Source organism: Tasmannia lanceolata, unplaced genomic scaffold, assembly GCF_043159265.1.
Source record: "Tasmannia lanceolata isolate RefF3 unplaced genomic scaffold, GAP_Taslan_0.1 ptg000006l, whole genome shotgun sequence".
NCBI lineage: Eukaryota > Viridiplantae > Streptophyta > Magnoliopsida > Canellales > Winteraceae > Tasmannia > Tasmannia lanceolata.
In genome coordinates, this window is record NW_027518683.1 from 36,451,736 (window position 1) to 36,740,093 (window position 288,358).

Consider the following 288,358-nt stretch of genomic DNA (forward strand, 5'->3'; position numbering starts at 1 on the left):
GTTGATCTCCGAGACAGCGGTTAGAGAAGCTTCCGAGAACAGCAGCACATCGTCAGCAAACAGCAAATGGGATATGCGAAGAGGGCCTCTAGAGAATGACCGGATTGCTGGCTTGGAGAGCCGAGGCTTCGATAATGACAGAATACATTTCCATAACTATGCAGAACAAAAGAGGGGAGAGAGGGTCACCTTGTCTGAGGCCATTGGAAGATTTGAAGTACCCTTTCGGCGTACCGTTGACGAGGACAGAAAAGCAGGGGGTCGAAATGCATTGTCGGATCCAATTTCTCCACTTTTCATTAAATCCAATCTTTTTCAGGAAATCAAGGAGGGAATCATGCCTGACATTGTCAAAAGCTTTCCTTAGATCCATTTTAACACACATGGCATTTTTGAATCTTTTACAATGGAATCTGTGGCAGAGGTCATGAGCTAGCAAAATGTTATCTTGGATAAGTCTGCCCTTGATGAATGCGGATTGCGCCGGACTGATGATCAGATTCATGCTCCTTTTTAACCGATTGGCCAACAGTTTGGTTATCACTTTATAAATGAAGTTGCATAAGGAAATAGGCCTGTATTGATCAAGTGAAGAAGCTCCGGAACATTTGGGAATAAGAGAAATAAATGTAGCATTCATTTGAGTGAGCAACTTTCCAGATTTGAAAAAATTTTGTATGGCTTCAATGGTGTCATTTCCAACAAGATACCAGAATTTTTTGAAGAAATGACCATTAAATCCGTCAGGCCCAGGGGCTTTGTCCTCCATTGAAGAGTATATGACTGCTTCAATTTCTTCTGAGGAGAACTCAGCCGTAAGCTCTTCAGCCACAGCAGCAGAGATAGTGTGACTAGGCTCAGGGGTTGAGATGATCTGATCGGGAGGCTGAGAGTTGAGAATGTTTTTGAAATAGGAAACCATAATATTGAAGATTTGATCAGGTTTTGTAGTGAATTCACCACTGCCATTTGCAAGACCCTGAATGGTAATAAAGTTCCAGCGGGAGTTTATCACGGTATGAAAGAAATGAGAATTTGAATCTCCAAGATTTAGCCAATCAATCCGGGATTTCTGCCGAAGCAGAGATTCTTCCAACTTTGCAGTGCGGAGGAATTTTTCGTTAGTTTGGCGTTCTTCTTCTTTTAGAGTACTCTTCCCAGGGTCAGCAGCAGCTTTCCTTTGAATTTCTTCCAACTCTTTGCGGTACAAAGGGGCCAATACATCGATTCTACCAAAAATGTGAGCATTCCAGTTTTTAATTTCAGTCTTCACAAATTTCAGCTTCTGGGTCAAACGATACATTGGGTTGCCGACAATTTTCCTATTCCAGGCTTTCTCAACAATGGGGAAAATGGATAAATCTTCAGTCTACATATTATGAAATATGAAGGGTTTAGCACCCAAACTTTGGTGGTTTTGGAGGTTAACAACGATTGGGGCATGATCAGAAAGACCGGGAGGGAGAAATTGAGCAGTTGAAAGGGGGAAGGAGTTAATCCAATCGTGATTAACTAAGGCTCTATCAAGGGTTCGGAGCTTTAAGTTATTGGATCGGGATTTGTTGTTCCAGGAGAATTGAGAGCCGAGGGCTTTTAAATCTGTTAGGGAGCAGTCATCGATACAGTTGTTAAAATCCTCAAGATCTTTACTGACCGGAAGAGCTCCTCCGAATCGTTCATCGGAGAATCTAGTAGTGTTGAAATCCCCTATGACAATCCAATTTTCTGAATGCCCGGACGCAATAAGCCTAATATCTTCCCATAAAACTCTTCGGCTAGAGCCAGAATTGTGAGCATACACAGCAGTTAGCAGGAAAGAAAATTTTGATTGCAGAAAAGAAACGTTACCATGAATGAATTGAGGGGAACTTTCCTGGAGCTGAAAGTGGAGCAGATTTGGGTCCCAGATGATCCAGATACGACCATTTTCGGCATGATCATAATTGTCAACAGAAAGCCAGCCATCTTTTATATCAGAGATATATTCTTCCATTTTTCCTTTAGGAGCTCTGGTTTCAGATACACAGATGAGGGGAATTTTATTTTTGAGAAGGACATTGCCGATATCCTTCCTCTTTATTTGAGACCCGAGACCCCTAACGTTCCAAGCCGCGATCTTCATCATCAATGACAGATTTAGGAGTGGGAGAACGGCCTGTGAGGCTTTGGAAAGTGGTACACACTTGTTCTTTTGGAATACTCCGGGGAGATTCAAACGATTCATCAAGTTCCTCCAAAATGGAGAAAGAGTTGCGAACTTTTGGAAAAGAGAGATCAATGGATTGGGAGGGTGATTTAGGCTCAGAACTATTAGGCGGGATTTCTTTGGAGTAGAGAGGGATTGGAAATGACTGATTGATTTTTTCAGGGAGGTGCTGAAAGGAAGGAAGGGAAGTGGCTCGGGATTGCTCATCCACAAATATCTCCTGGCCCTCAACAGCAGGAGGAGTGGAATGAATCGGGTCAGATTTAGCTTTCGGTTTCCACTGTTTTTTCTCAACCTTTTCTTTGGGATTTTCTTTGGGAGTATGAGGGCAAGTTTCCGGGGAGTGACTAAAGGTTTTACAAGCTTGACATGGTGAAGGTTTCCAGTCATATTCGACTGGCTGCTTTATGACTCCAGCAGGAGTTTTTAGAGTAACATGAGTTGGGAAATCAGAGGAAGCATCGACTTCTACGCAAATCCTGGCATAGGTAAGCCGAGTACCATTTAAAGTATAAGGATCCATATACAATGGTTTGCCCACACCACTCGCGACTTTACAGAGGTTTGTGGTTGTCCAGAATTTCAAATGAAGGCCAGGGAGTCTGATCCACACAGGAATAGAAGATAAGCTTAGTTTTTCAAAAGGCATATCATGGAGCCATTTCCTCAGAATTAGGGGGTGACCTCCGTAAGAATGATGGGATCGGAGTATGGAGTTGCAATCTTCTTTGTTTCTGAATTTGAAAAGAAAGAAACCCCCTGCAAGGGCAAACAGTTCGAAATCTCCTTTTAATTTCCAGGCTTTGAGTAGATGAGATTTAAGGGCAGGGAAATACGGTCTTTTTCCAAGGTAATATCCAATAAGGCAATTGATCCATCTGCTGGAGGATTCATTGAACTCTGGTTCTTCAAATTCAAAGCATGGAGATCCATCCTCTGCAATCTCTGGTTTTGAATAAGGTAATGAAGGGATTTCAGGGGAAGAAGATGAAGGGTTAGAGAATAGGGTAGACCAAGTTGGGTTTGCATTGGATTCTGAGGCAGAAAGAGATTTTGCAGGTTTCTCTTTAGTTGCTGTAGAATTCGAATTGGATTCAAGGACAGGGAATTCCCTTTCTCTCCCAGGGGTAAAGATGCCTTTTCCATTTCTAGCAGAGGAGGCAGAGATTAGACCTGGTCTCTCGTCAGTCAACACTGCTGGGTTGGTGAGTTGAGGAAATCGAGGCAGTGGTTGGTGAATTTTCTCCCCTTTTGCAGCTGCAATTAGCTTTTGGTTGAGGATAGGGCTGTGACTTGGGGTTAAAGGATTGGGGACAGATGATATTGGGACAGAGGAGACAGCAGAGGGTAGGTGTTGACTGACAGGGGTCACAGAACAGACTGCTGGACAATACCCCTTTCCCTGAATGGGGTGGTTTGTTCCCTGGTTTTCTGGATCAATGGAGGAACTGCCAAATAAAGAAGGTTTCTCTCCATCATTCTCATCTTCTCCATTTTGCCATTCCAAAGCTAGGAAGTTGTTGAGGGTGGGTGAGGGTGGAGCACAATGGATGTCTTGAGGGGTGTGGGATTTTCGAGGAGGAGGGGTTTTGGAAGATGGACCAGTCGACTTCTTTGATTTTTTTTTAGAGAGGGAAGGCTGAGTTGGGCTTTTAGTGAACCTTTTGTGCATTCGAGTACCTCGCTTGAAGTGAGTTGAGGGATCATGATCATTTCCAGGGGGGTCATCAAGAGGAAACAAGTTCTTTAGGTATGCAATACGCTAGGCAGAGTTTGCACCTTTTTCAGAGAGAGAAGAAGCCTTTGGTCCAACAAAGATGGGGAGCGTTTCAAACTCATGGGTATCCTCCAGCTCACGAGCTGCTGGAAACACATTTCCATGGGAAGAGGGGAAGCTCTTACCTGGTTCGAAGAGAGGTGGTAGCTGGGGTGCAGCAATAGAAGAGAGGCCGTCGAAATGGTATATTTCCTCAAGCTCACGAGCTGTTTGAGGCACAGATCCATGGGGTGAAGGAGGGGTGCCATACCCATCAGTTTTGGGACAGGCCTAGAAACGGCCTTCCACAGGGCCTTTGCCTGGGTCAGGAGGAATCTCCATGGCCTGGAAACCCTCCAAACCACCCAAGAAACCGAAGAACAAATTAGCTCCCCAGGAGGGAGGAAGGAAAGAGAAAGGTTTGGGTCCTTGGCCTCCAGCTGGAAGGCCGGAGGAAGGAGATGATCTCCTCGAAGATGAGTATTCTCTCACTAGAAATCTCAGAGTTTCTCTCACTAGAAATCTCAGATGATCTCCTCTAGGGTTTATTAAGTCTAAAAGATTGATGTTTTATAAAGTTTCTAAAAAAAGAAACTTTCTTCTTTTTAATCTCCATCCATAATCAACTAAATCTAAGATTCAACACCCTCTCATTCTCATCTCAAAACTTGGCTAAAAGGTCATTGACATCATCTTTAGGGTTTCAATACCATAAAAGATGGTCATTCATCAACTAAAACTAAGATTCAATACCATATCATGCTCATATCAAAACATGGCAAAGAGCTCATTGACACCATCTTATGCTAAAAGATGGATGTCTTTTAAAGTTTCTAAAATAAGAAACTTTCTATTTTTTCAATCTCCATCCTTTATCAACTAAATCTAAGATTCAATACCATCTCATCCTCATCTCAAAACTTCGCTAAAAGCTACTTAAGACCATCTCGAGGGTTTCCTATGTCTAAAAGATGGATGTTTTTAGAAACTTTCTAATTTCTCAATCTCCATCCTTAATCAACTAAATCTAAGATTCAATACCATCAAATCCTCATCTCAAAACTTGGCTAAAAGCTCTTTGACAACATCTATAGGGTTTACTAAGTGTAAAAGATTGATGTTTTATAAAGTTTCTAAAATAAGATACTTTTTATTTTTTCAATCTCCATCTTTCAACAACTAAATCTAAGATTTAATACCCTCTCATTCTCAACTCAAAACTTTGCTAAAAGCTCCTTGACACCATCTCTAGGGTTTCTTATGTCCAAAAGATGGATGTTTTATAAATTTTCTAAAATAAGAAACTTTCTATTTTCTCAATCTCCATCATTTATCAACTAAATCTAAGATTCAATACCCTCTCATTCTCATCCCAAAACTTGGCAAAAAGCTGGTTGACAACATCTCTACGGTTTCAATTCCATAAAAGATGGTCTTTCAACAACTAAATCTAAGATTCAATACCATCTCATCCTAATCTCAAAACTTGGCTGAAAGCTCTTTCTCACCTTCTCTAGGGTCTCCTATGTCTAAAAGATTGATATTTTATAAAGTTTTAAAAATAAGAAACTTTTTATTTTTTTCAAACTTCTTCCTCTATCAACTAAATCTAAGATTCAATACCATCTCATCCTCATCTCAAAATTTGGCAAAACGATCCTTAACACAATCTCAATGGTTTCCTATGACTGAAAGATGGTTGTTTTATAAAGTTTCTTAAATAAAAAACTTTCTATTTCTTCAATATCCCGCCTTCATCAACTAAATCTAAGATCAATACCATCTAATCCAAATCTCAAAACTTGGCTAAAAGCTCTTTGACACAATCTCTAGGATTTACTATGTGTAAAATATTGATGATATAAAGTTTGTAAAATATGAAACTTTTATTTTTTCAATCTCCATCCTTCGGCAACTAAATCTAAGTTTCAATACCCTCTCATTCTCATCTCAAAACTTGACTAAAAGCCCCTCGATACCATCACTAGAGTTTCTTATGTCTAAAAGATGGATGTTTTTTAAAGTTTCTAAAATAAGAAACTTTCTATTTTTTCAATCTCCATCATTCATCCACTAAATCTAGGATTCAATACCGTCTCATTCTCATCCCAAAACTTGGCTAAAAGTTCGTTGACATCATCTATAGGGTTTCATTACCGTAAAAGATGGTTCTTCATCAACTAAATTTATGATTCAATACCATCTCATTCTCATCTCAAAAGTTGGGTAAAAGCTCCTGGACACTATCTCTAGGGTCTCCTCTGTCTAAAAGATGGATGTTTTAAAATAAGAAACTTTCTAGTTTTTCAATATCTATCATTTATCAACTAAATCTAAGATTCAATACCATCTCATCCTCATCTCAAAACTTGGCTAAAAGCTCCTTAACACCATCTCTAGGGTTTCCTATGTCCAGAAGGTGGTATTTTATAAAGTTTCTAAAATAAGAAACTTTTTATTTTTTCAATTTACATGCTTCGTCAACAAAATCTAAAATTCAATATCATCTAATTCACATCTCAAAACTTGCCTAAAAGCTCCTTGACAGCATCTCTAGTGTATACTAAGTGTAAAAGATTGATGTTTTATAAAGTTTCTAAAATAAGAAACTTTCTAGTTTTTTAATCTCAATCCTTCATTAACTAAATCTATGATTCAATACCCTCTCATTCTCATCTCAAAACTTGGCTAAAAGCCCCTAAACACCATCTCGAGGTTTTCCTATTTCTAAAAGATGGATGTAAGTTTTAAAAATAAAAAACTTCCTATTTTTTCAATCTCCATCATTTTTCAACAAAATCTAAGATTCAATCTCATCTAATCATCATCTCAAAACTTAGCTAAAAGCTCTTTGAAACCATCTCTAAGGTTTACCAAAAGAAAAAGATTATTATTTTATTAAGTTTCTAAAATAAGAAACTTTTTATTTTTTCAATCTCTATCCTTCAGCAACTAAACCTATGATCCAATACCCTCTCATTCTAATCTCAAAACTTGGCTGAAAGCTCCTTGACACCTTTTCTAGGGTTTCATATGTCTAAAAGATGGATGTTTTAGAAAGTTTCTAAAATAAGAAACTTTCAATTTTTTCAATCTCCATCCTTAATCAACTAAATCTAAAATTCAATAACCTCTAGTTCTCATCCCAAAACTTAGCTAAAAGCTGGTTGACATCATCTCTAGGGTTTCAATACTATAAAAGATAGTCCTTCATCAACTAAATGGAAGATTCAATACCATCTATAGAGTTTCTAAAATAAGAAACTTTCTATTTTTTCAATCTTCAAACTTTATCAACTAAATCTAAGATTAAATACCATCTCATCCTAATCTCAAAACTTAGACAAAAGCTCATTAACACAATCTCCAGGATTTCCTACGTTTAAAAGATTAATGTTTTACAAAGTTTCTAAAATAAGAAACTTTCAATTTTTTCAATATCCATCCTTAATCAACTAAATCTAAAATTCAATAACCTCTGGTTCTCATCCCAAAACTCGGCTCAAAGCTGGTTGACATCATCTTTAGGGTTTCAATACTATAAAAGATAGTCATTCATCAACTAAATCGAAGATTCAATACCATCTAAGATTCAATACCATCTATAGAGTTTCTAAAATAAGAAACTTTCTGTTTTTTCAATCTTCAAACTTTATCAACTAAATCTAAGATTAAATACCATCTCATCCTAATCTCAAAATTTAGCAAAAAGCTCATTAACACAATCTCGAGGGTTTCCTACGTCTAAAAAATTAATATTTTACAAAGTTTCTAAAATAAGAAACTTTCTATTTCTTCAATCTCCATCCTCCAACAACTAAATCTAAGATTCAATACCATCTAATCCTCATCTCAAAACTTGGCTAAAAGCTCTTTGACATCATCTATAGGGTTTACTAAGTATAAGAGATTGATGTTTTATAAAGTTTCTAAAATAAGAAACTTTTTATTTTTTCAATCTCCATCCTTCAGCAACTAAATCTAAGATTCAATACCCTCTCATTCTCATCTCAAAATTTTGCTAAAAGCTCCTAGACACCATCTCTACGGTTTCCTATGTCTAAAAGATGGATCTTTTATAAAGTTTCTAAAATAAGAAACTTTTTATTTTTTTAATCTTCATCTTTCATAGACTAAATCTAAGATTCAATACCCTCTCATTCTCATTCCAAAACATGGTTAAAAGCTCGTTGACATCATCTTGAGGGTTTCAATACCATAAAAGATGGTCATTCTCAACTAAATCTATAATTCAATACCATCTCATCTTCATCGCAAAACTTGGCTAAAAGCTCCTTGACACAATCTCTAGGGTTAACTAAGTGTAAAAGATTTATGTTTTATAAAGTTTCTAAAATAAGAAACTTTCTAGTTTTTCAATCTCCATCTTTCATCAACTAAATCTAAGATTCAACACCCTCTCATTCTCATCTCAAAACTTGGGTAAAAGCTCCTTGACACCATCTTCAGGGTTTACTATGTCTAAAAGATTGAAGTTTTATAAAGTTTCTAAAATATGAAACTTTTTATTTTTTCAATCTCCATCACTCATCAACTAAATCTAAGATTCAACACTTTCTCATTCTCATCCGAAAACTTGGCCAAAAGCTTGCTGACATCATCTTTAGGATTTCAATACCATAAAAGATTGTCCTTCAGGAGGGATGAAGAAAAAGTGGATTCCTGTTCTTCTTCCCTGGTTGCTTCTTTTTTAAATCCCTGGTTTAGTTTTAGATTTTTGTTCTTGCTTTAGTCAATATCAGTTAGTTCAGACCAGTTCAGTTCAATCAAGATCTGTTAGTGCTGGAAATCATTCATGGATGATGATTACTCTGCTTTGTTATTGCTCATGATCCATCTCTCCCCCCTATTGAGAACCCAACACTCCATAGCCGTGAAGATTCAGATGAGGACCTTATACCTCAACCATTTGGAAAGTTGAACATCAACTGGTCGCCTGGTTGCAAACCCTCAAAGGAAACACCTCCTTCAGGGACATCAAGCTCAACTGATTTTGTGTTGCAAACCAGTTCTCCGGATGTCCAATCTTCATATTCGACCAGCACCTCGATGGAGTCTAGCTCCTCTTCCAAAATGGAAAAGAAGAGCAGAAAGAGTAGGAAAAAGGCTAAAAACATCTTCAATAAGCAAATTGTTGAAGATGAAGTCCTCAGTTATGAGGACAGGGTAAAGAGGATAATGCAATCTAAAACATTTGAAATCCTCTCTGAAACCTCCCCTTCTTTGGCAGCAAAAGAAGATCTGGTTCTTCTTCCAGCTCTTGAATCTGAAACCACCATTTCTGAACCACTGATTTCAAATACCACCTTGGATTCCGAAATTCTGGTTTTGCCAGCCCTTTTGGAAGAAGTCCCACTGCCATCTACTGCTTTCCCTGCTCCTACTTCTCTTGATAAGATAGCCCAAATTGAATTAGTCAACCTCAGTTCCCCCTTGACTGCAGGGAAAGAGACCCTTGAGAATGCATTTAGTGCTAACAGTACAAATGCTAGAGGGTCAAATGGCCTTCATGATGATCCCCATCTCTGTCCTATAGCAGGCCTCCATGTTGGTCCCAGTCTCTGTCCTACAGCAGGGCACCTGCAAATTTCAGAGTCTACAGCAACCCACCTTCAAAGTTCTGTCCTTTTTTTTTTTTGATGAGTAAGCTGGGGTTAGGCAAGACCCCCACCAGATATCATTAAAGAAAGACAATTACAAGCTACGGGGGCTCAAAAGCCAACAATCTGGGAACATGCTCCCACACAAAACAAAAATAACATGAAGGCAAAAGGGTGGAAACAAACCCCCAACCAAAACCGCACCAATTTAAAGGAACCCTGCTCATAGAAAAAAATTACAACCGAGTGTATGTGGCTCCCATAGAGTCCAGCGCCATGAGGTCAAGAAGGAGGGGAGGAGCAGAGTCAATGTTCAGGTCATCTCCATTAACAGCACAATCTGGTTTGGATAAGAAATCGGCAGCAGAATTAGCTTCACGCCAAATATGACTTATGCACCATGAATTTGTCTCAACCAAACCTTTATAGATCTTGGCAAGGGTAGGAATCCCTTTCCAAGGGCATTTAAATTTTTTGAGAACCACATTTACAGCAACAAGGGAGTCAGATTCCATCCAGATGTTGGTCATGTTGTGTTTTCTTGCAAGCAGGAGGCCTTGGAGGATTGCTTGTAATTCTAGCAGGTGGATACTTCCAGTGCGAACCTTGAGGGAGAACATCTTGATGCTTCTACCTTCATGATTCCTTATAACCCCTCCCACTCCCGCAATATCTGCAGTAAGGGAGGCGTCAGTGTTAATTTTGACAGTTCCAATGGGGGGTTTTGTCCAAGTACAGTGTTTCTGAACTTTCTGAGCCTTGAAACAAGGGAGGTTGAAAAGTCTAGCACAATCAACATTCCGAGCATCCATGGGGTCATTTCGCTCGAGGGCAATGAGTTTTATTTTGACTTCTTGGATGATATTTTGAAGGACCTGATGCTTGTGGATACTTTGCTTGCCGTGAGTTCTGTTGTTTCTCTCATACCAGATATTGTAGATTGTGGCTTGGAACAGAAGCTTAACTGCAGTGCTAAGCTGCCCTTTACCTCCAAACTGCTCCCTAATCCAGTCTACTTCTCCAGCAACACCTTTACATCTTCTTCGGATATTTAATTGCTTCTGAATGGTCTCCCAAATCCATTTGGAGTAAGAGCATTGGAAAAACAAGTGATTAATGCTTTCGGACCCTTGAATGCACAGGGGGCAGAAAGGGGACGCCCGGATCCCAAATTTTATTAGCCTATCGGCAGTGAAAAGCCTTCCCCACATTGCCAGCCAACAAGTGAAGGCGTGTCTGGGAATAGCACCAGAGAACCACACAGTAGAGCACCATGGAGGCTTTGGCTTCTTGAGCCTAACAGAGTTCCAGGCACTTTTGATCGAGAATTCACCATTGTCGGTTGGTTTCCAAATAGGGAGGTTTTCGTCTCCGAAATTTAGAATCCCTCTGTCAATGATGTCTTTTAGAGCTTTCAGATGGGGGAGATGGAGAATCGGGTCCCATTCGCCATCATGAAGGAGATCCATAACAGTTGCATTACTGTTGATACAATCGGAGAGGTATCGTACAGAGGACAGGTTAGAGATGATACCATCAGGGTGCCACGGCTGCTTCCAAAAATCAATTTTAGAACCATTCCCAATAGAGTAGCAAACTAGTTTTTCCACCAGAGGCCTAGATTGGAGGATCCCTCGGAATCCCCAAGAGGGACTTTTTGGCATTTTCATAAACCAAATGTTCTGGTTTCTGATATATTTTTTGTGAATCCAGTCAGACCATAGAGATTTTTTCCCCACTACAAGATTCCAAAACATTTTCATTTGCCCGGCCACATTAAGATCATTTATTTTCCGAATACCAATCCCTCCTTCAACCTTAGGGTAGCAGACTTGGTCCCAGGATATTGGATGCATTTTGTTTGGAAGATCAGCTCCAGACCAAAGGAAATTTCGGAATATTCTTTCAATTTCATCAATAGAGCTCTGGGGGATGCGAAAGGCTGCTGTCCAGTATAGTTGAAAGGCATTGAGTACAGATCAGATCAGTTCTAGGCGCCCTGCTCTGGAGAGAGAACGGTTACACCATATAGAGATCCTTTTTCTTATTTTAGAAATAAGAGGCTGGCAATCCCTTGCAGACAATCTTGAGGGAGTGAGAGGAAGGCCAAGATATTTGACAGGCAGGTGACCTTCAGGGATTCCTAATTCAGTGCAGACCTGGCCTTTTAGATTGGATTCCTAATTCTGGTGGGGGTCTTGCCTAACCCCAGCTTACTCATCAAAAAAAAAACAAAGTTCTGTCCTTGCTGGCTGTGAAAAGGACTATTCCTATCCAAATCCTGTTGTCCCTCCTTATCATCCCCCAGCTAGCTATTTTTCTAGGTCTGCATCTGTAGGCCTAATCAACAGTAATGTCATATCTCCCTCTGACCTTCAAGAAAATGAGAGCTTGTCTTCTACACCCTCTCCTGGTACTATTAAAGACCCTAAAAAGGCTAGTGAGAAGCTAGAGCTGCTATCAAAGGACAGAAATGACAATCTGCTCCTTGACAGCTCCTTTGGAGCCTCGGTTTCTACAATTCCTTTGGAAGCTGATGGTCTCTTGAATTCCTCTAGGCATCTTCAAGCTGCAAAGCTATCAACAAAAGCTGGAGATGGCAGATCAGAGCAGCACCTTCCCTTTGATCTCTTCAACACTTCTCCAAACCCTTCGAACTTCTTAGACCCAAATGCTTCCCACCCCATAGCTAGCAGCACCTACCCTTTGATCTCTTCCAACTTCGATCAGAGCAAGGATCTTCCAATCTCTGTTCCGAATCCAAGGAACTCCATTCTTGCTCCCGGAAACAGTAAGAATCTGTCGCTAAAGGGTAGCTCTACCCTAAATCAATGGAAAAAATTGTTCTCAAACCATGCCCAAGGTATTGTGCCTACAAAGTTAGACCTCATCACCCCTGTTGCTGAAGAACAAGAAAATTGAAGCTTCATTTCAATGATGATGAGACCCTGGAATCTGAAGCTAAATGGGCGAATTGTCTTGTTGGGTATTTTATTGGCAGAAGACCCTTCTTCATCTCCCTTCGCGAATCTCTCTTGCGAAGATGGCAGATCTCCGGAAATCTGCAAATGTACTACCTTGATCATGGTTTTATCATATTCAAATTCTCTTCTGCAGCCGATTGCACCCGAATTCTTGAAGAAGCTGGGCAACATTATGGAGGCAGACCCTTGATCCTTCAAAGGTGGGATCCGGGGTCCTCTTTGCAAAAGAAGCAATTACCTGACATTCCCGTTTGGGTAAGGCTCCCGGGGCTTCACCTAAAGTTTTGGTCCCAGCATTGTCTAAGTAGAATCGCTAGTTTGATAGGTAAACCTCTGTACATGGATACCCAAACAGCAGAAGCTACTCGGCTTAATTATGCCCGAATGTGCATTCAAATCAGTGCTAAACAAGTCCTCCCATCCTCCATCACACTCAAAACCTCCTCCAAAGAGATTATCCAACCCATACTTTACGATTGGAGGCCGAAGGCTTGCACAAATTGTTGGGATTTTAGTCATTGCTTGGAAGATTGCCCTGCTTCCATTCCATCCCATTCTAGGAAGGAATGGAGACCTGTTTCCAGAGTTGCTGAGGGTGTACGTAGCAGTCCCATAAATCCAGATCTTCCTAAATCTGATCCTATGATTGGGTCTAAAGTTCTCAAAGAAAATATTCTTTCAGTTCGAAATGATGAGTTTGCCCAAGCTAACAGTTTTGCTTCCTTAGCCAATTCGGAAGAGGTTTTTGATGGGAAGGATTTATTGGCATGTCTCTCAAAAGAAGACCCAGGTAAGGGCATTGTCTCCTCTCCCTCCACATCTGAGGGAGGATCTTGGCAAACCATTTCAAAGAAGAAAGGAAAAGCTTTCCCATACCCCCCTTCTCTACCAGGCCAAAGAACCCCCTTCAAAGGGCTCATCCCCGGATCTTACAAGTCCTAAGTGGGGTCTGGATCTCTTCTCTTGGGTGATTTTGGGTTCTTGTCCCCATCTGTTTGCTGTTGGGCTTTGAAATTTTGTTTCCCTTAGTTGTTGCTTGCTATTGCTTTTTTGTGGGGTTTTCTATTTTTTTGCTGTTTTCTTTTGTTGTTCTCGTGTTGTTGGTTTTTTGGCCGTTGTTCTTGATTTGTTTTTGTTCGTGCTGCTATGCTCTTGGCTTGTTTTTGTTTTCCGGTCGCTTGTGGCTTGGGTTTGCTCATGCTCAATCTTTGTAATCTCCTTTTTATCAATATATCTGGTCGGGGTTTGCCTAACCCCAGCTTACCCATCAAAAAAAAAAAAAGATTGTCCTTCATCAACTAAATCTATTATTTCAATACCATCTCATTCTCATCTAAAAACTTGGCTAAAAGCTCCTTGAACCATCTCTAATGTTTCCTATGTCTGAAAGATTGATGTTTTATAAAGTTTCTAAAATTAGAAACTTTCTACTTTTTCTATCTCCATCCTTCATCAACTAAATCAAAGATTCAATACCCTATCTTTCTCATCTCAAAACTTGGCTAAAATCTCCTTAAAACCATCTCTATGGTTTCCTATGTTTAAATGAATGATGTTTTATAAAGTTTCTAAAATAAGAAAGTTTCTATTTTTTCAATCTCCATCCTTCATCAACTAAATCTAAGATTAAATACCATTTAATCCTCATCTCAAAACTTGGCTAAAAGCTCAATGACACCTTCTCTAGGGTTTACTAAGTGTAAAAGATTAATGTTTTATAAAGTTTCTATATTAAAAAACTTTTTATTTTTTCAATCTCCATCCTTTATCAACTAAATCTAAGATTCAATATCATCTCATCCTCATCTCAAAATTTCGCTCAAAGCTCCCTAACACCATCTCTAGGGTTATCTATGTTTAAAAGATGTATGTTTTTTAAAGTTTCTATAATAAGAAACTTTCTATCTTTTCAATCTCCCTCGTTCAGCAATAAAATCTAAGATTCAATACCATCTAATCCTCATCCGAAAACTTGGCTAAAAGCTCCTTGACACCATATGTAGGCTCTCATATCTCCTATGTCTAAAAGCTGGAAGTCTTATAAAGTTTTTAAAATAAGAAAGTTTCTATATTTTCAATCTCTATCCTTCATCAACTAAAATCTAAGGTTCAATATGATCTCATCCTCATCTCAAAACTTAGCTAAAAACTCCTTCACCCTATCTTCAGGGTTTTGCTATGTCTAAAAGATGGAGGTATTAAAAAGTTTCTAAAATAAGAAACTTTCTATTTTTTCAATCCCCATCCTTGATCAACTAAATCTAAGATTCAATTCCATCTAATCCTTATCTCAAAACTTGGCTAAATGCTCCTTGACACCATCTATAGGGTTTCCAAGAAACTTTCTACTTTTTCAATCTTTTAGACATAGAAAATCCTAGAGATGCTGTCAAGGAGCTTTTAACAAAGTTTTGATATAACGATTAGATGATATTCAATCATAGATTTGGTTGGCGCAAGATGGAGATTGAAAAAATATAAAGTTTCTTAATTTAGAAACTTTATAAGACATCAATCTTTTAGACTATTGAAACCCTACAGATGATGTCATCGAGCTTTTAGCAAAGTTTTGAGATTAGAAAGAGAGGGTATTGAATCTTAGATTTAGTTGATAAAGGATGGAGATTGAAAAAATAGAAAGTTTCTTATTTTAGAAACTTTATAAACCATCTACCTTTTAGACTTAGGAAACCCTGGAGATGGTGTCAACGAGCTTTGAGCCAAGTTTTGGGATGAGTGTGATGGTATGGAATCTTAAAAGTAGTTGATGAAGGATGGCGAAAAAATAAAAAGTTTCTTATTTTAAAAACTTTATAAAACATCTATCCTTTAGACGAATGAAACCCTAGGAGAGGGTGTCAAGGAGCTTTCAGCCAAGTTTTAATATGAGGATGAGATGGTATTGAATCTTAGATTTAGTTGATGAAACATGGAGATTGAAAAACAGAAAGTTTGTAATCTTAGAAACTTTATAAAACATCCATCTTTTAGACATAGAAAACCCTCTAGATGGTGTCAAGGAGCTCTTAGCCATATTTTGAGATGAGGATTATTGAATCTTAGATTTTGTTGATAAATGATGGAGATTGAAAAAATAGAAATTTTTTTATTTTTGAAACTTTATAAAACATCCATCTTTTAGAAATAGGAAACCCTAGAGATGGTGTCAAGGAGCTTTTAGCCAAGTTTTGATATTAGGATGAGATGATATTGAATCTTAGATTTAGTTGATGAAGGATTGAGATTGAAAAAACTGAAAGTTTCTAATTTTAGTAACTTTATAAAATATCCATCTTTTAGACATAAGAGACCCTCGATATGGTGTCAAGGAGCTTTTAGCCAAGTTTTGGGATAATGATGAGATGGTATTGAATCTTAGATTTAGTTGACGAAGGTGTCAATGAACTTTTAGCCAAAATAAATAACTTTCTATTTTTCAATATCCATCCTTCATCAACTAAATCTAAGATTCAATATCATCACATCCTCATTCCAAAACATGGCTAAAACCTCCATGACTTTCATCTCTAGGGTTTCCCACGTTTAAAAGATGATGTATTATATAGTTTCTAAAATAAGAAATTATTATTTTTTCAATCTCCATCCTTTATCAACTAAATCTAACATTCAATATCATCTCATAATCATCCCAAAACTTGGCTAAAAGCTCATTGACACCGTCTCTAGGGTCTCCTATGTCTAAAAGATGGATGTTTTATAAAGTTTCTAAAATAAGAAACTTCTATTTTTTCAATCTCCATCCTTTATCAATTAAATGTAAGATTCAATACCATCTCATCCTCATCTCAAAACTTGGTTAAAAGCTCCTTAACAACATCTCTAGGGTTTCATATGTATAAAAGATAGATGTTTTATAAAGTTTCTAAAATAAGAAACTTTATATTTTTTCAATCTCGATCTTTCTTCAACTAAATCTAAGATTCAATATCATCTCATGATCATCTCAAAGCTTGGCGAAAAGCTCCTTGACACCATCTGCAGGGTTTACTAAGTCTAAAAGATTGATATTTTATATAGTTTCTAAAATAAGAAACTTTCAATTTTTTCAATCTCCATTCTGTATCAACTAAATCAAAGATTCAATACCATCTGATCCTCATCTCAAAACTTGGCTAAAAGCTCCTTCACACCATCTCTAGGGTTTCCAATGTCTAAAAGATGGATGTCTTACAAAGTTTCTAAAATAAGAGACTTTCTATTTTTTCAATCTCCATCCTTTATCAACTAGATCTAAGATTCAATATCATCTCATCCTCATTCCAAAACCTGGCTAAAAGCTCATTGACACCATGTCTAGGGTTTACTAAGTCTAAAAGATTGATGTCTTATAAAGTTTCGAAAATAAAGAACTTTTTTTTCAATCCCAATCCTTAATCAACTAAATTTAATATTCAATACCCTCTCATTCTCATCCTAAAACTTGGCTAAAAGCACGTTGAGATCATCTCTTGGGTTTCCTATATCTAAATTATGGATGTTTTATAAAGTTTCTAAAATAAAAAACTTTCTGTTTTTCAATCTCCATCATTTATCAACAAAATCTAAGATTCAATATCATCTCATCGTCATCTCAAGACTTGGCTAAAAGCTCCTTGACAACATATCAAGGGTATCCTATGTCTAAAAGATGGATGAGTTATAAAGTTTATAAAATAAGATACTTTCTATTTTTCAATCTCCCTCCATCATCAATTATATCTAAGATTCAATATCATCTCATCCTAATATCAAAACTTGGCTAAAAGCTCCTTTATACCATCTCTAGGGTTTACGAAATCTAAAAGATTGATATTTTATAAAGTTTCTAAAATAAGAAACTTTCTTTTTTTCAATCTTCATCCATCAACTAAATTTAAAATTCAAAACCCTCTCATTCTCATCCCAAAACTTCGTTGACATCATCTCTAGGGCTCCCTTTGTTTGAAAGATGGATGTTTTATAAAGTTTCTAAGATCACAAACTTTCTGTTTTTCAATCTCTATCATTCATCAACTAAATCTAAGATTCAATATCATCTCATCCTCATCCCAAAAAATGGCTAAAAGCTCATTGACGCCCTGCTAGGGTCTCCTATCTCTAAAAGATGGATATTTTATAAAGTTTCTGAAATAAGAAACTTTCTCTTTTTTCAATCTTCACCCATTATCAACTAAATCTAAGATTCAATGCTTTTTCATCATCATCTCAATACTTGGCTAAAAGCTCCTTGACACCATCTTTAAGGTTTCCCATGTCTAAAAGATGGATGTCTTATAAAGTTTCTAAAATAAGAAACTTTCTATTTTTTCAATATCCATCTTTCACTAACTAAGTATAAGATTCAATACCATCTCATCCTTATCTCAAAACTTGGCTAAAAGCTCCTTTACACCATCTGTAGGGGGAACTAAGTGTAAAAGAAATATATTTTATAAGGTTTTTAAGATAAGATACATTCTGTGTTTTCAAACTCCACCCCTCATAAACTAAATCTACGATTGAAAATCATCTCATCCTTGTCTCTAAACTTGGCACAAAGCACCTTGACACCATCTATAGGGCTTCTTATGTCTAAAAGATTGATGTTTTATAAAGTTTTTAAAATAAGAAACTTTCTATTTTTTCAACCTTCATCCTTTATCAACTAAATCTAAGATTCAATACCATCTCATCCTCATCTCAAAACTTGGCTAAAAGCACCTTCACACTATTTCTAAACCAGTTTCTAAATAAGAAATTTTCAATATCATCTCATCCTCATCCCAAAACACTGCTAAAAACTTCTTAACACCATCTCTAGGGTCTCCTAAGTCCAAAAGTTGGATGTTTTATAAAATTTCTAAAATAAGAAACTTTCTATTTTTATCAATCTCCATCCTCTATCAACTAAATCTCAGATTAAATACCCTCTCATTCTCCTCCCAAAACATGGCTAAAAGCTCATTGACATCTTCTCTAGGGTTTCTTATGTCTAAAAGATTGATGTTTTATAAAGTTTCTATTATAAGAAACTTTCTATTTTTTCAATCTCCATCCTTTATCAACTAAGTTTAAGATTCAATACCATCTATCCTCATCTCAAAACATGGCTAAAAGCTTATTGACACCATCTCTAGGGTTTCCTATGTCTAAAAGATGGTTGTTTTATAAACTTTCTAAAATTAGAAACTTTTTATTTTTTCAATCTGCATCCTTCATCAACTAAATCTAAGATTCAATACCATCTCAACCTAATCTTAAAACTTGGGTAAAAGCTCCTTGACACACTCTCTAGGGTTTTTCAATTTTGAAAAGATGGATATTTTATAAAGTTTCTAATAAGAAATTTTCTATTTTCCAATCTCCATCCTTCACCAACAAATTCTACGATTCAATGCCATCTCATCTACATCCCAAAATTTGGCTAAGAGCACTTTGACACCATCTCCAGGGTTTCCTATGTCTAAAAGATTGATGATTTATAAAGTTGTAAAATAAGAAACAATCTATTTTTTCAATCTCCATTTATCATCAACTAAATATAAGATTCAAAACCATCGCATTATTATCCTAAAAGTTTTCTTGCGGGCCACCCAGTTTTGTCAAAACTATATTAAATGATCATGGGATGGTTGTCCACTCAACCAGGAGGGTCCAAAAATTATCAAAATTTGCTATATAAGGAAGCTCAAGCCTTCATTTTTTGAGAGAAGGTTTTCATTCGTTTTTTTTAGAGAGAGAAAGAGAGAAAGCAAGAAAGAGAAACTAGATCTCGCATTCAAACCCTAAATTCTTGTCTTCTCCGGCCAACTCCGGTAGCTTTTCCGGCCGGATTCTCATTTCAGTCATCTTATTTTCCTCATGTGCAAGCTTTGATTCCGGCTAAAACTCCGGCCGATCCTTCTTCTCCAAGTAGATCTAACGGATCTGATAGGTTTTCCGGCCGAATTGTTTTCTCCGGCAAGCTTGAGTGTCGGTCAACTTTGTTTCTTCTTGTATTAGATAGATCTGCCATTTTTCTCCATTAGAAATCCCCAAATTCCTCAAACCCTAACTCTAAGTTTACCATTTCTGATCGAAATCTCATCTTCTCTGGCTGGAGTTAACAGATTCTGGTTATTTTCTGCTCATTAGCAAGGCAGATCTGGTCATTGCAATCTTTGATTTGATCGTTCTCTGGCAATGGCATTGAAATCGATTTACAACTGAAGTTTCTTCATTTTATTGTCTGCTGATCGGCAAAAGAGAGAAATCAGCAGGATTCAGGTAGGATTTTGGTTTGTTTTTTTGTTTTTTTTTATTATTTATTTATTTGTATGGCTGTTTTTATTAGATCTCTATAATAGTTAGAGTTTTTATTAACTTATTTTTTTATTTTTCATTTTTTTTATGAAAATCTGCTTAAAATTCCTTTGATGTGATCTCTGCTTGTGGATGATTGTATTTTATTAGGTTGTATATTGTATTTTATTAGGTTGTATAAGATGTAACGAGTGATTTTTTTTTAGATTCTGTTCTTTCTTTTGTCTTAGGAAAATTTCTGAACAAGAGCTTGTTTTAATCTACTTTAGTTTCAAATCTCAGTTTATTGATAAGTTTAGAGGTGTGTAATGTAGTATAATTTCATTTTGTAAAAATTCTTTGAAATGCATAGGTAAAAATACAAAAGCTTCATGTTTGATATGATCATATTTTAGTCCTGTTCTCAGGAAATTTCTCATTCTGGAATCAAACATTATTTAACCCTTACAGTTCCCTTCCAATAGCAATTGTTCAGTAAGATTTATCTCTATATTTTGTCATCATTGCTTCTAATGAGCTCCCCTGTTAGATCAGTATTTTACTTCCATCACGCTTCATAGCCATTATCTTCAACTTCTAGATGCTTAAAAAAAAATGGTTAGAGCTCCTAAACAATAGAGTAGAGAGTCATTGAGAGAAGGAAGCTGGAAAATGACAAAGTTATAGAGAGAGAGAGAGAGAGAGAGACCTTTGGCTTTCTTACTTTCTCTCTGTAATTGCTATCTCACTGATTCCACTCTTTCATTTCAGTTTCTTACTTCTAATCGATCTCATCTCTGGCAGCCTTTACATCTTTGACGTTGGCAACCCATGCACCCTCATTGATAATGCCCTTATACCCTTTTGATAATGCAGCCCTCTTTTCATTATTAGCGCTGTATGTATTAGGGGTGGCACAGGGTCAGCCTTTTTTCTCATTATTAACAATGTATGCATTAGTAGTGGCACAAGTTCAGACCCTCACTTCATGTTAGCACAATTGTGTTTAATGTCGAGGTCAAGTTGCAAGTTAATCAAGATTTTATTCCAATCTTTTGCCATCCCAATCTGTTTTGAGTGAACAAAAATGAATGAAGAGATTTTTCTTAAGATGATTACAGCCCTATTTCAATGCAGCATTTTAACTTATCCCTGCACTCCCACAATAATGTCTATAGCTGCACCTGTTTTGATTAAATTCTTTGGTATTATTTTGCTGACTTACTAGAAGCTGTGGCAACTACAGATTGTTGGAGAAATAGCAGTAAATAAGATGAAGTTGATAGGGTAGGCTGATATTTATATCAGTGTATTTGTCGGAATTTTCAGGTTATGATATTCATATATACTCAATTTGTTTGTTTTATGCCTTGTAAACATTGTCTGAAGTAATATTATCTCTTTAAGAGTAGATGAGGAGCTGTTATATCCCTGGTTGTATTGTGATCATGGCTGATATTTTCTTCCTTGTAATATTGTGGGTGCTTAAGATAAGTCTTGAATTGGATGTCTAAAGGGAAAAGACATGACTAGGTTATTCTAGAGGGTTAATAAGTAGGCTAAAAGAAGAGGATAGAGATGGACAATTACTTTTTCAATTCTAACCTACATGAAATTATTTTGGACTCTTGTGCTTATATTTAAAGGGAAGGAGTGAATTGCATTATTTTGGATGCCCCTTTGCCAATAGAACTAGCATAAAACTCTTTGAATTTTTGTAAAAGTCTGTTGCAGGCTCGCTATAAATCTTGTGAGAGTTGAATATATATGAGGTATTCTATTATGGCTGAGATTAGAGGACTTTAACCTATTTCTTTGAGAATTTGAAAATTGTATCTGTGTACGTTTGAGAGGCAATATGTTGACGGTGATATGGCACTTTCCATTATTTCTTTAGGAGTGATGTCTATATAAGCATGTTCCCCTCAATGTCGTTCGTTGAGTTATTTCCTTCCATTTTCTTGTAACAAGTCAGCCCATTAACTACTTGACAGCAACTTGAAATAGTACACAACTACCATTTTGGTGTGTCCAAAACCTTGTTTTTCTAAGTGCTATGACTTGATGTCCCCATTACCTTTGTACTTTGCAATCACAACCACTGATTTTTTATAATATTAAGAATATTAGCTCTCATTTTACCATTAATACATTGATGTGGGGAGTCCTCGGTTATAAAAAAAAGGTGTAAATATCACCCCTCATCATTTATTAGTGATAGTGTTGTCATTATTGTAGTATATATTATTTTATTTTATTTTTAATTTTGGTCACTATCTTATACATGCACAATGACAGTAAGAAAAAGGAGATATTTGAATGAATGGAGACATCATTATTTGTAGCTTCATCATCACTATTTAAGACAATAAAGTCATGGTAGACCTTTGAAGATGGTGTTGTTGAGTCCAGAAATTGTTTAGCTATGAAAACTGGGAAGGTAGTGTCTGTACGAAAATCAGATGTGTAGAAGATTTTATTTTTTTTTTGTTAGTATAGGTCTTTACCATTCTTTGTTAGAAATATTATTGTTCATATATGACTCAGATATGATGAGTTTTACTATAATCCTTGTTGGCCGACAAGCTGACTAAATAACTCATTTGTTTCGTCTCTCTTGTGAATTCTTTTTGTTTTGGTTGACAACTCAATACTACTATATTTCCTGTAACAAAACTGCCCTTAACTTTATTTTAATTTTTTTGTTTTTTTTTGTTTTTTGGGTTGTCGAAGACCTTTTTAGAATTATATTAATCTCATCAGGGGAATTGTTTCAGTGATAAAGAACAGGGTTGATTAGTGTTTGTATTATAGTGTTGAAATCATTTCCTTAAGAAATTAAGAGTAGGCTATAATCACTAAAACAGAGACATGTTTGTAAATACCCTCCAATAATAGTTAAACTCAATTAAGGTGCTTATAAGTCATATGGAACATGTTTCAATTCTGCTGGAACCTTTGATTGGTAGAATATTGAACATTATTTTTAGCTATACATTGTGAATGATGGATGCATGGAGAGAATGAAGTAAACACCTGTGGCATTTTTGGTTTAGAATGGGAATTTATTGTCACTTATAGTTTACATGGAATGAACCTGGGACATATTTGGTTTAAAACATTAAAGAATAAAGGTTATTGATATGAATCAAAATGCACCTGATAATTCTTAAACCCAATAGAATGTATTCCGCGCAGAAATTGTGGTGTGTTTCTGTGAAAAACTATTTTGTTACAGGTGTCATTATAAATTGGTTTCTTTGTTGGTTCAGTGTATAAAGTGAGAATAGCTCTATTAGTTATGTATTAAAAAAATAAAATTTAAAGCGTTGATAAGATGCCATTAATCTTAAAGTATTTATAAATCAATTGATCATTGATGTTTGCACTGTGCATGAGTTCCTTATAATTAAACATAATATTTCTTTATTATGTTAAAGACTTCATAAAGTTTATACTCTATAAAAGAGGGTGTTAGATTAAATTTTTCTATAAACCTTATAATAATTGGTTTAAACTTGATTGTCGGTTTAGACCATATTGGTCTATGGTGGACATATTTGAGCGAATAACAATTATTTTAATCAGTTATGTGAGTGATCATGGACTTATCTCCTTTACATGAATTAGTTTCTCTTAAGGTTTAAATTTTTTATTTATTTGAGGTACGTCATAAGATTAAATGATTCTTAAGGCGATGAAGGCGTTAGCCCAAGCCCATTATTAGGGGACTAGCTTAGTCCATATAGTGTTCCCCTCTATTTTCTTTTCTTTTAGAAGATTCTCTAAATCTTTTAGAAAATTCTCTATCATAGTATAGGGCTATCTCAGTCTCATTATCGTGCTTGCCTTCTTCTTTTGGAAAAAGGTTTTGTCTCTTTTGTTTTAGGGATGTCACCTATTTTAGACATGTTTTATCTGACTGACATTTTACTTGTTTGTGATCATGCTAGTTTACTTGTTTGTGACCACGCTGGTGTACCTGTTTGTGAGCACGCTAGTTTACTTGTTTGTGAATCATACCTGTTTACTTGTCTAGCATCTTTATCTCGGAATATATTCCGAACTACGTTGGCTTGATCCTCTCCCACGAGGTACGTAGTGCAACTTGAGATCTTTATCCCAAGTCCAGCCAAACTTTATAAATCTTTTAAAAAACTTATTTTCCAAAAAGCTCTTCCTCTAGAGTTAGAAGTATGTCCTAGGTAGAGTGTTTTGGTGGTTGTGTGTTTGCTTTAGAGTTAGGAGTTTGTCCTAGAGTTATAGGAACGCCTCCGTCCGGTCAGTTGGCGATTCACATCGCCGACTGATGACTAGGTCTTGGATACGTTAGTGATCCCATTGTTTTCCTTAGGACACACAACATAGTTACACATAGGTTGTAGTAACCACCTGCATTAGCTTAGGGCTAACCTGCATTTAGTTAGGTCATATAGGATGTCCTAAAATCCACAATCCACTGGAATTTAAATAATCGCACAAAAAGCTTTAATAACTAGTCCGGTCTTTTAGGTTGAGTCTAGGATAAAGGTCTAGATGTCTTAGGCATTTTAGTTTAGAATAGGTGCGAAGAACTACGTCCCTCTGATTCTTGTGGAGGCGGGGATACATAGGCTACTTGGATGAATATCAGACCATCCAAGAGTCGAGGACAATTTTAGAACCTTAGGATTTGTTGTTAATGTTTCTTTTTAGAGTTTTGTATTTGCGGTTATCATTTTCTTGTGTGTTTTCTTTTAGATTGAAATTATTTTCTTATTTGATCACTTACATGCTTATTTATAACTCTTTACTTATTTTGTTTATTATTTCTTGTTTATATGCTTAGTTGTATTTCTTTTACTGCTTTATCACTTTCACTGCTCATTATATTTCATTTACTTGCTTATTTTATTGTCCTGCTTATTCTGCCTTTCATATTTGCTATATCTTGTTTTGACCTTATACCTTTAGCTGTAATGTGCATGTGTTTGTACACCTAAACTTAGATACCCATTAGGTGACACTCAAAATTTAGCAGTGCTTAGGCGACACTTCTTTCATTTATCTTTTGTGTGCTCATTATTTCTATTCTCAGAAAATGCATGCTTAGGTAGACGATTCCTGAAGATTGTTCCCATTTCACATGATTTTGCCCTAAAATTTCTTGAAATTAATAAAAATGGCATAAGAGACCAAGTGTTCGCACTCGGGTGAATTGGGGGTGCTCTTCAGACCTTCTCCATTCGTAATTAGGCACGAACCCATTCATTTCTGGTTATCCATGGTATACAAAGCATATTTGTTTAAGGATCTATGGCCGTATACCATGGATGGAGACTCTGAGTTTGTTTAGGTACGTTTTGAATCCGGACTTGTTCCCGAATCGAGAGGTATCTCTTTTATATCGCCACTCGTGCTATGCTATGAGGGTGGCACCTGTTTCGAGAATTCCTTGGTAAAGCTCTCCTTCACATGTGGATGATCCAAGAGGACACTGGGGGCTCGTCCCCCACCTCTCCCCCAGATCGGGGTCGACAGACACCATCTCTAGCGTCTCCTATGTCTAAAAGAAGGTTGCTTTATAAAGTTTCTAAAATAAGAAACTTTCTATTTTTTCAATCTCCATCCTTCATCAACTAAATCTAAGATTCAATACCATCTCATCCTCATCTCAAAACTTAGTTAAAAGCTCTTGGACATAATTTCTAGAGTGTCCTATGTCTAAACGATAGATGTTTAATAAAGTATCTAAAATAAGTAACTTTCTATTTTTTCAATCTCCATCCTTCATCAACTAAATCTAAGATTCAATTCCATCTCATCCTCATCTCAAAACTTCGTTAAAAGCTCCTTCACACCATCTCTAGGGTTTATTAAGTCTAAATGACTAATGTTTTATAATGTTTCTAAAATAATAAGCTTTCTATTTTTTTCAATATCCATACTTAATCACTTAAATATAAAATTCAACACCCTCTCATTCTCATCCCAAAACTTTGTTAAAAGCTCGTTGACATCATTTCTAGGGTTTCCCATGTTTAAATATGGATGTTTTATAAAGTTTTTAAAATGTGAAACTTTCTATTTTTTCAATCTCCATCATTCATCAACTAAATCTAAGATTAAATACCATCTCATCCTCATCTCAAAACTAGGCTAAAAGCAACTTTACACCATCTTTAGGGTTTACAAAGTCTAAAAGATTGATGTTTTATAAACCCCCTAAAATAAGAAACTTTATATTTTTTCAATCTCCATCCTTCATCAACTATATCTAAGATTCAATACCAACACGTTCACATCCCAAAACTTAGCTAAAAGCTCGTTGATATCATCTCTAGGGTTTCCTATGTCTAAAAGATAGATGATTTATAAAGTTTCTAAAATATGAAACTTTTAATTTTTTCAATCTCCATCCTTCATTAACTAAATCTAAGATTCAATATCATCTCATCCTCATCCCAAAACATCGTTAAAAGCTCCTTCACACCGTCTCTAGAGTCTCTTATGTCTAAAAGATTGATGTTTTATAAAGTTTCTAAAATAAGAAACTTTCTATTTTTTCAATCCCCATCCTTTATAAACTAAATCTAAGATTCAATACCATCTCATTCTCATCTCAAAACTTGGTTAAAAGCTCCTTCACCCCTTCTCTAGGATTTTCTATGTCTAAAAGGTTGATATTTTACAAAGTTTCTAAAATAAGAAACTTTCTCTTTTTTCAATCTTTATCATTAATCAACTAAATCTAAGATTCAATACCATCTTATCCTCATCCCAAAACTTGGCTAAAAGCTCCTTGATACCATCTCTACGGTTTACTCACTCTAAAAGATTTATGTTTTATAAAGTTTTTAAAATAAGAAACTCTCTATTTTTTCAATCTCCATCCTTTATCAACTAAATCTAAGATTTAGTACCATCTTATCATCATCTCAAAACTTTGCTAAACGCTCCATGACACCATCTCTAGGGTTTCCTATGTCTAAACGATGGATATTTTATAAAGTTTCTAAAATAAGAAACTCTCTATTTTTTCAATCTCCATCCTTCATCAACTAAATTTAAGATTCAATATCATCTCATCCTCATCTCAAAACTTGGCTAAAAGCACTGTGACACCATCTATATGATTTCCTACGTCAAAAAGATTGATATTTTATAAAGTTTCTAAAATAACAAACTTTCTATTTTTTCAATCTCTATGATTGATCAACTAAATCTAAGAATTAATGCCATCTAATCCTCATCTCAAAACATGGCAAAAAGCTTATTGACACCATCTGTAGGGTTTCCTATGTCTATAAAATTGATGTTTTATAAAGTTTCTAAAATAAGAAACTTTCTATTTTTTCAATCTCCATCCTTCATCAACTAAATCTAAGATTCAATACCATCTCATCATCATCCAAAAACATTGCTAAAAGCCTCCTGACACTGTCTCTTGGGTCTCTTATATCTAAAAGATAGATGTTTTTTAAAGTTTTTAAAATAAGAAACTTTCTATTTCTTCAATCAGCATCCTGGATCAACTAAATCTAGGATTCAATACCATATAATCATAATCTCAAAACTTGGCTAAAAGCTCCTTTACACCATCTATATGGTTTCCTATATCTAAAAGATTCATGTTTTATAAAGTTTCGAAAATCAGAAACTCTCTATTTTTTCAATCTCCATCATTCATCAACTAAATCTAAGATTCAATACCCTCTCATTCTCTTCCCAAAAGTTGGCTACAAGCTCGTCGACTAGGGTTTGAATACCATAAAAGATTGATGTTTTATAAAATTTCTAAAATAAGAAACTTTCTATTTTTTTAATCTCCATTATTCATCAATTAAATCTAAGATTCAATACCATCTCATCATCATCCCAAAACATGGCTAAAAGCTCATTGACACCATCTCTAGGATCTCCTATATCTAAAAGATTGATGTTTTTTAAAGTTTCTAAAATAAGAAACTTTCTATTTTTTTCAATCTCTATCCTGGATCAACTAAATCTATGATTCAATAACATCTCTTCATCATCCCAAAACATGGCTAAAAGCGCATTGACACCATCTCTAGGATTTCCTATGTCTAAAAGATGGATGTTTTTTAAAGTTTCTAAAATAAGAAACTTTCTATTTCTTTCAATCTCCATCCTGGATCAACTAAATCTATGATTCTATAACATCTCATCTTCATATCAAAACTTCGCTAAAAGCTTCACGACACCATCTATGGGGTTTCCTATGACTAAAAGATTGATGTTTTATAAAGTTTCTAAAATAAGAAACTTTCTATTTTTTCAATCTCTATCATTGATAAACTAAATTTAAGATTCAATATCATCTTATCCTCATCTCAAAACTTCGCTAAAAGCACCTTCACACCATCTACAGGGTTTCCTATGTCTAAAAGATGGATATTTTATAAAGTTTCTAAAATAAGAAACTTTCTATTTTTTCAATCTCCATCCTTCATCAACTAAATCTAAGATTCAATATCATCTCATCTTCATCCCAAAACATAGCAAAAAGCTCCTTGACATCGTCTCTAAGGTCTCTTATGTCTAAAAGACTGATGTTTTACAAAGTTTCTAAAATGAGAAACTTTCTATTTTTTCAATCTCCATCATTCATCAACTAAATCTAAGATTAAATACCATCTCATCCCCATCCCAAAACATGGCTAAAAGCACATTTACACCATCTCTGGGGTCTCATGTGTCTAAAAGATTGATGTTTTATAAAGTTTCTAAAATTGGAAACTTTTTATTTTTTCAATCTCAATCCTTCATCGACTAAATCTAAGATTCAATACCCTCTCATCCTCATCACAAAAATTAGATAAAAGCTCGTTTACACAGTCTATACGGTTTCCTATGTCTAAAAGATTGATGTTTTATAAAGTTTCGAAAATAAGAAACTTTCTATTTTTTCAATCTCCATCCATCTTCAACTAAATCTAAGATTCAATACCATCTCATCCTTATCTCAAAACTTGGCTAAAAGCTCTTTGACATCATCTCTATGGTTTACTAAGTCTAAAAGATTGAAGTTTTATAAGGTTTTTAAAATAAGAAACTTTTTATTTTTTCAATCTTTATCCTTCATCAACTAAATCGAAGATTCAATAACATGTCATCCTCATGTAAAAACTTAGCTAAAAGCCCCTTGACACCATCTCTAGGATTTACCAAGTCTAAAAGATTGATGTTTTATAAAGTTTCTAAAATACGAAACTTTCTATTTTTTCAATCTCTATCATTCTTCAACTAAAACTAAGATTAAATACCATCTCATCCTCATCCCCAAACATGGCTAAAAGCACATTTACACCATCTCTGGGGTCTCATGTGTCTAAAAGATGGATGTTTTATAAAGTTTCTAAAATTGGAAACTTTTTATTTTTTCAATCTCCATCCTTCATCAACTAAATCTAAGATTGAATACCCTCTCATCCTCATCCTAAAACTTGGATAAAAGCTCGTTTACACAGTCTATACGGTTTCCTATATCTAAAAGATTGATGTTTTATAAAGTTTCAAAAATAAGAAACTTTCTATATTTTCAATCTCCATCAATCTTCAACTAAATCTAAGATTCAACACCATCTCATCCTTATCTCAAAACTTGGCTAAAAGCTCTTTGACATCATCTCTAGGGTTTACTAAGTCTAAAAGATTGAAGTTTTATAAGGTTTCTAAAATAAATAAAAAATTATTTTTTCAATCTCTATCCTTCATCAACTAAATCGAAGATTCAATACATGTCATCCTCATGTAAAAACTTAGCTAAAAGCCCCTTGACACCATCTCTAGGGTTTACCAAGTCTAAAAGATTGATGTTAATCAACTAAATCTAAGATTCAATACCCTCTCATCCTCATCCCAAAACTTGGATAAAAACTCGTTTACACAGTCTATACGGTTTCTTATGTCTAAAAGATTGATGTTTTATAAAGTTTAGAAAATAAGAAACTTTCTATTTTTTCAATCTCCATCCATCTTCAACTAAATCTATGATTCAATATCATCTCATCTTTATCTCAAAACTTGGCTAAAAGCTCTTTGACATCATCTCTAGGGTTTACTAAGTCTAAAAGATTGAAGTTTTATACGGTTTCTAAAATAAGAAACTTTTTATTTTTTCAATCTCTATCCTTCATCAACTAAATCGAAGATTCAATAACATGTCATCCTCATGTAAAAACCTAGCTAAAAGCCCCTTGACACCATCTCTAGGATTTACCAAGTCTAAAAGATTGATGTTTTATAAAGTTTCTAAAATACGAAACTTTCTATTTTTTCAATCTCCATCATTCATCAACTAAATCTAAGATTCAATACCGTCTCATCATAACCTCAAAACTTGGCTAAAAGCTTCTTGACACCATTTCTAAGGTTTACTAAGTCTAAAAGAATGATGTTTTATAAAGTTTCTAAAATAAGAAACTTTATATTTTTACATTCTCCATCATTAATCAACTAAATCTAAGATTCAATACCTTCTCATCCACACCTCAAAACATAGCTAAAAACTCCTGGACGCCATCTCTAAGGTTTCCTATGTCGCAAAGATTGATGTTTTATAAAATTTCTAAAATAAGAAACTTTCTATTTTTTCAATCCCCATCTTTCATCAACTAAATCTAAGATTTAATACCATCTCATCCTCAGGAAGCTTTTAGCCAAGTTTTGAGATGAGGATTACATGGTTTTGAATGTTAGATTTAGTTAATGAATGATGGAGTTTGAAAGAATAGAAAGTTTCTTGTCTTAGAAACTTTGTAAAACATCATTCTTTTTTACAAAGGAAACCCTAGAGATGATGTCAATGAGCTTTCAGCCAATTTTCGAGATGAGAAAGAGAGGGTATTGAATCTTAGATTTAGCTGATGAAGGATGGAGATTGAAAAAATAGAAAGTTTCTTATGTTAGAAACTTTATAAAATATCAATCTTTTACACTTAGTAAACCCTAGATATGGTGTTAATGAGCTATTAGACAAGTTTTAAGATGAGGATGAGATGGTATTGAATCTTAGATTTAGTTGATGAAGGATTGAGATTGAAAAAATAAAAAGTTTCTTATTTTAGAAACTTTATAAAATATCAATCTTTTAGATCTAATACACTTTAGAGATATAGTCAAAGTGCTTTTTGCCAAGTTTTGAGATAAGGATGAGAGGGTATTAAATCTTTGATTTAGTTGATCAAGGATGGTGATTGAAAAAATAGAAATTTTATTATTTTAGAAACTATATAAAACATCTATCTTTTAGACATAGGAAACCCTAGAGATGGAGTTGAGGTGCTTATAGCCAAGTTTTGAGATGATGATGAGATGATATTGAATCTTAGATTTAGTTGATGAAAGATAGACATTGAAAAAATATAAAGTTTCTTATTTTAGAAACTTTATAAAATATCAATCTTTTACACATAGGAAACCCTATAGATGATGTCAACGAGCTTTTAGCTAAGTTTTGAGATGAGAATGAGATGGTTTTGAATCTTAGATCTAGTTGATAAGGGATGGAGATTGAAAAAAATAGAAAGTTTCTTATTTTAGAAACTTTATAAAACGTCCATCTTTTAGACATAAGAGACCCTAGAGATGATGCCAATGAGCTTTTAGCCAGGTTTCGGGAGGATGATGAGATGATACTGAATCTTAGATTTAGTTGATAAAGGATGGAGATTGAAAAAATATGAAGTTTCTTATTTTAGAAACTTTATAAAACGTCCATCTTATAGACATTGGAGACCCTAGGGATGGTGTCAAGGAGCTTTTTGCCATGTTTTGAAATAAGTACAAGATGACATTGAATCCCAGATTTAGTTGATGAAGAATGGAGATTGAAAAATTAAAAGTTTCTTATTTTTAAAACTTTATAAAACCTCCATCTTTTAGACATAAGAGACCAAAGAGATTGTGTCAATGAGCTTTATGCTAGGTTTTGGGATGATTTAGTTTATTAGTGATGGAAATTTTAAAAATAGAAAGTTTCTTATTTTAGAAACTTTATAAAACATTAATCTTTTAGACATAGGAAACCTTAGAGATGATGACAAATTGATTTTAGCCAAGTTTTGAGATGAGAATACGAGGGTATTGAATCTTAGAGTTTGTTGATGAAAGATGAAGATTGAAAAATAGAATGTTTCTTATTTTAGAAACTTTATAAAACATCCATCTTTTACACGTAGGAAACCCTAGAGATGGTGCCAATGAGCTTTTAGGCAAGTTTTGGGATGAGAATGAGATGGTATTGAATCTTAGATTTAGTTAATTAAGGATGGGGATTGAAAAAATAGAAAGTATCTTTTTTTATAAACTTTAAAAAACATTTATCTTTTAAATATAAGAAACCGTAGAAATGATGTCAAAATGATTTTAGCCAAGTTTTGAGATGGGGATGAGATAGTATTGAATCTCTGATTTAGTTGATGAAGGAAGGAGATTGAAAAAAGAGAAAGTTTCTTATTTTAGAAACTTTATAAAATATCAATGTTTTTGACTTAGTAAACCCTAGAGATCTTATCAAGGAGCGTTTAGCCAAGTTTTATTGTGAGGATGAGATGATATTGAATCTTAGATTTAGTTGATGAGATGGAGATTGAAAAATAGAAAGTTTCTTATTTTAGAAATTAAATAAAATATCTATCTATTTGACATATAAAACCCTAGAACTAGTGTAAAGAAGCTTTTAGCCAAGTTTTAAGATGAGGATGCGATGATATTGAATCTTAGATTTAGTTAATAAATGATGGAGATTGTAAAAAAAGAAAGTTTCTGATATTATAAACTTTATAAAACATCCATCTTTTAGACATAAGTGACCGTAGAGATAGTGTTACGGAGCTTTTAACCATGTTTTGCGATAAGGATAAGATGATATTAAATCTTAGACTTAGTTGATGAAGGATGGAGATTGAAAAAATAGACAATTTCTTATTATAGAAACTTTATTAAACATCCAACTTTTAGATATAGGAGACCTTAGAGATGGTGTCAATAAGCTTTTAGCCAAGTTTTGGGATGATGATGAGATAGTATCGAATCTTAGATTTAATTGATGATGGATGGAGATTGAAAAAATAGAAAGTTTCTTCCTTTAGAAACTTTATAAAACATCTATCATTTAGACATAGGAAACCCTAAAGATTATGTCAACTAACTTTTAGCCAAGTTTTCGGATGAGAATGAGAGGGTATTGAATGTTAGATTTAGTTGATAAAGCATGAAAATTGAAAAAATAAAATTTTCTTATTTTTGAAATTTTATAAAACATCAATCTTTTAGACATAGGAAACCTTATAGATTGTGTCAAGGAGCTTTTAGCCAAGTTTTGAGATGGGGATTATATGGTATTGAATCTTAGATTTAGTTGATCGAGGATGAAGATTGAAAAAATAGGAAGTTTCATATATGAGAAACTTTATTAAACATCCATCTTTCATATATAGGAGACCCTAGAAATGGTGTGAAGGAGCTTTTAGCCATCTTTTGGGATGATGATTAGATGGTATTGAACCTTAGATTTACTTGATGAAGTATGGAGATTGAAAAAATAGATCGTTTCTTAATTTAGAAACTTTATAAAACAGCCGTCTTTTAGACATAGGAAACCTTATACAAGATGTCAACGAGCTTGTATCCAAGTCTTGATATGATAATGAGAGGGTATTGAATCTTAGGATTAGTTGATCGTGGATGGAAATTGAAAAAACAGAAAGTTTTAGATTTTAGAAACTTTATAAAACATCCACCTTTTAAACATAAGAAACTTTATAGATGGTGTGAAGGAGCTTTTAGCCAAGTTTTGAGATAAGGATAACATGGTATTGAATCTTAGATTTAGTTGATGAAAGATGGAGATTGAAAAAATAGAAACTTCATTATTTTAGAAACTTTGTAAAACATCCATCTTTTAGACCTAGGAAACCCTAGATATGGTGTTAATAAGCTTTTCGTCAAATTTTAGGGTGATGATAAGATGGTATTGAATCTTAATTTCAGTTGATGAAGGATGGAGATTGAAAAAAATAGAAAGTTTCTTATTTTAGAAGCTTTATAAAATATCCATCTTTTAGACATAGGAAACCTTAGAGATGTTGTGAAGGAGCTTTTAGCCAAGTTTTGGGATGAGAATGAGAGGGTATTGAATCTTAGATTTAGTTGATGAAGGATAGAGATTGAAAAAATAGAAAGTTATTATTTTAGAAACTTTATAAAACATCCATCTTTTTTACCTAGGAAACCCTACAGATTGTGACAATGAGCTTTTAGCCAAGTTTTGAGATGATGATTAGTTGGTATTGTATCGTATATTTAGTTGAAAAATGATGGAGATTGAAAAAATAGAAAGTTTATTATTTTAGAAACTTTGCAAATCATCCATCTTTTGGACATAGGAGACCTAGAGATGGTGTAAATGAGGTTTTAGCCAAGTTTTGAGATGAGAATGAGATGGTATTAAATCTTAGATTTAGTTGAAGAATGTTGGAGATTGAAAAAATAGAAAGTTTCTCATTTTAAAAACTTTATAAAACATTCATCTTTTAGACATAGGAAAACCTAGAGATGGTGTGAAGGAGCATTTAGCTAAGTTTAGTGATGAGGTTGCGATGGTATTGAGTCATAGAATTAGTTGCTGAAGGATGGAGGTTATAAAAAATGAAAGTTTCGAATTTTAGAAACTTTATAAAACATCCATCTTTTAGACATAGGAAACCCTACAAATGATGTCAACGAGCTTTTAGCTATGTTTCGAGATGAGGATTAGATGTTATTGAATCTTAGATTTAGTTGATAAAGAATGGAGATTAAAAAAATAGAAAGTTTCTTATTTTAGAAACTTTATAAAACATCTATCTTTTAGACATAGAAAACCTTATAGATGGTGTCAAGAAGCTTTTAGCGATGTTTCGAAATGAGGATTAGATGGTATTGAGTCTTAGATTTAGTTGATCAAGAATGGAGTTTGATAAAATAGAAAATTTCATATTATAGAAAATTTATAAAACATCAATCATTTAGACATAGGAAACCCCATAGATGGTGTCCAGGAGCTTTTAGCCAAGTTTTGAGATTATGATTAGATGGTAATGAATCTTGGAGTTAGTTGATCAGGGATGGAGATTGAAAAATAGAAAGTTTCTTATTTTAGAAACTTTATAAAGCATACATCTTTTAGACATAGGAAACCCTAGAGATGGTGTGAATGTGCTTTTAACCAAGTTTTTAGATAAGGATGAGATGATATTGAATCTTAGATTTAGTTGATGAAGGATGTAAATTGAAAAAATAGAAAGTTTCTTAATTTAGAAACTTTATAAGACATCATTCTTTTAGACATAGGAAAACCTAGAGATGGTGTTAAGGAGCTTTTAACCAAGTTTTGAGATGAGGGTGAGATGGTATTGAATCTTAGATTTAGTTAATAAACGGTGGAGATTGAAAAAATTGAAAGTTTTTTATTTTAGAAACTTTATAAACTTCATTCTTTTAGACATAAGAGACCCTAGAGATGGTGTCATGGTGCGTTTAGCCTTGTTTTGGGATGAGGATAAGATGATATTGAATCTGAGATTTAGTTGATAAAGGATGGAGATTGAAAAAATAAAAAGTTTCTAATTTTTGAAACTTTATAAAACTTCAATCTTTTTGACATAGGAAACCCTTGAGATGGTGGCAAGGTGCTTTTAGCCAAATTTTGAGATGAGGATGAGATGATATTGAATCTTAGATTTAGTTGATAAAGGATAGAGATCGATAAAATAAAAAATTTCTTATTTTAAAAACTTTATAAAACATCTATCTTTTAGACATAGGAAACCCTACTGATGGTGTGAAGGTGCTTTTGGCCAAGTTTTGAGATAAGTATGAAATGATATTGAATCTTAGATTTAGAGGGATGAAGGAGGGAGATTGAAACAAAAGAACGTTTCTTATTTTAGAAACTTTATAAAACATCCATGTTTTAGACATAGGAAAAGCTCAATCTCATCCTCATCTCAAAACTTCGCTAAAACATCTAAAACTTCCTATTGAATCTTTATAAGACATCCATCTTTTAGACATAAGAAACCATTGAGAAGATGTGAAGGCGCTTTTAGTCAAGTTTTGCGATGAGAATGAGAGGGTATTGAATCTTAGATTTAGATGATGAAGGATGGAGATTGAAAAATTAGAAAGTTTCTTATTTTAGAAACTTTATAAAACATCCATATTTTAAACCTAAGAATCCCTAAAGATAATGCCAATGAGATTTTAGCCATGTTTTGAGAAGAGGATGAGAAGATATTGAATCTTAGATTTAGTTGACAAAAGATGGAGATTGAAAAAATAGAAAGTTTCTTATTTTAGAAACTTCATAAGACATGCATCTTTTAGATCTAGAAAACCATAGAGTTGGTGTCAATGAGCGTTTAGACAAGTTTTGGGATAAGGATGAGATGAAATTGAATCTTAGATTTAGTTGATGAATGATAGAGATTGAAAAAATAGAAAGTTTATTAGTTTAGAAACTTTATAAAATATCAATCTTTTAGACATAGGAAACCATAGAGATGGTGCGAAGGAGCTTTTTGCCAAGTTTTGAGAAGATGATAAGATGGTATTGAATCTTAGATTTCTTTTTTCTTTTTTTTGGTTGGCAAGCTGGGGTTAGGCAAGACCCCCACCAGATTCATTGATAGAAAGAAAAATACAAACTAAGGAGGCTCAAAAGCCAACAAGAAGGGAACAAGCTCCCAACACAACAACAGCCAAGAGAAGAACAATTGCCACTCGGAGGAGTGCCCAAATTTCTAAAGGGAACATGCTCCCTACTGTCCAAAATCCAAAGCATTCATTAATTAGGGACTGAATCCACCCTATCCCTTGAGTTATGGGAGAAAACCCGCCCGACCAAATAGGGATCCAACTAAAAGACTCAAAATAATCGACATGGAGTCTAGGGGAAGGAGCCCAAAAGCTGGAAAGATGAGAAAGATCTGCCCCCAAGTTACAGCCGAGTGTAAACCCTACCAGAGTAGTCATCAGTAATAATAACAGCAAGAGCAGAGGGAATAAGGTTGGTAGGTATATTAGCTCCTTTGCACATACAGTCCACTTTGGACAGAAAGTCAGCTGCTCTATTAGCCTCCCTCCAGACATGAGAGATTTTCCACGATGTGAAAGATGAGAGGGAGATTTTTATAGAATCCAGCGTATTAATCATTTTTATAGCAGATTACTCCTGATATGATTTTTTCAGCAATTGTTGAATCAGTTTCGATCCAGATGTGCTGAATGTTCAATGAAGAGGCAAATTGAAGCCCAAAAGCAATTGCTTCCATCTCAAGAACATTTATGGAATCGGGCAGTCTATTAACAAAGTACATAGCATACGGTTCTCCTTTTTCATTTCGAACAATACCTCCAATTGAGCCATAATCCCCGGAGAGCGAAGCATCAGAATTCAGCTTGAGGAAGGGAAGGCTTGGAGGTTCCAGCTACAGAACTTTTGAAGGCATGGGCGAGGAATCAGACATATCCCGAGGTTGGCAGGGATATCGTCGTTCCTTTCAGATTTCAAGTCATAGAGCACCAGATAGGATATTCTATTTTGGATAACAAATAGGATGTTTCGCAGAATAATTTGCTTGTGAGTCAACTTCTGGTTAAATATTATGGAATTTCTTTCAGCCCAAATGCTATAAATCGCAATAGAGAATGCAACTTTAATGGCAGTAGATATCTGATTTTTCCTTTGAAAATTTAACCGCATCCATTCTTCTTCCGCTCTCAGGGAATTTGCTGGTTTTCTTCTCTGCTTGAACCTCCGAAGAACGTTTCTCCAAATCCAGGAAGAGAATGCACAGTTAAAGAATAAGTGATCATGAGATTCTTGATCTTGATTACACAAGATGCACCGAGGATCTCTAGAGCTGCCCAGAAATTGGAGACGATCAATAGTGCTGAGTTTACCTTGAATCGCTTGCGAAGCTATCATACAATGCCGAGGGATATATCCATGGAACCAGATGGATCAAAACCAGCAAGGTTTTTCATTTTTTTGACGAATTTGCTCCCAAGCACTGCGCATAGAGAATTTACCATTCGACTCTGGTTTCCGAATAACAGTGTTATCAATAGGGGATAGATGATAAATTGCCGAGTTAAGGATGCTACCCAAATTATACGGGGGGGAGATAAGAGCGGTATCCCATGTTCCATTCAGCCGAACGTCTTCAATGGTCGCATTACGAGGGATGTTGTAAATCATCCTTCCCACAGAAGTTTGAGAATCAATTGGACCATTTGGGTGCCAGGGGTCCTTCCAAAAATATATGCCTGTTCCAGCTCCCACAGCATAACAAATGGACTTTTTTGCATCTTCTCTGGAATTGAGGATACTTCGAGCCACCGAGGATGGATTTGAGGGCATGGACATCTGCCAGAAATTCCTTTTTTGGATATATTTCAAATAGAACCATTGAACCCAGGGAGTATTTCTTTTCTCAACGATATGCCAAAGTAGCTTGAGCTGAGCTGCAGAATTAAGATCTCCCAGTTTTCTGATGCCCAGACCTCCTTCATCTTTTGGGCGACAAATATTTTCCCAAGCGATAGAATGATATTTCTTTTGCATAGAAGAGCCAGCCCATAAAAAGTCCCTAAAATTTTTTTCAATGGAAGCAGCAGACCAGAACAGATGGAAGGAATTAAGGACAGACTTGATGAGCTCAATCCTGCCAGCCCTAGAGAGAAATCGGTTAGACCAGAGAGATATTCTTTTCCTGATTTTAGATATCAGAGGGGAGCATTCTTTAGCAGATATCCGAGAGGAGAAAAGGGGCAATCCCAAGTATTTTACTGGAAGGGAGCCTTCAGTAATAGTGAGCGAATTACATATTCTTCTTTTCAGGGAGGGGGGCACTGCAGCAAAAAAAACTTCACATTTGCTTCTATTGACATCCAATCCAGAGCTTTTCTTGAATTCGGAGAGGCAATTGTTGATCTCCGAGACAGCGGATAGGGAGGCTTCCGAGAATAGCAGCACATCGTCAGCAAACAGTAAATGAGAGATGCGAAGAGGGCCTCTAGAGGATGAAGGGGGATTGTTGGCTTGGAGAGCTGAGGCTTCAATAATGACAGAGAACATTTCCATAACTATGCTAAACAAAAGAGGAGAGATAGGGTCACCTTGTCTGAGGCCATTTGAAGATTTGAAGTACCCTTTCGGAGTACCGTTGACAAGAACAGAAAAACAGGGGGTCGAAATGCATTGTCTGATCCAGTTTCTCCACTTTTCATTAAACCCAATCTTTCTCAGGAAATCGAGGAGGGAATCATGCCTGACGTTGTCAAAAGCTTTCCTTAGATCCAATTTAACACACATGGCATTTTTGAATCGTTTACAATGGAATCGGTGGCAGAGGTCATGAGCCAGCAGAATGTTATCTTGTATAAGTCTGCCCTTGATGAATGCGGATTGAGCCGGACTTATGATCAGATTCATGCTCCTTTTTAACCGATTGGCCAACAATTTGGTTATCACCTTATAAATGAAGTTGCATAAGGAAATAGGCCTGTATTGATCAGGGGAAGAAGCTCCGGAACATTTGGGAATAAGAGAAATAAATGTAGCATTCAGTTCAGTAAGCAGCTTTCCAGATTTGAAAATTTTTTGTATAGCTTCAATGGTGTCATTTCCAACAAGATACCAGAATTTTTTGAAGAAATGACCATTAAATCTGTCAGGCCCAGGGGCTTTGTCCTCCTTTGAAATATTTATGACTGCTTCAATTTCGTCAGGGGAGAACTCAGCCGTAAGCTCTTCAGCCACAGCGGCAGAAATGGTGCGGCTTGACTCAGGGGTTGAGAGGATCTGGTCGGGAGGCTGAGAATTGAAAATGTTTTTGAAATAGGAAACCAGAATATTTGAGATTTGGTCAGGATCTGCTGTGATTTCACCACTGCCATTTGCAAGACCCTGAATGGTATTTGAATTCCTGCGGGAGTTTATCACAGTATGAAAGAAATGAGAGTTTGAGTCTTCAAGATTTAGCCAATCAATCCGGGATTTCTGGCGAAGCATAGATTCTTCCAACTTTGCAGTACGGAGGAATATTTCGTTAGATTGATGTTCTTCTTCTTTTAGAGCGTTGTTCCCAGGATCAGCAGCAACTTTCATTTGAATCTCTTCCAGCTCTTTTCGGTAGAAAGGGGTCAACACATCGATTCTACCAAAAATTTGAGCATTCCATTTTTTTAATTTCAGTCTTCACAAATTTCAGTTTCTGTGTCAAACGATACATTGGGTTGCCGACAACTTTTCTATTCCAGGCTTCCTCAACAATGGGGAATATGGAGATATCTTCAGTCCACATATTATGAAATCTGAAGGGTTTAGCACCCAAACTTTGATGGTTTTGGAGGTTAACAACAATTGGGGCATGATCTGAAAGACTGGGAGGGAGAAATTTTGCAGATGAAAGGGGGTAGGAGTTAATCCAATCATGATTAACTAAAGCTCTATCAAGGGTTCGGAGCTTTAAGTTATTGAATCGGGATTTGTTGTTCCAGGAGAATTGAGAGCCGAGGGCTTTTAAGTCAGTTAGGGAGCAATCATCGATACAATTGTTAAAATCCTCAAGATCTTTGCTGACCGGAGGAGCACCTCCGAATCGTTCATCGGAGAATCTAGTAGTGTTGAAATCCCCTATGACAATCCAATTTTCGGAATGACCAGACGCAATTAGCCTAATATCTTCCCATAAGACTCTTCTGCTAGTACCAGAGTTGTGAGCATACACAGGAGTTAACAGGAATGAAAAAGTAGTTTCCAGGAAAGAAACTTTACCATGAATGAATTGAGGGGAGCTTTCATGGAACTGAAAGTGAATCAGATTTGGGTCCCAAATGATCCAGATACGACCATTATCAGCATGTTCATAATTGTCAACAGAAAGCCAGCCATCTTTTATATCAGAGATATACTCATTCATTTTTTCTTTGGGAGCTCTGGTTTCAGATACACAGATGAGCGGAATTTTATTTTTGAGGAGGACATTACTGATATCCTTCCTCTTTATTTGGGTCCCGAGACCCCTAACGTTCCAAGCCGCGATCTTCATTATCAATGACAGATTTAGGAGCTTGGGCCACCAAGTGCATCGGGAATCCTATGTATAGGTTAGTGCACAAACTTAAAGAAGTTAAAAGACAACTTGCTTCATGGAACAAGGACATTTTTGGTAGAATTGATGTGATGCTTCCTTTAGCTCACCTCAAACTGGAAGATATTCAGATCAAACTTGCAAATAACCCTGCGGATCAGAGAATCAATGAGGCCGAAATTGAAGCTAGAAATGAATTTTGTACGGTCGCTAGGAGGGAAGGGGCGCTTTACAAACAAAAATCTAGAATTGAGTGGCTGTGTCAAGGTGATTCTAATACAAGATTCTTTCATGCTGCTGTCAGAACCAGAAATCATTCCAATCACATTATGGCTATGGAAAGAGAAGACAAATCCATCTCTTATGATCTTGATGAGATATCTGGTATCTTGGTCAATTTCTATCATAAGCTCTTAAACAGGAACCATGATCAGAATTCCCGGACCCCCAGGCCTAATAAAATTCTTACCTTGGAGGAAGCAAATCATTTATCCCGTGAGGTGACCAAGGAGGAGGTTAGAGAGGCTGTGTTTATGGCTGATGGAGACAAAGCGCCTGGTCCGGATGGATTTAATGGCTCCTTCTTTCAAAAGTTTTGGTATCTTGTTGAAAAAGACTTTACTGATGCGATCCTCAATTTATTTTCGAAAGCAAAGATATTGAAGGAAATCAATAACACCTTCATCTCTCTAATTCCTAAGGTCCCTGACGCGTCTTCGCCCTCCAAGTTCAGACCTATATCCTTGTGCAACTTCATCTACAAGACGATAACCAAGATTCTTGCGCAGAGATTGAAATTGGTGATAGACAAATTGGTTAACCCTGCCCAATCTGCTTTCATCAGAGGTAGGCAAATTCAAGATAATATCTTGTTAACTCATGACATTCTACACAAATTCCATCTCCCCTCTGCAAAGGCGGCTATGTGTCTTAAAATTGGTCTTGCAAAGGCCTTTGACAATGTTAAGAGAGAAGCCCTTCTTCAATTTATGGCGAATCAGGGATTCAGTAAACTTTGGTGTAAGTGGGTGGAGGAATGTATTCAGACTCCCTCCTTTTCAGTCTTGATAAATGGGTCTCCTCATGGACACTTCTCTTCATCCAACGGAATACGCCAAGGAGATCCCCTATCCCCATTGCTGTTCTGTCTAACGATGGAAATGCTTTCCAGGACCCTTGAAGATTCTCAGTTGAAAGGTAATCTCCCCTCCCCCTTTACTCATGAAAATGTCTCCATAACACATTTACTTTTTGCGGATGATCTTATGATCTTCGCAGAAGGTTCTGTCAAGTCCGCAAAAGAAATTCTAGCTTGTTTACAAGAATTCTACAGATTCTCTGGCCTCCAACCAAATTTTTCGAAATGTGAGGTCTTCTTTGCTGGAATTAGTTCCAGAGAAAGAAAGGAAATCTCAAAATTACTGCTCATCCCTGAAGGAAAACTGCCAATCAAATATACCTTGGACTCCCCTTGACCTCTTCAAGACTTTCTTCAAACGATTGTTTCCCGATCATCTCGAAGGTCACTCAAAAAATCAATGGATGGAGTAGTCGTTTTCTCTCCGCTGCAGGAAGGATTGAGTTGGTGAAATCTGTCCTTCACTCTTATCAAGTCTTTTGGTCCTCCTCTTTTAATCTCCCCTCGGGAGTTATAGACAAGCTTGAAAGACTTTACAGAGATTTTGTTTGGGCTAGAAGTGAGAAAGCTAAGAAAGTTCATACGGTGGCTTGGGAAACTATATGCAAACCTAAGGAAGAAGGTGGCCTGGGTATCCGTAATTTGAGAGACATTAACTCTGCTCTCCAGTGCAAATTACTGTGGAGACTTCTTCAGGGAAATAATTCTTTGTGGAGACAATGGATCTTTGCTATTTACATTCAAAACAGGAACATTTGGTCCATGAAGGTTCCCTCCAGACCGTCTTGGGCTTTTCGGAGCATCCTTCGAGCTCGAGATATTCTCAAAGATAAGATTTGCTACTTAGTTGGGAACGAAGCTGAAATTGATCTATGGACTCAACCTTGGCATTCGGATGGAGTCCTAGATCAAATCATTCCTAAATCAGTGACTGATTATTCCCTCTCCTCGATGAAATGTCTGGGCGAGATACATTCAAAGGAAGGCTGGAATCCAATCATAAATAAAGCATCTCTCATTCAAGAAAAAGCTATTTTGCAAAAGTCTCTTTTTCAGGAGAACGATGAAAACAGAGTAATCCGGAAGCCTAGTATTGATGGCTATTTCTCTGTTAGAAGTGCTTGGAACTCTATCAGGAAGCATAAAGTGGATACCCCATGGGCTTCTTTAGTCTGGTTTACAGGTCATATACCAAGGCAAGCGTTAGCTGCTTGGAAAGTTGTACACAAGAAACTGCTTACTCCGATCACCAGATTTTCAGAAATAGAGTGATGGATGAAGGGTGTCCTCTCTGTAAATCAGAAAAGGAGATAATTAATCACTTATTCTTCAGGTGTGGATTCTCAGCTTGGGTCTGGAGGTCCATTTTGTGGCGGTATGGATCCCGAAGAAAACCGAAGAAAACCATCCAGGAAGAAGAAGAGTGGATAAGAACTCATTGTAGAGGTAAGTCTCAAAGTTCCACGGCCATGAAAATTGCTTTTGCTTCTGCCATTTACAGGTTATGGGGGGAGAGAAACCTGAGAATCTTTGAAAAAAAATCAAATCATAAGATCAAAATTCTCCGTATGATTCTTGATGATGTAAAGACAAGAGTTAACAGCCTCAATCTCGGGGACAGTAAAGAAATGCACACGGCTGCTGTCGCAAATCACTTTGGCTACACGATTTCTGTTCAGGAGAAAGACCTAAAATTCTGCTGTTGGGTTCCCCCTGCTTTGGGAGAATTCAAACTTAACACTGATGCTTCTTTCACCGATGCTGGAGAAGGGATTGGAGGAATTATTAGAAACAATGACGGCGAAATAATCCAATTTTTCTCTAAAAATACTGATGGGGAAGAGATTTTCGCCTTGGAAATTCAAGCTATATGCGAAGGAGTGGTTGTTGCAAAAAGTCTGGGTATCACTTCTCTTTGGATAGAAGCTGACTCTACCTTTGCTGTCAACTCTTTTAACAAAATTTCCTCTCCTCCGTGGAAAAAAATCCCAGCAATCCATAGAGCCTGGACTGAGCTGGCAGGAATGACGTGGAGAATATCCCACATCTGGAGAGAGGGCAACATGGCAGCCGACTTATTATCCAAGAGAGAATGTCCCTTTAAAGGACATTCCACCTTTCAGACGAGAGTTCCTGACGATCTCCTTGCTGTTGTCAAATCTGACAGAGAGAAAACCATGTACCAGAGAATGAAAAACTGAAATTGATTCTCTGATGCCCCTGTTTCCAATGTTTGCCTGTTTAGGTTGTTTTTCTTGTTTTCCTTTTGCCATTATGTGGATAGCCTTTTAGGAGTCTGTTCCCCTCTGGCCGGACTTTTGGCCCCCTTGATGTATCTTTTCCTTAATTTTAATGATATCTGGTAGGGGTCTTGCCTAACCCCAGCTTAACCATAAAAAAAATGACAGATTTAGGAGTGGGAGAACGGCCTGTGAGGCTTTGGAAAGTGGTACACACTTGTTCTTTTGGAATGCTCCGGGGAGATTCAATTGATTCATCAAATTCCTCCAAAATGGAGAACGAATTATGAACTTTTGGGAAAGAGAGATCAATGGATTGGGGGGGGGATTTAGGCTCAGGACTACTAGACTGGATTGCGTTGGTGTAAAGTGGGATTGGATCTGAATGATTTTTTTTTTCAGGGCGATTCTGATTTAGTATAGAGGAAGGAAGGGAGGCAGAGCGGGATTGCTCATCCACAAATATCTCCTGGCCCTCAACAGCGGTAAGAGTCGAATGATTCTGGTCAGATTTAGCTTTTGGTTTCCACTGCTTTTTCTCAACCTTTTCTTTGGGATTTTCTCTGGGAGTTTGAGGGCAAGTTGCCGGAGAATGACTGAAAGTTTTACAAGCTTGACATGGTGAAGGTTTCCAGTCATATTCGACTGGCTGCTTTATGACTCCAGAAGGGGTTTTTAGAGTAACATGAGTTGGGAAATCAGAGGAAGCATCGACTTCTACGCAAATCCTGGCATAGGTAAGCCGAGTACCATTTAAAGTATAAGGATCCATGTATAATGGTTTTCCCACACCACTCGCGACTTTACAGAGGTTTGTGGTTGTCCAAAATTTCAAATGAAGACCAGGGAGTCTGATCCACACAGGAATAGAAGATAAGCTTAGTTTTTCAAAAGGCATATCATGGAGCCATTTCCTCAGAATTAGAGGGTGACCTCCGTATGAATGATGGGATTGGAGAATGGAGTTGCAATCTTCTTCATTTCTGAATTTGAATAGAAAGAACCCCCCTGCAAGGGGAAAAAGTTCGAAATCTCCTTTTAATTTCCAGGCTTTGAGCAGATGGGATTTAAGGGCAAGGAAAAAAGGTCTTTTACCAAGATAATATCCAATAAGGCAGTTTATCCATCTGCTGGAGGATTCATTGAACTCTGGTTCTTCAAATTCAAAGCAAGGAGATCCATCCTCTGCAATCTCTGGTTTTGAATAAGGTAATGGAGGGATTTTAGGAGCAGAAGATGAAGGATTAGAGAATAGAGTAGACCAAGTTGGGTTTGCGTTGGATTCTGAGGCAGAAAGAAAGTTTGCAGAGTTGTCTTTAATTGCTGTAGGATTCAAAATGGTTTCAAGGGCAGGGAAATCACTTTCCCTCCCAGGGGTAAATATGTCTTTTCCATTTCCAGCAGAGAAAACAGAGTTCTGGCCTGGTCTCTCGTCAGTTAACACTGCTGGGTTGGTGAGTTGAGGGACTCGAGGTAGAGGTTGGTGAGCTGAGTTGGTGAGTGGAGGTAATCGACACATTGGTTGGTGACCTGGGTTGGTGGGCTTGGCAGGAAAGGGGATTTCCGAAACTACCCCTGTCTTCAACCTCCTAGTATCACACGAACCAGAAGGAAGACCAGCAGGGGGGTGAGAGAGTAATACGATTCCTATGGGAATGCGTACTAGAGTTAGGGGAATCCAGAGATGAAGCATTGGCCACATGGGTTTTGCCTTCTCTTTTTTTTTTTGGTTGGATTATTTCCAGAGGATGGGGGAGTAGGGATGCGGTTGGGCAGAATCTTGTGCAGTCTGGTGCCATTTTTGAAATGGGTTGAGGGATCATAATCGAGGATGGGATCCTGAGCTGCATAAAGACTATGATCAATAGTGGGGAATACTCCAGCAGCAGATGTCTCCAATGTGGACTGGACACATTGTGGAGAAGTCTTTCTTGAATCAGAGAGGGATTCATCATCAGACCAGAACCTTCCCTTTAATGTAATCTGTGCATGGGGGGCTATTTCAGTTGAAGAGGTTTTTCCAGGATCTGGGGGTCGTTCCATTGCAGATTTAGGAACAAGAAGGGCTTGGGCCCTTGCTGCTTAATCAGCCGCCACCGGCTCTCGCCGGAGAGAAGTGGGGGAGAAGAAGAAGAAGAAGAAGCTTTTTCTCTCTCCTCAGAGTTTCTCTCTCCTCAAGGAAACCTCTAGCTAAAAGGATGGAGATCTTAGATAAAGGATGGAGATTGAAAAAATAGAAAGTTTCTTATTTTAGAAACTTTATAAAACATCCATCTTTTTAACATAGGAGACCCTAGAGATGGTGTCAATGAGCTTTTAACCATGTTTCGAGATGAGGATAAGATGATATTTAATCTTTGATTTAGTTGATGAAGGATGAAGATGGAAAGAATAGAAACTTTCTTATTTTTGAAACTTTATGAAGTATCAATCTTTTAGACATAGAAGACCCTAGAGATGGTGTCAATGAACTTTTAGTCAAGTTTTGAGGTGATGATGGGAAGGTATTAAATTTTATATTCAGTTGATGAAGGTGGAGATTGGAAAAATAGAAAGTTTCTAATTTTAGAAACTTTATAAAACATCAATCTTTTAGACATAGGAAACCCTAGAGATGGTGTCATGGAGCTGTTAGCCAAGTTTTGGGATGAGAATGATAGGGTATTGAATCTTAGATTTAGTTGATTAAGGATAGAGATTGAAAAAATAGAAAGTTTGTTATTTTAGAAACTTTATAAAACTACAATTTTTTAGACTTGGTACACCCTAGATATGGTGTGAAGTTGTTATTAGCTAGGTATTGAAATGAGGATGAGATGGTATTGAATCTTAGATTTAGTTAATAAATGATGGAGATTGAAAAATAGAAAGTTTCTTATTTTACAATTTTTATAAAACATCCATCCTTTAGACATAGGAAACCCTAGAGATGGTGTCAAAGTGTTTTTAGCCAAGTTTTGGGATGAGGATAAGATGGTATTAAATCATAGAATTAGTTGATGAATGATGGAGATTGAAAAAATAGAAAGTTTCTTATTTTAGTGATTTTATAAAATATCAATCTTTTAGACTTAGTAAACCCTAGAGATTGTGTGAATGAGTTGTTAGCCATGTTTTAAGATGAGGATGAGATGGTATTGAATCTTAGATTTAGTTGATGGAGGATGGAGAATGAAATAGAAAGTTCCTTAATTTAGAAATTTTATAAAATATCTATCTTTTAGACATAAAACCCTAAAAATAGTGTCAATGAGCTTTTAGCCATGTTTTGAGATAAGAATGCAATGGTATTGAATCTTAAATTTAGTTAATGAAGGATGGAGATTGTAAAAAAAGAAAGTTTCTGATTTTAGAAACTGTACAAAACATCCATGTTCTAAACATAAGAAACCCTAGAGATGATGTTAACGAGCTTTTAGCGAGGTTTTGAGATAAGGATTAGATGATATTGAATCTTAGATTTAGTTGATAAATGATGGAGATTGAAAAATTAGAAAGTTCCATATTTTAGAATATTTATAAAACATCAAACTTTTAGACTTAGTAAACTCTAGAGATGGAGTCAATGAGCTTTTAGCAAAGTTTTGAGATGAGGATAAGATGGTATTGAATATTAGATTTAGTTGATAAAGGATGGAGATTGAAAAAAATAGAAAGTTTCTAACTTTAAAAACTTTGTAAACATCCATCTTTTAGACATATGAAATCCTAGAGATGGAGTAAAGGAGCTTTTAGCTAAGTTTTGAGACTATAATGAGAGGGTATTGAATCTTAGATTGAGTTGATTAAAGATGGAGATTGAAAAATAGAAAGTTTCTCATTTTAGAAACTTTATAAAACATCCATCTTTTAGATATAGGAAACCCTAGAGATGGTCTCTATGAGCTTTTAGCCTAGTTTTGAGATGAGGATGAGATGATATTAAATCTACGATTTAATTGATAAAGGATGGAGATTGAAAAAATAGAAAGTTTCATATCTTAGAAACTTTATAAAACATCCATCTTTAGACACAGGAGACCCTAGAGATGGGCTTTTAGTTAAGTTTTGGAATGACGATGAGATGGTTTTGAATCTTAGTTTCACTTGATGAAGGATGGAGATTGAAGAAATAGAAAGTTTCTTATTTTAAAATCTTTGTAAAACAATCATCGTTTAGACTTAAGAAACCTTAGAGATGATGTCAACGAGCTTTTAGCTAAGTTTTCATATGATGACGATATGGTATTGAATCTTAGATTTAGTTGATAAAGGATGGAGATTGAAAAATTGAAAGTTTCTTATTTTAAAAAGTTTAGAAAACATTAATCTTTTAGACATAGGAGACCCATGAGATGGTGTCAAGGAGATTTTAGCCAAGTTTTGGGATGATAATGAGATGATTTTGAATCTTAGATTTAGTTGATGAAGGATGGAGAATGAAAAAATAGAAAGTTTCTTATTCTAGAAAGTTTATTAAACATTCATCTTTTGGACAGAGGAAACCTTAGAGATGATGTCAACGAGCTTTTAGCCAAGTTTTGAGATGTGAGATGGTATTGAATCTTAGATTTAGTTGATAAATGATGGAGATTGAAAAAATAGAAAGTTTCTTTTTTTAGAAACTTTATTAAATATCCATCTTTTAGACATAAGAAACTCTAGAGATGGTGTCAATGAGCTTTTATAAGTGTTGAGATGAGGATGAGATGGTATTAAATCTTAGATTTAGTTGATGAAGGATGGTGATGGAAAAAATAGAAAGTTTCTTATTTTAGAAACTTTATGAAACATCAATCTTTTAGACTTAGTAAACCCTAGAGATGGTGTCAAGGGGCTTTTAACCAAGATTTAATATGAGGATGAGATGGTATTGAATCTTAGCTTTAGTTGATGAAGGATGGAGATTGAAAAAATAGAAAATTTCTTATTTTAGAAACTTTATAAAACATCAATCTTTTAGACATATGAGACCTTAGAGATGGTTTGTATGAGCTTTTAGCCATGTTTTGGGATGAGGATATGATGATATTGAATCTTAGATTTAGTTAACGAAGGATGAAGATCGTATAAAAAGAAAGTTTCTGATTTTATAAACTTTATAAAACATCCATCTTTTAGACATAGGAGACCCTCGAGATAGTGTCAAGGAGCTTTCAACCATGTTTGGGATGAGGATAAGTTGATATTAAATCTTAAACTTAGTTGATGAGCGATGGAGATTGAAAAAATAGACAGTTTCTTATTATAGAAACTTTATAAAACATCCAAGTTTTAGACATAGGAGACCCTAGAGATGGTGTCAATAAGGTTTAGCTAAGTTTTGGGATGATGATGAGATGGTATCGAATCTTAGATTTAATTGATGATGGATGGAGATTGAAAAAATAGAAAGTTTCTTACTTTAGAAGCTTTATAAAACATCTATCTTTTAGACATAGGAAACACTAGAGATTATGTCAACGAACTTTTAGCCAAGTTCTCGATGAGAATGAGAGGGTATTGAATCTAAGATTTAGTTGATGAATAATGAAAATTGAAAAAATAGAAATTTTCTTATTTTAGAAACTTTATAAAACATCAATCTTTTAGACATAAGAAACCTTATAGGTTGTGTCAAGGAACTTTTAGCCAATTTTTGAGATGGGGATTAGATGGTATTGAATCTTAGATTTAGTTGATCAACGATGAAGATTGAAAAAATATGAATTTCATATATTAGAAACTTTATTAAACATCCATCTTTCATATATATGAGACCCTAGAGATGGTCTGAATGAGCTTTTAGCCATGTTTTGGGATGAGGATAAGATGATATTAAATCATGATTTAGTTTATAAATGATGGAGATTGAAAAAATATGAAGATTAGTATTTTTGAAATTTTATAAAACATCAAACTTTTCGACATAAGAGACCCTAGAGATGGTGTCAATGAGCTTTTAGCCAAGTTTTGGGATGATGATTAGATGGTATTGATCTTTAGATTTACTTGATGAAGGATGGAGATTGGAAAAATAGATAGTTTCTTATTTTAGAAACTTTATAAAACATCCATCTTTTAGACATAGGAAACACTAGACATAATGTCAACGAGCTTGTAGCCAAGTTTTGGGATGAGAATGAGAGGGTTTTGAATCTTAGATTTAGTTGATGAAGGATGAAGATTGAAAAAATGAAAAGTTTATTATTTTAGAAACTTTATAAAACATCAATCTTTTAGACATAGAAAACCCTATAGATGGTGTCATTGAGCTTTTAGCCATGTTTTGAGATGAGGATTAGATGGTATTGAATATTAGATTTAGTTGATCAAAGATGGAGATTGAAAAAAAAAAGGTTTCTTATTTTAGAAACTTTATTAAACATCCATCTTTGAGGCATAGAAAACCCTAGAGATGGTGTCAATGAGCTTTTAGCCAAGTTCTAAGATGAGGATCAGATGGTATTGAATCTTAGATTTAGTTGATCATGGATGGAAATTGAAAATACAGAAAGTTTCAGATTTTAGAAACTTTATAAAACATCCACCTTTTAAACATAAGAAACTTTATAGATGGTGTCAAGGAGCTTTTAGCTAAGTTTTGAGATAATGATGACATGGTATTGAGTCTTAGATTTAGTTGATTAAAGATGGAGATTGAAAAAATAGAAAGTTTATTATTTTAGAAACTTTGTAAAACATCCGTCTTTTAGACCTAGGAAATTCTACAGATGGTGTCAATAAGCTTTTAGTCGAGTTTTGGGTTGATGATGAGATGGTATTGAATCTTGGATTCAGTTGATGAAGGAGCTTTTAAAAAAATAGAAAATTTCTTATTTTAGAAACTTTATAAAACATCATTCTTTTAGACATAGGAAACCTTAGAGATGGTGTGAAAGAGCTTTTAGCAATGTTTTGAAATGAGAATGAGAGGGTATTGAATCTTAAATGTTGTTGATAAAGGATAGAGATTGAAAAAATAGAAAGTTTATTATTTTAGAAACTTTATAAAACATCCAACTTTTAGACCTAGGAAACCATACAGATGGTGACAACGAGCTTTTAACCAAGTTTTGAGATGAGGATGAGATGGTATTGAATCTTAGATTTAGTTGAAGAAGGTTGGGGATTGAAAAAATAGAAAGTTTCTTATTTTAGAAACTTTATAAAACATCCATATTTTAGACATAGGAAACCCTAGATATGGTGCTAAGGAGCTTTTAGCTAAGTTTTGTAATGAGGTTGTGATGGTATTGAATCATACAATTAGTTGATGAAGGATGGAGGTTATAAAAAATGAAAGTTTCAAATTTTAGAAACTTTATGAAACATCCACCTATTAGACATAGAAAACCTTACAAATGAAGTCAATGAGCTTTTAGCTATGTTTCGAGATGATGATTAGATGGTATTGAATCTTAGATTTAGTTGATAAAGGATGGAGATTAAAAAAATAGAAAGTTTCTTATTTTAGAAACTTTATAAAAGATCCATCTTTTAGACATAAGAAACCTTATAGATGGTGTCAAAAAGCTTTTAGCGATGTTTCGAAATGATGATTAAATGGTATTGAGTCTTAGATTTAGTTGATCAAGGATGCAGTTTGAAAAAATAGAAATTTTCATATTATAGAAAAATTTATAAAACATCAATCATTTAGACATAGGAAACCCCATAGATGGTGTGAAGGAGCTTTTAGTTAAGTTTTGAGATTATGATTACATGGTAATGAATCTTGGATTTAGTTGATCAATGATGGAGATTGAAAAATAGAGAGTTTTTTATTTTAGAAACTTTATAAAACATACATCTTTTAAACATAGGAAACCCTAGAGATGGTGTGAAGGTGGTTTTAGCTAAGTTTTTAGATAAGGATGAGATGATATTGAATCTTAGATTTAGTTGATGAATGATGTAAATTGAAAAAATAGAAAGTTTCTTAATTTAGAAACTTTATAAGACATCCATCTTTTAGACCTAGTGTCAAGGAGCTTTAAACCAAGTTTTGAGATTGTATTGAATCTTAGATTTTGTTAGTAAAATGTGGATATTTAAAAAATAAAAAGTTTGTTATTTTAGAAACTTTATAAAACTTCCTTCTTTTAGACATAAGAGACCCTAGAGATGGTGTCATGGTGCGTTTAGCCATGATCTGGGATGAGGATAAAATAATATTGAATCTTACATTTAGTTGATAAAGGATGGAGATTGAAAAAATAGAAAGTTTCTAATTTTTGAAACTTTATAAAACATCAATCTTTTAGACATAAGAAACCCTTGAGATGGTGCCAATGAGCTTTTAGCCAAATTTTGAGATGAGGATGAGATGCCATCTAATCTTAGATTTAGTTGATAAAGGGTGGAGATTGATAAAATAGAAAGTTTCTTATTTTAAAAACTTTATAAAACATCCATGTTTTAGACCTAGGAAACCCTACTGATGGTGTCAAGGTGCTTTTGGCCAAGTTTTGACATAAGTATGAAATGATATTGAATCTTAGATGATGAAGGATGGAGATTGAAAAATAGAAAGTTTCTTATTTTAGAAACTTTATAAAACATCCATGTTTTAGACGTAGGAAAAGCTCCACCTCATCCTCATCTCAAAACTTTGCTAAAATATCTAAAACTTTATATTGAATCTTTATAAGACATCCATCTTTTAGACATAAGAAACCATTGAGAAGATGTCAAGGCGCTTTTGGTCAAGTTTCGAGATGAGAATGAGAGGATATTGAATCTTAGATTTAGATGATGAAGGATGGAGATTGAAAAATTAGAAAGTTTCTTATTTTAGAAACTTTATAAAACATCTATCTATTAGACAAAAAAATCCCTAGAGATGATGCGAATGAGCTTTTAGCCAAGTTTTGAGAAGAGGATGAGAAGATATTGAATCTTAGATTTAGTATATGGAGGGAGATTGAAAAAATAGAAAGTTTCTTATTTTAGAAACTTCATAAGACATCCATCTTTTAGACCTAGAAAACCATAGAGATGGTGTCAATGGGCGTTGAGCCAAGTTTTGGGATAAGGATGGGATGAAATGGAATCTTAGATTTAGTTGATGAATGATGGAGATTGAAAAAATTGAAAGTTTCTTAGTTTAGAAACTTGATAAAATATCAATCTTTTAGACATAGGAAACCCTAGAGATGGTGACAAGACGGTTTTAGCCAAGTTTTGAGAAGAGGAAGAGATGGTATTGAATCTTAGATTTCGTTGATAAAGGATGAAGATTGAAAAAATAGAAAGTTTCTTATTTTATAAACTTTATAAAACATCCATCTTTTTAACATAAGACACCCTAGAGATGGTGTCAATGGGCTTTTAACCATGTTTTGGGATGAGGATAAGATGATATTTAATTTTTGATTTAGTTGATGAAGGATGGAAATGAAAAAAATAGAATGTTTCTTATATTTGAAACTTTATGAAACATCAATCTTTTAGACATAAAAGACCCTAGAGATGGTGTCGATGAGCTTTTAGTCAAGTTTTAAGGTGATGATGAGAAGGTATTGAATTTTATATTTCATTGATGAAGGTGGAGATTGAAAAAATAGAAAGTTTCTAATTTTAGAAACTTTATAAAACATCAATCTTTTAGACATAGGAAACCCTAGAGATGGTGTCGAGGAGTTGTCAGCCAAGTTTTGGGATGAGAATGATAGGGTATGGAATCTTAGATTTAGTTGATTAAGAATAGAGATTGAAAAAATAGAAAGTTTGTTATTTTAGAAACTTTATAAAACAACAATTTTTTAAACTTAGTACACCCTAGATATGGTGTGAAGTTGTTATTAGCCAGATATTAAAATGAGGATGAGATGGTATTGAATCTTAGATTTAGTTGATGAAGATTGGAGATTGACAAAATAAGAAGTTTCTTATTTGACGATCGTTTCCCCGATCCAAACTAGGTTTTACAATGTTGTATGTGGAAATTGACTACTTCACCAAGTGCGTAGAAGCAAAAGCAGTAGTCAAAGATGACTCGAAGGCCACAGAAAAATTTGTTTATCATGATATTATTTGTAAATTCGGAATCCCGTAGATCATGGTAACGGATAATGGGATGCAATTTTCAAGCGGGTATTTCGAGAACTTCTGTGACAGGCTCGGGATAGAGCAAAGATTTTCTTCAGTGGGCCATTCTCAGGAAAATGGTCAAGTAGAGGTGACTAACAAAACGCTTCTACAGAGATTCAAGAAACGACTCGATGATGCAGGATCTTCCTGGGCAGAGGAAATCTCGAACGTAATCTTTGTGATATTTGAAATAAATCTCTACCAATCAAATGCCATTGAGAAGATACTGTTGAGAGCACCTTGATCGATAATCTTAAGGCCGTCAATCTCATTTAGGTGGTTTTTAGATCTATGGAAAAGAAAATAATGGAAAAAATACTTTTCATGGGAAAATATTTCTTGGAAAATGATATAACAGGGTAGAACAGGCTTGCAGTTTTCCTTAAAAACAAAGAAAATTTTCAATTTTGGAAAACAATTTCCATGACAAATGATTTTACCAAACACTTAAAAATTCACTTTTTATGGGAAAAATTAAATTCCAAAAAACATTTTTCCTATATACAAACAGACCTCCTAAGTGCCAAGCACTGACTTTTATCGTCCTTTACCTTAAGCATGAGATTTTATTCAGCACGAGACCAAGACCACTTGTGGTCTATAAAATCAAGTCTTGAATACGCATACATGTCACTATAGGATACCAAGATCCAAGGGGCTGATATCCCAACCATAGCTGCTAGCTGCCCAACTGGGAAGCAAAATCGGGAAGCGAAGTGGGAAGTGAAAGCGGAAAACGAAGGGTTCAGAAAAGTGAACGCGAAAAGCGAAAAACTCTAAAAAAGTAGAGAGAAGTGTAAACTGTGTGAGAACTGGGAAGCATCATTGAAAGTCAACCTTAAAGGTCTTAAGAAGACTGATTGGAAATGAGGCTGAAGTACATAAAAAAATAGGATCGTAGTAGGTTAGGGAGGAAGGGACTAATTAGAATCTTTTCTTTAGGTAAGGAATACAAATTGACAAGACTTGCGACTAATTAGAATTACAAGTTTTGGGAATTTATAGCTTCACAATTATTATTCATGTATATTTTGTAGTATGTTTTTGCAGAAAAGATCCACATAATTTTCATTTGAAATTTAAGATCAGTTTTCAAGTTTAAAATGCACTCTTTTTAAATACTTTCCTTCAACATTATCAAAAGGAGAAAATATTCATTTGAGAAGAAATGATCACCTAAATAGGAAGTGCACTCTTAATTAAGAGGAAACGTGTAGGAAGCATATGGGAAGCGAAAAGAACTTAACTTGCGAAGCGAGTTTCCAATTAAGCGACCTTCCCATCTGCCTAGGAAATTTCCGGCAACTATGATCCCAACAGTAACTGTCTGCCATGTTGGAATGAAGGTATGAACCATACTAACATCATATTAGTGGGCCCAATAAGTGGATTGTAATTGTCTGAGATAGAAAAAAACATTTAATAGTTTAGTTCTCTGTTTAAACATTTGACAGTGAGCACATAGTAAAGCCTCCATTCACTGCAAACAAAGTTTGCCAAGAAATTTAGAGAGTTCGCCAAGAAATTTAGACTTTACATCAACCATGTCAGTGCAGCAGAGCCCATTGGTTAGTATTTTCAAAATGTATTTCTGAGATTTCAAAATTTTAAAGACAAATTAAGGCTCCTTTCCCATTCCTCGTTTCTTACAGTACTCTGTACAAATTGTTCTTTTTAAATATAAAAAACTCACCCTCAAGGGAGTTTAGAAGATCAACCACTGACTCTTTCATGCTTCCGTTGAAATGCTCGATGATATCAGACAGGGCAACCTACAACGCAAAGCAAGCAGGAGAATTAATTTCATTTACAAGTTCTCATCTGTAATAAATCAAGCAGAAAGCACACCCAACAACATTCTGTATTGTTGAGATTCAGAGCTCAACTCACCCCATCATGGTTTCTAAGCCACTCTAAGACAGCACTCTCTGTCGCCTCAAATGCTTTGATATCTTGTTCTTTGTGTATTTTGGGACATTTATTCACAAGAATTTCGTCACTCGATTCGTTGTTCCGGGGTTGCTTTGTACGAGCTGGTGGGTCAATTTTTTCATCCATGGGAGGAGATGCTTTTGTATCTACAATGGATGTGTCTGGTTTAAGAGATCCTTCCAGTTGGGCCTCATGGTCGGGCGACAGCGATGACTCAAGTGTTTTGATGGGGACTTCATCTGCTTTAAAAGACTCAGAAGAACCTAGAAGTTGTTCTATTGACATCCCAAGGTCTTGCATTGCCAGCCACACTTTGATGTGTGTATATGCTACCTGCATTGCATAAACATTTAAAAGTTCCACATTTGGAGAATAATGAAGAAAATGTGCAACTACGTATAGCTTTAATCAAAAGATGGACTGAACCAAACAGTCAATATGGAGATGTATCACTGTAATAAACTTCTCCATATCTGAGAAGCCCATGCCGGTCGCTTTTCAAATGCCCCATCGGTTTTTCCAAGTACTAGATTTATTTATCTCAGCTTAAAGTTAAGACAATTATATTAATTGCTCAATCAACTTCTTAAGTGAAAAACCATGTAGGGTACTTTGCAGTCAGTAAAATATAACTGTTACATGATCTCTGGACCTCATTTTGCAGACCTCTTATTGAAGTTATAAGAAGATCTCTTAACTGACTGAGGGTTCTCCAGTCATTGTTGACTCTAAACTATGTGATAAGTACTATGTTCTTTTCTTTTTTTTTGAAAAATAAATATCATGTTCTTCATCAATGAATGGAATACATAGGATCAAGTTTTCTTTACTTCAAGTGGATGGGAATAACTTGACTTCATATCAGTATATCACTAAAGAGAAAGAAGAAATGTATCATCAAATTAAATAAATAAACAGAAAAGAGATGGCCTTGGATCTCAGGCTGCGAATTTTGGCGAGGAAAGCTCTGGGACTGACATGCTGACACATCCTCACAGTTATATGATAATACTGAAAGGCATATGAGAAGTTATATGATACATAGAGGGCAAACGTAGAAGTGGGACTACCTGTTCAATGATGCAAACCACTCATCTGTTTGGTATCTACCATAGATAGGTTGTGCCCTAAAAGTACCCCCTATCAGATGATCCTAAACTCGTGGAGACTTCCTGCTAAGGCCCAGTTTGTTTTAGATTATGACAACCGATTGTCAGCCCTGAACCTATTATTGGACTCAAATTTAAATGTAATTTTGAGCCCAATAATAGGTTTGGGGTTCATAACCGGTTGTCATAATTTCAAGCAGACATGGCATAAATATGGACGACTGACTTTTTATTTTACATGCCATATATTTTAGGATTAGCATTGTTTTCTTTTCTTTTCTTTTTTTTGAGTTGCTGGATTAGAATTGTTTGGTGGAGGGATTTTTGGGGCATGCCTATTAATGGCAGGGCCCAGCAGATAAATAGTTACTTTTTCCTGCTTCGACATCTGATGTAACAGGTCAATATATATCGTTATTGTTAGAGTATGCTAGTAGTCCATTGAGTTACATAAGGGTAGTTTATCTTTTCTTATATATTGTAAACCTAATCATTTGTGTGTATTAAGAGAGAGTCTGTCGGTACGTAAGATTTCTCCCTTTTCTCATTCTCCTTTCTCTCTGTCTCTCACTTTTTCAATTATAATAAATAAATAGTTTCATCCATCCAGCTCAATATATGTCTGCCTAGGCAAATTTTAGGATATGCTGTCCACACATTGTGTAACAGCCGGATCCTAACACATTCAAGAATAAGACAAGATCTACAAAACATATTATTATTTATTAAAGCTAGACCAGCTAGTCATATTTCCAAACATCAGATAGAAATACCATTTCTGCAAAAAACATAAAACTCACATGTTCTGGTAATACATCTTTGATAGGTTTCATCTTTTCTCTTGAGCCAATTTTTGTGGCAGCATCTTGAATTTCTTTGGATATCTCATGAGTTAATCCAGTCTCCTCACAAAATCTAGCCCAATTGATTTCAAATCCCTCTCGTGCAGCTTCAAGGACATAACCAACAACTGTCTCTTCTTTTATCGGAGCTGCTCTTCCAGGAGACGTCTACAAGAAAAAATGAAGTCCAACCATAAGAAATGCTTAAACTATAGATTATATTCTTGTCAAATTATCATATGATTTAGAGCCCATGCTTTTTTGGTAGGTGAGCCCATGCTTCCCAGCTATGGGATAAGTATATCCAAGGCGTGGCATTTACACTAGAAAACTGAAATGTTGGACATGTGAAACAATTTTGAAGTGTCTAGGTCTCATAGATTACAGCAATTTGATGACAAGTAAGTCCATCCTCTTGCCACATTTTCCAAGCTTCGAATTTTGCTAAAGTTAACTTCCTCTGGGGCGTTGGATAGACCTTCTTTGTAATAGCAGTTTGAACTGTTGCCTCCCCATCCATAGAAAGGTTCAACTCTTGAGACAAACGGCCAATATGTTGGAGAAAATACTCACCATGCACAGTTACAAGGTGCTGCATGCATAAAAAACTCAGTTCAGAGGCTTCGAAATATACAAGAAAAGTACTGTTTTGAAACAACAGAAAATTTAATACAGCAGGTATATAAATACGGAACTCCACATGAATTGATTAGAGCCCTAGTTTGGTTCTGTTCAAAGCTCAGTTAAGTACTCTACTGAGGATTTTGTCTTCTTCAAGTACCCAATTCGGTTTCAAAAAAAAAAAAAACGAGTTGAACATAACTTGAATAATCTTCCAACAGTCTAGGCCTCTATTGACAAGGGTGTTCAATACACATCTGAAAAGTGACGTCCATGTATCAAGGAAACAATCAAGGCCTCTTTTGCCAATATGGTAACCGTCTGTCTACTTCACCAAAGCTAAGTATTAAAGACAACAAATAACATGATAAACAAAATGAATACAAAAGCTTGAAAGTTGTAACTTATAGGATGCAAATAAAGAGGGCCAACATCCCCTCAAACTAAGGTTTTAAATTTCAGTTTCATTTTGGATTTTGGTCTGCCTTGGGGTTTCAGTTTGAAATTTCAGTAGAAATCTTATAAAATTATGGAAACATAAAGAAACATATGTAAAAGATGGACCATATTTCACAAGCAATTCATATAAACCTACATGTCTGATAATTCAGTAGGTACCGCATGTCACAAGCAATTCATATAAATACTTATGTTGCACCGTATTTCACATGCAATTCTTATAAATATAACTATGCAACACATACTAGTATAGTGTACCACTAATACACTTGAGGTTTTAGTTTCAGTATGCATTTTTTCGGGGGATGGAAATGGAAATATTCCAGACATTGTGTCGGTTTCAATAGAAATTTAAAACTATGCCTCAAACTCCATCTCCCATCTTTCACAAGATATGTGCTCAAAGAGGAAGAAAGGATACAAATAAACCCTTAATATTTTCTGTCTACTCCTATGTTGGTTTAGAAGACTTAGTCTTGTCTTAAAATCTTTGTTTTGGGCTGGGAGTTGTTTCTAAAAGTTGGAAGGAGTCCTTGGATATAAGTCTCATACTACAATTCTGTTTTTAAGAAGTTATGGTCGTCACAAAATTGACACTTTTATGTAGATTACTATTCACAGTGTCATTGAAAAACTTGGTCTTTTGCTTCTAGGGGTTTATACGAATAGCTCTAGGGTTTACTTTCTTCTTTTATCTTTCTAATTAAGTTCTGTTGGGATTTGTTAATTCTGTAAACTCTGCTGCATCAAATTGGCATAAGCCAATTTCAGTCTGTGATTATTCTGGAGTTGAAAAAGGAAGACGTAGGGGAGCTTCAATATCCAACCAAAGTAATGGGGTCAGAGCTGCAAAAGAATCAAACCAACAGAAATTCAGTGAGAGCAAATAATTGCTTCAATTTCGTCAAGTTACTAGGCAACACCAATTTATTTGAGAATGAAGGAACTTACAAGCAAAGAAAAAAGGGCTTTTTCTGGCTATGATGTGATAGTCAGAGACCAAAAGAAACTAAAACAGTATTGCAAATCGAGCAATGTGAAGAGCCATTTGAGAAGGGTTTTGGTACCAACTCATAACCTATGATTTATGGACACGGATACGAGTGTCGCGTGTTGACACGGACACGGTGTGTCGGACACGGCAAACCCCTAAAATTTCGAAATGGGAACACGGATATAATAGAAAGTATATAATCATGATCTGTGGATACGGATTCGTGTGTCGTGTTTCGACACTGATACAAATTGTCTAACATGGCAAAATCTAAAAATCTAGAAACGGTGACATATACATGTAAAACTACTGATTATAATTTGTAACAAACTAACAATATAAATATGGCATTCATTTAACAAACTAATAAATCTTAGAATTAATCAACTATAATCTAAAACAAACATGAAATAATCAAATAACAATACATTAGTTCTCTTCCGTCTCCAATATACAGAGAGAAAGGGAGACCAATATGATATGATGAATATAGTATTGGAATAGTTTGTTTTGGGTTTTGGGAGATATAACAACAAATATTAGTTAAAGAAGAGCTAAAAGAAGAGTTAATACTAAAAGAGGTATACTCAATAATAAAACAGAAAGTCACACTTACACTATACAAAAAACGGGTCCACAAGCCTACATTAAGTTTAACACTTCTAGCAGTACATTTAAAATTGTCCAAAGGAGTGTCGACACCTGTGTCGTGTTGGACATAGAAGTAGGACACATGTGTTAGGAATAAATTCAAAGCGTCGGCTAAATCATAGCTCATAACGGGTGACTCAGGTGAGCCTAGAAGCAACCGTTTCACACAAGAGAATTGGCAGCAAATAAAAGACCAACTAAAACAAACTATTATTGCTTACCTAGTAGAGAATAAACGGTTATAAGATGGGAGTTTGTTGAGTTTGTTTCTATCAATACCTGTTTCGGTGGAAATAGAAAATATATGCATTGACTGGATTTAATAAAGAAAATCAATGACTAGTATCCAACCCAGCTCTAAGCTAGGAGGCACGATTTCTCGTGGAAATGAAAGCATCCCACCTTCATCACTACCACAGTCTCATACCAATTGTATTAGTGTTGTGTTCCCTGGCTACCAACAATGACCGGATAGATAAACTAGATATTGACACGCAACAATATTCTCAAGCTATCAACGAAAACTCCGACAACATTAAGGAGATGAATAGGGCTTTGAAGAATCTAGGGCAGATTCGGGAATCTATTTTCTAGCGTGGAGCTCAGGGAGATCAAGCAGAATTAGAGGTTAATAGAGGAAGTAATGGTATTGAAAATACAATCAAAGCCCAACATGATCGTTTGGATTTTTCATGTTACACCAACGTAGAACCATCAAAATGGATACCTAGAGTTGAGCAATTTTTCAAAGATTAAGGAACTCTAGTGGATCGGCAGGTTTTATTGGCTTCCTTCACTTAAAAGGTCAAGCAAATCAATGGTTCCAATGCTATAAATGTGAGACAATGATGAGGACCAGGTTTGAGGCCTCTAGGAAGAGCTGAAAAGAAGTGAAGGAAATAGTTGAGACGGGGGGGGTGTACTTGTAATAGGGGCATTAGTAGTGGTTTCAGTTGTAATTTTTCTCTTGTAGTAGGGGTGTATGTGTACAGTGTATTCCTTTAATAGGAATGCGTTCATATAATCGAGAAATGTAGTGAGGGCATTCTTATAATGTGAGTAGTCTAGGCTTGGGTTTTTTGAATGTTGGAGGGACTTTGGGCTGAGATGTGAATTGTAAGAGCCGGAGCTCAAGCTTTGGTCGGGAGAACTATCGTAAAAGAGAGCTTTGATTGATGTTAGAAAGGAGATCCAGCTCAAAGAAGGCCCTCCAATTCTTCATCTCAAATTGTAGTTGCAATCATGGTTTCAAATTTCGGTTTCGGAATGCGTTTTGGTCCTCACCGTAACAAAAACTTTGGCGGAAATTTCGAAATTTCGGACGAAATACAATAAAATAATATTTTAACTCGTATAGAATTTCGTCTGAAATTACCGAAAGGCCGAAATTTTGGGAAAACATTTAATACTTATCAAAAATCTAGATTTGTGGGTGAAATCCCTTAAATTTCGGTCGAAATAAAGACCATTTCACTTATCCCCAATTTCGGTTTCGTTCTCGACCGAAACCCGAAATTTCGGATTTCGGTCAAAATTTAAAACCATGGTTGCAACTGAGCTATGTCCTCTTTTAAAGTTTCTTTTCATCAAAATTCAATAAAGATTCAGTCCAATTCTGTTCTTGCTCATCATTTGGCATTTTTCCAGCATTTTCAGTAGATTTTCTACTCGTTTTCTGCAAATTACAGCAAGTTCCTGGTTTTTTAGACTGTTTTGATCAGAATTTTCGTTCAAATTGCTGCTCATTCTCTAAGATGGACTAAATTTGTACTGGACTCACCATTTAGAAGTAGATCCACACTAGATCTACATCAAATTTGGTATCAGAAGCAGATCCGGAAGAAATTCTCATTTCTCCGCAATTTGAAGCTTCGAATTTCATTTGATCTTCACAAATTCTCGAAAATTCGTGCTTCGATTTTATTTCTCGCTCCAAGACTCATTGAATTGTCCTAGTACATCTTCGAATTGCAATTGCAAATGCGTATCGCAGATCTGGGCCAAAAAAAATTTAAAAAATCCCTAATTTCTGACATTTTTCCCATCACTTTCAAAAATTCTCTTCGATCTTTGCTTTGAATTCGAAAATTCCACTTGAAGATTGATGTTTGCTTCTAACTTCAATTTATTTGCATCATTCCTTTCTTTAATTGCAATCAGAATTGTAATTTTCAAAATTTCAAAAAAAAAAATTGCCCTATTCCTGTTTTATTTTCAAATTTTCGCCCACATTCGAACCACGATTCCTTCTTCCATCAATTTCCATCATTGATTTCACTTCACCTTCGTCATTTTTCATAGTGAAGATAGTTTCCAAAGGAATTTTGCAATTCCTTTATAAAATTTCAGCCAATCGTTACTGTTTGTGTTCATCACTCATATTTTCCCCAATTTCGTTTTCTTCCACCATCTTCGCTTTTTTATGGCTTTCTTTCCTTAAATCCACATCATATTGGGCGTTCTCATCATTGAATCAAGCTTTCGAAGGAATTTCAGAATCCTCCATTAATTCCAACATATTCTTGAATTTTCTTCTTCGAACAAACCCTATTTCCGGCCAATTACGTTCTGATTTTCTTCAAATTTCGTGGTCTTGCTGCTTCAATCGAGTTTCTAATAGTTTCATGTCCATTGCTGTCTTTGTATTTCTTGTTACTCACTGATTCCCATCCGTTTTTCCATTTACGAGGCTTAGTTCAAAATTTTTGTTGGAATTTTCTGAGCTAATTGTGTTTCAGCTTTTGGACAGCAAGCTCCCTCTCCCTGCAGGTGCAATTAGGTTTCTGATTTCAGCAACAGATCCAATTTGGTAATTTGACCTTTGAGATACACAATACTGAGTAGTTTTCATCCTCTGGACACTTCTTTCAGAGGTTCTGATTCGAGCAATATCCAAACAGCTGGCACTTCACATAGCTTTGCTGTACTGTTTTAGATGAGGTTGTTGTTTGCATACAGAACCATAGTAGATATCATCATCTTCATTTGATTCTCGCCTCCTAGAGTAGCCAATAGTAGGCAGGATTGATCTGGACAGACTTGTAGCCCGACCACCTATTATATTTCAGTACTTCCACGACAAACATACATCCAGAGCTTATTGGCTGTGTAGTGCAAGTAGACATGACACCGAAGCGAGCCATTATGGGTGATTGTGAGGAGGGTAGCTCAGACCCTAGCGGATACACATTGGCCGATGTTATGAGACAGATGGCCGAATACTGAGCTCATTTAGAGGCTCAAATGGAGGAATTGATTGATAAAGTCAATAGATTAGCCAACCACTGACAGACTCTGTCTCTACCGCCACAGGATTTTCATGAGGATAGCCAAGATGATATGTATGAGGATGAGGAGACCAGCTCCTGCTCCATACAGAACCATTTCATCATTTCCTCCATTTTCACTTGTCTAATCCTAACCCCCACTCCCCTCCTACACGGATTTTAATCTGAAATCATGGTGTTTTAGACTTACCTGCTCGAGAAAAACGTCGTTAGAAATGTGATCGCCTGTCATCTTCTAGAGTTGCCCCACGTACCATTGAGGGATCTCTGCTTAGGGTTAAACGTCGGAGGGGCGCTCAGTAGGCACCACTGATGACGAGCCTTCACCACACGACGATGCAGAAGCAGGGAGAGATCCCTCTGAGGAGATCCCACTCGTTCATTCGCCATCGATCATGAGGAAACAACTGCAGGGAAAGGAAGGAAACAGTTTAAAATCACTATTTCCCTTCCTTTTCGTGGGCTTTAGAAGCGACTGTCCCACTACGGTTCAAGATCATGAAACCTGAGAGCATTTAATGCGGCCACAAGTACGATCACAACACCCCCTTTCGTAAAGGAAAATGAGGGAAAGAATAAAAAAGGAGACACTAATAATAACAATAAAATGGAGAATGATCTCGGGTTGGAACTCCCTGAGCAGGCCCAGTCTGGCCTCAATAGATTCACTGAGCCATCGATCCATCCGCTCAGATTCAGGTCAAGCAACTCAGCTCAAATTAATCTCCTCAATCCCACATCAACTCCAAGCTAATCTCCTCAAACAGCTCCCATCAATCTTCAATCACTTAGAACTCAAATCCTCAGGCAATTGATGTGGGCTGGGCAAAATATGCAATAACAACCTATTGGCCTTACTAAGAACTCAGATGCTTAGACAATTGATGGGATGGGCAAAAAATACCATGGCAAATTATCATCCACAAAGCGATAACAAAATCATCCATAACATAACTTCAATAAAGGTCCCCACTTGCATAAATAATCCAAATAACCAAATTTAATCATTCTCTCACCCTCCCCAATAACCAATAAAGAAATAAAATAACATAGTCTCAACACTGCCTAAACAATACTCACTGTCTAATGAAATCAAAATAATCTACTAAATCTGAAAATCGACAAGTCACGCATGCGCTCCCTCGTCCGCTCCACGAGGGTCAAAGTCTGTGTTGAGAGAGGTAGAGAAAAGAGAGAAAGTAAAGAGTGAGAGAAAAGATTGAGTTAGGGTTCTCCCCCTCACTCATGTAATATAAATAATAAAGAGTGAAGTACAAAGACAAGTATGCCCTTGGGCATTACAATAAAGACCTAAAGACCTGTTAACACTCCCCCTCAAGCTGGAATGTAGATATCTAACATTCCTAGCTTGTTACAATTATCAACTAACTTAGCTCTACTTAGAGGCTTCGTGAACATGTCTGCTAATTGATCTGCAGATCTGGTAAACACGGGAGATATGTAGCCTCACTGAATCAAATCTCTAATGAAATGACAATCCACTTCAATATGTTTGGTCCTCTCATGGAAGACTGGATTCGTGGCAATGTAAATGGCGGATTTGTTGTCACAGTATAACTGAGCTGGAGAAGAATGAGAAGGAGGAAATCCAATCTCTGAAAGTAAGGAACGTAGCCACATGAGTTCCCCACTCGTATGAGACATAGCTCTATATTTTGCCTCGACACTGGATTTAGACACGACATCTTGTTTCTTACTTCTCCATGAAACAAGATTACCTCCAATAAAAGTGCAATATCCTGTAGTAGACCGCCTATCAGCCGGAGATCCTGCCCAGTCTGCATCAGTGTATCCTTCAATTCTCTGGTGCCCGTGCCTCTAAAATAACAACCCTTTACCTGGCGAACTCTTCAGATATCTCAATATCTGAAGTACAGCAGCCCAGTGTGAAGTGCGAGGTGAGCTCATATGCTGGCTAACAGCGCTAACTGTAAAGGTAATATCTGGACGTGTAACAGTAAGATAAATGAGCTTACCAACTAACCGTCTGTATCGCCCTGGATCTTCTAACAGGACTCCCTCCTCAGGGAGTAATTTCATATTCTGGTCCATAGGAGTTGAGGCAGGCTTGACTCCCAAACAACCTGTTTCATCAAGAAGATCCAGAACATACTTCCTCTGTGAGAGGTAGATACCCCTAGTCGAATAGGCAACTTCAATGCCCAGGAAATACCGAAGACGACCCAAATCCTTAGTAGAGAACTCTGTCTGAATGAAGGATTTGAGCCTCTGAATGCCACCTATATCGCTACCAGTGATAATGATATCATCGACATATACTATCAACAGAACACAACCAGCCTGAGACTGAAAACTGAAGACGGAGTGATCAACTGCACACTGCTTCATGCCAAAGCGAATAAGTGTAGCACTGAACTTCCCAAACCAGGCTCTCAGAGATTGTTTGAGACCATAAATGGATTTCCTCAAACGGCAAACAAGAGAAGATCTCTCCCCCTGAGCAACATATCCAGGAGGTTGCTCCATATAGACCTCTTCCTCCAAATCACCATGAAGAAAGGCATTCTTTACATCCAACTGATGAAGATGCCAGCCATGATTCACAGCAAGGGATAGCAGGACATGGACAGAAGGAATTTTCGCAACTGGTGAAAAAGTCTCGCCATAATCAATCCCATATGTCTGCGTGTACCCTTTGGCAACAAGTCGAGCCTTAAGGCGCTCAACTGTGCCATCAGGAAGGTGCTTGACTGCATAAACCCAGCGACAACCAACGGGGAAGGCACCATATGGTAGAGGGACCAGATCCCATGTCTGATTGGCCTGCATCTAAAGATCCATAGCCGCCCGCCAACCTTGATGATCAAGTGCCTCCTGTAGAGTCTTAGGTAGAGAAATAGAGGACAAAGACGAAACAAAACTACGAAATACAGGGGTGAGAAAGTCATAAGACACAAAAGAGGAAATGGGATGATGAGCAGTACTGCGAGACCGAGTGCGAGAGGCAATGGGAGAGTCAGAATGTACCTCATAAGTGGGGATCTCCGGCTGAGATGATGATGGCTCGGGCAGGGCTGAATGAGCAACAGATTTGGTCCGACGCTGATACTGCTTCAATGGTGGAGGTAGAGGGGCTGCACAAGGCGCTGACGTTGGCATAACAGTAGAATCAACTGTAGGGGAGGAACTGGACACCGGAGGTGTAGAAACAGGGATGGGATCAGGAAGAACCGGAAGAGGAAGAACATGAGTATGCGAGGAATCCTCCTGAAGTGTAGAGGGGGAGGGATCCAACGAGATGGACGGACTAAAAAATGACTGGGTCTCAAAGAATGTAACATCTGCCGAGACAAAGGATCGTCGCAGGTGAGGGTTGTAGCAACGATAACCCTTTTGGGTTTGAGAGTAACCTAGAAAGATACACCGTTCGGCCCGATGATCCAACTTATCTAATCCTGACCCAAGAACGTGGACAAAACAGAGACAGCCAAAAACTCGAGGTGTAAGAGGGAAAGGGTCAGAGGTAGGACGGAGAATCGAGAACGGAGAGGTGCCACCAAGGACCGAAGAGGGAAGCCTATTCGCCAGGTAGCACTGCTGTGAGTACAACATCACCCCAATAGGTCTTAGGGACCCGCATCTGAAAGAGTAGTGTCCGGGCCCCATCTAATAAGGAGCGAAGCTTCCTCTCAGCCACTCCATTCTGCTGAAAGGTATGAGCACATGAGGACTGATGAAGAATGCTTCGCGAAGAGAGGAATTCCTGAAAACCATTTGAGTAAGAGAAATATTCCTTTGCATTGTCAGTGCGAAAACATTGGATAACACATGAGAATTGATTACTAACTTCAGCATAGAAATCACGAAACATAGAAAAAACTTTAGAACGATCTTTTATTAAATAAGTCCATGTCATACGTGAATAGTCATCAATAAAGACCACAAAATAGCGAAATCCAAATAAAGAGGTAGTCCTCGTAGGACCCCATACATCAGAATGACCAAGAGCAAAAAGGTGTGAAGCCCGACTAACAGTCCTAGAGGGAAATGGCACATGATGATGCTTCCCAAGTTCACAGGCCTCACACTGAAAAGACCTAACAGATGAAGAAGGAACGAAGGGAATCTTGCGTAAACGCTTCATAGACGGGTGACCTAGACGGCAATGCCACTGGTATGCATCGACCGATCCATGTAGAATCGGATGGGACGGAATGCAGTCGAGACGATAAAGGCCATCCACCTCACGGCCCGAGCCAATCGTCCTCCCAGTCAAGAGATCCTGAAAAAGACAATATGAAGGAAAAAATGAGATAGAACAATGAAGATGCTTTGTTAATTGACTAACAGAAAGTAAACTGAAAGGTGACTTGGGCACACAGAGCACAGATGATAATGTAATGCCTGGTGAAGGGGAACAACTGCCAACACCAGTGATAGGAGAGGTACTCCCATCAGCAAGAGTAATATAAGGTGAAACAACATGATGAAAATCATGTAAAGATGACTGGGTACCTGTCATGTGATGAGATGCTTCCGAATCAATAATCCAGGAGCTAGAACTAGAGAGGAACGAAGCAGGAGAACTACCTGGCTGAACAAGACCAGCAGTAGGAGGGCGGCTGGCAGACCTGAGACGCTGTAGCTCATCATAGTCGGCACGAGAGACGACAATCTGATCGGTCGGAGTAGCCAGTGGTGTCTGTGAGGGGCTATCAATAGGAGCAGCGAATCTGGAAGGGCAAGATGTACAGTACGGCCCTGACGAGGATATGGAGTGTGATGCAGCTCAGGATGGAGATCAAAGCATGTCTCGTAATAGTGACCCTCACGCCTACAATGAGTACAATAGGGCCAAGCTCGACCTCCACGGCCACCCTCTCGGCCGCTGCCATGTCCGCCTCGGCTAGTATCGCAACCACGACCGCGACAAAAAATGCCTCCTCCTCGGGAAGGGCGGTCAGCGGCTCCATAAGCAGCAGTAGTCGAGACATCCACGGGAGTAGGAACAGTAATGCCAAGTGCACACTGCTGAGCTCGTAAAAATACCTCCTGAAGAGTGGGTACAGTACCAGACCCAAGGATGTGCTGTCGAAGATGAGTGAACTCTAGTCCAAGACCCTTAAGGAAATGAACAACACGGAGCTGATCCCGCTGTCTGGCTGCCGTGGTAAGATCAGTGGTGAGAGGCATAAGAGCATCCAGCTGCTGGCAATAGGAGACAAACTGTCTGTAGTAATCATGGACTGTAGAATCACCGCGCCTGTGACCCATCCAGCGCGAATAAGTGTCGCAGAGACGAGCGACATTCCCCTCACCAGAATATAATGCCGCAGTGTGCTCCCATACCTTTTTGACAGTAGGGAGATCCATCATGGTGCTAGCAATGGCAGGGGTCATACTCTGCCATAGAAGTGTACGAACAAGGGCATCATCTACATCCCAATCATCAAAGGTAGGGTCAATCTCAGGAGGGGGATCACGACGAATAATAGAAATCTTTCGTCGGGCCTTCAGATATGTCTCCACAGCAATCTTCCAAGTCAAATAGTTGGATCCATCAAGACGGGAATTGGTAATCGGTGGGAATGACACATCCACCGAAGACAAAGACGACGACGCAGCCTGATGCGGCTGGGAACTAGTAGCCATAGCTGGAGTACGAATAGTAGGGTCCTCAATATGAGGGGTATCTTCCATAAGAAACTGGGAAGAAGACTGAAGAGGACCAACAACGAGCAAGTAGAGACAAGGATGAAGACTATAAGCAAGCTAATAGACCGCGGCTTCGTGAGGACAACATATGCATAAGGGAGGCATGAGATAGCCTCACGACATAAAGACAAAGTCGAGACAACTCCGAGCCACAAACATCGCAATGATGTAAGTACAAATCCAGAACAACACCATGAAGATAGTGATCAAGCCGAACAAGAAAATCTAGGGCATAGCTATGACCCAAAAGAAGAAGAAGAGATTATGATGGATCGGATTAGGGCAAGGAAGAGTGGGGAAAAGAGGGTACTGTAGCGATATACTGTAGCAGTACTGTAGCGATTCATTGTAGCAGTACTGTAGCGATGTACTGTAGCGATTCACTGTAGCAGTAATGTAGCGATGTACTGTAGCAGTATTGTAGCAAAGAATGGAGGGGTTATGGTTAGGGTTAGGGATGGAGAAGATGGAGATGGATGTTAAGGTTAGGGTTAGGGAAAAAAGAAGGAAAGAAAAAAAAATGGCCCTAGGCATCCATGCCCTAGAGCTCTGATACCATGTTGAGAGAGGTAGAGAAAAGAGAGAAAGTATAGAGTGAGAGAAAAGGTTTAGGTAGGGTTCTCCCCCTCACTCATGTAATATAAATAATAAAGAGTGACTCACAAAGACAAGTATGCCCTTGGACATTACAATAAAGACCTAAAGACCTGTTAACAGTCTGAAAATGATAAACCACAGTCAGCTGAAAAGGTCAGTACATAATGACGCACTACAAAAGTGGGGTCAAAGGTATGCTACATAGAGAGGGTCAATAGGCAAACGAAGATGGTAAAGACTACATATGAGGTAACTGATACAAATACAATAACTGAGAAGCAAAGCTTACAAAATCATATTTCAAAGTTTCACATCAAAGAGGGTCTCAATAAGAGAGGTCACAAAGTCTTAAGAGATCACTGAAAGCGATCAGAAATGTACGAAATAAGCCAAAGGTCATTGGCTTAGCCAAAAACGAATGTTATTTTACCCGACTGACCGCGGTTAGAAACTAGTTTCTAAGTTCATATACCTGTCAACAGGGTCAACGAATAGCATTCACTAATGGGACCCAAAAGCAAGCGTATAACCCCCATTGGTGCGGGCCCTCATTGTTCACATATAACCTAAGCCTCCACAAACGGTGTCCACAAATACAAAATGCCCAAAGGTACATACAAAGTTCCAAAGATTGTGGTTCATGTTAGTTCCACAAGATTTTCCAAAATAGTTAGGTATACAATGATCAAAAGGTTCTCATAACAAAGAGGGTCACATACTCAATACAAAATTCATAGGTTGTCAATAAGTAAACAATTCAATAGATTGTGTTCAATGAGGTGTAAGCATGCAAGACCGAAATCAAAGTCTACGGTTATCAAAGGTTTCATATATTCAAAGAGTTTATAGAATTAATATCAAAAGGCATATCATTGAGTAGTGACTCAAAACACTAAAGTAGTACGAAATTATGTACCTCCAATGGCGAACACTTCCTCTTTCAAATTCAAATCGAAAGACCAGTACCTAAATCACATAGATCATATCAATCAATAAGGGGCCGTAAGAAGTGGCCCAAAACAAATGGTCCAAAGTCCGAAGTCCAAAACCAATTCACAAAATTTGGCGGGTTCAGACGCCCGCCCAAGGTCTTTGGGCGTCCGAACACCTCCTTCAGAAGCCCCTCCGGACGCCTCTAAGAAATTCAAACTCTTGGGTTCTCGGATCACTCACGTTCGGGCGCCCGAGTCGAACATCCGAACACCCCTTTGGGCGCCCGAATACCTCCAATCGGGCATCAGAACCTCGGGACTGGGTTTTTCTCGAGAATTCCATATTTTTACCCGATTTCCTCAAAACTTCAAAATTATAGATCTTATTCGTTCGGACTCCAAATTGCGTGAGGTCCGATCTGATGGATTCCTTTACCACGAAGGGAATCCACCTACCCCGATTTCACGCTCCGAATCGACACACATAATTTACATAAAATAATATAAGCTTTTAGGTTAAAATCCTTAAAGCCTAAATTTCTAAGGCCACCACAATCTGATCTTTTGTTCGTTGGGGATCGATGAACTATACAAGCCCAAAGAATCTGAGATCAACACGAAAGTTCTTAATCCAAAGCATATCGATCAATAAATCTCATTCTATCACTAATTTAACCTTTGTTTTTTAGGGTTTCTAATAACATAAATCAATAAAGATCATAGTTCTTACCTCGATCTTCGCTTTCCGATTCCAAAACTCGATCTCCTCTTTCTTTCTCACGAGAATCCTCTCTTAGGGCTGTAGCAAACGAGTTTAGGGTTTGATTAAACTCCCAAAAGATGAATTTATAAGCTTTCTTTAAGAAGCCCTAATTAAACTAAAACACTAGAGGACAAAAACGCCCCTCCTTAAAAGGGAGAAACAAATTTTCGTTTGGGGGCATTTTGGGTATTTACATTCTACCCCCTTACAAAATTTCGTCCTCGAAATTTAACTCATCAAGTACTTGAATCATCAAATAAGAACGAATATTTGGCTCTTAGCTTTTCTTCCAGTTCCCAGGTGGCTTCTCGTTCTGAATGATTCTGCCACTGGACCTTCATATAGGGTATAGTCCGTCGCCTGAGAACTTGGTCCTTACGATCAACAATACGTATTGGTTGCTCCTCAAAAGACAGATCAGCTCTCAATTTCAAAGGTGATATGTCAATGACATGATTAGGGTTCGCTATATACTTTTGTAACATCAAGACATGGAATACATTATGGACTCCCGACAAGGATGGTGGCGAGGCAAGTCTATACGCCACTTTCCCAATCTTTACCAGAATTTCGTAGGGCCCCACAAATCTTGGGCCAAGTTTTCCTCTAACTCCAAATCGCATCACGCCTTTAGTGAGTGACACTTTCAACAACACATTATCTCAAACTTCAAGTTTCAATATCTTCTTTTATTGTCAGCATAACTCTTTTGTCGACTTTGTGCAGCGCGAAGGCGCTCACGAATTACTTTTACTATGTCCACAGTCTGTTGTACCAACTCAGGGTGTAGAAGTTTCCTCTCACCCACATCATCCCAGCATATGGGTGATCTACACTTCCTCCCATACAAGGCCTCAAAGGGTGCCATTTTGATACTGGCCTGATAACTATTGTTATACAAAAATTCCACCAAGGGAAGATGGTTGTCCCATGCACCTTTCAAATCAATCACACACGCCCTGAGCATATCTTCCAATATCTGAATTGTATTTTCGGACTAACCATCCGTCTGGGGGTGAAATGTTGTACTAAACTTGAGTGAAGTTCCCATTGCTGAATGTACACTGTTCCAAAACCGAGATACAAAACGAGTGTCTCTGTCGGACACGATGGTCACAGGCACTCCATGATACTTAATTATTTGGTCCACATACAGCTTAGTAAGGTTCTCAGGTGTCAGGCCAGTCTTAATTGCTATGAAATGGGCTGATTTGGTCAATCTATCAACTATTACCCACACGGTATCGTTGCTTGAAGATGTACGAGGTAGAGCTGTCACGAAGTCCATAGTGATCTCCTCCCACTTCCACTCAGGAATGGGAAGTGGCTGCAACGTTCTCGCAGGTCTCTGATGTTCGGCCATGACTACCTGACAAGTTAAGCACTGCGATACAAGATGGGCTATCTCTCTCTCTTCATATTATTCCACCAGAAGTTGCCTTTCAAATCCTTGTACATTTTTGTACTTCCAAGATGCACCGAATAACTCGTGTTGTGCCGCATTGTCAGGAACACAAATGCGGTTGCCAAATTTAAGGGTGCCGTCTTGGTGAACATGAAATTCTAATTCCTTTCCTTCATCTAATTTAATTTTGATCTTACACAACTCAGGATCGGAATCTTGAGCAATTCGAATCCTCTCATGTAATGTGGGTTGAAGTTGAAGTGCAGCAATCTGAACTACAAAATTTCGCCCACGAATCTCAATTTCTGCTCTTCGCAGATCTTCTAAAATGCTTTTTTGAGATGTAATTAAAGCTATCAAATTAACTGACGACTTTCGACTAAGATCATCAGCTACCGCGTTGGCCTTACCATGGTGAAAACTTATGGTCAAGTCGTAGTCCTTCAAAAGCTCCAACCAACGCATTTGTCTCATATTCAACTCTTTTTGTGTGAAGATGAATTTCAAGCTTTTGTGATCAGTATATATCTCACACGATTCCCCATAGAGATCATGCCTCCAAATCTTCAAGGTGAAGACTACAGCTGCTAACTCCAAATCATGGGTTGGATAATTGTCCTCATACGGTCTCAACTGATGGGAGGCGTAGGCTATAACCTTCCCGTTCTGCATTAATACACAACTGAGTCCTTTCATTGAAGCGTCACTATAAATGGTGAATCCTACTCCGTTGACAGGCAGAGTTTCGATGGGAGAGTAACCAGTCTTTGCTTCAAATCCAGGAAACTCTTCTCACATTCTTCTGACCAAGCAAACTTAATTCCTTTCCGGGTCAAGCGAGTCAAAGGAGCTGCGATACATGAAAAGTCTTCCATGAATCTACGATAGTAGCCTGCTATACCCAGGAAACTCCGAACTTCGGCCACATTGTTCAGTCTATTCCAATCTACCACTGCTTTGATTTTCTTTAGATCCACAGAAACTCCTTCCTTGGAGATCACATGTCCAAGAAAAGATATAGAGTCAAGCCAAAATTCGCACTTAAATTTCCGAAAAGCTTCTTCTTCCTCAGGGTTTCTAAAACAATTCTTAAATGCTGCTCATGTTCTAAATGACTTTTAGAATACACCAAAATATCATCAATAAATACAACCACAAACTTATCTAATAATGATCTAAACACCCTATTCAGTAGATCCACAAAAGCTGCCGGGGCATTAGTTAATCCAAAGGGCATGACTAGGAATTCGTAATGCCCATACCGAGTACGAAAAGCCGTCTTTGGGACGTCTTCCGATTTAATTCTTAACTGATGGTAACCAGATCGAAGATCGATCTTTGATAACACAAATGCCCCCAGCAACTAATCAAACAAATCATCTATCCGTGGAAGCGGATACTTATTCTTTGCTGTAACTTTGTTCAACTCTCTATAGTCTATGCAAAATCACATACTTCCATCTTTCTTCTTTACAAACAAAACTAGTGCTCCCCACGGTGAAACGTTGGGTCGCACAAAACCCTTCTCTAGCAGTTCTTCTGAGTCTTCATTTCTTTCATTTCCATCGGTGCCATACGATACGGGGCCTGAGAGATAGGCGTCGTACCAGGAGCTAAATCAACAGTAAACTCTACATCTCTGTCTGGGGGTGAACCTGGTAGGTCTTCAAGAAAAACATCAACAAAATCTCTAACAACTGAAATATCTTCAATTTTTACATCACTGTGATTCACATCAACTACCGATGCTAGGAAGGCTTCACAGCCTTGTCTAAGAGATCGGCATGCTTGCATAGCAGTCAAAACAACTGGGGTAGAGCGTGCCCCACTCCCTTCAAAATAAAATTTCTCCCCTCCAGGGATCTCGAAATTCACAATTTTCTTATTACAATCCACCAAGGCATAATGAGCTGATAGCCAATCCATGCCAAGGATCATGAAATCCCAGTTGGGCAACCAAGAGGGGGGTGAATTGGTTGATTTACAAAATTTTACCTTTTAAAAACTTATCAAAGTTCACCCTAGTTTTATCTTTCTCTTAATCAAGTAAGTTTAAATAGATAAACTAGATAGAAATGATTAACACTTAATGAAATACCCCAAAATGTCCCAATGTGAAAACGATTTGGGGAGAGGGTATTTTTGTCCCGAAAATATAAAAACTATTAAATATTAATTAAATAGTTAGTTTCCCAATTAGAGAGAGTTAGGGTTTCCAAAAGCTTGCAAAGTTAGGACTCTTAAAAGCAAGAGTCTATAAATAAACCCTTAGGCTACAGATTTTGGAACTTCAATTCTAAAAGAAATTGTGTGGAGCTTTTGGGAGAGGAGAATAAGAAAAGTAAGGAATCTATCTTCCAAGAGGTATGAATTTAAAATTAAAATATGATTATGCTTTATTTTACTCTCTAAAGAGATTCAAATCTCTTGAGAATAAATATTATAGTATATTTATAGTGATTAAATCAAGCCTTGTGTTCTTAGATTGAAGAACCATTGATTAGGGCGGAGGAGAATTAGTTTTTCCTTGAAGATCTTCGTGTTCTTTCGCGTTAGATGCCTTAATCAATTAAAGAGATTAATAAATAACTTGTTAAGGTATTTAACATGTTTAAAGGAATATGAAAGAAGGATTTTCTATCAGAAAATCCGCAAGAAAACTTGTGTTCTCGCAGGTTTTAGAAAAACCCAAATCGCAAGCTTCGGACGCCCGTAGGGCAAGGGTCGGGCGCCCGAATACAAACACCTAAGAGGTATCCGAGAGGAGAAAAATCTCAGAGGCGCCTGAGGGGGTGGCTCGGACGACCGAAGGGGGTCCACGGATGCCCAGTTCGGACGCCCGAACACACCAGGAAGGGTTGATTTTTAAATATTTTTCCAATAAGTTTTGAGGGCACAGATCTGCCCTGGAGGACATAAATATTGATCTAAAACGTTAATTGGTGATTAATATGGATTGTAAGTGATACTATGGACTGATTTAAAGATCTTGTTCGTGGGAAACGATTCACACGAGTACCAGAGGTGAGTAGACTTGTTCTACCACAGTTATTCTACTTATTGAATATGATTCATTATGTAAAGTTTATGCATGTTTTGATTGATATTGACTATGTTAGTGTACACGAGGGTCAATAGTCATAGTATGGTATCGACTCCTAGTTCGGATCTACCATATGCACGTATGTGCAAGTTAGACTTTTATAGTCACAGTTTTGCATCAGGACATGATGTTGTCCGAGTGAGGATGCAACAATCAACATCATTTGAGACGAAGTGTTAGGCTTGGTTACTAGTGTATGAGACTTTTTCTAGACCGTCAAAGGAAAGTCACGGATCAAGCCCCAGTATCACCTTTCGCGATATTTTCAAGGGTGAAATCCCGTACGAGATCGTTGGGATTCGGCTTCCTACGAGTTAGTAGGCAGGTTCCGTTGGCTACATAGTCTAGCAGTACTAGTCTCACTACACCAGGCATCAGGTACAGTTACAGTTACAGTTACAAATACAGTTATGCATGTTTATGCCAGTTATACAGTTTGCTAGCTGGATTGCTATGCCAGTTACAGATTTACATATATTGCCAATTATTCTGTTTTTATTAATTGGCATTATGATTTTAGTGTAGACATGTTTATTTCACTGGGCATTAGCTCATTCCACGCATTCTATGTTACAGGTGGAGAACGGTATATCAAGGGGACGAGTTCTTCTCTACAGCAACTTAAAGGTATTTCTAATTATGTTTATTAAATCACAATAAAAATAAATTAGTCCCTAGGAATCCTGGGTTAGAGCAAAAATTTTGTTCTACACGGTTTATTTTTCTACTACGTGTAGTGATTTTGCTCGGGGTTTTCCAACCATTCTAACCTGTTATATCAAGCTGGATATGGTCCTTTTTTGTTGTATTTTTAGTTGTTTGTTGTAGTTATTTGTAGCAAGCTCGAGTTTCAAAATATATATGCTCGAGCTTGAGGGGGAGGGTCGAATAACATGTAAGGGTAGTTTGGGTAATTACTAGGAGTGTTAGGGGTATTGTAGTCTTTGTACATTGGATGCCCTATTTGGGCCTATATATACATCATATACATGAGGAGCTCCCTTCAGTGGAGACTCTTCATATCTCTACTCCTCTTCTCCTTCTGCTCTTCTAACCCAACTCCATTTCTAATATGTTTATTTCATTTAAGTTGTATATGAAATAATCACATTGAGGAATCCTCACATAATGCTGACTAAAGACAAATCCTAGGGAAATATTTATTATCACTTCCATTATCAAAACATACCTGGTTCACACCATCAATGTTTGCTAATCTAGCTTTAGTAGATGGTCTCATCTTTGTAATCTTTTTAATTGTTTGATCACCGCATACAGCATACCTGCAAAATAGGATAAAATCTGTGAGGAGATGGTTTAAAAGGACTCATGCTACTACTACAAAGAAGTTTCTCCCGTGATTTAGCAGGAACGATGATTTTAGAGTATGAGAGAACCGTCAATACAGTTAACTACTTCTAATAAGACTTACGGAGCTGATCCACCACTCTTAGCAAGATTCAATCTCATATCCAAAAGCCTGTGGTAGAGTTTTATTTCAGCCTGAAAGAAGGATATACACTAAAATTTCAACTCCGGATGCACAACAGTTATTTTATGTAGAAAACCTACATTGAGGTCACGAACTAGAGTAATGCAAGTAAAGCAGTATAAAAAGTTTTATTTAGAGAGCATGACAAGAAATAAATATATATTTTCTGTGTTGTGTAACAGAAGTCAACACAAAATAAATATGCGAAGTATTGAACAATGAACCAGTAGTCTCAACAAGTTCTGGCAAAAGATAAACTACTTTTACAAGTTTTCCAACAGATGGTCTATAATTATTCAAAACTAGGTGGAACGGGCTATTATTTCAACCACATTAATTTTGAATGAATTACATGGTATAGGCCTTGAAGTCCTAAGCTAATTAGGACTTTCATAGCAAAAATCTGAAAATATATGAGATAAGCAACAAGTTGTTTTTTCATTACAAACTAAAACAACTCCAGTTAAATACTTCTTTCCAGGCAGACACAGTTGATCACCATCGTATTACACCATGCATGTTATTGACAATTGGTGTTATTGAAATTTTGAAGCAGTGTTCACATGGAATTAGTCATTTAGAGAATAGGCTAGAGAAGAGTTCAGGTTTCGAGCATGTTGTGACCAAGGTGCTAAAAGCCTAAAAGGCACAGGCCACAGCAAGGTGGCGATCTCGTTATACCTAGTTACTCTGTTCTGTTTGTAACACGAATTTTAACTCACCAAACGCTCTGTGGTAGCTCTACGGCCACCTATCAAAGCAAATATTCTTTTGAGAATGTATAAATTTGTATCTACAATTGTTTGTTTGGAACAATAATGATAAATTTACTGAGAAAGAAATAAAGATATCACAAAAGGGGCAAAGATTGTGCAACTCTCAAAGAGTATCCATTCACCTCAAACAAAAGAATCTGCCACATCATCGGCTTCCCTCAACACATGCAAAAAGAAAATATCTCTCCCTTTACAAACACCATCAACCTCATTCACTATATGAACTAATCTCCACAGACCTGGACTCCTCCAATGGGCCAAACGATATAATTTGGTGAGTCCCTCTCAACCCACAACTTTTCTCCAAATTCCTTAGTAAACTGCAAAGACCACAAAGACGAGCAGAGACCTCCACTTCATTTAGAGTCCTAGAGACCTAATGAACCAAAATGGGCCACCAAGTCCCTTATCATTCCTTAGTGCTCCTCCAACACCTACAGACCCAGAATCCCCGTTAAACTTTCGTCAAAATTAAGCTCGAATACTTAAGAATGGGTCCAAACTTTTCCTTTGGTTAATTGGTTAATAATTATATAATCTATTTCCTCAAAAGATCGAGTCAAAATCCCCCAAAATTCATCCATTACTAACGCCCACCTAATGATACAACTTTTGACCTCCGAATAGAAAAGGACTTTCCCTCAAAGGTTATATCTCTTTAGCTCCCAAACCACTTAAAGCATTGGGTAAGGAGTAATCAAACAAATAGTATTATCTCAATCTCCATGGCGGCTGCTTCTCAAATCTCAATTAATAATTAATAAAAGAAGTCAATCATGTATTTTGAACATAGTAACAAATATTTTTCGAAAGACTTTTCCACTAAGGAATTTCTTGGAAGAGTTTAAAAATCTTATGTTTCTCACGGGCACATATTGAGAAAAATAAAATATATATAAAAGATTAGAATTTTACTAAATAGGTAAAATATAAAAATTAAGAAAAATAAAAGCTATTAAAAACCATACCACTACACTTGATATAATTTTGGAAGAAAAAAAAATAAACTTCATAAAGCTCGTGATGTTATGAATATCCCGTGATATTATCACTCATATCATTTTATGGCAAAAGCAACATCGTGAGATCTTGAAATCATGAGTGACTCTAAAAACACCTAAAGATGTTGTACCGCTTTAGCATCACTAACTTCTTGAGACCTTATAATGGATGGAATGTTATGCCAAGTTTCTTCCTCTCTACTACACAACAAGGGCATGCTTGCAAACCTAAAACCTTTTCTTCTACAATACATCTAAAGTGTAGCCTTCCTGCAAGCAACTGCCCAAGCCCAAACACAAACTTGAACCCTTGGAGGAATGGGAGCACTCCACAGCTTTGCAATAGCAAGCAGAGGTACCTTAGGAAAAAAAATAAGCTGACAAAAGAGAATGAATGGAGCAGAGATTTTGATCACAATCCAAATAAGATACAATCACCGCATACCTAACTTTCCTTGAAATCCACCCACAGTTAACAAACTCTCCCATGAAAAAATTTTACATGAATCCTGCTTTTACCTTGAAATCCACCTTGTAAAGAGGAGGTTTAGGTCTTTCTTGCAAATGACCAATGAAGAAAGTAAATAAACAACAATACTATTCAAATAAATGTAAAGAATCAACAATTGAAGATACATTGGATAATAAGGATGATATTTGTTATCGAGAAGAAGAAGAGTGAGGGAGAAGTTGCAGTCTCCTTGTGGGAGCTCCCAGGTAAAATGATATATATACAAGAGATAGGGTTACATGTAAAAGACAAAAATACCCTCTAACACCCCCTCAAGCTGGAGGTACATATCCAACTTCGCTTGCCCCAATGGAAAAGACAACAATTGAAGATACATTCCCAGCCTGTTACAAATATCACTCAGGTTTTTTGCTTGCCGCAATGGTTTAGTAAACATATCCACCTACTGATCTCCTTATTGAGCAAACACAGTGCATATCTCACCCTTCTGAATCCTCTGACAAATGAAGTGGCAGTCCACTTCGGTGTGTTTAGTCTGCTCATGAAAGATTGTGTTAGTAGCGATGTAGATTGCAGCTTTATTGTCATAATATAATTGTGCTGGAGACGAAAATGAATACTTATTTCCGATAAAAGAGAGCGCAACCAAATCAGCTCTCCACAAGTATGAGCCATAGCTCGATACTCAGCCTCAACACTCGACCTAGCCATTACATCTTATTTCTTGCTTCGCCACGACACCAAAATACCACCAACAAATGTACAATATCAAGTAGTTGATCTCCTGTCTGATGGAGATCATGCCCAATCTGCATCCATGGTTTTAAATTTCTCCGAAATTTCCCCGAAACGACCGAAATGTTTCCATTTCCATCCCCGCCGAAACAAAATCTACATGATTTCCTTTCACGTCATTATTTCTCCGAAATTTCGACCGAAATGGTTGGAACGACCCGCCATTGTGGGGTCTGGGGAGGGCTAGATGTACGCAGCCTTACCCCTGCTTTGCAGAGAGATTGTTTCCGGGACTCGAACCCATGACCACCAGGTCAAAATGGAGCAACCTTACCGTTGTGCCAAGGCTCGCCCTCCGTCCATATATATAACCCAATTTAGATCTACTCCCAATAAACATCCAGCATGCTCTAACCATTCAAGATAGCTTGACCCATCAAATCTGAGTTGTGATCAAGACTCAAGAATGGTCCATCGTACTACTTCCCTCAACAATGCACTTCTCGGACCGAGAAAGGGGAACTGCTTGACGCTGCACATTTTAACTCATTAAAGCTCGATTCACGTCATTATGCTCGATAAAATTATGGGGTCTGATATGCAGTTGAATTCATTACAGAATTGCCCAGAGAACTGTTTGCAAACCTGATCCAACTTTAAAATCAATCAGCAACATGTGAAAGCTTTCAAACTGATTTACTTCATGCAAAACCAATTTCGGACAGAAAAAATCATAAACAGTCCACTTTCATGATCCAAATGCCCTTAAATTGCTTCCAGTACACCGAATACTCGAATACCGATCCAAACCACTTTCACAACAATTATCATAAAAATGATTTGGTGACATGTGAATCGGTTGAAAAGAATGCTCTTATGAAAGGTTAGATCAAACTACTCCCGATCTGTTCCTTCAAATTTTAGAAACTCGAGATTTTTAAATCTCAAAAATACCTCTTCAAGCAGCCCACAAGGCAATAGTCCAAAAAATTAGGCCAAAAATTCTTGTAATTGAATAAATAAACCTTCTGAGTTTAAAAAACATGAAAATTCACATAGGGTTTAAACTACGATTTGTCCCCTTCAATGCAATCAAAATATTAACTCATCATTACCAAGCCATGAAAATCATGAGAATTAAATATTTATACATTTTATTTAAATATAGTTTAACTGTTCTACAACAAAATAATATTGCAAATTTATACAGTGTGACTCACAAAAGCACATCATTCACAGAAGTTGCATCAAATTTCAACATAAACAAATTTTATAAGGTCATTCTGCAAAAAATTTGGCATCTTGCATGCAATAAAAATTACTGAAAGAACCAACGCCTTAAGGTGTATCTAACCTCAGAAAATCCTTCACATTCTAGAGTGGCCAAATTTTGAAGATCCCCTCCAAGTTTACCATGTTCACTTCGATGTTCCTCCTCATCAGCCATTTCACAAGTCACTGCCAGCACTAGTGGCGGTTGATGTGCAGTGCTTGAAGTACTAAGAAACTCCACCCCAGTTGGACTAACACTGATGGCACAATGAAAACAAAAATCTTATAATATGCCCTCCAAGTTCCATCTTCCATAGGTTCCATTGAAATAATATTTCATCATACAATAGTAAAAGGTTCATTACTAAAGAGCGTGAAACAAACATGAGAGATACACGTGAAGGCCTTGGACAATATTATTTGCTTAAAAAAGGAAGAAAAATGAAAAAAAATGTATGTATTATAACATATACTTGAAGAGCACCAATGTACCTTACAGTTCTATATATGTCCTGGACAGTCTCCTTCAGATAACCTGTATAATGTTGCAAATTTTCAGTTAGCATTCGGAAGAAGCCTTTGTCTGCATTTAAACAGTGATAATAGAAACTTATTACTTGGTTAAAGGAACATGAGAAACAACTCAAATTTTGGATAGTAAATCAAGTAACTAAAGTGGACAGTAAAAATACCAAATGATGCAACACAACGAAATGATTAGAATGTTAATGTGCATTTTTAGCAATAACAAGACTATTTGAATGGAAGAAATATAGGGTATTACAAAGACGCTCATGATTATAACATGAAGATGAAGTACAAATCAAAAGCATCCTTCAAACTAAGTAGCTAAATGATCTCCCATAACAAGGACCTCCCACTACTTTGCCATTGAATCAATTGTTGATTTAGCCTCCATACCATCGTGACAAACAGAAAGGGAAACAAACTGAACTGTTCTCTTAACATCACCTGCCCAAAAGAATAGGGTCTCCGGGTGAAGAGCCACTATTTGCGAAGAAACCCGCAGACCAAATCCCCATAAGTTTTGAAATTGAGCCGTGTAATACACCGTCAATCACAAAAGGGAAACTAACAGATCTAGTACAAGCTTCGCATCTACGGTGGAAGGAAGAAAAGTTGGGTATTAGAACTCTTGATCTACAAGGATTTATGGCGGAGAGGAAAAAGGCAAAGAATAGAGGTGCAGTCTCCCAACCTGGGGTCCATTGAGGCGGGGGGAATGGAGTTGCGTAACATGCAACTACCAGAATTTTAAATGGCGCAAGTTTTGCAGAAGGTGTCAACGTGGAAAAACAGGTGGGCTACCAGTGTCTTCAGCACCTAAATGGGAATTCGTAGAACCCCAAAGCATGGAGGAAGAAAAGGTTTTGGCCCGACTCTGGGTGACCTCATTCAGAATAACGGATGGGAATCCGGTAGTCTCAATGTCTGGAAACGAGGTGGACGAGAGGAGACAGATCTTGAAGTCGTGCTTGATTGGAAGATTAAAGAAGATGGAGTGGAACCTAGAAGATTTATGGAATTGGGCTAAGTGGTTTTGGGATATTCCCACTGTCACTAAACCTTCCACCCTTGCCCACAATGAAGTCCTTTTCATGTTTGAAAAGGAGGACATGGCTGCTAGAATCTTGGAGTTGGGGGGAAAGGCGTGCGGTCATTATCTTCTATCTCTCAAAGCGTGGCTTCAGGATTATCAACAGGGGGCTAAAGCAACCTGGGTCAGATTTTTTGGGATCCCACTTCATGCGTGGGCTATATCAAAGGTGGAAGCTCTGGGGAAAGTCTTCGCACACTTCTAGAAACAGACATGAAAGGAAATCATCAAGACTGTATGAGCTTTGCTTCGGCAAAATTTTTTGCACCAGATTGGAAATTTTCAAGGCCTTTTGTTGATCTACTAATCCAAAATAGTCATTTCAGAATAGGTGTTGAAGTCTATGACCCCCCCGATAATGGGAAGGGCGTTAAATCGAGAACCCACTAGGACTCTTAAGGAAATTCCTCACAACTTATATCCTTTACCGGGAAGACATTAGGCATCTCACCGGCGATCGGAGGGGCTTCTTCCCGAACAGGTCCCGGTCGAGAAAAGATGCAGCGAGGTACTTGAGCCTAGATCGATGCTTTCTGGTGACAGAGTGAGCGCTGGTGGGATGACCGTTGGCCCTTCCGCCATGTGGCAGCTACGTGTACGAGATCAGGGTGAGCCCGGTCCCAAGACTCAAAGAAGGATCCACATGGAGAATTCAAATTTCAAATTTCAAAAGCATATGACAGTTCAGAACGGTCCTTCCCCAGCCAAGCTGGCAAGTAAGTCTAAACTTCCCGAGGAAGAAAATCCTTCATCTTATGTTCAAAAGACTTTGGAAAACTCTTCTCCAATTGGGTTGGCCCACCTCAAGTGGACCCCGATTGGACGTTTCTGACGAAGCGCGTGATGAATCTGCGTGTAGCCGAAGGGGACGAAAAAAGACCCATTTGCCCCTCATCCCGTCAAGACTACAGGAAAAAGTTGCCATGGCCTTACGCGTTCTAAAGAAAGGATCAAAGCGATTTGTAATGTCAGGACGGAGTGGGAAGTACCGAAATCTTAATTGAAATACCACAAAACGGTGGAAAATACTCAGCCAAGTCTTTGGGGAGGAACATCTGAAGGAGGTTCCTGGAGGAAAAAATAAACAAAAGACGGTACTCTTTAACGAAGGAAGGTCCGCTATATCCTGGAAATATAACAAAGCTGCCTACAACCTTGGGGAAGTGGGCCCCCCTCACACGATCTACCGCCCACGTGAAGTCCTCGTTTGAGAGGACAACAAAGCCATTGGGAGTTCCAGTCCCCGCTCTCAATGAAGCTAGGTTTTTGAAACATTAGGGGATTGAGGGAAGACAGAAAGACACAGGCGGTGAAGGACTTTATTTATCAACGCAAGCTAGATTTGATGGCTGTCATTGAATCCAAGCTACTGGGGGAAATGGATAACATCATTAACAAAACATGGGGTAGAAATCATCGAGAATGGGTTGCAAAAGAAGCAGTGGGCACAGCACGAGAGATTATTGTAATTTGGAAAGAAGGAAGATTTCATAGAGAGAAAGTTCGAATGGGGAGGTTCTCGATTTCAATAATCTTCTCCTCCTCTGACAGGACTGAAAAATGGATGCTTACAGTCATTTATGGACCGGTCAGGACCACTAAGAGACGAGAATTATGGCTTGATTTGATGAATATTCGAGAATCATGGCAAGGTGCGTGGCTCCTGGGTGGTGACTTTAACACAATTCGATTCCCATCAGAAAAGAGCACACATACCAGAATCACAACCAGCATGAGAAACTTCTCAAAGTTTATTCAAGATCATGAATTGATAGATTTACCATTGAATGGAGCAAAGGTTTACCTCATCCAACAATCAGGAATGATTGATAATGAGTAGAATCGACCAGATCCTTATAACACGAGAATGGGAGGAGTGTTTCCCCCTAATCTCTCAGAAGGTATTCCCAAGGTCTGTGTCTGATCACAATGCGGTTGTGCTGGAAATCTCTAATTTCTTTAGGGGACCCCGACCCTTCAAATTTGTCTGGATCTTTTGGAGGTTGTTTTGGGGACAAGGTCAAGCAATGGTGGGAAGAAACTGAAATCAGTGGTTGGAAAGCGTATGTCCTCTGTCAGAAATTGAAGGTGTTGAAACTAAAACTTAAAGAATGGCAAAAGCTTGTGGACGAGGATACCAGACGAAGGAAGGAGATCTACCACCTTGGCCGTTTTAGAAAGTAGAGAGGATGATGGCCCGCTCTCAGTCGAGGAAAAAATGGACCATCTCAAACTCCTGGAGGAGAGTGAGGCAATTTTACGAAGAGAAGAAATCCAGTGGAGACAAAAATCTCGAGCCCTATGGCTTAAAGCAGGAGATATGAATTCAAAGTTCTTTCACCGAGTTGCAAATTCAAGAAGGAGAACCAACTCAATCAACTGCCTGGAGGATGGGGATACTGAAATTGAAGATTAAAACCTCATTAAAGCAAAAATTGTGGAATTCTACTCGGCTCTATATTCCAGGCCTACGGAATGGCGACCGAAGTTGGCTGGAGTTCAATTCAAAAGCATAACTCTTGATCAAAGAATTTTGCTGGAGCGAAACTTCTCTGAGGAGGAGGTTCAACAGACCATCTTCTCCATGGCTGGGGATAAGGCCCCGGGTCCGGATGGTTTCCCGATGGCTTTTTTTCAAAAATTTTGGAGAGTCCTAAAGGGAGACATTATGGCTTTTTTCTAAGAATTCCAGGAAAGGGGAATCATTAGTGAGGTAGCAAAAGCCACCTTCATTGCACTAATCCCAAAAAAGAAGGGGTAATTGGGATCAAGGATTTCCGCTCAATTAGCCTGATGAACGGCATTCCTAAGATCATATCTAAGCTGCTGGCTAGAAGAGTGAAAAATATCATGGGGGGTATTATATCCCAATTTCAGGGAGCCTTCGTTGAATCAAAGACTGGGATGTCCTTGATTTTATACAAGAAATGATGAGCTTTGGCCCAAAATGGAGGGTCTGGACTAGATCGCTCATATCCTTCAATTCCTTCTTGGTTATCATTAATGGCTTCGCGGAGGGGTTTTTCAAGGCCACAAGGGGTATTTGACCGGGGAACCCTTTAGCTCCTTACCCATAATGGTGGCGGAGGCCCTCAGTCAGATGATGATGAAACTTGAAAGCGAACATGTCGGGCCTGATTCGTGGGCTACAAGTTGGGCCCACTGGTGAAGAAATAACACATCTCCAATTTGCTGACGATACGCTGGTATTCTTGCAAAGTTCTTCTCAGGCCATCCCTAATATCATGAAGATATTCAAATGGTTTGAGGCCACGTCTGGCCTTAAAATTAATTTCAGTAAAAGTATGCTTTTGGGAATCAACATGGACCAGTTAGAAGTTCAAAATCTGGCACGGATGGTTGGTTGCAATGCCGGGACCTTCCCCGTCACCTATTTGGGCTTACCGTTAGGGTTTGGTATACTGTCGACCGCTCAATGGGATCCAGTGGTGGAGAGAATGGAAAGGAAATTAGCAACATGGAAGAAAAGGTACATATCCCTTGGGGGAAGAATTACATTAATAAAAGCGGCACTCTCAAATATGCTGGTATATTTTATGTCTCTCTTCAAAATCCCAGTAAAGGTAGCATTGTTGATTAAGAGGCTACAGCGGAATTTCTTGTGGGATGGAGATGGCCAAACAAAGAAGCTAAGACATCTAATCAATTGGGAGAGGGTGATCAAATCCAAAAGAAATGGACGCTTGGGGATTGGGAAGCTAAGACTACGAAATAAATCATTACTTGGGAAGTGGTTGTGGAGATATGGGTTAGAGAAAATGGCACTGTGGCATCGGGTGGTTGGGTCGAAATACGGATCGGAATGGGGGGACTGGAACATTAAGAAACCATCGGGAGGGAAGGGTTCCAGAGCATGGAAATCTATATGTTCGGTTAAGGAAGATTTTGAACAAGAAATACGTTCTAAAGTTGGTAAAGGCACAAATGTGAGATTCTGGTTAGAGCTTTGGTGCGGTAAAGCATTATTGAGTATGGAATTCCCACGTCTATTTAGAATCGCAGTAAGGCTTGACGCCACGGTATCAGACTATTGGTCAGACAGGGGCAAAGAGGCAGAGGTTTTTGGGATATACGTTTACGCTGGGATCTCAAGGAGCAGGCAATCCATGATTTTTAGAGGCTCCTATCTGTACTAGAGTCAACATATTGCTCACGGGTAAGGGAAGATGAGCGGGTATGGACCCCGGAATCCAATGGAGAATTCACAGCAAAATCCTTCTTTGCGGTTCTAAATACTGGCCAACCAACAACGGTCAGGCGAATATGGAAGTCCCTAGCCCCCCCCCCCCCCCCCAAAGAGGGTGGACGGTGGTTCACAGGAAAATAAATACTCGTGATCATTTGAAGAAAAGACATCTCAGGTTAGCAAGCATGTGTGTCCTTTGCCAGAAGAATGAGGAAACGTTGGACCATCTTATGCTGCACTGCCCATATTCATACCATTTGTGGGTAAGAGTGGTAAGAGTCTTTGGTATGTGCTGGGTATGTCCTGACTTAATTAGCTCTCTTCTTGGTTGGCAAAATGGACCCTTCAGTGATACAGGCAGACCGCAGAGCATTATGGTCGACCTTTCCCGACGCCATAATTTGGAATATCTGGAAAGAACGAAATAGACGGTCACTTGAGGACAAAAGCAAAACTTGTGGCGGGCTGGCATCGGATATTAAGGTGGAATTAGTCCCATGGGCCAAAGTTAAGAAACGAATTCCTTATGGGATGGGAGATCTCATAAGGAATTGGTTGTCAGTTATATGGGACAGAACAATTAGAACCAAGCCCAAACCCAAATGGGTGGCACCACCACTGGGGTGGTTGAAACTTAATTTTGATGGCTGCTCCCTCGGTAACCCAGGGAAGGCTGGTATATGAGGAATCATTAGAAATGATAATGCATCCACAGTTATGACATTCTCTGGATCAGCTGACATTTGTGATGCAAACGAAGCATAAATCAGGGCACTTCTTTTTGGATTCAGGTGGGCATACGAGAATAATCAGCGTCCCTTAATTGTGGAGGGTGACTCCACAAATGTCGTGGCGTGGGCCTCTGGCTCCTCAAAGGGGCCTTGGAAATTGCAGGAACTGGTTGCGGAAATACTGGACTTGATAAGACTCCTAGACCCGAGGATTGAACATCGTAGGAGATCAGCGAATGAAGTGGCTGATAGCCTAGTAAAGGCTGGAGCCCAAAGGGAAGAAATAGAAATTGTATCTTTTTTGTAAGCCCGATTCAGGGAAATGATTATAATAGTATTTGTAAGCTCACGGGGACGCCTTGTCCCAACTATATTATAATAAATTGTCATTTTTCAAAAAAAAGTACAAGCTTCGCATCTAGGTTCAGCATTAAAAACTTGGCCGCGTCAAATCCTTGAGCTCCAACAAACCACTGAAAACTATATGAATATTTCCTACAAGGTTTCTTAACAAGATCACCTGACCCAAAGAGTAGCGTCATCAAATGAAAAGCCACTAATTGTGAAGAAACCCACAGACCAAATCCCCGTTAGTTTTGAAATTGAACCATGTAATACCTATCTCAGTCTTTAAGTGGCAAAGTCAAAAGCCTATAAACTAGAACTAAAAAGGGAAAAAAAAAAGCAAATGGTCCAATTTACTACATGATATAGCGATAGAGAGTGCGTCAATTGCGACTAATGAGATGATCCACCATTTGTATCTTTTCAAGACCTTCAATCTAACAAAAAGCAACGACTATGAGTGGACCTGGTAAGGACAACAACCGACTAGGGACACTACCCACTCACTAAGAACTACTTAGGAAACATAAATCTAGCTAATTGAAAATAACCCATTACAACACCATTTCCATACTCATGATTCTTATATGATCCATGAGTATAATTACCATCAAGAAGGAATAACAATTAAAGCAGAAATGAGAAGTCAAGATCTTTAAGTAGTCAATGAAAGATAGGAGTTCAAAAATCTTGACCTTCCTCTCTATCCATTTAGTACTCAATTATAGCATCTTTGGCCTTTGTAGTAAGTCCTATACAACAATCAAGAGAAAGAATCTAAAGATGAAAAATCGCATTGCGGGACCTCCCAGAACCTAAGTCTATTGCCCACAATGCCTCTAAACTTGTGCTTCTAGCCCAAAGGAGGCATGTTGAGACCTAAAACTCACATCCTAGACACTTCCAAGATCCCCACTCCTCAAACCAAACCAATATTCCTATTTGGTAAGCTTCTTCCCTAGCTCATGCCCCTCATCAAAATCCCACAAACACTTAACATAGAAAGCCTGATTTATTCATTTGTATCTTCTGATGCCCAAGTCCACTTCTCTTGCTCATTACACAACCTCTCCCAACTAACCGAATGATATTTACTATTATTCATTTTATCATTCCAAAGGTAATCCCTTTGAAGTCTCTCAAGTCGCACAATAGATGGGCCATCAGAATAATGACAAAGTAAACCAACATTTTGAAAAAACCAATTTGATTAAAATGATCGTTCCACCAAGCAATAAGCGTCTCGTCCATGTAGATACCTTCTTTCAACATTGAAAACCCAAAGCACTTTCCAAGGCTTGCCAACACAGGAGTTTGCGTTGTGTTGAAATCATACGGTTGCAGATCAGAACTGAATGCATTGGGTAGACGAAGTTCACTACTGGCCAGTTCAAGTATATAGCCTGTTGGATTCAAACAAATCAAGAATTTGTCAGGATCTAGCTGTGATTTGGACATATGTCCCAAAGCACTCTAAGATAGCACGGTGATTTCATGGTGCTCGAGGGCTTCTTTATAAGGACAATAGTCTTCATACTCCCGATTGTTACCATGTGATGGGGGTCAAAAAGGACCTTCCAATCACGAACCAACACGTGGCATCAGAAAGGCATCATCTAACAAGGGACAATAAGGTAATCTCGGCCCAAGAGGGAAAAGCCTTGGTACGAACCCTACCCAACTACAGGCCAACACCTGTCCAAAGGGATAGGGAAGGGATAAAAGTCTAACCCAATCAGAGGCCAACACCTGTCCATCAGGGGTAAAATGGTAAACCAATGCCCAAGCCTCTACTATAAATAGCCCACGAGAATCCCAAGGGGGGAACGAATCCCGAAATTTACTGTTCATAGTGCTTACATCAACATTACGTCATCCATTGTAATCTTTTATGTCAGCTCTTCCAAAGCCATTTTAATAAATTACTATTTTTTTACCACAACAGATTGGCGCCATCCGTGGGACCCTAACAAAAAGCTGTTCCAGATCTCTTAAGATGGCAGGACGGAAGAGCGCCCGGAATACTTCTGCCCGAGCAGTTCAACCGGTATCCGAACACATCCCTCGGAGTACCCGACTTGCATCACAGGTCGTAGTCCCTCCTCCTCCAACAGCAACCGAGCGAAGTTCTACCCACTCCAGGCAGCCGCCTCCCACACCAATGCCTACCCTCGAACAATTCCAATCCCTTGTCGAGCAAGTGACCTTCCTGGCAGATCAATACAAAAACTTAGTCCAACCGCCGACTCACCAAGTCGACCCGAACAACCGGCCGCCCCAGCGAGAAAGGCAAGCCTTGGAAGCAGACAACCATATTCCTTCTCAACGAGAACATTCCCGCAATTCGTCAGACAGACGAGCTCACCACTCCAAGACAGGGCAAGCACCATCAGAACGTGGCCACCGCCTCAGAACTCGCTCACGCTCTGCCCATCGACAGCGAACCAAAAGTGGCCGCGACGACCAGGTCAAAACCCGGCATCATAGGAGAAGCCCAGAAACCCGATCGGACTCCTTTCCGAGTCCCGCCGTGCAGCAAGACATCAAGCAAGATGATAGATTGCAGAGAAGAACTGATAATATGCTGCAGAAGTTTGAGGAAATCGACAACCGGATCGAGGAGCCGTCGAAAGGACGCAATCAGTCTCCTCTTAAGCTGTTCACAAGCAAACCCCCCTTCACAGAAAGGGTGCTACGCGCGCCAACCCCTCGGGGGTTCAAAATGCCTCCAATCCCGCAGTACAAAGGAACGTCGGATCGTGTCGATCACCTTAAAACATTCAAGACCATGATGCTTCTGCATGGTGCTTCCGACGGTTTCCTCGGTAGAGCGTTCCCCACGACACTCATTGGAGTGGCTAGAGATTGGTATTCCCGTTTGAGGCCGGGCTCTATAGACACTTTTGAAGAGTTCGGGGAAGATATGGTTCGACACTTTATGAGTAGCAGAAGACCAAGGAAAACCGCTGCCTCTCTAATGGCCATGAAGCAAGAAGACAATGAATCTCTTAAAGCCTATGTAAATCGATTTAACAGAGAAGCTCTTCAAGTACCGAACCTAGACCCCTCCGCGCAATGAACGCGTTGCTTGCTGGAGCCAGATCCAATGACTACAGGCGATCCATCACTCGGAAGAACCCATCATCATTGGCAGACCTTATGACCGGAGCAGAGGAGTACATCTATGTAGAAGAGACTTTAGCCGCCCTGAATACAAGTCACACAGGTGCAACCGACGAGAAGAAAAAGAGCCCGAAGGAAGAAAGGAACCCCTCGAAGCAGTGCCAAAAAGACAGGCCCTCAAGGAGAGAGGAGAACTTTACACCGCTTGATACCTCGAGAACTCGGATTCTCGCAGCGATCAGAGAGGAAGATTTCCTCAAATGGCCTGCGAAAATGCAGTCTAAAGGAAATTAGAGAGACAGATCAAAGTATTGCCGGTATCACAAAGACCACGGGCATGACACAGACGAATGCCGCCACGTCAAGGAAAAGATTGAGCTGCTGATAAGGAGGGGGCACCTTAGACACTACGTAAAAGATGACGAACGCAGCAGGAAAGAGCGCAGGGACCACAGTCCTCAGAGGAAGTCTGCATCGGTCGCGGTCTCCAAGAGCCAGCAATGAAACAACCGCCCCGAGAGGTCCACCAGCTGAGACGCAACGTGTCCAACCAGCCGGGGTCATAAACATGATCATGGGAGGATCAGCAGCAGGAGGAACGTCATCATCTGCTCGAAAGGCCTACGCCCGACAGGTCAACTTGGTTCATACCTTCGCCAAGAAGAGAAAAGTCGATGATAACCTCATATTGCCCCATGATGACGCTCTGGTCATCACCATGCTAGTGGCCAATTGCGAGCTAAAGAAGATTCTGGTAGACAGCGGAAGTTCTGCCGATATCTTATATTATCACGCTTTTAAGCAAATGCACATCGGGGAGGAACGTCTCAACCAGCCAGTTCGGACTTATTTGGATTCTCCGAGGAGATAGTCAAAGTAGAGGGGTCCATTGAACTCCCAATTCTCGTTGGGGAGCCACCCCTGCAAGCTTTCGCCCTGGTTAATTTTTTGGTGGTGAGGGCCACATCAGCCTCCAACGGCATCCTTGGGAAGAACGGACAAAACCTCCTCCACGCCGTTCCATCTGCGTATCATCAAAAAATAAAGATCATAACACCGAATGGTGTAGGAGAAGTCAAGGGGGACCAGCCGCAGTCAAGAGAATGCTATGCAATGGCCCTTAAAGGAAAGAGAGCATCGAAAACGCTACCAATCGGGGCATGAGTTGTTAAGCTTCATGGATGCTTTCTCTGGTTATAACCAAATACGGATGTATGAAGCCGACATACCGAAGACCTCATTTGTAACAGACCAGGGAACATACTATTATAGGGTAATGCTCTTTGGGCTGAAGAATGCAGGAGCGACATATCAGCGGCTCGTCAACAAGCTGTTTAGTAATCAGATTGGGCGTAATATGGAAGTTTACGTCGATGACATGTTACTCAAGGAGCAAGAAGGCCCAGAACCACATAGCCGATCAGAAGGAAACGTTCCAAGTCTTGAGAAATTACAGCATGAAACTCAACCCAGCCAAGTGTGCATTTGGTGTCACAGCAGGAAAGTTCCTGGGGTTTATGGTCAGCCAGAGGGGGATAGAGGCGAACCCGAAAAAAATAAGGGCAATAATGGAAATGGCACCGCCAACCACCATACAAGAAATTCAGATACTCACGGGACTGATGGCCGCCCTGGGGCACTTCGTCTCGAAATCAGCAGAACAATGTCCTCCATTCTTTAGCGCAATCAAGGGAATCAAGACCGCTCTCTGGACAGTAGAATGCCAAACCGCGTTCGAAGAGTTAAAACAATACAATGCCCCCCCCCCCCCCCCCCCCCCCCGCGTTACTATCCAAGCCAGAGCAAGGAGAGGAGTTGATCTTGTATTTGTCCGTGAGCCCGGTAGCGTTGGCCGCCGTGCTAATTTGAGAAGATCGCGGACATCAAAGGCCGATTTACTATGTCGGCAAGGTCCTACATGAAGCAGAAACCAGGTACCAGAGAGTGGAGAAGTTGGCATACACCGTAGTTTTGGCGGCTCGAAAACTGAGGCCGTACTTTCCAGCGCACACTATCAAAGTCTTGACTGACCAGCCACTCAGACAAATCCTACATAAACCAGACACGTCGGGTCACCTCGTAAGATGGGCAGTAGAGTTCAGCGAATTCGATATACGCTGGAGAATCTCCTTTCAACTTGACCTTTGGGACAGAAGTTGTGATTCCCATAGACATTGGTGTCCCCACCTCACGGGTGGCAAATTTTGACGAGCTTCACAATGGGGAGGGACTTCGCGGGAATCTAGACCTGTTGGAAGAGACTCGGGAGAATTCCCGGATCCGGATCGCCGCATACCAGCAAAAGATGTCCAACTATCACGACTAGAAGATCCGTCCAAGAGAGCACTGCATGGGCGATCTAGTCCTAAGAAAAGCAGCAGTTTCACAGCCCCGAAAGGTAGGCAAACTCTCCCCGACCTGGGAGGGGCCATACCGGGTAACTCAAATCATCAGGCCAGGCAGTTACAGGCTGGAGACCCTCGGAGAAGACCCGCTCCTACAAGCATGGAACTCAAAATTTGAGGAGATACTATCAGTAGCCGGAAATTCTTGGGAGCCCGTGAGCAAAAAGATATGTGGCAAAGATACGAATGTATATGTGCAATGCCGAAGATGATGTACCCTCCTAGTTTTATAATCAATGAAATGTTCACAATGGTTTACCCATTCCTCTTTCAAACAAGATAATATCATTATCCGCCTCGGTTGTCCTAAAAAAGACCCGAGAATCACCTTGGGTCAGAGGCCAAAACGGGGGCGGATCATAAAAATTCATACTAACGAGCCCGAGCCTTTTAGCTCTGGTAGCGCAATATCATCCACCTCGGTTATCCTCAAAAAGACCCAAGAATCACCTTAGGTCGGAGACCAAAACTGAGGCGAATGATGAAAATTCATAGCAACAAACCCAAATTTTTCAGCCTGGGAAATATGATGTTATCTTCCTTGATTGTTACCCAAAATAACCAAGGATCACCTCATATTAGAAGACAAGGCCTGCAAGGGCAATAAGATTCGCACCAAAGAACCTAATTGCCTTGACTCGGAATGAACAATATTGTCCAATTCTGATTGCCATAATAGCTAAGAACAGACATCAAAGAAGCCAAATAGATAAGGACAAACCACAACACTTGGATAATTTTCAAAAAAAAAAAAAGGAAAGCACTTTTCCATTAATGGAATTCGTTGACAGTACGTTGGAAGGATTCGAGGCCGGGAACAAAAGAAATACATTCAACACATGATAGAGGAGTCAATTCAAGAGTCTAACTCATGACTCAAAGCAGGCGGACCAGCTGGCAGACTCAAGCTTCGGGGTTCCCTACCTGCTCGGCATCCACCGGATCGGTGGTCTTCTCCGTGGTCCTTTCAGCAGTCTGCTCGATAATCTGATCAGGAACCCCTCCGGTGGCCAGCTCGTCCGTCTCCTCGGTGTTCTCTTCGTCAGCCGCGGCCAACTCAACGAAGAACTCTTCCATAGGGATCTTGGGGTGTTTCTCAGAAATCTTGTTCTTGCATTCATTAAATCCCAGGACATATGACTCGGCGGCCAAGTGTACCAGCTCCTCCTTGGATGCAACCGCTGCCTTCCTGATGCTGCTTAGCTGTCTCAGCTGCTGCTTATATTTCTCGAGATCAGCCTCTCGCCCGACCTTTTCTGCAGCCAACAAACCTTTCAGAGCCTCGATCTTGGTGTCCTTGTCCCGAATGTCTTGATTTAAGCAAAGCTCCTCCTTTTTCAAGTTACCGACCTCATAATTAAGACCAGTGATTGCCCCTAAAGTCTCCTTTGACTTATCAATCAAGTCACCGCACCAGATGTTTACTGCGTACAAATGCGAGTATATTCCCTCTATGCTCGTCTCTAAGGGTTCTTCAGCCACTCGAGCCATGTCCTTAGGAAGACGACCCTTCAAGATAATTTTCTTCGCAACAAGGGGCTCCCCGATGCCCGTGTTAACCTTCAGGACGGTCCAATCCGGGCGGAACACCGGGTCGATATCCATGGGAACGCTGGCGTGCTCGGAACACCGGGTCGATATCCACTAACTTCTGCTCGATGATAAACTCTCTCCAATGAGTACCCCCAGTGGCAGCACCATGCGACTTTATCATCTCAAACACAACAAGATCTTCACCATCCAAAGCAGGTGCTCGGCTGAGGGCTTTGGTATTATGGTAGGACCAGTTCGTAGGCACTGTCCACTCCTCGCCTTGAGTGACAAAGAAGAATTTATTTTTCCAACCATGGATGGAGGTTGGCTTGCCCTTCACTATTTTTACATCGGCTCGCTGACTCAGATAGATCCCGCCATCCGGCTTGTGCCTTTTCAACTGGGCACATCTCCGAAATAGTCTCAAGGTTGGAGTTTTCTTCAGCTCTTCCCTCAATAGGTACATGAAGCCGATCAGAACTCGCCAAGAATTCGGCGCCACTTGAGCCGGAGCCAACTTGTAAAATCTCAGGACCTCGGCTATGAATGGATGGATAGGAAACCTGAAGCCCCTCTTCAGAGTCTCCTCATATACGCATAAGTCCCTCGGGGAAGGGTTGCACGCCCTGTCACCCTCCAGAGCATTCCGGAGACCGAACTGGCCAGGGATACAGTACTTGACTCTAATGAACTCTAACCTAGAATCTCGAAGTCTGTTTCCCTCATTAAGCGCGCCGATGTTGTAAGTAAGATCGGCTCTTCTCACATTTCTGGTGGTTGGAGTTCTTCTATTGGCGATGTGTTGTTCTGCTGATGTCTATTCGTGGTGCTTCGTCGTTGTTCGTTGTGCGCGCCTTTGGTGTGCGTATTTTGTTCATGCTTCGCTGCAATTTCCCTGCTGAGGCACCTCAGTTCGATCGTTATTGGTGTACAAATTTGATAGCCGTGCTCTGATTCAGGGGGAGGCTCTATGGTGATCGCTCTGACAGTAGTGCTGATTCAGGGGGAGCTCATTGTTTTGGTGGCCGTTGATCCCGCTGTTGTACTCGTTGTGGCCGTTGTCCCTTTTTGTTATGTATTTCACTATGTATTCACCACACTAGCTTGAGGAGTGTTGTACCAAGTTGGCAGTGTGTATGAGATGATTATCCTTTTTGTGGTATGGGTATTGTAGTTTTCTTTGTACCAAGCTGGAGTTCCATAGTATAAACACTCCAGCTTGAGGGGGAGTGTTGAAGAGTATGTAAGGGTAGTTTAGGTATTATGTACATGTGTGGAGGGTATTGTAGTCTTTTTACAAGGTTGCCCTACTTTGGGCCCATCCTGTCCATTCCTCCTTTCCTTCCTCCTACCTTATCTCCAACTTCTAGCAATAGCTTTCTGGGAATTGCAGGAGGCTTTAACAGCTGATCAGAAAAGTAAAATAAAGAAAGGTGTGTCATTATTAAAAAAGAAGGATACATGCATACATACATATACACTGTAAAGCGAGATACTCTATTGACCAATAGGAAGTTGATTTTTTGTGTTCTAATTTTCTGTTGCTTTGGCTTTAGTTTGCTTCATTAAAAGGTAAGCTCATGTTCTCTTCCACTTATTCATCTGATTTTATTGGAAAACTTTGTCCATCAAGAATGCAGCCATCTTGGCTGAAAAAAAAAAAAACTCCTCTTCTCTTGACGTAGAGATTTTATGTAGGTGACATCTCCCTTCATCTGAACCACTCCGGTACATTATTGCTCGAATAGTATGGACCGATCAGCGTATCATCTGAACAAGAATTGGCAATAATTCTCACAAACACTCTCCTACAGTCACTACGGTGCCATACCTGGGGTAAGACTTACTCGCCCATTGTAACAGTGATGTTTCACTTGGCAGATTTGAACCGGCAAAATAGTTCATCCTTTATGCAGTTTGTCACCATAACAATTTTTATCCACTTCTAGCATGTGGAGCAGGTCCCGGTCAAAGAGTAGTGGGCCTGGTATAGTGTAAATATATGTACAATTGGGTTGCACGGTGGATTAAGGCAGTCTGAGCAAGTAGTTTTATGTGTACATGATGTAGATGGATGAGGGAAAAGGGGCAAAGAAAACTATATAAAAAGAAGGGGAAATGATAAATGCGCCCCTTTTCATCACTTGGGACACCTAGCTACAGTGTATCTATGATTGCAAAGGGGCTGATGTACTTCACATCTAAAGGAATGAAGTGACCTGATTGCCACGTACAATGCAGCTGGTGTCCCAAGTGATGAAAAGGGGCGCATTTATCATTTCCCAAAAGAAGCTGGTTGTTTGGAGCATATAATGTGCTAAGATGGGCATTGCAAGAGGGCTGCCACATAGGCATGCAAGTGGGCTGCCACATGGCCAAGGAGGACAGCTGTGTATTAACTAACTCCCTCACCACATCGTCATTCACAGCTGGCCAGCTAGTTGGCCAATCTAGAACCATCTCCTTTTGCCTATAAATAGGGCATGATGTGCTGTAATTTTAAGTTTTGAACAAGGTCTCCAGAGTTGTGAGTGGAGTTTCTTTTGTGTAGACACTTGGGCTCAAGGAAGAGAGTTTTTCCTCCTTCCATGGAAGAGAATAGGACATGTAAAGAGATGTAAAGAGCTTGGAGCAAGTCTCCTGCCTATTCTTTCTTTATCATTTTCTCTTTTGGATGTAATAATCCCTGCAAATAACTTGTGTTTCTGATTTCTATTCTTAGTTCTTGAATTTCCAGACACAGAGTTTATAGATTTGTTCCTTCTTCATAAGGCTAGTTTAAATTTCTGCCAGAGACCTAAATCTACTACCGTCATGTTGACTCTGATCTCAAATCAGATTTGAGAATTTTTGTTCAGATATCTTGGCTGTGATTTGACTGCACATGACTGCAAAGTTCACTAATCTGAACTTGCTGCATAGCAAAGTGCCGACTCCTTATAATTCATTCCTGGACCAAATTTCCATCAGATTTGCTACTTAATTCTCACCTGAGATTTCACTTAATATAGATCATCAAGATGTAAAGAGAGTTTGCATAGATCTGTTCTAACTCCACAGATAAAAGGCCTCAGTGTCTGGTTTCACATGACGAAAATTCTACAAATATACAGAACTCTCCCTTAGCTTTTAGAGTAGAATTCATTTCCCTATTCTTTTTTAGTGCTTTCCATTCCTGAGTGTTCTTGGATCCCATCTATAGATTTCTCATGAAATTCTCAAATTTAAGTGATTATTTCCTTTCTATTAACGAAATTTCAAGCTTAAATTCCATTCAGCAAATTGTGTCCTTGCTCTCAGTTATAGCTCAATCTCAGGATTTTGATCCAAAATCTATCAGTTTTGCTCCTTTCATTTCCTGAGTGTTGTTCCGATCAAATACTAAAGTTCAATCCCCTAGCATCTCCAAATTGAAAGGATTTCAAGCTTTACACAGAGTTCTCAGGTCTTACCACAAAACCTGCAGTATTGATCTGAACCTGTGGTTGGTGTTAGTGTTCATAGATATGAATGGATTTTTACTGTCTCACCTTATGTTGCTTCTAATTATCTCGTCCATATGCCACCGTTTAATTCTCTTGTAGTGCCATCACTTTGGCCTTTCTCCATGGACTTGAATACGACAACAGGCTGTGAATCTAATAACTTCAAAAAATCTTTAGGCAAAATATGAAGGGTCTTACTTTATACAGCACCATCAGATACATCAATAAACCATGGGCTATGAACTGTGAATAATAAGCACCTACAGTGCAGAGAGTGTGCCTAATCCTTGAGGAAAAAGAAAATATTTATTATGTTGAAGTCACCCCACTAGGCAATGCAGCTATTTCTACCAGCCCACGGCATTTTACCATATCAATATTTAATGCCAATAAGTTAATTACCTCAAATGTATGTAACATAAATAAAGACCCAGAAAGTGATCCATTAAAATTTCAGAGATACATGGAAAGACATACATGGAAGCAAAGTTTCACTAGTGTAAAGTTTATAACCAATTTCAGAGATCCGTAGATCACATAATAGCAAGGAACAATTGTCATTAATAGTTTCCTAACGAAATTTTAAGCTAGCTCATTTAATACGTTGTATGAAAAAAAAAAATTAACAGTGATCAAGAGATCAATCAAGGAAAACAGTCTCTTCTGAAAAGTGGAAAACAATTTTGTAATTACATAAATTTTCATATAATACCATAAGCAATAAGTTGATCAGCAAGTGCTTTCCACCAATTTGATGAATACACTTTCCCAAGCCCATGCGATGGAAGTTGGTCAAAATGACTGTCGAGAATCTTCCTTGACTAAGAAAAATACACAAGTATTATTAGCATGTTGTTCATTGCAAAGTCAGAATTGGTCAGACACTGATAAGGAATTACTTTGAAATCCATCCAAGGTTGGAAAGAGGATAAAGATAATGTAAATGGATTAACCAGAACAAATACTCAGGAGTATCAGTGAATCAAACAAATTGCATATATTAATCTCTAATAAACAGGCATGCTTTGTTGCAAGACACCGTAACCTTTTTACTCGCGATCAAAATAAAGGACAGTTCCTCTTTGGGAAAACCAGAAAAGATAAACTAATTGGTAGGTACGAGCTTCTTATAAAGTTCCTCTTTGGGAAAACCAGAAAAGATAAAATAATTGTTAGGTATGAGCTTCTTATAAAAAAGTTTTGGTGGAGTAGTGACATTTGATTTGTTTAGGAAAATGGAATGAAATCAAAGCCAAAATGTCCATCAAGGAAAAAAGGTCCACAAAGTGGTTGTTGCTGCCACCTTATAGTAACCTTTTTTTTAATGGTCTGCCACCTCATACTATGAAACTAAATTTTAATGAATGCTCGTCAGAAATCTAGGGTGGGCAGGTGTGGTTGTCTATAGAAATGACAAAGAGGATGTTATTTTGCCATTCTCTGGTCCCAATGGTATTAAGGACTGTACTGAAGTCAAAGCAAGGGCACTCCTTATGAGCCTACACGTTGGCTTCTTGTGATAGGCACATGGGCGTTCTGTCGTAACATGGAGATCCATGCTAGGCTGAGAATTGGATGCATTGCACTAGAAGCATGGGTGTTGGAGGCACTTGGCCAACGCCCATATGGGCACCGGCGGTTGCCTCAAACCCTTAGGGTACAAGGATGCTTTGTGATGGGGTACAAAAGAATGCCCCAATCGCTACTCGACACATGGCACCAATGGCGGCCCATAAAGCCATCGCCCCGAGAAGGGTATTAGGGTCATTGCAACCTAAAAAGGAAGGACCAAGCATAGATCTCACCCAACCATGATCATACACCTGTCCAGGGGTATGAAAATAAGGGTAAGGCTTAGTCCACTAGCAGGTTGACACCTGTCCCAAAGGGTAAAAGGGTAAACCAACACCCAAAGCCCTCTCTATAAATAGCCCTCATAAAGACAAGGTAAGGGACTCGAATCCCAAAAAATCACTATTCATAGCGTTTACCTGTTCAATTGTGCCCATCACTGACTTGAGTGTCGAAGGGCCCGTCCGGAGTTACGACTCCGGGTTGGTCTTCTGACCTCGTGTTCTCCAGTGCAGGTCATAGTCTTTGGATCCACTCAGGAATCCAGATGCGCCAAATCAGCTCTTTTGTCACCGCCTCATCTGTTACCGATTTTGGGCGTAACAGATTGGTGCCATCCGTGGGACCCGAACTAAAAGCCGTTCTAAGTCTCAAGAAAAATGGCAGGACGGAAGAGTAATCGAGCAACTCCCGGTCGGGCAGCCCAAACGGCACCACGTCTCGTGTCTCGAGGAGAACGACTCGCCTCGCAGGTCGTCATTCCTCCAGCTACTACGGAACCAGGCCCTGCTCGGTCAGGGCTTCCAACTCCCGCCTCGGCTCCTACGCCCGAGCAGATTCAGACTCTTTTCCATCAAATGACGATACTAGTCAGTCAATACAAAGATTTGATACAACCGGTCCCTCAAGGCCTCCCCTCTGAGGTCCCTCAACCTCCAGAGGAAAGGGTAAACCCACAAGTGGTAGAACCCGCGCCACTCCATCGCGATCAGACTCACCACTCTCATTCGAGACAAGACCACCACTCCAGAACAAGGCATGCGCGAACAGAACCACATCAACGTCGTTGATCTAGATCTCGATCGGCGCAGCACTACCGACCCAGGGTTGGTCGCGCAGAACAGGAAAGATCTTGCCGCCGCAGGAGGAGTCCCTAGAGCTAGTCGGATTCGGCGGCGGGCCCCACTGTAAAAAGGAGGAACAGACCGTCTAACCGAACGGAAAAAATGATCCAATGTTACGAAGGTTTGAAGAAATCGATCACCGGATCGAAGAACTGGCAAAGGACCACCACCGGTCCTCCTTAAGGCCGTTCTCCAGCAGACCTCCTTCACTGATAGAGTATTAAGTGCGCCAACACCAAGAGGGTTCAAAATGCCTCTGGTCCCACAATATGATGGGACCACTGATCCAATAGACCACCTAGAGACGTTCAGAACTATGATGCTCCTTCACGGCGCCTCAGACGGATTCCTATGTAGAGCCTTCCCAACCACCATAACGGGGGCGGCGAGAGATTGGTACTCACGCCTCAAGCCTAACTCAATTGACAATTTCGAGGAGTTCGGAGAGGATCTGGTCCGGTATTTCATGAGCAGTCGAAGGCCACGGAAAACAGCCGCATCATTAATGGCTCTAAGGCAAGAGGATGGCGAATCTCTAAAATCATTCGTGAGCCGATTCAACGGGGAAGCTCTTCAAGTTCCAAACTTGGACCAGTCCGCCGCCAGGAACGCCCTCCTTGCTGGGGCCAAATCTAACGAGTTCCGGCGAGCGGTTGCTCGACGAAATCCGCACTCGTTGGCCGATCTCATGGCTGGGGCGGAGGAATACATCTCAGTGGAAGAGACCCTCGCTGCTCTCGATACAAACAGGAAGAGAACCTTTGAAGAAGAAAGGAACCCTACAAAGCAACGTAGGGACAATAAACCTCCGAGAAGATAAGGGAGCCCACAAAGAAGAGAGCAGAACTACACACCCATTAATACATTTAGGACTCGCATATTGGCCACGATAAAGGAAGAAGATTTTGTCAGATGGCCGGCCAAGATGTTGACTAAAGCAAATAAGAGGGACAAGTCAAAATACTGTCGATTTCACAAAGACCATGGACATGACATCAACGAGTGCAGACATCTCAAAGAAGAGATCAAATTACTGATCCAGAGGGGATATCTCAGGAAATATGTCGAACGCGGTAGCGACAAAAGTGAACGCAAAGAGAGAAGCCCTCAAAGCAAGAAGAGTCCACAGCTACCGCGATCACCGCTAGCTCGCCGAGAATCTTTTGTCCCTATAAGCCCACGGTCGGAAGCACGACGATCAAAACGTACCGGAGTCATAAACATCATTATGGGTGGCCCGGCAGCAGGAGGAACCTCGACGGCCGCTCGCAAAGCCGTCCATACCAGTAACAAAAAATTGAAGGTGGAAAATGAGATTTCGTTCTCGGACGCAGATCTTGATAACTTGATACTCCCCCACGATGATGCCTTGGTCGTAACCATGCTCGTCGCCAACTGGGAACTAAAGAAGATCTTGGTGGACAACGGGAGCTCGGCGAACATCCTCTAGTATCACGCCTTCAAACAAATGATGATAGGTGACGACCGCCTCAGGCCGGCGAACTTAGATCTGTTTGTGTTCTCCGGGGAAATAGTCAAGGTCGAAGGACAGATCGAAGTCTCAGTCTTGGTAGGGGAACCTCCTCATCAGGCCTTCGCGATGGTTAATTTCTTAGTACTGAGGGCCACTTCGGCCTACAACGCTATCTTAGGAAGGCCAGGATAGAACCTTCTCCGCGCCATTGCTTCTGCTTACCATCAGAAAATGAAGTTCATAACGCCGAACGGTGTGAGAGAAGTAAAGGGAGACCAAACACAGTCAAGAGAGTATTACGCAACTGCGCTCAAAGGGAAAAACGCGTCGGAAGCGTTACCGATCGAACTACACGATTTAAGAGATGAAGCCCGGGCTGCAGTCAATCAACCAACCAAAAACCTGGTCTCAATCCCACTGTATGAAGATGAAGAGAAACTGGTCAAAATTTGTTCAACCTTGAGCGACAGTGCTCGCGAAGAACTAGTTCGATTTTTGAGAAAGAATGCAGATGTATTTGCCTGGACACCCGCTGATATGCCCGGGATAGACCCCGAGGTCATCGTGCACAAACTCAGCATTGACCCCACTTGCAGGCCGATAAAGCAGAAGAGAAGACATTTCGCCCCAGAGAGACAACAAGCGATCAGAGAAGAGGTCGAAAAGCTCTTGAAGGCTGATTTCGTGCAAGAAATCAAATACCCCGATTGGTTAGCAAACGTCGTCATGGTGAAAAAAGCCAATGGGAAGTAGAGGATCTGCATTGATTTCACCGATCTGAACAAAGCATGTCCGAAGGACAGTAACCCACTGCCTAAGATCGACCAACTGATAGATGCCACTTCAAGGTATGAACTCTTGAGCTTCATGGATGCATTCTCTGGATACAATCAAATTCGGATGTACGAGGCGAACATCCCTAAGACATCCTTCATAACAGACCAGGGAATATATTGCTACCGTGTGATGCCATTCGGCCTAAAGAATGCAGGAGCAACATATTAGAGACTCGTAAACAAGCTCTTTCGGGCCCAGATCGGACGCAACATGGAGGTATACGTGGACGATATGTTGGTAAAAAACAGGGAATCCTCGAACTACATACCCGACTTGGAGGAAACGTTTCAGGTCCTGAGGAAACATAACATGAAACTCAATCCTGCCAAGTGCTCGTTCGGGGTTGCTGCGGGAAAATTCCTTAGATTCATGGTCAGCTAGAGGGGAATAGAAGCAAACCCGGAGAAGATTCAGGCAGTGGCGGATCTGAATCCGCCGACCACCATAAGGGAAATACAAAAACTTACCGGGATGGTAGTCGCGCTACGACGTTTCATCTCCAAGTCAGCAGAAAGGTGCCTACTGTTCTTTAACGCAATTAAGGGAATCAAGACTGTGGACCCCGATCCGAGAGAGACGGGGGGGACGAGCCCCCAGGAAGTCTCTAGATCATCCACGTGAAGGAGAGCTCCATCAAGGAACTCTCGAAAGAGTGCCCCTCACAGCATGAGTGGCGATGTAAAGTGAGATACCTCTCGATTAGGGGACTAGCCCGGATTCGAGGCGTACCTTAAACAAAGAAAGAGTCGCCATCCAAGGAAGTACGCCCTGGATCCCATGCTGTGCTCTGTCGCAACAGATAACCAGAGATACAAAAGGTCTGTGCCTGATGACGAATGGGGAAGGGGTTAGGCGCCCCCAATTCGCCCAAGTGCAAGCATCTGGTCTCTTATGCCATTTATTATTAACTTTGAAGAGTTTTGGGCAAAAATCATGCGAAATGGGAACGAATATCCCCGAGATAACGTCTAGCTAATCATGCATGTCTCGGAGATGAATAATAAGCACACACAAAAGAAAATGAAAGACATGCCACCTAAGAATAGCTAGGTTATGAGTGTCATGCCTAATTGGTGTCTAAGTTCCGATGGGCAAACACATGCACACTACAACTAAAGGTATAAGGTCTGTACAGGAAAGTAAGAAAACACAGCAAAACATACAATATGACAAACCCTAGACTCTAATGCGATACTTGACTCGGACCAGGATGGCCATCCATCCTGGCTGCACTACGTATCCTGGCCTCGGGAAGAATCAGAGTCAACGTAGTTCGGCGACCTATGCTAAACTACAATGCCTAACCCTCTAGGACCGCTATCCTAGACTCGATCAACTAGACCTGACTAGTTTTTGAAGCTTCTTGCGCTATTACTTAAGTTCAAGTGAATGGTGATTTTTAGGACTCCCTATATGCCCTAACTAATGCAAGTGGGCCCTACACCCTGTGTGTGACTAGGCTGTGCGTCCTAAGGAAAACCATGGGCTATCTAAGCGCGTTCTAGTCTAGCCATCGGATCGACTAAATGTCTAACCGACCACGACTCGAGGTCTCCTAACTCTGAGGACACTCACACGACAAGACACAGCATATCAACACAAACAGGACAGACTCCTAACTCTAAGACACCCCAAATGCCTAGGACAGACTCCTAACTCTATGGGAAGATCTTTTGAAAATGTTGGTAAGGTTATTTTGAAGAATTTTTGTAGTTTTGGAGGTTTGAAAGGTTTTGAAGCTACGAAAATTTTTGAAGTTGTGAAAGTTGTGACTGAACTCAGGATGCCAGCTGCATGCCTGAGCTGCCTACGTACCCCTCAGCTAGGGATCAAGCCATCCGTAGTTCGGACCGGATTTTCCTAACTACACTCTTAATGACTCAAGATTTTTGAGATTTTTTGGTTTTTCAGATGTTTTTTAATGTTTTTGACTCAAGAGGATAGAATCTTACCATCATAAGGGTAGGATAGACTCCAGATATCCCGCAAAGGTTGGACAGCATCCTATACTCTGCGGGGGAAATGAACAGAATCACGACTCTGCAAGGGTTGGACAGCATCCTATACCTTGCAAGAGCGGATAAAATCACATGACTTGATGAGGGGTTCGACAGAATGCTAACCCCTATGATGATAGGACAGATTCCTGAAAGACTGAAGGACTGACTCCTATGACGAAGACTGACTCATATACGAGAGGACAGACTCCTAAACTCCATAAAGGGGGTAGGACAGACTCCTAAACTCTATAAGGCTAGGACGGACTCTTAAACTCTGTAAAGGTAGGACAGACTCATATCTCCGTGACGGTAGGATAGACTCCTACCTCTATGAGGGTAGGACAGACTCCTTAACTCTGGGATGGTAGGACAGACTCCTAAACTCTATGAAAGGCAGGACAGACTCCTATGATTCTATGGAGGAGGGACAGAATTCTAAACTTTATACTCTAAGAGGATTACTGATGAGAGAAGGCATGCCTCCTAAAAGGGAGGACAAGCAAGGCCAACGAGACAAAGCCTGTCTCTTATGGGGGAAACAACTAAGAGGATCGGAACCTAACTTAGATCAGTTCAGTCATACAAAAATTGGGTAAACTATTTCGAAGATGAAGCATGAATTGAGAGAGATATATTCCATTTAAGAACAAAGCCATCAGGGATCACGCAGGATGATAGAAACGACTTTCAGCATATGCCATTAAAAAGACACGACAGTGCTTGACATCAATAAATTGGAAACTTATGGGCCCACTGTCCTATTCTAACACTCCTACCCAGCCCACCTTAAATTTTCACTACTGAAAATCCAACAAGACATTTGATATCTATAAACTCGATTAGAACACAAAAGGATCAATTTCATTACTTCATCTCGACTAAGTAGCTTAAATGACAGCAGTCCAAAAAGACATTGGAATAAAGACCATCCTGCTCTTATGTTAACAATTAGCCAGTACACAGACCACTTCCCAATCAATTTAAAATCTAAATTGAACTCAAAATTAAGACCAAGAAATCAAGCTGAAAACAAACTCACGAACTAAACATTTATTCTATAAGAAGAAAGGCAAGGATCCCCACACATCTAACCAATACAGAAGAGGATTAGGAATATTACCTATTTTTGCGATTACCAAATGCTTACCGGAGCTTCGCTACTGAAACCATAAATGATGGGAAAATTTGCAGATCTGACCAGAGAAGGGAGAATTTCAACTGAGATCCGACAAATCTATGCAAAAATCTCCGGATCGGGTGAAATAAAGACCGGAGATCGAAATGATAATGGTGGAATCCGCGAATCTGACCGGAGAGGGAAAAAAAATCCCACCGGAGTAATGTATTGGGCCGAAGCTATGAAAATGGGTTACAGGATTTAATGTTTTATGGGTAAGGGGGTTTAGATTTTCTTAGAAATAGAGGTGGTTGATGGAGAAGGTAATGGTGGCTGAAATGGAATGGATTGTGGCTTGGTCGGATTGAGGTTTAAAGGGGGTTCGCCGGATTCCGATGAAGACAACCGGAGAGGATGGTGGTGGATGAAATATAAAAAAGGGTTTCTGTCTTGAAGATGAAATGGGTTTTTGTTTCTGGAAACACAAGACAGGGGGAAACTAATGGTGGTGACGATGGCTGATGGAGACGAGGGAGGAGATGCAGAGGTTGTGGTGGCTGGTGGAGCCAAAGTGGAGGCATGGCGGTGGTGGGTGGAGATCGGCTTCAATGGAGGTTGAAGAAGGCCGGCCGAAGAAGACGGTAGGTAGAGATGGGTTTTGTGGTGGCTCAGATTCCGGTGGGCGGCTGGGATTGGGCAGAAATGATGATGGGAAGACGATGGTGGTGTGGATGGAAGAGCTTGCCGACGGCAAGAGAGATGGCCGGAAGTTGCAGAGATGGAAGGGGAATACGGAGGTGGCTAGCAATGGAAGAGGGGAATAGGATGATAGAGAAAGGGAGGAAATGGGTTTGGTGGTGGATGAAGAGAACGGTGGGAAGGTATGGATGAGATGTGGGAAAAAGAGAAAATGGATGGTAAGAGGCTGGCCGGAGTGGGATGGGCGGCGTTTGGGCTGGCCGGAGATTGATGGATGATCGGCGGCTCCTTCTTCTCCCTTTCTCTGTTTTTTTCTCCTTGCAGCTAACAAGGGTGAAAAGAAAAATTAGGGCTTCTCTCCCCTCTCTTTGCCATATATAGGTAGGTTTTGGGGGGATGATATTGGCACACCAATATCCTATAAGTGCACAAAAACACACTCTTGATAAACGCACGAATTTGGCTTCTTCTTTTTCCCGGGGACAGCCCTCTTTTGGTTTATTTTCACTGGTTTTTCTCTGCTTAGGGCACCCCCCGACTTGACTAATTTGACGCCCTTCTGCACTATTTTTCAAAATAAACCCTATTACACGGATAAATTCCGTCGGATTTCGACGAAACTTCGCGGGGCCCACTTACGGTCTCGAACTACCCAAGATTTAACGCTGGAGCCTTAAGTTGCTAATTCATAGGTCATTATTATTATTATTTTCTTGCACTCGAGGACATATCCGGGCCCAGTTGCTCCGGTTGCTCGGGGATTTTTCAAATTTCTTCTTTTTGGTGCTTTTAGGGCTTCGTCAAAATGGGGTGTCTACAGACGGCCCCTTGGACACCGGAGTGTCAAAGGGCGTTTGAAGAACTGAAGCATTACCTAACTTCACCACCGTTGTCGAGCAAACCCGAGCCTGGGGAAGAACTAATACTGTACTTATCAGTAAGTTCGGTAGCGCTAGCGGCTGTACTGATTAGAGAAGATCAAAATCAACAGAGGCCAATCTATTATGTCAGCAAAGTCTTACACGAGCCTGAGACCAGGTATCAGAGGGTGGAGAAGTTAGCATACGCCCTCGTCATGGCTGCCAGAAAGCTGAGGCCATACTTCCAAGCACACACGATCAAGGTCATGACCGACCAGCCACTAAGACAAATTCTCCACCGCCCGGACACCTCGGGGTGACTCGTGAGGTGGGCAGTAGAACTCAGCGAGTTCGATATCCGGTACGTACCTCGGCCAGCGATAAAGGCCCAAGTCTTAGCTGATTTCATTGTTGAATGCACGGTGCCTATTCCCAAAGAAGAAAGGAATCAACCTCCGAGTGAGGAAGTTGATAAAACACCCGGGGGACAAAGTGACGTCGCAACAGGTCAACCTCCGGGGGGAGGGGGTGAGATACACCCGGGGGGCGGAGTCTTGAAGTAGTCGTTCAATCTTCGGGTGCAAATGCCACACCCCCACCCAAAGAAGTAGGCGAGCTAAGAGAAGCCGGAAAACCTAACCTGCCGGAAGAGAAATCGTTCTAGGAGTTATACGTAGACGGATCCTCAAACTGGCTTGGAAGTGTAGCAGGTCTAATCCTCACAGGACCTGAGAACTTCGTCATGGACTACGGCGTAAGGCTTTCAAGCATCTAATAATGAAGCGGAGTACGAAGGCCTCATAGCCGGAATGAATTTGGCGATTCAAACCAAGGCTCAAAAACTAAGAGCTTACAGCGACTTGCAGTTGGTCGTCAATCAAATACAAGGGACGTACGAAGCACGGGACGACCGCATGCGCAAGTACCTAGCACGGGTTCGCCAACTAGCCGATAAATTCGAAAGTTTCGAGGTAGCCCGAGTCCCGAGGACGGAGAACGGAAAGGCAGACGTACTCTCTAAGCTCGCAGCCTCCGGATACACGGCCTTAGGGAGCATATACATGGAGTTTCAAAAAAAGTCCAGCATTGAGAACGAAGTCGTTGATGTCATGCAGATCGATCACGAGCCATGTTGGATGGACAAGATCATCGATTACCTACGCAATGGTAAACTTCCCGAAGAGAAAAAGAAAGCACGTCAGGTGATTCAGAGATCAGCCAGGTTTTCCCTTGACGGAGAGAACCTTTACAAGAGATCATACACTCCCTTACTTAAAATGTCTCCAACCAGCTGACGCAACGTACACTCTGCAAGAGACACATGAGGGAATCTGCAGAGAGCATTTGGGAGAAAAAGCCATGGCCATCAAAGTACTACTCAGGGGTTTATACTGGCCAACCTTGAGGCAAGATGCGCTGAGTCTCGTAAAGAAATGAGAGAGATGTCAGAAATTCTCTCCCACCAGTCACCAACCAGCCGTTCTGATGGCTCTGATCGTCAGCCCACTCCCTTTTGCAGTATGGGGAATGGACATTTTGGGGCCCTTCCCACCAGCTCTAGGGGGACGAGAGTTTGTAGTAGTCACCATAGACTACTTTACAAAGTGGGTGGAAGCGGAACCACTGGCCAAGATCACCGAACAAAACATTTTTTTGGAAATCGATGATTTGCCGATTCGGAATCTCCCGTGCTCTGATAACAGACAATGCCAAGTAGTTCGACAACAGAATCTTCCGGAAATTTTGTTCAGACCTCAAGATCGAACAGCGATTCACCTCTGTAGCCCACCCTCAGACAAATGGGCAGACAGAAGTCACTAACAGAATCCTCCTTCAGGAGATCAAAAAGAGGTTGGATGAAAAGGCGGGACGGTGGGCCGACGAATTATACCATGTCTTGTGGGCATACCAAACTACCCCGCGCACTGCAACAGGAGAATCACCCTTCAACCTAACTTTCGGGACTGAAGCAGTGATTCCGATCGACATCGGCGTCCCGTCTCCTAGGATAACCCACTTCAACGAGCAATTGAACCAGGAAGGACTTCGCGCAAACTTGGATCTACTAGCAGAAATCCACGAGGAATCCCAAATCTGAGCCGCGGCCTACAAACAGAGGGTGTCCCATTACCACGACACCAAAATCCGTCCCAAGGAACACCGCGTTTGGTGACCTGGTCCCAAGAAAAGCGGCCATATCCCAACCGAGGAAGGTGGGAAAACTCTCCCTGACTTGGGAGGGGCCGTACCGGGTAAAAGAAATCATACGGACAGGCAGTTACAAGCTGGAGACCCTCGACGAGCACCAACTCCCCCACGCTTGGAACTCAAAAAAATCTGAGAAAATACTACCAATAACCCGTTGCCCTGGAGGGCAAAAGAAAGAAAGAAAAAAAAATATACCTGTAGAAAGAAGAAGAGAGTGAAAAAGAATATCAATGTAATTCCGTTTTGACGATTAATGAGAAGTACCACCCCGTTTTGCTATTCTTCAAATCCTTCATCCCGTACTAATATAATCTAGTTCACTTCGGCAAATTCCCATTGAGGCCGGAAATATATTTCTGGTCGGAATATGTTGAAGTAAAAAACCTAAAAACTTTTGGTGAAAGCCCAAGTCATTCAGATCGGGCTAACTGGGTTCGCTTCGGCAAATTCCCATTGAGGCCTGAAATATATTTCTGGTCGGGATAAGTTGAAATAGAAAACCTAAAAACTTTTGATGAAAGCCCAAGTCATTCAAATCGAGCTAACTGGGTTCGCTTCGACAAATTCCCATTGGGGCCGGAAATATATTTCTGGTCAGAATACGTTGAAGTAGAAAACCTAAAAACTTTTGGTGAAAGCCCAAGTCATTCAGATCGGGCTAACTGGGTTCACTTCGGCAAATTCCCATTGAGGCCGGAAATATATTTCTGGTCGGGATAAGTTGAAGTAGAAAACCTAAAAACTTTTGATGAAAGCCCAAGTCATTCAGATTGGGCTAACTGGGTTCGCTTCGGCAAATTCCCATTGAGGCCGGAAATATATTTCTGGTCAGGATACGTTGAAGTAGAAAACTTAAAAACTTTTGATGAAAGCCCAAGTCATTCGGATCAGGCTAATTGGATTCTCTTCGGCAAATTCCCATTGGGGCCGGAAATATATTTCTGATCGAGATAAGTTGAAGTAGAAAACCTAAAAACTTTTGATAAAAGCCCAAGCGATTCCGCTCGGGTTAACTGGGTTCGCTTCGGCCATCCCCAGCCGAATCGAACACCCGAAACTATCTGAGGCAAGGATGGGAACACTCCTCTGATCGGAGTTAGTCAAATAAATAAAGATACAACAAATCTAAACACAAGTATACGAACTTAAAAAGAGCGTTCCATTACATTCAAAAGGCCCCATAGGCATTTTACAAAAAAAAAGAAGGAAAAGAGAAGGAGGATTCACTAAGCGGCGTCCCCGGTTCCCTGGCCGTCAACTGTTTCAGAAGGACTCGGGGCCGGGAGAACAGGAGACTGGCCCTGCCCCTCCTCTTGTTCGTCTTCTTCTGGCGCGGGCAAGAACACATCATCAAAATCCAGGTCCTGCTACTTCGCCCTGACACGGGACTTGCACTCGTCAAATCCGTCCCTGAACGATACCACGGGTAGATCGATCAGCTCGTTCTCCTTGGCCTTCACCGCGTCGTCTAGCTTGGACTGGAATTTCTCCCGCTGCTTGTCTACAAGAGCAACGGCCTTTCCTGTGAGCTCTTTCTGCACTCTAAGCTCCTCAGTCAAACGCTCGATGGTAGCATTCCCCTCCGCAACAACCGTCTCCAGGCCGGCTTTGTCTTTCTCCAACCGACTTACTTTCTCTTCAAACGAAGTCAGCGTCTTTGAGAAATGGGCACACTTACTCGCCATATTGGTCCAGTAGCATCCGAGCTGAAAAAACCATAAGAACTGAAGTAAGGATTCCGGTCAAAATCCCAGACTAATGGACAAGTCGAGCACATTAAAAAGAGGGATACTTGGTAAAGAGCACTGAAACCAGCCTCCTCGGCCGTCTCGTAGTTCTCATGAAGGATACGAAGCCGATCCTTATGCAAACGGCTTTTCGAGACGATCTCACGGGCAACCCAGGTATCATCCGGGCCGCAGTCATCTTTTTTCACTCCCCACTTCGGACGAAAAGAAGTATCCGCCTCTAGTCGAGCAGTAGGTGCTGCCTCTAAACCAAGGACATGCGCATCATCGCCCCCAGAACGACAGGTTTGACCAGCCGAAGACTTCTCAGCCACCTTGGAGGACTTAGAAGCTCTGTCGCCCTTATCACCCGGGACGGACTTCCCTTTGTCTTGAGCGGTAGGGGCCACCGGTTCCGAGGCCTTCCTCTTCTGGCCGCCAAGGGCGGATTGACGCACCCTCTCCAAGGCCGACTGTTTCTGCATCTCTACAAAAAAAAAATGGCAAGTATATGAGATCGATCGGAGCTAAAAAACTTAACGAAAGAAGCGTAAATAACTGAGAACGGCCTACGACACCTACGTGCTCAGGAGGCGGCACTAATCCCGACCTCAACAAAAACTTCCTCTCTGGAGAACTCTGAGCAATGGATGAGACCGTTCTGATGAATCTCATCACGGATCATTCCTAGGGTCACTTCGTCCTCTTCATCTAAGACTGGTTTACGACTCATGGTCTTAGTGTTCACATAAGACCAATTAGTTGAGATCGGCCACCCTTCCTCAGAACGGGCATAAAAGAACCTGTTTTTCCAAGTATGTATAGAGGTCGGAATGCCTGTGATCATCTTCACTTCAGGTCGTTGGCTGATATAAATCCAACCTCCCAATCGATGGCTTTTCATATGAGCACACCTTCTGAAGAGAGGCAGAGATAAGTTCCATTGAAGAGGGAACCGTACAAGGTAGGCAAAACCGGCCAAAGTCCTCCATGAGTTCGGCGCCACTTGAGCCGGGGCCAGGCCGTAGAATCTTAACACTGCGGGTATGAAGGAGTTAATGGGTAGCCTAAAACCGGCCTTCATGGCCTCTTCATATATACATAAGTCGACATTGTCGTTACACGCCCTATCCCCCTCTATAGCCGCTCTCAAGATAAACTGATCCGGAATGCAATACCGATCTCGAATATCGCCGAGCCGGGAGCTAGCAAGGGTATTTTCCTCCCGAGCAGCCCCTCTCTGGGACCGTCGTCCATCCTGGCTGTAGCCACGATGTCAGCCACCCTGCTCCCAGCACGCGAAACAGATACTCTCCTATCAAGCTCATCCTCTTCATCCTCCCCTCCGCCTTCGTCACTATCAGAAGATGGGCAGTCCGGATTCTCAACCCGGATAGGACTCAAATTCAAGTCCAGGATAACCTCATCAGAGCCTATATCTACCTCCTCCTCGTCACCCTGACTAATAGCCATGGCCTGGCCTCCTCTCAGATTTGAATCGGATCTCGTCCTTTCAGACGAACCCGAACTGGACTCACTAGAAGAGGAAGATTCTTCCGCAGATGAACTTGAGCAAACGCCTGAACTAGAACCACTACACATAAGGAAAGGAAGAAAAAAGATGTAACACAAGAAGACGGTCTAGAGGATTACCTATGGAAGGGTATGACCCCGATCTCAAACAAGCCGCGTTGAACTGCGCAGAAGGGACAAACAGCACTGGTAGAGCAAAAGAAAGAAGGAATGTTAGAATGAAAAATAGAGCTTCACAACCCGTTTTATAGACAAAGCAGTCAAAAGATCTTTCGCATTCCCCGCTCTCGTCTCGCCACGTGGCAAGACCTTAATTGGGGCCCGAAAAACGAAGAGACGGGTACAAAAAAAAAGGAACGGGAATGGCTAAAAATCACCTTGGCCAAAAACTACCAACTATGGCAGTTCGGAGAAAATTCAGATCGTCTAAAGCCGTACTGGATATGAAGCAATCCACTAAACGACAAATTCAGATCGTCTGAAGCCGTGTAGGATATGACGCAATCCACTAAACGACAAATTCAGATCGTCGGAAGCCGTGCTGGATATGATGCTATCCACTAAACGACAAATTCAGATCGTCTGAAGCCGTGCTGGATATGACACAATCCACTAAACGACAAATTTAGATCGTCTGAAGCCGCACTGGATATGACGCAATCCATTAAACGACAAATTCAGATCGTCTGAAGCCGTACTTGGATATGACGCAATCCACTAAACGACAAATTCATATCGTCTGAAGCCGTGCTGGATATGAGGCAATCCACTAGACGACAAAATTCAGATCATCTGAAGTCGTACTAAAGTTTCGACCGATCGGTGTAACGAAACCAAAAATTTGATATTCAGTTCATCTGGGGCCGATCTGAGACTTCGGATCATCAAAAGCCGTACTGAAGTTTCGAGTTTCGACCGATCTGAATGAAGAAACCGGAAGTTTGGTGCTCAGTTCGTCCGGAGCCGATCAGAACAGAATCCGACCAGAACAGAAGGGGTCAGAATTCAGGCCATCTCTTACATAAACACCTGATACAACTTCTCCAAGTCATCACAATGATTTAAAGAATTGGGGAGCGAATGATGGGGTACAAAAGAATGCCCCAATCGCTACTCGACACATGGCACCAATGGCGGCCCATAAAGTCATCGCCCCGCGAAGGGTATTAGGGTCATTGCAACCTAAAAAGGAAGGACCAAGCATAGATCTCACCCAACCATGATCATACACCTGTCCAAGGGTATGAAAATAAGGGTAATGCTTAGTCCACTAGCAGGTTGACACCTGTCCCAAAGGGTAAAAGGGTAAACCAACACCCAAAGCCCTCTCTATAAATAGCCCTCATAAAGACAAGGTAAGGGACTCGAATCCCAAAAAATCACTATTCATAGCGTTTACCTGTTCAATTGTGCCGATCACTGACTTGAGTGTCAAAGGGCCCGTCCGGAGTTACAACTCCGGTTTGGTCTTTTGACCTCGTGTTCTCCTGTGCAGATCATAGTCTTTGGATCCACTCAGGAATCCAGACGCACCAAATCAGCTCTTTTGTCACTGCCTCATCTGTTACCGATTTTGGGCGTAACACTTTGATTGAAGGAAATTCCTCAAATGTGATCACTAGGGCGGCCAGTCGCAGCTGGATCCTTGGCAGGTAGCTCATATAATAGAAGAGATTGTGGAGGTCTAGAAAGGATATTTTCTTATGGGAAATGATATCAGCACAACATATTTTGATATTTTCACAAACCATCTTGTCTTTTAGTATTTAAAGAGGTGTCAAAAGGTCATTACATTTCCCAAAAAAGGTCTCACGAGCCAATTAAAGAAGAAAAGACAGCTGGGTTTGTGCAAATATCAAAATAATGTTGTGCTGATAACATTTCCCTTCCTTTTTTCATGTATTTAGAGAGGCTAGCAATATTGCTAATGCTCTTTATAAGGAAAGGATGCACTTGATACAGTGAAGAAGCAGAATACAGAGCAATGGAATCCATCACATGTGAGCTCACAAGGGAGAGACACTAGTTACAAGAACTACACATCATTTCAGGCTCATACATTGCCATAACCAAAACATATTGACAAAACAAATTCACTTCATTCGTGAAAAGGTAAAGTGGAGGGGTGATACTTCTAATCAATACATGGTGTAACCCTAATAATGGTATGGGATAACTGTTTTTGATGGCCTTCTGATCAAACGTCGATAGTCCACAAATCGTCATGCTCCCATCTTTCATCTTCACAAGAACCACCAGAGAAGGAAAGGGGCTAGTGGTGGATCTGATGCGGCCCATGTCATGTAACTCATTTGGTTTTTGTATCTCATCCATAAAAATATGAGGGTGAGGAATGATGATAGGGAGAAACGATAATCGACAGTATGCCCAATCAAGCTCTACAGTATTCTGGTGACGACAATCATGAGGTACTACTAAACCGAAATACATTTTGTATGTCTTGCCTAAGCTCTTAACATTAGGATTAACGCAAATTATTTACCGAGGCTCTTGAATTTTTATTCAGAAGAATGTCACAGGGCAACAGAGACATTGTTCTTCTGCAAGTGAGTCGTTGGGTCAAGATTGATGTACTTTAAGTTGTCAATGACATGGACTTTTGCAAGGCTTCAGTACACTTTCTGAGACTGCATCTTTCAATGAATGTGTTACCTTTGCATTTACATATTATTGGGTAAACGTGAGAAACATTTTGCATAGAGGGCAGAAATGAGGGACAAACTACGTGATGATTTGTTAGGTCGCATAGTTGAGTGATTACAACAATTATTATAAAATGTGATCATTCTTGATAACTTGATTTTTTTTGTTTTTTGCATATGCATGATCATTAGAGATGGGCTATGATTTTAACTACATGGCGGTGCATGACACAAAAAGTGAAGATAGAAGACTTAAGACCCCTCAGCCAGGCGTAGAACATCATTAGTTCCCCATTATTTGTTAAAAATAAATAAATTCTTTTTGGCAAGGCAATGTACATAGCATCCAACCTTGCGATGAAAATAAGAAATAATGAGAATAATTCACGTATAGGAAGTTCAGTTTTGTAAAGAAGAAACGTCATCTGCTTTGCTATTGTAGATGTGAAGGAAGAAAATGAAAATGAACTGCAATACTAAATCAAATTTCAGTAGATTGCATTCATTATTGCAAAAAAAGAATTTGTCCACGCATCAATTAACAACCATGAAATCCATTAGAACCAAGTATATACAGCTACCAATGAGAACGAAAAAATCATCATCAGTACGTAGGAAAAGCATACACGAGATCCACGAAGAACGTCAATAGGCATATTGAGGCCCCATCGACCTCCACAAGACTGTATGCAAGTCAATAACAAAAATGCTTCTGTTGACATGTCCCTTTCCTTCTTACTGCTGGTGCAATTGTCACAATTACCTGCAAACTCATACAAAATCAGAGAATACGTTATATAGCATGTATATTATGTACCAAGGGATTACATAGTTATACCATAGGCCATAGGTATTGTAATTTTTGCACCATATTTTCACTATCTGAATCATAACTGAACCAGTTAGAAATTAGAATGTAATTATTTGTGTAACATATATTGATGCTAAAAAAATATGTATAGAATGCAAAAGTAAGATGGCTAATTATTTGTATGGCTTTCCTTTCTTGGTGCTCTTTAATGTTTTATAAAAATTTGTTCCTAATAATTACTTATGCACATGTTTTATAAGATAATATAAATGCCGGGTGGGTGATTGGGTGTTCTCTAGATCATTCTCAGCCTTGAACCACTAAAAACTGACCGCTCCCTTACTCTGTTAAACCTTCTGGCCTCCAACTTTGAAAAGCATGAAAGCTTCATATCATAAAGATAAAGATCAAGAATGGAGATTATGGGAAAACAAATGTCAGGTGAAGTACGAACCACAATCCGTGAAAGTGTTTTTCTCCCCAAAGTACTCTAACAAGAACTTTCTACGGCAAGTTGTCAGCAAGCAATATTTCTGTGCAGCCATCAAGGAGTCCACAATAGCTTTTCTTTGAATTCCCTGGTCAATGGTAATTAAGAAATTTATTCATGTTGGTCCAGAAAGTTCAAAAATAACGTAGGGTCAAACGCAGCAGAAGGAATCATAGCAATTTGAAAGAACATTATAAAGTAGAAAGTTTTTGAATATCTCTAGCCTGACAATCAATATCTCTCTAATAAATTAATAAAAACGGGCGACAATTTTTTCACCCCCCTTTAGGATAATATGCCGCCTTCTAACGTGATTTGACGTCAAAAAGCGTTAAAGACTGCCCACAATTCACGTTAAAAGAGGAGGGGGGGATTATCCTACGCAGGGGGAGGGGGCAAAAAATCATCTATCTAAATAAATCAATTAAAAATAAAGAAAGAGGAAGAAGGGGTTTACATACACTCTGAGACTCTCCACAGTAGAAATCAGCTTTCGCAAAATCGCTTCTTGTATAATAAAGCCAACAGATAGAAGATAAGCCATCTCTACCACATCGTCCACTTTCCTGATAATAAGATTCAAGACTCTTTGGGCATCCGTAGTGTATCACACACCTTACGTTTGGTTTATCAATGCCCATACCGAAAGCAACAGTTGCAACCATGACATCCAATTCATCTCTAATAAATGATCTGAAATACCAACAAGGATTTCATTTCCACTTCATACAACAAGGATATCAAAATAAAAAAGCAAAAAACCTTTAGAGGACATAAATAAAGATGTCCTTCAAAAACATAGAAATTTTGAGGAAAAAATAGAAGCAAATGGCCAGATGGCTCGAAATAAACAAAGTATCCAACTTGAGAAAGAAACTTGGTTTCAACACTAGTTTGAGATAACTAATAATAATTAGTGATTAAGAAATAGCAAGAGCGCAAAGGAAGACCTATGGGACTGTTCACGAGCTTTATTAGCCATTTGCCCATGATAAATTCCAGCCTTGATACCAGCATCCTGAAGTGACTCAAAAATCTGGAAGCATGTGATCATTGAAAATTTTTATTAAGCTACTCGATACAATTATTAAGTACCAGAAGAAGTCAACAGAATTACTCCCCAAAAATTAAAGATTTATGTCAAGGAGACTGTAACATTACTGAAGAAACAATAAATCAAAAATTAAAAGCCTACGGTAGGATCCAGAGAGAATCCATGTCTTTTCCTATCATAAGGATGCGGATTGTAGGCCCAATAAGAGGCATATTTGCCCATTAGAATTTTCCGATGCTATTACTGGGCCTACAATCCGCATCGAACAGGCCATTCCAAAAATGCTAATCCCCAAAGGGAGAAATTAAGCATGATGAGGATATGAAAGCAGACCTGTTCAACATCTTTGATGGTTGTACAATATATTATGATAGAACCGGCATTAGCGACATATTTTGAGATCTCTCCAAAAAGCTCATCCACAAATGAAATATGCCGACCAAGAGATCTCACACCATAGAAAAGATTTTTACGATCAAAAGAACCAATAGCAATGTAAGGGTCATTCATCTTTAAGGATTGAATAATGTCCATTCGCACCCTAAAACAAACAAAAAATAGAGAAAGATAATACCAAAAGCATTTTTATACCATTAATTTTTATAATAAATTCAATGCATAAACCATAAAAGGAAGATAATCATTATAACATCTTAGTTATGTCTTGGTAAAGCATAATATTGACTAATTGAATCAACAAAATTAGCACTGGAAAAAATTGTCACAAAAAGCATTTGGAACAAATTCATACATATAATAAAAGGATGGTCAGACAGATCTTGTGTCAATGATTAATAAAAAGACAACCATGTGTCATGTGGCATCCCTTAGACATGCGTATACATAGGTTGTTTAGGTGAAGGTTTCTTTTATGGATAGAGTGATGGTATTCCAATTGATATCCCACACTTCTTGAGCTTCGGTAGGAAGCATGAAGAAACCCAGCAACTATTTGTCAAAGCTCTAAACGACTGCAGATATTTTGAAGAAAAACTTACTTCACAGTTGAAGAAATGGGCTATTGGTAAGTCATATCTGTCATGTTTCCATCATCGTTGGAATGTATCCTTTTATGCAAGAAATTCTGAAGATTAGAGAATTTCCAAAAGAAAAGACATTGTTAGTGGGTGCATCTAAGAGTAACCCAGTAGGGAGCAAGTTGTATAATCGTATGTCCATTTGCGGAAAAGCAATGTAGTAGTAACTTGCTTCAAGAAGTAGAAAAGAATCTAGAAATGACGAGATTTACAAGTTCCTTCGAAAGAAGGCATTAACAAGTTCAGAATGTAGAAACAAAAGATAAGGGCATGAGAAGAGATTAATGGATTGTGGTTGTGGGACTGATTGTTACAAACAAAAGTTCAAACCTAGGCCAGCTGATAATGAGACTGTCGATGAGTGTTGCGCTGAAACCCTGGCAATGGTGATTAGAGAATGTACACCATGAAAAACATAAAGATATATGTCCATATATATTAATTAGAGTTTTTACAATGTGGCGTCATTGAGGTAAAATGATCAATACATCAACAAACATTACACATATTTTTGCCTGCCCATCACTTTCAATTACTGATATTGCATCCACAAGTTGTATTTTATCTAGAACTGAATCATCATTTTGAAGTACAACCATAAAAGAAGATATGTGTGGGCACGACAATGACAAAAGCAATTGTGAACTTCCTTCACACTGCTACAATTCCTTTGGAATTGTTTAACACTCAAATAAATAATACAATATATGGAAACATCAAAATGATTGAGTAATATGCTCCCTTAACCATCATGATATAACCGTACAACTTCCAAGATAAGCGAGCTAATAGATGAAACCTCAATGAAAATTTATGGATGAACTATTGAAGGAAGCCGACTAAATGGATGGGGAAGATGTTGCTGGTAACAACAAAGATACAATGACAATTAGAACTTAGAAGATTTGTAGATGCCATACAAAGAATGACTTGTATATACAGTAGCTTGGGTGACTTTTTGGGTCTTGAAACAAGTCTTGGGAACAATTGCCAACACCAAGGGCTCAGATCTCAAATTCATATCTAAGATTAAAAAGAAACGTTTTCCACTTGCTCCTTTCTTTAGTTTGAATAGACACTGTATTATGAGTAGCATTATGAATTGCAATGCTTGCAAAAGAACCACATATTCCTTTCATCTGACCCCTATGAAGAAAAAGAAAAAACGAAGAAAAGCTGACTCTTTTGAGCATAACAGAATATTTAACTATATCGCGGCGGTCAAAACAAAAACAATTTTGTATTGGTAACTATCAATACGACACTCACACAATCGCTAATTCGTATGTTTCATAAGTTTCCAGCATCACATAAATATCTAAAGAAAATGGTAAAGCGTTTAAAGTGAGCTGGAGTGCAACTCATTCGCAATGTACAGAATGACTGGTTTGAGACTTGAACCTAATCTTTGCAAGAACCATGGACGGGAACGTGAATATGAAGATCAAAGTGATGCTATAGCAGTAGACAGTAACTCAATGTATGAAACTCTGGATCAGTGTGATTGTCTATGTTCCATAGTTCATAGAAGATAGCTGATCCTAAACATGTACTCGATACCTAATAAATGACGCAATACAATGATGAAGTGACACTGAACAAACTTGAAAGTTGCCACCCATAAATCACAGAAACAACACAAATGAGAAGCTAACAATAGGATACAATAAGCAGGCAATCTATTAGTCACTAGACCATCCAAACAAGATTTTTTTCTGTTTGTAGGCAAAGCCGGTTCTGGGCAAGAACCCCACCAATTTTATTAGATGAAAGAATAAGAATTACATCCGGACATATTGTACGTCATTACAATCATAATACCCATGCGAACAAGTTGAATGAAGCTTTTCTCAAAATCCATCTCCTGCTCTCGTTTGTATTCTTCTCCAGTCAACAGTTTGAGCATTTTCCGACATGGAGTAGGCATCACTTAGCATTTTTGCAGTTGACAAGTGAGGATAATTGATGACAATGTGATTGCAAAGGACCAACCAGATCAACTTTAATATACATTTGTAGAATCGCGTCTGTCAACCATATCCTCTTTATTGTAGACATCTTACCAGGAGAGAGCTCTTTCCAAAAATGACGATCATCCATACTAATTATTTTTATTATTTTAACATGTATGCAATGGTACCATTCAAAAAACCATGTAAGCAATGGTATTAGAATCGCTTCTATATCCTACTGAATCTTACTCGAGATTTATCAGAAATGAGCCAAGGGTTGTTCAGAACTTCAGATAAACAAATCTCTTAGAAAGCTTATAGTCTGTTCCTATAAAGATGGATAGTAAAATTCTTGTTGCAGGTCCTTCAGAAATAAAACCTATTTAATTGGTTCTCAGGACAAAGCAACATCACATGTAAACCATTCACTTGTCAAACATATTCAAACAGTGGCAATACTATGAAACAAATTTCATTAAAAACAACAAAACTACACCTCTATGAAATGTTGCCTGAAAATAAATATTATATATCATACAAAGCCAAAGTTGGAAACAAGGTACACCATATTCTACTGAACATAAAAAAAAGTCAAGTACATGATGGCAGGTGCAGAATCCAATAAAACTAAAAGATTGAAGTAGAAAATAACCAAGCAAAACCAAGAATCAGGTGACTTTTTGGAGAGATTGGTTCATAAATCTTTTTATGAGAAAATGCTTTGCCACTCAAGACTTCAAAAGTCAACATAAAAGACGTAGTCTCAGAAAATTCACAAAATATAAATTACACCTACTTCTCAGTAGCAGTTGCTGTTAAGCCAACAAAAGGAACATCGAAAAGAAAACTACGTAACTTGTCCAATTGCTTGTATTCTTTCCTGCATGATTAAACTTATCATCAGATAATGAAAAACCAAGGAAAATATAACTGACTCAATTATATATAGAACAAAGAGAACAACTCCAAGCATGGAGGCCTATCTCCAGTGCTCTGAAGCATGTTCCCAAGCATACAAGAAAGTATACAATCTAAGTAACATGACAGGAAAGGGGCATGCATGAATAGTTATAAACATATGCTACATGCTATTAAAGGTATGACAGTATTTGGAATGTTTAGTATTGTTTAAGTATAAGAGATCACATAAGGCCTTCTCCAACAGCTTAAGCTTTTGGAGTAATTGGTTGTTTCACCTGGTATCAGAACAATTGGCCTGGGTTCAAACCTCCATGATATTGAAAATTCAAATGTAATGGCAAACCCAAAAGAGGGGCCACATGTGCCACGTGTAGGCCAACCCTAGAAAGAGGGGCCACACGTGAGGGTGAGTGTTAAAGCATAAAAGATTAAATAACGCCTTCTCCAACTGCTTAAGCTTTTGGTGTAATTGGTTGCTTCACAAGTATATCATCTGTTGAATATGTACAATTATTAAGACTCATGAATTAAGTTATCATCAGCCCAGAGCTTATAAAACAGACTTAGAGTTTGGATCCAGGAGATCGTATCTTTCTAATACTAGTAAGTAGATGCAAACTAGAAGGATTTTCGCTGTAAATTAGGAGAAAGAACTTCTTATGAAAGAAAAAGAATGACCAACCTGAAATCATGACCCCATTCTGATATGCAATGCGCTTCGTCAATGGCCAACAAACAAATTCCCAATTTTAATATGTTTGACCAAAACCTACAACACCAAAAATTTGATCATGACAACACATTATAATAGTTAATACCTACCTTATAAACAAGAACAGGCAAAATATAGCAATTTAAGAATAATACATTGTTCCCTAAATTCTTTCAGCATATTAGAGAAATGTAAAGACAAAGAAACTGTTCCGAAATGTAAATTTACCAACCACAGAAATAAATATGGTATGAATTATGAAAAGTATCAGCACATATGATTGCAAAGAAATACCCATGTATATAAGATGCTATTCTAACAATATAAAATCTAAAAACCTTTGACTCTCAGGATATGTCCTCCCTTCTCTAATTGGTTGACTTTATGACCCGCGTTCTCCTTTTTATATGAAAAATGGAAAAGCTAGGAAAGAAATTAGAAGCTTAAAGAAGAATAGACTTCAAATAACTGAATAAGTCAATAAGAAGGTCCTCGTAAAAAACACAAAACGTTGCTAATACAAGTAGAAAACATCCAAATGTATCCGTCTCCTCAAGATAAAGCACTCTCAATTTGCATTTGGCTTCCGGTAAGTAGAACAAACCTGCCAATAACAAATAGCTTCCTTAAACACGGTTTGAGCCCGAATGGTGTAATCAAACATAACTCATCCAGGAGGGGAGGGAGATTGAAAAAAGGGGGCAAAATAAGCATCAGAGTAGATGCCCCCTCAGGACTGTTCTGTCAAAGATGCAAGCCTCATATGAGGTATATGCCTCAGATTTACACATTAAATGTTATTAAAAGTATCAAATGGAAGTTTAGAACTGGAAATGGAAAGAATTAAAAAATAAAATCTGTAAATAAAGTACTAATTCAAATAGTTGAAGATATAGTGCCAAAGACCAAACAAATATAGCATGTTAAACTCCTAAACTAACAAATGTGTGCTCTTAAATGCATTACTTGGGAGAAAGTGAGCAGGCTCTCTCTGGAGTCATGTACAAAATATTGAATTGACCACTTTCGGCATTAGAGTAGGCTGCAGAGTCAGTCTGAGCGCTTCCAAGATATTCCGCTTTGATGCCCCGCTGTTTTAGATTCATTACCTGTTATATCAGTGTAAACTCGGTTGAACAGGTGTCCACTTAGAAACGGAAGTAAACTCGGTTGAACAGGTGTCCACTTAGAAACGGAATGGACAAAAATCACCTACAACCATACCTGATCTTGCATCAAAGATAAAAGTGGGCTTACAACAACAGCAGTCTTTCCTGTGACCAAGGGAGGAATCTGGTAGCTGTAATGTATGATGAATAACGTAAATGAATTAAAAAAAATTTGAATGGCAAATAAAATAATGTAATAAAACAGAAAAAAATCAAATAAAATCAATAACAGCAGTTAAATAGGAAATTCAGATACTCGACGAGGTCGACAAACCCAGCCAATAAATAGACAAGAAAAATAATTAATTAATTAAAAAGGAAAGAAATGTGCATGTACAGATCCAAACAAGTATATTCCGATGATCTGCAAAACCAAAAGTCTAAAACATAATTTGCATAATTTCAAATTATGAATATTATGGCACAGATTTCGAGCCTACAAGTAGCACAATTTCTAACTTTCTGATGTGAAAGTTCTGGCACACAGATAGTGGTCCATGAAATAATCATCTATGGGGCACAGAGTGTTCAATTGTACCTTGGTTTATTGTGGTTCTAGAAGGCTAGCTCTTTCAAGAATTGAAGACCTTGGGCAGATATCACAGATTTTAATTGGTGCAGCAGAGATAGAAAACCAAGTATCAAACTTAAATTCAAACTCAAAACAAAACCATGCACATAAGAAGGAAAACAGGTGACGGTGTTTCCTCATAGAGAAAAAAAAAAAAAAAAAGAGCAAAACCCCATGCATAAACTTCAATTTTCGTAACGGTTACAAAACCGGTACAAAATCCCCATGTACAGACCATATACTTTCTCTGTTATGACTCCAAAACCTTTCCAAAGTAAAGACTCTAAATCCAAGATACTTTCCAACTTTAAAATGGACCAAAGACTTCTATTTAACTCTGATTCTAACTACATATAAAAATAGAAACTTCGAACTTAAAACTAGTCCCTAAATACGTCATCTTGAGACCCTAAAACCGCATAAAACCCATCCAAAAATTGTAATAAAAATTAGAAAGAAGCTTCTCCATGATAATATCAACAAGATGGTGTTCTAACATTATCATAACAGCAACAAGTGTCAAATTTCAATCCATTCTCTTCCCCGTTTTCTTGGCTGAGACTTCCCCTCTTTGCGTGTAAAGTTGGACTGCATCAATTCCCCTCGGTGAAGAAAAACTTGGCTCCGAAAAATTGGCTTCAACATATCCGTGGAAGGCATTTCCATCTAGCTTGTGCAACTCATCATCCCCAAGCCATGTGCTCTCAGTTGGTTCTTTGTTCTTCCATTTAATGAGAAATTGAATGTAAGTTTCCTCGTGTCCCATTGTCCGAGTGTTGTGTCAAGGACATCACTTTTTTAATAGTAGTGTCAAACTAGCTATGATTTGTGGACACGGACACGAGTGTCGTGTGTCGACATGGACACAGAGTGTCGGACACGGCGAACTCCCAAAATTTAGAAACAGGGACACGCCTAAAATAGAAAGTACATAGAATCACGATTTGTGGACACGGATTCGTGTGCCGAGTTTTGACACGGATATGAGGAATCTAACATGGCAACTCCTAAAAAACTACACATAGTGCCACACTCATACATTCATATAAAGTTACTGACACTTCTAGCAGTACACTTAAAGTGTCTAAAGGAGTGTCGACACGTGTAGACACGGGTGTCGTGTTGGACACGACACGACACGCATGTTGGCAATAAATTCAAAGTGTCCGCCAAATCGTAGTGTCAAAGATATCTTCAACCACTTCAATAATTTTCTCGGAAGACGCTCCATTCATTCTTTAATCTTATGCTGGCAGTTCTTCATCACATCCTACATAATCATACAAGTCATATATAATGCAGATAAGGCTGATGTGCGAATAGATAGGCATTTGGGCCCACTGTCCTCAAAATCTTGCATGGTCTATGATTCATGGCTAATAATTTGCCATAAGAGCCTTGGGGAAATAATTCTTTAAGCAAATAAAGCAATACTCGGTCACCATATTCAAATTCTTTTGCCCATACATGCAAAACATCACTCTTCTTTTACTTGCAATTGCGTTCTTTTATGGCCCCTTGTATCATTCATGAATGTTCTGAACATGGTCACATAGGAATCCGTGTCATCGCTTGACGTAACGAATGGAGGTAGCACCAAGTCAATAATGTGTTGTTCAAAGAACCCGCAATTTTCTTCAAATGGAGTTTCCCAATAGTCCTTAATGTACTATTATATGCAAATTCTGCCTGAGCTCTGATTTTGACCCACAATCGAACATGTTCTCCAACCAAACATCATAGTGAACTTCATAGGCTCCAATTAAGCACTTTATTTGCCCATCTTTTTGGGATGATAAACACTGGAAACTTAAAAGTTGAAACTTACTATTCAACTTTCTACACAATATATTCAAAAAATAGCTTACAAGCTGAACATCAAGGTCAGATGTAATAGAACATGGACTGTCATGCAAGCTTCCCACTTAGCAGAAAAATAAATCAATCACATAAGAAACAACAAAGTCTTGCAACATGGATGTGGCATTTTCAAGAACCGATCTACTAAGACAAAGCCGAATCATTATTTTGTTGAGTCTGTGGGAGATTCAACAAGAAATACAAAGATAGATGCTTCCAAAGATGAAGAAGGAATAGAAATGGGTGTATGCAATCATGAATTCTGTATTGCCGATTTCGCAAAGTAGAAAATATGGCATTGTTTGACAAAGTGATCTACCTTACTCAACTTTGCCCAATAATATTGATCTTCCATTAATGCAACGGTCTCGTCCCCACCAAAATGTCCTCCAAAACTGCCTCCATGCAATTCTTTAACAAGTGCTTCCATGAAAGACCATTGAAGAATACATAATTGGCAACTAAGAAAGATATGCCCATCAGATAACGTCAACCAAAATGTACTCCATGCAATTCTTTAACGAGTGGTTCCGACAAAGATCCTTCAAGAATACATAATTGGCAACTAAGAAAGATATACCCATCAGATACCGTCAAGATAGATTGATGCCCAATCTCTGTTTTCAAGCTCTTGTAAAATAGAGAAAAAACAGGGGCCCAATTTATAGCTCTCCTTTCAGATTTTATCTCCCACAAGTCCAATCGACGAGGAACTTAGTAGCAATATTCGCCTACTTAAAGCATCGACTACCCTGTTTTGTGTCCATAATTCATATTTGAGAATAAAATGTACATTTGAAGGAACCACTAAACTTTGCATGTGAGTTTTTGTAGAGAATCCAAGTACCATAGTGCTTCATGTTAGGAATAAGGAAGAATTCATGATGAATAAGTACTGTCTCTGATGCTTCAAAGCTTGTAAAACAGCATATAATCATGGTTTTAAATTTCGACAGACCGACACCGAAATATCACTTTTCCGAAATGGTATTTTATTTCGGGCGAAATTTTGTTTTTTTTTCCGAAATTTCAACCAAAAAACCTGTTTTTTTTATTTTAATATTTGACCGAAATTTAATATTGAATAAAATAGGCGTCTTTTTTTTGTACCGGATTTCGACCGAAATTTCGAAATTTCATGGGTCCGAAACCGGTACCGAAACCGAAATTTTAAACCATGCATATAATTCAACGTCACATGTCAAAGATCACTTAGGTGCTTCAATTAGCTCTTCACTAAAGAAAGTTATTAGACGTCCATTTCCATGTTAACTGGACACGGGTGCGGATTTCAAATGCTGCGAAAATCTAGTACAGGGATCCTCCAAGTAACAAAATCTTAGGATAAGGAAGCGACAAGGATCTAATATGTGAGCGTAGGATAAGTAAGAATCCTTTAAAAAATGTTCAAATAGTTTAAACCAAACACGGTTTGAGTTTTGAAAAGCATGCAAATCTCGTGTACTACTTTGGAATTAGTTGTAGTACACAAGATTTCGAGATTTTGGAAAAAAAGTGCCTACCAAATATGTTGATGTGATTAAGGATACGTACGATAGAGCAGTAGCTAGTGTCAAAACTATGGATGGCACATCTAGTGAATTTCCAATTACAATAGAACTGCACCAAGGATCAGCTCTAAGCCCTTATCTTTTTAAGCTAGTTATGGATGAACTTACAGAGGGTATCCAGGATGAGGTGACATGGTGTATGTTATTTGCAGATGACATAGTATTAATTGACGAAACCAAAGCAGGAGTTAATGCTAAGTTAAAGTTATGGAGAACTACTTTGGAATTCAAAGGTTTTAGACTGTGTAGGACTAAGACAGAGTATATGGAGTAACTTTAGTAATGTAAGGAGGCGGGGCGAGGATGTAGTAAATATGACTGGACAGGAGATACCTAAGACGGATATCTTTCGCTATCTTGGTTCAATCCTACATAAGGAAGGAGAGATTAAAGAGGTTGTTAACCACAGAATAAGATCAGGTTGGATGAAGTGGAAGCATGCTTCAGGAGTTCTGTGCGGCCGTAAAATACCTACCAAGTTGAAGGGAAAGCTTTATAAGACAGTTGTGAGGCCAACCATGCTGTACGGCTCAAAATGTTGGGCCACCAAGAAGCAGCATGTGCATAAGATGAGTGTAGCGGAGATGAGAATGCTTAGATAGATGTGCGGCCACACAAGGTTAGACAGAATTAAAAATGAAGACATCCGTAAAAGGTGGGGGTGGCACCAATTAAGGAGAAGATGAGAGGGCACCGCTTAAGATGGTTTGGGCATATCCAACATAGGCCTTTGGATGCTCCAGTGAGAAGAAGTGACTCGTGCCAAGCTGATGGAGTAAAAAGAGGTAGGGCAAGACCGAAAACAACTTGGGTAGAAACAGTGAGGAAAGACTTGATGACTAGGAACATAACAGTGAACATGACCTTGGATAGGAGAGAATGGAAGAAAATGATCCATGTAGACGAACCCAACTAGTGTTAATGACTTAGTCAATTTGAGCCGGGTAGATTCCTTTCACCTTCTTCATGAAATTTTTCTAAAGGATTCATTTTAGCCGACCCCAACTAGTTTGGGACAAAGGCTTTGTTGAGTTGAGTTGAGTTGAGTCATCCTTCTCCTTTTTCCTGTTTGAAAGACATATGGGTTTGAATTGAATCATGGTCATTATAACAACTTATGCTCATAACTACAAAGACCCCATACAAATCAAAATTTATCTAAATACATGAATGGATGCTTGAAAACTACAATAAAACATTTGAAAGGAGCTTAAGAGACTGGTAAACAAATAACTACAAAAAGGAACTCATTCAATATTACCAAGAGTTAAATTCCAGGTGGATTGAAGACGGAAAGTACGGTAAATTTTAAGAATCAACCCAATTAGACTTTCATCCTCAAATGAAAAGAACATTAGTTTGATGAAACAACGAGCCCAAAAAACCTTATTAGAACTAGGGAAACAATATGAAGACACAGTTGCGCTAGTTTTTTCCCAAATAAAACAGCATAATATTTCCATGTACACCTAAATCGGGTTTTAGTCATCATTTTACAGAAGATATCGAGGTTTTGTCATGAAAAAGGTCATTAATATATTGTTAGGTAAGTGGCATAATATAGAGGGCTGTTAGAAAGTTCTTTGACATAGGTGTGTCTTCCTAGCAGCTGTCTCAAAACAAAATCTGATAGACTAATTGGATTCACTACAATATGCTTTGAAATATGAATAGTATAAGAACAGGTCATTGGGTAACCTCGGAAAAAATTTTAAAACAGAAGTCTGATTGGCTAATACATGATGCTTTGAAGTATGAACACGTATGGGAACAGCTTACCACAAAGACTTTCCACTTCCAGTAGCCATGACCACCATACAGTCTCTTCCTTCTAAAATTTCCTTGATGATCTCTTTTTGATACGGTCGGAAGGAAGAATAACCAAAGTATTTCTGAACATAAGAAGAAATGTATCCCATCATGTATGGCAAAACACTCCCAACAAGATAAACAACCAATGTTCAGACACACACACACATGAGGAAAGTGTTCATGCGCTTAAATGGCTTAAAAAGTCACCGATTGGTCGCTTTTTGTGGACCAGCCATACGAAACAATCGGTGGCTTTTTAAGCCACTTAAGCGCTTCCCTGCACAGCTGCGCAGAAACACCTCTATATATATATATATATATATATATATATATATATATATATATATATATATATATATATATATAAGAGAGAGGGAGCCAAGTATTTCTTATCTAAATCAAATCAATTTCAAACAAAACAACTTTCCTAAATTTCCCCTAGCTTTGCCAAGATGACAAGTGAAGCAACCAAGAACACGATGAAACAATACAATACCATGTGAAACTGGAAAACTTAAATCATTATCTATAATGCAGCTTTTGTGGATTCTCTCGCTAAAACCTGCCACTATTATCATTAATTTCAAATGTAAATGCATAGCAATGAAGAATAATAAATAAAAAGCCATGATGAAGGAATTTGAGATGGTATTAAGCTACAATTTTTACCATAAAATGAGAAAATTGAAATAAAAATTAGAGCATGATATGAGGAAATTATGATATCTTGAGACGTGGAAACTATTTGAATCCTCAAATTATAACGGGAGACAGAAGAGTTGTATAATCAGAGCATGAAATGTAAGCAAATGAAATATGGCTAAAAATTGAAATTTTTAAGTATTAGTGCCAGAGATGATTTACCTGAAACAGAAGAAGCGAAAGAAAAGACAGAGAAAGGGATGGCAATTTGCCACAGTGAACGTTTTAGCAGAAGCAAAGCTAGGGTTTTCAAATCCAAAGGGCAGAAATGAAAGCAAAATCAAAGCACTGTGTGGTATGGGTGGGATGAAAATGTCATAAGAAAAAAGGAGAACTTGTGCAGGGAAACCTAGAGGTTTTGCAACACAAACAAGAAACGAAACAAAAAAACATATCATGAGATTATAACGGGACCAAATTTAACCACAAATAAAAATTTGCATAGAACGAAGCATAGGGTCTACAGAAAATGGATGAAGCGAAATAAAAAGAGAGAGTAAGAAATGGGAATCAATAATAAGTAAATGAATTTAACTACAAATGGATTGTTTTTGCAGGATCGATGCTCGTGGTGTTTAGAAGAAAATCAAAGCAAATACTAGGCATGAGATGAGAAAGGGGATAGATTGTACTGAAGATATAAATTTAAGCACGAACAAAACTAGGGTTTTTTGTGTATTTTACCTTCAGAGTCAACTCCATTTTTCTCCCGTTTTCTTGTTGTTGAGAAGAAGCTGAGATACCGGCTGAGAAGAGATGTCGAAGAAAGCGAAGGGTTTTCCCGCCTATTTCTTGGAGGTCAAATTACTGATGCTCCGTTTGGTTGCATAAAAGCTCGGCAGCCGTTGAAATTTGGTTTGGATTTGGCATCCCATTCCATGTTTGGTTGCAAAAATAGCATTGGACTCCCTTGGATTTCACTCATGTAATAATTACTTGTGTGATGATGTGGATTCCTTGTCCCCTCTAAAAGTAAATCCTCTTAAGACTAAAAAAATTTGGTTGAATTTTCTAGGGAATGATGCTCTCTCTTTCTCTCTCTTTCTCTCTCTTCCTTCTATCCCTATATTGGTTAAAGAACCAATCTAAAAATTAAAATGACGAACAAGTTTTTACAACTGTACACTACCATGAGGACATCACACAAATGTGGGGGTGCAACTCGGGTCGAGTTCAACCCCAATAAAAGTCGGGTCGAGTTGAGTTCGGGTTCGGGTTCAGGTTCAAGTTGATGGTTTGGGCAACCTAACCCGAGTGAAACCCGACATTGCCATCAACCAGACCCGAGTGAAACCCGGCATTTTTATCCAAAAAAAATTTGTAAGCTTGAAAGCTTAGGTTGGGTTGGGTTGAACTCGGGTCGGGTCGGAAATCGAGTCCAGATCAAGGGAAAAATGGGTTCCTCGAGTCAGGTGGGATTGGCCTCAACTCGACCTGAGTTGCACCCTTACACAAACGTCGTATTTAGCTGAGCTCATAGGAAGCGTAGGCTGCGACTGTATCAGTCCGCCCTCAAATAATTAATTAAGATGGCTAGTGGTTGCACTGTGTTTGCTAGGCAATTCCGCAGGAAGCTATTTAGCTGCTCACTTTTGCATTAGAGAACAGCAACATAGGGTGCAACTTGGGTTGGGCTCAACCCAAACCTGACGGGGTTCAACCCGATTTTGGCTCAGGTTAGGTTGGCATTTCCTTGGGTTGGTTGGGTTAGGGTTGTGAAAAGTCAAACCAATTTAATTTTGGGTTCGGTTAGGGTTGAGGCCTTGGCAATCTAACCCGACCCGAACCCAACCTTTGTCCTTTATTTTCATCGTGATTTTCCTAGGATTATGTTTTTTTCTTTTATTTTTCAGTTTGGGCGTAGGTGAACCCAAACCCGACCCGACCAGACCTGAGAGGTTAAATTGGTTGGGTTAGGGTTGAGAGAGATTTAGACATGTGGGTTAGGTTCGGGTTGACCATCGTCAAACCAAGACTCAGGTTAATGTTGAGGAAATGCTATCTCAAGTTGGGCTAGGGTTGCCCTCAACCTGATCCGAGTTGCATAACTAATATAGAGCCCTTGGCACTGATCCAATTCAGACTCGGTTAAGGAAATAGAGCACCATTTCTAAGGTGTAGCTCCAAAGAAACAAGTGTGCTTTGGCAAAGCTCATCATCGAACTATGTCCAGCAAGGTTCGGTTTGTCCGTTTTGCAGTACCGTCATCAAATGACGTTGCAAATGGAATCCGCTGAGAGATAACGATTCCACTCGTACGTAAGAAGTCCCTAAGCTTATCCGTGAGGTTTTTTTCTTCTCAGTCAGAGGAAGATTCTTACTTTACTTACCAACCTCGTTCTCTACTTCGTTCCTGAGTTCTTTTAACTTTTCAAAAACCTTCAACTTGAGTTGCTTCAGGTATAGCAAGCTATACAGAGAATTATATGTAAATACTACGAAGTAGACGAACCCACCTCTAGACGGATAAGAAGAAGAGTTCACATAACACATTGTAAATCAATCCCAACAAATCATCTATCCTTCCAGTCCTTCCCTAAATGGGAATCGTGGTCATCTTAACATTTATACACGGTTCACACATTGAATAGAGTTCTACATGGATTAGATCCAATGGAACCTCCAAAACCAATTAGTGATCCGTTCAAGGATACTAAGACCTCAATCGAAGGTATCAAGGATAAGTAAGGTTTTTAGCGTTTCTAGCCTTTTCAATGCCACTTACACTGTTTAACTGCTATGCTCTCATAAATTTTAACTTTATTTGAGTAGGGTTGGACCATTTTATCAAAGTACTCCTCACCTTCAAAATCTTCTGTGTTTTATAAAAACAATTTTTGTAAAAAGCAACCTTATATCCAATGAAAAACATCTGGAAAAATAGAAATCCAATTTCTCTTTTCTGAGGGTACTGATAAATTTCCTTTCATTTCTACAATAATCCTTACCTCTAAAATAAATTAACCTATATAATCCTATAGTCTTGATTGCAACCATTGTGCCGTTTCGACTCATAGGAAGAGCTTCCCGTTGGTCAACCTTCCACTTTTCGTGAATCCTTGCAATACTTGCAAATGTATGTGATTGCTTAAGTATCCACACTAAGGAAAGTAGTACCAATCATATTGGTTTCTACAACAAAACACTTTTCATTGCTTATGGGCGACTCTCACCATTGTTCTATACCACAATTTGAATATGTCTCTTGGAGTCATTCATTGCCAACTTCCTAGAAGTTTGACTCCATCCTCCAAAACATATCCTAGACATTAGCTAGTAAATCTACAATTATCATTGATCCCTAATACTATTTTCGCACATTTGCCATGTCTTTTCCTTTATGCCATTATACGAAGCAATTCTTATCAAGGGCATTTGGATCTGGCACTCTCAGCACCTCTATGGTTAGAACGTAGTTGACCATAATCATGCTATGATTATTCTAGATAAGTTCTTGTTAGCCCAAGGGTTTCCTAGTGTGACCCTAATCATGATTTTGATGATAACAAACCCAAATTGATCAAAGTAGGTTAGTACTAATTTTTACATTTGATAAAAATGCCTAGGCAAATAAAGGTATTAAGAAAGACAATTCAAGCCAACATTAACCAAAAGCAAGTTAAGTCAAGATCAATCAATCAAGATGGACCAAGACAAACCTCGTGCATGACAAGCCAATTCAAGTTTATCTATTCAAAGATTAAGACCAAAGTTCAAAGCTGGAGTGAAGTTCGATCAAGGTGGAATTCATGCAAGTAAAGCCAAAGTGAAGATCAAAGTCAAGTATGAACATGAAGGTCAAGATAGCTAATTCAAGGGATCATACAAATTTAGATTGAATGGAAATCAAGGTTCAAATATGGATGCAAGAGTTTTCAAAACAAATTTTAAAAGTGACTTTTCAATGACCCTAAGTCTCACCTTAAACCCCATTTGGTTTCATCAAGTTAAAGTATTTTTAAAGGGGTCAAAACATCTTCAAAATATGTTAATTTTGATGTTAATCATTCCCTAAAAATCTATTTTGAATCATGTTAAAAGTGGAAGAAAAACGGAGAAAAATACGCAACCTAGAAATCCGTAGATGGAAGCATAGAGCTCTACGCAAGATCTACAAAAATCCAGAAAGCATTTTCACAACCTGGAAATTTGTAGACGTTTACGCCGTGTAGAAAGAAATCGTTGGGCGTTTCAAAGCTACTTCGAAATTTGATTTTTTAGGTCTGTAAAATTACCAATTTACCCTTGAATGGTCATATATTGTTTACCCTATATATATCATATTAAGTGAAGCATTTAAGGACTTTTGCAACTTTGAAAATCAAATCCACTTGTTATCAAAAGGTTTTCAAGCTTTCATAGGGGTTCTTCAAGATTTATCTTCTTCCTTGCCTTTTAATCTTACAATCACTTTGAAGAAGATCTCATAAGCTTACTTGTGATCTCTATTGAAGAAAATTCCACTCAAGCTATCATTATCAATCATCTACACAAAGAAAAATCACTCAAGCTCTCATTGTCAATCATCTACTCAAAGAAAAATCTTTCAAGTGCTCTCATTGGACATCATCTACTCAAAGAAAAATCTCTCAAGCTCTCTCATTGGAAATCATCTACTCAAAGGAAAATCTCCCAAGCTTACTTGAACCCTAGATTGGAGAAGTTCTCATCAAGCGAACTTGTAAGATCTATTTGAGAAGGAAAAGTTTGTATGAAGAGGTGTACTAACCTTAGAGGAAGGCACAACACATTCAAACCTCAAGAACATTGTAAAGGTGGAAATGGCACCGTTATTAAATCCCTTGGAGATTGTAAGGGCTCTAATCTTGACCGCTAAGGAGAGATTGTTGGCTAATGCTCGAAGACGCAGAGCCTTCTTCATGAGCGAGTGTGGAGGACGCGGAACCATCCTCGGTATACTAAACTTCATATAGTGGAATCCCTCAAGGAGCAAAACTTGAGAAGAGTGGAGTAGGTTGTTTTAGACCGAACCACTATAAACCTTGTGTGCATTTGTCTCTTGGTATATTACTCTCTCACACATAATCTTGTGTGTGCTTTCTTGATCTTATCATCATTAGAGTGATTGATTAACATTTCGATTACCTATAATATTTATACCTTGCTAATAAGGCCAATAATCTTCTTTATCAAGTTTGAATCAACAAGTATCGGTTCAGTATTTTTCCTTTTCGGTTTCGATTTCGGTTTTTTTTTTTGGAAATTCGGTTATTCGGTTATCTAAAAAAAATGGATTAACCGAAATAACCGAAATTATGATAAAAACCATTATTCTTTTTAAAAAAAAGTGCTATATGGGCACTCCGTAGGATGATCAAAACCGTCCATTTGATTTATCACAACTTAATTAGGTTGTGCTCAAAAAATCATTTCGATTGGATAATCCTAGCCCTTCGATTGAAACCAAGATTTTGCTTTTTTCCCTCTCTTTCTCCCACTATTCGGTTATTCGTTTATAACCGAATAACTGAATTTTTAATCGGTTCGGTTTCGGTTCGGTTTTTCAAAATTTCGGTTCAGTTTCGGTTACCAAAATTTGATAACCAAAATTATTTCGGTTATCAAATTTTGGTTATTTCGGTCGGTTATAACCGAATAACCACCCCTATCAACAAGGGTTCCACCAAGTGTTTGATAAAATGCCTAAAAGAAACCATTCATCTTATTCCTTTATCTTGTTGTGGGATTTGCATTTTGTTTGTAATCTTCAATCATCCACACACACCAAAAAATGTGTTTGAAAATTTGAAACTTAAGCCCAAAGACCATGGCCCAACGCCCTTAGATTTTAAAGTTAAAAATGGAATTTTACACAGGGCCGGTCGACCGGGGCAAGGTAGCTGGAAATCCAGCACTTGCTGAATTTTATCGGGCCACTCAACCGGGTTGAGCCGGGCGACCGCAAAGGTGTCCTGGAACGCCAAGAACAATCCGTCATTGGTTTGGGCAGGCGACCGCCGTGGGTCGGTCGACCGAGATAGGTTTTTTAGCCGAATTTTTGAGCAAAAGGTTGACCTCGCAGGAGGACCGCGACTTTAAGATATTTGAAAATAAAAAAGGGCGCCCGATAGGGGCGGGCGACCGCGGTAACTCGGTCGACCACGACGGTCAGGCAAACTAGCCATTGGGGCTTGTGTAGGTTGACTTTTTCAACCCCATTTTTTATAATTTTACTCCCAAACGGTCATATTTTTAAATAAGCTATATATACATCATTAAAACCTATCTAAACAAGCTTTTGAACATTTGAGAAAGATCAAAACCTATTTTCCTTGAGCTAAAACCTTCTATCAAAAGCTAAACCTCTTTGATCTTGCATTTGCACATTTTATCAAGAGAAACTCCATAGGCTTTACATTTTATCTTTCCTTGAAGTGTTGGTGAGGTATCAAAGTTTATAATCCGCCTATCTAAGAGGCAAGAGAGTTTTTCTTTTATTTTCTTCATTTATATTTGAGGGTCTTCTCTTCAGCCCGGTAACAAAAGTGAAGACGTTGTGAGGGTCTACTCTTCGACCCGTTAAGAAAGGAGAAGACGTTGTAAGAGGCTGTGTCCCCTCATCAAGGCTTTGTGCATAAAGGGTTTGTTTCCTTTGAAGATCGGATGAGTTGGGTGTACGGCTTTCAGATTCGCCCTTTGAAGAATCTCATTATTTTAGTTGAGCGTCCCAAGGAGGTAAACTTTGAAGAGTGGAGTAGGTCTTGTGATAGACCGAACCACTATAAATCTTGTGCCTTGTGGATGCTTTCTCTCCTCATTCTCTTTGCACATTTTGGTGATTGGTAATCTCTACCCCTTGTCTTATATTTATGTTTTATTAAACAAGGGATATGGCAAATAGGCTTAAAGTAATATCTAAACCCTAAATTTCATTATGCTGAATATTTGAACAGGAGTTGGATTAATAAGTGCTTAATTAGTAAATTAATTTTAATAATCCATTTAATTAAGCCTAGATTTTTTAATTGACCAATTCACCCCCCTCTTGGGTTGTCACACCTGTATTTCATTTGGTATCAAAGCTAAGGCTCTTAAAGAGATTTTTAAATTTAAAAATCTATAAGAGAAAGATCCATAACAATCCAAATGGATTTCGAGTTAGGCCAATCCGCTCTAATTCTTTCATTTTTTGATGGAGCGAATTTTGGAGCTTGGAAAGTAAAAATCTTACCCTATCTCAAATCCATAGATTATGACATGTTAGATGTCATTGAAAAGGGATTTTCTATTTTAAGAAAATGTAGTAAAATGATTTAAAATTATTTTCCTTGAACTCAAAAGCAATGATTTTATTGTGTTGTAGTTTAACCCCAAGCATCTTTGAGAAAATTCCAACATGTTTAAATGCAAAATACATTTGGACCACACTTGAAAATATTTTTGAGAAAAATATTTGTCTCTTTTCAAATGATAAAATTCTTGAACAAAAAGAGACTAAAAAATCTTTTGCAAATAAAGAAAATGTTGAAACTTCAATTTCCAATTTCAAGAATCAAATTGAAGGATTAAAAATAAAAATTTATGAAAGTTTAAAAATGAATGAAAAATTAAGTCAATTGAGCAAAGTTTTGATAAATAAAAATGATGACTTAATTCAAAGATGTAATGCTTTTGAGAAAGAAAAAGAAAGCCTTGAAATCACAAACAAGGATTTAAATGAAAAATATAAACTTGTTTGTGAAAATGAAGAAAAATTAAAAACTAATTCATCTCATAGGATAAATTGCCTTGAAGAACTCTCTAAAAAGAACCAAAGAATACAAGAAGAAAATGACAAACATATTTGTCATTATATGTATTCTCATGGTTCTAGTTGTTCCTCATCTACCAATGTTTATTCTTGTTCATATTGTGGTAGAGTAGGACATCACAAATCTAGGTGTAAGCTTAGATTTGTGAAGTCAAATAAGTTTGTTTGGGTAAGAAAAGATACACTCCTGCAAACAAACTTGGTCGGAACCAAAGTAATCTAGGTTCCAAAATGCTCCACTCAAATCATCATTTGAATATAATAATATATGGGGTTGTGCTTAATTGCTATATCATGTGATTTCTCTCTAGATGCTTTACTTCAATATTACATTCTTTGCATCTAGTTTACATATGCTTAAATGACATATCATTCTATATTTAAGCTTAGATACATATCTGTACACATGATTTAATTGAATGTATCTTTGCCTATTGTTCTTTAATGATCACATCATATCTATGTTATAGTCTATAAGCAAAACAATGCTATACATGTTGTAGATTATCTCTTTATACTTTATTGAATATCATTCTAGAATTTCCAGTCTAAGTGCACACACTTTGTCTCATATCTTCTTGCACTTAGTATTCATCCACAAGAAAATCCACAATAGAAAATTCAATGTGAAAACCATGTATATGTTTCTATGAAAATCAACCACTCCATTGCCCTTGAGTTCAACTTGAGCTATCAAGTCCATTTCGTCTATATTTGAACTATATCTAGGACAATTTTGGCATTTGCTAGATCTTAGAATATTCAACTTGGTTTGAATATCATTTCTAGCTAGATAAAGAAGTTTAAAGCCATATCTAAGGAAATCCACTCAAATGCTTTCTTAGACATCTTGAAAGGCAACAACCAAGAGGGGGGTGAATTGGTGTTTTCAAATTTTTATTTGAAAAGCTAGGGAAAGTGAGTTTGGCCTAATTAGTTCTAATCCTTGTTAAAGTTATAAAAAAATAAAAGGGAAAGAGATTACCAACCACCACAAGAGAGAGGAGAAAGAGTAAGGAGACCACACGATGATTTATAGTGGTTCGGTCATAACTTGACCTACTCCACTACCCAAGTACTTCGCCTTTCCTTGGGATTTTCTCTACTATGATGAGACTCCTTTACGTTGTCTCACAAAGCGTATACACATTCACCACCTCAATAAGGGGACACTCCCTTGTATTACAAATCCACCTCCAAAGATGTTCTTCTTCGTTGCACTCAGGCCTTGAAGCAAGAAACTCCTCTTTGCAATCTCAAATACACATGAAAGAATGATGAAGGAAAATGAGGAACACTCAAGCCTCTTATAGGCATATACAACTCTCAAAGCTCACAAGACTCCCAATGATTGAAACTAAAAGCTTAGGAAAAATCTCTTGGCAATAAAATTGATGCAAGTTTGAATGCTCAAGAGATTTGAAGAAGAATCCTTTTGATTTTCCAGAGAAAGTTCTAAGTTTGATTTTCAAATATTCAAAAGGTTACAATGAGGGTCTTTGTTGGGGTTTAAATAGCCCTAGTTCATTTGGGAAGAACCAAGGGCAAAACTGTAATAAAACTGGGTGGTTGCACCTACCTACTACAGACCCCAACGGCTAATTCGCGAGACCGTCGCGGTCGACCGAGCCATGGCGGTCGCTCGCCCTTATTGGGCGCCTCTTTTCATTTTTAAAATATTTATCGCCGTAGTCGACCCAGGTCAACGCGGTCGCCTGCAGAGGGCTAACTGTTTGAAAAATATTTTGGCTTGAAAAGGCTTATGAGGTCGACTGGACCTTCGCGATCGCCTGCCATGGGCAAACTGTTTCTAAAAATTATTTTGCCTTAAAATGTTCCGCGGTCGACCGAGGGGGTCGCGGTCGACCTCCAATACCCATCTTGATGTTTTCTGGATTTCCAGAAAATGAATCTGCGGTCAACCGTATTGTCCCGGTCGACCAGCCCGATAAATTTCGAGATGCCCTGGAATTCCAGATTCCATCCCGCGGTCGCCCGGTCTAGTCCGGCTGACCGGCCCTGAGTTAAAAACTTGATTTTAAATATTTTGTCCAAGGGGCTTTGGGCCATGGTCTTTGGGTATAAAATATGTGTTTTCAAATACAATAATGGATTTAGAAAAACAAATTTAAAGATGATTTGAAAACATCAAAACATGCAAACACTAAATGCCATGAGGACTCCTGTGCATTATAAAACTATAACCTTTAGTCTTCTTGGTCTTCAATCTTGTTGAGCGCTTGGATGATCTTCTCCTTGTCTTGAGATAGTCTTCAATTAGATTCTTGCACTTGTGGCTTTCTTGATTCCTTAATAAACCATACGGCTTGAATGATGACCATCAAGACTTGACTTTCTCCAAGACTGGTAATTGTTCTTCTTGCTTCAAGTGTTGACATAAATGAAACCTGTCTAAATCACAACACTAGATAATCCATTAGCAAACTACCATCAATTTGAGTTTGTCGATCATCAAAACAAGAGAGGGATGTACCCTTAGGCTTACATTCTCTCCATTTTTTATGATGACAAATTTAAATTGATTATGGGTTGGAGGCTCCCCCTTGATAAATATTTATGCAAATTTTGCCTCCCCCTCAATATATGCTTATCATAAATATGAAGATTAAAAGATTTATGAATCCATTTATAACAAATGACAATGAGCACAAGATAAGCATAGGTAAAGCTAACATGGTGGCTAGGAAAATCATATGCATGGAACACAAAAGTGTGAGAGCAAACAAGTGAGAGCACACATGCATACATAAGCAATTTACCATTCTTCCCCCCTTTCGTCACATAAAAAAGAATGGGGAAGGATAAAACAAGTGAAAATCCCCTCCTTTTTTTGGTGTAAAAAAAACATTTCCCCCCCTTTTTTTTATAGAATACATGGCTAGATACCTATAGTACTTAGAGAGCAAATAGATATGATCATGGTCTTGATGAGGCATGAAGCCTAATTATTAGATGTCTTAATTAGAATGTGGGTGTACACTCTCCATCTTACCAGGTAAGAAGACTAAGAGTACAAATTGAGTAGCTTTTAAGTTTAAGTTGACATCATGACCATGCTTTCCATAAAACACATTCATTCAAATATATAGAATATATCTATATGCATGCTAGTTCAAAATTCTTTTACCTGTTAAAGTGACCACATATTCAACCCACTTAACCCACTTCTAAGATCACAAAATCTTTCTTCAGTTAGAAGTTTGGTGAATATGTCTGCAAGTTGAGCATCAGTGTGAATGTACTCAATGGATATGTCACATTTCTGTGAATGATCTCTAAGAAAATGATGTTTTATTTCTACATGCTTTGTCCTAGAGTGTTGAATAGGGTTCTTGGTTAGATTGATTGCACTTGTGTTGTCGCAATGAATTGGAACACAATCAAATTTGAGACTATAGTCTTCCAGGGTGTTCTTCATCTAAAGGACTTTTGCGCAACACGCTCATGCTGCAATATATTCGGCCTTCGTAGTGGATAAGGCGACCGAATTTTGCATCTTACTAAACCAAGAAATAAGGGATCTACCTAGCAATTGACAAGTGCCGCTTGTACTTTTTCGATCCACTCTGCATCCGGCAAAGTCAGCATCCGAATACCCTACTAGGTTAAAATCATTGGAATTTTCATACCATAAACCTAGGCTAGGAGTCCCCTTGAGATATTTAAATATTCTCTTGACACCTCGCAAATGGGATTCCTTAAGGTCTGACTGAAATCTAGCATACAAACAAACACTAAACATGATTTTCGGTCGGCTAGCAGTCAAATATAGTAGACTCCCTATCATACCCCTATATTTCTTTTGATCAATAGATGGGCCAAGATCATCTTTGCTCAGTTTGGTAGATGTACTCATAGGAGTAGGCTTTGTTGGAGAGCTATCTTACTCCCTTGGCATCCAATGTAGCATTTCTCTTGTCGGCGAGACTCCATTCCTTCCTATCCGTTGTGGGTTCAATGTACCCATCTTGGACTAACTCCCAAATTTTAAAATCTACAGATTTTAAATAAAAAGCCATTCTAAATTTCCAATACCTGTAGTTTAGTCCATTAAAAAACGGAGGTCGATTCGAGGCATGACCCTCAATATACCCCGAGTGAGCTACCAGAGGAGGAAGGGGATTAGATGAGGATGGAGGTGGATCGGTTGCCATGGATCTTTCTCTTGTAGATTTTAGGATCTGAAATCTCTATTAAGAGCCTCGCTCTGATACCAAGTGAAATCCCAAAGGGCAACAACACAGAGGGGGTGAATTGGTGTTTCCAAATTTTTATTTGAAAATCTAAGGCAAGTGAGTTTGGCTTGATTAGTTCTAACCCTTGTTAAAGTTATATAAAAAATAAAAGGGAAAGAGATTACCAACACCACAAAAGAGAGGAGAAAGAGTAAGGAGATCACACGATGATTTATAGTGGTTCGGTCACAACTTGACCTACTCCACTAGCCAAGTACTTCTCCTTTCCTTGGGATTTTCTCCACTATGATGAGACTCCTTGACCCCGTCTCACAAAGCGTATACACATTCATCACCTCAACAAGGGGACACTCCCTTGTATTACAAATCCACCTCCAAAGATGTTCTTCTTCGTTGCACTCCAGCCTTGAAGCAAGAAACTCCTCTTTACAATTTCAAATACACATGAAAGAAGGATGAAGGAAAACGAGGAATACTCAAGCCTCTTATAGGTGTATACAACTCTCAAAGCTCACAAGACTCCCAATAATTGAAACTAAAAGCTTAGGGAGAACCTCTTGGCAAGAAAATGGATGCAAGTTTAAATGCTCAAGAGATTTGAAGAAAAATCCTTTTGATTTTCAAGAGAAAGCTCTAAGTTTAATTTTCAAATATTCAAAAGGTTACAATGAGGGTCTTTGTTGGGGTTTAAATAGCCCTAGTTCATTTGGGAAGAACCAAGGGCAAAACTGTAATAAAACTGGGTGGTTGCACCTACCCACTGCAGACCCCAATGGCTAATGCGAGATACCGTCGAGGTTGACCGAGCCACGGCGGTCGCCCGCCCTTATCGGGCGCCTCTTTTTATTTTCAAAATCTTTATCGCCGCGGTTGATCGAGGTCAATGCGGTCACCTGCAGAGGGCTAACTGTTTGAAAAATATTTTGGCTTGAAAAGGCTTACGAGATCGACCGGACCTTCGTGGTCGCCCGCCATGGGCAAACTGTTTCTAAAAATTAGGTTGCCTCAAAACGTTCCGTGGTCGACCGAGGGGGTCGCAGTCGACCTCCAATACCTATATGGATGTTTTCTGAATTTCCAGAAAACGAATCCACGGTCGACAGTATTGTCCCGGTCAATCGGCCCGATAAATTTCGAGATGCCATGGAATTCCAGGTTCCATCCTGCGTCGCCCAGCCTAGCCCGGTCGACCTGCCCTGAGTTAAAAACTTGATTTTAAATATTTTGTGCAAGGGACTTTGGGCCATGGTCTTTGGGTCTGAAACATGTGTTTTCAAATACAATAATGCATTTAGAAAAACAGTTTTAAAGATGATTTGAAAACATCAAAACATGCAAACGCTAAATGCCAAGAGGACTCCCATACATTCTAAAACTATAAGCTTGAGTCTTCTTGATCTTCAATCTTGTCGGGCGCCTGCATGATCTTCTCCTTGTCTTGATATAGTCTTCAATTACATTCTTGCACTTGTGGCTTCCTTGATTATTCAATAAACCATACGGCTTGAAGGATGACTACCAAGACTAGCCCTTGTTCTTCTTGCTTCAAGTGCTGACATAAATGAAACCTGTCTAAATAACAACACTAGAGAAGTCATTAGCAAACTACCACCAATTTGAATTTGTTGATCATCAAAACAAGAGAGGGATGTACCCTTGGGCTTATACATCTCTTGTGCCCTAGGTGAGTAGTCATGTCTATTACTTTGCACCTAGCTGTCCTTCAAACCCATACTTGTGTGCTTAATGATTATCATTAAATGCATAAGAAATCTTGATGGGTTTAAATAGATGTGTTTCAAAAGTTTAAAATGAATATCCTCTCATGACTAAGATGAAATTATCTAGTCATAGTAGTTCATTTTGGAATGCATTTGCCCAAGGTGTTCATCTCTTGATATACTCTAAAAGTGTCCTTGGATATCTCCCTAAATTCATATAAGAAAATATTATATAGGGAAGTTGAAAATGAGTCTAGATTCAATGTATGAAACTCAAATTGAGTAAAATTAAAAATATCATAGGAATCTAGTATCATTGTTGGGCACTCACACATTATGGTGGTTGACATGCATTACATTGTGATGGGAACGCTTGTCTCCCTCACATTTTGATTTTCTATGGGCTTATGCACTTTGTGCTTAATGCTTAACCCTTTCATTAGTTGTTTGTGGATGTAGATGTAGAGGTTTGGACCATTAACCCTATGTGTCATGTTACTTGTGTCAAATCTCCATAGACTATCAATGGAGGCTTAAAATGTCATATCTTGCTCATGTTTACCCATAAGTGATATATTATCACTTGCATGAGCCATGGATGTCTCTCTCAGACATAATCCTTTATAGTCTACTTGTCATTTGTTTGAGTCCTATAGATTTGTGCTAAATAGATATATGCATATAATCTATAGTTAATTCCCCTTGTGTGGTATTAGCTACATGGTAAAGATGATAAACTTAAAATTAAAAGCTGCTCAAATGGTACTCTTAGTCCTCTTACCTAGTAAGTTGGAGAGTGTACATTCACCTTTAATTAGAACATCTAATCTCTTTGGCTTTTAGCCAACATCTTCACCATGACAAGCCATATATGCATTGAAGTGTCACTTTTATATATATATATATATATATATATATATATATATAGGAAAGTTTTTCTAGTCGGCCGACCAGAGAACCTTCTCTAGTCCGCCGACCAAAAACACAGTGGGCCCATGTTGTTTGGATGATCCAAAGCATTCATTTGATGGGCCCTGGCATAGATAGGGTGTGCCCAAAAAATCAGCTCCATTGGATCATCCTAGCCCTTCGATTTGTGGAGGTTAAAAATGGACAGTGGAGGTTAAAAACACAGTGAGCCCATGTTGTTTTGATGATCCAAAGCATTCATTTGATGGGCCCTGACATAGATAGGATGTGCTTAAAAAATCATCTCTATAGGATCATCCTAACCCTTCAATTTATGGCGGTTAAAATGGATGCGTATAAACTCCACAAATCTGTCCATTTTAACCTCCACAAATCAAAGGGTTAGGATGATCCTATGTAGCTTATTTTTTGGGCACACCCTATCTATGCCAGGGCCTATCAAATGAATGTTTTGGATCATCCAAATAATATGGGCACACTGTGTTTTTTGGTCGGCGGACTAGAGAAGGTTCTCTAGTCGGCCGACTAGAAAAACTTTCCTCTCTCTCTCTCTCTCTATATAGATATAGATATATATATATATATATATATATATATATATATATATATATATATATATGCACATAATTAGGGGGTGCATTGTCTGCTAGGCTGTCATTTCTTCTGGTATTACTTGATCACTCATAGCTATTATGCATCTGTAGCCCAAGGGTTGATTGTAAATCATTCACCTTAAAATCCCTTGGTGCTTGTGTAAAGGACAGCCCTTTCGATTCATACCATGTATGAGTCTCTAACAAAGGGGGAGCAATACATGAAAATATCTGTCCTATCCATCTTATCATATGTAGGTTGATATGGGTATCACACTACATGTGATGAGTTCACCCATACGGAGCTTTATTGCTTCATATGTTCGGTGTTTGGGATTTGTCCTTGTAGACACCCCATTTTGACCGAGCCTAGTCGAATAAAACTCGTGAAGTTGAATAAAATTTTGAGAAAGTGGGTCCAAATGAGGAGAGAACCTGAGCTTCTACCAGCCCATTGTGTTCATTTTTAGGTGCAAAATTCTCAGGAGGTTGTTAATATTCCCGAGGGTGCTCCTGCGAATTTTCAGAAGATCAGGCGAGAAATGGAGGAAGAGACAAGCCGAGTTGGTGCTGCAATCAACAATATATGAATGGAAGGGGAGTGAAATATTCAACCTGGATGTGCCAGTACCAATTCCATATGCAACAAAAAGAAAACAATAAGGGTTGAATGCTACCCCTTTTTCCTACGCGAGCCACACCCTTTCGAAAGAGAAAAAAAAGCAGAATTGCATTAGAGTGGTCTGTCCATGGAAGAAAAGGGGTGGGATATATCATTTCTCTTTGGATCATTCCATTTTCTACGCGGACCACCCCATATAGTATAAAAGAGTAGTGATAAATGCAATGGAGGGGGTTGTCCAGAACAAAAAAAGGAGTTGGATATATCATTTTCTCAAGGGTTTTATCTCCACCCAGACCACCCCATATAGTGCAAAAAGGTAGTCATAAATTACACTAGAGTAAGGGCTGTCCAAGAAGGGAAGAAGGGGGTCAAATATATCATTTCCTCTAAAATGCCGAATGAGGGCAAAATCAAGGGAGTGGTTCTCTTTTGAGAAAAGGGGAGAAACAGGGTGAGAGAGGGGAGATTTGCAGAGAGGGAGATAAGGCGAGCTCGACCCCCCAATTTCGTCTCCTTTGGCCGGCCTTTGCGCCACCCACTTCCACCACCATCATCCTCACCACCTCCTCCACCATTTTCTTCTTCTTCTACCACTATCACCGTACAAAACCCTCTTCATTTCTCTTCCCAGCTGCTATTAGAACCCATCTCTTTCTACGGCAACTCCGATAGCCATCGGCCACCGCATTCTTCTTCACCGGATGATCCACCACCAATCGCCACTACCTCCACCTTCCTCCATGGAAACCCCACCTATGATGACCATTTTCTCCAGCCACTTCCCTACCATTCGGTCTCCTTTAACCCCAATTCCGGTGATCTTGCCGGAGTTCGTACATCTCCAGTCACCTGAGATCCATGGCCATCCTCATATTTGCTCCACCTCCATCCTCTTAGAACCTTAAACTCTATTTCGCCCAAACCCATCTCAGCCACCATCATCTCTTCTCTTTAACCCATCACCAAGATCCATCCACCTGCATCTTGTTTGGACCTCATTTTCTATTCAAATCCTCCCCATACATCCAGCCACTAGAATATTTCCCCTGCTCCGTCGATTCTTGCCGGAATCCGACGACTCTTCCGGAATCCAGCCACGCCCCCTCTATTTCCACTCTACCCCTACCTCCATATCAGATCTAAACCTTCCATTAATCACCACAGCCAAACCCTCCTCCATTTTAACTCCTCCACCTCCATTTTCAACCAAATCATACATATCTCCACTGATCCGAACATCCATTACCATTAATTCCGGCTATCCTTTTGCATTGTCCGCGGGTTAAAATCGAGCAGCCATTATCTCCGGCAAACTCGCTTTGCCGGATGTTGTTTCTTTCACTCTCGCCGGGCGACATCAAAAGGGTTAGAAACGAGAAGAAGAAGAAACTGAGCTTTATCGATTTCATTCCAGCAGGTATCAAATCCTATGGTCATCTCTCATTTAATTTACTCTGTCCGGAGTTTTAGTTCATCTAATGGTTAGAATCCTAATTGGTTCTTAAAGTAGCATGTATAATTAGCTCATTTTGTTAAGAAATTGCAGTATAAGCTCTAGATGATTTTTTTATATGCTGAGTAGCTAGCTAGATATGGTTGAGGATGTTAAAGTAGCACGACGGTTTGATTTTTGAAAATAAAAAATGAGAGCCCAATGAATGGTGTTCCCGGGTTGCCTCAATTCTTGCTAAGGATGTCATTAACCTAGCCCGATGCGCAAACGGTCGCAACTTACTTTTACCCAAGATTTGAGGTTACTTTTAATCTTTACTTTACTAGTCTTTAAAGTTCAGACCCGTCCTGACCATCGTTATGGTCAAAGTGGCGGAGCTCTGCTCAAATAAATGTTGAGACCGTCCTAGTCTCAACCTCATCAGGCTCTACTGCTTCTTCGAGCCTAGCTATGTCCCGACCATCGTCATGGGCAAGACGGCGAAGCTTTGTCCCAGTTATTCCGGTTAAACCCCTGTTTAAGTTTGTCTCTCCACACAGAGATAGACCTTCCTAGAATTGTCATAGTTGGGACGACAAAGCTCTGTCCCAATTATCCCGGTGCCTAGCTATGTCTTGACCATCGTCATTGTCAAGACGACGAAGCTCTATCCCAGTTATTCCGGTTATACCCTTGTTTAAGTTTGTCTCTCCACACAGAGATATATCTTCCTAGAATTGTCATAGTTGGGACGACAAAGCTCTGTCCCAATTATCCCGGTTGAATCCCTGTTTGAGTTTATCTCTCCACAAAAAAATAGACCTTCCCTGACCACTGTATGGTCAATAGCGGCGGAGCTTTGCCTAAATCAATCCATCCTCTAGTACGAAGAAACCTCTGTCATGACCGTTGTTATGGTTACAGTACCCGAGCTTCGCTCAATTCCAATTCGTCTTCCCAAAAGGTTAGACTCACTTCAAAACCATCTCTTATGGTCTGTGGCAGCGAAGCTCTGCCCAAATTTACCCATCTTCTAGTACGAAGATACCCTGTCATGACCGTTGCTATGGTCACAGTACCCGAGCTCTGCTAAAATTCAACTAAGTCTTTTCGGAAGGTTAGACTCATCCCGACAACCTTCCCTAACCTCTATATGGTTAATAGCGGCGGAGCTCTGCCTAAATCAACCCATCTTATGGTACGAAGAAACCTTTGTCATGACCGTTGTTATGGTTACAGTACCCGAGCTTCGCTCAATTCCAATTCGTCTTCCCGAAAGGTTAGACTCACTTTAAAACCATATGTTATTCCAATTTGGGTAGAGCTTCGCCGCCGAAATTCATGACCGTTGTTATGGTCACAGCACCCGAGCTCTGCTCAAATTCAAGTAAGTCTTTTCAGAAGGTTAGACTCATCCCGACCAACCGTCATGATCAAATCAGCGGCAGATATCTGCCCAAATTATCTCTATCTTCCTTCGGAAAGATAGACCCACCGTCTTGTTCATAATTTGGGAGTCATATCCAGGTCATGTTGTCTTCACTCTTGGAGACAAACCTATCTTGCTTTTTATGACCAACGTGTTAAAGCTCCGTCTAATGAATATATCCTCTCACGAGAGGATATACCCAGCCAAACCTTTGTCGGCCAAAGTGTCAGACCTCTGTCCAATTATCATCTCGAGATCAGGGTTATCTGAATCCTGATCAAATTCGATCTTTCAGGGTGTCCTCCCATTTCTCAGATCGCAGGGGTAGACCTCGCTTTCAGCTCCTCACATATCCAGGTTCGGTCAAAATTCTGTCAAAATTACAAAAAAATACAAAAATACTAAAGCAAATGTTTTACCAGGTGTTTTACAGTGTTTTGTTCTCTGTCTTCCGTATAGGTAGATCATGGACCCGGAAGAGCTGAATGACTGGATCCACAACTTTTACTCCGTCGAGAGTTTCGATTTCAGCCAATGGTTCACCAATCCTTTCGAGCAGTTCTTTCTTCTACTCCCTTCCATTCAAGTCGATTGGAATTTTCTCAGAGCTGCTGCTCTATGCTGGGATATAGACAACCATGTTTTCCGTTTCGGATTAGAAGAAATTTGTCCCACCTATGAGGAATTTTGTACCTTGCTCAGCCAGAGGAAGGACCCTCTGTCAGGCCTGTTATCAGGCTGGGTTATGTTCAACGAGTCAAGCAACTTTTCTGCACCCAAGGGCAAGACCCCTCAGACTTCATGACATCAGAAGGAGTTCTTGTTAACTAGTTGATTGAGGCCTTTTCTCCTGCTCAAGATATGGATGATCTTGTTTATCAAGCAGCTCTGCATAGAGCTCTCTTATTTTGCGTATATGCCAAATACCTCACAAGGCAAAGCTCCAGCGAAGCTTCCTTTGGCATTCTTAGTGTATTGGATCAGGTTCCTGGTAGAGCTAATCCCATACCTATCATTCTAGCCAAAACTCTGAATGGATTAGACAAAGTTCGAGAAAATCCTGCCCATCAGTTTGCAAGCTTTCCTATCATTCTATACATCTGGCTTTGTTTGAAACTTTACATCGGCCTCCCAGGTACCCGGTTAGAAGTTTTCATTTACAATTACCGTAAGTGGCATCATTTTCAACAACTGGAGACAGTATCCGACTGGTATGCATGGATGGATGTCTAGCCTAAAATCTGAAAATATTTATTGGGGAATTCATGTGTATCGTCGAACTGTCATGTCAATTCCCGGATATTCCTATATCCAGCTCCTTGCTTTGAAAGATACTTTTTTCTATATTCCAAAATGTATCATGCGTCAATATGGAGCCAGGCAAGAGGTCATCAAATCAATCGTTCGTTTCTTTCCTCCGCGGGAATTCTCTAATGATCTCGCCAAGACCATTGCTTTCAGATGGAAAAACAGGGAGACTATGTCCACTCATGAGCTGGCTACCCCACATACAAATGAAGTAGCAATCAACTATTATTCCTTGCTAGGAAGGGATGTCCTTCAGGGGACCACTGCTCTCGGATGTTGATCAACCCGCACGGAAGACAGAGGACACCAATTTTCTTTTCTTTTACCAATTTTATTTTGTAAATAGCTTGTTAAAGGCCTCTGTGTAAAAGAAAAAGGAAATGTGAATAAATAAAAGAATGTGAATAGGTATTGTATCTACTATCTTGTTTGTCTAAAAACTTCCTTGTTATCTTCTGTACGGAACATACCATGTATGCTGATATAATGTTCGAATGGATACGAAGTTATGGTGAGTTAAGAAGCTACTTATGGTTCAATCATTTCACTTAGCATGAGCAAACCTTCTCCTTGTATGAGTCCATCCCAATAGATTGGAACCTCCTCAAAGCAGCAGCTTAATACTAGGACCCCCGGTATTACGTCTCTTTGCTTTGGTCTTCAGGAAGTGTGTCCCACTTTCGAAAAATGCTATACCCTTTTTGCAGTACTTGTGAAACAGACCCATTATCTGTCCCGGACTTGGGTTTAGAATCAACGAATTCACATGTCTTCGGCTGCTTTGCTTGCCAGAACAAGACCCGAGGACCCTCAGACGGTTTGATGCCTACAACCCAGAAGGAGGCCTAGAAGACATAGTATTCCAGCAATGTCGTCATGAAGCCTGTATACTTTGTGAATACGCAAAGTATCTTCCATGTCGGGAATCTATTTTAGCCTCTCTAACCCTTCTCAGTATTGTTGACCAATTGCCATTAGATGCTAACCTAATACCTTCCATGCTTGTCGAAATTTTCAAGGGGTTAGATAGCATCTCTCGGTACCCTCATCTCCCTTTCACAGGATATCCAACTCTGCTTTACATGTGGCTATGTCTAAAGCTTCGCATAGTTATCCCTCGTCCCTGGACAACCTCCTACATCTCGAACTTTAAGTCGTGGAGACCACAAGTTCGCTTTGATACTGAACCTAAGTGGTACAACTGGTTATGAACCCATGCAAGCTACGACATCTCTTGGAGGATGCCTGACTCTAGCAAGTTTTACCATGAGTACGGCCAAAACCAGATATGTTCGTGTCCTTGGTCTAGAGAATGCATCCTCCTACATGTCTCAGAGGATGACCATGTGCATCCAGACCACTATTCAGTGCTCCTCTCGCACATCCCTTTAGATGAAGAGCCTCCGGAAGCCATCTGGCTCCCTGCTCCCTTCCGCTCGGTTCATAACCACTAGCCTATGGACTGCTTCTGTTCAAAAGATAACAAGTTTCTGTATCCCTTTTTGCAAAAGTTTTGTAAAATTGTTTTGTAAAAATGTCATTAGAAGTCAGGCTAGCACAGGCCTTGTTGTACAAATTGTGAAAATTGATCAGACATATAAATAAAAATTTTGTTTGTACTCTTCCAATTGTTTGCATAACTCTTCTTTCCTTGCAAGGAAAAATTCTAAAAACTAATGTATATATTTCCATCTACAGGAAGAAAGTTTTTACACTTAAAACCATCTTACCCAAGAAGTCAAAATCCTGGTCCCGTACCCAAATTCGTATGGAGAAAACCTGGGATCTACCTAGCTTTCCAATTCCCACTCCTTCGGTAGAGATTTCAAAATCTTCTAATCCTTCAACTCTTTTCACCATCATGGCATAACCCACTGATTGGTCCCAAGACATTCAGGATTTGCAATAGCCAGTAACACCGATAGTGGATTTCTTTCTGCAAGAGAGGATTGGGATAAGGCAACAGAACCTTACTCCCCTCCCCCTACGTGGTATTGCCATTCATTGTTTTGCAAGTCCAAAGTGCTTCATAGACACTAAAAGGAAAATAGAGGCCCACATGGTTCGTAGATGGATTAATGATGCTCAACTTTTTTCGGAGGCTATTATTCAGAAACCCCTTGCACCTAAAGAAGTTAACACGACAAAGGAAGTCACAGAAGCTTCTGAACTACCGGTTAACTGGCAACACAGCAATGCACCCGGATGACTTACCATCAAAAAACCTCCAAGGGAATTTTCTCCCTTGCCTGCTGATCCTTCTACCGTCATGAGGGTACTTCTCCAGGAAAAGAAGTTATTCTTGCTCACACCTCGTCTGCCTCCTAGCCCTTTACCAAGGACTTGGAACAACGGAGAGTACTGTGAATACCATCAATGTAAGGGACACCTGACCGATAAATGTCTCGCTTTAAAACATGTTATCCAAGACCTTATCGAGAAAACAGTTTGTCCTCCCGTCTGAGCCAAATTCTGAATCAGAATACGATTCCAACCTGATCCCTCTTTTAAAGCATGCATACTCTAAGAATCCTGAATTAGGGACAGAAGTAAAAGCCAAAGTAAGAAGACTGGAGGAAAAACCATCACCGCGGACCCAGAAGAAATTCTCCGTGTTACCATCGATATGGTCACGGTTATGAGGTTTCTGATAAAGAACAATAAGCTCGCCAATCGTACACCTTGTCCTCTCCCAGATCCACTATCGATAAACTACAGTGAGTGGGAATTCTGTGAATATCATTAAGGAAAGGGCCACCTAACTGAGAAATGTGTCTCCTTGAAGTACGCCATCCAGAAACTCATCGACAAGGGTGACTTCATCATCCCATCAGGGGCAGATATAACCTTCTAAAGGTCATGGCTGGAAGCAGGAAAGCATGAGCATTTGCACTTTTCCCCACAAAGTATGATTACTGATGCTGGCCACATAGAACTCTCCAACTGGTCGGATACTTTTATCCCGCTCCTTACTCCTCTGGATACAGACTTCTTGTCTTTTGAGTCAGACTCATTTTCCGATTTTGACTCATCTTTTGAAAAAGCATCAAATGTAAAAGAGCCTGACAAGGGCGTGTCAGTCAATTCTTCTTCTGATGTATTTTGCAGATCAATAAAAGAACTTTCTATGTACTTACTTTTGTCTCTCGATTGTTCTAAAGTAAATGCTTTAAATAACATCGAACAAACCCCCTCAGACGAGGAAGCTGACGAAACTCCCCTCGAGATTAAGAAACTAATCGAACGAAGGGAGCAGCGTCGAACAAAACCATTAGAAGATGAGTTTGCAACTATTAACATAAGCACCGAATCTCTCTCTCAGGAGATTAAGATTGGCAAAACCTTATCCCTTGAAGAGCGTGCGGAATTAATCAAACTGTTAAAAGAATTTAAAGAAGTCTTTGCTTGGTCATAAAAGGATATGCCAAGATTAAGTTGGGACATTGTCCAGCATCATATCCCTCTCTATCCAGAAGCTACGCCAAAGAAGCAGAAGCTTAGAAAAATGAGGCATGAATGGCTTCTTAAAATCAAAGACGAAGCGACAAACCAGCTAAAAGCAGGATTTCTAGAAGCCGTCACATATCCCGAGTGGTTAGCAAACATTGTCCCAGTGCCTAAGAAGAATGGAAGAGTGCGATGTTGCATTGATTTCAGAGATCTAAACAGAGCCAGTTCAAAGGATGACTTTCCTTTGCCCCACATTGACGTTCTCGTCGATAACATAGCAGGTCATGCCTTACTCTCCTCTATGGAAGGTTTCTCGGGATACAATTAGATAAAGATGGCTCCCAGAAGACAAGACCAAGACAACGTTCACTACGCAGTGGGGGACCTATTGCTACAAAGTGATGCCGTTCGCTCTCAAAAATGCTGGTGCAAACGTATCAAAGGGCTGCAACTACTCTCTGTGGGACCCGATCCCGCAAGGGGAGCGCGACCCGCCTCCCCCCCTTGGTCTCTCGTACCCACGCGGTTGGCGTGTGCCGTTTATTATTTGATTTAATTCATCCTTTCTGTGAACTTGGGATCACTAAAGCAATCCGAATTCCACGCAAAAGAGAATGACAGAGTCGCCACCTAGATGAGAGATCTATGACCCATAAGTGATCAGAAATCTAGATTCATTACCTGATTACGAGAATGGAAGGTATGGGGAGTTACCACAACATGCACCATTCTTGCCCGATAATCCGGTCTTCAATTCCAAAAGTTAACTCTCTTGAATTTCTTTTAAATGGCTCATTAATGTGCGAACTATGTGACATGCATCCTAAAATCTAATTTCAATGTAATCTCTAATGTGTATCTTGATTTTCTTGATTTTTTTTTGGATTCAAGCTATGTGAATGTTCTCCTAAAATTCTAATTTGAGGGATATCCTACATATTTTAAGAATTTGAAAATAAAGAAGAAATAAGAAAAACTACTCTAAAAACCTCACTGATTTTGTGTAGGACCGACTCGTGATTGGTATGCCATCAAGCATCCAAGCTGCCTACGTACCCAAGCCTCACTGGGATCAGAGTTAACATAGTTCGGTGCCTAAACTAAGCTATATGCCTAGACTACTAATACACCAATCTAAACTGGGCTAACTGTTTCAATAGTTTAAGAGACTTCATTTAATTCAAGTTGAGTAGCTTTTATTATCCTAGGACTTCATCTAAGATGCTATATGGTCCTATCTAAATGCAAGACGTTCTCTAAACTAATGCAGGTGAACCTACATCCTAGGTTAACTAGGCTTGTCTTATAGGGAGATGGGTTGACTAGTGTAACTAGATCTATGGCACAGTTGCTATCCATAACAAACAGTCGTGATGAGGATGGACTCATAACTCTAGGACACCCTAAAATCTAGAACACATCGTGACGTAAATGTTCCTAAAGAGCTCTAAGGGTTCCTACGATGGGAGACTGCAATCCAACGGTTCCAAACACAAGCGTTAAATCGACTCGAATTATTAAGTTAAATCATTTTCAATTTTTCAAAGATTTTCGATTCCTAATATCTAAAGCATACCAAAGGCTCTAGTGCTTGACAAATTTCATACTTAGATCGCATTCATGAAAGGGAATCGTGCGCTCTCACCTTACATAATTTGGCACATAAGTTATAGTATATTGTTGCCCAGTATGGTTCTCAGGATTTTCGTGGACTACAACCTCGGATCCAACAATATACTATAATTCAAATACCCAAATTTTCAAGGATCAATTACAATTGGAATATGATTATGAATGCGATCTTGGAGGTTAAACTATCATGGTATAATAAATTTGCAAAGAAAATCAATGATTCCTTTTCTGTTTTGATAGTTTAAAGATTGAATACATGATGGAGAATTAGAATTTTCTGAAATTTTTTAAGACAATTTGAATTAATTTTAATTTTCTTAAGGATTTTAAAGATTTCAGACCAGATTATAATTTTTCAAGGTAACCTATAGCAATTCTAATCCAATTAAGCTTAAATTTTTACAGTAGCTTTCTCTTGACAATAGAAGGTCACTGTACAATTTTCATGAATTGTCAAGGTGATTTACTATTAAGTTTCCAATTTTGAAGATATCTGTCCAGATTATAGATTTACACAGCAACTTATGGCAAATATAATCTAAATAAGTTCACGTTTTTACAATAGCTTTCTATTGACAAGAGAAGGTTACTGTATAATTTTTATGAATTTGAAAGATGATTTACTATCAATTTTCAATTTCGAATATAGCTGTCCAGATTATAGATTTACATAGCAATTTATAGCAAATCTAATCTAAATAAGTTCAAATTTTTAAGTAGGTCTTGACCAGAGAAAGTTGCTGTAAAATGTTCATGAATTGTCAAGATAATTTACTATCAGTTTTCTATTTTTAAATATTCAGATCAGGCTAATAACATTACAAAGAAACACAGAACAAACATGGTCCAAATTAATTAAAACTTTGTGAGAACATGTAATTCTAGTATTAAATCTCAATAAAATATTTTCAGAATTTTTTACTACTGTTTGCTATTTGTTTTCAGATTTAATATGTCATGCTTGATTTGGCGTAAAAAATCATAAGAGATATCTAACATTGACCAAAACTTCTGAAAAATTCAATGGAGATTAGGTCAGATCTTAATTACTTCTCGCCCAAATTTTACTTCTGGAAACTCTATGTACTTTTCAAAAATTGATTTTTCCCCAACATGCCCCTAGAATTAAACGAAATTTTAAACCTCTTAAATTAAATCTAAAATTCTTCAAAATTTTATTATTATTTCAAAACCTTAAAATGCTATTATATTAAAATTTTCATCGATTTTAGATCTGTTTTGACACCTTTTTAAATTCGATCTTTGGAATTTTACCCACTTAAGGGTAAAGTTCAAAAGGTCAAATCGTGGTCAAAACGAAATCAAATTTTCTTAAAATTCCAGATTCCTATGCTTTTTAATACACAAAAGACTCAGGAATTAAAAAATTCAAGAAATTTCAAGGGCTTATTATAGTTGCTATGTAAAGTGGGTTTAAACCCTCTTATTTTTAAAAATTAGATTTTAATATTAAAAAATAGATTTTTCAAGAAAAATTTCAGATTATGAAATAACTTAAACCTGACTTTATCTCCTCAAAATTTCACATGTAAACACTTTCATCTTCATAACTTTTCAAAGAAAATCCTAAATTTACTCCTAGCATGCTTCTAATTTAGACTTCATGAAAGAGGGTTTAGAAGACCAACCTTGCTAGCTCTCCTCGTCTCTAAGGTAAGTGATCCTTAGATATACGCTTTGACTTACCATTTTTATCGCAAAAGAAAACCCCGAAGAATAATAATATAGCCTCAAATATGTTGAATATGTTGAATATATGAAAACACTTTGTGTAGACACTTGGGGAAGAAGAAGCAAAACACTTATAAAGGGAAAACAAATTTTCTTAGGTGAGAGAAGGGTGGGACGAATTTTTCAGTGGGACAGCAGGTTGGACGAATTTCAAGAAGAGAAAAGCCTTGGGTGGATTTGCTTTTATAGGCACAAGGCTAGGTTTGAGTGAATTTGGAAGTTTCCAATGTGAGCTCTCTCCTTTTGGCTTGTTTCCAATTTGTGCTTTCACTTTCTCATTCTTTGATTTTTATATTGAACTTATTTTTAGCCTTGTTTCTTGCAAGCTAAGCAATTCTAAATTACACAATGGAGATCCTTCAAGATCAATCTAGAAGCCTTCTCACATAGAAAACTAGCTTTTATGAATGATTTTCGTCCAAAGAGGGCTGCCCAACGTTTGAGCTCGTTTGTGACCTATTTAGAGGCTGATTCAAGATAAGTCGTAAACTAGAAAGTTGTAAATCTTTTCGAGACGTTCGAAACAAGTATAATTATAAATTTGTTGGACACAAAGGTAAAAAGTTATGGCCATTTTACTAACCTGACCATACTAGCCCTTTCTAATTATAACTCTTCCTTTATTTATTATTGTTTTCAAAATAAATATTATGTCACCAACCACCTCATCCCATGTTGAATGTTTTTGCATGTGGCCGACCCACATGGGTGGGTCCATATGGACCCCCACCGTGTGGGCTTTAGCCCAATGGGCCTTATGACATGTATTTTGGGTTTTTTTCAAAGAAAATTCAATAAAATCATTTAAATTCAAAATTTTTATTGATGAACCCTTCCCATATGACATTTATGGTGCACCCTCGACATATGGTCAAATCATCCCCTTTAGAAAAAATAATTTTTCGGACCAAAATGCCCCTGTTTGTTCATTACGCACCCAAAGGCGACTAAAATGACCTTAAATTGGATTGCCGCCAAAGGGGAAAGTTAAAAATAGAAAGTCAAAAATAGAAAGTCTTCATGGTCAAACCTAGAAAATAGAAAATTTTTAAGTTTGCTTCTTTTGGTTGGTGATAATATCAAACATGATCACTTGGAACCCCCTGAAAATGCCCAAAATGCCCTTGACACGTAAAATTTTCAAATCAAGTGAAACCCCTGAGAAGTTCTAAATTTAGTAGGTTTTTCAAAATTCGTGGAATCACTTAAGATTTCTCAGACACAACTCGGGGGTCAAATGGGATACATTGGAAATGACCAAAATACCCCTATAGTGCAAGAATCGATGAAAAATGAGGAAAATCTTGAGAAATTCCATAAATAGCAGGTTTTCCTACTTGATCGGAAACTTGAATTTTCATCTTCCAGAGGCTAATGGAACCCCGTAGAGACTTATGATTGCGAACCAACTTCAAAACTCCTTAAAAACGCAAGAAAACCTAATCTAATGCGGAAGACCAACTCAAGACTCGATGAAACTTCCGATCTCTTGCTTTTCAAAGCGTAGCAAAATGGGGGTGTCTACACCCTCTTACACGACCTGATTCACAAGGAAGTGGAGGTATATGTTGATGACATGATTGTCAAAGCCAAGAATCGATCATATCATATCTACATTCTGAGAAAATTCTTCGAAAGAATTGCAAAGTACAAGCTCCGGCTTAAACAAGTGCTTTTTCGGAGTCACTTCCGGAAAACTACTAGGTTTCCTTGTCAGCCACAGAGTCAGCCGCAGAGGAATCGAGGCAGACCTTGTCAAAGTCAAAGGAATCCAGGAGATGTCGTATTCACAAACGGAAAAAGAAATTATAGGATTCTTGGAAAAAGTTTAGTACTTAAGCCGTTTCATCATTCAGCTTACCAGTACGTGCGAGCCAATCAAAGAGTATCTGTTATCACCTCCAGTTCTATCACAAATAGTCCCCAGACGACCATTCCTTCTGTATCTTTCAACCACGGATACGTCCCTCGGATGTATGTTGGCGCAAAAAGATCCAGAAATAAGAAAAGAGATGTCAGATTATTATCTTAACAAGAAGATGTTGAAATATGAACCGAATTACACTCAATTGGAGAAAACCTGTCGAGCATTGGTGTGGGCCACCCAAAGGCTTAGACACTACTTGCTATCACAAAGGATCTACCTCATCTCTCGTATGGATCCGAAGGAGTATCTGTTTGAGAAACCAACCCTGATTGGCAGAACTGCTCATTGATTGTTGTTGTTGTCAAAGTTTGACATCACGTATATCACCCAGAAGTTTGTCAAAGGCAAAATCATTGTAGAATAGTTTGCTTATGCACCCACTAAAAATACAGAACTGAGGCGTGAATTTCCAGACAGAGGAATCATGACGATTAGAGATGCGCCTAGTCTTACCACATGGACCATGTACTTTGATAGAGCATCAAACTCAAAAGGCAAAGGGGTCGGTATTGTCCTTATCTCACCTCGAGACGAACATACCAATCTCTATCAAATTAGACTTTGATTGCACCAACAATATGGCTGAGTACGAAGCTTGCATAGCCGGTCTGGAAGCAGCCCTATCCTTGGAGGTACAACACCTCGATGTATACGGAGATTCTCTGTTAATCATCTATCAAACGAATGGAAAATGGCTCACCAAAGAAGATAGGTTGATTCCATATCACACTTACCTTATGAGCCTGATGAAGAGTTTCCACAACATCAGCTTCACCTACAATCTCTAGACTGAGAAACAGGTTCGCTGATGCGCTAGCCACCCTTGCGTCCAAGGTTGATATTCCAGTCAGAGTGGAGGTCCGCCCTTTGGCAATAAAACGACATGTCGCCCCAGCTCACGTATACATGATTCAGATAGTAGCCAGATGTCCAGATGGGAAACCTTGGTATTTCGATATCAAAAATCTTGTCTCCAATAGGGGACACCCCCTAGAGGCCTCTTTAAAAGAGAGAAGAGCATTACAGAAGCTACCATCTAGGTATGTCATTTGTGGAGTAAACCTCTACAGCAGATCATTTGATGGAGTTCAGCTCCTTTGTGTTGATGAAGTTAGAGCCGCAGAAATCTCAGAAGATGTTCACTCCGGTATCTGTGGTCCTCATATGAATGGCAAGATGTTAGCACAAAGATCCATCATCTTGGTTACTTCTGGACTACCCTCGAAGCAGATTGCTTTTTGTTTGTCAAAACATGCCACTTATGTCAGATCAATGCTAACCTGATACATGTGTTGCCGTCAAAGCTTTACTGGCTTACATCTCCATGGTCGTTCTCAGTCTTGGGTATTAACATCATTGGCAAAGTCTCTCCCAAGTCATCTAGTGGGCATGATTACGTACTTGTTGCAATCGATTACTTCTCCAAGTGGATTGAAGCGCAATCATACGCTTCGATATCATCAGCATCAGTCGCAAAGTTCATCAGGGCCAACATTATCTGTAGATATGGAGTCCCGCATGAGTTGGTATCATCAGACAATGGTTCACATTTCAAGAAATAAGTAGCGTCGTTGTGTGAAGAATGCAGAATCAAGCACCATAAGTCGTCTCCGTACCGGCTTCAGACTAATGGCACTGTCAAAGCAGCTAACAAAAATATCAAGACTATTCTTCGAAAAATGACTCGATCCTACAAAAATTGGTCAAACAAACTCCACTTCCCACTTTGGGCATGCAGAACGTCTGTCCGCACATCTACTGGAGCCACTCCCTATTCACTCACATATGGTATGAAAGCTGCCCTACCCATCGAGTTGGAAATCCCATCACTCAGAATCTGAATGGGCTCGTATTCGTTGATAAAATCATGTCCGAAAAACCCGTCAGACTTCTTTACCAAAATAGAGAGAATTTTCAAATTACCAACCTAAAAGAATCAAAGGCCTCAATGTGCTGACCAGAGCAAAAATGACTCACCTACAAAATCAAACCTCCGTTGAAGATGCCTTTAAGCCACGAACTACGAGGACTTGATCCCAACCTCTTTGGGGTACGTAGGCAGCCTAGCGAAACTCAAGTTCAGTCACCATTTTTGGCAAAGCTAACAAAAATATCCCCCTTCGATACTTTTCCCCACAGAAAAGCCTCGAACTACGCAGGCCTGATCCCAATCCTTCTTCGGGTATGTAGGCAGCCTGAGCAATTCAGGTTCGGTCACCATTTGGCAAAGCCAAAACACCCAACTATTTCCCTTGCAGAAAGTCTCGAACTACGTGGACCTGATCCCAATCCTTCTTTGGGGTACGTAGGCAACCTGATCATTTCAGGTTCGGTCACCGTTGGTGAAACCAACAAACCTTTTTCAGGATCCCCACATGTCTTCCCAAATGTCCAGAACAAGAAGATCTGAAGATCCGCTGAGTCAAAAACCTGAAAGAGCGGCTTAAGCAAAAATTAGGATAATCTCACCTGTAGAAACACAACTGAAAATCATGTTTCTAGCAAAAGCTAAGGTGCAAACGGTCCGTTAAGTTAAAAATCTGCAAAAGACAACTTAATTGTTGGCAAGGCATACCTTCGAAATGACCAGATAAAGAATTCTTTGGTCCAAAACAAGATGAGTTAATACTTCAAACAATCTAAATGGTCTCTGGACAATGACTGAAAACCAGAGGCAGGGAACACCGCCTATGTGTAAGAACATTTAAACTCATCTATCTAGGGTTTCGACTTAACTAAATAAATCAAAAGTATTTGTTTTAGTAAAATCGAGTCTCCCTTCTTTCCTCCCTATATGGGAATTCAGAAAAGAAAAACTCCTTTTCCTCAGCTAAGTTGCCTACGCAGCAAAGGTAATCATACGTTAAAGAAAAATACGACGAATTCTCCTATCTCAGAAGATCCAGCTCAGTACTCCAAGTACAGGTCTCAGAAAGTCAAGATCCAGCTCAGTATTCCATGTACAGAACCAAAATGTGCAGAAGAATGTAACGTCACAATCAGGGACGCTCAGAATGTGCCTTCCTCTCAAAATTGCTATCTTTATTTCTTACCATGTATTAACTTTTTCTTGTCTATGGGAATAAATACACTAGGGGCATTTTTTTATTATTAGAGATAAAAATGTGACTAAAAACACAAAACGCATGATAAAATCATTAAAGAAACCATGCCGGGGCATTTTGTATTATTAGCCTTCGCTAATAATGCAAAATGTTTAAAATCAAGATTAGCCTTCGCTAATAAATGCAAAATGCTCAAAATCAAGATTAGCCTTCGCTAATAATGCAAAATGCTAAAAAAATCAAGTTGTTTAACTAGGGGCATTTTTGTATGAATACCCATCTAGGACCATGGTTTTAAATTTCGACCGAAATCCGAAATTTCGGTGGAGACTGACACCGAAATCGATCAAAACCGAAACGATGATGTATTTCGATCGAAATTTCTGTTTTTCTGAAATTTGACCCAAAAAATCTATTTTTTTAATATTGAATAAAATATTGGTTTGGGCTTTTGTACCAGATTTCGACCGAAATTTCAAAATTTCAGGGTCCGAAATTGGTACCGAAACCGAAATTTTAAATCTTGTCCAGGACAGATGTATATTTATATAAAAATACTCTTTATTTCAATACAAACTACACAAACAATTGTAGATAAAAGCAAACAAGTCAAAGCTGGTCTATATATATATATATGTGTGTATGTATTTCTGATCAATCCAGAAGATAAAATACATCTCATTCCCAACTGGGGGAATCAAAAATCATTATTTATCAGTAGGGTCTGTCAAACCTGCTCCCGAGGATCTTGGACTACATCTGAGGCGGACGACGGGTCTACTCTCAGCTTGGAAACCGAAGACATCCTTGACTCTCAAGATCCCTCAGCTGGCCTTTCTCCAGGGTGTTGCTCTAGCAAGCTCACTATCAAATCAAGGAGTTCCGGAACTTCTGCCGTTTTCAGCTCGTTTCGCTGATGTTTCATCCGTTGATTCCCGGAATCTTTCAGTGAGGAATCAATCAACTCTTTGGGCACTCCCTGAGTCTTCCAAACACATTTATTCGATGTCCTCCCCGTAGAGTTGAGTTGTTTTTGCTCATGAATAACCAAGGATTCATATATCTTTCCCCTTAGGGTCTGTATAAAGCATGTTCAAGGCAACCAAGCCTCCCAAAAATCTTTTCCATTGGGATTCTGAGACCCTTGGAGACAACCCAATATATCTTGCAGCATCTGTGGCAGAGTCCACTCACTCCAAATGAGTCTCACACCATGTCAAAATCTAATCCAGGGCACGAAATCGTCCCGATTTCTCCCCAGCTGAGTGTATCAGCATTCACTCCCCATTGGAAATATTCCGAGGCAATTGTCTGCCATCCGAAGCCTCTCTAACAGAGTCTGGTTTATACTCTAATGTCACGCAAAGATTCTAATGAAATTCCTCGCCATCGTGACACTAACCCAAAAGATTGGTAAACCCTGGTTTATCTCTCGCAAGATCAAAATACTAAAGCCCTTCTCCCCAATAGAGTCAAGATAAACAAATGTTTGTTAGGTGCTCTCTGAATGAGAACCCTTGCTCAGGCAATCCGTCTGTCAACGGATTCATCAAATCATGGTAAAAAATGACCGATTCCGACACTGATTGATGGATGTTTACATCCCCTTCAGAATCAATTCTCCAAACAGTCGGTATAACATCAGCTCCCTCGAGAGTCGTTCAAACCTAGATCTACTATCACCAATACCCCACATCCCCACAGAGTCGTTCAAACTTAGTCTTTTAACAAAGGATGTATGTTCCCAGATTCTCCAACATGATATACCCAGCGGAGTTTGCAACCAAATCCCCAGCGGACTTTGTACCCAAATCTTCAGCGGAGTTTGCAACCAAACCTCCAGCAAAGTTTGTACCCGCGTCCACATCAAAGTTTGTACCCGCGTCCACAACAGAGTTTGTGACCAAATCAGGCATTCAAAACCAGCAAAAACCCCATGAGGTATCATCCCCAGCAAGATTCTTTCGAAATGTTTTCAAAACCAGACTAAACCCATCTTGAACACGGTATCTAATCTGAGCTAAACCCTTTCGACGCGTTAGCTCTCCAGGGTAAACCCGTCTGAACACGGTAGCCCTTTCAAACCAGACTAAACCCGTCTTGAACACGGTATCTAATCTGAGCTAAACCCTTTCGATGCGTTAGCTCTCCACGGTAAATCTGTCTGAACACGGTTGCCCTTTCAAACCAGACTAAACCCGTCTTGAACACGGTATCTAATATGAGCTAACCCCCCTTTCGACGCGTTAGCTCTCCAGGGTAAACCTGTCTGAACACAGTAGCCCTTTCAAACCAGACTAAACCCATCTTGAACACGATATCTAATTTGAGCTAACCCCTTTCGACGCGTTATCTCTCCAAGGTAAACCTATCTGAACACGGTAGCCCTTTCAAACCAGACTAAACCCGTCTTGAACACGGTATCTAATCTGAGCTAACCCCTTTCGATGCGTTAGCTCTCCAGGGTAAACCCGTCTGAACACGGTAGCCCTTTCAAAACGCAAATCTTGATAAGTTATAATCATCACCCTACTCCTGTACCTTTTCCTTTTGATTACATTTCCAGCTTTTGGCAAGCTAAAGATATGAAGCGGTGTTCCCTGATTGTGGTCATCTTAGAGGTCTCTCAGAGCCTTGTTTAAAGCATACGATCAGGATCAGGGAAACAATTGCCTCTTTTCATCTTTTCTTGCTCTTTTATCGCTTTATTCCAGTTGTGTATTTACAAAACGAGAATGGGTGAGTTTCATTATAAGATCTCCGGCTCACTTAGCCCCCAGGTCTTGTGATGTAAGCCCCTCTACCTGCAGTTTTTACTTTACACACTGTGTTTTCTTTCTTTTACTTTTTGCAATTTACAGCTTTCTGCACAAGTAAGGTACGACGTTGAGATGTCACAACATTCGTTCCGCTACGGCCGATACCTTGTGACATAAATCCCTCTGACTTGCTTTTTTACTTTTTGCACTTTACAGCTTTCTGCACAAGTAAGGTACGAGGTTGAGATGTCACAAGACTCGTTCTGCTACGGCCGATACCTTGTGACGTAAATCCCTCTGACTTGCTTTTTACTTTCTGCAATTTACAACTTTCTGCGCAAGTAAGGTACGTGAAATGCAAGTGTGACAACCGAAAGGTGGGGGGGTGAATTGGCTATGTAAAAAATCTTGGCTTAATTAGGTGGATTATTAAAGTTGATTTACTAATTAAGTAATTATTAGTCTAACCCTTGTTCAAATATGCATAATAATGAAAGCTAGGGTTTAGACATTTCTTTATCATGCATTCACTAACCCTTGTTCAATTAAAACATAAATAGAGTTAGGGTTAGAGTTTACCAATCACCACAGCTGCAAGAGAAGGAGAAGAAGAGGCATCCACAAGGAACACAAGATTTATAGTGGTTCGGTCTATCACAAGACCTACTCCACTCTTCCAGGTTTATCTCTTTGGGTTTCTCAACTAAAAATAAGGTTATTCAATGGCAAACCTCCAAGCTGTACAAACACCTTCTCCAATCTCCAAAGGGGACAAACCCTTTCTGCACGAAGCCTTGCGAAGGGACACTCCCTCTTACACCGGATTCTCCTTTCTTACCGGGCCGAATCGGAGACCCTCAATACAATGAAGAAATAAAAATAAGAACTCTCTCTTTGCCTCTAGATAGGCGGATTACAAACAATGTAGCACACAAACTCTCCAAAGATAGAAAATGTAAAAGCCTAATGGAGATCCTCTTGATAGAATGTAAAAATACAAGTTCAAAGAGGTTAAACTTTTGATATGAAAGTTTTAGCTCAAAAGAATGGGATTTAATCTTTTAAAAGGTTCAAAATCTTGATTACAAAGGTTTGGATAGTGGATATATAGCCCTTGAAGAAATATGACCGTTTGGTACTTCAACGAGGCTTCGTCTTCGCTTCGATCAACTCCTCTGATCCGCGTATGCATAGCTTTGGCGCTTGGAGCGATCACCTTCCTTGAGTTTGTAATCGTACTATCAAAACCAAATCAGGAAAAAATTATATGTAATCATACTCAAACAAAAATATCTACAACTTTGTAGTTAACCAAAATTGCTAAAAATGAGTGTATATCACACAGTAATCCAAAGAATCTCAAAATACAAGATTAAACTTACAATTTAAAAAAAATTCTTCTCTTTTTCCACTTCCTTGTAATCAAACTTTGGTTTTAAACACTTACAAACCACAAATAAAATAACATACATTTTCTCAACTTTTTACATGAATTTCTCTTGAATATTTTCCAATTTTCTCTTCATTTTTCATAATTAATAGGAATTAATATGGATTTATAAGCTTTGCATGAGAGAGAGATGGCACTTGGATTTCCAAGTGTCATTCTCCTCTCTCTCCCAGCCATGCTATTGTTTAATATCCAAAATGTCCTTGACTAATACATTTAGTCTTTTATTAATTACACTTGTGTCCCGTGTGAAGTTACAAAAATACCCTCTTAGCCTTTTATTAATTACACTTGCGTCCCCTAGTGAAGTTACCAAAATACCACCTTAACCTTTTATCAATTACACGTGTCCCCTACTGAAGTTACCAAAATACCCCTCTAGCTTAATAATTAAATAGATCAAATAATAAACAGTAATCTCACTTAATCATTCTTATTGTTCTTATTAACCACTAATCATAGTTAACCTTCCTAATCACGATTAAAGTAAATAATTACCAAATTAGGTTTATGTGGGACCCGATCTCATGAGAGGGTCGCGAGCGCGCGAGCCGCTTCACTCTCTCTTGGTCTCTCGTACCCACGCGAAAGGCGTGTGCTTTTTATTATTGATTTTAATTACCCAACCAAGCAGGCAGCAACCAAGCCATAAGGTGCAAACAAACGTGCAACCCAGTACCCATAAGGGCAGGGGTAAGCCGCCGAGCCTAGCAATGTGTGATTTAATTCATCTTTTCCGTGAACTTGGGATCACTAAGGCAATCTGAATTCCACACAAAAGAGAGTGACAGAGTCACCACCTAGATGAGGGATCTAGGACCCATAATTGACCAGAAATCTAGACTCGTTACCTGGTTACGAGAATGGAAGGTATGGGGAGTTACCACCACATGCACCATTCCTGCCTGATAATCGGTCTTCAATTCCAAAAGTTAACTCTTTTGAATTTCTTTTAAATGGCTCATTTAACTCTATATTAATATGCGAACTACGTGACATGCATCCTAAGATCTAATTTCAATGTAATCCCTAAATGTGTATCTTGATTTTCTTACTTTGTTTGAATTTAATCTAAGCGAAAGTTCTCATAAAATTCTAATTTAATGGAAAGCCCTAAGTGATTTTATTACTTTTAATTTAAGGATTAATGTACAAAACCCCACCACTTATGTGTGGAGCCGATTCGGGCTTGGTATGCCACTTAAGTATCCAAGTTGCCTACGTATCCCAGCCTCACTGGAATCAGAGTCGATCGTAGTTCAGTGCACCTGAACTAAGCTACTTATGCCTAACTCATCTAAGACACCGATCTAGACTGGATTGACTGTTTTACAGTTTAAGAGAAATTATTTAGTTCAAGTTGAGTAGATTTTATTATCCTAGGACTCCATCTAAGATGCTATATCGTCCTATTTAATTGCAAGACATCCCTTTGACTAATGCAGGTGAACCTACATCCTAGGTAACAGGGCTTATCCTATGGGAAAAAGGGGTGACTAATGTAACTAGATCTATTGGCACGGTTGCTATCCATAGCAAACGATCGTGATGAGGCTGGACTCCTAATTCTAGGACTCCCTAAAACCTAGGACACAACGAGACGTAAGTGTTCCTAAGGGGCCCTAAAGGTTCCTACGATAGGAGACCGTAATCAAACGGCTCCTAAGACGCGGATCGAGTTAATTCGATTTGTTAAACTTAATGATTTTCGATTTTTGAGGATTTTCGATTTCTAAACATCTAAGGAATACCAAAGGCTCTATGATTCGCAAGTTTCGGCCTCGAATCGCAACCAGGGAAGGGAATCGTGCTCTCAACACTTGTATAATTTAGTACGTAAATTATAGTATCTTATTGCCTGGCATATTTCTCAGGATTTCCGTGGACAGTGGACCTCGGAGCCAATATCATACTATAATTTACGCACTCCAATTATGCAGGATTAATCGCAATTAGTATACAATTACGGTTGCGATCTCGGCAGTTAGACTATCGCGGTATAGTGAATTTACAATGGAGATCTATGAACCCTAAGGTTTCTGTTTCAAACAAGTTAGGGATTAAATTCATGATGTAAAGTTAAGATTTGTTGGAGGTTTTTACTGACTTTTGTGTTGATTTGCTATTAAATTATGATTTAATATCATTAAGACCAGATTGCTAGGATTAGACAGAAACCCTAAGCAATCAAACCCCAAATCAGCTGAAACTTTTCCAGTAACAAGATATGGATGATTGTGGCTTACTGGAAAAATTTCATGAATTATCATTAAGATTTGATATCAATTTTCGATTTTCAAAATTTAAATCAGATTATAGATTAACACAGCAACTTATAGCATATCAATTTCAAATTAATCTAAACTTTCACAGAATCGAGATTTAGATTATTATAGCTTACTGGAAAACTTATATGAATTGTCATTAAGTTTGATATCAATTTTTAATTTTTCAAAATTCAAATCAGATTATAGATTAACACAGCAACATATAGCATATCAATTTCAAATTAACTTAAACTCTTACAGTATAAAGATAATCATGATCTTAGACTACTGTATGACTTTCATGGATTTTTATTACGATTTGATGCCCATTTAAATTCACACAAAAATCAGATGAAACCAAAGAATTACTTAAAAAGCAAACCTAATGGTATTCTAAAATCAAATAAAAACTTCCAGTAGATATATAATAGATTATAAATTTTCTATCAAAATTTTGAAAACTTAAAAATTAAATCTCCTCATAGGGCGTTAAAACTCGTTTATTAAAATAAATTGTAAAACCTTATCAAATTTTAGAAAAATTAATTGAAAATATTTCTCTAACATTCAGTAACCAAAGTTACTGGTTTGTAAAGAAAAATCTTGAAAATATATTAATTTAATAAGAAAAAGAATTATGGCATGTAAAACCGGGAAGCGATTAAAAAACAGTAAAAACCATATCTGTTTTAAAATATTTTTCAATGGAAACTTCCATTTATTATTAGGCTTTAATTCTAGAAAGTTTCATCAATTTTTAAAACGATTTGGTATTTATTAAAAATAGCCGAAATTTAAAATAATTAATAATCTGATTAAATAAACTCCAAAAAATATGAAAATTTTTGGGTGATCTAAAAACCTTGTAGAACTACTGGAAACAAATTTTCACTAAATTTGGACATGATTTGATATACTTTTGGCTCCATTCATCAAGAAATAACCCTTTTCGGGGTTATTTTTTGAAAAATAGAATAAAAAATAAAACGGCCGAACCGCGGTTGGAAATTAAGTTTCCAGTAGTTTTGTATTTTATATAAAACCCAGAAAATATCAGTTTTTAAAAAAGAACCATGTTTTCAAACACTTGCTTTGATAATCTAATTTAAATCCATATTGAATAAAAACAAAAGAAAACCATTTTTAAATGGAGGAAAATTAATTTTTGGATCAAATTTTGGATTTTGAAAACTTATAATCTATATTATAACATACTGGAATTTCAAAGAAAAACTCGTTGATTTGATCCATCAAAATTAAAACCCTAGCATGTTTTTTCTACTTCACAAAGATGAAGAATCCTTACCGTTGATCGCGATCCTTGTCTCTAGGGTTGGTGATCCAAGATATACGCTTTGTCCAACCCTTTAATACGCTAAAAAAGATCCAAAGAACACTCCAATAATCCTTGATTGTGTGATGCCTTATGCTCTGTTTGGTTGCCGGGTTTTTTTTGTTCCCGGGAGTTATGTGGGAGAAAAAAATACCCTGGGAGATAGGTGGGGAAAAAAAAAGTCCTGGAAGTATCCTAGTAAAATAAAAATCCCATGTTTGGTTATGTGAGAGAAAAAAATACCCTGGGAGATATGGTGGGAGAAAAAAAAACCTTTGTTTGGTTGCTTGAACTGTTGGGTAGAAAAAAATTCTTCTCAAGCTTATTTTTGGTTCCTGAGTTTATTTTGGTTCCTGGGATTATCTTGGGATGGGATGAAAAGGCAATCATTACAAAAGTGGGATTAAAAAATTCACCCCACAAGTAATCATTACAAGAGTGGGATTAAAATAAACCTAGTGCTAAAAGGCAACCAAACATGGGATGGGACCAAAATTTAACTTACTCTCCCACAAAACTCCCCGGCACAAAAAAAACTCGGCAACCAAACAGAGCATTAGAGAAGAAGAAGGAATTCAAGAATTCCTTTTGTGAAGAACACTTGAGAGAGAGATGAACACACTTCAAGAGAGAAGAGGTTTTTTTTTTTTTTTTCTTGGGAGGAGAGAGAAAAATGACGAATTTGGATTTTTTTCAATCTTTTCTAGGATTGTTTGCTTTGATTTTTATACAAAAAAAGCTAGGGTTAAGAGAGAAATAGTAATTTCCAATGTGAGAGCTCCCTTTTTGGCTTATTTCCAATTTTCCCCTCTTGCTTTCTTTCTTTCTTGTTTCCAAATTGGATTTGATTTCAATCTTAATTTCTTGTCAATCAAGACATGCTATTCTCATTCCACATTGCTTCTTTGGAAGAAAACTTTTTTAAGCAATCATTCCTCTTTTCCTTCTTTTTATTTTTTATTCTTTTTTTTTAAAATTTTTCTTTTAACAAATATGATGTCACAAAAATATGATGTCACAATTGTGACATCATCAAGGATGGGTGCTCAACTCATGTGGGTCAACCATGTGGGCCGCCCACCATGGTGGTTGACCCATATGGGTGAACCCACATGAGCTCCATCTTTGCGGGCTTTAGCCCAGTGGGCCATTTCACATGGGTTTCGGGTTTTTCCGTAAAAAATCAATAAAATCTTTCTAAATTCAATATTCTATATATGGACCCAACCCATTTGACATTTATGGTGCATCCCTCACACATGATCGGACCATCTTTTTTGAAAAATAACTTTTCGGACCAAAATGCCCCTATTTGACTGTTAGACATCCAAATGTGACCAAAATACCCTCAGATTGGTTCACCCCTAAAGGGAAAAAATTAAAAATGGAAAGTCTTTGTGGTCAAACTTCAAAAATAGAAACTTTTAAAATTGGGTCCTTTCGGTGAGCAATATTAAACATGATCATTTGGTATCCCCTGAAAATACCCAAAATGCCCTCAACACTTAGAATTTTCAAATCAAGCGAAACTCCTGAGAAATTCTAAATTTAGCAGGTTTTCCAAAATTCAGGAAATCATTTATAATCTCTCAGACATATTTCGGGGATCAAAAGAATTACACAGGAAAAGACCAAATTACCCCGAGGTGCTAGAATTTCGCAAGACTAGGGAAAACCATGAGAAATTCTAAAAATAGCAGATTTTTAAAAATTTATGAACGGACTCAGGATTTCTTAGACACAACTTAGGGACCAAATAGGATATGTTTGGAAATGTCTAAAATACCCCTGAAGTGCAAGACTAAGAGAAAATCTTGAGAGATCTAAATTTAGCAGGTTTTCCAAATCTTACGAAATTACTCCTAATCCATCAGCCGTACCCTCGAGATGGTTTTGGACATATGAGAAATGATTGAAATATCCATAAGATGATAAAAATGTAGAAGCCCCATGAGTTTATAAAAATAACAGCTTTTTTCAAAATTTGTAAAATCACTCAAGATTTCTCAAATATAACTCGTGGGTCAAATGATACACATCGGGAATGACTAAAATACCCCTGCAGTGCAAAATAGGCAAAAATAAGGGAAACCCTGAAAATTTTAAAAATAGCAGGTTTTTTTAATTTGCTTGGAAACTTGAACTTTCATCTTCCAGAGGCCAAAGGAACCCCCTAGAGACCTTCAGGATCGCGAATCAACTTCAAAACTCTCATAATGAAATGAAATCTACCCTAAAATGCATGGATGCCTAATCTAATGCTGAATACGGATTCAAAACTCGATGATACTACCGAATCTTTTGCTTTTTAAAGCGTAGCAAAATGGGGGTGTCTACAGTTTAAAATACAAGTTCAGGGTATTTCAAGACCCATGTCCACATGCCCCATGTGGTGTGCCAATTTCAATTTGGAATTCAAATAATATTTGGAATATTAATGCTAGATTTGTTTTTCAAATTAAAGCAACACATGTGATGAAATTGGAAAGAGAGAGAGAAAGAAAGATTGAATGAAGGAAATTGGAAACTAGAGAACCAAATGGGGCAACCAAGGGTTTATTAGGCAGCAAGCAAAGCCACCCTTGGACGTCCCATTTGGGTTTCCAATTGTGGGGTTGCTTGCTTTCCCAAGTAGTGTTTCCAATTGTGACTAGTTTTCATTGTTTTTTGGATTTCTCTAAAAACTTTGGATTAAGCATATGAAAATTGAAAACTCTATAAATACAAAACATATTGCTGGAGTTTTCTACAGCTCTTCCATAATTTCATATGCTGAAAATTGGTAGAGACACCCCAAAGTCTTTCTCTTCTTCTCTTTCAATTCCATCAACTACTTTTATCTTTTCTAGGTCAAAGACAAAAATACCCAACCAAGCTCCATTGATCTAAATACATATTCCTATATTATAATCTGATTTAGATTAGATTATAAAGTGAACAAAGAGTTGTACACAAGATCCTTTGCGCAACAAAAAGAATCCTTCGATTCAAATGCGGTTTTGCATCAATTAGATAGCCGGAGAATTTTCGAGGAGTAGATCAAGCGAACGAGTTCTTTTCTACATAAAAGGTATTTATATTTTTGTTTATTAAATCACCATAAAATCAATTAGTCCATAGGGGTCCTGGGTTAGAGCAAATTTTTTGTTCTACACTGTTTATTCTTCCGCAACGTGTAGCGATTTTGCTAGGGGTTTTTCAACCTTTCTAACAATTTTCACCCCCAGGCAAGATCGTCATGTGCAGCGGAACAAAGAACTCCCAAAGAACAAAACTTTTTCTAACTATCTTGCCCTAAACCTAGGATCCTAGGGTCTAGATGATCTGATGGTGATTAAATAAATACAAAGGGAAGATATTATATCTTACTTGTTGATTTGATTAACATTTACTACCAATCTTTGCTTGATCTACTCCTCCTACGACTATGATTGTTCTCAACGACGCGGCTCCGGAAGTTGAACCGATGGATTCCTTTTGATAACACAAAGGGAATAAGAACAACTTTTGTTCTTCAAATACTTTTGATATAGATCAGAAGTAAAGGTATTTCTCACTTAGATTTATGGAGCTTTGGTGTTCTTTTGTGCAACTCCAACTAGAGGTGCAAAACTAGAGAGAAGTAGAGAGAGAAATCAAGAGAGATGAGAGAGAGGAAGTTAAAAGGACTCTTCTATGAGAGGGGACGGATAGGTGAACGAAATTTCCAACCCCTATTTATGCATTTTGAGGTAGACTTTTCATATTTCAGGTGTCTTTTGACCTCTCCCAAGTCTCCTTTCAATTCTCTCTTGCTTGACCTTTCAACTTCCCAAGCAAGAATTAATTCTTTTATATATAAATGTCTTTTATTTATTGCATAACTTAAACACCTTCATCCAATAGGATTAAAGCTCCAATTTAATAATTCGAAATTCCCAAAATACCATTTAGTTAACACTTAACTAATTTGGTATTCCATATACGTCCTATGGTGCATACACCAAATGAACTATGTAAATCTTTTCCCTTGTATCTAATACAACAGATCCAATATGTCCGTTCATTCTAATAAATACTAGAACCTTATCCTAGAAGGACGTAAACGGGCCATACGAGTAATGAGTGGGATCGTCGCACAGATCCGACGGTCAATCCTACAAAAATCTAGAGGTGGGCGCCACTGCGATCTCGCTTCATAGTAAAACTACAATCACATTGGATTCGTGGACTCCATCGAGACATAACCCGGAAGATGACCGTAAGATCGTCATACCCCTAACCACATCTAATGTGCAAGTCCCTTCTCCGATCTACATCAAATGAGTTGGGTGCTACAGGGTGTGGACATCCACTACCCCCAAGCTCACTCACGGTATACCTTCCAGTTAAGCGTTTAGGTCCGCAAATGTATTTGCAAAATCATTTTAAAAACATGCAACTTGTTTTAGAACACCCTTTGATAATACATTTATCAAATCCACTTGTCCAGGCTATTTTATAGGCCTACTGCTCTGACCGAAACTGTAGATGTCATTCCTTATAAATTAGGGCAGTGAATTCCATGTTGGGTATCCCTTTTGGCCTCGAGGGTTTATTCTAAGATCCAGTACTACCCGAATGTGATCCTTAGAAGAACCACTGTAAGATAGACCAAAATCCTAGAACGGGCCCACAGACCAATATGACCCCTCAGGTCAAAGGACATTTAAAGGGTTTTGTCTGGGTAGAATAGCCTTACTAACTCCTGTCCACAACTATTCTAATATGATCTCGTTCAGTGCGTGATCCAATCATCACACTCACTCTTCTTGATTAGGGTCCACTACCCGGATGACTTTAGTACGCCATCCCACGACACGTGCATATAGGAAAAACTGGTGCTGGTTGTGTATAGGAAGAGATGTCCAATATCGACCCCAACCAGGAACATTTAAGGTCTGCAAAGAACCGGAATTCCATATCTCCCTGCTCCTTAGGATCTGTGAATCCTTGAGCATGATATTCCTACTTTGCTATCTAGAGATGAATATGTGTAGGAAAATAAGCACATCATACACATTCGAATATGATATACCCAATATATGTCATGAAAGGTAACTATTACTTATAAATGAAATGCAAAAGATACAAAATGTACTGGCTTTTAGGGCACATAGTCTAATATTTACAACATCCTCTGTCCTTTTCAGAACATCGACACTACTCAACCGCTAAACTCTTAGTTTCGTCAACATTATTCAAGCAGGGATGTGATGACTATTTATAAAGGTACCTTTCATTATTAAAAACTCTTTCTTTTTCACAAAAACCTATTATCAAACTAATTTGGAATCAAAGCAAATCAGTTTTGAAAAAGATAGAAATCCAATTTCTTATCTTTGAAGCTACCAATAAATAGTTTACTAAGATTAATTCCCTACTTCCAGAAAAATGCTAACTTAAACAGTCCTACAGTCTCTACAGCAACTTTTTGCATCGTTCCGACTTGCAGGAAGAGCTTCCCTTTGGTCAACCTTCGTCCCTCCTTGCACCTCTGCAACACTTTGCAGACGTGTGGGATTGTACAAATATCTACACACTAAGGAAGAGCAGGAACAATCCAATTGGTTTCCGAAGTGAAAATCCTTTCACTGCCCTTGGGCGATTTTCGCCCTCGTTCTTTGCCACAGTATGTGGGCGCATATGTCACAGTTTCTAACCCACGATATTGTTTTGCATCACGCGGTTCACAGACATCAAGATATCACACTTGCCATGTCACAGTTGCCATGCCACTTTATGGAGATATCCATATCAATGGAACTCGGACCTGGTGCTCCAAGCACCCTTTGGTGATAACGCAGTTGGTTATTTTGTGCTCTGAGTACTTTAGTCCAGTACCTCCTAGGTCTACAAAGAACTTGAATATCATATCTCAACCCCAACCAGAAATCTTCTAGGTCTACAAAGAACTTGAATATATATCTCAACCCTAACCAGGAATCTTCTAGGTCTACAAAGAACTTGAATATCATATTTCCCTGCCTTTTAGGAATTGTGAATCCACAGGCATGATATTCCTACATTTCTACCTAAGGACAAGCCTGTGTCCATATAAGTAAGCACATCATACACTCCTTCATAGTACCCAATAGATGTCATGAAATGAAATTCTGTTAATAAATAGGATTTCAATACAACAATGCTTTTATGGCAGACCCTATAACCGTTAGCGGGCTAAAGACACACACGCTTAAGTCAGATAGTTATATTTCACAATGATTAGAGGAATTATTTGGAATATCAGATGTTAAAAAAATATATGAGTTGCTAGCAACCCTATGTATGCAAGAAATGGTACGGTGCTTGGCTCACATGGATGACTAATTTAATGTTAAAAACAATTCACATCTGCTTATCTTTTACCTGAACCTGCATTAGTGGGAACGCGCTTGCCGTACCGAGTTGCTGTCTACAAAGACTTTGGATAAAATAACAGAACAAGTGTGCCGCCCATGAAGGGATAAAATATTCTACAATCTCTCTCTCTCGTGAAGAAATAAAATACTCTCCTGAGAAGAGGTAAAATACTCTCTCAAATTAATCAATTGATAGTGTCAAGCAACTAGTTTGGTTTTTATTATGTGCCTAGACGGGTCCTGCTTGGGGTGGAATAAATTACTTCTTTATTTTAGAGAATAAGATTAGATCTTACCACATCGGATATATTTAGTAGTTGGGATATTTTAGGATGCTATATATTTAGTAGTTATGATATATTAGGATGCTAATTTAGATTAAGATAATCTTTATGTAGTTATTTCTCTTATTATCATAAGATCTTTCAAGATCTTTCTATGCTTATCTGTAAGTGTTTTATATAAGCACATATTACATTTAATGGAAATGAATGAAGAAATCATCTTAGAAATTGTGTCTTTTTGCACAAAGGAGGATTGATCCTTCCCTTGAAGTGGATCAAGAGGCTGATCTTCCCTCCAAGAAGATCAATCACGTTACGAACCATTCGGGTTCGTAACAGTTTTAGGTAAAAACTAGCTTGTGGAATATGGCAACCAACATTATAGGGTTTCTAAGGTCATGTCATGCTTCTTTCAATGCACACCCATTTTCCATTGCTAAACATAGAAAAAGATGTTCACAACTTCTGGTAGAAGGCATTTATTGATGGGAATAAGAAAGGAAAATTTAAGGGCTTTCTAGATGACTATTTACCAAATTAGATAATGGGTGACATTGAAATGCTCTCTCTCCATGAGCTTTTTATCTAGTTCAAACTTATAAATGGATGATGCAAAGCAACTAGTTTTGTTTTAGTGTGGAACATGTCATGCTCCATTCAATTCCCATTACAGGGTTTCTAGGTTCATGTCATGCGCCTTTCAATGTCCATTAGATGAAATGCTAAACATAGACGGAGATCTGAATAAGTTTAGCGTATGAGATTTGTTGATGAGAATAGCAAAGGGAATTTTAAGGATTTTTTAAATGACTAAATGCCAAATTAGATGATGAGTTAGTCACCTAATTATGTCCCTAGGGATGTCATTGCACATCAACGAGCAATCTTGTTTATGTATTATATAGCTTATCCAAACAATATTCTAGGTCAAAAACCACATGGTACTAGAATCTCATTTTACTAGTGACTACTAAGTGGTTTCTGACTCAAAACAAGGGGCTCTATATTAAGTTGTTTAATTAATTAACACCAATATTTTAATTACACAATCTATGTATTTAATTAACAAGGGGCCCTAAATTAATTTGTTTCATTAATTAGCACCAATATTTTAGTTGCACGATCTATGTGTTTAATTAATATTGAGAGCATAAGCAGACCATCAAACATCTACCTGTCATTCCAAAGTCTTTTCTTAAAACAAGTTTTATGTGATTAATACATTTTGTGCTACTTTATAATATAGGAAATTGAACTTTATTGTGGAAATAAAAGAAGAAGAAGAAACCTTTTGGAATAAATGCCGAGCATTACTTTCCTCTTTCTTACCCATGTTATCAAGCTATGGTAAGGCATGATTGTAAGCAACAGCCAAGTACAATTTATGTTAGGCAGCTGAAGTAAGGGAAACGGAAATGGTTGTCGAGATATCCGAGTATTCATCAATGGAAAAAAAAATAAAATCATCCACGAACATCTAACCCTCGCGTTGTTAATGAAATGTCTTAGGTAGCATTTTGATTGCCCAAATCTAGTGTCGGAATTGGATTCCCATTCCAATCCCGATTCTGACATTTCAGTTTAAATAAATGAATGGGTTGGTGGACACCTAATTTTGTCAAGGTGGTACTAATGATAGGTTGTAGTAAGGATGAGTCATATGACAAGCTCAAGGCCCCTGTTATCTTTCTCTCGATCTCGCTCGGGTTTGCAAAGCAAAAAATATTTCCCCAAAACGAATTTGTCCCAAAGTTAAAACCAAATGACCATATTCACACGGCACCCATCTTTTACGGCACAACCAAAAAGCTCTTTTTTACACGGCATTTAACCAAAAGTTAACTTTGAGCAAAAAACGTACGAAAATTATCCACACTGATTCAAAGCATGAAACTGGGTTCGTTGGATTCTCCTTGCTGTAAAGAGTCCAACAGATCTAACCAGGCGCGATTTGGAGTCCAAACGAAGGAGTTATGATCTGTCAAAGGTCCGAAAACCTCGAAAACTCCTGAAAACCTGACATGTGTCGGGGCAAATTGCAATTTTCTATTTAAAATCCCAAATTGCCATTTTCACTCAAAAATCCTATAAATAGGGGGGAGGGGTGTAAAAGTAAAAACTAGATCAAAAGATTCAGGTAAGATAAGATCAGGATCAGTTAAAAACCTCTGGATTTTCTTGTTTTTCGATTTTCCCAGAAAATATTTTCTGATATACCATATGTTTTACTACCAAAGAGATAGAGTAGAGGAAGAAACACTCAAGGAGCTTACCAACACTGGGCACTGGCATTTTGCCAAATTTCCAAGGACTCGGAGCGACACTACTTCTCAAGCATCATTGTTCTATTGAAGTTCGAAGAACTCGGAGCTACATCACCCAACAAGCGTTGTTATGATGCCGAATTTTCGGAGCCATACCCCTTTTTAGGTATATTTATACTATAGTTCCAACTTTCTGTATTTTAATTATAAAACTTCGTAGTAGGTATCTTAGGGTTTAGGGTCCTTTTGCCCTGAACACTATAGTGTAAATCCTTACATTTTTTAATAAACAGGATTACGTTCCCTCTCCTTATCTCACAACGCCGTCTCTGGTCCTATCATAGATAAAAGAGATAGAGGTGAGAGCCTAGCAATCCGACGGTGTTGGACAAACGGAGGAAACCAAAATCCCCTTTTCTTCGTTTCAATTATCGTATTATCCACATTGAGGCGGTCGCCACATGATTCGGGAGCAATCCCTTGAGGACCCGAATCATGTAGTAAAAACCTCGATTTCTAGAAACGCGAATCAATTATTTTTATTCTTTTAAAAATAGGAATTAAGCTTAATCATAATAAACGACAAAAGGTTAAAGTTTTTGCTAAAGTTCTCTAAAACTGCCAAGTCAAGTCAAGAGATCGGGTTTACCCGGGCATGAGGGGTGCCTAACACCTTCCCCGAATTTAACCATATCCCTTACTCAGATTTCTGTGAAGACCATGCTTTAAAATAAGAGTAAAATTACAAGTTCTAGGCTCTAACCTAAATGGTGACTCTGAGATTCTCTTTTCTGTGAAATTCAGATCTGTGTGTGTGTGTCTGCAATTGAAAACAAGGTGGAATAGATGGGGGAATGTATAGTGCCATCTGTTTTAGGCACAAGAGACGGTTTTATGATTCCAGCGAAACCAAAATAGGGAAGCCAATTCTGATTTCTTATAATTAATGCGCCCGTAGGCTACGTTCGGATTGCGAAAATAAAGAATCGGAATCGGTTTTGATTCTCCCCCGTAAACATAATTGGGAAAATAATGCTAACCCAATTATGGGAGAATTGAAAACAAGGTGGAATAGATGGGGGAATTTATAGTACCATATGTTTGAGGCGTAAGAGGTGGTATTCTCATTTCCGGCGAAACCAAAATGGGGAAGCCAATTCTGATTTCTGGTTCTGGCAATCCATATTAATGCGCCCATAGGCTACGTTTGGATTGCCAAAATCAAGAATCGGAATCGGTTCTGATTCTCCTGTAAACATAATTGGGAAAATAAAATAAAATTTATTTCAAAAAATTTAAAATAAAAACGTTTACTTATAAAATTCGAATAAATTTTCATTATGACGGGCGGAATTAGAATACCACCTCTTGGGGTGAGGAACGGATTCTAGCATTTTTTCCATTTTTTATTTCTGCAATAGTGTTATTTACGCCCCTAATTCCATTCCCTTTTGTCAATAACCCGGTGGAATCAGAATAGCATGTTGATTCCATTACCTGTGATTCCGGCAATCCCAACACAGAATTAGAGAATAAGTCATGAAGTACTGGCCATATGACAAATGTGTGAAGAAAATAATATCATTTTCTCATATAGTCCCTCGACCTAACGTAAGTAATCTAACATACGTACTGCAAATTGGAATATGACTAATTATCTGGTTTGCCTGTGATAACTACAGCTTTTTGGCAATTTTGTTCTAATAATTCAATTTGTAAACATGGGTAATTTTCTCAAGTCTCCGGTTGCCGACTTCCCTTTCCATGTAACATGATTTTCTACTAAGAGTCATAAAAACAAACGTAAAGAGCATTTCAAAGGTAACTATGAATCATAAAAAATTAAAAACAAACCTACAGATAATTGACTTTAAAAAGGTAACATCAACAGTAGCATACGATGACGAGGTGATCAACCATAGTCATACTTCTTTTTCCTTGGTGCCTTTATAAGTAGCATGGATTTTCTAGTTTATTGAATACAAGGTCATTGATGGCGGCATAAAGTTCAAAACCCACGTAGCTTCTCATCAAATGCTCATGTAAACCTTTAAATAATCTCAAAACAAATCCAATATTCGAGATGAAGGTAACTCTTTCCACGTCCTTCAATGAACATATATACTCATCATGGGATTTGCTAGCGTCCATCGTAGAAGGCATTTTGCGGATGGCGTGTTGCATGTCAGAGCAGCCATCTCATGAATGAAGACAAAATCTCTTGGAAAGTGAGCCCACGTGGTTGCTCTGACATGCAACAGGTCATCTGTGAAATGCCTTCTGCGTTGGACGCTAGCAAATCTCATACATCATATATAAAAGGCCAACCCCACCTCTCATCTTACAAAGGATTGACTTCTTAGGATCTCCTCCTTGTTTCTTCATCTTCGTTTTGTTCTTCTTGAACTTATAGTATGTCTAAAATATATCCCACACAAAATAAATACCATGCCAGAGGACCGATACCGGCGGATCAATCATCGGTGCTAACTGTGTGGAAGAAGTCGAGCATGGCGTTCCAAGGAACGGATGGGTTCTCGGTTTTCGACAAGGAGGGAAAATTGGTGTTCCGAGTTGATAATTATTCAAGGAAGAACCGGTGTTTGACAGGAGCACTTGTTCTCATGGATGGAGCTGGAAGGGCTCTATTCACTCTCAGACCTCAGGTAAGAAAGAGAGAAGAATTTAGTATCTGATTGTTTTATTGGAGGCACGTTTTGTGTGAAGATTTCCAATATTAATGGGAAGATATGAATCCTAGTTTTGTATGTGTAAGCAAAAACCACCAAGAACATATGGTTAGTTGGCGTTGAACGGTTGAACAAGTCCATTATTCTTTAAGCATGATTTTTGTCATCGTATCTGCAGCTTATGTTTTAGGCATCGAATATTTTGTCTGTTTAACTTAGATTTTGGTATCATTAGGAAGGTTTTTCGATTAAATTTATAATGAGTCCAAGATCACACAAATTTGATGTGATTTGAGGAAGTCATGGGCATTTTATGGATATGTTATATGTCTATTACAGAATTTCTATGTTAGGTGTATTTTAGTCAAGTTTTCAAATTTTATTTATGTTACTTTAGATGAACCGATGAAATTAATTGCTTAGGTCTTAAGATAACTTTTAGGATTTCTTTTTCTTACAGATAGATATCATCAAATGATTGTCATAAACTTCTCTGGATTATTGAATGAAAATTTGCCTTTAGGCTTTTGAGTTCTTTGCGAACTTTTGAGGAATTTACTGCATCGCACTAGGAAACTCGACTTCGACGGAATCGTAGTAAATATCACCCCTTTGACGGTGATTGAAGTATTCTATTCCTGGTGATCCAAGGGCCCCTTTTCTTCTTTATTTTGTGTATCTTGCCTCCGCTACTAGGCAACGAGGAAGCCCCAGTTTTGCGACTGCATCAGAGATATGCATTGAAACCCGTACAGTTACGTGTTGTTGTATATATGCATGTGCATGTATTTAAAAAATCTAGAGATGTGAGCACTCAAAAGAGACGTTGAAGAGTTTTTTTTTGCATAGCTTAGGATAGGAAAATGATATATGCGCCAAGTGTTTCAATAAATATGCGCTCCACTTGTTTGTCGGTCGTGTAATATTTAAAGGGTTTAAAGAGCTTTTTGAGAACCGTATTATCCTCTGAGCTCCCTTTAAATACTACATGACAAACAAGTGGAGCGCTTGTTTATCGAAACACCTTGGCGCAGATATCATTTCCCTAGGATATAGTGTATTTCTGATTTATAGTTGTAATTATTGTGACAACATTGCAATATTCTGGTAAAAAGTAAGTAATTATTGTAATGAAATCACGATATTATTACAACGGAAGATGATGTCTGCATTCCCTTGATTCAATATAATCACTCGTTTTATTTTAGAACTCTTTGATTGTTTGTTGACAGCTATCGGGAGTTGAAAGCAACTTGTAATATAAAGTGCTAGCATCAAACAAGGGTGTGTGGGTATCAATCTCCGAGCAACACCCAATTGCAGACTAGTTGTATTTTGTGGTTAATTGCATTGAGAAATTTTGGGCTCACCTTATTTAAAAAGGTGATAGCTATTGATAATACAAAATTAAAGAGTTCAGTGAGAATTGATAAGTCTATTTTATCAAAAGTTAGAGGCATACAAGTAAATAAAGTTGCTTTGAGAGATAAGAGTCAAGATTTATTGTAAATCCTAATTAATATATTTATAAATTTTGAAGCAGATTTTGAGTATGCATGATCAATGGAATGGATTTGAAGGAGATGGAGGATCAAAAATAAGGCCAAGGATGCAAAGCTTCTCTATGAGACGACGTTCAATACTCCAAAGGAACGATGCAGCCGACATCTTCAGGGGCGGCCCAGGCGACCATGTCCTGAGACCCGATTTCAGGATCGAGGGTTGCTTCTGGAGAAGGAATTGCAAAATAAGGGATGGCACGGGGGAGGTGGCCGCCGAGATATCTAGGAAGAAAGTGAACAACACAATTTTGCTAAGTGAAGATGTATTCAGCCTGGAGGTCCAGCCGGGTTTCGATTGCAAATTGATCATGGCCTTCGTTGTTCTTATGGATCGCATCGGTCGGAAGCCATTCGCCCCAGCCTTGTGTTCATGACCGCTGGAGGAAGATTCAGGCCACCGGAAAAAGTTGCAGTAGTTGACTTCTTGAGATTTACCAATGGCTCAGATACTGTACCACTAGTAGATATAGTGTTAAAGTAGTGTTACTTTGGTTTCATAGATGAAAAACAATTTGATTGTATATATATTTACATGATAAACAAACATCATAACTGTACAAAGCAACCTTCTTTCCAGGGCTGCAACTCGGGTCGGGCGGGTCGGTTTTTGGAGAACCCAACCCTACCCGAGAAATATCTCGGGTCAGGTCGGGTCGGGTTATTTTCCGGAAAACCCACGATTCCCAAACCCGGCCCTACCCATGATAAATCTCGGGTCGGTTCGGTTCGGGTCGGGTTTTTTCAGGTTGAAGGAATTTTTTAAGGAAAATTTTTGTTTGGCAAGGCAACTCAACTCATAGAAGCAGAAATTACACTCACATTACACTTGAATCAAACAATGATGTAATTACACTCACATTACACTTGAATCAAACAATGCTGTAATCAAACAATGTTGTAATTACAATCAAACAATGCTGAATCAAACACTTGAATCAACTCAACTCATAGAAGCAGAAATTACTCACATACAGTAACAGTGGGTGCGTGGGTTTTCACTTTTAACTTTTAACTAACAATAGAAAAAATGTACACACTATAACTTATGTAACTCGGGTCGGGTCGGGTCGGGCCCCTTCAAACCCGGCTCGACCCAAGATTCATGCGGGCTTTTGAATGCTCAACCCGGCTCGACCCGAACCCATGAAACCTGAACCCAACCCAGGGTATTTTCGGGTCGGGTCGATGCGGGTCGGGTAAAACACGGCTCGAGTTGCAGCCCTACTTCTTTCCATAAATAATGGCTTATTCTCCTTTCTACACCATAACCTGTTCTACTCTTAAGTACAAAATATTAAAGATGCATGATTCGATTCCAGTCTGTCCCACGTCATCAGTCGCAAAATTACTTGCGATCTACAGCTGGACGATCTGGACCATCCATCTGCAGGACGATTGCTTCATTTTAATACAATGTGATGTGCTCGCTGTAGTACTATAGCGGGTTCTTCATTAGAGCGATCCAAAGCATTCATAAGAGGCACGCTTTGGATCTCCGATGGCCCAAAAATCAAGTCAATCATGCAATAGTAACATCGAATAATGTGTATATTTTGTCATTGAATATGATCGTTGTCTCTAATCCTAAACCATAAATCCTGAACATATATTATTAATTAAATGAGGAATGCTAAACGCAGGGGCACCCTTGCGAAAATGGGATGAAAGGGCGCCCCCATTGACTGCCCATCATCAAAGTGCATTAAATAAGATGAAATGTCACAGAACATTTAATGCACTTTGGTGATGTGCAACCAATGAGGGTAGCCATTCATACCATTTTTGCAAGGGCGTCCTTGAGTTTACCACTCCTCTAATTAAATTTTTAGTCGTCCAAGTTCAACTACAAAAGAAACATTCTTTAGTTGTTAGAATTGCACAATTGGCTTGGTTTTGGGGCTAAAAGAGATCCAAACCAAGACCTCTAGAAGGAAGGTCTCTAATTATTTTATTATTTTTTATTTTTTAGTACTTAAATTTTAGGGATCCACCCTCACATGTTCTGATAATAGCACTACATTATATTAATTACTTTTCTGATTAGCTGTTGATAGCTGCTGACCTCCCATTTTGTCCACCACAAACCAACGTTAGTTTGTCGCGATGACGACTCTAATGACAAGCAACTTTGTTACGGTCAAAATCAGTAATAAGATGAGGCAGTGACATAGGTCTGATCTAAATGTTTTGATGGCCGGACCAGCACAGAATCGAGTCCTGCATAGAGGAACACAAGGTCAGACGACCAACCCGGAGTGGTAGCTCCGGATAGGCCCTCCGATGCTTACGCTAGTAATGATCCCGAATAAGGAAAACAGAGCTATGAATAGTAAATTTTGGTATTCGGACCCTTACCTTTGGATTTATGAGGGCTATTTATAGTGGGAGCCCAAGGTGCCAGATTACCTGTTTACCCTTGGACAGGTGTCGACCTGTGGTTTAGTAGAGGTTTCTTTAGGGCTTCCCCTTGAGAATGTTATTACGGGTTTGCCCCTAGCTTTGGCGTATAATTATGCTTTTGCCCTTTTGCCACATGTCATTAGTGATTGGAGTGTTCTTTTTATACCCCATCAGTTGCCCCCCCCCCCCCCCCCCCCCCCCCCCCGGATTCCTTGAGTCATTTTGATGACTTGGGGAAGCACAGAGGTCATACAAAGGACGAACCGGAGGGTTCAGACGGTCTGTGGTTCACCAAAATTGGCTTTGAAAAGGATTTTATAGGGTAAGAGTTTAGGTCGGCTTCGGACGTTCTGGAAGGTCGGGCGTGATGACCTCCGAAGTTAATGTTCAGATCGGCCTGAGACGATCTGGTAGAGTCGGACGAACTGATTTCCCAGATTGAGGTTCAGTTCGGTTTGAGATGATCTGGTTAGACAAACTGATTTCCAGGTTATAATTCAGTTCGGCTTCAGACGATTTGGTCAGACGAACTGACTCCCGAGTGAATATTTAGTTCGGCTTGAAACAATATGGTCAGACGAACTGACTCCCAGGTTATCATTCAGTTCGGCTTCAGACGATCTGAATTTTGTCATTTAGCGGATTGCGTGTTATCCTGAACGGCCTCAGACGATTTGAATTTTGTTGTTTAGTGGATTGCGCGATATCCTGAATAGCTTTAGACGATGTGATTTTTTCATTTAGCGGATTGCGTGATATCTTGAACAGCTTCAGACGATCTAAATTTTGTCGTTTAGAGGATTGCGTGACATCCCCGAATGGCTTCAGACGATCTGAATTTTATCATTTAGCGGATCGCGTGATATCTTCAACGGCTTCAGACGATCTGAATTTTGTCGGATGAACTCCCATACTTGGAAGCCTTCTGAATTCTCCTAGGCGAGCCACCATACTTAACAATAATAAATAATAATCATTTTCTTGCGTCGTGTTGCTTCGTATTTCGGCCCTCCTAATTAATGTTCTGTCGCGTGTCGAGACGTGAGTCACGGATACGAACGGTCGCCTGACAAGTTCGTCTATAAGAGGGGCTTTGAAGCCTCATTTCTTCACTTGCCGTTTGTTTTCTTCATTTTGATATGCCTGTGCAGTTCGCTCCTTCTGTTCGGCTCGTCATCGCTTATCGCCGTTTGAGCTCGGGTTCTTAGCTTTTAGATAGGTAATTTTCTTTACTTCGCCTTTTTGCTTTGTGTTTTCTTCTTTTTCTTAATGTCCAACAGTTCTAGTTCAGATTCTAGTTCCAGTTCGTCTTCGGGAGAAACATGCTCCTCGAGTGATTCTGGATCAGGTTTGTCTGAAAGGACGAGGTCTAATTCAAATATAGGGCAAGGCTAGGCTATGGCCAGCCAGGGTGGTGACGTGGTCGTCGATCTTGAGGGGGAAGGTAGTGACGAGGATTCGGAGATCGTTGATGATGACGTCATCTTGGACTTAAATATTAGTCCTCTGCGGGCGGATAGTCCGGCCGTAGAGAGATCGAATGCTGGTGAGGACAACGAGGAAGATGATTACAATCGGAGGGCTTCCAGTTCCTTCGGGGGAAGCAGGGCGGTTGAAGTTATTGCTACAGCCCGGATGGACGCCGATCCTAAGTACGATATTGCCGTTGTTCATGAGGAGAATGTCCTCGATGAGTCTAGGCTTGGTGACATTCGGGATAGGTATTGCATCCCTGATATGTTCATATTGAGAGTAGCCATTGAGGGGGATCATGCAAATAACAATAGTATAGATGTTTGTTTGTATGAAGAGACCTTGAAGGCCAGCTTTAGGTTCCCTATCAACTCCTTCATTGCCGAGGTGTTGAGGTTTTATGATTTGGCCCCAGCTCAAGTGGCACCGAACTCTTGGAGGACACTGGTCGGCTTCATGTATTTGGTGTGGTTCAGGCTGAAGAGGAATTTGTCCGGGCTCTGTTCCGAAGATGTGTACACTTGAAGAGTCACCGGTCAGGAGGTTGGATTTACATTAGCCAACGACCAGAGGTGAAAACGATCACCGAAATACCGACCTCAATCCATGGTTGGAAAAATAGATTTCTGTACGTAATTATTGCTGACTCTGAGGAAGCGTGGACAGTTCCTACGAAGTGGTCATTGTTAATACAAAGGCGATGAGTAGCAAACCGCCATTGAAAAGGGAGATCATAAGAGTAAAATATTGGCCTAGAGTAGGATTCGTAAGGGAGGTTAGTGCCATTAGATTTTACTTAATAACTAATGTTTTGTTCCTACTATCAGAATTTTTGTTTATGAAGAGGTTAGACCAGGTTTCACTACTTGGATCGCATCGCTAGGAGTCCCACGCTAGGAGAAGAGATGCTATAATTGGAAGAAATGAGCCCGACTTGAGCATAATAAGGTATCGAGTCGGAGATATTTAGGAGGAGTGGATTTAATGGGATTTAGAATTCCACAATTTTGGGAGATAATATAAATCGGTAGCTTTTAAGGACCTTAAGTAGATGGTGAAATCAAGGAATTTATTGTAGTGACGTGAGACGAGGGAGAAATCTGCTTAATAAAAAGGAATAATGCTAAATATATTAGCAAACAGTTTTTCTTGAAGTTGAGAACTCCGATTCAAGGATAAGTAAAGAGATTTTTGTGATGCCTTTTTATGTGTAATGTTAAAGTTTTTTGCCATGATGACGAATGATGCCAATGATGAAAACACTTATTGATGAGATTACTGACTTTGGTGTATTCTTATAGTTATGTGATGCATTACCATGAGCTTAAAAATTCTGGATTTTACATTACGAACCAGTATAACTTGTCATTATTATTTTGAAATTTAGGATGGCACGTACAAAGCTGACCACGAGAAAAAGTATGCTCAAACCAAGGAAATGGGATAAGCAAAAAGATCAAGAGCAAGGGGAAATAGCAAGGAGAGAGATCATAGAAATTAACGATTCAGAACCCATAGAAATTTCATCTGATTCCGAAGAAAATCTTGAGGAAGAACCGGAAGAGGAAGAACTGGAAGAGGATCCGGAAGAATATCCAGAAGAAGAGCCTGTGCAACAAGAATAGGGAATCATCAGTATATCCTCGGATTCAATTAGCGATCAAACGCCGCTATACTCAGAAGAGGAGGTTACAAGTAAGCATAGAAGGATATCAGTGTTTGGGAACGTACTGGACAAGTACGAGGAAGATGATTACGATAGCGGCAGTGATTGGGAGGTAGGTATACATTACTATTTTAAGTTCATAATGGATGTTAGTTTACTACGTTATCCAGCATATGGAATGAAGAATTTTGGGGATGGAATTCCTGTAAGGGTAGATTGTAATGAATGAAATTTTCTTCCTTTAGAAAAACTTTCATTTTGGACAATTGGATCAATTGATCCTTTGATCAAGAGTTGCGATCATATAGATCAACCCACGATTTTGGGCACTTACTTTGTGTTAGTGTTAAACTACTTAGATTTTCTAATCTTCAAATCAAGGGTTATTAGTTTAGTTAGAAAACTTTCCTCAAAAATTTATTCCATGGAATATTTCACATAAAATATGGAAAATACACTTTTTTTGAGGGAGATCCACGATTTCCCCTTCTTGGAAAATCATGCACATCTTCATGCAAAGTGTGGGCTCACTCTCTATTAAATTTTTGTTAAAAAAAAAGAAACAAAAAAGAAATCTGAATTTATCCATAGTAATCTTATTAAACAACCCCAACCCAAAAGATAGCTAACTTACCTTGTAGATAAGATCAACTACAACTCTACCAATTATCTTTTAGTTGAGATAATATCACAACCAGCTATTTTTAATTATCAAAAACACTATTCACGTTTTTCTTTATGAGGCGTATATATATATATATATATATATATATATATATATATATATATATATATATATATATATATATATATATATCCCTTCCCACAGTTGCACGCCCACTTTGGGTGTGGTTAAAAACTAGATTTTTGTTGGAGATTGGAAACGGAACTAATAGAAGGTGGAGGAAAGTGAGATTAGGTCAAATTTTCATCTGTGCTACCCTATCAAAACAAGTAAGTACTCCTTTACCATCTTGTTAATATGTGTAAGTAGTTTTTTTTTAAAACCATGATCTTCATCAGTTCTAGGGCGTGAGTTTCACATACATAAATGGCCTAGTCATCATTTTTTAAAAATATGTGTGTGTGTGCGTGTGTGCAGATTTATCAAAGATTTTCGAGTGTTAGTGATGCACCAAAAAAAAATGAAACTTCGTATGATGGTACTGTTGATTTTTGGCGTACCTATTCGTATTGGTATTAACTAAAAGATTTCAACAGTTAATGTGCATCTTTTTAGAAGTAATGATATTGTATATATGGTTGATTTCGGTACGAATATACGCATTTTTTATCGAAAATTTAGCAGTTAAAGGGTATGCAGAAAACCAATGATTTTATGTCCACTGCTGATTTAATATATATATATATATATATATATATATATATATATATATATATATATATATATATATTTATGTATTCTCATAAATCCAAAAATTTGATAGTGTATAATATTTATAAAATCAAAGATTTCTATGTATGTAAGTGTACATTGGTGTATTTGTATTAAGCCAAATATATATAAATAAATAAATAAATAAATAAATAAATAAATAAATAAATAAATAAATAAATAAATATATATATATATATATATATAGAGGAAAGTGTTGGTGAGCTTAAGCGCCCCAATCACATGGGTCCCACATTTTCTATGGTGATCCAAACCATTCATTTGCAAGGCCCTATTATAGATAGGTGTGTACCAAAAATCAGCTCCATAGGATCATCCTAACCCCTCCATTTGTGGAGGTAAAAAATGGGCAGATTTGTGGACAAATAATGTCTGTCCATTTTGACCTCCACAAATGGATGGGTTATGATGATCATATGGAGCTGATTTTTGGTACACACCCCATCTATGTAAGGGCCTTTCAAATGAATGCTTTGGATCATCCTAACAAAGTAGGCCCCAATGTGATTGGGCGCTTAAGCTCACCAACACTTTCCTCATATATATATATATATATATGTTAGGCCTAAAATCGGTAACAGATACGGCAATGACGTGAGAGTTGGGTTTGAGGACCCGAGGAGCTGAGGTGAGGGAGTTGAGCCATGCACAAGAGCGAACGAGGTCAGAAGACCATCCTGGAGTCGTTACTACGGACAGGCCCTTCGACACTCAAGTCAGTACGAGCAGGAGTGCAGAGCGAGTTTTTAAGAGTGGTAGTTCAGAAGTTATTACCCTTTACTTCGAGCCTTAAGAGGCCTTTTATAGAGGGAGGCCTGGGGTGGTTGGATTACCTACCCCAGGACAGGTGTCCGCCCTCCTGTGGGTTTAGGTTTACCTGCTTTCTGGTAATTACCGGATTGCCCCTGGGCAGGTGTCGATTTCGTGGTGGGCACTTCTGGGGCCACGTGTCAACAGCTCATTAGTTGTTGTTTTTCATACTCCATCAGTTGCCCCCCAGTTCTCCAAGTCATTGTAGTGATTTGGGGAAATGCGATGAGTTATATTTTTGAACGGTAGAACGAGGCGATGTTCGAGACGGCTCGATGAAAAACCTGTCCGGCCTGGGGAATCTGTCCGGCCTGGGAAATCTGTTTGGCTAAGCCGTGTCCGGCCTGGGAAATCTGTCCGGCTAAGCCGTCTGTCCGGTTTGGACCGGGCAGATTTTTGTCGTCTAGCGAAGGCGTCATATTCTGTCTGGCTTGGGCCGCGCAGATTTTTGTCGTGTAGCGAATGCGCCATATTATGTCCGGCTTGGGCCGGGCAGATTTTTATCATCTAGCGAATGCTCCATATTCTGTCCGGCTTAGGACGGGCAGATTTTTGTCTTTTAGCGAATGCGCCATATTCTGTCCGGCTTGGGCCGGGCAGATTTTTGTCGTTTAGCGAATGCACCATATTCTGTCCGGCTTGGGACGGGCAGATTTTTGTCATTTAGCGAATGCGCCATATTCTGTCCGGCTTGGGACGGGCATATTTTTGTCGTGTAGCGAATGCGCCATATTTTGTCCGGCTTTTGACTGGCAGATTTTTGTCGTTTAGCTAATGCGCCATATTCTGTCCGGCTTGGGACGGGCAGATTTTTGTCGTGCAGCGAATGCGCCATATTCTGTCCGGCTTGGGACGGGCAGATTTTTGTCGTGTAGCGAATGCGCCATATTCTGTCCAGCTTTTGACGGGCAGATTTTTGTCGTTTAGCGAATGCGCCATATTCTATCCGGCTTGGGACGGGCAGATTTTTGTTGTGTAGCGAATGCGCCATATTCTGTCCGGCTTGGGACGGGCATATTTTTGTCGTTTAGCGAATGCGCCATATTCTGTCCGCCTTGGGCTGGGCAGATTTTTGTGTCTGATTTGGACCGGACACAATTACTCCGAAGGTACCCGTGCTCAAGTAGTTTTAATAACCGACCGTTTTCCGCCTGTGTATTGCACGCACATTTTTCTCATAGGGACGTGAGCCCTTCATCAATGAGGAACACGTGGCACCATGTAAGGGCCCTCGAAGCGCGTGCCTTTTATTAATGCGAACCGCCTTAAGCCAAGGTCTATAAAAGGAGGTTTTCACTTTTCAAATTTCACTTTCTTACTTGCTCTCTCCCTTTCTTTTCTTTTCGTTTTCTTGCTCTGCCTGTTCGGCTCTGATAGCCCGGGGTTGTGGTCGTCCGCGAGTTAGGAGCCTTTCTCTTCAGGCCGGTAATCCTTCTTTTAGCGTATCTATTTGATTTCTTTCCGCGTTCTTTATGTCTGGTAGTGTTTCAAGTTCTGAGTCCGGTTCTAGGTCTGATTCAGGGGAGTCCGGGTCCTCTAGTAGTTCAGCATCTAGCTCGTCGGAGAGGACTCAAACTATTCCAACCAGGATTCCCGGCCCCTATATGGCGAGTCCTGATGTTAGCGTAGAGGTCATAGATAGTGGGGACGAGGTGATTTTAGATCTGAATAATACTCTGCCCCCAACGGATAGTTACTTCCGAGCAGAGGCGAGCGTTGGTAGCGACGCCGCCGAGGCGTCCACAACATTCATCCCGGGCCGGGCCGTTGAGGTTGTAGCTAGGGCCCGGATGAACGCCAATCCCCAATACAACGTCCAGGCTCTTTACGAGGAGAATATCCTTGATGAGTCCAGGCTGGGGGACATTAGGGATAGGTACTGTATTCCCCAAAGGTTTGGGCTGAGGGTCGCGATAGAGGGAGATAGGGCTTGCAACGATAGCTCTGACGTCTGTATATACGACGAGTCGTTAAGGGCCGGGCTCAGGTTCCCTCTGCACCCATTCATCGTCGCGGTCCTTCAATATTACGGGCTGGCTCCGACTCAGGTCGCGCCGAACTCATGGAGGACGCTGATCGGGTTTATATACCTTGTCCAGGGCCGGCTTCAAAAAAGTTTGTCTATGCCGTTGTTCCGCATGTGTGCGCACTTGAAGAGGCACAAGGACGGGGGTTGGATTTACATTAGCCAGCGCCCTGAGGTGAAAATGATCACTGGTATTCCATCCTCCATACATCTATGGAAGAACAGGTTCTTCTATGTCGAGGACAGGGAGCCCACCGAGCCCTGGCCAGTTCCTCTAAAATGGGACACCCCAGACACACTTGCGCTGAGCCGCAAGCCGCTCCTTGAGGCCCCAGACATACTTGCTCTGAGCCGCAAGCCGCTCCTTGAGGGCGAGGATATGGGAACGTTCGCCCTAGTCTGTGAGGATTTGCACCGGGAGGGCCTCATTCATTGTGCGGAATTCTCTGGGGAAGAGGTTCTGATCGGGCTTGGCATTAGTACTGCGACCCCGGCACGTATGTGGCTAGTCTTGCTTTTAAACTCTTTTTCCTCCTTTTTTCTCCTGACCGGTTTTGTTCGTCCATGTTGACTTTCAGAGATGCAGACGTAGTCCAAGTTGGAGAAGGTGAGGCAAGGAGCCTTTGTAAGGGCCCAGCAGGGCCAGAAAAGGAAAGCCGCAGAGATCTCGAGTCCTGCTTCGACCCAAGACACGCCCCCCAAGGGCAAGCCTTCAGTGAAGCTGGTCGGCGCTTACGGCCGAGGAGCGGGGTCTTCTAAGTTGGGGGGAGCATCCACCGGAGTTCACCCCCCCAGGCAAAGTCTGGGGATAATGTTTTTTTGCCCAACTGGACCGTTCAAAAGAGCGACACCGGCCTGGGTGAGAGCCGGGTAGCCGTGGAGATCGTCACCAAGGGTCTCCTGAATAGAGACAAGCTCCAGGTTCTAAACGAACCTCCAGCTGTGACCGACGAGGCCATCTTCTCTTCACTCTATCAGGTAAGATTGCCTGTATTATTATTTTTTATTTTTTTAACGCTTGCCTGCAGATCGGACTGTATTATAATGACTTTCGGGAGAAGAGCCGGAAGTTTTCTGAGACAATCACTAAGTCCGAGGAGGAGAGCGGCCAACTGATGCAGGAGGCAGCCGAGCTCCAAAGGTTCATCGAGGAGAGGGACGCGGAGGTACAGCGGCTCAAAGATGATATGGCCGCCCAGAAGCAGAAGGCCGCTGAAGCCCTTAATGCACAGAGGGAAAGAGCCCCGGAGAGGCAGACAGCGGCCGTCGAGGAGGACGTGCAGAAGAAAGAGGACGAACTTATTAGTTTGTCCAGTGAATCCTACAAGCTGGGATTCTTTGATTGTCTTGAGCAGGTCAAGGAATCCAACCCTTCTGTTATCTTGACGGGCCTTGTCCTCCCCGATCTGCTGGAGGCTGGCGACGACAAGCAGGGCACTACCGCTGCCGCAGAGGTCCCGGGGGCACATCCATCACGGGGTGGCAGTCACGGGGTGTCTTGAGCTCCCCCTCTTTCCCCTCTTGGGCACGGCTTTCTGATTCTTTTTTTAATGGCCATTGGAGGCCCTACTTTTTGTAATGGCCCTTCGAGGCCCTACTTTTTCATGAATAGAAGTTACATTTCGCTGTCCACTATCCACTTATGTCTGCCTCTGGCTAATACTGCTTGATTCTAACACTGTGGGCCAAAAATACTCCGGGCAGACATTTAAGCTTTAATTGACCCGGGTCTTTATAGAGGCGAACCGAGGTGAACTAAGTAGCTATTACCCAAGTGTTAGGGAACTGGGTTTCCGGGTAGGTTTGGTCTTTTTGTCTGGGCCCGTACCTGACCAGGAGTGCGCTCCCGGTCTTCGTGGAGGCGGGCTGGGACGAACCAAGCAGCGAGTACCTAAGTTTTAGTGAACTGGGTTTTCAAGATGGTTTGGTTTTTCTGTCCGGGCCCGTTCTTGACCAGGAGCACGCTCCCGGTCTTCGTGGAGGCGGGCTGGGACGAACCAAGCAGCGAGTACCCAAGTTTTAGTGAACTGGGTTTTCAAGATGGTTTGGTTTTTCTGTCTGGGCCCGTTCCTGACCAGGAGTGCGCTCCCGTTCTTCGTGGAGGCGGGCTGGGACGAACCAAGCAGCGAGTATCCAAGTTTTAGTGAACTGGGTTTCCAAGATGGTTTGGTTTTTCTGTCAGGGCCCGTTCCTGACCAGGAGTGCGCTCCCGGTCTTCGTGGAGGCGGGCTGGGACGAACCAAGCAGCGAGTACCCAAGTTTTAGTGAACTGGGTTTCCAAGATGGTTTGATTTTTCTGTCCGGGCCCGTTCCTGACCAGGAGTGCGCTCCTGGTCTTCGTGGAGGCGGGCTGGGACGAACCAAGCAGTGAGTACCCAAGTTTTAGTGAACTGGGTTTCCAAGATGGTTTGTTTTTTCTGTCCGGGCCCGTTCCTGACCAGGAGTGCGCTCCCGGTCTTCGTGGAGGCGGGCTGGGACGAACCAAGCAGTGAGTACCCAAGTTTTAGTGAACTGGGTTTCCAAGATGGTTTGGTTTTTCTGTCCGGGCTCGTTCCTGACCAGAAGTGCGCTCTCGGTCTTCGTGGAGGCGGGCTGGGATGAACCAAGCAGCGAGTACCCAAGTTTTAGTGAACTGGGTTCTAAAGATGGTTTGGTTATTTTGTCCGGGCCCGTTCCTGACCAGGAGTGCGCTCCCGGTCTTCGTGGAGGCGGGCTGGGACGGACCAAGCAGCGAGTACCCAAGTTTTAGTGAACTAGGTTTCCAAGTAGGTTTGCTCAGAGATTTACAAAGAAACAGTATCCTCTTTATCATTCATATTCGAGCGCTTACAACGGCATTCGCTTTTATGCCAAGTGGCCGTCTATTGATAGTATTTTCGAAGGTTCTTTGAATTCCAGGCATGGAGTAACAGGTGATCCCCAAGCGTTTCCAGTTTATAACTTCCCGGGCGAATCACCTCTCTTACTCGGTACGGCCCCTCCCAGGTCGGGGAGAGTTTTCCGACCTTCTTCGGTTGAGAGATAACAGCTTTCCTTAGGACTAGATCCCCTGCTCGGAATTCTCTGGGGCGTATCTTCAAATCATGATAGTTGGACACTTTCTGTTTGTAGGCGGCGACCCTGATTCGGGACTCTTCCCGGGCTTCTTCCAATAAGTCGAGATTTGCGCGGAGCCCATCCCCATTGAGTTGTTCATTGAAGTTGGTGACTCTGGGAGACGGGGCACCCACATCGACGGGTATTACGGCCTCCGTCCCAAAGGACAAGTTAAATGGTGATTCCCCCGTTGATGTGCGCGGGGTGGTATGATACGCCCATAGGACATGATAAAGTTCATCTGCCCATCGGCCAGTCTTTTCGTCCAGCCTTTTCTTTGATCCCCTGAAGCAGGATTTTGTTCGTTACTTTTGTCCGCCCATTCGTCTGATGGTGCGCCACTGAAGTAAATCTCTGTTCGATCTTCAGGTCAGAGCAGAATTTTCGAAAGTTTCGGCAGTCGAACTGTCTGCCGTTGTCCGTTATCAAGACGCATGGTATTCCGAATCTGTAAACGACCGACTTCTAGAAGAAGGTCTGTATGTTTTGCTCTGTGATCTGAGCTAGAGGTTCAGCTTCCACCCACTTGGTAAAATAGTCAATGGCTACCACGACGAACTCGCATCTTCCGGAGGCTGGTGGAAAGGGGCCCAAGATGTCCATCCCCCATACTGCGAAAGGGAGTGGGCTGATGATCGGGGCCATGGATACAGCAGGTTGGTGGATGGTGGGAGAGAACTTTTGGCATCTCTCGCACTTCTTGACCAAGTCCAGAGCGTCTTGCCTTAAGGTTGGCCAGTACAGGCCTCTCAGCAGTACTTTGATTGCCAGGGCCTTGCCCCCTAGGTGTTCCCCACAAATCCCTTCGTGCGTCTCTTGTAGGGCGTATGCGGCTTTGCCTGGCCGGAGGCACTTTAGGTATGGGAGGGAGTACGACCTTTTGTACAGGCTCTCACCATCGAGGGAAAATCGGGCTGCTCTCTGTACTACTTTGCGGGCTTCCTTCTTCGCTTCGGGAAGCTTCCCGCTACGTAGGTACTCGATGATTTCGTCCATCCAGCACGGCTCACGCTCAACCTGCATTACCTCGATGGCCTCATTCTCGATACTAGATTTCTGCAGAAACTCCATACATATACTTCCTAGAGTGGTGTAATCGGATGCTGTCAGCTTAGATAGCACATCCGCCTTTGCATTTTCCATTCTAGGAATCCTGACGACCTCTAAGTCTTTGAACTTACTAGCCAACTGCCGGACCTTGGAGAGATATTTAATCATGCACTCGTCGTGGGCTTCATAGACTCCTTGGATCTGGTTCGCAACCAGCTGGGAGTCGCAGTACGCCTTCAGTCTTTGAGCGCTGGTCTAGACTGCTAGGTTCATTCCGGCGAGGAGGGCCTCATATTCTGCCTCATTGTTGGACGCACGGAATCCGAACCTTAGGGCGTAATCCAGAGCGAAGTTGTCAGGCCCGGTAACAATCAAACCGGCTCCACAACCACCCTTGTTCGAAGATCCGTCCACGTACACTTCCCAGAGTGGTTCGATGGTCGATGGATCCTGTTCTGCCGGTACGGGGACAATTTCTGTTCTTACTGGTTCAACTTCGGCTTATGTTCGTTCCCCACTTGTGGTTACCTTCTTCACAACCGGGGTTTCGACAGTTTCAGATTCGGTGCTCTGCCGGGGGATGGTGCATTCAGCCACGAAGTTTGCCAGCACTTGAGCTTTTATGGCTGGCCTAGGCAGGTATTGGATATCAAATTCGCTCAGCTCCACGGCCCATTTTACAAGACGCCCCGAGGTGTCCGGTTTGTGGAGAACTTGCCTGAGCGGCATATCGGTCAGGACCTTTATTGTGTGGGCTTGAAAATATGGCCTCAGTTTTCTGGCCGCCATGATCAGGGCATACGCCAGTTTCTCAACCCGCTGGTACCTGGTCTCAACATCGTGCAGGACCTTGCTGACATAGTAGATCAGTTTTTGTTGGTTGTGCTCTTCTCGAACTAGCACGGCTGCCAATGCCATGGGGCTTAAGGACAGGTACAGGAGCAGCTCCTCCCCTGGCTCTGGCTTTGTCAACAGCGGTGGGGAGGACAAGTACTGCTTCAGCTCCTCGAACGCGATCTGGCACTCCTCTGTCCAAGGTGCTGTCTTGATCCCTTTGACGGCATTGAAGAAAGGCAGGCATCTCTGTGCGGACTTTGAGATGAAGCGCCCCAGCGCGACCACCATCCCGGTTAGCCATTGTACTTCTCTGATGGTTTTCGATGGAGTGAGCTCCACCACGGCCTTGATCTTCTCTGGATTGGCCTCTATCCCTCTTTGGCTTACCATAAACTCCAAGAACTTTCCTGAGCTGACGCCGAAAGTGCAATTGCTGGGGTTGAGCTTCATGTTATGCTCTCTTAGGACTTGGAATGTTTCTCTCAGGTCGGAGACATGATCTTGCGCACTTCGGCTTTTGACTAGCATATCATCCACATAGACTTCATGTTACGGCCGATCTATTTCTGGAAGAGCTTATTGACGAGCCTTTGATAGGTGGCCCCAGTATTCTTTAAGCCGAAAGGCATGGCGCGGTAAAAGTATGTTCCCTGATCTGTTATGAAGGAGGTCTTTAGTATATCCGATTCATACATTCTGATTTGATTGTATCCGGAGAAGGCGTCCATGAAGCTCAGCAGTTCGTGACCTGCGGTGGCATCTATCAGCTGGTCGATTTTTGGGAGCGGATAGCTGTCCTTGGGATAAGCTTTGTTCAAGTCGATGAAATCAACGCAGGTCCTCCACTTCCCATTGGATTTCTTTACCAAGACCACGTTTGCTAGCCAGTCCGGATATTGAATTTCCCGAATGAAGTCAGCTCTCAAGAGCTTCTCCACTTCTTCCTTTATCGCCTGCCGCCTTTCCAGGGCAAAATGTCTTCTTTTCTGTTTCACCGGCCTGCAGGTCGGATCAACACCGAGTCTGTGCGTGCTTACCTCCGGGTCTATGCCGGGCATGTCAACGGGAGCCCATGCAAAGACGTCTGCATTGTCTTGAAGAAACTGGGTGAGGCTATGCCGGGTGCTACTGCCTAGAGAGGAGCCAAAAAATGATTATTCGACCTCTATCCATGCATGAGATGCATATGGATAATATGTGTGGATGTTTATTGTTTATTTTCATGGTTTGATATTGCTGGAATGTAGCAATTAAAAGTCTGTAGCATATTAATTAAAGGTTTTATTGGTTAATGTATTCCTCTGGGCAGTTGTGCGGACAACTGGTTTTCCATGGAGAATTTCTTTTGTTGTATAAGTTGTTTAGACTAGTATAGGATACTAGGGTAGTTTACTTTTATATTACATAAGAAGTAATGAAGAAAGAAAAATTGTCTTGAGGTGGTCAATCGAAGAATCAAAGAGAACTTAGACATGGTGATGCTTCAAGAAGGTAGATGATGGCGGACCTTGAGTCTATCAATTCAATGGAGGGCGGACGCATTATTCATGATTTTTCCAGATCTAAAATACTTCATATGATAAAGTATATTAGTACAAATACCTTTGAAAAACCACTTTGAGGTGGCGGATTTTTCCTAATGCGAATACCGAATAGTTGCCCAATTTCACCCTTAATTTTGGTAATATGGAATTATACGGATTAACTAACTCTAAAATGGTTAGATAATTCTTAAATTGTTAGTGGGAGAATCCCTATAAATCCAAGATGCAAAAATTAAGCTTATGGATGTGGTTGTTCTACTTTGGATGGTTTTGATGTGTGATGGTTGATTGCATTTCCTTCCTTTATGTATGCATTTCTATTGGATGGTAGTATAATTTTGTAAAATGATTCCAAGGTAGTGTGTGTTAACTTAACCAAGCAGAGTGTTGATGCCCAAAGGATAGATACACTGCAATGCTTGGAGGCCAAAATCAAATCGGAAATCGTAATTATAATATGATGGATTAGATGAATCCACTCATACTTAACAAAGTTGTTGATGATGAGCATCCGATGCCCATTGGAGAAATCATGTTATTTCTCTTGGTTTATGTATTTGAGGGGCACATAAATGAGATAAACAATGGGCAGTACCCTTATAGATAAAAAAAACCCAAATCTAATGGTCAAATGTCATGATAAAATGTAAACTGGTTAGTCTTGCTTATTTTATGCCTCATTTCCATTGCATTAGATATGACATCCTTCAATATATTAGCCCATCCTTGAAGACAACAAACTTACTGGTCCAAACTATGTAGACCGGAAGAGGAACTTAATTCTAGTTCTCACAGCAGCGAAAGTTTATTGGGTCATGACTATTGAGGCACCTGAGTTGCCTGGTCCCGATGCCCCCCAGGATGTCACGGATAGAGCCAGAAAATGGCATGAAGATGACGAAATGGCTAAGTGCTATATCATTGGGTTGATGTCGAACGTGTTGTAGCAACATGTCGGAATGGCTTCGTCCATGGATATTATGTACAATCTTAGGAAAATATTTGGAGAACAAAATCGCAGTGCTAGACAAATAGCGATTAAGGACGCCATGTTAAATGGAGAGTCGCAAGTTGATATGGTGTTAGCAACTCTACCACCATCATTCAATGACTTCATCATGAATTACCACATGAACAAATTGTCAATGACGTTGACAGAGTTGTTGAATCATCTTCAATCTATTGAGGATCTTCAGAAAAAGAATAAGGAATCCTCTTTCTTAATTGAAGCTAATGTAGTCTCAACTCCCAAACTGAAAGGCAAGGGGGGAAGAAATGGTAAAGGCCAGGGTTCTAAGAAAAACATTTAAAAAAGTCAAGAGCAAGAAGACTTTCAAGAAGAAGTCAACCAAATCCAATTATGCGTATTTCTATTGTGAAAAAGTTAGACATTGGAAGCGTAATTGCACTGATTACTTAGCGACTAAAAAGAGCAACAAGACCTCTCAAGGTATGTTGCAAATCTTTGTTGCAGAAACCAATTTGATTGGTCCTGCTTATTCCTTCTGGTGTGTGGATACTGGTGCGACTTCACATGTATACAACTTTTTGCAGAGGTTCAAGAAAAGCAGAAGGTTGACTGAGGGTGAACTCTACCTACAGGTTAGAGTGGATGCAACGGTTGCAGTCCAAGCTGTGGGTGATATACAACTAGCATTTTAAGGAGGATATTTACATTTAAATAATTGTCTTTATGTAACTTCCATTATAAGAAATTTGATTTCAGTTTCTAAACTTTTGATTAATGGTTATTCAACAACTTTTAATAAAAGTAGTGTTTTTTATCAAACACGGAAATTCCTTGATTACAAAAGGTACATTAGTTGACGGATTATTTATAATAAATGCCTTAGAAAATGTAAGTAATATTGAGGATATTCCTATTCAAAATATTACAAACCTCAAAAGGGCAAGGAATACAACTAATCCCACACATCTATGGCATATTCGATTAGGCCATATTAACGTAGATAGGATTACAAGATTGGTAAAAGACGGTCCATTAGATTCAATCCAAGTGGAACCTTTTCCAATTTGTGAACCGTGTTTTCAAGGTAAAATGACCAAAATCCCCTTCAGGGGCAAAAGTGGAATATCCCAAGATTTGTTGGAGATTGTACATAGTGATGTATGTGGACCCATTTCTCATCCGGCAAGAGGAGGGCTGATATACTTCGTGACTTTTACGGATGACCATTCAAGGTATGGATATGGTACCTTATGCGACGTAAGTCTGAGACCTTTAAAAAGTTCAAAGGATAAGAATGAAGTAGGAAATCAATTAAACAAAAGAATAAAGACTCTTCGCTCTGATAGAGGTGGAGAGTATCTCTCAGATGAGTTTAGGGATTACTTAAAGGAAAATAGAATTATTTCTCAATGGACCCCACTTGCAACACCAAAATTGAATGGTATTTCAGAACGTAGAAATAGAACTTTGTTGGACATGGTCCGGTCTATGATTAATTTCGCAGAAGCACCTCTATTTCTATGGGGATATGCCCTAGAAACGACGCTCTGTGTCTTAAGTCGTGTCCCAACTAAATAAGTATCATCTAATCCATATGAGATATGGACTGGCAAGAAACACTCATTGAATCATATGAGGATGGGGGTGTCCCGCACATGTTAAAAAGATAAATGCTGATAAGTTTGAGACAAGAACCGAAACGTGTATTTTTATTGGATATCCCAAGAAAACAAAGGGTTATATATTCTATAATCCAAGCGAGCAAAACTGTTTTGTAAGCAGGAATGCAATATTTTTTGAAGAAGAGTTCAGCCAAAATACTGTCAAAGGGGATAGGATTGCCTTCGAAGAGCAACCTGAGATTCCAATGGAGAAAGAGGAAGACAGTGAAGGTGGCGAGCTTGACACTAGAGTTGTTGTTGATACTAGTGGTGAGCCTATCGTCCTTGATAGTGAGGCCGATGATGATGATGACGATGATGATATTGAGGTTGCAACAAAGCATGCTGAGATAGAATCTGTCACACCGCTAGTGCCGCTAGTGAGCATAGGTACAGACGGGGAGCATACAATTGCAGTTCTCACAGGTGACACTACCTTTACCATAGTTGCAGGGAAAGTCTTGACAGATGTTATTCATGTTGATATGGTGTTGCCCATTGTTATTACACGAGCCACAAATGAAGCACTCACATGCATAGATTGGCATCTACTTCATCTGAGGTAGAAGACACTTCACCACCCGGCCATCTTTGCAAAGATAGTCTGCATGAGCTATGACATTTGAGACAGTGGGTCGATTTCTATGGACTACCCGCCATGATGAGGGAGTGGATCATATTTGATCATGGAGGACATGCTAGACTGGAGCTGATGTGAACTCGAGTCCAAGTACTTCTCAAGAAGGGGAGTTTGATGCAGAGCATCCCCTGGGTATGCGGCTCGCCTAATGGATTGCATTTGCTTAGGGATATTTTAGTGCATTTTGTCTTTACCGCGAGTCTTTATTTGTCATTTTTTCTTTTAGTGATAGCCTTTTGGTAATTGTTCTTACTATAGGTAGTTCAGTCATTTGATATTCTAATGGGCTAGTATATAAAGCCCCATGGTCTCTCATTTCACTCACTTCTTGATGATTTGGAATTTATAGAGAAATTTTCTCTTGTATATTCTGTCTTTCTTGAGAAATGAGAATTGCAAGCTATTGATTGTAGTTTTTTTTTTCATTTCTCCCATCTCTTAATCCCTTGTTGCATGCAAGGGTCATTGCCAACGATTCCATGCTTGATCCGATCTCCGCCATCCCCTCGCTTGTGGTAAGGACAAGCTTCTTTTCTCTTAAAAATCCAAAAAAAAAAAAAACAATCATAGATCTAATTTCAGCAAGATCTAAAAATTACTGCGCCTTTGAAATTCAATTCTAAGGATGAAGATCCCTTCCGCCGATTGCGCCCTACATCACATGTCTCATTCTAGTTGGCATTTGAATATGGAGGAGATATCTGCTCTTCACTTGAATAAGACTTGAGAGCTAACAATTGTTCCTTATGCTAAAAAGATTGTTGGTTGTCAATGGGTGAATACTACTAAATATAATTTAGATGGCACCATCGATCATCTTAAAGTGTGGCATCCTCCCTAACCAACTACAACCCTACTCTTTCTATGTACTTGTTCACTTCGAGTGAGGCTTATTAGATGCTTCATGTTCGATTTTTTTTGTAGGTAGCTGAGATCGAACTAGCGAACTCAAGGTTGAGATGCAAAGACTCAATCAATGAGCTACAGACCCAACCTCTTCATGTTCACTTTCAATTACGCTTCCCATAAGTTCTCTTTACTTTCATTGGAGAATTTTACTTCCCGTATTTTTTGCTTTCTAAACCACTCGCTTCCTGTGTTTACTGCTTTCTAAACCCCTTGCGTCCCACTTTCGCTTCCCGTATCACTTCTCGCACTTGCTTACCACTAGCAACCATGGTTTCCCTAGTCTATTTTGTCTTCTTTGTTCCTTGTCTTATTGGGAAGTCATGTCTCATTCTGGTTGGCGTTTGACTATGGAGGAGATATATGCTCTTCACTTGAATAAGACTTGGGAGTCAATAATTCTTCCTAATGCTAAAAAGATTGTGGGTTGCCAATGGGTGTATACTACGAAATATAATTCAGATAGTACGTGCCAAGGGTTTCACTCAATCCTATGGCATAAATTACTCAGAGAATTTCTCGTGTGTTGCTAAGTTGAATTCCGTCAGAGGTAATATTCATGTTGCTACTAATAAAGGAAGGGCATTGTATCAATTAGATGTGAAGAATGTATTTCTTCATGAAGACCTCAAAAGTTTACATGGAGCAACCACTTGTTTTTTTATGCTCAAGGGGAGTTTGGTAAGTTTTGTGAACTTCACAAAGCTATACATGAGTTAAAATGGTTGCCTCAAGCGTGGTTTTATAGGTTTTGTCAGGTTGTTACTTCAAATGATCTGTGCAAAAGTAAAGTTGACCATTCAATGTTGTTCAACAAGATGTCCCTTGACGTATCCCTGGACAGAAATTGTGAGGTAGGGCCTGATCCTTCTAGAGAATGTACAAAAAACTGTTAAGTCTTTGGTGGGCGGATCTGTTGGATCCTCCTTTTTCTCGGGTTGGTTATCTCCTTCATATTCCTCTTCATTGCCTCCCAAATGAAACAATTGCCTCTTTTTACTCCTGTGTCCGAGTGTAAAATGCCCATGACAATTGCAGCAAGTCTCTCTCTCTGCTCGTCCAAACCTAATTGCTTCGGTTATGGTGGTTGGTTTGAACACTTGTTCTCCATCGTTGAGACCACTGGATAGAACAACTAATGTAGAAAGGTTCCGTTAGATCCTCGTACAATTTATCTAAATCTTAAAAATGCTCTTGATACACCTTAACTAAGCAAGCTTGGCGAAACTTGGTCAATTCTCGTATAAAATCCTCATGGTTTGTAGGTCCGTAATGAGTGCACAAAGCCTGCACAAACTCGTCTCAATCGACCCTTCCATTGGCCCACTCATATCATTGGAGCCATTGCATAACCTTGTTTGCAAATATACTGGGTCATCTCTTCTAATATGCATAAATTCAATTTTTGCATAAGTTTGCACAGTAATCAGATCCTTGATGTTGAATCCGCATTTTTTTTATACGTAACATAGATTAAAAGACAACGAATTACAAGTGTACATCGTTGGGCAAAGATTGCCCTATAAACAAAGATTCTCTCGATGCACCTAATTTAGCCAAAATATCAGCCAAATCATTGGAACTTCTAGGAATAAGAAGAAAAGAACGAGTATGGTTCTTGCATGAGTCCCCAAGTTCAATGAATTTTGCTCATCTCCACGGACCATCATTAATACCCTTAGCCCATGATATAGCGCTGGCTGAATCACCTTCAACCTCTCAACTCTCCTCCATTTGATTAAGGAATATGATCACTCCCCTGTGGATAGCACGGATCTCTCGGCTTCAGTGGAGTCACTATAAGCAATCAGACCTAAAAAAACAGAGCTAATATTACTCGTGGAATCCGTAAAAACACCACCGATTCCAGCAATGTCATGGTTACCAATGAAGCAACCATCAACAACCCATTTTAATGGCGTTTCTTAGGGGAAGTTTCCATTTGTTTACCACTTTCGCTTTGGCGATGGAACTATTCACGATCGTTTTCCAATTTCTGATAATGATGTCTACTGAATATCCCGAGAAGGATTTATGTTCCAACGCGTTGCCACTGTGAATCTAATGTTCCATGCTAACAAAGAAGGAATATAACTTTTGCCTCAAAAAAATCTACCATTTACTTTCATTCCATAGGCCCTCAGGAACAGCGAAGGGGCGAGGTTCCAAAACATTAGGCCCAGAGAACCCAATCCAGAGATAGACCAAGTGGGTAAGGTTCCAAAACATTAGGCCCAGAGAACCCAATCCAGAGATAAGACCAAGTTGAATTCACATTCCTCCTAAGAAGCATCATCACCGTACAGACAAGATGCTTGTATTTCGATATGATAGCATAACATCCATTGACTTTTGTTGGTTACACCTCTTATTTAATGACCCAACTCCCTTTTGCTGGTGACACCTCATATCCTACTGATGAACCCAACTACTAGGCACTGCGTACAACCTTTGGGCCCGGTTTGTTTTGAGAATCGATTTGAATCCAAAACTGATGATTGGACTCAAAATGAACATGGCCTTACATGATAGACCTGAAAACTAAAAACTCATAGCTGCTTTAACAATTCAATTAACAACCAATCAAGAGAAGGATAAAAACACGAGATAAAACCCATACAAAGCTATCACGTGCAGTAGCGGAAATGTATGCACCTGTGCCCGTATCATAAATACAGAGACAAATAGACGAGATCAGAAGCATGGAGTGTTTTTTATATAATATGTTTTCTAAAATGCAATACTCTGTGTAATCTACTTTTATTTTCAGAAGAAGATTTCATAAAGAAAAACAAAAGCATGCCACCCCAATCACATAAAGGAAGGTTCTAGTCCAGGTTATCCATGATTCTTGTAACCAACAAAAAACCATAATCCAACATAAATAAAATCAACACTTGATTTCCTGTTTATTTCAGTTGGATTCCCCATCTGAAATAACCTGCATCTATAGCGAGATACAGTAATTGCCCACATTAAAGATTGGACTAGAGGAAACCAAAATGAAAATATACCATACTATGCTGAGAAAAGCACTCGAAGTTCATCAGCCTCTTGAACCATTTCTTCGAAGCTTCGGTCTTTCCGTTCCTTGTCCAAATCAAGCTTCTCCTTTAGTTCTTTCTCCTTCACGTCTATCTATAGAAAATAAGCAGGGAGATAAGTTGACAATTCATCTCGGTTGATCCGGGTGGAAGGCATATCAATTTAGTTGCAAGAAGTGGGAAGCATGGAGAACGGCAACAGTAGGTAGAAAAGAAGTGTCTAAGAGTTATTAGGTTTTGAAGTGGAAGAAGAATTATGATGGAAGATTCATTCAACCACATATAATTATATAAACAACAAAAGGGAATTAGTTCTTACAGCATCGTAGATCTTGTCGTTTTCCTTAAAGTCACCGCCTTTCCTCGGGAGGATATGGATGTGTACATGAGGTACTGTCTGTCCGGCCTGAGGTCCGTCCTGAGATGTCAATAAACAATGAGCACTTTCGAAACAAACGGGTGAAAGCCCTCCCATTCTCTATCCATCTTTTAATAAGCTACGTACAAATTACTGAAACCGACAAGTTTAACATTTGCCGATTGAATCACAAGTGAAACTACACAATGAGAATGAATGGCAAACACACATTAGGAAAGAACTCTCAATTAAACTTTTGTCCACATTTTTTGTTATCCTTTACACTTGTCTACATAATTTTGTTCTGGTTATAATTATCCATTGGACCGAGGAAAGAAGAAACACATCAAGGGCTTAAGGAGGAGTCTCAGTTTTCAGTCAATAGATGCTCCACTTACTCGATCAATGTCCCATTCAGTAGATATACTCACTTGACAATCGACTGACAAATAACAATGAACAGAGGCATTGGAAGTGATTTAGAAATGTTTCTTTTCTTAGTGTTAATAGTTGGATTAGGATTCTTAAAGAGTTTGATAGCACTGCTGTTATAAAACATGCACGACCTAGGGGTTGAAGTTTTTCAGATTGATTCTTGGACTTATTACATCTATTTTTTTAATGGAAGGTTGAAGAAGGGCAACCAATCCTCTTTCTTGAATTCATTTGCAAGTAAAATTACTTGGCACTTAGCAACCAAATGCAAGGAATCTGACGTGGCACGGGGAAGTCCCATGAGTTCCTTTCATTTATCCCTGCTGGTAATGCAACTCGACGGAGCAAAACAGTCCGATGTATTTAATTGATATATTATTTTGGCTACTGATATTGGCACTACTATGTTTAATAATTGCAGAAACTCAGGTTGTCTTTCTGTTTTAATTGGCTTCTGAGAGCTTTTTGAGAACTTTAATAATCTTTGACAACTGTTTAAATAATAAAAGACAAGATGAGTTGGCACAATTATTAAAATATGGTAGTGCCAGGAGATAATGTCGAGTTTTTGTACAGCAAACACAAGAGATAAGCAGTTTTTCTCAATAGAAGAATAATTGTACTCTGCCCCCACCAGAGTGCGACTAAAGTAGTAGCAGGCACTTTCTTTACCTTATCATTGCACTGTGCTAGTAATGCTCCTAGTAATCCCTCCAATGCCACAATGTAAAGGATTAGGGGTTTTCCTTTGACTGGTGTTTTCAACATTGGTGGATTGAGGAGGTATGTTTTAATGCTTTCAAACGCATTGTTACAAGATCGATCCAATTCAAAAGTAACGTCCTTCTTCATTAGTCAGGAAAACGGCTTACATCGACCATAAAGATTAGAAATGAATCTCCTGATGTAGGCTAATCTCCCTTGCAACCCCTTTAGTTCTCGGATATTACGAGGTGGTGGCATTTCAAGGTGGCCTTTATTTTTGTTGGATCAATTTCGATTCCTCGACTCCATGACGTACTATGAAGCCTAGGAATTTACCAGATGTTACTCCAAAAGCAAATTTTAAAGGATTCACAATTGGTGCTTCCTTAGGCGTTCGAATACACAACGAAGATCCCGAAAATCCACACAGACCCAAATCTGCCCATTTTTCTTTTTGACAACTACATTTGCTACCCATGAGGGATATTTTACTTCATGAACGAAGTCTGCTGATTTGAGCTTGTCAATCTCTGCTTCAATTTGGGCAGTTAATTCGGGTCAGAATTTTCGTTGGGGTTGTTTAACAGGCTTATTTCAGGATTTACTGCGAGTTTATGAGTTGCAATTTTAGGACCTAAACCAAGCATTTCTTGATAAGTCCAAGCAAACACATCAATATACTCAAGAAAAAGCGCGTGATACGCTTTCATTTCATTATCATTGAGTAATTTGCTTACATAAGTAACTCTAGGTTCCTCAGCGGTTCCTAAGTTAATTTCATACAAATCATCAATAGTGGCACGGCCTCCTTCGAATTGGCGCGAAGCAGGATTTGGTTCGATGACCTCTTCATCTGGCTGTACATTGTTTACGGATACCATGTAGACATATTCTATTTCTTCTAGTTCCATCCCAGTCACATGCACTTGGCGAGACAAAACAGCTTTCAGTGGGCCGATATCATTCTGTTCGCTCCTTCCCAGACTTTTCCCAACTTCATATCCCATTAGCATCATCAATTTGAATGCCTGCTCTGAATAATGATGCAAGGGTTTCGAACTTGGGACCTGTAAGAAATGAGAATTGTGTATCCCATATATTAGATTGTTCGGTTGATCAAATCGCTTGGTGATCCTTTACAGGTCCCATAGCCAGGGTCACGCGGTGATTGTATTTGACAAACCTTGCTAACTGTCTTCTCCTAAAAGGTACATGATTTGGGACTACGCCTTTCCCTTTTCCATTTGCGAATTTAGGTTTTCCTCCATTCGCAAATGCAGGATTCCCAAGTCTTTCAAAGACAGATACAAAAGAGGATTCATTATGAGATGCCTTTGACTTTTTGAATTTTTGGAATCTCTTTCCTGATGAAGATATAGTGCCAATAGTCATAACAGCAACTACGTGTTAATTAAAGAATCCTGACGGGGTCCGAGGCATTGACGACCTTGGAGATGGTGATCTCAACGGAGAATGGATAGGAGTTGGGGTTCGAGGAGTTAATAATTTCGGAGATTTTGGAAAATAACTTTTGACGAAGATTGCTTCCACGTCTCCATACAGTGGATTTTCTCTCATCACAGATGGTGTATTTTGTGACACAGAAGATTCCATCGTCTCTACTAAATTATCTTTCGAATAAGTCCTTAGAACAATCTTTTTAGCTATATTGCAAGTGACTGGACCCGCGTACTCAGGTACTTCTATCACAATCTCTCCTCTTCCTGGCCTTGTTCCTTCTAGCCCTTTGCTTCCTTGACATCTTGGGCGTTTCTACAGAAGTCGCTGGTGAAATCAAGTATGCTTCCAATATATTGATATTTGAGACAGACGATTCCACACCCACTGTTGTAGACTCCCTTTGAGAAGTCATCAAGCCGAGAGTTCCACAGCAGAGATTGTTCCAAAGTTGATACTTAAGGGCGGTGAAGTCTTCATGTGAGCCGGAAAGGTTTTTTGGCTCCCGCTAGAGTGAATGACTCCGTAGTTGGTGGAACAGCACAAGTTGACTTTGGTGCTACAGGGGCCAGTGTTTTCTTTTCCTTTCTCTCTCTGTACAAAGAGAAAAGAAAACATGAAGACGTAAACTTCAGGTCAGAGAAATCTTTTTTATTATCATCATTAATTTTTTAAGGAACCTCTTTGACTTCATGATGAGAGAAGTGTGTCCCACCGAGCGTGCCAAATATTTGTTTGCAACAAATTTCACATGCATGAAAAAGAGAATGACACACATAAAAAGTATTCAGATCATATTTCCCTCTTGCGAGAAGAGGTTTTATTAATTTTGGTAGGGATCATACACTTTCGGCTTTAATAGTCGTTAATTACATTTCTTGAAGCAAGAAAATATCTCTGATTATCCATCAAGAGGTTCCCTATCTAAATACAACTATTAGTTAATTATCCTCTAAAAAGATATGTTTTTTGTTAACAAATCCTGTCGGATGGAATTTCTTTGTCCTGGAGGGGACTCTTTTCATCTTTATCATCTTTCTCCTAAGGAGAAAAGATTATTCTTCTTTTAGAGTCTTTGGAAAGAGATTCTGACCTTTAGAGAGTATATAGAAAGAGATTCTAAAAAGGTTTTCTTTCGTCTTCCTTTTTCTTTTGGTGAGTCTTCGTCTTTATCATCTTTCTCCTAGAGGATAAAGGTCTTCTCCTGGAGGAGAAAGGTCTTCTCCCTTTAGGGAGTCTCTAGGAAGAGATCTTAATAGGACCTTTAGCGATCCTCTAAAGGTCTTCTCCCTTTAGGGAGTCTCTAGGAAGAGATCCTAAAGGGACCTTTGGAAAGAAATTTTTTTTTTCTTCTTCCTTTTGGGGAGCCTTCATCTTTATCATCTTTCTGCTGGAGAAGGAAAGACTTATCCCTTTAGGGAGTCTCTAAGAAAAAGATATCCTAAAAGGAGCCTTCATCTTTCTGCTGGAGGAGGAAAGTCTTGTCCCTTTAGGGGGTCTCTAGGAAGAAGAGATCCTAAACGGACCTTTAGAGAGTCTTTGGAAAGAGATTCTAAAGGGATTTTCTTCTTTCTCCCGAAGGAGAAAGCTCTTCTTTCTTTTGGGTAAGCTGTCGTATTTATCTTTTGGTGGGAAACCGCCGTCTTTATTTTTTTTCCCCGAAAGAGAAAGGTCATCTCCCTTTAGGGAGTCTCTGGAAGAGATTATAAAGGAATTTTCTTTATCCTTCTCATGAAAGAGAAAGGTCTGTTTGCCAAATCCTTCTCATGAAAGAGAAAGATCTTTCCCGGAGAAAATCTACAAAAGAAGAAAAAAAAAACTGTTAGCAGATCTTTTCTCACCTTTCTCTCTTCTCTTTGTTCTGTTTCTCCTTCTCCTTTCGCGTAGTTTTTCTCCCAAAAGATCTGATCCCCATTTCTAAAGGATCTTCCCCTATTTATAGAACTCTCTTGAAGTGGTTGGCAACTGCCACCTCACCCCTTATCTCTCAACTTCACGATCTTTACTTCTCCTTTTGCGGGGAGGTATGTAACTTCCTCTTTTTTGAAAAGTGGATCAGTCATTTCTCCTTTTGCGAGAGTTATTTTGTTCCCTAAAATTTAGGGATTTCTTTTCTTAGACATGGGCACTTTTTGTTTTCTTTTTTATTATTAAAGTTCTTTAACTTTAGATTTATCCTTTTATTTTAGGGATAAACATGAGTTTTCACCCCTTTTCTCTTTCTTCTTACTTTAATAAGAGATTTTACTATTATGCCCTTTTTGTAAAATTTCGAGTCCAACAGTTAGTTATATGTATGTGTTGGGTTATATAGTAATGAATCGTAGAAGTAATTTTTATGTGATTCTAAAAGTATATAACGAATGAAGAACTGATGGAAACTTGAAGGAATAGCATTCCCAAATAACTTAGATGAAACAATGATTTTAGGTAACCTAAATAACACCATGACTATGTAATCATTTCAGGTTGATTTCCGTGCTTGATACTTGGAGACTTTTATCTCTTTCCACGTTCAAAACACCAAGGCAAGTGATAGCTTGACTCGTACAATAATGGTTTCAATAAACGTTTTGATATTACAGTTTGGTTTCATTATGAGGATGTTCTTGCCTCCTGTTTAGACATATTCTTATAGAACTGTTAAATAAATTGATTGATATTCCATCTCAAATAACTGTTGAAAATAACATGTGGAAAATGGATGGCTAACCATTGACAGGACATATTCTTATAGAACTGTTAAATAAATTGATTGATATTCCATCTCAAATAACTGTTGAAAATACCATGTGGAAAATGGATGGCTAACCATTGACAGGTGCAAATCAATTCCTCTCGTGACGGAGATAGAAGAGGTACGTATGATTTACATTACATGTGTGAACAGCATGTAATGAAGGAACGGGAGGGGAGGCAAAGGGGCCAACCTTGGACAAGATGTCAAAAGCCAAGCCCGATGAGAGCGTACGACATTGGGTTGGCGATGCATATTGCAGGGGAAAACCCCGAAGCGGATGGGCAGATAAATGTGATCCTGATGAAAAATCATAAAGAGGGCCCTACCTATAGCGGGTCGTAGGGGCTCCCTTTCGGTCAAGGTTGATGACTGGTATATTTATTATATATACTGTGAAATGAACTGGAAAAGAAAATGAGAAAAAGAAAATGAGAAAAAGAAAAGGGGTGTGAAATGCCGTATGACCTTGGGGGTAGCTGCCTCACAACACTTGTTGCACACACCTATGCACATTGTTCATTCATATTATTGTTCTCATCTTTTTATATATTACTGCCTTGATATGCTAGCTCATAATTCATAGAGAAATTCTATTATAATGCAGTTCTCTTGTTGTCACTATTATTTTGCAAGTCACTAGATGAGCTTGCTCTAACCTTGTTTACTCTAGGTCTTGTAGGTGAGGATGATGGAACTTTTGCAAATTAGGAAACCTAGAATAAAAAGGGGTGTGCAAGAGCGAGGACAGAGTAATCAGTGTGGCCGTGTGGCCTTGGCGGGAAGCCCGCCTTAGTTTTATTTAATTTAATTTTAAAGGAATGGACTTTGACTTTAAATCAATTTATTTGAGTTTTTTAATATATGTTAGTTACTTTTTGCGATTCGGACTTTTGGATACCAAAAAAAAAATTTAGTCCAAAAATCCGGGTCGTTACACAAAGTGTGTATTTCTGTTTATTCTAGCATTTCCTGAACATGTCATTAGGTGTTTGATCTTATCTTTTCTTATTTGATAGTTTTCAAGTAATTTATGTTTATTCTAGCCTTTCCGGAACTTTCACCCTAAATTTTCATCATTTGCATGCATTTTCATAAACTTTAGTGACTTCACAGAATTTCCACTGAAATCTATGACCAAAACCGAAGTGTTTCCATTTTCATGACGACCGACATGCTTACCAAGACAAACATTTAAGACTTTGGATATTGGCTGATATTTGCATGCATTTTCAACAACTGCCGATATTGGCCAAGTACAAGCAATGCTTGAACTTGGTCGCTGAAACTGCCTTTGTCAAGATATCAGCTGCATTGTCATCCATATGTATTTTCTTCAAGTTGATGCCTCTATCCACCACCCATTCTCTTATTTTATGATCATAGTTGTCAGCCCATGACTCAACTCGTGACTCAATTTCATAAAAAAAATAAATAAATTTCATAATTTTATGACTCACGAGTAAGAGTTTTTGAGAAGAACAGAAATTTAGTTGAAAAAATAGAATTATACATCAAAAGATGAAGCATGTAAAAAATATAAGCCAATAGCACATAGATAAAGCATTAAGCCAAAAATATAAATAACTACATGCTTGTAACTTGCATGCACAAAAATAATTAAGTTCTAAGTTACAACTTCCAAGTTTTCAACCACCAAAACAAAAAAGCTCAGGCCCAGAGACTCGACTCGACTCGTCTCATAAGTGTCTTATTTTTATGAGTCGACTTCTAGAGGCTCGTTCAAGTCGCCAGACGAGTCTTCAATAGAGGCGAGTCACCCATGCGACCAGCCTCAAAAGCCCAGCGACTCGACTCGACTCGGGAGTTGACTCGTACGACTCGTAAGAGTTTAACAATCTGCGAGTCAGGCATGCGACTCGCATCGAAAGCCCAGTGACTCAACTCGACTCAGGTGTTGACACGTATGACTCGTAAGAGTTCCACAATCTGCGAGTCACCCATGTGACTCGCAACGAAAGCCCAGCGACTCGACTCGACTCAGGAGCTGACTCATACGACTCGTAAGAGTTTGAAAACCATGCTTATGATGTCTCACATCTATATGTTTCATCCTAGCATTATATACTTAATTCTTCGTCAAATGTATGGCACTTCGACTGTCACAGTGTAAAAAGACTTCTTCTTGCTTCTTCCTTGGCAGCCTCACATGCTGGCGTATATTCTTCTTCTATCGTAGACAACGCGATCGTCAACTGAAGAGAAGCCTTCCAAAAATAGGCCCGATTGCTAGTGTGAACACATACCTTGTGGTGGATCTCCTCTCATCCAAATCTCTTGCAATCTGAGTCTACATATCCTGTCAACCCATCTTCAATTTTGTACATGCCATACACCAAGCCAAATTCATAGTGCCCAAGCCATAAGTACCTGAGAATCTACTTCACTGGATTCCAATGCTCTTTTCCTAGATTCGTCATGTAACTAATTACTACGCTCACAACCTGAGCCATGTCTCGTCTTGTACAGACCATCGCATACATGAGACAACAAATGGAACTTGCATAAGAGATGTTAGGCATTCAGACCTGTTTCTCATCACCAGTAGATGGGCATAAATGTTTACCCAGTTTGAAGTGACCTGCAAAAGGGTGCTAACTGATTTCATGTGAAACCTTTGCAACACCTGTTCAATGCACTTGGCCTGCGAAAATCAGAGCACACCCTTTTTCCTGTTACGTCTAGTTTCCATCCCAAGGATCTTCTTAGCAGCTCATAAATCCTTCACGTCGGATTCCTAGCTTAACATAGATTTTAGCCTATTGACTCCATGCCTAGTGTTAGCAGCAACTAGCATGCCATCAACATATAGTATATATGTATGAATTATCACCAGTAGCACGATAATAAACACAGCAATAAAAACTCCTACCTATATACTAATTCTTTGTCATGAATGAATCAAATCACAGATACCACTACGTAGGTGACTGCATCAACCCGTAGAAAAACCACTTCAGTAGACAACATGATCCTCTTTGCCCATTTCTATAAATCCGTCTGGCTATTCCATGTAAATTTGTTCCGCCAAGTCACCATGAAGGAATGTCGTTGTAATCCACGTCCTCTTTCTAGGCGCACCCATTTGCAACTAGACAGGCCTTGTACATTTCTCCACCCAAAAGATGCCTCCTTCCTATAGATCCACTAGCAGCCAACTGCTTTCTTTCCCTTTAAAAGCTTCACAAGATCCCAAGTTTAATTTTCATGGAGTGACTCCATCTCATCTGTCATAGTCAAAACCCACTTGGAGCTTTTCCCGCCACTCGTAGCATCCTGAAAACACTGAGGTTCTCCACAAGTAGTAAATAATGCAAATGAAACAAAATCATCTATAATAACCCGGCCCCACCAAGGTTAATGAAAAGTTAATAATTTTAATTAAATCTTAGCCATACGTCCTCTGATCAAAGATCAACGGTCTAAATCTTTGACTTGGAGCCGTTCGAACAGTTGGAATCGCATTTACTATAAATAGTAATCTCTTTTTTCTATAAATAGTAATTCCCGTTTTTACTACAAATAGTTTTTAAAAAAATAGAAAACCCTAATAATTAAAATAAAATTATTATACTTAATTGAACAGTGGACCCACCTATTTTTTTAAGAAAATAGTTTTATACTTAATTGATAAAGATAAGAATTTCAAGAGACCTAAATAACTTGGACACTTACCATTCTTTTATAATAAGAATAGGAAACATGCTTTTAGTTGAAATAAACTAGGGAACACAGAGAGAAAGAGAGAAAGAAGAAAGAAGAAAGAAAAAGAAAAAGAAAGAAGAAAAGAAAAGAGGAAAATGAAAAGAGAAATATAGAGCTTCTTCATATTGATTTTTCTCCTATCAAGTAAGTGCCTAAACTAGTAATTTTGTTTTAATTATTAGGGTTTTCTATAATCTAAGAAGAGAGAATTTTCTAATCATGAAAGGGATTTTGTGGATTTTCTTTAGGGTTTTCTTGTAGGAACCCTAATTGATTGTGTTAGGCACTTGTTTTAGGGATTTAAGGCTAGTTATATAATCTTTAAGAGTTTTCAATGATTTTAATTAGAAAAATCAACACAAGGGACTGTTTCTCAAGAAAATAGGGTAGGGTTCAACCTAGGGTGATAATAAATAGTTTTTAATGATGAATACAACATGATAATGGGTTGTGTACTATTTTAAGAGGCTTTTCCAACAAAATCAGCACTAAAAATGGTAAATAGGGACTATTTTGTGTGAATCTTTTTGTAAAAAAGTTGGAAATTGCCAGCGTCCATCGCAAAAGGGTTTTCGCGGCTGGTCTATCGCACATCAGACAAGCCCCCTCGTTAATGAAGACAACAGCTTTTGTCTCCATTCACGAGGTGGCACCCCTGGCGTGCTACAGACCAGCCGCGAAAAGCCTTTTGCGATGGAGCTTAGTAAATCCCAAAAATGTTATCGGGTGCATGTATAAGATTCTATATGAAAGAGATGATATATATATATATATATATATATATATATATATATATATATATATATATATAGGTATTTAAGTGCTTTTTTCGATCAAAATCAGCATCTAAAAAGGCTGAAAATTTACTAAAAACAACGTTTTTGGATAAGTTAGATGTTCAAGTATGGAATAAGAACATATATGAATTAGTTGAAGGTAAAAGTACAACAATCGTGTATGTGTTTTAATCATGTTTTGATGACTGTTTTTTGTAAGAACAGCCCTATATGTATCAAATAATATTTGGATATGGGCAATGTGGAAAAGTATTTTCAAACTTGAATACATGGTTTGGTGTAACTATTTTGTAAAAACAATCATTTAAGTGGAAATCTTATGGCTTAACTTGAGGCTTTTGGGAAGGATTAGTGTATGCCATGGTTAGTGGCTTAAATTACTAAGATTCTGCCAAATTTAAATCATAGACGTCGCATAAGAACTGGAAAAAGGGATTTTTAGGATGAAAAGAATGACATAGGAGTAAATTAGGTAAGTGATAATATTAGGAAAAACAAATAGGTTAATGGGGAATAAAGAAAATAAAGAAATATTTGAAACACTAAATATATTTAAATTGACACACATGTGCATGTCATGGTTATGGGCTTTCTTTCGAGTGACACCTAGAGCGTGGTGTCTTCACTCTTTTCACGCGAGAAACTGAAGGCAAGTGATAGTTGACTTATTTTATAAAGGTTTTTTTAATGGTTTGATATTATAATTTTGTAATATGCATGCCTTTCGTCGTTCATGTTTTAGAGTTGTAAAACGTAAAATTTGAAAAGAAAATTATTTGATGGTCTTTTGTTTTAGGCCATATGTATATACTGATGTCCTTCAATATTACTTTGGTAATACTATGGCCTATATATATATATATATATATATATATATATATATATATATATATATTTATATATACACATATAGAGAGAGAGAGAGAGTAAAACTTTTGCATGCGATGGTGTGTGATGCAATAAAAATAATAATACAATATTGTATATACATATGAAGCTTGGTATTTGATATTGTACATACGATTAGATTTTTGTGGATCATGTTTTTCTCTACTTTATCTTTCATCCATACATGTTGGTTGGTTGTTCACTACATTCTTGCCATGATTCTATGATATCCTTTACTTTTATTGTTTCCGAGTCTTTGGATATCATGGATGATCTTTTAGCGGTTCTTATATTCTTTCTCATTCTTGGTTACATATCTCTGTGTATGGAACTTTATTATAATACAATCTTATTGAAATGCTATTTATTTTGTTAATCTACTATGTGATCTGGCTCTATTTATACTGTCACCTCAAAACTATCCACAGGTGTTGATGATGAAAACATTGGGGCTTTCGCAAATGAGCAAACCTGAAATCACCGTAGGATGGGAATGAGAAATTGGGTTTGGGAATGACAGTGTCGTCATCCCGCGAGTTTGAGTTTTAGTTTGAGTCTTATTTAGTTTGAGTATTTAGTTGAGATTATTATAGTTTTATTAGTTTTAGGGGAGTGATAAATCGACTCCCCAAATTGATAAATCGACTCCCCATGTGTCTTTATCTCTCCTCTAGGTTAGATAGAGAAAGAGGAGAGAGATAGACACATGGGGAGTCGATTTATCACTGCCCTAGTTTTATTGGAAACAATTATTAGCAGGTTGATTTTGAGATGTCATAGACTTTAATACTATGGAATAAAATTCCTCATTTTAGTTTATTTTATTTGAATTTCTCTCATTTGTTGTTTTAAAAAAAATCCTCATGGTTTTTGTTGTCCTTCATCGTAGCGACCTGATGCGTAATTGAGTTACGATTGTGGTATCACAGCCGCCAGGTTTAGTCAGTGAGGAACCTAGTGTGTGCGAGTCTTGGATACGTCTTAGGAAAGGGGTAGATGAACAGAACTTAACTAAAAGTCACGCACCTCCCATATGCACTAAAACATACCCTTAAAGGAAAACATACACCAATATAGATTGGTAGGTTGAATGCAAATAAAATAGACCAACCCACCTCATAACACAGTGAATTTTTGAAATAAAAGAATAATTCTTTGGACTTTTGTAATGTATCTAAATGCATGTTTGCTCGTATTGTGGATGCAGCAGTGTCATAGGGGAGGAAATCGGGCTAATGCACAAGATAGAGAGGGTGATAACCCATTACACATGATCGCAGAACTTATGAGAGGGCAACAACATACTCAAGCTGCAAATCAGGCACCTAATCAGGCCGCACTTCAGATCATCGCAGCGACACTTGCAGCTCGTCAGGAGCCGAAGGTTGTAGCGGACCCTGTGCAGCTGCACAGATAGTTCAAGGATTATCACCCACCAAAGTTTACTAGGATAGGAGATCCTATGCTAGCGGATCATTGGATTGTGGAGGTGGAGCGTATATTTGCAACGATGAGTGCAATAACGTCCAGAAGATTCGTCTTGCCACTTTCTTGTTGAAGGAGCCAGTGTTTGGTAGAGGACAGTTGAACAGAATTATCCAGAAGCCAAAAATGAGACCTGGGCACAGTTCAAGACACGGTTCAACAATCAATTCTTTCCAAATCATGTAAAAAATGAGTTGGCATCGCAGTTCGCATCACTGAAGCAAGGGTCTATGACTGTGGCTTAGTATGGAGCCAAAGTCAGGAAATTTATTGACTGTGGCTCAGGGAGTTGGCGAGGTATGCACCTGGCTATGCATCTATGGAGGAGGACAAAGTCAGGAAATTTATTGATGGTCTTCGCCATTCTATTATGGCGAGCATCATCAATTTTAGATCACAGACATTGGCAGAGGCCTGTGAGAAGGCCGAGGTAATGGAGCATAGTGAGAAGCTACTACAGGCAACACAATGCAACCAACAGGAAACAGAAACTAAGCACCTCCTCCAAAGAAGGCAAAGACTGAGGGCAACGTTCAAGTAAGGGTGCCATGTACTTTATATGGCAAATTTCAAGGAGGTTAGTGTTGGAGGACGATGGGGTTTGCTTCAATTGTGGCGACCCGAACCATAAGATACAAAACTGCCCAAAGCCAGTATTTCTACCTCCTCAGGCACCAACGAGGCAGCAACAGAACTTTCCATCGGCAGTAAATCAAGGCAACAGAAGCTTCAATAATCAACAGCAGCGGCCCCAGCAGCAAAGACAGTCGGCTCAGCCTAGGCCACCAGCTCAGCCGCACCAGAATCAATTGAAAGAAAACCAGGGCCGTCCGAAGAATTAGGGGAGGAATGCCCCTCAAGCGCCAGTCAACTGTGTGTTTGCACTCAATCAGCAGGACACCGAGGCTTCAGATGACGTGGTAGAAGGTCGGCTTCTTATTAATGATTCTCCAGTACATATACTTATTGATTCTGGTTTCTACCGTATCTTTTATATCACCTGCTTTTGTTCAGGAGTTGGATTTGACTCACGTGCCATTATTGACTCCTTTGAGAGCTGCTACACCTTTAGGAGACGTAGTAGTCACTAAACTTGTTTGCAAGGAGTGTATCATTAGGATCGGTGACAAGGAGCTCTCAGGAGACCTCATATTATCAGAGATGAATGACTTCAAGGTCATACTTGTCATGGATTGGTTGGCTTCCTATCATGCCAGTGTGGATTGTTTCCATAAATTGGTGAGATTTAATATTCCTGAAGAAGAGGAGTTTATTTTTTAAGGAATGAAGCGTCCTAGGAGGATCAATGTCATAGGAGCATTAAGGGCTCAGAATTTATTGGATAAGGGATGAGAAGGTTAATTGGCTTATGTAAAGAAGGAAGATGATAGTGGGGAGCTTTGTGCAACAATATTTCTGTGGTGAGGGAGTTTCTGGATGTTTTTCCAGAGGACTTGACAGAGTTACCTCCCCACAGAGAGGTTGATTTCACTATTGACCTTGAGCCAGGGACCAGGCCTATTTCTATGGCACCTTACAGGATGGCCCCAGCAAAGTTGAAAGAGTTGAAGGAACAGTTATCAGAATTGCTTGAGAAGGGATTCATTAGACAGAGTTATCACCATGGGGAGCTCCTATGTTAATTGTGAAAAAGAAGGATGGTAGTCTTCGGTTGTGCATTGATTACAGACAGTTGAATAAAGTGACCATCAAGAATCATCATCCACTCCCTCAGATTGACGACCTTTTTGATCAGTTGCAAGGAGCTGCACAATTTTCGAAGATTGATCTAAGGTCTGGATACCATCAGCTTCGTGTTAGAGACGAAGATATTCCTAAGACAGCCTTTCGTACTCGTTATGGTCATTATGGATTTATGGTGATGCCTTTTAGGTAGATGAATGCTCCAGCTATATTTATGGATGTGATGAATAGAGTTTTCAAATCTTTTCTCGGTCGGTTCGTGGTAGTGTTCATTGACGATACCCTCGTTTATTCTAAATCCAGAGAGGAGCATGTTGACCAGTTGAGGTTGGCATTTGGCATTGGAGACATTGAGGCAGAATCAGTTGTATGCAAAGTTCTCTAAATGTGAGTTTTGATTAGAGCGCATGACATTCTTGGGTTACGTGGTATCTAAGGAAGGAATCGCAGTTGATCTCACAAAAGTGGAGGCGGTTACTTTGTGGAAGCAGCAAACAAATGCGACGGAGGTCGAGAGTTTCTTAGGATTGGCTAGATATTATCAGAAATTTGTTGACAGCTTTTTTATTCTGGCAAGACCATTGACCAAGTTGACAAGGAAGAATGCTAAGTATGTGGTGCAAGCCCGTAAGGGTTCGCGACGACAACTAAGACCTAAACGGAGCTCGTGGGGAATAATATTTCAAGTTTCCATAGCCATGTTATGCCCAAATAATTAAGTAAACAGAAGTAACTAATTTCAGCTTAGAAAACCCATGTAACGTTAGCCGTTGAGATAGAAATCAATGCAAAAAGATGCTAAATCAAATAGTAATCGAATATAAAAGTTCCATAGCATTAACAAGGCAGTCACAAAACTGAAAAATCAGATTTATTATGCTTGTTGTCCAAAAACATAAATCATTAAAACTAGGGCCCAAGGGTCTTATTTAGGATGGAAAATAACCTAGATCACTACGAAGAGATAAAGACATAAACCTACCATGAAATAAGGGTCTAAGTAGTAAAAAAAGAGGGTTTTAAGGATGCTAACTCACCCGACAAACGCAGCAATACCTCAACCCAAAAGCTTGAAAGAGGCCAAAAGAGAGCGGTGGAGAAGCCCATCAGCGTATTCTTCAAGTAGGGCAGCAGCTACCTCCAAGCAATAGACCAAGAAAGGGCAAGAAGATAAGTCGAAAGGTTAGAGGATAGAAGAAGAGAGAGAAGAAGATGATATAAGACAAGAAGAGAGAGGGTTGGAGGCCAAAATAAAGAAAAGAGAGAGAGATCAAGAAAAGATGGTTAGGTAGGGAGAGGGAGAAAATAAGGTGTGTGTGAGAGAGAGAGAGAGAGAGAGAGAGAGAGAGAGAGAGAGAGAGAGAGAAAAGATGGGTAGGTAGGGAGAGGGAGAGAGAACAAAACAGAAAAGATGGCTAGGTAGGGAGAGGAAGAGAGAACAAAAGAGGGTGAGAGGAGAAGAAGAGAGATAAGAGGAGAGAACTCACCTTGCCGTGAGTTGGAGAGGAGGAAGAGGAGATGCCCCAAGGCGTGGAGGGAGAGAAGAGGGCCGTCAGCTCCTTTGCTTGGTCTTTTCACAAATCTTTCAAAATTAGGGCTGTTCTCCCCCACCACTCTCTCATATATCATGTTATGTGGGCCCAAGATCAAGTAATAATAACAAATCATAACCTAAGTGACTTAGTCATGCAAAAATACTAATCTACCCCTCCTACAACACAGGAAAATATGCACTAAGGGTAAAAGGGTCAATCCTTATGAAACTAATAAAATAAAAGGCTAAAGTGCATGCAAGGGATGTGCCCTAGGTGATGCGAACATCCCTTCACATCTAGGAAATCCAAATAAGGAAAATAAGTCCAATAACCACAAAAAAACAATAAAATAGTGATCCAAATGATCCAACGGTAAGGATCACATCAGGTTCTCCCCGTGTGGGAAGAACTCGACTCCGCCAAGTAAACATCTGTAAGGCGCTGAAATAAATCCTCGTGAAGCCTGCGTAACTCTGTCTTATCAATTCAAGTGCAATCCGTCAACGGACGATCCCCCCATCGAACAAGGTATCGTCGATGTGATCCGTAGCGAGTAGCTGTCGTCCGCACATCATCAATGTCCTCAATCTGCTCATTAGTGGAAGTGCTCGTTCGAAATTTTAGGGTGCTGATGTCATCTGATCGGTGCTCTTGTGGTTCTTCGTGAAAATGGTACAGGTCGGCAATGTTGAAGACAGGAGAAGTCGCAACATCCCCAGGGAGGTCCAATAAATAGGCATTGGGACCCAACCTCTTGAGGATTCTGTAAGATCCATACTTCTTTCGCTTCAACTTGCCGTATGCTCCAACTGGAAAACGCTCTCGTCGAAAGTACGCCATCACGCAATCACCCTCGTTGAATATCTGCACTCTGCAGTGTTGATCTGCTGCTGCCTTATATTTCTCAGTGCTGGCACGCAACCACTCCAACACCACTTGTTGTACCTCTTTATGTGCTAAGTGAGATCCTCGGCTTCAGCACTGCTACGTCCGAGGTATGGTATGGGGGTACGGTCAAGTGAATGGGGAAGAGGATAGCCATAAATAATCTCAAAGGGTGATCTACCAGTGGATCTGCAAGTGGAACTATTATATGCAAATTCTACTTGATGTAGAATCAAGTCCCACTTATGTGGTCTCTCGCCAGCTAAACATCATAATAAATTTCCCAAGCTGCGATTAACCACCTCGGTTTGCCCATCTATTTGGGAATGATATGCGCTATTGAACTGAAGTTTAGTCCCCATTTTGCTCCACAGAGTCCTCCAAAAATGACTCAGAAACCTAGTATCCCTATATGAAGTGAACGATCTAGGGACTCGATGGAGACGAATAACCTCCCTAAAGAATAAATCAGCTACGCGACTGGCATCGGAAGTTTTCTGACACGGCATGAAATGCAACATTTTAGAGAACCTATCGACAACCACAAAAACTAAATCGAACTTCCTAGCAGTTCGAAGTAAACCGGTGACAAAGTTTATGCCAATATCCTCCCAAGGTCTCCAAGGAATGGGTAAAGAAGAGTACAAACATGTATTCTGGACCTGGCCTTTAAATGACTGACATGTCCGACACTGACGTACATAACGAATCACGTCCCGTTTTAACCTAGGCCAAAAGTACCTTAGCTTGACCTGAGCAAGAGTCTTTGCTTGCCCAAAATGACCCGCTAAACCACCACTATGAGGTTCCTGAATCAATGTCTCGGGTAAAGAACTCTCTGGAACGCATAAGCGAGTGCCATGGAACAGGAATTCCTCGTGGACAACATATGTCGAACAAGGATTCGCTCCTGTCGACTGACATGACTCCCAAATAGAACCAAAAAATGGATCAGTCGGATAATGGTCCTTAAGGGAATCAAGCAAGACAACTACTGGTCTCAACGTGACAAGCAGATATGTCCTACTCAAGGCAGTTGCAGCACGATTCTGAACCCTTGCTTTGTGCCTAAGATTGAATGTGTACTCCTGCAAAAAAGTAACCCACTTGGCATGGCGCTTATTTAAGGTACGCTGTGAATTTATGTAGCGCAACGCTTCACGGTCAGAGTTAAGCACAAACTTTCGCTGGATCAGGTAGTGCCCCCAATGTTTGAGAGCTTGAACGATGGCATAAAATTTGACGTCATACGTCGAGTACCTCAACCTCGCATCACTAAGATTCTCGCTAAAGAAAGCAACTGGGCGTCCCTCCTGACAGATCGGAGCTACATATAGCGTGAGGGGGGCCACCCCCCCCCCCCCCCCCCAAAATAAGGTTTTTAGCGGCGTTCATGAACGCTGGTAATAGTAAGCGGCCGCCCAAATGTTGTGTAAATTAGTCTGGCCCACCCAAGTGTAAATTCCTAGCTCCGCCCCTGCCTCCCGAAGTCCTGGAGTGCTAAGAAGGGAGCACTTGTCATTTTGGTCTTAATGAGGCTAAAACTCCGCTCAGCCTCAGGAGTCCAATGGAATACACCACGCTTTAGGCACTCAGTAACTGGCGCAATCACGGAACTAAAGTTGTGAATAAATCGTCGATAGAAAGACGCAAGTCTGTGGAAGCGTCGCACGTCACTGATCGATATCGGCACTGTCCAACTCCTAATGGCCTCAATTTTAATGGGGTCAACTTTAATGCCCTCTGTCGACACGATATATCAAAAGAAGGTTAAACTATCAGTCGAGAAAACACACTTCTTGAGGTTTGCGAACAACTTGTTTTCCCTTAAAACAAAGAAAACTTGACGCTCATGGGAAACATGCTTGCTGGGTCCTTACTATAAATTAGGATATCATCGAAATAAACGATGACAAACTTCCTTTTAAAGGGTCGTAACATCTGGTTCATCACACGCATGAAGGTACTGGATTCGTTAGGTAAACCAATGGCATGACCAAACCACTCATATAGACCCTCACGAGTCTTAAAGGCGGTCTTCCATTCGTCGCCAGGCCGTATGTGAATCTGATGATATCCGCTCTTAAGATCGATCTTAGAGAACGTATGCGCACCACTCAACATGTCTAACATGTCCTCGAGTCTGGGTATAAGAAACCTATACGTGACCATTATCTTGTTGATGGCGTGACTATCTACGCACATCCTCCACTTCCCATCTTTCTTGGGAGTTAGAAGGGCGGGGACCGGGAATGGACTCATGCTCTCTTTAATGTAACCCTTCTTCAACAAGTCTAAGACCTGTCGATGCAACTCTTCATGCTCAGTAGGGCTCATACGATAATAAGGTAAATGTAAACTCGAGCCCAGGACAAGATCGATACAATGCTGAATGTCACGGAATGGATGGAGTCCATCGGGTAAATCCTCATGAACTAAATCACAAAACTCTTCCAATAATGGCAACATCTCAGGCGGGATAGGTGAACTTTCTTACTCTTCTTTCGCTACAAGGGCAAAGACCATGTTCGCTTCTTTACAAGTGTCCTCGAAGCTTGATCGTGATAGGAATAGTGCCAATTGTTTTCCTTTGGGTGGGGCACTCTCTGACAGGCTCACGTGGACTGGCACATTCCTAGACGGCTCGGATGGATCCCTTACAGGATTCAACGTAATGCGAGAACCGTCTTTCACGAAGGAGTACGTATTCCGCTCCTCGTCATGGATGGTGTTACGGTCATACTGCCAAGGGCAGCCTAACAGAATATGACACACCTCTAAAGGAGCCACATCGCACCAAACTGCGTCTTTGTAAACGTTTCCAATGGAAAAGTCCACAAGACATCTGGATGTGACGGGCACTTCGGCTCCTCCCTTAAACCATGCGATGTTGTATGGTCGTTAAACTTTTTCTTTCTTCAATTTAAGCCTATTGACCATCAACTGGGAGACTAGGTTCTCTGTACTTCCATTATCAACAATGATGGTGCAAAGTTTTCCTCCTGATGTACATGTAGTGTGGAAAATATTACTTCGCAACCATCTCTCTAGACTTGGCGCTCTAGGAGACATCATGAACCTATGGATTAATGAGTGTATCGTGGCCCTGGTCTCTATCTAGAGTAGCCTCATGCTCTCTTGTATCATCCCCGAGAGGGACATCATCGAAGGGGGCCTCATCGTGCTTAGGGTCCTTATCATCCACAACATCTAGGGTTGCAAATTCTCATTTTCTTGGCCAAGAAAACACAAAGAAAAACTTGCTCCCGAAACCCTAACATGTGGTTTATATATCAATGCCACTACATAGATAAAATTACCAAAATACCCTTTAGTGCAAAACCATAAATTAAATTTTCCTTCTGGGCAGCACCCTGAAAACCCGACAGGAGCGCGCTAACCCTTGCACCCCAGCGAGCTGACAGCTCGACCCGCGTGCGAATCGCGCATATTAGTACATTAGGGGTCATGAATAATGCCAGAATACAAGACATCAGAACAACAACTTTTAATATGTATGTGTGTACGTATATATGTAAATATACATATACACATATACTTACATATACGTCATAACTGCAGAAGTCATGGGGTTTACTTCGAGCCACATGAACATCTTCCCTTTGTTCTCTCTCCTTTTCACATACAACATATAGCGCATTTCTAATAATCTAGATGCATTTTTTTGAAATTTTTTAATATCAATGATAATGTACTGATTTGTCAGCATGTCTTTTATAAGGTTGCCTGTGTGTCACCTCATGTTCATGTATAGTCTATCAAATCCTCAACTAAAGATGTATAAAGGTCTTGAATAGATATAGCAGGCCAAATAAAAGGCCTTTACAGAAGCCAGAGTAGAGACCATTACCTAAAGGGAGATGTGAAATAGAGAGCTACTGAAGCATCATATAAGCAGCATCAATTCAGTAAATTATCGAACAAGATCATGGCAAGAAGATATAGAATGTAGATTAATTCCTATAGATAAATTTAGGGACCCTCAACAAGAATGGAACGGGGAATAGAGGACATGATTATCTAGTCACTGAACTTGTCTATAAGAAAAATAAAATCAAATAGAGATCCCAGTGAAACCAGATAGGCTTACTTGGATTGTAAATGTAAGTGAAGATGCGTTATAATGAAGCTCTAGCCGACTGCCGACATTCTTTGCAGCAAGCCATAAATCGCTAGTCTCTTCAGCAGTGAGATCAGTATAACGCTTCACTTCGCGCCTTGGGCATACAAGTACATGTAAATAATGTCAAGTCGATCAAATGCGAAGATAGAAGTGGATGTTTACGTATGTCCACATGAAAGTCCAGATCAAATCTTATCCCAGTGCACACCAAGTAAGGTTTTAAATTTCGACCGAAACCGAAATGACCGAAATTTACCAAATTTCAGCCAAAAAAAATTTACGAAGATTTCGGCCGAAATTTCGGATTTCGGTCAAGACCGAAACCAAAATGACCGGCCAAATGCTGTTTTTTATTTTTATTTTTTTTAACAAGATTTCGGCCGAAATTGTAATTTCGGCTGAAATTGTAATTTCGGCTGAAATTTTGTTACAAAAAAATGAAAGTTTGTTTTTTATTACCGGATTTCGGCCGAAATTTCGGTTTTGGCCAAGGGCGAAATTGGGACTGAAACCGAAATATAAATCCATGATACAATGTTAACATGCCCCATACACCCAATATGCATATTTATCCATATTTTGCCCATACAGATATTACTAGAATCCATGTAAGCAGATCTATGCATGCCTGTATTTGCATATCCATGAGTTGTCCATTAGTAAGTGTAATCAGGCATGCATTACTGCATCTATCAAAGCTAAAAGGGATACTAACATGCCCTGGCCACAAAAATACATGCAGGAATAGTTATAATATGTATGTAGTTACAAATGCATGCATATATTTATAAATACGCAACCATGCAAGTAATACAAGAGCCCAGATAGGGATATTATGACTGTAATGTATCCAAATAGTACAGGCATTACCAGAGGGGAAACTGTTTAGGCAGATTTATCTATTCATTTGTAATTATACTATTCCTATGTAGGCCTACGACTATATCAGTCAAACAAATTCCTATGTTAGAAACTCTATTAATACTTTGATAGAGTTATGGGCACTCATATGTTAATATGCCAATCGAATGTTTATTGACTAATTCCACACAGCCAAGCAATCGTAGTGCACTATCAGATCAATTTATCAAAAGAGAGTGAAAAGATTTAATGTAGGCCGTGGAAAATATACTACCACTGTTGCATCTAAGCCAACTAGTAAAGCATTTACGTAAAAGGATATGACCTGCAAAGGTTAAAAAAGACAATCAGAAAAGAATAATTTAAAAGAAAGAGAAAAGGAAACGAATAATAGGGGTGTAGTACAAATGCATGAAATGTTAGAGAATAAGAGCATGATAAACCATGTGTCCAGAACATATAATATGACAACATAAGAAAAATACTCCTATGATAATTGAATCAATCACCTTCAGGCCGATTTTATTTCAGCAATTGAGAAAAAAGAAAAAAATAGTAAAGACACTGATGCCATAGTTATATTAGCAGAAAATCTTTAATTTGAGGGTAATTAATGTTAAAATCCTACTTCAAAAGGATAGGTGTGGGTATGTGGTTGCCTAATTTGCATGGGCATGTAAGTTTGATTTGGAATTTGGAATTACGATAAGGTTTCTTTGTTTGGACAATATATAGAACTATAAGGGGGAATAGGTGAAGGGAGTTTATGAGAATTTGAATGGGTCGATCTATTGTAATTTAGTGCTAATGGCATACTTGTAAAATTTAGTAATTTTGTTGGTTTAGTAAAAAAAACATAACATGTAAAGCTCTTTTGATGTATGAATGAATTGAATGCTGCTCCAGTTGTTGGGTTCCTTCCCTCTTTCTCACTTCTCCTAAACTGATTTTACACGGTATCAGAGCAAGTTGAATCATCCCTCATCTCAAATGATAAGGATCAATCCCTTAATCTTCAATCTTCTTTCTTTCTTTCCAATCTTAAAACTCCATCCTCTTTGCCCCTACCCAAATGCTAATTTCAGATTCCTTTTACTTCAAATCATTCTCCTTCTTTGTTTTTGAAAAATGACAATTCAATAAAATTCAATAGTTTTGGCCGAGGACAAGATGTCCCACGGCGACAAGTACAAAGGAACAATCCGAAGACCAATTACAAAGACCTTTTATAATGGTGAGTTAATGGATAACTCAACTAGTACAGATTCCAGGAGGACTCCCTCCTTAGCTTAAGTATCCACCGCCTCATTTGCAAACCTCCTCTGGTGCTCAATCTTGGGCTCCAATAATGTCATTAGATCTAAGATTTCCGCGATTAGTCCTTGAATCCTCCAGGGACCCTTAGTTTGTTTGATGCCCAACTTACTACATTAACTGAGTCCCCTTCCACTATTAGCTGCTTCAGCTTCGTTCGCGTCACATTCTCGCATCGCATTCTTCTGCCGGTCCCAAGAAAGACATGATTGTTGTTTCCTTGCCATCCCTCATCAGTCCCCAATCCCAGCTTTACTTGGATTGCCTATCGAGCTCCCATCAAAATTCAGCTTGACCCATCCGAATGGCGGCGGAAAGTACACTTCTCAATCAGTCACGATCTTCAAAAAGTACACTTCTCATCGTCATGAACCCTAGATTCCCCATTCCATCTCTTCTTGAACCATAAACGTCCCTTTTCCTTCCCTTTGTGGAACTTAAAAAAACCACCTTCCTTCGTTAATCACAAAAACCACTCACACCTTTTTCCTCTGAGGGTCACCAAGATCACATCTTTCCTTCATACATCCCCCATCCCACCCATTCCTTGTGATTCACAAAACCACAAGACCCCCCTTTCGAAAACCCAAAAACTCTCACCCCATCTTTTTGTTGCCGCTTTTCATTGTACTCCCATAATTCTGAAACATCTTCTTTATCTTTTCAAAGTTAAAACCAATCTTCCTCTTGATTCATAGATTCTACAGAAACACATTAATTCACAACACCTCTATTTCTTATGGACACCTCTTCTACTTTCCTTGACTCACTTCCACTTCCTTTCCAATCCTTTCCTCCTAACTCGTCACCATAAAACAACGCATGATAACTATGTTGGAAAGGTCATGTCCTCCCCATTGCCTGTGCCTAGTGAATCCTTAACAATCAAGAGGGGCTTGTCATTCCACTTGATATCTAGGTCCACCTGAAGAAGGACTAACTTGACAATGAGGAACCCAAAAAAAAAGGCGGCCTAGTGCACGAGGCTCCCGCCATTGTGGGGTCTAGGGAGGGCTAGATGCACGCAGCCTTACCCCTGCTCTGCAGAGAGGCAATTTCCGTGACAATGAGGAACCCAATTGGAAGAAACATTCAGAGTACGAATGCTGGCACCTTAGGATCAGTTGATCATTGTCTAGATCAATGATTAATGAACGCTGGCACCTTAGGTCAGTTGATCATTGCCTAGATCAACTTTACTCTTTCCCACAGGTCCTTGCAGGTTTTCATCATAACATCTACAAGAGAACTCTAGAAGGCTCTTGAAGATTTATATCCACTCCAGTCTGAAGCTCAGATTCTCCAACTTTGGGCAAAAACCCTGAACTAGTATAGGTACTACATCTACACATAAATTTCTGCTTAAGAGGAAAAACATTTTTTATCTATTTTTTCCCAAAAAACACGCTCAAAACTCCTCCGACACGAGTCCTAGTCGTTGTGCTGCGGTCCGTTTCCCGGCTTCACTTGCGCTATTTTCACTTCTGATTGGTTTCATCCATCCCGACCCGGAGGTAGGCCAGTCAAGCGGTTCAGGTTCTCGGTCGATTCCCGTTTGCCTGCCCTTGGCGTTGGCGTGGGTGGGGTGGTCAACTTAAAGGGCGCCCGCCTCCTCTTCAGACGTGTCCTCGACAACCTGGCGGTTGTTCAGTCTCCGCTTTTGGGGGCGCACTTGAGCAGTAAGCCAAAGTCCGTCATACGTTGACTGGTTTGGAAGATGAATATAAGGTTTACACCACATCACAACTTACATGGAAGGAGCTTCCAACATTTACTAAGTTGGATATTATTGTTGCAGTATGATGGTCTCACGACATCCACACCTCTATTTCCCAAGCCTTCGGCAAATTTATCTTCTTCATTTGACACTTTTCATGTTTTATATTTTGCATAACGATCGAATAAATGCGATCATGGACGTGCTGACAAACGTGGTCTTGGCCAAGGTAGAGGACGAGATGGACAACAGTATTATACGCATGGATTTCCAAACCCTCGACATGGGACCTACCCCCTCGACCTACACAAGGAGAGGCTCATTGAGGCCCTCTACCTATGCCACATCCCTCACCCTAACCCACGCAATTATGGGACATCCTCAGAGTCAAGGATCTAACGCATCATATTGAACTGCTCCGCCATCATCTATAGGATGTTAGATCTATGGTCATACCAACCACACCATTGCCACATTTTACTGTTACAATTCACAACATCAACAAACCTTTTCTACATGTCTCATTTATCATATGGGAGAGATATCACTCTCTTATCTGTTAGAAGCTTCCAAGTGATAGATCTGGGTGCCACACGTCATCTCTCATATGATTCAGGTAACACACGTTGTCACTCACTCTTTTGGATCTTCTCGTACTGTCCTAAGTGATAGCTTTTTTTGAAAATTGACAATATATTCATATATTAAGATCATTACAAGCAAAGGGGACCAGAGTCCCCCTGTGTATAGAAAACGAGAGACATAGAACTGATTCTTATGCCAAGAAAAGATGATTTAGAGACCAACCGTGTCTACAAAAAGACATTACATATCAACAAAATCAAAAACCGGCTTTATCCACACCTAATCATTCATAAAGCGAATCAAATACCCATTCACCCTAGCATGTTAGAGATTGTCAGAGGATAATTCCTCGAGTGGTGAAGGACCAAAAGTCCATCAAGCACACTCGGATAATCTCATTTCCATCCAAATTCCTTAATTAGGGTAAAGAGTTCGATAACCGGAACAATAACAAGTTCCCACCTTTCTTCTTCCAACAAACCCTTCCAAACCTTCCAAAACCAATTTCCACCACGACAACCCACAAAAGCCCACTAAAAACTATTTACACCGTAAGAAAAACCCCTCATTTCTTCAGAGCCCTGAGCTACGTGCTACCCCTACCTGCCATCTTCCCCTTCTCGACTGTGTCTCGCTTCTCGATGTCGAGGAGCATCTCCTTCGTCTTCTCTACATTCTCCTCAAAACAAATGCCCAGCGTCTGACCCACTTTTGACATCTTGTCAGATTCCTCCGAGAATGCCTGCTCCTCTTTGTTTAGCAACTCCACATTTTCTCCCACCGAGGCCTGTTCAGCCCTTTCAAGACAACCTTTAATCTTCCGGCTGAGATCTGCATCCATGGAGTCTCTAGACTGACCAGTCTCTCGAGATGGCCCCTCACGAACTTCATCCTCCCAATCCTCTTCTAAATCCGACCCTTGTCCTAAGTGATAGCTTCACATCATGTCTCTAGCAACTAGGTCCTCGTTGACGTCTGATGATGAAGTTTTGCCTATTTATGTGCCTTCTCTATGCCCTTTTTGACATCTTGTCAAATTCTCCTAGAATGCCTGCTCCTCCTTGTTTCGCAACTCCACATTTTCTCCCACCGAGGCCTGTTCAGCCCTTTCAAGACAACATTTAATCTTCCGGCTGAGATCTGCATCCATGGAGTCTCTAGACTGACCAGTCTCTCGAGACGGCCCCTCACTGACTTCATCCTCCCAATCCTCTTCTAAATCTGACCCCTGTCCTAAGTGATAGCTTCACATCATGTCTCTAGCAATTAGGTCCTCGTAGACGTCTGATGATGAAGTTTTGTCTATTTATGTGCCTTCTCTGTCATTTCTGTGTTTTCAAGGAAGCGATTTTTTAGGGCTACCGACAGCCCAAGTCTACCCCTCCCATTCCCACCGTGTTGAGAGGTAGTAACAGTCCCTTATCCCAGTAAAGAGACACCAAAGGAAAAGGAGTAGTTGTTGAGAGCAAGGATTGAAATTTCAGTTTCGGTTTCATTCTCAGCCGAAAATGAAATTTCGGTGGAAATTTCAGTAGCAATTTCAGTTTCGGTGGAAATTTCGGTGAAAATCTTATAATTTCAGTCGAAAATTTTAAATTTCAGTTTCAGTTTTAAATTTCGGTCACGGCCGAAATTCGAAATTTCGACTATTATGGCCGAAATTTAAAACCATGGTTGAGAGCTCTAAGGGTAATTGAAAACATGTTTGCTATAAGTGTGGAGGTGTTGGCCACTATGCTTACCAGTGTCCAACCCAAAACTTGTTTGGAGGAGTACACAGAGAGAAAGAAGGCCAAGAAGATGTTTTTTTTTTTGTTTTGAAATGGCAATATATTGAAAGAATGGAACCGAGATGGTCCACAGAAATACAAAGGAAAGAAAAATTACATCAAGAAAAGACTAAAAATACATTTCACGGAGGGAGTTGATCAAGCCATTCCAAACCCTCTTTATGGACACCCGATCTCGCAAGGGAATCAGCTTCACTATTGGCTGATCGTCTAACAAATTTAAACGCTATGGATGAACCGGAAACACGATCAGCGATTTCCTCAAAGAAACTAAGAAATCGCCACGGTGGTACAACCTTCCCAGATAGCCAACTGATTACGTTAGAAGAATCACCTTCCACTATCACCTTATCGAACATATCCGTACTCAGACGTTTTATTCCTTGAAAAGCCGCTTTAACTTCCGCTTCAGATGAGTCGCTTCTATCAATTGGGCCAGCAAAGGCCCAAGGCACCACCCCTACAGAATTCCTAGCAAGGCCACCAATACCAGCCGGGCCCGGATTACCCAAACTAGACCCGTCAAAGTTTATTTTCAAATACCCTTCAGGAGGAGCCTCCCATCTTTGAACTATCTTCTCTCTCCTCACCCCTTCTCAACACAGAATTCTCCATCCTTCCCACAGATCAAAAGCTGAAACAAATTGTAACTGAGGAAGACTCTTCGCCCAAAAAATCACCAAAGCAATAATTTTCATAAGTAACCAGTAAGATGACTTAGCCACTCCATTGAAACTCTCGAATTTCTTTCTTTCCAAATAACCCACCACAAAGCTATCAAACACAGCTTCCAAAGCAATTTCCCTTTCTTCTTCCAAGGCACAAAATCCCAACTCAACACAAGTTCTGGTATAGAGTTTGGGAAGATCCAACATATACCAAACCTATCCAGAATGAGGCCACAAATCTCCCTTGCAACCTTGCAATGAATAAACAGATGATCGATAGATTCACCATCTTCCATACAAAGCGAACAATAATCTACCAGCCACATTCCCCTTTGTCTAAGAAATTCAATGGTCTGAATCCTCCCACAGCAAACTGCCCAACCAAAAAAGGAAACTGATGGAGGCCAAAGAAATTTCCAAACGGCAGCTGCAAGAGGGCAGCCTGAAGCATGTACCAACCAAGAATAAAATGACTTCACAGAGAAGAAGCCGGATGGGTCCCAAATCCAAATTATTTTATCCACCCCACTTCTTTTTATATAGCAATTCTCAATCAAAAGAAGTAACCAAGAAATGGAATTTAACTCCCTGTCAAAAACATTCCTTCTGAAGCTAGGCTTCCAAACCACCTTGGAGTCCACCCTCTCAAAACAATCACACACCAACACATCTTTCTTCAAAGCCACCGAGAACAAATCAGGAAAAAGGGTCTTCAGGGGTTCATCAGAGCACCGAGCATCCATCCAAAATTTTATACGATCCCCTTTATAAACTTTAAACTGAATACCCTCCTCAAATCTTTGCTTGAACCTCAAAATTTTTCGCCAAACAGTCCCACCTTTCTTGCTATATGAATAATCTGAGCACCAATTCCCATTTAAAAAGCCATATTTGCTACCAATCACCTTTACCCACAAAGAAGATTGTTTCATCTAGATCAAACTCTTAAACTCCACTTCTTCAGGAATGGGGCGAAGGACTCCTTCTGAAGCGTACAGAGCAGAATGAAAGTCAGCTATGGCTGAAGATACCTCCTCCTTGGAGCTAATTATAGCACCATTTACTGAAATAGACTCAATTTTGTTCGACCTCCTTCTAGCACTGGCCATAGCATGAAAATAAGCAGTATTCTTATCACCCTCCACCAGCCAGTTTACCCTAAAAGCCTCCAAGATATTTCTTCCTGGAGTAATAGCCCTTTGTGTTCCTGTTTAACTTTCCCTAACTCCTTCCAATCTTCCTCATAACTTAACCCACACTCCTCCAAAGCTATTAATTCTTTTACCCTATGTTCCAACCAAAGCTTTCTACTATTCACCTGCTGATTTTGCTCCTTAGACCATTCTTTTAACTTTATTTTAACAAATCTAAGTTTTTTCCCAATCGCCACATTCACTGGGCCTCAAAACTGCATGAAGACCACCAACTCCCCAATCTATCCTCTATCTGGGGGAAACTAAGCCAAGCCAACTCAAATCGAAAAGGGGGAGGGCCCCACGACTCAAGATGAGGGTCAAGAAGAAGGGGACAGTGATCCGAAACCGAATGTACCAATGCTTTCTAAGAGCTGTCAGGAACTAAATTCAGCCACCATGAGCACATAAGAAATCTATCCAGACGACTCCGATTAGGACCTCTGGACCATGTGAAGGAAGCACCCGCTAAAAGAAGATCTATTAGCTCAAACTTCGCCACAAAATCAGCAAAAGCTTGGATCTGAGAATTGGTTCTTACACAACCTAATCTTTCCCCCACTTTCATAATCTCATTAAAATCACCCCCACCAATGCACCACGGCAGAGGACAAGCATCTCTGACCTTCTCCGGTTCCTCCCAAAACAGACCCTTTTCCACTCGAAGAACCGGACCATAAACTCCGGAAACAACCACATCGAATTATCTGCCTCTTTTTTCAGAGCAATCGACAGAGAATACTTTCCTCTCCATTCCTCCTGCTTTTTCCAAACGTCCTCATTCCAAGCTACTAGAATACCACCTGAGGCACCATTAGATCCTACATAGGAAAATTCCGACTCAGCCCGAACCCCCAACCCTCGCAGATCTCCCCTATTAACCGACTCCATTTTGGTTTCTTGCAAGCAGATGAGATTCGGCTTAATCTTCTTAACCAGCTCCTTAACCTAAATTCTTTTGTCCTGATGGTTCAGGCCATTAACATTCCAAGATACAATCTTCATTATAAATCTAACTTGGCAGACGGCTTCCCCTTCCTCCCGCTAGGTTTTCTTTTTTGCATATCACTAGAAAACCCGTCCCCTTCCAATTTTTTTCCAAAGTTAATGTCCATCCTCAGCTTCTGAAGGTCCCTGATCTTCCTCCTTGAAGGCTCTATAGAACCCTTGCTCAAAGACTCTTTTTCCTTTGAATCCCTCAACTCCGCACATTTAATTTCAGATATGAAATCCTTCTCCGACCCAGCATAAACCAAGCCCAGAGACTTGCTAACTCCCAGAGTATGAGACACTAAACCATCAATATCCTCCATATTAAAGGCCTCCCCAACTTCTACCCCAGATAACCCTTATACCGTCTCCGAAAGAGGCTTCAAAGGCTTCATCTGAATATCATACGGGACATTATCTGATTCCACATCCAATTCTTCAGGGCTATTTGGTACTTCACCCACAATATCCACCCCAAGTGAAGAATCTCCAGTAGTATCCCCAAATGGAACTTCGTCTATCATCAGAATGGGCTTTAGAGGCTTCATTGGAGAAACAGGTAGGACACCGTCTATATCCTTTTCCAGATTAGCAGATAAAATTATTCCACTTCTGCAACAAGATCTCTTCTTTCTACAATAGCTTCGCCCCAACTTTGGCATAGGACAGCCCTCGACCCTTCTTAGCTCCCTAGCCTCAAATGGAGAATTATACCGCACCATGATTCCATTAAAATTATTCACCACTTCCGAGGAGCAAAATTGCTCCACGAATTTGTCGAAAATAATACTTCCGAGATTCAAAGAGACCACCCTACTTGCTTAAAAGCCCCAAGGATCGACACATTCCCTTACCACCACAGCCTTAGGCGCCGAGCACACACTAAAACGGAAGACTTCCAGGGGCTCCGAGGCACCCTCAATGAGCAGAACATCATCCCTCGGGAGATTATCCACCCCCACAGAGATATCATCTTCTGAAACTGATTCAAAATCTAGATGCCTAACCACATCCGCCAAATCTTCGGAAAGATCTTCAGTCTCCGTGCTACAACCTTTGGATAAGGTCTTTGATCTTAAAGACTTTACCTCAGACGAGAACGAAAGACAAGCAACAAAATAAGGGCATCCCATTCCACTCCTAAAGAGTAATTGATTAGACAGGAATGGAATTGAGATCCCAATATTCGAATAACACTCAGGGGATTCCAAAGCTCCCCAGGCTCCACAACGACCCACAGGCCCAAAACTATATGAAGAGGGCCCCACTCTAATAATCTCCGGAAGATGGGCCGCCTCCCTTTGACCGGAAACCACTGAGGGTGATTGGTAGCCCACCTTCCCAGCCCATCACCACCAAGCTCCTGATCCATCTCCCGAAAAGGATTAAAGATTTCTTCAATAAAGCCCACCTCCCTAAGCCCATTCGGACTTAAACCTTGATCCATCTCCCAATGAGAATTAAAGGTGTCTTCTGAAATAGATCTTGGAGAAAGTGCTTCATAAATATCAAGATAGCTGTTAATACGGCAAGTGGGGTCCACTAGATCTGATGAGACAGGCCTAAAGCCACACACACTCCGCCATCTGTACTCTAAGGGAGACAGGCTATTTTGAAATTCAAAATTTCCGCCAGATGTTAGAGGACTATCCTGCTCCAAGAAGAAGATGTTGAAGAGATGATCTACAAACTAGAAGATGATCTATAACACAGAAGAGGGGCACGCAATGAAGATACCCGAGAGTTAGAATGTTAGATGAGTGTACCCCTAAAGTGTGTGTGGTGCATTGTATGCTATGTCCTAGTCACCAAGGAAGATAAGGAGTCTTCTCAAAAAACTCCACTTGAGATCTCGAGAGAGGTTGCCACTTTACTAGATGCATTTAGTGACCTCATCCCTGAGGTGCTCCGAGAAGAGCTTCCTCCCATGCGTGATATTCAACATTCCATTAATTTAGTGTTGGGATCATCACTCCCTAATCTCCCCCACTATAGAATCCCTTTGAACATATTGAATTGAAAAAGCAAGTTGATGAACTACTTTGCAAAGGCTTTACTAGAGAAAGCCTTAACCCTTGTGCTGTATCTACCTTGCTTACACCAAAGAAAGGAGTTGGAGTATGTGTGTAGATAGTCAGGTGATCAACAAGATCATTATTAAGCATAGGTTTCCCATACCTAGGTTAATAATATGCTCAACATGATGGCCGATTCTAAGATATTTTCCAAGATTGATTTGAAGAGTGGGTACCATAAATCCTCATTCGGATTGCTAGTCATGCCCTTTGGTTTGACCAATGTACCGACCATTGTTATGAGAAGCATGGCAGAAGTACTAAGGCCATTTATATGGAGATATATGGCTCTATATTTTGATGATATCTTGATATACAGCCACACTAGTACGGAGCATTTGGCACACTAAGAAGTTTTAAAAATCCTTGGGAAGGAAAAATTATACATCAATTCAAGGAAGTGTTCCTTCCTAAGCACTTAAGTGCTTTTCCTTGGGTTTCTGCTGATCCCAAAAACGTACGTGCAATCAAAGTTTTAAATTTCGGCAAGAACCGAAACATTTAAGCTGAAATTTCAGTTTTCGGCCAAGGCCAACATGAAATTTACCTTAAATCGAAAATTTACAAGATTTCGGAAAATTTTCAAATTTTCTTGAAATTTCTGTTAAAATTTCGTTTTTTAACCCTATTTACAAAATTTCCACCAGGAGTTTAAAAACGTCCACCATAATTTGAAAATTTTCACCGAAATTTTATGATTTCTACATAAATCGCTGAAACCGAAACCAAAATTTAAATTTTAAGGAAACCGAAATTGTTACCATATTTTTACATGATTTCGGCCGAAATTTCCACCAAAACCAAAATATTTCGGTTTTAGTGGTGGCAGAAACCAAAACCGAAACCAAACCATGTGTGCAATTACCAAGTGACCTAACCAGCAAGAATACATAATGCGCGCACCTTTCATGATTTAGCATTTTACATACATCTTATTAGGGGTTTTAGGTCCATCATGGCACCCATCACCAATTGTATCCATCAGAGAGAATTTGCGTGGACCAAGATTGCTGCAATGGACATTCAAGAAATAAAAACAAGAATGATCAAAGTCCTAGCTTTTCCGCTCCCTGACTTTTCTAAAATCTTTGAGGTGATATATGATGCCTCTGGAGTTGGCATGGGTGGTGTTCCAAGTCAAGAGGGTCATCCCATTGCTTTTTTTAGTGAGAAATTAAATGGGGTCAAGCAACGGTATTCCACATATGACAAAGATGCAATATGACCTCTTTTGGACGGGTTGGGATGATCCTATGGACCTGATTTTTGGTACACACCCTATCTATATAAAGGCCTTCCAAATGAATTCTTTGGATCACCCCAAAAAATTTGGGACCCATGTGTTTGTGGCACTCTAGCTCATATAAGCAATATGAGCTCAAGCTCACGAACCGTTTTCCCATATATAATACCCCGTGTTCCAAGTCAAGAGGGTCACCCCATTGCTTTTTTTAGTGAGAAATTAAATGGAGTCAAGCAACGGTATTCCACATATGACAAAGATGCATTATATAATACCCGGGAGTTTGTGTCGCACTCCAACCATCAAGCTTTAAAGTATCTCAACTCACAAAAGAAATCAAGTCTGAGGCACATGAAGTGGGTTGAATTTCTACAAGAACATACGTTGTTCTCAAACACCAAGTTGGTGTTGAGAATAAGCCTATCGTAGCATTGAACAGGATGTCTGCACTACACTCCATGAGTGTAGAAGTAGTTGGCTTTGAAAGAATAAAAGGTCAATATGCATCTTGTCCTGACTTTGGAAAGTCATACACTTATTAGATTGAGGGTCATCCTGGTCTAGGCTTTGAGTGTTTGATTCGAGACGGGTTCTTATTTAGGAGCAGCAGACTATGTTTACGCAATTCCTCCCTTAGAAACTTTGTTGTGAGAAAGCTTCATGCTGGTGGCTCTGCTAGCCACTTTGGCAGAGAAATGACAATTACCATGGTGGAAGAACGATTCTACTTGCCAAGTCTCAAAAGAGATGTAGCCTGGATTATTAGTCAATGTCGCACTTTCCAAGTAGCAAAACAGAGGAAACAAAGCATCAGTTGATATACTCCTCTATCTATGACATATGCACCATGGCTGGATTTGAGTATGGACTTCCTTCTGGGCCTCCCTAGAACTTTACGGGGTCATGACTCCATCTTTGTAGTTGCTGATCGTTTCTCAATAATGGCCCATTTCACCCCTTGCTCAAAAACCTCTGATGCTTCAAAAATAGCAAAACTTTTCTTTGGGGAGGTTGTTCGGCTACATGGATTACCAAAAACCATAATACTATATCATAATGTCAAGTTCACCAGTTATTTCTCAAAGGCATTGTAACGAATGTTACGCACAAGCTTCAATTTTTTTTCCGGCATTCCATACCAAGGCAGATGGCCAGACCGAGGTCATTAACTGAAGTCTTGGGGATACTTTGAGGTATCGTGTGGATGACCATGTTTCTAGTTGGGATAAAGTCCTTCCAATGGCTAAGTTTGCTTACAATAGCTCAGTCAACCGATCAACAGATTATCGACCTTTTGTGATAGTCACAAGTTATCTGTCCTGGAAACTCATAGATCTTATTCATATTTCACCCGACTCTATAGGCCATCTGAATCAGCAAAATCCTTTGCCCTACACATTAATGAATTGCATGCTGAATCAGAAGAAAAATAATTGTTGGGAACAAATATTACAAAACGTCTGCAGATGCGCACCATAGGCATCATGAGTTCAAAGAAGGTGACATGGTAATGGTTCACATCAGACTTGAGACGTTCTCTACGGCACAGTAAAGAATGGTCGAAGTGCAGGTCCATTTAAAGTGTTAAAGAAGATTAGTGCCAATGCATATTTCTTCGAACTACCTCCAGAATTAGGCATCAGCAACATTTTTAACGTGGAGGACCTAGTATCTTTCAAGGGACTACCTTCTGAACCTGACCTTGTTGTACCCTTCCAAACTGCTTGTTCAGACCTAATCGCTCCATCAAATTCTTGCACTATTGGATCAACTCATGGTGCTGGAGCTACCACGTCAAACATGCCCACTCCCTTACCACCTCTACCCTCATCCCCACTCCCTTACCAATGCTGCCCCAATCTCCTTTACCACCTCTACCCTCATTCCCCAAGAAAAGTAAGGAAATTGAGGACATCCTTGATGCGAAAATAGTCACCACCCACACTGGAGGTTACCGAAGTGGTGTGGACGACTTGAGACAGAGTGCACTTGGATCACGTAAGAGAAGGTTCAACGGCTAAACCCTGATTTATACAAGACATAGAGGAGTTTTACATCACCGGAGGCGTGTCTCTCTAAGCCGGGTAGAGTTGATGAGAACATCCAACTGGGATTTCTACTATACCAGCACAGACGGGAGCGCCAGTAGCCAACAATTACCTACATTTGGTTCGGTGATGGATTCCCGAGCTTTGATCAAGACAGATCCGAACTCTAGAGCACATATCGTCCAGAATTTCATAGACTACTAGATTATACTACTAGGACATTGTGGGTTGTAAAGAGTTTTACGAGAAATAGAAGAGTTTTACATCAACAGAGACGAATCTGTCCAAGCCGGGGGAGTTTATGAGAACATACAACTAGAAGTTTAAGTATTCCAGAATAGACGTAGGCGCCAACAGCCAGCCATTACCTCCATTTGGTTCGGTGATGGATTTCCGAGCTTTTATCAAGATAGATCCGTACTCTATAGTACATTTATCCAGAGTTTCGTAGACTATTAGATTATTAGTTATTTTGTGAGATGCTACTACTAGGACATGTAAAAAAAAACTCAAGGTAACCTATTCCGTGCATGTAATTTGAGTATTTTAGAGCCTCAAAATTGTATGGATGGCAGAGTAGGAAGCTCCTTGACACAGGTGTGTCTTCCTAGCAGCTATCCCTCACCTTAATTACTCATCCATTCAGATGATACCAGTCACTCAGCTAATTTCTTGAAAATGGATGGTTTAAAAAAGTATATAGCTAATGGTCCACATTCAAAAGGGGAAAGTCCACAACATGCTGCTATGATCATCCTATTCCTCTTACAAATACCAGTTCTGTTCGCCTTTTTTAAAGATAATTAAATGCCCTTCCAATTTCTCGTAAGTTGCATTGTTTAATTATTTTCTTTAATACTTTCCAATCATTTGCAAATGCTTGTTGAGTTTCTAACAATTAAAACAGCTCCATCACAAAAAAGTAAATAAATAAACAGAAACAATCAATTCATAGGAGATTAAATTCACACCTTCTGAAAACCCCATATTTCATGAGAAAGAATATGAAATAAAGATTAGTACCAGGTATAACAGGCCTCAGATTCACCATGGCAAACGATAGCTCCGTGGAGTAAAATACTTCCTTGTGATGTATTTTATACGGTCCGAACATATAGAACTCGGTCTCCATCTGAACAAAAACAGCGTAGAGAAATATAGTGAGGTAATAAAAGAGGAGAAACAAAGGATTTCAACTGTTTTCCTTTTTTCCTCTAAGTACCTTAGGGTTAATAGAATCCGACGCGGCGTTTCTGCGAGAGAGAAGAGATGAGGGATTGCTAACGAGCGCCTTGGGTGTGAAATACGCTTTCGGGTATTGTAGCAGAGTGGGGAAGGGATTGCTAAAGAGCGCTTTTGGTATAAATAGCCCTTTCGGAACCAGCAGCTTTACCATTCGCGTTCAGGCGTCAATTGATTTCTCCCCTTTGTCCTCGTAGCAATGATGCAAGCATCGAATCCTTCGCTTGCTGGATCGAAGCTATTGGGAAATGGCTTTTATGCCCTAACTTCGGCCAGCGGAAAATGGCCCTTTTCCTCCGTAGTGGCGCGGGGTCTTTCGGTCAAATCGTGGTGCAAGAGTTTGAGAAATTTTATGTTACTAGTTGCAGACCCGTGCGTGGCACCGAATGAAAAACAAAGAAAAAAGGCAAGAATCAAATGAAGCGAACGAAAACCATTTCTTCAGACCAAAAACATAAGGGGAAAATTCTAAAAAAAATATGATTTTTATCTGAATTTCTCAAAAGAGGGTTAAGTTGGCTAATTTCTCAAAAAAGGGTGAAACGCATCCCAATGAGTGTTTTTGGATAAAAATGCCCTCGTGTTGGTTTTCCCTCTAAAAAAGTGAGCAACAAATCCCATTGCATTTCACCTAACATTTTGACCTTTTTACCTTCTTTTTCCCTATGCCAAAATCAAACTCCATTGTCTTTGTAAAAAACCCAAACGAAATTCCATTGCAGAGAGGTGAAACTCACATCTCCTAAAATGTAGATTTTATATGATCTTTTATTTTTCTTTGGCTATCAAACCTAAGCTTCTCAAGTAGGTCCATTGTGATACATTTGCATAGATTTAACATGTTCCTTACAATGCTATGGTGTATTGTCATCATCTTGTTTATTTGTTAGGGATTTGTTATGGTTTTGTTAGCCATTTGTTATAGTCATCATCGTCTTTACAATGCTATGGTGTATTCTTTAGATGGCCTAATACTTGGATCTATGGTGTATTGTCACTCGGATGTTATGGTGGTTCATAGTTTAGATGGCCTAATACTTGTGAGAATGACTGTATTTATAGGGTTTTAAACACTCAGAAGCACTCATTATACCTAGGAACCACTAATTATACTTAGGAACCACTAATTATACCTAGGAACCACTATTTACCATTATGTAGTGGTTCTAAGCTATAAATAGTGGTTCCAGAGTAGAAATATTGCTTCACACAATCTAATAGTACTTCATTGGATGTCAATGTTGCAATGAATTCATGAACAATGAGTTAAATAGTTTTCTAAACACTCGGATGTTATGGCGGTTCATAGTTTAGATGGCCTAATACTTGTGAGAATGACTGTATTAATAGGGTTTTAAACACTCAAAAGCACTCATTATACCTAGGAACCACTAATTATACTTAGGAACCACTAATTATATCTAGGAACCACTATTTACCATTATGTAGTGGTTCTAAGCTATAAATAGTGGTTCCAGGGTATAAACAGTGGTTCTAGAGTAGAAATATTGCTTCACACAATCTAATAGTGCTTAATTGGGTGTCAATGTTGCAATGAATTTATGAATAATGGGTTAAATAGTTTTCTAAACATTCAGATGTTAAGGTGGTTCCTAGTTTAGATTGCCTAATACTTGTGAGAATGACTGTATTTATAGGGTTTTAAACACTCAAAAGCACTCAATATACCGATGAACCACTAATTATACTTATGAACCACTAATTATACCTAGGAACCACTATTTACTATTATGTAGTGGTTCTAAGCTATAAATAGTGGTTCCAAGCTATAAATAGTGGTTCTATAGTAGAAATATTGCTTCACACAATCTAATAGTACTTCATTGGGTGTCAATGTTGTAATGAATTTATGAACACCTATATGACAGAATGGTGGAAAGGTCGACCTTTTCACATGTTTTCCACCTGTCTGACGGAATGGTGGAAAGGTCGACTTGCAAGTCGACCTGTAATTGGTCTTCCTACCTGTTTGGTCAAATGCTAAAAAACTCGACCTGTAGGTCGACCTATCAAGGCAAATTTCCACCTGTTTGTACATATGCTATAAAGGTCAACCTGCAGGTCGACCTATTATGGCAAATTCGCACCTGTTTGCGAAGAATGTAAAAAGGTCGACCTTCATGTGTGACCCGTACAATACTATTTGCATTGTATTTCATTAGATCACCATGTGGAAATGATTTTTTAGGCACAACCTATTTGCATTGTGGCTTATCTAATGGATGGTTTGGATCATCCTATGGTGTGACCCGTACAATACTTTTTGAAAAATGCTGGAGTATATGGGTTTACACCATATAAAAACTCTTTCTCATGAAGAAACAATATAGGTCTTCCCTACAACTAAGTCAAAAGCCAAAAGTATTTATGTAATTGAACACAATTTGTAGAAGGGCATTGAAAAATTCGCCTCGTATTTTTCAAAATGGATTATACAGCCCACACCATAGGATGATCCAAACTGCCCAATTGATGGACCACAACATAAATAGGTTCTACCCCAAAAATTATTTCCATAGATGATCCCAACCGTCCAATCTATAGAAGTTTCCATAATCTAAGTTCCTCTTTAGATCGTTAGAATCATCATATGTAAATGATTTTTGGGGCACAACCTATTTACGTTGTGGCCCATCAATTGGGCGGTTTGGATCATCCTATGGTATGGGCTGTATAGTTTATTTTGAAAAATATGGGTTGAATTCATCTTAGAAGGGAGCTGTACAATGGAGTTTTACCAAAGGCAAAACTTTCAACACTTGGCATGGGGAAGAAGAATCTAAAAAAGGTGAATAGGGTTTGTGAAATGCATTGGGATCCGTTTCTCAAAAAGGTGGAGGGAAAAGCAACTCAAGGGCATTCTTGTCTTTAAACATGCCTTGGGATGCGTTTTACCTCTTTTTGAGAATTTAGCCAATCAACCCTTTTTGAGATTTTCAGTTAAAAATCACATTTTTTTGAGAATTTTCCCAAAAATTAATCAGAAATTTAAGTACTATATAATGAAAATGAAGAAAAAAAGAAGCCACAGAGATAGGTCTGCTCTGCCACACTGGAAAAAAAAGAGGGGAAGTGATATTTACGCCCCTTTTGATCACCAGGGACACTCAGGGCCGGTGTACGTGGCAATCAAACCCATTAGATTCTTCAGACGTAAAGTACATCAGCCCCCCTTTAGTCATTGATACACTGGGACTGGGTGTCCCTAGTAATAAAAAGGGGCGTAAATATCACTTCCCAAAAAGAGTCCTAGATGAGAATGAAGGACCTGTACCTTATAAATCCGCTCTTGATTCAAGCCTCTGAGTCGGAGATAGATCTTCAAAGTGTTCTCAACTGCAATAGGTCGACGAAGAGTCCTTTTAATGGTGGAGCACATATGGAAAATATAAAAAAGAAGCAACATGAGTTATTTATTATAAGAACTAACACTTAAATTAGAAGCAAGGGAACAATAAAAGTAGGGAAATGATTTTTGTGCTCCATTGTTTTGATAAACATGCGCTCCAACTTTTGTCGTGTTGTATTTAAAGAGCTGTCAGAGGAATATTACAGTTCCCAAAAAGCTCTTAAAGCCCTTAAATACTACACGACAAACATGTGGAAAGCATGTTTATCAAAACATTTTCCTTCTTAAAGCCCTTAAATACTACACGACAAACATGTGGAGCACATGTTTATCGAAACATTAGAGCGCTGAAATCATTTTCTTAAAAGTAACTTACATATGAACAACAAAAGTAAATTGAAAGTACAGATAAGTTTGGAAAATATAGACAAATCATCTCATATCTAACTTTGGAATATCTCTACCCTACAATGGTAAATGCTAACGAAAGGGTTGTTTTTAGGCACAACGAGCATGGAGTAGTTTGGAGCATCTATAGAAAATTGGAATTGAACTCAAAAAATTGGAAAAAACAACACACAGTAATAAAAAAAAATGACCGAATGACCTTAAATTGTTACATCTGAGATGGAGAGCAAAAAGAAAACCCAACAACATAGCATGTAGAGCATTTCAGAGAACAAAAATGAAAATAAAAGTTAACCCATCACCATAGCATTTACCATAGTAAACAACACGAATAAAAAGGCATAGAGGGAAGTTTCAGCATGTAATTTCATCAATCTCCTAGTATAATGAAAACCTCCATCTTTAGCCTTCTGATTAAGGTTCCGCCACATCTACCAACAACCCATATCAAACAAAAGTGAAAAAATCAGTAAACAGGAAAAAAATTCCTTTGACTTCATATAAGAATGGGGAACAGGATTTTATTCTTAAAAATGTCAATATCGTGGCAAAGATTTGAGAGAGAAACCTAGAAAGTTAGAAAAATTCTTTTATTCACTAAAAAAGTTAAACAAATAGACAAAAATAACAAAGAGGGCTGATTTTATCGTCTAAACATATGATCACCCATTTCATTAGAGGGCCTACTAGAACTGAAACCTAGAAAAAACGCACCAAAAAAATATAATAAGTGAAACAAATGGAAGGATTTTTCATCAGGAAAAAAGAAAGAAAAGAAGGCAAAAAAAATCCACTCTGCAAACGAGCATCCTTTTCATAAAAAAAATACCAAAACAAAACCCACCAAGTAAAAAAAATCAAACGAAATTGATCAAAAGAAAAAAAAGACAAAAAATCAGTCAACAGACGATCACACGTTTCATTAAAAAAATACCAAAACATAACCCACCGAGAAAAAAAGAAAATCAGATGAAATTGATCAGAAGAAAAAGAAGGCAAAAAAAAAAAATCCACTCAATAGACGATCACCCACTTCAAGGAAAACAAAACGGAACCCACTAAGTAAAAAAGAAAATCTGACAAAACTTATTATCTTTTTGCATACCTCAAAGAGGAATTTCTCAAGGAGGAACCTTATTAACAACGCGAGGAAGGGAAGAGCGACGAAATCTTCAAAAATAGGAGAAGATTCCTCTTCCCAATCAATTGAAATCATAGTATCGATCAAACCCATTTCATTTATTTGCTTTGAAAATTGAAATAGGGAAATTGGCAAGTCTCCGACATCTCTCCTGTGCTCAAATAAAATCCTAATTTCGCCAAGAATGCTGAAATATATAAACAATACAAAATGGGTATAAATCGTGTGGTAGCACTTATAAGTGGAGTGGTGGAATTTGAAATGGCAGATCATGGAGGAATCTATGCAATAGTAGGAATGTGAAACGACAGATCTTGGAGGAATCAATGCGATAGTAGGAAACTTGGTAATAGGAAAGTTTCAATTGGAGTAGTGGAATGTGAAACGACAATTTCTATCTTGGAGGAATCGTGTGATTGTAGGAAACTATGTAATAGGAAAGTTTCATTGTATGGGTATGCCTTAAAAATGTAGATATTTAAAATTTGCTAATATACAGGATAAAGAGAGAGTGCCACGTGGTGCACCCTCAGCGTACCACATTCAGCTTTACATATATATATATATATATATATAATTAGATTATATGTTGACTTTTTCCTCGAATAAACTCCACATGTGACAGTGGATTTGTTAGGAAAGTTGCCTTGTTTACCACGGTGGGGGGAAGACAAAATTATAAACAACTTTTTAGGTTTGTTAGAAAACCAATTATATAAAAAGCCTCTTTTGCACAACCTAAGGTTGTGCGGCAAGAGTAGGTTGGGCGTAAGAGTGAGAAAAAAGAGAGCGAAGAAAAAGAGAGAAGAGAGGATAAGAATAAGAAAGTGTTTTTCTTGGGGTTTTCTCTTTGGTTACTCTCTTCTACAGTCTTGGGTTGAGAAGCAAGGAAAGGGTTGTGGGTTTTGGGTTTGGTTTAATCCATTGTAATCCTTGTATATTGTTTTATCACAGTGGAAGATCGTGTTTCTCGCCTGTGGATGTAAGCTCGACCGAACCACGTAAAATCTTGTTGTTCATCTTGTGGCTTATGGTTACTTTTACTTTTGTGTTTAGTTTGTGTACGATGGGATTGTTTTGCCTGACAGATTTTCTCAACAAGTGGTATTAGAGCTATAGTTGGAAAATCATCGAGGCTGGGTGGAGTAATCATGGGTGTTGTGGTTGGATCGTAGTTCGAGCGATTTTTTAGAGTGGAAAGATTGTCCAAGAAAGATTCTCGTTCAAGGTGGAGCGCTATACCGAGAAGTGCGGAGTAGTCTAAAATGGTAGTAAAATCGAGTTCTACCCAATTGAACATCGACATATTTGACGGAAAGGGTAGTTTCACCCTATGGTAAATGAGGGTGAAGAACATTCTAGCTCAACAAGGATTGGCTAAGGCAGTGAAGGGAAATGATGGCAAGTTGAAGAAGATGGCGGATGCCGAGTGAGAAGACATGGAGTCGAAGGCGGTCAGCATGATTCGGCTATGTCTGGTAGATAACGTTATGGAAGAAGATGAGTCACCTAAATTGTGGGAGAAGTTCGAAAAGTTTTACATGTCAAAAACCTTGGCCAACCGGATGTATCTAAAGTGGTAATTGTACAGCTGAAGATGTAGGAAGGCGAGAATCTTCTGGAACACATTACGGTGTTTAACTTGGTTGTTTATCAACTCCACAAGGTTGATGAAAAGTTGAAGGAAGAATACTGAAATACAAGTGTGACAATCCAAGAGAGGGGTGGATTGGTCAATTAAAAATTTTAGGCATAATTAGTTGTATTATTAGAAATTAATTTGTTAATTAAACACTAGTTAATCTAACCCTTGTTCAAAATATCAATATAATGAAAGCTAGGGTTTATATGTTACTTTAAGCTTATTTGCCCTAACCCTTGTTTAATAAAACACAAATATAAGAAAATGGGTAGAGATTACCAATCACCAACATGTGCAAAGAGAAGGAGGAGAGAAGCATCCACAAGGCACAAGATTTATAGTGGTTCGGTCTATCACAAGACCTACTCCACTCTTCCAAGTTTACCTCCTTGGGACGCTCCACTAAAACAATGAGATTCTTCAAAGGGCGAATCTCGAAACCGTACACCCAACTCCTCCAACTCCAAAGGGAACAAACCCTTTCTACACGAAGTCTTGATGAGGGATCACACCCTCTTATAACGTCTTCTCCTTTTTTAACAGGCCGAAGAGTAGACCCTCACAACGTCTTCATCTTTGTTACCGGGCCGAAGAGAAAACCCTCAAATACAAATGAAGAAAATAAAAGAAAAACTCTCTTGCCTCTTAGATTGGCGGATTACAAACTTTGATAGCTTACCAAAACTCCAAAGAATGATAAAATATAAAGCCTATGGAGTTCCTCTTGATAAAATGTGCAAATGCAAGATCAAAGAGGTTTAGCTTTTGATAGAAGGTTTTAGCCAAGAAAAATGGATTTTGATCTTTCTCAAATGTTCAAAAGCTTGTTTAGATAGGTTTTAATCATGTATATATAATGTATTTGAAAATATGACCATTTGGGGGTAAAACTGTAAAAAACAGGGTTGAAAAAGTCAACCTGCGAAAGCCCCAACGGCTAGTTTGCCCGACCATCGCGGTCGACCGAGCCACCGCGGTCGCCCGGCGAGGGCTACCTGTTCGCTCAAATCTTAAGCTCAAAAACCTATCTCGGTCGACCGACCCACGGCGGTCGCCCGCCCAAACCCATGACAGATTGTTCCTGGATTTCCAGGGACACCTCCGCGGTCGCCGGGTTTCCCCCGGTCGACCGGCTCGCCAATATCCTGCAAGTGCTGGATTTTCAGCAAGCTTGCCGCGGTTGCCCGGAACACCCCGGTCAAAATTCCATTTTTACTTTTAAAGTTCAGTGGCTTTTGGGCCATGGTCTTTGGGCTTAAGTCTTAGGTTTTCAAACACAATTTTGGGTGTGTGTATGGTTTTCAAAGATATAAAAACTTAAGTATGAAAACCATTTGAAAACCTTTTGAAAGTGCAATTTACAAAATATCAAGAGGACTCTAAATACATTCTAAAAATGATACCGTTGAGTCTTCTTGAAATGTATCGGTTCCTTTGCACCTTCTTGGATTTTGTAAGCCCAATGATTCCCACCTTGGCATTCTCATCTTCTTTTGATGATTCCAAACTCAAGTGATTTTATTTCACTAATGTGTTTGATTGTCTTAGTTGTAGATCATAATAGTGTGATATCAAGGTTGCTCGGATCAAGTCCAAGAAGCTTTAAGTGGACCGCACTCGGAAGGCCAAAGTCATTGGAGATCCAAGAAGTAAGAAGACTTAAAGCAATGCAAGTGAAGATCATTCTCCTTGAAGTCTTTTAGATTGTAAAGATCCAATCCTAGTTTAGGTTTTGAGAAGCTTAAATGAAGTAATCACACCCCCTAAATGGACTAAATGATTTAGTGATTGTCCTTGTGGTGTTCCAAGACTTTGGAACCCTCATAATAATCCCAACTTTGTATAATATTGGAAGTCCATGAAGCTCAAAACAAATCAGCAAATCAAACTTGAAATCCTGCTGAAATAGGCTTCTCGGAACTCCGAGAGAGTCCTCGGAGCTCCGAGAAATGGTCCAGAGACTATATTCCAATCTTTGTTTGAATTCCCGAAACTCCGAGAGTAATTCTCGGAACTCCGAGAAAGTCTCTCGGAACTCTGAGAATACTATGTTGGGAAAAAATTATATCCGTTGAGGTTTTCGCAGAATTACGACAATGCCCCTCAAACGGTCATTTTTGGGTTTTCTCTATATATATATGAGATCTAAACTTCACCAAATAGTATTCTAACACTCTAAAACCATATTGGAACATCCTAAGAGTGACTCAAGCTTGTTTTATGCCTCTCTTCCTCTAGATTAATGATTTGGATCATAGGCTCTCATTTGTACATCCTCTTCAACCCTTTGGAAGGGGTTTTTTGTATTAATGATAAATCATTGTATCTGGGCGAGTGTTCGGAGAAGCGAAGCCCTCTCTCCGTGGTGATGATTGCCACAAAGGTTAAAGCAATTGGAGATTGTAATTGGCACCGGTCTTCGCCAAGGTTAAGAAGATCTACATAGTGAAGCCATCAACGTGTTTGGTTGGTTGAGTGGAGTAGGCCTCGTGTTTGAGGACCGAACCACTTTAAATATCGGGTGCACTCTTTCTTGACTCTTGCTCTTTTCATTTTCATTGCACTTTAGATTTAACTCTCTTGCTTAATTATTTTTTTATCTTTTAGTCTTTAATTGGGTTAAATTTTTCAAAAGGTTAAAAATTATTTTTATAAAAACCTAATCTCCCTCCTCTTAAGTTGCCTCCATCAGATTCGGGCCTATCGTTGGAATTTCAGATATCTTCGGCTTGAGTGAACATCTTGCACTTGTCTTGGCTCTTGTGACTCCCTTCAATCTTCAATGCATGTTGTGAGGTACATGAGGTGTCACCAATGAAGTTCAACTCCAAGCTCCTTCTTGACACTTTGTTAGGCAACTTGTGGGATCTTGAACTTGAGCTTTTTGACTTGAACATCCTCCAAATGATGATGTATCCAATGTGAGTGCAAGCTCCTTGATTATTGTGTATGCAGATCTACAAGCCATGTGTTGAGATGAGTTGTGTAGTGGCGATATGACATATCAAATTCCTGTATAGAATACAATACCTCAAAGCAACACATTAGTCCATAAATGCTAATCAATTTGAGTTTGCTAGCATCAAAACATGAAGGTAAGGTGAATGATTGACCTATAGACACCCTTGGGCTTACAAATACAAGGCTCTTTTGCTTCGTACTTTGCTTCCTGATTCGTACGACGACTTTATTGTATCGTAAGGATACAATAAAATTGGAGGAAGTCATGGCGTCGCTCTTATCGAATGAGATGTGAAAGAAACATGTTCTTGGTGGAAGTGAAGAGCATGTGTTGGTTGTCCATGGTGGTAATCAAAGAGGAATGTCGTATGACAGGGGTTCAAGAAAAGGCAGGTCAAGATCCAGGGTTGGAGGAAAGAGCGTGCAATGTTACCGTTGCAAGGAATATATGGTCACATCAAGGGGATTGTTTTAATCGAGCTAATAAGGCGGACAACGGTGCTATGAATACGGTGGTGGCTGAAATGAATGAGCAGGGCGAAGAGGTTGAAGACGTTCTCACAGTCTCCACAGCTAATCATACTTCTCCTCATGATGAGTGGGTTTAAGATTCAGGGTGCTATGTTCATGTATTATCCAGGAGAGAATATTTTTATACATTCCAGGAGACAATGACGGGTGTAGTGTCCTTGGGTGACGGGTCTACTTGTGACGTCACGGGAGTTGGGACGGTGAAAATCAAGATGTGGAGTATGTTCCAAATATGTGAAAGAATCTAGTGTCACTTGGCCGGTTGGACTTCAAGGGTTGAAGGTATTCAGCTGTAGGTGGAGCCATGAAAATCACACACGGTTGTATGGTTCTGATAAAAGGAGAGAGGTGTGGCGGATTATATCGTCTGGTCGAGGACACGGTAATTCTTGTTCCTAAGATCTCGATGGCTAGTTGGAAACGGAGGTGCGAAATGAGGATAGTTATTACCAAACCGGTTTTGCAAGAGGTGCGAAATTGGAACGGAATAGGGAATTAGAATTGTCCTACACTTTGGATAAGGTTGGTGGGGCCCACCACACGCCCATTACAGATGGGAGAGCTAGGGAAAATGTTTCCCATTAGCTCAAGGAGTTCGAGTTGCCCTACAACTTTTTTTTGGATACGAATTGCTAAAATGAAGCTTCGAGACTTGAGCAATTCGTTTCCAACACGAACACTTATTGGATAAGGCCACAATGGGCTGGGGAATGATTCAAAAAACACTCTCCCAATCAGTCAGAGGCGCCCCACTCTGCCTTGGACGTTTAGGAGGAGTCCCAATGCCTCGAGGAGTCTCAATGCAACTAGTTTCTCAATTGGATAGTGTAGACACCCAATTTTGTCAAGGAAGTATTAGTGATAGGTGACGCGAGGAAGAACTTTATGATGAGTTCTAGAGCACCAGTTGTGTTTCTCTCAATCTCTCAATCTCTTTAGGCTAACAAACAATTTTCGAAAGCTATTTTAAACCACCCAAAAGCATGTTTCCACACAGTACCCGCCTTTCTTGGCAAATCTCAAGCCTGTCTACACAACACCCGCCATTTACGGCATCCATCGGTGAACCCGTCTATACACGGCATTCCAATCGGTATGTTAACCTAGGGCATGAAACTCTCTTTTTAGGCACCCAAAGGGCACCATTCTCCCAAAAGCACCCAATGTTTGGTTCATTGGAAAGCCTTGAACACAAGGAATCCAATGGACCTAATCGCGTGCGAATCGGAGTCCAATCGAAAGAAATATGGACGATCGAAGTCACCAATAAGAAACAAAAACCACCGCCACCAGAAAGTCTGTTTAAACACAACAAACGCCTTTTTCAGTGAACCAGAAGCCTGTCCACTCAGCACGTGCCATTTATGGTATAAACCAGTAAGCACGTCTGCACATGGCATTTCCAATCGGTAGGTTAACTTTGAATCTGAAACTCTCTTTTCGCACCCAAAGGGCACCCGGTTTCCCGAAAGCACCCAATTTCTAGTCCATTGGAAAGCCCTGAACACAAGGAATCCAACGGACCTAACCGTGTATGAATCGGAGTCCAATCAGAAGAGATATGGACTATCGGATGTACCGATAAAAGATGAAAACATTACAAAATAAAACGGAGAAGAGACGAACTATTGCGGGAACCGGGGACAACATCATCCACCTTTATGGGGATGATGTCATCCCAGAATGGGTAAGAGTTTTATATCCCTATTATCTCTCTCTCTCCCCCTCTGGTGTATACGCCTTGTTTCGGGGTATTTCTCCTCCTTCTGAGTGAGATTCGAACCCCGAACCCTTGTAGAAAATCAGACAGAAACCCTAGTTAGTTTGCTTTTAGAAGAGAGAAAGTAGAGAAACACTGGATAGCTCTTTTCGGACGTAGATACTCCACCGAATATCTAAAAGTTCAGAGCGTCATTTATTTTTTACGCCGTTATTCTGCCGAATTTCGCAGAACTACGAGCTACTTTTCCATAGTAGTGCCGTTGTTCTGTTGAAATCTCGACAAACTCAGAGGCTGTTTTGGCTATACAGTGCCGTTATGTGCTGCCGATTTCTCCACAGCCTCGGAGGCTCCCCTTTCAGCACAGCACGGTAGCGCTGTCGAATTTTGAGGAACCCAACACCCTATTCTCAATATACGCCGTGGTTCTGCTGAAATTTCGGCAATCTCTTAAGCCTCCCTACTCAAAACAAGCTCGGTTACGCTGTTCAAATCTCCAGTGGTGATCTACAAGAGTGAATACAAACATGTTTATCTTTTTCTTCTTGTAGAAAATGATTTTCCAACTCAAGATTTTCATTCTTCAATCTCATTTCTTCAATTTTCATTTTCAAGTGATTTATTTCATGAGATGAAGATGTCTTTACTTCATCTTCTTTTTCCATCAAGATTTTGAGTTCCTCTATTAATTCAAAAATTTTCTTTTCAAGAATATTGTTATCTTCAATCAACTTCATTTGTTCATTTAGCAACTTTTGATAGTCATTTTCAAGATTTTCAAATTCCTTAGAAATTGAGTTGAGAGACATTTTAAGTGTTTTATTCTTGGAGACTTTACGATTTAAAACATTATTTAGTCTTTCACATCCATCAATAAGTTCATCAAAAGAAGGAGGCTCAACACTATCTAAATCACCATTTTCTTCATTTTTGTTTTCTAATGCCATCAAGCATTTTACATGAAAGGTATTTTCAAGTGAAGTCCATATTTGTTTAGCATTTTTACAATTAGATATTTTGTCAAAGTTTTTCGATGGCAAAGAGCAACATAAAGCAATCATGGCATTTGAATTCAAAGAAAATATTCTTTTATCATATTCACTAATTTTTTTAGATTTTGAGTTTAGTGGAAAGCCATTTTCAATTACTTTTAATAATTCACTATCTAGATTCTTTGGATAAGACCTCATACGGATCGACCAAGATCCATAGTCGGTTCCATCAAAACAAGAAAGTCTAGAAGCCATTAGGTTGCTAATAAAGATCTTTTCTCTTTATTGGACCCCGATCCCGAGGACAAGAGCTGAGGACGCGAGTCCCCTGCAATCCTCAAAGATCTCCACAACGTGAAGCAGAGCTCTGCCAAGGAACTCTCAAAACGGTGCCACCCTCATAGCATAGCACGAGTGGCGATACAAATTAGATACCTCTTGATCCAAGGATAAATCCCCAAACCAAGATGTACCTAAAATAACTCAGAGTCTCCATCCATGGATAGGCCAAGGAACCCCAAAATCAAATCCTCTGTGCAATGGATAACTAGAAATAAATATGGGCTCGTGCCTGGTTACGAATGGAGAAGGTCCGAAGAGCACCCCCAATTCGTCCGAGTGCAAGCACTTGGTCTCTTATGCCATTTTTATTAACTCTAAAGAATTTTGGGCAAAATAATGTGAAATGGGAACGAAATATCCCCGAGAAGACGTCTAACTAATCATGCATGACTCGGGGATGAAATAATAAGCACACACCAAATAAAATAAAAGATGTGTTACCTAAGCATTGCTAGGTTATGAGTGACATGCCTAATGGGTGTCTAAGTTCTGGTGGACAGACACATGCATGCTACAGCTAAAGGTATAAGGCCTGCATAGGAAAGTAAGAAAACACAACAAAACACGCAATATAACTTGATATCACACACGAGGCAACACAACAAATCCTAAACTCTAAACGATTTTGCCCGATTCTTTGGATGGTCTGGTACTCATCCAAAGCTGCCTCCGTATCCTCGCCTCCATGAGAATCAAAGCAACGTAGTTCTTTGTACATATTCTAAACTATGATGCCTAAGACACCTAGACCTCTATTCTAGACTTGATCTGAAAGACCAGACTAGTTATTAAAGCTTCTTATGCGATTATTTAAATTCCAGTGGATTGTGGATTTTAGGACACCCTATATGCCCTAACTAAATACAGGTTAGCCCTAAGCTAATGCAGGTGGTTCCTGCAACCTATGTGTAACTAGGCTGTGTGTCCTAAGGGAAACAATGAGATCACTAACGCATCCTAGACCTAGTCATCAGTCAGCGATGTGAATCGCTAACCGACTGGACGGAGGCATAACAAACTCCTGACTCTAACACAAACACAAAACAAACACACAACAGATCAAAGACAAACTCCTCACTCTAAAACTCTCTATCTAGGACAAACTCTTAACTCTAGAGGAAGATCTTTTTGAAAATAAGGTTTTAAAGTCGTTTGAATGATTTTTGAAAGATTTACAAAGTCTATTTACAAAGTTTGGCTGGACTTGGGATAAAGATCACAAGCTGCACTACGTACCTCGTGGGAGAGGATCAAGCCAACGTAGTTCGAAATCGAACTCTCCTAATACGCTCCTAAAACTCAATACTTTAGATTTTTTAAGGTTTTTGATGCTTTCAAATATTTTTGATGTTTTAAACTTCTAATATTTTGTATTTTAAAGCTTTTCCAATGTTTTTGGATTTTAAAACGATTACAATGCTTTTGGATCTTAAAAAAATGTTTTCACTATTAAAAGGAACATGCAAGCACAACCACAAACTAGGGCAAAACCCTAAATTTAAAGGAGAAACCCCGAAAAAGCTACTAGCGTGTCAAAGAGACGATCCACAACAAGAAAACAAGTGTCCAAAGAACAGAGAAAATGATCTAAAATCCCAAGTAAGCAAAGCTCTAATAAGACTGAATTAGTCTCTAATAAAGATGGGTGACAACAATAGTAAAAAATGGACTCTTAACTAACAATACTAAAGAAGGGGCGTAAATGAGTCAGGGACTCTCAAACAACCCTACCGAAAGATGGGGCAAATAAGTCAAAGACTCGCTATAGAAGAAGGGGTGAGATGGGTTGGGTGTAGTACAATGGCCGGCCAGAGTTGGATGGGCCTGCCGGATTCCGGCAGGAGAAGATGAAGATGGCGGCTCTCCTTTTTCTCGTTCTCTCCCTCCCTCCCTCTCTCTCTCTCTCTCTCTCTGTTTCTATTCGTTTGAAGAAAATGAGAGCCCTTCTAATCCCTAATTCATTTGGGTTTTATAGATGGGCCATGATATATTTATACCCCCTCCCTTTTACATATACAACCCTCCTTAAATGTAATTTTAACTAATTTCTATTCTACATAGGGTGCCTTAAGTAAAAATATAAGGATAGAATTTGACTCTTAAATCTATTGCAAACAATATTAGTATTGGCACCCTTGCCTCAATAAATCACACCCCTTTGCAAATGACACTGAAAACCCCTTTTGTTTCATTTTATTTGCCATTTTTTAACGGATTTCTATGAAAATTTTCAAAGACCTAATTGGAAACCTAAACTACTCTTGAGTAAAGCTTGGGGCATTAATTTAATTATTTGAAAGAAATTTATTCAAACAGGATATTTTGGGATTCAGTCAAAATGGGGTGTCTACAGATGCCCCTCTTTGGCAGAGCGTGCTTGTCATGCGAATGCCAAAGCCGAACAGACAACACATTTTGGCCGACTCGAAAACAAAGTAAAACAAATTTTTGGGTTTTCAATTTTAAAACAGTATTCACAAAGGTAAACTAGCAAAAAGATGCTATAAGACTTAAAGTCTGCAAGCAAAAGGGAGTAACCTCTCACTGACTCTTAACCTGGCAATCATTACATCTCAATGAGATGACCTCTCTTGAAACTCTTAACTCGACAAAACATATTGTATTGGTGAAACTACTTTCCACCTCAAGAATTCAAAACAATGGTGAAACTACTTTCAAACAAACATTCAATATCAAAAGAAAAACTACTTTTTACACAATCATTCCAAATCACGAGAAACTACTTTTCTCCAAAAACTTCTTAACCACAAAAAACTACTTTTCTCCAATCCTCTATATCCATGATAAACTACTTTTCTCTTTCAAAATCTTCATATCATTGAGAAACTACTTTTCTCTTCCAAAGTCTCTATTTCTGAGAAACCACTTTTCTCCAAAAAAATCTATCTCTGAGAAACTACTTTTCTCCAAAATCTCTATATCCGAGAAACTACTTTTCTCCAAAATCCTCATATCATTGAGAAACTACTTTTCTCTCTTCTTTCCATATCCATGAGAAACTACTTTTCTCTCAATCTTCAAAATCGATGAGAAATTACTTTTTTCCCAATCTTCCAATCCACGGGGAAACTACTTTTTGTCTAATCTTCCAATTCACGGGGAAACTACTTTTCACCCAATCTTCCAAACACGGGGAAACTACTTTTCGCCCAATCTTCCAATCAAAGGGGAAACTACTTTTCGCCCAATCTTTCAAATCCACGGGGAAACTACTTTTCACCAGGCGATAGCTATACAAACCATTTTTGAAATCCATCTGTTTAGCTATCCGGGTAACTCTGACTCCTCTATTTCAAGGTAGCGAATCACCCAAGATTTATATGGTCCTGCCAAACAGTTTTATATAAATCCATGCAGATATACCTCACTCCTAACTCGTTAGGTAGCAGTACATTGCGAAGCGATGATTAAGCAAATCACTACTTGACATTTCACTGTCAATCATCAGGGTATTCGAATATTTGGAGAAACTACTTCTCTCTCCAACATGCAATACCAAGCCGAAACTACTTTTCACCAAGCAACAATTAAACAACGGGAAAACTACTTTTCGCCCAATCTTCCAATTAAAGGGGAAACTACTTTTCGCCCAATCTAAAAATACGGTGAAACTACTTTTCACCAGGCGATAGCTATACAGACCATTGCTGAAAATACATCTGTTTATCTATCCGGATAACTCTGACTCCTCCCTTTCATGGTAGCGAATCACCCAAGATTTATATGGTCTTGCCATACAGTTTCATATAAATCCACGCAGATCTACCTGACTCCTAAGTCGTTAGGTAGCGGTACATTGCGAACCGATGATTAAGCAAATCACTACTTGACATTTCACTGCCAATCATCAGGGTATTCGAATATTTGGAGAAACTACTTCTCTCTCAAACATTCAATACAAAGGCGAAACTACTTTTCACCAAGCAATAATTAAACAACGGGAAAACTACTTTTTGCCCAATCTTTCAATTAAAGGGGAAACTACTTTTCGCCCAATCTAAAAATACGGTGAAACTACTTTTCACCAGGCGATAGCTATACAGACCATTGCTGAAAATCTATCTGTTTAGCTATTAGGGTAACTCCGACTCCTCTCTTTCAAGGTAGCGAGTCACCCATGATTCATATGGCACTGCTAAATTGTCCCGTATAAATCTAGATTTGTATGCCCTTCCTGCAACACAAATCTGTACAAACCTCCTCGCAGATATGCCTGACTCCTAACCTGTTAGGTAGCGACACATTGTGGAACGACGATTGGGCAAATCACTACTTGATATTTTACTGCCAATCATCAAGGTATTCAAATATTTGAGGAAACTACTTCTCTCTCAAACATTCAATACCATGGCGAAACTACTTTTCACCAAGCAACAATTAAACAGGCCACTACTTGGCACCTCATTGATTAACAATCAAATGATTTTTTTTCTTAAAAAAAATGCCCCTTGTTTGGGTTTAACAGAGAAAAGGATTTTTAGACCCAAAGGGTTTTCAAACATGATTGATGGGTTTACCGATCATTTATCGATTTCACTGATGGAATAGCTTTCTTCTGTCGAGAATAAATGGGAGTGCATGATCATTGCTGAAAACCAAACTCAAGTAACTTGAAAGAATTTTAGGGTTTGACTCTTTTAAACGAGGGAACTACATTCCACTGGGTTTGAAGATTGCAAGAGTGAATTCTAAACTCCGTTGGGGACTAGATTTTCTGAAACATTGACTCTTTCAAAGAATGAGTTCAATTGATGAATTTGATTCAAGAGAGTGTTCAAGCTTCTCTTGCTTCTATTTGCTGAAAATATCTATCTCAATTATCATTATTTAATATCTTTTATGACGCAAGTCATAAAAGATGCCCCTAGTATGATTACTTCCATGACAGGATTCATTGGAGAGCAAAACTAGGATAGGTAAGAAAAGTTCAAGTTTGCTTGGGTTCTTTCTTTGGCATATGAGTAAAAGGATATCCACAATGGCTGAATCTACAAATTTCTCTTTCACTGCTCACTACTTGAGGCTTTGATGTCTTTGGCAAGTTTGAACATAATGTGTCTTGCTTCTTCCTTGATTCATAAACCAGGATCTACTTTGAATTTTCTTCGCATTTCAGAAGGTGTACTCTCGCTCTTCCGGTGCCAAACACTTTGGACATTGAGAGAAAAAAAGGATAAAATAAGAAAAAGACTTCGAAAGACTCGATCAAAGGAGACTCAAATTACTCAAGGGACTTACTCACTTTTGATTCACCCTTAGATAAAATGTGTTATTTTGTTATGGTAAGACTAGCCACTCTTAGAGTACTCTCGAAAACCATGTCAAGAGGCTCTAGTTTCCTCTATCGGGACATCCGTCATGGTTATTACCCCCTTTTGGGTTGCTCGGTTTCGATGCCCCTAGTTTAAAAGGATATCAAAGTAAGTCTTGTAGACACTACTCGGATTCTGGGATCCTCCCCTGTTTGAAGACTACTTCTCCATCTCCTTGATTTCTCTCTTCACAGGAAGTCACAACTATTGCTTTCCAGTTTTCGATCTAAAAGACCACTTGTCTCAACTTTTGCTTTCACTACTTGCACTCAAATTTTGGAATTCTTCTTAACTGAGGAACTCCTTCTGCTTCTATTCAATTCAACTTTTCATGGGAAGTCTTTGCCTCTGACTGAATTGCCCCTTCATGTTTTCAATCCAGCAGACCGATACCATTACTTTGCATAAGCCGATCCCTTTGGTTATTGACTTAGTAAGGAAATGACTTTATCTAGGCCGCCCTTTCGGGTTTTCAACCTAGCGGGTCTTCAGACTCTCGTTCTTTTCTTTTCTTTCTGTTTTTCTTTTCATTCCCCTCAAACCTTTGCTTGTTTCACCAGAAGGACTTTCTAGGTGGGCTTGGGTTCAAAAGGGTTGAATACGTAAGGTTCTAAGGATTTGGACCGAATCTGGTCTTGCCAGACTTCCTACGTACCCCAAAAATGGAGGATCAGGTCCGCATAGTTCGCTTTGGGGTTTTTTAAAGAATGGTTTAGCATTTAGCTTCAAAATTTTAAAAGGGATTTTATCCCAAGGTTTGACCGAACTTGAATTAATCAGGTTGCCTACGTACCCCTGAAGAGTTGGGGATCAGGTCCGACGTAGTTCGGGTGCATAAATGCCCCGGGTTTATAATGTGTTTGAAAAGAAATGGTTTAATTTTACTTTGGCCCAAAGGGTTTACAGAAGGATTTTTAAAAGTTGGGATTTTGGCCATAAAAGTTCAAACGTCCAAGGATGGCCTCCTGGTATATTTGGCATACAAGCTCTCTTGCTTAAGGTTTAAAGACTTTGAATATTTTTCGAGGAGTCTGACGACATGTCAGGCAAAACTTCAACCACTGCACTCCACTCCCATCTCGAAGATCTTGAATTTATGCTCAAGATTCCACAACTCCTTGTCTTTTTTTTTTTACTCCTTCATTTCTTTTAAATGTTCTCTTTCTTTTGGACATTGAGAATGTCCTCATTCATGAAATATTCTACCTCGAAATCATAATGAAAATACACAGCCCAAATATTTTTTTTTTAGGGCTCAAATTTATAATACAACTTCATTGCCTGAAAGTTTTCTCTCAATATCTCATCAGCTCGATAGGATGTCTGATGCACATCTCTCTTAAATTTTGCTCTTTGACCCGATGTCTCAAACAAATAGAGTCTTGCTTTGCACCACACCAAGGCATTCACCCGGTTTATCCTTATATGATCAGGCAAGACTACCTTAAATCCCTCTAAGTAGGTTTATCAATTCTTTGCGCTCCTCGGGAGATAAAGTTTTATCAATCCATTTTTCTCGAGTTTCGAATTTCAATACCACTATCAATAGCTGTCATTTTTTTCTTCAAGTAACTATGATTGACGTTCTTCCTCTCGTTTGACCTTTTTCAGATCTCGAGGGGAATTTCGTCTGTATTCTCATCCGAGAATGATGTCTTTAGTTATTTTAAACATTAGATCTAAGAGTGAATAAAAATATTGAACACATAAAATCAAATCTTTATTGAATTGAAAACTTCAATTACATTGATGACTCACAGACACACCTCCATGGGCTTTACATCCGATTCGATAGAAAACAAAATATTAACTCTGAATAAGAAAGACTTGACAAACATGACACACATTTTTTTTTTGACATTGACACTACAAGACTCACCAACTTTCAATCTAGAAGTTGATATAAACTTGACAAAGAACAAATCTTGAAACAAGATACTTGACATATGACTCTTGAAACATAACACTTGAACAGAGGCAAGGAATTGGCACTGAAGTTCACAAGTAGCACGCCTTCCTCCATGATAATGCTGGCTAAGAAGTTCGACCCTGGTTCAGAAACCTTGGAAAGGGTGGTCCTCTGAAGTCTTGTTGACTTGGCCCAAATTGTCTTTGAAAACCTGCTGGTGACATCATCTTCTCTGCCTCAACATTCTCAAGATATTCAAACTCTGACATTTTTTCTTTTCCCTTCAACTTATTCCCTGGCTCTGGAGTAACGTAAATGATGGGATCTCTGGAGGGTTGAATGGTTCTTTCAAGTGTCTGGTTCACAAAAGCATAGATTTCAGCGAGAGCAGAAGAGTCTTTCTCTATCCGAAAGATCGAGTGTTTGGTGGGACAAGTGGTGTTTCAGAAACTGGGCGAATGAGGGGTACAGGATCCAAGATTGGTCCTTCAGTAGAAATGGCATTTATCGAGGCTGGTGGTGGGACAACATGAGTGTTCAGAGGCCCTGGGTAGCATCATTCTTTTTTGTCGTGAGTCCCTCCTCAATCTTATCTTGCACTTTATGCTTCAGGGTAAAATATTTATCAGTTGTATGATCTGTACCACGATGATATGCAGAATATAAATCTTTTCTCCAATTCTTAGGCAGAGGATTAGGTAGGATTCTGCGTTCCGGCAATTCAATCTTGTTGGCCTCAAGCAATTCCCTGAGAATGTAGGATAACGAGCAAGGAAGCGGAATAAATTTTCTGGTTTTCTTTTCTGTTGATTCTTCCCCTTCCAATACTGTTTTGACTGGAGTCCTAACAAAACTGACATTATGCACCTCCTTTGGCTCAACCATAGGTCTTTTCCCTTCTTTGATATCAGATAAAGTCTTGGCCCTCAGGCCTTTTGCTAAAGCATCTTCAGTCTGGGTTCCCGTTTTTATCAGATGGTCAAAACTTGGGTAGTGCTGAGGTGCCATGAAATGAAAATACGGTGAAGATAGACTTTTGATCACCCATTTAATCTGGTCTTCCTCGGATAATCTTTGACTTAATTGTGCCAACTTCCTCTTCTATCTTCAAATAAAAGAGGTGAAGGTCTCCTGAGGACCTTGCTTTAATTGTTTCAGATCTCTCTTGGTAACTTCGATACCCTCTTCCATTGAAAATTGTTTGACAAGTTTGTTTACTATGGCCTATATAGTTCTGACTTCTTCGGGTTTCAGGCGCAAGAACCACTGTTTTGCGATTCCACAAGGGACATTGGGAATAACTGTGCCATCTGCTCGGGGTTGAGTCCATGTTGTTGGGAAAGCTTTATGAACCATCCTATATGACTCCGAGGACACCCAGTCCCATCATATTTATCATAGTCAGGGGTTTTGAATTTGGGTGGTAGAATAGCCTCAGGGGGTATCACAAACTCAGAAATATCAAACTTCTTTGGTCACTGAAATTTCATATTCTCTACATCTTGAGCCAACTTTCTGAACTTGTCGTACATCTCCTTCTCTAACTTGTCGTACATCTCTTTCTCTTTACTGACCATAGGTACACAATATTCTTCAGCATATTGCTCATCCTCTAAATTGATTTTAAATGGTGAAACGATTGGTCTATTCGAATCTGGAGACGCGACTCGAGGAGATTGGGGTACGTGCCCTCTAGAAGTAAAAGCCTTGTCATTACTCTGAACTTTCAAATGGGTAATCTCTTCCTTCATGCTCGCCATGTCGCGAGTAAGATTTTTCAGCATCTCTTGAATGGCTATCATTGGATCAACTGGGTCAGCCATTGGGTTAACTTCTGGTAATTCAAACAATTCAGACAAAGGGAGTAAAGGTATTCTCGATGAAGTGGGAGAATTAAATGAGTCTAGATACCGAAGATGGTCTAGACCAAGGTGGTTTCAATTGGTTATCTCTTTTGAGGGCGATAGCAATGGTTGCTCACCTTAAGAATCCTGAAATGGAGGTTAAAACACTAGGTTAAATGAATGATAATGGGGATAAAATATCCTGTACAAACAGAGACAAGAATAACCATGAACACATTTGAGTTGGAAAACAATAAAGAGTCAATCTATGAAGGTCAAAGAAGGGTAGGCGTTGATGACATGACCCACACCAACATGGTCTCAAAGAATTCTTAATCCACTCGCTCAAGTCTTCTTTGAATATGTTTGTACCTTTTTTTTAAGGTATGAAAGAGTCAGGAACGATAAACACCCCTAGTCTAAATAGGTTTCGATCTCAGCAAATAATCATGCACTCAAATGATACAGGTAAGATCAAACTTTTTCATCAATGCTTTCGATATGATCCAAGAGTAAAAAGATATATGACAGGTAAACATGGATCAAATGGAAAATCAATGGCTCAGATAATAGACCATGGCCATAAGAATGACAAAAGTAGAGTCAAGGACTAGATTTAAATCTGAAGACGAATATCAACAACTGTACGATCAAGAACATCTGCAATGATAGACTATGGCCATTGAGACAGCGGACAAGCCATCGACCATATCTAAGACAGAACAGGTGGACATAATGAATAATATATACACAACATGAATCTATGACACAACAAAAGAATATATACACAATCAAAAGGTAGCAAATAGACAGTGGCAAAGAAAACATGTACAGGCCACTAATCTAATAATCAAAGTAATCTGACGAACAATCCACAAAATGGATAGATAAGAATAAACAAAAGGATCATGATAAAACAAACTCATGGTTTATCCTTGACTGGGTAAAATTCGACAGCATAACGGCTATACAAGAAGGTCGAGGTAAGGCAAACTCATGGTTTAACTAACTCTTAAGAATAACGGTCATGCTCAAAATGTTCTAGATAAAATCTGACAGCATGACGGCTAGACAAGAAGGTCAAGGTAAGGTAAACTCATGGTTTAACTGACTCTAAAGAATAGCAGTCACGCTCAACATGTTCTGTGAAAAATTCAGCAGCATAACGGCTACACAAGAAGGTCAAGGTAAGGTAAACTTATGGTTTAACTAACTCTAAAGAATAGCAGTCATGCTCAAAATATTCTGGATAAAATCCGGCAGCATGACGGCTAGACAAGAAGGTCAAGGTAAGGTAAACTCATGGTTTAACTGACTCTAAGGAATAGCGGTCATGCTTAACATGCTCTGTGAAAAATTCAGCAGCATAACGGTTAGACAAGAAGGTCAAGGTAAGGTAAACTCATGGTTTAACTAACTCTAAAGAATAGCAGTCATGCTCAAAATGTTCTGGATAAAATCCGGCAGCATAACGGCGCTACAAAAGGGTAGTGACAAGATAAACTCATGGTTTACCCAACTCTAAAGAATTGCGGTCATGCTTAAAATTTCTAGGTAAAATCCGGCAGCATGACGACGCTACAAAAGGTATCCCAAAATTCAACATAAAGGTATATGAACAAAAAAAAGTTAGTGCCAGACTCGCAGCATGAATACTGTAAGCCCAATGGTTCCCACCTTGGCATTCCCATCTTCTTTTGATGATTCCAATACACAAGTGATTTTATATCACTAATGTGTTTGATTCTCTAAGTACAGATCATGTATGTGTTAAGTCAAGATTGCTTGGATTGAATCCAAGAAGCTCTCATTGGACCGCATTCGGAAGGCCAAAGACATCGGAGATCCAAGACGCATGAAGACTTGAAGCATCGCAATTGAAGATCGAAGTCGTTTTAGAATGTAAAGATCCAATTCTAGTTTAGGTGTTTAGAGGCATAAATGATGTAAATCACACACCCCTAAATGTTTAAGAGATTGTCCTTGTGGTGTTCCAATACTTTGGAACCCTCATAAACAATCCCAACTTGGTGTAGAGTTGGAAGCCCAAACGAATAAGAAACAAAAATGAAAAACTAGTTGCATATAGGCTTCTCGGAGCTCCGAGATAATTCTCCGAGCTTCGAGCTCGGAACTCCGAGAAATTCCTCTGAGCTCCGAGAAATGGTCTAGTAACATTTTTTCCAACTTCTGTTTGTATTCTCGGAACTCCGAGAATTTCTCTCGGAACTCCAAGACCACTATGTCGGGAATAAAATTATAGCCGTTGGGTTTTTTTTCAGAATTACCACTATGCCCCTCAAACGATCATATTTGGGTTTTCTATATATATGTGGGTTCTAAACTTCCCAACTATCAATTCTAACACTCAAAAACCTATTGGAATAACCTAAGATGTATTAAGCTTGTTTATGCCTCTCATCCTCTAGAATTAGGATTTGGATCATAGGCTCTAATTTGTACATCTTCTTCAACCTTGTAAACCCTTGTGAGGGATTTTTTGTTTCTTTCTTTCTTGTTTAAGACGATTGTATTCGGGCGAGTGTTCGGAGAAGCGTAGCCCTCTCTCCGTGGTGAGGATTGCCACCAAGGTTAAAGGCAATTGGAATTGTAATTGGCACCGATCTTCGCCGAAGTTAAGAAGATCAACATAGGGAAGCAATCAACGGGTTTGGTTGGTGGAGTGGAGTAGGCCTCGCGTATTGAGGACCGAACCACGTTAAATCTCGGGTGCATTCTCTCTTATCTCTTGCTTTATATTTGCATTGCACATAGTATTTAACTTGTATTTGCCTTTTTGATCTCTTAAATCTTCAAAATTGGGTTAGAGTTTTCAAAAGCTTAAAACTTGTGAGTAACCCAATTTTCCCTCCTCATAAGTTGCCATTAAAATAGTACTTGGGCCTACCCTTGGAATTTCAAATACTAATACTCAAGTGACAATGACAAGATAAGCTCACAATCGGTAAACGAAGTATGGTCACCGGAGAAAGGTAATCAAATGAAGGACTGGCCATAGATGAGAACATATAACAACAGGCCAGTTCCAATGACCGAAAAATCCAAGGATAGATCATGGCTATGGTAACGGCAACTAAAAGACACAAACCAGATCTAGATCTGAATAAAGAATGGATATAACCGATTGAATTGGATAAGGAATGCTAACTAAGAAGAGAGACTTGATATAACAATCAATAAATATATATATATATATATATATATATATATATATGAGATAACGGTTCCTACACACATGTGTAGATAAGTTATCTACACACTAGCTTAAAATACAGTGGGGGCCACATTATTTGGGTGATCCAAACCATTCATTTTTAAGGCCCTCTCATAGATAGGGTGTCCACAAAAAATCAGATCCCTATCATCCTAACCATTCGAACTGTGGAGGCAAAAAATGGACTAATTTGTGAAGGTTTAAAGACATCCATTTTACCTCCACAAATCGTAGGGCTGGGATGATCCTATGGATCTGATTTTTTGTAGACACTCTATCTATGTGAGGGCCTTTAAAATGGATGGCTTGGATCACCCAAACAATGTGGGCCCCCACTGTATTTTAAGCTAGTGTGTAGAGAACTCTCTACACGTATGTGTAGGAACCGTTCTCTCTCTCTCTCTCTTTCTCTCTCTCTCTCTATATATATATATACACATATATACATACATCCTAACCAGGGGCACCAGCCCTAATTCTAATCTAGCAGAGTCAAGGAAGTCTCGACTCAAGACATACTGATAAGTGGCACATATCTTGTGCCCGAGGACAAGAGCTGAGGACGCGAGTCCCCTGCAATCCTCAAAGATCTCCACAACGTGAAGGAGAGCTCTGCCAAGGAACTCTCAAAACGGTGCCACCCTCATAGCATAGCACGAGTGGCGATACAAATTAGATACCTCTTGATCCAAGGATAAATCCCCAAACCAAGATGTACCTAAAATACCTCAGAGTCGCCATCCATGGATAGGCCATGGAACCCCAAAATCAAATCCTCTGTGCAATGGATAACCAGAAATATATATGGGCTCGTGCCTGGTTACGAATGGAGAAGGTCCGAAGAGCACCCCCAATTCGTCTGAGTGCAAGCACTTGGTCTCTTATGCCATTTTTATTAACTCCAAAGAATTTTGGGCAAAATAATGTGAAATGGGAACGAAATATCCCCGAGAAGACGTCTAACTAATCATGCATGACTCAGGGATGAAATAATAAGCACACACAAAATAAAATAAAAGATGTGTTACCTAAGCATTGCTAGGTTATGAGTGACATGCCTAATGGGTGTCTAAGTTCTGGTGGACAGACACATGCATGCTACAGCTAAAGGTATAAGGCCTGCACAGGAAAGTAAGAAAACACAACAAAACACGCAATATAACTTGATATCACACACGAGGCAACACAACAAATCCTAAACTCTAAACGATTTCGCCGGATTCTTTGGATGGTCTGGTACTCATCCAAAGCTGCCTACGTATTCCCGCCTCTACGAGAATCAAAGCAACGTAGTTATTCGTACCTATTCTAAACTATGATGCCTAAGACACCTAGACCTCTATTCTAGACTCGATCTGAAAGACCGGACTAGTTATTAAAGCTTCTTATGCGATTATTTAAATTCTAGTGGATTGTGGATTTTAGGACACCCTATATGCCCTAACTAAATACAGGTTAGTCCTAAGCTAATGCAGGTGGTTCCTGCAACCTATGTATAACTAGGCTGTGTGTCCTAAGGGAAACAATGAGATCACTAACGCATCCTAGACCTAGTCATCAGTCAGCGATGTGAATCGCTAACCGACTGGACGGAGGCGTAACAAACTCCTAACTCTAACACAAACACAAAACAAACACACAACAGATCAAAGACAAACTCCTCACTCTAAAACTCTCTATCTAGGACAAACTCCTAACTCTAGAGGAATATCTTTTTGAAAATAAGGTTTTAAAGTCATTTGAATGAATTTTGAAAGATTTACAAAGTCTATTTACAAAGTTTGGCTGGACTTGGGATAAAGATCACAAGCTGCACTACGTACCTCGTGGGAGAGGATCAAGCCAACTTAGTTCGAAATCGAACTCTCATAATATGCTCCTAAAACTCAATACTTTAGATTTTTTAAGGTTTTTGATGCTTTCAAATGTTTTTGATGTTTTAAACTTCTAATATTTTTGTATTTTAAAGCTTTTCCAATGTTTTTGGATTTTAAAACGATTATAATGCTTTTGGATCTTAAAAAATGTTTTCACTATTAAAAGGAACATGCAAGCACAACCACAAACTATGGCAAAACCCTAAATTTAAAGGGGAAACCGCGAAAAAGCTACTAGTGTCTTAAAGAGACAATCCACAACAAGAAAACAAGTGTCCAAAGAACAGAGAAAATGATCTAAAATCCCAAGTAAGCAAAGCTCTAATAAGACTGAGTTAGTCTCTAAAAGATGGATGACAACAATAGTAAAAAATGGACTCTTAACTAACAATACTAAAGAAGGGGCGTAAATGAGTCAGGGACTCTCAAATAACCCTACTGAAAGATGGGGCAAATAAGTCAAAGACTCTTTATAGAAGAAGGTGTGAGATGGGGTGGGTGTAGTACAATGGCCGGCCGGAGTTGGATGGGCCTGCCGGATTCCAGCCGGAGAAGATGAAGATGGCGGCTCTCCTTTTTCTCGTTCTCTCCCTCTCTCTCTCTCTCTCTGTTTCTATTCGTTTGACGAAAATCAGAGCCCTTCTAATCCCTAATTCATTTGGGTTTTACAGATGGGCCATGATAATTTATACTCCCTACCTTTTACATATACAACCGTCCTTAAATGTAATTATAACTAATTTCTATTCTACATAGGGTGCCTTAAGTAAAAATATAAGGATAGCATTTGACTCTTAAATCTGTTGCAAACAATATTAGTATTGGCACCCCCTACCTCAATAAATCACACCCCTTTACAAATGACACTGAAAACCCCTTTTGCTTCATTTTATTTGCCATTTTTAACGGATTCCTATAAAAATTTTCAAAGACCTAATTGGAAACCTAAACTACCCTTGGGTAAAGCTTGGGGCATTAATTCAATTATTTGAAAGAAATTTATTCAAACAGGATATTTTGGGATTCGGTCAAAATGGGGTGTCTACACAAGTAATGCCTAATCTAATCTCAAAAGAATTCTTCAAGATCAAAGCACAAGTGAGATGGAGAGAGATTTTACACAAAAACAATAGCCAAATGATTTTCAAGCGTTTCTTAGAGTTGGAACATGTTCATCATCATGTTTAAGACTAGTACAATGGGTATATATAGAGTTCCAACTCAATAAGACCGTTTGGGGGGTCTCTAACAGCTAGTAGGGAGGCACTGCACGGAGCACTGTCATAGCTGTTGGGCTATTTTTATTTTAGGAAAGGTTGCTTCACGGAGCTCCGTGAGGATCCACGAAGTTCCGTAGACGGAGCTCCGTGGGAACCCACGGAGTTCCGTACCTGGATTTTCAAGATTCAGCTCCTATCTTCAAAAATTCACATCTCCTTCATTTCTCGTTGGATTTCGATGTTCTTATACTCTACGGATATGAGAAAAATGAGAGCTATCTGTTAAAAATATTTCAAAATATTTTAAACAAGTTTTGAGAGGATTTAGTTGCTGGTCCAGGTTGTTTCTTCGGAACTCTGTTTTGTTCAATGTTGTGTTGAATGTCATATGGGTGCCAACATGTTGGTACACCTCCATGGCCATTCACTTATCCGTTTAAGTCCTTAAAGAGTGTTTTAGTCTCTTTGAAAAATATATTTTAAGGGATTTTAAGATGTGCCTTGATCAAGAGAAAACACAAGAGAGAAAGGTGATCCAAACTACCATTCTAAGTACTCTCTTGAACTTCTCTTGAGCCAATCTTCATTTGCTCTTCAATGTGGTTCTTGGCTTGCTTTGGGATAGGTTTGAAATCATCCAAGGATGATGCCACCAATTGGTTCAAGCTCCATTGCAATTTGTTGATCCACAAGCTTTGGCCTTCATTGATCTTCCTTTGTTGTCCGAATGCTTTGAGATGGATGATGTTGAGCTTCTCCTTGGTAGATCCTCCAAGGTATGGTTGGTCCAAGTGTGCTCTAGCTCCTATGTCCATTGGTTGGTTCATCTTCAAGCATAGGCCATCTGTGTATGTGCTAGCCTGGATTGACCTGTGGATTACCTGTCTATAACACAACACTCAAGGCAACTCGTCAGACCATAAAGGACTAATCAATTTTGGTTTGTTAGTCATCAAAACAAGGTGATTAGTTGAACCCATGGGGAACCCTTGGGCTAACAATGTTTCCCTTTTTTATGATGACAAACTAAATTGATTAGATAGGTGGGAGGAACCCCTTATGAGGATTAGATGAACATGATAATGATTACAACTTCCCCTCAACATATGCATAAGTTAGATTTACTAAATTATAGTATATAATGCATATGAATTATGGACATCTAATCAATTTCATAATTCTCCCCCTTTCGGCATAAGCAAAAATGAAGGATTAACAGTTAAGCACAATACAAAGCATGAAAGATATTCAATGAATATAGATGCTCCCCCTAACTTCTTATCATGAATACAAGATAAACAAGGTATAAATGCCATGATAAGAGCATAACAACATAGAAACAAGATACCAAATGTAAATCAAGTCTATGTTGATGAAAAAGCAAAGAGTCATTACATTTTAGCTCAAATTTGTAGGGTATATAAATAAAAAATAAAATTGAATGACCCTATGACCCATAAAACATAAATGATATGACAATATAAAGCTCATAATATACTTATCATGAAAGAGAATAAGCAAGATAAAAAACTAACATGATAAGCCACCCCCTTTGTTTTGCTTTTTTTTAAAAGAAAAGCAAATTAAAGCACTACTAATGGGGAAATGTTATAATGGACAATGTGAGCATATCAAAATGATTCATATAAACATATATATAACAAGAATTAGCTCTCTCCCTTAATATTTGTCAATGACCTTAGGTAAACCTATGATTTAAGGCATGGCATGACACAATAAGCCAAATATGTGAAAGTGAATACATGGCCAATAAAGCTTATCATGGATATATAGAATGACTCATTTTATAAGAACATGATAAGGAGATATTTTTATAAAAAATAGGATAATCATCTATAAGAGAGGTCCTATGAAAGAAATTCTAGAGATTATGCAACATAGAGCTCTAGAATGAGAATACTTATGCTTGGAATATATGATAACATGTCTGATCATCCAAAATAAGTCAAAGGCCTAAAGGGTATAACACTAAGCACTAGGCTACGGGTTTTTTGTCTATACAAAAAGGAAATTATACCCAAATAAGAACACAAGACAAGCCCAAAATAACACATATGGAGCAACCATACTCCAAATGAGTGTACTTATCCTATGAGGAATGATATACACATTTAGAATCATATGATAAGACATAAATGACAAGATTAACTTTAAAGCTCCGCCTTTGAAAAAGGATTATGCAATGCATGAATCCAAAGGGTTATTAACACATAGACTCCAAGAGATTTTGGGTATTTTCCTATTGATACCAAATAAGACTTAACCCTTGGGCTACAATGACACTTACACTTTAAGTGTCGGTTTATCATGATAAGAGTACAGCCATAGTCTAGCTCACCATGATAAACAATCTTAACACAAAAGAATTGTAGTTTAAGCTCATGCTCCCCCTAAATGTGATACCAATTTCTACAATTTCAAATTTTGCCTCCCTTAAGTATATATCATATAAGCTAGGTAGGAAGATCACACACATATACTTGTAGATAATAAACAAGCGGGGGGATATCTATAGAATATATATATATATATATATATATATATATATATATATATATATATATATATTACCAATTAGGCTCAATTCTTTAGAACTTAGACATAGAAGAATTGCTCATTTAAGTATTATGTCCAAGAGAGACATACATGGCTAATGAGAGAGTGTATATCTCATGAAAAAGATATGATCAATATCAAAGCTCCCATGGATAGTCTACCATGTTTGGACAAAGTGATCATAATACATGAAGTACAAGGACCAAACATCTATTTCCTATATCCATAAACCACATATACACAGATAAGGCATAAGCACAAGGTGCATAAGCCCATAGAAAACCAAAGTGTGTGGGAGACAAGTATTCCCATAACATAGTATGTATATCAACCACAAAAGTGAATAAATGCCCAAATATGATTCTAGATTCAAAAGATATTTTCAATTTGATTCATATATTGAATCTAGACAAATTTTTTAACTTTCCTACATAATATACTCTTTGATGTATTGAGGGAGAGATCCAAGGATTTTAGAATATATATATATATATATAAAGTAATACAAACCACCTTGGACAGATGTATTCCAATATAGAAAATTTCATGACTCTTTGAACGAAATACATATTATTACCTATTAGATTCAAGGTTCAACTTAGTCATGAAAAGATATCTAATTAAGACCTTTGGAACACACATACATATAACCCATCTTAGACTTCACATTTAATGATAACCATTTAGTGTGTAATAGGAAAGTCTAGAGAGAGGGCATGAAGGACAACTAGGTGCAAGGCAATATGTAACTATGCTTACTCACCTAGGGCATAAAAAAATGTCTGAGAAAAGATTAGATTTTTCTAGACATGGTATTTAGCTACTTAATTTTGCTAGAGATGATATATATAGCAATTCAAGTAAAACAATCTAGCAAAAGTCAAACTTGTACAATCAAGAGTTCAAATTTTAAAAGATGTGCACTTATTAGTTTAACTTGAATTCATGGGTAATGGTGTAGTGGATTTTCATGAAGGATCGATTATGGTTTTCACATTTAAGTTTTCTATGTGGCTATCATTTGTGGATGACTACTAAGTGCAAAGTGATAAAAGTCATAATGTGTGCACTTAGAGTAGTACATATAGATACATAAGAATCAAACAATACAAGCCTATTGTATCTATAAATTACTTCTTTAAAAAGATGTGATCATGAAGCACAAACTAGATACAAACATAGATTATGATGTATACATTTTATCTAGAAGTATATTTTTCATAAGATTTGACACTTTAGCACAAATAGCTAGATATGGTGTTTTTAATCAAAACTAGGTCCAAAGTATCTAGCAAACATATTTTGAAATGATTTTCATAAACTAGATATTAACATAGAAAATCTAGGAAACATTTTTCAATAGCTATTACAATTAAGTATAACATGTCAAAGTCTTATTGTAAATAAGTTTAAGCACAGACTTTGAATTCTAAAAAAAGACTTATCATTTAAGAACAGGCATGCATAGATACATGGAATCAAAACAAGAATAAGCACATGGTATCTATACAACCAAATTTATCAAATTATATTCAAATTAAAGCTCATACCACTAAATCTAAGATAAGCAACATATAGATCATATTGGGGGTTTTGGAACCCAAACCATATTGGTTCCACTCAAGTTTGTCCTATGAGATGAATCTTTTGTAACCCAAACAAACTTGGTACCTTTTACAAATCTAAACCTACATCTAGATTTGTAATGTCCAAATCTACCACAATAATCACAAGAAGCATATGAGTAGGTAGATGGACGGGGTGAACAATATGATCTATAAGAGTGAATACAAACATGTTTATTTTTTTTCTTGTAGAAAATAATTTTCCAACTCAAGATTTTCATTCTTCAATTTCATTTCTTCAATTTTCATTTTCAAGTGATTTATTTTATGAGATGAAGATGTCTTTACTTCATCTTATTTTTTCATCAAGATTTTGAGTTCCTTCATTAATTCAAAATTTATTTCATGAGATGAAGATGTCTCTTCAATCAACTTCTTTTGTTCATTTAGCAACTTGTGATAGCCATTTTCAAGATTTTCAAATTCTGTAAAAATTGAGTTGAGAGACATTTTAGGTGTTTTATTCTTGGAGACTTCACGATTTAAAGCATTATTTAGTCTTTCACATCCATCAATAAGTTCATCAAAAGTATGAGGCTTTTCAAGATTTTCAAATTCCGTAGAAATTGAGTTGAGAGACATTTTAAGTGTTTTATTCTTGGAGACTTCACGATTTAAAGCATTATTTAGTCTTTCACATCCATTAATAAGTTCATCAAAAGTAGGAGGCTCAACACTATCTAAATCATCATTTTCTTCATTTTTATTTTCTAATGCCATCAAGCATTTTACATTAAAGGTATTTTCAAGTGAAGTCCATATTTGTTTAGCATTTTTACAATTAGATATTTTGTCAAACATGTTGGATGGCAAAGAGCAACATAAAGCAATCATGGCTTTTGAATTCAAAGAAAAAATTCTTTTATCATATTCACTAATTTTTCTAGATTTTGAGTTTAGTGCAAAGCCATTTTCAATTACTTTTAATAATTCACTATCTAGATTCTTTAGATAAGACCTCATACAGATCGACCAAGATCCATAGTCGGTTCCATCAAAACAAGGAAGTCTAGAAGCAATAAGGTTGCCAATAAAGATTTTTTCTCTTGAAGAAATCTGAAAGTTCAAAAAATCTATATAACAGCCTTTAGCTCTGATACCAAGTGAAATCCTACTTAAGCAACCCAAGGGGGGGTGAATTGGGTTTCTTTTAAAACTTTATGGATTTATAAACTTTGTTTGCACTAGTTTTAGTTTGATTAGAAAAGTTAAGATATTTAGCTTTACTTGGTGAATGATTAAAGATTATAAATATAATACAAATCCCACAACAAGATAAAGGATTAGGATGAGTGGTTTCGTTTAGGCCTTTTATCAAACACTTGGTGGAACCCTAGTTGATCTACTGTCTTTAGTTCCTTTAACAAACACTTTGTGGATGGTTCATATAAGTAAAATAAAATTAAGAATAAAGTTCAACCACAAGAGTTAAGCACTTACCACAAGAGTAGAGAGGAAGAGATAAGAGGCTTGACACAAGGGGTTTTATAGTGGTTCGGTCTAAAACCCAAGACCTACTCCACTATTCTCAAGTTTGTCTCCTTGAGGATTCCACTAGTCTTCTTCCAAGGAACTTAAATACGGCGTTCATTCCGCCAAGTACAATCCGAGCTTCCAAGCTCCAAGGGTCTTAAATACGGCGCCCTTTGTTGCCAAATGCCATGAATAGAAGAAGTAACAAGCTCTCTTGCCTCTTTGTAGGCTAATACAATGTAAAGCTCACAATACACTCTCAAAGATGATTACAAGGAATGCTTAATCCAATCTCAAAAGAATTCCTCAAGATTAAAGCACAAGTGAGATGGAGAGAGATTTTACCAAAAAATAATGGCTAAATGATTTTTAAGGGTTTCTTAGAGTTAACATGTTCATCATGTTTAAGACTCATACAATGGGTATATATAGAGTTCCAACTCAATAAGACCGTTTGGGGGGGTCTCTAACGACTAGTACGGAGGCACTGCACGGAGCACCGTCATAGCCGTTGGGCTATTTTTATTTTGGGATAGGTTGCTTCACGAAGCTCCGTGAGGATCCACGGAGTTCCGTACCTGGATTTTCAGGATTCAGCTCCTATCTTCGAAAATTCATATCTCCTTCATTTCTCGTCTGATTTTGATGTTCCTATACTCTACGGATATGAGAAAAATGAGAGCTATCTGTTATTTTAAAATATTTTAAACAAGTTTTGATAGGATTTAGTTACTGGTCCAGATTGTTTCTTCGGAACTCTTTTTTGTTCAATGTTGTGTTGGATGTCATATGGGTGCCAACATGTTGGTACACCACCATGGCCATTCACTTATTCATTTAAGTTCTTAAAGGGTGTGTTAGTCTCTTTGAAAAATAAAATTTTAAGGGGTTTTAAGATGTGCCTTGATCAAGAGAAAATATAAGAGAGAAAGGTGATACAAACTACCATTCTAAGTACTCTCTTGAACTTCTCTTGAGCCAATCTTCATTTGATCTTCAATGTGGTTCTTGACTTGCTTTGGGATCATCAAAGTTGAGCTTCTAGGTTTGAAATCATCCAAGGATGATGCCACCAATTGGTTCAAGCTCTATTGCAAGTTGTTGATCCACAAGCTTTGGCCTTCATTGATCTTCCTTTGTTGTTTGAATGCTTTGAGATGGATGATGTTGAGCTTCTCCTTGGTAGATCCTCCAAGGTATGGTTTGTCCAAGTGTGCTCTAGCTCCTTTGTCCATTGGTTGGTTCATCTTCAAGCATAGGCCATCTGTGTGTGTGTGTTAGCCTGGATTGACCTGTGAATTACCTGTCTATAACACAACACTCAAGGCAACTCGTCAGTCCATAAAGGACTAATCAATTTTGGTTTGTTAGTCTTCAAAACAAGGTGATTAGTTGAACCCATGGGGAACGCCTGGGCTAACAGGTACATTGAACCCACAACGGATAAGAAGGAATGGAGTGTCGCAGACAAGAAAAATGCTACGTTGGACGCCAAAGGAGTGACACTACTATTTTGTGGTCTCTCTCTCGAAGAATTCAATAGAGTCTCAACTTGTAAGACGGCTAGGAAAATTTAGACCACACTTGAGACAACCCATGAAGGGATGACTCAAGTGAAGAAATCTAAGGTTAATATGCTTATTAGTGATTTTGAGGCATTTGAGATGCATGAAGGAGAGTCTATCTACATCATGTTCACAAGGTTTACTAATATTGTAAATGAGTTGAATGCCTTAGGAAAGACCTATACAAATTATGAATTGATCCAAAGACTCCTGAGATGCTTTCCGGATTAATGGGATCCAATGGTCATGACAATAGAGCAATCTGAAGACTTGGACACCCTAAGACTTGATGACCTCATGGGGAACCTAATCACCCATGAGATGAAGATGAAGAAGAGGGAAAGCAAAAGGAAAGGAAATGAAAGAAGAATCAAAGAAGAGGGATGTGGCTTTCAAAGCCAAAGTTGACAGTGAAGAAGAAGACACTGAGAGAGTTAAGTATGGAAAACCTAACCTCGAAAATGACTCTCCTCTCCAATAAGATCTCTAGGTTTGGGAGATTCAATCGAAAAATAAGAGGTCAAGAAGGAGCACCTCCCCAAAGAGAGATAAAGACGGAAGAAGAAAAGATAATGATGATGATCTGATCCGGTGCTTTGAATGCGGCAAAAGGGGACACATCCGTCCCAAGTGCCCATTACTCAATAAGGACTCGGGTAAAAGAAAAGAAAAAGATGACAAAAAGAAGAAGAGTTTCGGCGCCAATTGGGATGGCTTAAGCGACACATCACAGACCAACTCGAGTGGAGATGAGAAATCAAATTTTGTATGCTACATGGCAAGCGATCCATCTCAACTCATTGTAAGCCAAATTCTAGACTCTTTTCTTCATAATAGTGATAGTGATAGTAGTAGTGGTAATGAAAGTGATAATGAAAATGAACAACCTACCATAAATGAACTAATTGACACATGTCAAGAAGTCAAGAAAGCATTGCTTCTTGAAGTTTCCAAAAATAAAAAATTGAAGAAATCCCTTGAAATGATAACCAAGGATTTTGGAAACTTGAAGAATGAGTTTGATGAAAAATATTCTCTAAATGATAAACTTTTCATGGAAAACACCTTGCTTAAAGGGAAACATGAAAATCTAAGGTGTAAGTTTGATCATTTAAAAGAAGAAAATAAAAAATTATATGTTGACATTAAAAAATTGTATGTTGAGAACAAGAAACTTACTAGTGAAAATGATAAATTTGTTCTTAGACATACATGTGGAAAGGACAAGCTTGATGAATTTTTAGCAAGCAAGGTTTCTATTGGGAAACAAGATCTTGGTTACCAAGAGCCCCAAAAGAAAGTTGCTTACAAAAACAAGTTTGTCAAGTCCAAAACCCCTTATAAGAGTTTTAACATTTATTCTCCTACATGTTACTATTGCGGAAAACTTGGACATTATAATTATGCATGTAGATTGAGAAAATCATATAAACTTATTTAGGTAAGAAAAGATAAGTCTTTTGATACTAACATTAGAGGACCCAGCATTGCTTGGGTACCTAAGGGCAAGACTTAAACCTTTTTTTGTAGGGGTGCTTGAGCTCAAGATCCACAACTGACAAATGGTACCTTGATAGCGGATGCTCAAGGCACATGACGGGAGACAAAGGACATGTCACGGGAGACAAAGGACATGTCACATTTGGCGACAATGGCAAGGGAGAATTATTGGTGAAGGTAACATTAAATTTAAAGGCCTTAATATTAGAAATGTATTTCTTGTTGAAGGTCTTCATTTAAATTTACTTAGCATAAGTCAACTATGCGATGTGGATTGTGAATTTTTATTTAAAAACAATAAGTGCATAGTTAAAAAGGAAAATGAAAGTAAAATCAAATTTGTAGCGGCTAGAGACTGAAGCCTATATTCATTGGTCCTAGAAGAGCTTGATGACCAAGACATGAAATGTCTTTCCTCTTTGGAAGACAATTCATGGATTTGGCACAAAAGGGTAGGCCATGCAAATATGGATCTAATGTCGAGGCTTGCTTCAAAGGAGATTGTAAAAGGTTTACCAAAGTTGAAATTTGAAAATGATCTTGTATGTAGAGGTTGTCAACTTGGTAAACAACATAAAGATTCTTTCAATCCCAAGCACATCATATCTACTTCTAGACCATTACAGTTATTGCATATGGATTTTTTTGGTCTCATGAAAACATGTAGTCTTAATGGTAGAAGATATGTGTTTGTGATTGTTGATGATTTTTCTTGATTTACTGGGATTTCTTTTCTTGCATCCAAAGATGAAACTTTTGAAAAAAATTGTACTTTATGCAATAGATTACAAGTTGAAAAAGGTTGCAAGATTTCAAAAATTAGGAGTGATCATGGAACCGAATTTGAAAATATTCACTTTAGCTCATACTGTAAAAAATGTAGAATTGATCACAACTTCTCAACACCTAGAACCCTACAACAAAATGGTGTAGTGGAAACGAAAAATAAGGTTATTCAAGAAATGGCTAGGTCTATGCTTCATGACAAGAATGTGCCTAGAATCTTTTGGGCGGAAGCCGTTAACACGACTTGCTATGTCATTAATAGAGTCATGATTAGACATCACACTCACAAAACACCTTATGAGCTTTGGAATGATAGAAAACAAAATATTAAATACTTTAAGGTGTTTGGGTGTAAGTGTTATGCCTTGAACATCAAAGACAAAATTCACAAATTTGATGCTAAATCCGATGAAGGTATTTTCTTTGGATACTCCTAGAAGTAAATCATATAGAGTATTTGAAAGCCCAAGGGTTCCCATGGGTTTAATCATTCACCTTACCTTCTTGTTTTGATGCTAGCAAACTAAATTGATTAGCATTTATGGACTGATATGTCGCTTTGAGGTGTTGTGTTGTATACAGGAATTTCATGTCATAATCGCCATTACACAATTCCTCTCAACACATGACTTATGGATCAAGAAGCAAAGGAACCAAGAGCTTGTACATACATTGAAGACATCACCATTTGGAGATGATCAAGTCAAAGAAGCTCAAAGATGAAGAGTCTACAAGTTCCTAACAAAGTGTCAAGAAGAAGCTTGGAATTGAACTAGCCATTGGTGACACCTCATGTACCTTTTAACTTGCATTGAAGATTGGAGGAGAAGTCACAAGAGCCAAATCAGTTGAAGAAGTTCACTTAAGCCGAAGAAGTCCAAGAAAGTGCAAAGGAGCCTAAACATTCCAAGAAGACTGAAGGTTTACATCTTTTAGATTGTATTGGGAGTCCTCTTGATTTTATGTTTGTAGACACCCCCATTTTGCTTCACTTTAAAAGGCAAAAGATTCGGTAGTTTGTCAAGTCTCGAGTCCATATTCCGCAAATAGATTAGGCATCCATGCATTCTAGGGTAGATTTCATCTCATTTTAGGTGTTTGGAAGTTGATTCGCAATCCTAAAGGTTTCTAAGGTGTTCGATTCGCAATCCTAAAGGTTTCTAAGGTGTTCCAATGATATCTGGAAGATGAAAGTTTAAGTTTCCAAGCAAGTGAAAAAGCCTGCTATTTTTAGAAATTTCAGGGTTTCCCTCATTTTTGCCCATTTTTTGCATTACAGGGGTATTTTGGTCATTTCCGATCCCGTTTGACCCCCCGAGTTGTGTCTGAGAAATCTTGAGCGATTCCATGAATTTTGAAAAAGCAGCTATTTTTAGAATTTCTCAGGGCTTTCCCTAATTTCACCAAATTTTGTACCTCAAGGGTAATCTGGTCATTTCCATTATGTTTCATTTGACCTCTAGGGTGTGTCTAAGGAATCTTAGATCATTTCATGAATTTTGGAAGACCTGCTAAATTTAGAGTTTCTCAGGGGTTTTGCTTGACTTGGAAATTTTATGTGTCAAGGGCATTTTGGGTATTTTCAGGGGTACCAAATGATCCTGTTTAATATTGCCCACCAAAAGGAGCCAATTAAAAAAGTTTATATTTTCGAAGTTTGACCGTGAAGACTTTTCATTTTTAACAATTCCCCCTAAAAGGCGATCCAATTTGAGGATATTTTGGTCACTTTTCGGGTGCGAATTGGTCAAAAAGGTCATTTTGGTCCGAAAAATCATTTTTTCCTAAAAGGTATGATTCAACCACATGCTAGGGGTGCACCATAGAGGATACATGGGTTGGGTACATTTATAAAAGTGTGAATTTAAAAGCATTTTTCTGAATTTTTATCGAAAAAATCAAAAACCGTGTGAAAAGGCCCATTGGGCTAAAGCCCATGAAGAGGAGGGCCCATGTGGGTCGACCATCATGGTGGGCGCCCCACATGGCTGGCCCTACATGGGTTGGGCGCCTATCCCTTTGGATAAGGTGGTGACATCATATTTGAAATAAAAAGAATAAAAAGAAAAGAAGGAAAGAAGGAAAAGATGAATGATTGCTTAAAATGGGTTTTCTAAAGAAGCAATGTGGAATGAGAATAACATGTCTTGTTTGACAAGAAATTAAGATTGGAATCAAATCCAATTTGAAAACAAGAAAGAAAGAAAGTAAGAGGGGAAAATTGGAAACAAGCTAAAGATGGGAGCTCTCACATTGGAAACTACTATTTCTTTCTTAACCCCAGCTTTTTTGTATAAAAATCAAAGCAAACAATCATAGGAAGGATCCAAAAAAATTCGTCCACCCCTCTCTCATCTCTTTCCAAGAAAAGAAAAACCCTCCTCTCTCTTTAAGTGTGTTCATCTCTCTCTCAAGAGTTCTTCACAAAAGGGGTTCTTGAACTTCTTCTTCTCCTCCAAGGCATCATGTAATTAAGGATTATTGAAGCACTCTTTGGGTCTTCTTGAGCGTATAAAAGGGTTGAACAAAGTGTATATCTCGGATCACCAACCTTAGAGACAATGATCGCGATCAATGGTAAGGATTTCTCTTCTTCGCGAATTATAAAAAGCATGCTAGGGTTTTACTTTTGATAGATCAAATCAATGAGTTTTCTTTTGAAATTCCAGTATGTTATAGTATAGATTTTAAGTTTTCAAAATCTAAAATTTCACTAAAAAATTAATTTTCCTCCATATAAATTATTAATTTTCTTTCTTTTTCCTTCGATATGAATTTAAATTGGGTTTTCAAGGCAAGTATTTCAAAACATGGTCTTTTTTCAAAAACCATTTTTTTTAGGTTAATAAAAATTTGAAAACTACTGGAAAGTAAGAACTTGGACCATGGTTTGATCGCCTTGATTTCCGTTTTATTTTTCGAAAGATAACCCGGCAAGGGTTATTTCTGGAAGAATAAAATAGAAAACGGGTCAAATCAAGCTCAAATTTTATGAAAATTTGTTTCCAAACCGATTTTTTGAGTTCACCCTAAAATTTTCGATTTTTTTGATTTTTTAATCTGAATTTAAATTATTTTAAATTCGGCCTATTTTTAATAAATACCAAAAGGTTTTGAAAATTGATGAAACTTTTTAGAATTAAAGTTTAAATATTAGGTGAATTTTTTATGATTTTTTTTAAAAAGATGTTTTCTTTATTGTTTTTAATCGATTCTCCGTTTTACGTGCTGTAATTCTTTTTCATATCAAACTAGTGAATTTTCAAAAAATTTCTATACGAACCAGTAACTTAGGTTACTGGAATATTAGAGAAAAAGTTTCAATGGGTTTTGCAAGGTTTTGATATGGTTTTGTAATTTATTTTAATAAACGGGTTTTGATTCCTAGAAAACAAATTGATCTTTTCCACTTAAAAATTGATTTATGGAGGAGTTTTAATTTTTAGGTTATAGAATTTTGTTGAAAATTCTTATACCCTATTTTATATCATATGTAAGTTTTCCTTGATTTTAGGATTCCATTAAGTTTGACTTTTAATTGATTCATTGAATTCATCCGATTTTTGTGTGATTTTTAATTGATATCAAATCGAAAGAGAAATCCATGAAATTTCTACAGTAGCTTACTCTCATAATGAAATTTATACTGTGAAAGTTTGGATTAATTTGAAATTCGTATGCTATAAGTTGCTGTGTTAATCTATAATCTGACTTGAATTTTAAAAATTTTGAAATTGGTAGTAACCTTAATGAAAATTCATGAAACTTTTCCAGTAAGCTACAATCATCCATATTTTGTTACTGGAAAAGTTGCAATTGATTTTGAGTTCTATTGCTAAGGGTTTCTGTGTAATCCTAGCAATCTGGTCTGAATGTTATTAAATCAAAACTTAATACCAAATTAACACAAAAGTCAGTGAAAACTTCCAGAAAACCCTAATTTTTTATTATATATTTAACCTTTAAATTGTTTGAAACAAAAACCCTAGAGGTCATAGATTCCCTTTGTAAATTGGCAATGCTGTGACGGTTTAACTGCCGAGATTGCCTTCATAATCGTATACTAGTTGTGATCGATCCTGCATAATTTGAGCATGTAAATTATAGTATGTTGTTGGCTCTGAGATCCACTGTCTACGAAAATCCTGAGAAACATGCCAGGCAATAATATACTATAACTTACGTGTTAAATTATACAAGGATTGAGAGCATGATGCCTTTCCATGGATGCAATCCAAGGTTGAAACTAATCAAGCCCTAGAGCCTATGTTATTCCTTAGATCTTAGGAATCGAAAACTTTTAAAGAATTAAAAATCATTAACTTTGGCAAACTGAATTGATTTAATCCTTGTCCTTGGGACCGTTGGATTAAGGTTTCCTATCATAGGAACCTTTAGGGCCCCTTAGGAACACTTACGTCACATTGTGTCGTAGGTTTTAGGAAGTTCTAGAGTTAGGAGTCCAGCCTCATCACGGCCGTTTGCTATGGATAGCAACTGTGACATAAATCTAGTTACACTAGTAACCCAATTTTCCCATAGGACAGGCCTAGTTACTTAGGATGTTGGTTTACCTGCATTAGTCTAAGGGATGTTTTGCACTTAGATAGGACCATATAGTATCTTAGATGATGTTATAGGATAATAAAATCTTCAACTTAAACTAAATAATCTCTCTTAAACAGTTGAAACAGTCAATCCAGTCTAGATCGGTGTCCTAGATGGGTTAGGCATAAGTAGCTTAGTTTAGGTGCACCGAACTACAATCGACTCTGATTCCAGTGAGGCTTGGATACGTAGGCAGCTTCAGATGCTTTGAATGGCATACCGAGCACGAGTCGGCCCACCACAAATGGTGGGGTTTTGTATGTTAGTTTTT

At 39.1% G+C, this 288,358-nt stretch overlaps 5 protein-coding genes and 1 long non-coding RNA gene across 11 annotated transcripts; 3 read left to right on the forward strand and 3 right to left on the reverse strand.

The window, feature by feature from the left end:
• Positions 1-40,034: 40,034 nt before the first annotated feature.
• LOC143878958 (uncharacterized) lies at positions 40,035-40,928 on the reverse strand. Its single transcript, XM_077381170.1, has one exon. It carries the CDS (start codon positions 40,926-40,928, stop codon positions 40,035-40,037), a length of 894 nt encoding a protein of 297 aa, XP_077237285.1.
• A 2,649-nt stretch (positions 40,929-43,577) lies between these two features.
• Positions 43,578-44,309, forward strand: LOC143878959 (uncharacterized). The gene has a single exon (XM_077381171.1). The coding sequence runs from the start codon at positions 43,578-43,580 to the stop codon at positions 44,307-44,309; it is 732 nt and encodes a 243-aa protein (XP_077237286.1).
• Positions 44,310-55,550: 11,241 nt separating this feature from the next.
• On the reverse strand, positions 55,551-133,441 carry LOC143878578 (uncharacterized). Of its 5 annotated transcripts, XM_077380849.1 has the most exons (22): positions 133,149-133,436; positions 132,259-132,330; positions 131,730-131,842; positions 126,004-126,079; positions 125,746-125,888; positions 124,750-124,836; positions 123,943-124,026; positions 120,491-120,698; positions 120,054-120,139; positions 119,565-119,796; positions 119,068-119,191; positions 118,429-118,565; positions 100,701-100,809; positions 83,034-83,076; positions 82,624-82,798; positions 78,226-78,296; positions 77,983-78,076; positions 58,670-58,876; positions 58,243-58,452; positions 56,292-56,666; positions 56,095-56,173; positions 55,570-55,801 (listed from the first exon to the last, which is right to left on the reverse strand). In XM_077380849.1, the coding sequence occupies exons 2-22, from the start codon at positions 132,259-132,261 to the stop codon at positions 55,707-55,709; spliced, it is 2,751 nt and encodes a 916-aa protein (XP_077236964.1). In that variant the 5' UTR covers positions 132,262-132,330; positions 133,149-133,436; the 3' UTR covers positions 55,570-55,706. The 5 variants fall into 5 exon arrangements, with proteins under 5 accessions (XP_077236967.1, XP_077236964.1, XP_077236963.1 ...); XM_077380852.1 differs by lacking the exon at positions 132,259-132,330 and having other exon boundaries at positions 55,551-55,801; positions 58,763-58,876; positions 133,149-133,441; XM_077380848.1 differs by lacking the exon at positions 132,259-132,330 and having other exon boundaries at positions 55,572-55,801; positions 133,149-133,435.
• A 15,304-nt stretch (positions 133,442-148,745) lies between these two features.
• LOC143880264 (uncharacterized) lies at positions 148,746-181,785 on the forward strand. 2 transcript variants are annotated; one of them, XR_013251617.1, is made up of 3 exons: positions 148,746-149,738; positions 177,297-177,375; positions 181,027-181,785. It is a non-coding gene; the product is annotated as an uncharacterized LOC143880264 (long non-coding RNA). The 2 variants fall into 2 exon arrangements; XR_013251618.1 differs by lacking the exon at positions 181,027-181,785 and adding an exon at positions 177,562-177,945.
• Positions 181,786-182,849: 1,064 nt separating this feature from the next.
• LOC143880263 (protein LURP-one-related 5-like) lies at positions 182,850-185,819 on the forward strand. The gene is made up of 2 exons (XM_077383103.1): positions 182,850-183,719; positions 185,287-185,819. Exons 1-2 carry the CDS (start codon positions 183,468-183,470, stop codon positions 185,677-185,679), a joined length of 645 nt encoding a protein of 214 aa, XP_077239218.1. The 5' UTR covers positions 182,850-183,467; the 3' UTR covers positions 185,680-185,819.
• Positions 185,820-208,492: 22,673 nt separating this feature from the next.
• FHIT (FRAGILE HISTIDINE TRIAD) lies at positions 208,493-245,823 on the reverse strand. Its single transcript, XM_077383104.1, has 5 exons — positions 245,409-245,823; positions 245,207-245,318; positions 229,670-229,815; positions 209,165-209,263; positions 208,493-208,939 (listed from the first exon to the last, which is right to left on the reverse strand). The coding sequence occupies exons 1-5, from the start codon at positions 245,580-245,582 to the stop codon at positions 208,820-208,822; spliced, it is 651 nt and encodes a 216-aa protein (XP_077239219.1). The 5' UTR covers positions 245,583-245,823; the 3' UTR covers positions 208,493-208,819.
• Positions 245,824-288,358: the final 42,535 nt, after the last annotated feature.

What these genes read in the sequence shown, in the direction of transcription:
- LOC143878959 (XM_077381171.1), top strand. Translation starts at nt 43,578, where the DNA reads ATGAAAATTGCTTTTGCTTCTGCCATTTACAGGTTATGGGGGGAGAGA.
- LOC143878958 (XM_077381170.1), bottom strand. Translation starts at nt 40,928, where the DNA reads ATGAAGATCGCGGCTTGGAACGTTAGGGGTCTCGGGACCCAAATAAAG.
- FHIT (XM_077383104.1), bottom strand. Translation starts at nt 245,582, where the DNA reads ATGGTAAAGCTGCTGGTTCCGAAAGGGCTATTTATACCAAAAGCGCTC. An exon ending in CACTTACATTTACAATCCAA is followed by an intron (nt 209,264 to 229,669) that starts GTAAGCCTATCT and finishes TTGACATCTCAG; the next exon opens with GACGGACCTCAGGCCGGACA. An exon ending in ACGACAAGATCTACGATGCT is followed by an intron (nt 208,940 to 209,164) that starts GTAAGAACTAAT and finishes TATTTTCTATAG; the next exon opens with ATAGACGTGAAGGAGAAAGA.
- LOC143878578 (XM_077380848.1), bottom strand. An exon ending in ACAGCAACTGCTACTGAGAA is followed by an intron (nt 120,699 to 123,942) that starts GTAGGTGTAATT and finishes TGTTTGTTTTAG; the next exon opens with GGTGCGAATGGACATTATTC. An exon ending in ACGTTCTTCGTGGATCTCGT is followed by an intron (nt 100,810 to 118,428) that starts GTATGCTTTTCC and finishes TATTTTTCTTAG; the next exon opens with TCAAGGAAGATTCTCGACAG.
- LOC143880263 (XM_077383103.1), top strand. Translation starts at nt 183,468, where the DNA reads ATGTCTAAAATATATCCCACACAAAATAAATACCATGCCAGAGGACCG. An exon ending in TATTCACTCTCAGACCTCAG is followed by an intron (nt 183,720 to 185,286) that starts GTAAGAAAGAGA and finishes ATTTTGAAGCAG; the next exon opens with ATTTTGAGTATGCATGATCA.